Below are 281,443 nucleotides of genomic sequence, written 5' to 3'. Positions count from 1 at the left end.
GTACATCTCCATCATTAGGGAGATGTACTAATGTACATAATGTACTAATTATGAAACATAATGTACTAGTTATGCCTTATTTTGAATTACAGGATTCCCATCATGGCCTGTGAATGCAGAATTATAGCCGAATTCTTGCTTCTTTCTGTCCAGCCTTCCTTTTTTTTCTGTTGCTTGTAACTTTCTCATACTGCTTTCACACACGAGAATGTCTGTTCCTGGTCTCAGGCCTACTCTGAGTTATTTGAGGAAGATGTGTCCATCGTGTTGAGTTAACGTTAGCTGTGGGTGAAGAGGTGGGGGGAGTCCCCTCTATTTTCAGGGTAAAATGATTGTACCTGGAATAACTGAAAGAAACAGCTTAAAGTAGAGACTTGAAACTAAGCATTATTGAAGAAGAAAAAAAGTACTGACGTTTGAAGGAACATTGTTCACTATTTGTATAATTATGATTTTTATAAGGAAATGTTCTAAAGATTTTTTTATGAAGATACAGTGTTAGCTGAATTTCTACTCCTAAAAGTCACAGGCCTTTTACTTTCCAGTCAGGACTCCTAAGGCTAAGTTTTAAGGGGATCCTCTGCCATAGTGGGATTAGTAATTGGTTCATTCTACCTGCATGCAGTGCGGTGGGTATCATTTATACACCAAGCTACCCATTTTTTTTTCAATTGCAAATGACAAAGGGCCTCAATTCATGTCTACTTATCAGTTATCATATCAGCTTCACTGAAATCTGATGAATTCACCTGGATTTTCCTAATGCTTATCTAGTCTCTTGCCTTAAACTATTTGGTTGTAATCTTAGCATTCTTTAACAGAGAAGATAATTATTCAGACATTATTTCTTGTTATTTGAGGAAGATTTAGGCTGTCTATTTTTGTAAGGTCACCTCATAACTTTCCCCCATGTCTTTATTTAGGCCCCACCAGTTCTGCCCAGAGTGGCACAAGGAAGCACAGATAAGGCACAGTTGCAACCACAGGGCATGTTTGGTTTGGCATTTCTGCATAGTTCACTACGTGATCTCTACTTTGTCTGGGAAGTTTCACCCCTGATTTTTCTGTTGTACACATGGATGGAAAAAGCTTCAAAAACAGGTTTGATTATTGTACAACCCAAGGCTTCCTTCAAAGCTACTGATTTACAAGTGAAAGGGGGACAGTGTCTCAGGTGGAGTATGTTTTTCTCTATTGTTATCATACCAGGCACATCAATTTTATCCATGTTCCCAAATACTGCTCCTTTCATTTTGCTATTATAACACAACTAGTATTCTTAAAAGAGCTTAAATGTTTTGTGTTCTGTAAAATGAGTTCGTATTGCTGAATAAGAGTCACTTATTGTAACTAAGAATATTACGGCATAGACTGAAGTAGATGAAACTTGTTTGCTTAGGTTAGCTTTGCAAAAGTGAGATTGGGTTGCACAACAATTTTCTCCTCAAAGAGCCTATGGTATAAAGGAGCATACAGATATAAGCTGCTCATGTCCTACTCCAAGAATTGGGGGATATATTTCTCTCATTCAAAAATGTGCTGCAGAATAAGGATAAGGACAGTTTCAAGTATGTGACTGGATGGGGGAATCAGGATTCAGAGGTATTTATTGACTTAAATGAAAGCAAATTCAGTCCTTTAATTTGATAGCTGTGGAATTTTATCTATATAATTACTGTCTTTATTTCTTATAGTTTGCTTTTTATTTTTTCTATTAAGACTTCATTTTCATCAGGAATGATGATTTTTTTTAAAGCCACCAAAAAGAAAAGATTGTCATATGGGTCAGCCACAGGTTGTAGAACCAGGAGTTCTTGAGTCCCATCCTAGCATTACCACCGATGGGATACCTCTGCCAACACCTTTGTCCTTGGTGTTTTTCTAGAGAAGTCTTTGTGACCTTGCTAAATATTTTCACTGAGCTGCAATTTCCTCCATCTGTTAAGGAACTCCATCTGTTAAAATGCTTTATTCATAGATGGTAGTATTATAAAACTCCTCCATTTTAATTAGGTAGATTTTTATCAGTGGCTATAGTTACCAAAGATAATGATATTTTTACATAAGCATATTTAAAATGCACTTAAATCTAACCAGAATCAGATGTCATGAATGATATTTTACTAAATGCATGGGAAGATTATGTTTACCAAACTTCTGGACCTTTAATTTTGACAAGGAAGGGTGACAGAGAGTGTTTTAATACACATTATAATACTAGTTGTTTTAGTTGGCTGATGGATTTCAGAGGCATTATCCAAGTTTCACTACAAAATAACATGGGTCATTTTGGATAAGTAGACTTAAGGATAGCTATTTCCTTATATTAATCTCATGACAGCAGAATATTATCTCTTTCTTTTAGTCAAAAGTTGATACATTTAGAGCAACATTTTGTTATTCTGAATCTTAGTTCATACAGTATACCCTCCTATCTGTTATGACCAGTAGTTTTCATTCTCCCACTGATGTTGATAACTGTTCGCTGTCAAGCCCAGATATGAAGCAAGCCACTTTATGGGAGCTGTTAAAATTGAACAAGTTGCGTTGCAGGACTGACTGAATAGTTATCCTTTTCAATTGTCACATATGACATTTGAGAAGAAAACACCACTATGGAAGAACTACAATCCAGGGGACATTTATTTTAAGTCTGCTAAAAGTTTTATTCATTCCCGTCTCCAGACTTATTGACGGGAAGAAGCAATTCCAAGTAAAAAGGATTCATACTGTGGACTAAAAATTGACATAACTCTTGGGCCATGCTCACCAGGAAAAGGCCCCTGTTTTATGTTCACAATGGATTATTTTAGCAGTGCTGGTAGCCTACAGATCCCACAGGGAATGAACATAAGTTTTAATAACTTGTTTCTCATTCATGAGGAGACTGAAATAAAATCAAACACTTTTACTGAAATTAGGCAAGGCTGGAGAGGGAGAAAAAGCAAATCCATTTTTTTGACAAAGGGAGAAGTGAAACTGCCAAAAAGGGGATCAGGCCTCTAGGCTGAAAGTCAGGAAACATATCTTCCTAAAGTTGAATAATTCATGTGGTTAACAGGTTTATTCATGAATAAACTGAGGTGATAAATATTCCTTATATTTGCATAATTAGGACAAAAAACAATGGCTCAGTTTCTGGCTTTAAGGGCACCTTAGAGGCATACCTGGGGCTAAAATGACCCTTATAGAACAGAAGATGCCAAGCTTCAACCAAAAAACCATGATGACAACCACTCAACATTAGAGGAAAAAGTGGAATCATCTGTCACAGCAAGAGACACCTCTTGTCAGTGTGCCAGAGCCACCACACAGCCAGTGTATCAGCAGCACAAGAGAGAATCAAGACAGTACCACCCAGAACAGTGGCCAAGTACAGACATTCAGGAGGCTAGGAGGAGGTTAGATTACATTAAAAATGGCTACCTGATCTAAGGTAAGTCAGGATGGGGAGGGCTAACAGAGGGCTTATAGACAGCCACCAAGTCCCCCCTCAATCTTCTCTTCCCCAAACTGAACAGTCCCAGATCATTTAGTTTTCCCTCATCAGGTTTGTTCTCCAGGCCCTTAATCATTCTTGTGGCTCTTCTCTGGACCCTTTCAAGAGTCTCCATATCTTTTTTGAAGTGCGGCATCCAGAACTGGACACAGTACTCCAGCTGGGGTCTCACCTGTGCCAAGTAGAGAGGAAGTATCACTTCCTTAGCTCTGCTCACAATACATCAGCTAATGCATCCCAGTATGCTATTAGCTCTGTTGGCCACAGCATTGCATTGGCGGCTGATGTTCATCCTGTGATCAAATATAACCTTGAGGTCCCTTTCAGGCATTGTGCTGGCCAGGACATCTCCTCCTAACCTATATTCATGTCGCTGGTCACTTCTTCCCAGATGAAGCACTCTGTATTTATCCTTATTGAACTGCATCTGGTTTTATTCTGCCTACCTTCCCAGCTTTTCCAGGTCTGCTTAGAGCTGCATCCTATCCTCTAGCATGCTCGATTTTCCCCATATCTTAGTATCATCCACAAACTTGGCCAGCATGCTTTCCACATGCTCATCTAAATCGTTGATAAAGATGTTGAAGACCACGGGGCCAAGAACCAAACCCTTCAAGAGACCACTGGCCACATCCTGCCAAGACGATACAGACCTGTCCACTAACACTCTCTGGGTTCGACCTCTTAGCCAGTTCCCAACCCACCTGGCCGTGGACTCTACCAGCCCACAATCCCCCAGTTTTTTTATCAGAGTGTCATGAGAGACCATATTGAAGGCCTTTTTAAAAGCCAAAGTATATGACATCAACCGTGTCTCCCACATCTAAGCCATTTCTTACTTGATCATAGAAGAAGACAAGGTTGGTCAGATATGACCTACCCACAATGAAACCATGTTGACTAGCCTTCAGCATCATGCCTTCTGCCAGTCTCTCACAAATGGACTTCTTGATAATTTTTTCCAAAATTTTACCCAGTAGCAAGGTCAAACTGGCTGGCCTATAGTTTTCCGGATCCTCCTCCCCTTCTTAAAGATCGGCACCACATTGGCCATTTTCCAGTCTTCTGGGACCTTTCCTGAGCACCACGAGTCTTCAAATACCTTCGCCAATGGTACCGCAATGCCTCCAGCCAATTCCCTCAGCACTCTCAGGTGTAGTCCATCTGGTCCTGCTGACTTGAAGACATCCAGCTGCTTTAAGTGCTCTTGACACTGACTATTGGTTGGCACTCACACCTCTTTCCCCAACCCCCATCCGTCCAGTATCCGATCAGCGACCACCATTTGCATGCAGGAACACCAATGCAAAGTATTCATTAAAGAGTTCAGCTTTCTCCTGACTGTGTTATCAGCTGTCCCATCCCATTCTGCAAGGGCTCCACATTTCCCTTGGCCTTCCTCCTGCTCCCTATATACTTAAAGAAGGACTTCTTATTGTCCTTGATTTCAGTCACCAATCTGATCTTAGTCACTGCCCTTATCCTCTCCCTACAAATATAGGCTATACTTGTGTATTCCTCCTTGGTGACTATCCCTTGCTTCCGCTGCCCATAAGCCTCCTTTTTCTTTTTTAAGTACTCCTTGATTCCTCTGGTAAGCCAAGAGGGCTTCCTGGTGCCTTTACCACCTTTCCTGCATACAGGAATGGACCTTTCATGTGCTCTGAGGATCGTTCCTTTGAGGAATGACCACCTTTCCTGAGCTCCCTTCCTCTCCAGTCCCTCTTCCCATAGGGTCTCTCCCACTATTTTCCTAAGCTAACTGCAGCTCAAAGAAACCCCTTAGAAGGGTGTTTTTAAGTGGATTGTTTTCCTGCATTCATTGTAAAAGCAATCAATACATATATAGATGATTTAGCAAAGAAAAATCTATTTTGATATCTGTTCCTCACTGTTTGTGGTGGTTGTGACAAACCCATCTGTGAGACATCCCCAGAGCTCCAAGTTTCTTCCTGCTGACCCACTGCTTGTCCCAAGGAACAGGCTGAGGTTGTCCTGGCATAACTCCTTATCCCTGCAAGCCTTGGCTCCATTGCCTTTAAGCTGGACCTCACAGGTACAGCAAGCTGATCTCTGCCAGCTCTAGGTTACCTTACCTTTGACACATGAAAGAAATTTTAGGTCCCCCTTTCCACAGAATGGCTAGCTTGGAATATCACTTGCTCAAAAATAATTCTTTCTACAGTCAACCAGTGAGGAAACAAAGCAACAAATGGATTTATTATATAAGAGAAAAGAATTATACAAGCCAGACTGACCGTAGATTTGAAGATAGAAAAACAAGACAAATAAAGTTTCTTACCCTCTCATCTGGCTGTACCCTAGCCCTCCTGAAACCAACCTTTCTGCTGGCCCTGCCAGTGCTAGCTGCAGTGGACCTTGAGCCTCCAAAGTCTGGAGTCAAAAGACAAAGCATATCCCATAGGTAGCTCCCTAAATAACTCCCAGCCAGCACCCCTCTCATGACTCACCAGAATCCTCCAGAAATGTTTCTCTTTCTCCATCCCTGGCATTCCTCTGACTGCTGGGCCATTTCTCTCAGATGCCTTTGTCCAGGGGTTTTTCCCATTATTGGCAGAGAATGCCTTGGGTGCCCAGCATAATGCCTCCTTCTGCCTGGGTCTGGGAGTGGTGATTGTCTTTAAAATGCATGACTCAGTTCTTTGGCAAAACCATGTTTAAAATCATAAAGATATACACAGACTGTATAGTGATAAAGGTGACATAAATGGATACAGCATAATAGGGGCTTTCCAATTAAACTACACATGCCATGTCAGTACAACAAAACACATGAAAATATTCATGACACCTCATGAATCCCCAAAACACAACACAATTCATGACATTGGTAATATTTTAATTTTTGAATGCACTCATGATTTATTATCTGATATCTTTCATAGCAGAAAAGCATACTATTACTCACAAGACAAATATTTTTCAGTTTCTGAAATAATCAAATGACAAAGTTAAATAGGCATCAAAGGATATATATATTGCCTTGTGAACTGTTCTTTAAGAAAGGAATTATAAAAATGATTAGCTCATTTCTAAAGCCAAGGCTGATCAGGCGAGCTAGTCAACATTTTCTTAGCAAGAATTTTTAAAATGAAGTGTGTATTTTTTTCATCTCAAACTTACATTTTTCAAAATTTATCTTTACAAATAGAAATGAAAGCATATTGAAAAATAAATACTCATATTGAAAAAGGTTTCAGAAAAGGGTTTTTAAAAACCTTTTTTAAAATTTCGCTTGATCAAAAAAAGAATGTTCAGAGCAAATTTTGAAGAAAACAAGGTTTTAATTATTGTCCATTTAACACAGTTGGACTGTATTAACCACTTATACTGACTGGGCAGCTTAATCAGGGGCGGGCAATTATTTTGGGCAAAGGGTTGCTTACTGAATTTTGGCAAGCCATCGATGGCTACATGACAGGTAGCCAGGGACAGATAAATATGAATTTTCTAAATTTTTTAGGGGCCCCGTGGGCCGGATAGAATGGCCTGTCGGGCCGCATCTGGCCCATGAGCTGCATTTTGCCCACCCCTGGCTTAAATGGTGCTAAACTGCACAGTGTTCCTTTTTCTGCTAATTAGTATTTACTAAGGAAGGTCCTGAGTTAGCTTGAAAATCCAGCCATCTGGTGAGAGGGGTTTGAAACCTTGTCCAAGGCATCTGTGAAAAGATAACCCACATGTTTGCTTTATAGATAAGAAGGAACTGTAAGGCTCTCCTGTTCTTCCTTGCTCAATTAGTGGTTGATGGAGGTAGACAGTGCTAGTATGGGGCAGTTCTGGGGTGGATCCAGAAGGGGTTCACCAGTGCAGCTGCACCCCCTGTGGACTAGATCACACCTCAGGAACCTTTGGAGACTTTCTCTCTCCGGCACCTGCTGCTGCTGGGGACAGGGGAAACTTTAGAGGTGCTCCAGTAGAGCTAAATGGGGGCTGGCCTCAGCTGGGACTGCAGCAGAGGCAGTGGAGAGAGGAGATTCCTCCTCCCTTCATCTTCTGTCAGGTGATGGCGCAGGGTAGGGGAGCCCACCCCCCACCCATTACTGCTGCCACTGTCACTATCCCAGCTGAGCCCAGCCCCCTGTAGCCCAGCTGGGACAGGCAGGAGCAGCTCTGAAGCTTCCCCTCACCCAGGGGACACTGGGGAAAGCAGGAGCAGTGAGAGGAGGAAAGAGGTGGGCAGAGTACATGACTGAGCATGGAGGAGCAGAGGGGGATCCTTACCTGCTCTGGGGACTTCAGAAGTCCTTGGAGGTTCCCGCAGTGCAGTCTGTCCCACACCAGTGGGTGGGGGAAAGGGAGAAGTGTGGGAGATGGATGCAGCCACACCAGCAGCTCCAGTTGTTGCTTCCACACACACCCCTTTGCCAAATCTTGGATATGCCCCTGGGGCAGTAGTTTACTTCCTGTTAGTGGTGGGTTTTTTTTATTTCAGCTGTGTTAACTGAAGGTTTTATTTATTTGTGTATTTTTGAATTATCGGTGAGAGTGCCTACAGCATTAAATCGGTGTTTTTCTTGTAGATTATAATACCCAAGTACACAGGTAGGTAAACTTTCAATATTTCCTTGTAAGGAGGTAGCTCTGGATGTACTCGGATGAAGACAAAACAATTTTTGGATAATGGCCTCAAAAGTTGTTTACAAATGTTTGGTAACTTGTATTTTGCAAGGCCTGTACTTAACTTTTTTATAGATCAGTTGAAATATATCACTGTCACAAAGGCAAAGAGCATGTGGCTTTTACATTTGGAGACCTCACTCATGGTGGACTTATCAGTACCAAACATGAGATATGTTACTGAATATGTCATAAAAAATAAATAAATAAAATTGAAAATGATATATTTAAATAAAAATAAACCAATACTGTCTTAGTTGCCAGAGTTGTCACAAGATTTTTCAGCACCTGTAGCTCTCCCCTTACCCCCAGGGGCAGGGCTAACCCTCCCAGGCAAAGTTCCCTGTGGGACAGGGCATCATTCATCCCCTCTCTCCTCAACAGCCCTGCCCAGCTGTGTCTGCTCAGCTCCCTATGGCCAGGCTGCTCAGGGCTCTGCATGTCATGGAAAGACTCCTGATGGGAGGGGACCATAACATTGCCCCCTCGAAGTTGGCACCTGGGGCTAGTACCTCTTACCCCACCCTAGATACATCTCAGCTGCTATCTGTTGATACACATTTGTTATGCGCAATGACAATTTTTTTATATATATACACACACATACACATATATAGAAATAGTAGAGTTTCTTTTAAAATATTTTGATGATATTGTTTATTACCCACACAGTAAGTTACCAGAAAGATTATTTGCTTGTTCTATGCATTAACTGCATTCTTACTGTCCTTCTTCAGTATATTCTAATCTTTTCAAGAGGTTGTTCACTCACTCAGTTCAGTAGAAGAGTGAGTCCTTGATAATTCTCATTGTTGCTCCAGCCTGGTCACACAAACCACAAGTACCCATTTTTCTTTGCACAGGGAAAACTGATTCAGTGTCTGCTTCTGCTCAAAAATGCGGAATTAAATCTCCTGTGATGGAGACTGTTTAGTTTCAGGCACTGATAACATAATCAAATTTTCAGTGGAGCAGTGAATGCTCAGTAAAGATGCCACTGCCATTACCCAAGCAGAAAACAGATGTACTCTTAGTTCAGCTGTTATTTTCTGTCTGAATTCTTGTTCCTGCTCAGTTATTGGCCAGTCAGTTCATACACAGTTGGGTGTGTCTGCAAACCATGATGAATCATAAGTTCACCAGCTCATACTGAAAGGAAAATATGGCTGATTTTAATTTTGTATCTAGTTATAACTGTGAAACTGTGCAAGTACCTCCCATAAACCAAGTCTGCTTGAAAAAAGCATATGTGGGGGGCGTCATTCTCGGTAGCTGCCTTTCAGGTCTGGAAATCCCTACCTCTTGAGGCTTGCCAGACCCCAAGACTGCACATCTTTTGGAAGTGCAGTAAGACCTTCCTATCTGGGCAGGTATTTAGCAAACAAAGCTAGAATGGGATATTGTGTAGTGGGTTTCCATGTTGTTTTCTCCTGTTTTTATAAGCATTTTTCCTGTTCTGTAAGTTATTTCATTCTCCTATTGTAAGCCACCCTGAGCCTCGGTTGAGAAGGATGGCATATAAATCAAATAAATGAATAATAAAAGCATACATAAAAGAAAATTACAGCATATACACAGAGAAGAGAGAGGAGAATAAAGCACAAGTGTAGATAAAGTAAGAGCTGGAGAGAAACAGACCCACAATATGTAAAATCAGCTGATGTATAGAGAAGTAATCAGTTTTCAACTCTTGTTTGAGAGGGATGAAAGAAGTTGAAACTACAAGTCCATTGCAAGAATACATATGCACGTAACACTGAAACTATGTGCAAATCATTGGGGAAATACTGGAATGGGGTGTGCATAATGTCACTTCTTGATAGTATGATTACAAGAGACTACCAAAGATGACTTACTCAATGGAATTTGCTAGGGTGCTACAGTAAATTTGATAACTGGCTCCAGTGAGGTCTAATCCTGACTACAACAATATAACCAATTGTCCGTGTTGCAGTGCTTGTGAATCAAGCGAACAGTACAGAACAGAACTGGATAAACTCACTCTTCGAGTGCTTTCTTTAGTGGTACATATTATACCCTTATGGCCTAGGGCAAGGGTGTCAAACATCTGGCTTGCGAGCTGCACCATCTGATCTACTGGGCTAGCAGTGGGCCAGTGAATTTGGGCTCATAGTTAGAGGTGGGCAGGACCTGCCATGGTATCTGGGGTCTTGGGGACATGGCCCATGAACAAAGGGGTGAGTGCAGTGGCGGACCAACGGGGAGGCCATGGCACCTGGGCACCAGCTTGAGGGGGGTGCCAGCCAGGCCCTTTCAAGTTCTTATAGTGCAATGTGACCAGGGCCGGCCCATCCTATCTGTGAAACCTGTGGCTGCAGGGGCCTCTGCAGAGCAGGTGGTAGCAGCCACATTTGTTGTGTAACCCACCCACCAGCCCTGTGGGTTGGATGTTTAGTTACCTGTTCCAGCCAGAAATTCCAGCCGCCACCCCCCGACCCCCACGCCACATCCAGTGTGCCAGGACTTTCCTTTCCTCACCGGCTGAAACAGGTAACCAAACAGGGGTAGGGTGGGAAACTTTAAGTATTTCTACAAGAAGGACTGGGGCGGGGGGAGGGGAGGGGGTTGCGCAAATGCAAGCATTGGCTCCCAGGCACTGCAGACCCATGGTACTTCACTGGGTGAGTGAGGACTGTCCATCCCACCACCACTTGTTTCACTGGTGCCACCACCCCACCACTGCTGCTTTGGTGACTGTTGCCACAATGGCTGCTGCAACTGCCATGATGGCTGCCACCACTGCCCTATGGCCTGTACCAGATCTGACCTATGAAAAGCCTTACAGTCCAGATCTCAGGGCACAAAGTGAGTTTGACACTCCTGCCTTACAGTGAAGGGCTCAGATGATGGAACTCAGAAAATGTAGGTAGCTTGAGAGGCAAATTGAAAGAAACTCAACCTTTTTAGCCAATGGGCTAGATGGGCAGTACCTACCTTGTCCACAGGCTGGATCTGGCTGGTGGTCCCGATCTGGCAACAGGCAGTCATGTAGCCCAGCCCTAGTCTAGCCCCATGGAGGGGAGGGGGCATGGCCCAGCCCCAACCTGGCCCCAAGCAGGGGAGGAGGCTTGGCCTGGCCCCTCAGGGTGGGGAGAAGGGGGCTTGAGCTGGCCCCATCTTGGCCTCATGGGAGAAAAGGGGTATGGCCCAGCCTCATCCAGTAGCAGGGGGTGGAAGTAGAGGGTGTTACTTGGCCCCAACCTGTTGTGTGGGGCTCAGGGCTTGGGAATTTGGCAGTGGGGGAGGATGGGCATATTTATTTTTGCCAAATTTCCTGATCCATGGGGAGCCACATGGACTGGATGTGTATGGTTCCACAGGTCACATTTGGTCCATGGACTGGAGTCTGAGCACCCTTGCTTTAAGGCATAAATCAGCCTCTAACTATGAAAAACTTTCCAAACAATTGGGGAGATGGCTATTCCATTATTGCCAACAACAGGTTTTGTTCATTGGTCTGGTCAATGATGGAGACAGGCTACTTATGTAGATAATTGGTTTGAATCAATGTGGCAATTCTTAAATTCTTTTATTCCAAAAGAGATGTTAGGAAAAGAGAGAATGTGGTTACCATATTCTAACTACATGCAAATCTAGAAAAAGCTTTAAGTCAAAAAAGATATTGTACTGTCTGGAAGATTCATTTTTTAGTTTAAGGGGTTAGGGGAAGAAATTAAAATACTCATGATCTAATCCAAATGTCTGTGGACTTCTGTTGAAATTTTTTTTTTAAATTACATTGATCATTTGTCATATAACTCTCCATAAACTGTTAGTATTAACATAATACAGCTGTATTCAGTGTAATTCATGACAATACTGGAAAGGAGATTATATGACATGATGAGACAAGAAACAATTTGTCCTTTTTGGAGAGTGGAAAGCAGCCGGAACTGAACAACTACTGACATTTGGCCAACACCAGTCTCTGCTAAAAAGAAATCCAACAATAAGATCCAGTAACAAAAAAATGCAAAATGTATGTTTTTGCAGGTGAAACAGAGAGCCACAAAGGTAAAAATTCAATGTACCTAGTGTTAAAAATACACTATGAAACCACATACTGTATACATGGTGACAGTTCCTGTGGAGACCAACATATAAAAGTGTAAGGCAGGTATACGTATAGATAACTTAGGAATAACTTTGAAAAAAATTCTGGAGCAATCGTTCCAACTGAACGCTTGAGTTTTTCCGTTGGAATTTAAATGTTAACTAAAATGTTAAATATGATCTGATATGTCTAAAATAACTAACAGTAAGGCCATGTGGTAATTGTCACAAAGAGAGAGGGTATGATTGATATTTATTACACAACTGATGCCCTTACGATGAACCGGAACTGGATGCAGAACCAGATGCAGTTCAATAAGGATAAATGCAGAGTGTTTCATCTCGGGAGAAGTAACCAGCAACATGAACATAGGTTAGGAGAAGATGTTCTGGCCAGCATGATGGCTGAAAGGGGTTATGGTTGATCACAGGATGAGTATGAGCCGCCAGTGCAACGCTGTAGCCAACAGAGCTAATCACATGCTAGTTGCGAGCAGGGCTAAGGAAGTGATACTTTCTCTTTACTCGGTGTTGGTGAGACGCCAGCTGGAGTACTTCATCCAGTTCTGGGTGCTGCACTTCAAAGAAGATGTAGAGAATCTTGAAAGGGTCCAGAGAAGGGCCACAAAAATGATTAAGGGCCTGGAGGAAAGACTAAGGGATCTGGGACTGTTCAGCCTGGGAAAGAGAAGACTGAGGGGAGACTTGGTGGCCATCTATAAGTATGTAAGGGGTGAACATCGGGAAGAATATTGGGAGAAAAACTGTTCACTAAGGCACCCCAGGGGAGGACAAAGAGCAAGGGCCATAAGCTGTTAGAGGACGGTCTCTGGTTGGATGTAAGGAAGAACTTCTTTACAGTAAAGGTGATCAGAATCTAAAACAGACTTCCCAACGAGGTGGTGCAGTTCGCAACCTTGGAAGTCTTCAAGGGGAGACTGGACAGACACCTTGCTGGGATCACTTGATCTCAGCAGAATTCCTGCCCAGAGCGGGGGTTTGGAATTGATGACCTTTTGAGGTCCCTTCCAGCCCTTGATTTCTATGATTCTATTAACTTAACCACGTGCCTAATATTAAGCACATGTAGTCCCTGGAACTCAGTGGAACTACTTAAGGTTTAGAAAACTAACTACTAAAAAACAAAATTTAAAATTTGCCCCATTAGACCCAAAAAATACTGAATGCATTTTTCCCTTTTTCACTTTGACTTAGGGTATTTTAACACTATTTTGTGGTTTCACTGAAAATCCAACATAACTAAGAAGTGATATAGCAAAATGTGTTTTTTGTAACTTTTTTTAATCTTTCAAAACAAGAAAAGTCAATCAGTTTTAAGAGGAAAATCTTGATAAAATATTATTTAGAAGAATCTGCTACATAATGCTTGCTTTAACTAGTTATCCTGAGAAACTGGGTGGAGGGGTTTGCCACTGGATGAAGTATTTCTGAAGATTCAGATTTGATTCGTCCTAAACTATATGCTTAAATATAAAACGAAATTATATGCTTACATATAAAAATTGATTGAAATTACTATCAGTCCCATGCAGCTATGACCTCTAAAACCTGTGCCTTGAATAGAGCTACTTACATGTGTAAAATTAACCACATGCTTGATGAAATAGAGCCTATTTTTCTGCTGACTGGTAAGTGGTAACAGCTTGTATGGTGTTAACCGACAAATTTGAATTCATAACACCCATACTTGAAAACATTTCTCTTGGTTTGAGAGTTCCTCACCATTTTAAGCAATATTTACTCATACATGCAGTGAGAAGTACTCTTAATCTAGTGTCTATTTTTGAAGCAATAGAAACTTTTTCAATGCGCTCACTGTTTAGAATATTTTTAAAAACTAAATGTTCTACTTTAATAAATACTGAAACTTATTTTCTTTGAGAACAAGGGCAGCTTGCAAGTTGTTTTTCATTATGTGCCAATTATAGTGAAAATGATACAGCACAAAAAACTGCTGACTAAAGAGCCAGTTTTATTTTCTAGGTACTTTTTGGTTTTGAAACATCAACCTGTAGGTTTAGGATAGGGACAGACATTACTTATAAATTAGTTTAAGTGATCAGAAACTGGTTTAAATGTGTAACAGAATGGAAGTTTAGTGCACGTAAACCAGTTTCAAAATGGGTGAAACTGGTTTAAGATAAACCTGATTGTATGCAGACTTAACTGATTTGGATCAAACTGGTTTATGCAATATCCATCCCAGACCCCTTTCTGATTTAAGTTAACTAGAGTCCCCCAGCATCCCAGGTGGTTTGCATCCCTGGATGGGGCTGTCTGCTCCAAAGACCATTGCTGGCCCTGCCCCGCTCCTCCCTAAACAGAGCTCCGAGGCAGACTACAGGCACATCAGGGTTTGCCTGGTTCCCCTTCCCCACCTGCTCCTTGCCACTTACTGCCCAAGCAGGAGTCCCCACTCCCTCCCTCCCATCTCCCACACTATGGACTCTAGCCACCCTAGGCATGTGGTATGCTAGCTAATGCTGAGAGGTGTCTGTGTGTGTGTGTCTCCAATTTCACTGGGACAAGCAGACTGGATACGGTCTGCTTGGGGCTTTTTGGAGCTAATCAACAAGTCAGCTGGCAATGTCCCTTCATTCCTTCCTTGGAAACAGCTGTTTAAGAAGAGCTTGAACTAATGAGAGAGGATTTTATTTAATTGATGGGCTGATAAACACTGTGTTATCAGCCCACTGTGTTATCAGCCCCGTGTTGGCTCCCTCAGGTTTGCAGACAGTGTGAAGAAGCAGGGAGAGGGAGATTGAAAAGCTCAGTATTATCAACAGATGCATGCACTGCACACCCCCGCTTTGCCTCAGAGTGCTAGCCCAGGGCTGGCAATACTCCCACCCCTTGAGCAGCGAGCGTGGAAAAGCCTGGAATGGTGCAGGCAGAGTGGGGGTTTAAGCCCCTCCTTAATAAGAGCATTCTGCCAGGGCCTGGCCATGCCCACCCCCCTCAGCTCAACACTATCGAAGGGAAGGGAGGGCTGCCCTTGCGCCCCCCCAGCTTCTAGCCTAAGCCCCTGCAGGCATGTGCCTGCATTTCTTCAGTCCAGAGGGAATGTCTGTGTAGTCGCAAACTGGTTCAACCTAGGCAGGTTAGACCAGGGGTGGGCAATTATTTTGGGTGGAGGGTCGCTTACTGAGTTTTGGCAAGCCATCGAGGAATGCATGACAGGCAGCCAGAGGCAGATTAATATAAATTTTCTAAATTTTTTAGGGGCCCTGCGGGCCGGATAGAATGTCCCAACTGGCCGCATCCAGCCCATGGGCCACATTTTGCCCACCCCTGGGTTAGACTAACCTGCAAAGATTGCATCAGTTGAGGCCCAGCTTTTTGAATGTCTGTCCCTTACTGTCCATGGTACATTTGGTCTTCAATGTTAACTTAAATTTTACACTGTAAATCCATTTAAGAGTAGAAAAAATAATCTTAAATTTCACTTTGACTAAATAAAGAAGTTTGTAGACATGTCAAATATTTTCTGTGAATACATGTAAGGATTTATAAATATTATTTGAAAAATAATTTTAATGTATATTCCTTACCACATTACATAGATTTATATTTTTTAACTAAATAAACAGTAATGTTTTATATATTGGTACTTGTGGAGATAGCTTAATTTGCCTGAACTGAAGAGGAGAAATGACCCCAAAATCATTTGTGTACTGAGGATCTAACTATTGGGTCATATTTTTCCAAGTGTCATACCCCACTGGGATTATAAACTGATACAGCCCCATCAAAATTACCAAATTGAATGTGTTTCGTTCCCAATAATCTCCGAATTTGGTGTTTTACTTTTTTTTTAAAGTTTACCAAGAAGTCCCTCTTTTTCTTCTCAGTCAAGGTCTTGTACAAATCTAGGACAAGTGTTGTACAGATCTCTTGTTTTTTCAGTTATTTGTGCTCTATGCCTAATTGTAAACTGGTGGAACAACTCAATGGGGAAAATGTGTTATCAGCAAAGTCTTTTCCATAAGGGTTAGTTTTTAATAACAAAAAAGTTCAATGATAATGATAAAATCCTCCTTAGCTTAGGGTGTGGATCCTTATTTTCTGAAAAAAGAATTTTCTCCTCATTTGTTTCCCAGAAACTCGTGTAGCCAATCTATTCTGCAAGATAATGAAGAAATTGAGATAACCACTTGTTTAACCAGTTTAGGTATCTTTCTGTTATCTAACATATTTTTACTATAAAACTTTAGTTTTTAGACTTCTACTCAGTAAAGCATATTTCATTTGTATGTCAGTCAATAGGACTTTATACCTGCTTTAAATTATGAAAGTTCTTGCTGAATAGGAATAGGTTTAATTCTCTGTTGAAGTGCTTCGTTGATTCAGGGTTTTATCTAATCTTGTAATAAGTACTACAGAAAGGCATCTTAACTTACTAGTTTAGGATACTTAAGAAGTATCCCAATGTATAAATAAAAAGGAAATAGTCATATGAATCATTTACTATTTCAACAAGCTAGAAAAGACCTACACTTTCTTAGAAAAAATATTTGGTCTACGCAGTCAAGAACTCAGTCTAACCATAGTCAAAACTGAATATAAAAAAGGAAAATACTACAAAACATAAGGAAAGCTGAGTGAGGAGAGGTTAATGCAGTTGATATATTTTGCTTGGATATAGGGCTACTATTGGGATGTAATTATTTCACAAGTTTTCAATGCTTACTTTGATGTATAACAATTATTGTATACTTCGGAGCAAAATGCCAAAATATTTGTGTATTACACGCATACTATATTATATATATATTAACTTTTTAATGTCAAATCATCTTGATATGTTTAATATCAAGATGATTTGGAATGATAAAACTACAGTAGATTGTCAAATAGGTTTTCATAGTTAAAATCTTTACTATTAAAGATCAGAAAAAAATATAATTGATCATTGATGCTGTTGAATGGTAAAGCTAAATACAGTTCTCAGAGGTTTGTTGGATTACTTGTATTAATTTATGTTGGGCTTTTTAAGTTATTTCTGTTCAAAGAAGAGATAAAAATTGCCATTTGAGAGCACACAAAAATTCATTTTACAGTATATTATTATAATCTGATACATAATAGGATGTTTGATTAGGCTTTCTACATTCAGTTGTCATGAGGCACCTAGTTGAATTTCCAGAATAAACTGGTTTTATTAGAGAAGTTTCCAAGAAGTGATAGATACCAAGAGTACTCTCGCTAGTTTCCAGAAGCTCATCTTTCCATCAGCCCCCAGCAGATGAGTAATTTGTTATCGAGATCCACCTATGTCTAGTATATATGGACATACAAATAGAAGAATTTAATTTTAACCCAGGTACATATTTTCTTGAATTTATTTCAGCCTCCATTTGATGAATTAAGTGACTGAAAAAATGTATGTAACAGCCAACTAAAAACTGAACTTGTATACATTCAGTTAATAATGTTTCAAATAAACCAACAAAAAAAACACAGGGCTGTCAATAATTTCAAACCAGTTACTTACACATTATTTTGATTACCTTCTAAAATCCAAGATAGTAATATGGATCTATTAAAAAGCAACAGTTAAAATAAATATAATCTCTGAACAACTGAAAAGTTCAATAGCAAGAGCAATCGTGAGATTGCTCCAGGGATAAGTTGCTTGGAGTCAGTACTCTGAAAATAAGTAAGGTAGATTAGCCAGGCTGGCTGAGCTGTTGTTAGTGATGATTCAAAAAGACTTTCATGAAGATGGTGGGAATAGGCTGCTCTTGTTTTTCACTGGCTGCCAGTAGTCATTAGGAATAAAAAGTAAACAACTGGGATCAACTGGAAGTAGAGATGCTCTAGTCACATGCTCTGGGGGCTACATGTGTATGGACAGGGGAAGTTGCGGTAGTGTCTCTCTTTAACACTGAAGGATGTGCCTATGCTGAGAGGTCATACCTTCTCCTCATCCAGCTAGGTAACAGTGGTCCAAGACTTTCTCACTGTAGCTTACAAGGATTTACCCAACCCAACATGGGGGGTTGATTTTTAGTTGTGGTCTAACTTCTTTCCAAAATTGTTTTCTATCCAAATGAAGGGCACAAATTTGAAATTCCCTGGGAGTCCAGGCAGGTGTAAGAGTCTTTGTGGACAGATGTGTTTGCAGGACTAGGCCACACTAGTTCCCTAGGAATTCCTAGCTAAAAGACACAGGAACTACCTCTGCAGGTACCCACTTTTAGGGATAGATTCTGTGGCAGAATGCCATCTCTGCCTCACCCCAAACTCTGCTATCAGGCTGATGACCAATCTGGCAATTTGGTTACCATGGTCACTGCAGAGGGTAGACACCCTGGACCCCATCAGCTTCAAGTAACCCTGAGTTGTAACCTGAGCTGGATACATTCCTGAGGGAAGGGGGAAACCTGCTCCCTCTGCCTATGTGACTGGCCTCACATACCTGGGTCAGGGCTTAAACTCACTATTGTTCTAAGCAATGTCATCATGACTGGGAGGGGGCTAGAGACCCTGCCAGTCTACCCGGCAACCAGTGATGCATTTCAAATTTGTTGGCTGGAAGCCAACAGTTGCTGGCCTACATTGAATCAGGTAAATTAGGTCATAAGGTCTGTATAAGCTAAGACTGCCCAGGGGTGGAGCAAAGCAGCCACAATGAGAAATCTCAGAGAAGCTGGACCATCTAAAACTTGCTCTCTCTCTTGAAACTAATGATCAATGAACTGCCTGCCTCCAGAGGAAATCTCCACCTGCCTCTGGATGATACTTGTGAGTAAGCTACTTGACATCTAACTAGATATATAGCTTGCAGTAACACAGATGCATAATCAAAGGTTACCATGCCACTGTTTGCTCTAAGGGATTTCTCTGATATTGCTCTACCCTGTACCTTATTCCAGACCTACTCCTTGTAACCAATAAAGTTCCCCTTTGTACCTAGTATGGGAGACTTATTGGGAGAGGGTCTAGATTATGTGGAGTACTGCGTCCAGTTTTGGGCTCCACAATTCAAAAAGGATGTGGAGAAGCTTGAGAGAGTCCAGAGAAGAGCCATGCGCATGATCAGAGGTCAGGGAAGCAGACCCTACGATGACAGGCTGAGAGCCCTGGGGCTCTTTAGCCTGGAAAAGCGCAGGCTCAGGGGTGATTTGATGGCCACCTACAAGTTTATCAGGGGTGACCACCAGTATCTGGGGGAACGTTTGTTCACCAGAGCGCCCCAAGGGATGACGAGGTCGAATGGTCACAAACTACTACAAGATCGTTTCAGGCTGGACATAAGGAAGAATTTCTTTACTGTCCGAGCCCCCAAGGTCTGGAACAGCCCGCCACCGGAGGTGGTTCAAGTGCCTTCATTGAACACCTTCAAGATGAAACTGGATGCTTATCTTGCTGGGATCCTATGACCCCAGCTGACTTCCTGCCCTTTGGGCGGGGGGCTGGACTCAATGATCTTCCGAGGTCCCTTCCAGCCCTAATGTCTATGAAATCTATGAAATGTCTTGGGGTCCCCTGGGTTCAGCTGACTAAGGGAGACCACTATTTGTGCTTCAGACTCAGGGAAGCACCCCAGGTTCTTGCAGTGGGTCAAGTACCCTCAAGGACTACTAGGCCTGTGTTTCCCAGGTGGCACAGAACCAAGATCAGTCCAGACACTGGCTGGTGGTGGTGTTACCCCCAGGCCTGCGGGTGTGCTTCAGGAAGGGTGTCAGCCGGATGTGAGGCACCCCCAGCAAGGCACTCGGAGCCTGGAAGGTGGTCGGGCGCAGTGAGGCAGGTGGCTCAATGCAGGAGCCACCCCCTTTTGGCCCCCCCCAATGCACCCCCTTTTGGCCCACCACATATTCTATAAACTGGTCCCCTAAGATGAGGGCTTCAAGTGGCATGAAGTTAGCCCTTGGGGACAAAAGTGACTGTGTCAGTAGCGGTCAGGCAGCATCAACACCAGCCAGAGAATGCTGGCGATTGGCAGGATTAGCAGCAGGCTTATTTTTACATTTTGAACATAGGCTGTTATTTTTTTCTCTGATTATTAGTTTATTGCTCTTTTCTTCTTTATCCTCTCCCTCATGCCGAGGTGCTTGTCTTGCTTCGTTGGTCCATTCCATCTTCCTCACTTCCTTCCTCTCTCCCCTCTTTCTACTTCCTCCTTCCCCTTCTCTCAGTTTCACCTCAGGGCTCTCTCCTTCCTTTTTCATCATTCCCTTGCTCCTGTGTTGGTGCCACATGCAATAGCCTAAACATATGCCTCAGTTAGGATGTTCAATTTGACGCTCTTAATGGGACTGAATTTCCTGGATGTAACACCCTGTCCTATGAAAGGGCCTGAAGCTGGCACCCCAAATCTCAAGACAACCGGAAATTTAGGCCTAAATTCTATTATCTGAATCATAACTAGATTGCTTACATAGTACAGAGTGTACTACAAGTCTCTTCTTTTCCCCTTTGCTCCTTGCTTGTTTTACCTATTTAATTAAAGTAGTGTTTGCTAAAAGCCTTTTTTTTTTACAGGAAGCAAAACATGTTATAGAGTTATGGCTTTACTTAAGCATTATTTTAACATTTGAAAATGTCATAAAACCTTTTCTTACTTCAGATACATAAGTAATTCCTGCTCTTTTAATAGGAAAGTATGTCTGTCATTAGACAAAAAGCTCCAAATGCTTAAGATCAGCCTGAAATAGTCATTCTGTTTGTTCAGCTGCATGTATCACTGGAGGCCTGAGTTCACTGCATATCTAGTGCATTTATAAAGCCTCTCCACTTAAATTGCTTATCTTTCCTTAGCATGTGTTTTAATATGGCTGAAGGAGGTTGGGTTTTTTTTATTATTTTAAAGGTTCAGTTTAGATAATTCAGTGACTAGTTAGTGTATGAAAAAGCAAGTCAGGAAAAATAGGCCCATGATCTTCCAAGGCTTAAAGGCAAGTTTCCTTCTTTTTTTTTAGACATAGTAATTCTGTAAGAATTTTGTTCAAAGATTTGTGGAACTAAGCATTCATTATATGGGTATTTCCCATAAATTCTATACTCATGAATAAAACTAGGTACAAGGCTTTTAGTGTCCTCATCTCCTGTTGAAGTCAATGGGAGTTGAGGTCGCATACCATGGCACAGAGTTAATTCACCTGAGTGCAGCACTAGGAGGTAGTACACATGAAGCAGAATAATTCAGAGGTGTGCTGACTGGCACAGTAAAGGAGAGGTTTAGACAGACCCCAAATCATCTGGGGGATATCAACATAGGGGTGACAGAAAGCTCAGCCTTGCTGTTGTGGTGAAATAAGTCCTCCTCACCTCTTCCTGCTCCACATGTGTCAACCCTGGAGATGAGACATCATCAAGTTTTCTGCCCTAGGTCCTATTAATGATTTAGGTTTTTCTTTGGGAAGTAGAATTAGGCTCAATACTGTACCTCTAAAATATTTACTAGGTGTTTTGTTGATGATCCTTAAGCTAACATACCAGGAGCAGTTTGTAGAGATAGGTTATGGGGGTTTGTAAATATTTGATACTTTTGCTCTATTTGCTTAATATTTTTCATGCAATTCCCCAAATAATCCTAACTCTGTAGAGTCCCTGTACTAAGAGCTGATAGGCTCGAGGTCCTATGAGTGTGAACAAGTACAATAAAGAGGAAAGTCAACATGAATCTTGGAAAGACAACAAAAGAAAATGTTGTCTTAGTTACTTAGACTACCTTGGAAAAGACCTGTCCACTACATAAGCTCTTTTGCAGTTAAAACCAGAACTGGGTTCAGTTGAAAGCACTAGAAGACTCCTGGGTTTTGCGGTTTGGATCTATGTCAGGCTAAAACATCTTTTACTGCCCTTCACAATGTGAAGAGGCTTCCCAGAACTAAATATCAAGATGGTCCTGTTAATTGTGTACTTTAATTCAAGAGAGCTAAAATGAAAGGTCCTGATTCAGCATAGCACTTAGAGATATGCTTAACCCTGACTACAGACTTGACTCACAGCTACTTCAATATTAATGTGTCACGTTAAGACACTGTCAGGTAGTTGTGACTGTGTGGTTAAGGCACCGAAGTAGCAATCTCTATGGGTCTGCTTAGATAGGTTTGAATTCTGAAAACTATGGATTCAACAGTGCAGTTGCCTCTTATGAGCTGGTCTTTAGGCAGAGATCTGTCTAGAGTAGTGGGTTGGACTAGAGGATCTTGAGGCCCATTTCAGCCCTATTATTCTATGACTATTTTGGCCCTGAGACAACAAAACACTTAAGTTCATGAATATAATTTAACCATGTAAGTAGTCCCATGGGAAAAATCAGTGGGCCTACTCAGGCTTATATATAAGCATGTGTTTAAGTGTTTTATGGGATCAGGGCCAGAGTTCTTGGTATGTTGCAGGCCAGCTCTTAAATCCTATGTTGAAGCAGGGCCTAAATCAATTTCACTAGGCCTTGACATTCTTGACATTGCCGAATGCTGATCAGTCAAGACTTGTTCCCTTATATGGTGGTAGCTTGATTTCAGAATCAATTGTAGACCATTTTTAATATAATTCCTTTTCAATAAAAGATTTCAGTAACACTTCTGTTTTGGATTATGAGATCTGATGGGCTTTACTTCACAGCACCCTGTCAATCAAGCTTTGAATGAAACATCCCTGCATACAAATCACAGGATAATGAAAACATCACACACATTTAAAGAGCTGCAAGGAATGCAAAGTACTGTTCAGTGGACCTATAAATGTCACAGCTATCTGGTAAAACTATTTTATACTGCCTTTTGTACTATCTGGCTCCTGTCTTGCTCCTTTTTTTAAATACTATGTACATAAAGTTTTGTCCATTATCCAGAGCAAACATAAACCTCTCACTGTTGTTTAAAGGGAAATTTTGGTCCAAAGCAACAAAAGTCTAGAGAGAATTTATAGGCATGATTTTTTCTAACTTGCCCTTGCATCATTATATTAGTAATTCAACTGAAGAGCAATTAAGAATTTTGCAAGTATAAGGCTGTCCAAATTAAATATCAATAAGTCTTTAATCCTTTTTATTAACAACACACACAATCTCTTGCTTGGAAAAAAAATTCTGATCAAGTAGTGCCAGCATTTTGAAATCCTGAAAATCTGAGAAATACTGCTGTACCTAGGTCATTGTCTGTATTTTTTGGTACCCTTTAAGATTCTAGCATTTTGAACTTGAAAATTATTTAACATAAAGTATACTATTTACAAGGAGAAAAGTAAAAAGATTTTTATTGCTGTCTTTTTGTGATCGTAAGAGTGTAATTCAGGAAAACCAGGCCTAAACAAGTTCAAGATGGATTTAAATTGTCAACCAAAAACAAATACACTAAAATCTTGTTCAGCTGTTAAGTACAATAAACTACCACTGATTTACCAACTAACTAATTTGTGAATGTTATAGCATTGTTAAAATATGAAATTAACTCAAAGTGCCTAGGATGAACAATCAGTCACTTAATGTTTCTACAAGACTTTCAAAACATAAAGCAAAACAGGCCAATTTTGATTCATTTAGTCATGTTGATTTCTACAAAGAATGCTGTGAAGTCAATCGGACTACTCATGGAGAAAAGTACTTATCTTCACGAGTGACGGAGCACCAGTGGGGTGCTTGCCACTTAGGGATGTTGCAAGCTCTGTGGGAACCTGTTGGCTGAGCAGCAGGGAAAGCCATTTTCCCTGCTTCCCCCTTAAAATGGAAGGAACCCTTTTAAGGGGGAAGGTGGGTGTCAGAGCACTCATGGTGCTCTGGTACTTTAAGAACTGAGTCAGACAGCAATCAGGTACATCCCAGTCCTGACGAATGGCCATCTTAAGTCTCAGGCCAGCAGGGCTGGAGACAGCAGTTGCTGCCTGGCACTAAGAAAGGAACGTCTCCTGGCAGAGCTGCTGCTCCAGAGACAACATGGGGGTAAGGGCAGGAACTATAGGGTGGCTTGGAAGCTCCTGGTCCTGGGCATGACCTAAAACTGCACTCTGCTGGGATAGGGAGGCCTGGTGGTCCTGCCTGTGGTAGGGCAGGGCCAGCAAATGCCAAGTTCAAGGACCATCCCGGTGTAAGGCAGGTTACCTAAACCTGCCCCTCCACCTGGTGAGTTACTAGCAACCTCGGAGAGAGTTAGGGCCAGGTATGTGTATGTGGGGCACCTGAACCTGTTTGGGGTGCAAGACCCCAGTAAGAGGGAGATGGGGGCCAGGCACCCCCATGGCTGTCACCTAAGCCCTTTAGGGTGTAAGACCCTAGGGAGAGAAGGAGAGTTGTGGGCCAGGCACGCCAATGAGGGGCACCTCAGCCTGCAGGGGGTGTTCAGCCCCAGGTCCCAGAGAAGGGGGCAGAGTATGTGCCTCAGGGGAGGCGAAGGTGCAGAGTTGGGTGCAGAGACGCACCTGAAGGGCTGCATATGAGTAACTGAACCAGTTGGGGCCCTGCAAGGAAGGGCATGAGTTGAGGTCCTGTTAATTTGGGGGGACTGAATTTGGCCTGAGGCCAAAGGTGGGCCCAAGGTGGATTGGACAGCAGCAGAAGAGAAGCCACAGAGGAATAAGGGGGAAAGTCAGCAGCCCTGTATGGGGAAAAGCTGCGAGGAGTTACCTGGCTATGAGACAGGGGCTCAGTCTGCACAGTATTTTGTGAACTGCCCAGCACTCGTTCAGATGAGGGTAGTGGGAAATGCCCAAAAGACCGTGTGCTTGCTGCCTGGGGAGTGAAGGGAATCAAGCCCGAGGATCCTTTGGGGTAGGGCAGGGTGTGTGTGGCCCTGGGGAAAAAGAGGGGAGGTATGACTGAGGCCCAGCAAGGGCAGTATGAGAGAGACCGTGTGAGAGATGGTGGAGTGCAAGAGGCCTCAGTGAGAGGTAGGCAGTGTGAGTGTGGCCCGTAACAGGGCAGGCCTCAAGAGACCTAATACCATAATGAGTTGGGCCTGGACTTAGGCTGGAGCTTTACACAGTTGTTAGAAACATCTGTGAGGCATAGGACATGTAAGGGGAGGTCAGAGCATGTACATAAGGCCTTAGACACCAGGATCCAGAAAGGGCAGCCTCACACCTAATTAAGATTGTAATTACTTAACAGCAAGGCATGGCAGGAAAGATAGGCGGGCAACATGCCCAGAGGCAGTAGGAGACCAGCACTGTGGCTGGTTGAGGAGCTCCCACATCACCACAGTATGAATAACGGTATCAGAATTAGTCAGAGGTGCCAAGTACATGGAGTCCCGAGGGCCCTGGCCCCCCTAGGGAAGAGGGTTGTTACCTGAAATGTGTAAAATTTTCCACATGTCCATCATCTTAGTCCCACCGCCCAACAAAAAGAAAAATTGGCACCTATAGAATCAATCGTTATATAATTAATAAGTATTAATTCCTTGTAGCTTCCCTGGGATGTCAGTTCACACTACTGTATCTTGTTTAACTTGGGGTTTCAAATGGCTAGCCATTTGCTAACACGTTGTTGGAAAATGGCAGCTTTTTACAATTGTTTTTAGTAAGTTCATGACATTAGGTATCATTTTATGTCCTTTTCCCCAATTATATACAGAAATAATTAGCGACAGATAAAAACCATCTGTTAATTACAAAAGGCTAAAAAAATCAGAACCCATTTGAATTTGTACCTCTAACTGTTTGGACAAATATTTATACCTGTGCACAACATGCTTAGTTGTTTATTACAGTTGTGTTAGCTGTTAAATTACCCACCAGAGGGAGCTGATATAATCTAATAAATGTAAGAAAAATATATCTATTGCAAAGATAACACAACAAAAGTATTTTCAAAGAGTCATAAGCATATTTTTAGCAAATATAATTAGAGGAATGTAACCTTTTTTCCTCATTGGGAGTTGTATAAGAGCATCTTAAGATGTCTGTTTTTAAATCTTAAATTATTTGGTAAATAATTTTGTGAATGATTCTGAAGCTGCAGCCTACTCACAAATAGCTTGTAGGAAGCAATATGATAAGTAAAAATCAAGCTCTGTTCCTTAGTTTTGATCAGGCACATAACATGGCATTAAGTTATCCAACTGAGCACGATGTTTAGCATCATAGTTCAATTCTTTATACTTTTTGTGGGTGTGAATCTTGCTTTCCATGAGCATCTTTTAACATTTGCTTAAAATGCATTGTTTCCATTAGCAATCTAGACAGCAGAGGCATTCATAATTCCACAAAAAAGGTCTGTGAACACAAGGAAAGCAACTACATGTTTTTTGTTTGAGCAACTAATCATTAAAATAATTTGAGTTATTTACTCACCTCTACTTAGTTAAAAAACCTTACAGTCCACTTATTTAAATTTTCTGAGCATGATAGGGACAAGAAAGGGGGCCTGTTAAGGTAAGGGGATAAGTCAGGGAGCAGTCTTAAAAAATAGAGCAAGTCTGCTTACGGGTGAACATGTAGGTACTCTTGACAGTGGCTCAGAGTTGAAATACACCGGATTGTACTGGAGACTTTGGATTGCACTGGAGACAAGAGTGGGGTAAAATATATATTTTAATACACAGCATGTTATGCTTGCAGCTATCCCAGTGAGTAACTAGCAGTGCTGATATATGCTTATTATTGTACCACTTTTATTATACAAGTATAATTAAGGTTATATAAGGGTGGATACATTTTTCCATTAGAAAGGTATAGCCTTGCCCCAGTCTATGCATAGATTTTTGTATCAATATAACTATATGAGTCAAGTTATAGTTATATTGGTGCAATCCCTAGTATGGATACAATCAGCCTGGTATAAAGGAGCCTTATACTAGTACTGATTTTTCCCCAACTTCTTTCCTTTCCAGATGAGAGTAGGCTGTACTGCCATAAGCATCATTATGCGAGTGTAATTGTATCTGTGTTAGACTGATACAGCTGTCTCAGTAAAAAACCCACTTAACCAAAAATACACTTAAGCAAGATAAATATACCACTATAAAATCAACATGTAGACTTGGCCTATCTTTACCTTGAGAAAAGTCCATACAAAAGTTTCATATCCTTTGAGTTAAGAATCATAGAGTGCATATTCCACCAATACAAATCATAAAAAGCAAGGAAATAAGCAGTTAAGTCCTTTAACCACCTATTTATGTTCCACTCATCAGTTCCTCTTCTAAAAGTAGATACTTCCCTTCCATCACTCACAGTTCTCATATCACCATATTCACTGAACAACCAACAGGCAGTTCTCACTCTGATCATATATTTAATACATCAACAGGCACACATCCTTATTTCAATTCCTTGTTTTCGATATTAAAAATTGATCGGTCAGATCAATCACTTACAACATATATCACATATTCAAAAGTTGTTACCCACATTAAAGAGAAAACTTATCTCACAGTCAATATTTGCAACCTAATACCAGATCACATATAGGCAGCAATCCAAAATACCATACAGGATTACATCTAATTGTACTTTATGGAAGCTACACGGAGCCAGTATTAATCATCAAAACATATGATGATATAACTAGTGAACATAGCCACTTTTTTATGCTTCCTGTTGCTGTTACAGATGAGGGTGGAGATATGTGGGCTGGGTGTGGGGGAACTGAGTTAACTGAGGTTCAGAAAGGGAACTGATGACAAGTATAGAAATGTTCAATGACTCATGGTTTATCTCTTGCTTTTTACATTTTGAGTTAAAAGGCTGTGCAGTTTAGCAACCTTAAGTTGGACTTAATAAAGCTCTGTGTGAATGTGAATGCTTGGCCTAATTTATTCAGATGAGTTAATAAACTTAATGTAGTCAATATGATCACTCGATGGTGGAGTGCCACCATGTGTCTGTTAATCAGAATGGAGTGTTTGGTCCCAGACAAGCATTTTTATGATAGTTTTTTTCAATTTTAGTTATTAGAATGTCAGTTTTATAAATTTTTTGTGTTCAGAAAGATGTTGTTAAAAAAACATAATTAAGGTTGAAAAATCAAGCACTCAAAAGTTAGGAATGCCAGGATTAATGCTGCAACTTTAATTTGACCCTCTTCTGCACATGAATTGTAATCCAGACTTCAAATACATAATCACATGATCTTTTTTCCACAGGATCCCAGCCTCATTTGAGGCAGACAAGAGATGGGACATAGTTATTCAGTATGTTATTTTTTTTTCCTTAAGGGCCTGAGACTTTATTTACCACATCCTATTTTGCTCGGACAACACAATTATTAATTTTCTCATTGGTGTTTCTACAGTGTTTATGTCAGTAGTATCTGAGGGCTTCATTTATCCTCACATCACCCATGTGAGATGTGATGTGGGGGTATAATCTACCTTAAAAAAATTAATACATGGGGAACTGAGGCACAGCAATTAAGGTCAAAATAATGAAACTGAATACCCACTAATTCTGGGTGCTCAATTTGAGATGAGCTTGCCATCATTTTTCAGAATACTTGACATTACATAGAACTTCCTAGGTTCAAGCATAGCTCTCAGCACTTTATCAAATCTGATCCCTGGAGAAAATGCAAATACTGATCACCTGTGACAAGTCTGGTTTCAGAGACTTGCCACAGAGGGATTCTGTGGCAGAGATGGTGGAAATTTCAAAATCTGTAGAACAACATTCATAAGTGTTGTAACCATGAGACTATCCTTTCTCTTCCTGCAATTCATTTCTTCATTCACTGTACACCTTCAAACTTCTGCAACAATGCGGTTGGACTCCTACAGACAACAGCTTCTATTACTATCCTGGTTAATCCCCTGAGCATGTCCATTCTGGGAACTGAATGAGGCAGAGGTTGTGTGGAAAATACAGTATATGATCAGGTGACTAAAAATTGTGTCAAATAGGTCAGCTCCTCATTCAAATAGCATTCTACAGCTGATATGTTAGGAGCATACTGGTTCATGCTGGAGTACCTAACTGTAGAAGCATGAGAGGTATTACTGCCCAGGGAAAACGTGTAAGCACTGTCTGCTAGGGTTGTGCAGAATTTCGGCGGCTGTTTTATTTAGACACCGTTTCGACTCATTTCCAGCTCGAAACAGCAAAATTGCAATGAAACGAAAGGCTTCGAAAGAGCCTCAAAACAAAATGAGGCTAATCAAAGCATTTCGAAAGTTTCAAAACGTTTTGCGTTTCGAAGCAGTCAGGTGCTAGGAGACAGGGGAAAACCAGGGCTGCACTCCGCAGCCCCATTTGGCTCAGCCAGGTGGGGAGTGCATCCCTGGCTCTCCCCACCTCCCGTGGCTGGGCTGTGGGAAGCCAATCGCAGCACAGGGGAAGAGAACTGAGCTTAGGCTCAGTTCCCCTCTCCAGCTCTGCGATCAGGCTGGGGAAGGCTACTCAGTCCAATTACTCAGTTCCCCTCCCCAGCCCTACAATGGGGCTGGGGAAAGCAACTCAGCCCAGCTAAGCTGAGTTCCCCTCCCCAGCGCTATGATCAGGCCAGGGCTGGGCTGCCAGCAGGGAGAGAGGGGAGCTAGCCAACAGCTTGTTGGCTTTGGGCCGGCCTGCAAATTGGAGAAGCCTGGTTGTGGCAGCCACAGGGCTTGGTGGTGGCAGCAGAGAAGGAGGAGGAGGGTGGGCTTGGCTGCTGCTGCCTTCTTCTTGTCGCCGTGCTCATGGCGGTGCTCATAGGGCCATTCACAGGAGTAGCCGCTACCACTGTGATGCTCCCACAGCGCCCGGCAGCCATGCTCTGCCTCCCCATGTGGCTGCTGCTGCTGGGCCTGCACCCGCTCCTTCAGCCACCACCATTGCTCCCAGCATACCCAGCTGCCATGCTCCACCTCCCCATGTGGCTGCCATTGTCGCCTCCTTGTGCCTCCTCCCTGCACCAGTACTGCTGCTGGCCCCACACCTGCTCCTGCAGCCGCCACCGCTGCCGCTACAATAGCTGTTGTTCTGACCACCATGGATGCTTCAGCCTGCTGTGGGGATGGTGCTGAGTGCAAGCAGTGCTTGGCTGGGGTGGCAGGGCCGCTGCGGCAGGGGCAGCCCAGTGGCAGGGGCAGCCTGGCAGCAGCCACCCACCGTTGTAATAGTGAGGTGGAATGGCCCTTGCAGCACCCCTTGGGGCCACTGGTGTGGTTGTGCTGGCTGCAGTGGAGAAGGAGGACGAGGTGGGCTCAGCTGCCGACACCTCCTCCTTGTCGCCATGCTCATGGTGCTGTGCTCTGCCTCCCTGCATGGCTGCTGCCGTGGCAGCAAGCAGCTGCTGCCGGGCGATGAAGCCAGGCTGCCACCACCACTACAGCTCTGCCTCTGTGGCTGAGCACCGCTTGTGCTCAGTGCCATCTCTGCAGCAGGCCAAGGTGGCCAAAACAACAGCAATTGCAGTGGTGGAGGCTGCAGGAGTGGGTGTAGGGCTGGCAGCAGCAGCCACACAGTGGGGTGGTGCAGGGGGTCACTGCGGCAGCAGCAGCTGCATGGTGGGGTAAAGCACAGCAGCCAGGTGCGGTGGGAGCACTGCAGCAGCAGCAGCCACTCCAGTGAGTGGCCCTGCAAGCACCGCCATGAGCACAGCAACAAAGAAGGTGGCAGTGGTTGAGCCCGCCTCATCCTCGTCTTCTGTCACAGCCGCCACCACACCCTGCAGCTGCCACAACCACGCTGGCAGCCCCAAGGAACACCACAAGGGCCACTCTGCTGCACATGGCAGGAAGAAGCGGGAGGCCAAGGTGTATCACAGCCGGCCCAAAGCCACCAAGCCATTAGCCAGCTCCCCTCTCTCCCTGCTGGCATCCCAGCCCGGCTCTATAGACCCCTACAAGCCCCTGCCTGGCTCTGGGCCCCAGGACACCGGCATAGGCCCTGTGCTCCTACACGCCGCTTACTTCCACTTCTCCCCGCCCCCACTGCCACTTTCCCCACTTTGCTGCCCACGTGCCAGCTGCCCTGTACAGTACCATACCCACACACACATCCACACAAACCCCCATACCCACCCACCCACAGATCCCCACAAACCCCACACTCACCCAGCCATACCGCCTGACACCCTAGTACACCCCGCACAATATACAAGAGTAAGACTATATTTTGAGCTATTATGCAATCAGTTCTACATATACAGCACAAACATACACAAATCAGGACAAAAATATATTTTTAATTAAATTAAAATATATTATTTTGGGTGTTTGATTTTTAGTATATAATTTGTTTTTTTCCCCTCTATGATTGCAAACCCTCTTCCCCAAAGAAGTACTTCCAGGGACAAGGGGAGGGACTTCCGGTGGCAAATGTCAGAGGTTAGGGGCAGGACTTCCAGTCCCAAGATGGTGACCAGGAGACAGGGCACCTGTCAAGAGACAGGGCTACCCATGCAGCCCTCAACAGCTTGCCAAAACTCAGTAAGCGGTCCTCTACTTGAAATAATTGCCCACCCTTGAACTAGACTGTAATAGCCAACACTCTTAAAAAATACCATTCTAAGAAGTTTCCAAAGATTATAAACTCACAGCAAAGCTGGAACAGCAAGATATTTCTGGAAAGAGAAACAATTGTAAAAAAATTGCAACTTTTCCTGACGTTTTACAATATAAAATCATTGAGAATTGGGAGTTTCAAGATTGAATGAGTCATATCCTTGGTAACTGGAATAATCAAAATAAGTGTACTCAGCATTTGTTATGTTTGCAAAGCAATGAGTAAGTGGTAACTGGGAAATGGAAAACCTAGGAGTTATTTTTAATGTCCATTTTCTTTTCCCAACAATTTTTTTTAATAACCTAGCCTAAAGTAATGGTATTTATGTTACTATATAGTTTGATCTCTATAGGCTGAATAACCTGCAGAGACAGAATACATAGCTAAATAGATAAATCTATAGATATAGCTATATTTATATCTATATGTATATATATAATGTAGAATTCTAATAGAATATATATTCTGTGTGTATATAGATCTAAATAATCAAGGTCATTAAGGTCAAATTTCATTTTTCTCTAAATCTCTTAATTTTTTTTAAAGAGCATTTTCTTTTTCAACTACCTCTGTTTGATTTTACTCATTTTACCTGTGATGAATGTCCTAGAGTCACAATTTGCAGAAGCATAACCATTCTTGCCAATAGACAAGTAAGCAGATAAAAAAGAAAGCCATTTGGACTGATAAAAAGAAAAAAAAATGTTACCAGATTGAAAAAAAAACCCTAAAATAATTGATATCAAAGATTCTGATTTGAAGAGCTCCAGGTTTATCCTGGAAAGGGACCCCATATTTGTACTGTACCAAGCACAAGGAGAAACAAGGAATTTACACCTGGGCATTTGCTCAGGAGCTCCCTGACATCTATAGGGTTCTTCTGCTGATACACACACACACACACACAAAATATCTATCTATCTGAATTCTAATAGAATATATATTTTCTCTCTCTGTGAGTGTGTGTGTAAAATAAACAAACAAACAAATATATTAGAGGTGCACCTATACATCAGTCCAATATTGGATTGACCCCAATATAAAGAAAATTGACTATATTGGAAATTGGCCTGAAGTGGCCAATAATTTGGCCAATAAATGCTCATGCATGTGTGCAGCCATAGCACAACATGCAGGCGACAAAGAGCACAAGCCTGGCAGCTTAGAGAGCTGTGTCCAGCTGGTACGTCTGGTGTGATGAAAGGGGAGGGGAGAGGGAAGGGCCATAGGGGGCAGATCAAAGCCCCCTGTGGTGAGGGAGGGAGTGGCGCTGGGGCTAGGGTAGGTACTGCCCAGCCAGGGTGGGGCAGGGCAGGTGCAGGACGGAGCCATGGCTCATCCAAGGGGTGTGGGAGGGTCAGCTACATGCTGCTTGTCTGGTGGCTCATCCCACCACTGCACCTGCCACTCAGCCCCAGCCTACAGCTGCAGCCCACCCTGCCCTACCCTGTGCAGATCTGGGGGATACACCCCTCCCCCCATGCCCTCCCAGACAAGCGGCAGGAGCAGCGGCAGGATGGCCGCTGGCCAAGTGGCATACAGCAGTGGGAGCCACCCTCCTGTGCCCCCCCGGATGACCCATGGTTCCATCCCATGCCCACCCGCCCCAGCTGAGCAGCACCTACCCCAGCCCGACTCCCTCCCTCACCACAGGAGTGTTGATCTCCCCCCACCCCCCCCATGCCCCACATGTGTCTGTGTATGTATATAATTTCATAGTTGTTAGGGGCCGGAAAGGACCTTACAGATCATCGTACATGTCTGTGTACATACATACACACATACTTGCACACATACAGCTTTGTAAATTTAGATACCTTTTCTGTCAGGTAAGTCTTTTAGCCTGTGATCTCCCTTAGACCTTAATCATGCATGGGGATCCACTAAAGCAGATGCCCAATGTATTGGGACCAAAATCTTTGCTTTAATCTACTCTTTTACCATTATGAACATTGCATTTGTTAGATGTTTGAAGTCAAAAATCATAAAATATAAAGCCTCATGGGGCAGTGGGCATATGTATGGTCAGAGGCAGAAATTAGATTTTAACATTTTTGGAAGTGAAATACCACATTAAATTATATTTGAAATAATTGCCTAAAATCCGGTACGTACAGAATTATACTTAAAATGGAAACTTTTAGTAGAATAGTTTAAGTCTTAAATACTTAAATAATAGAATGAAAGAACACAAGCCATGTCAATTTGCCTTTTTAAGAACAAACACATATATAAAACTAGGATAGAATTTTTACATAAATGATTAATCCAGAATACATCAATCAGCAATGTCATGTAGGCTTGGATGATATCCAATGAAAAAACCAGCATGTCAAGATTAGAGTTAGGACTATGAAACAGCAATTAGGATCATGATTTAATTTTGTTTTAAATCAGTTGGTAGAAAAAATGAACATAGCCATTTCCTTTTAAAGCTACCCCAATTACATCATACTTTCCACAATATGAATGGTCCTCTTGGGATATCCTCAATTTTTCACATTTCAATTTAGTTTCCTTACAAATGGATTTTCAAAGATCAGTTGCATCTAATTTTGTTCTGCCTCTCTCATGAGAAGAATTCATTTTTCTCTAATTCTCTTAATTTTTTATAGAACATTTTGTTTTTCTTTTCTAATGCCCTCTGTTTGATTTTACTCAGTTTACATGTGATGAAATGTACCAGTAATGATATAAAATTATTGATATCAAGGTTCCTGATTTCAAGAGGTCCAGGTTTATCCTGGAAGAGGACCTCATGTTTGTACTGTACCAAGGGCAGGGAGAAACAAGAAATTTACACCTGGGCATTTGCTCAGGAGCAACCTGACATCAGAACATTCATAGCTTAGGGGAGGGGAGACCCACCTGTGGCATGCATACCACAAGAGGTTTGGACAGTGTATGTGGGCACGTCTACATATACTATTAATGTGATATTGCTTATTGTGCAGTACTTGTGCAGAATTGCTTATTGTGCAGTAAAATATTGTGCAGTAAGCCTTCCCTGGGAGCATGTCTACATATGCACCTTGGGAACAAATCTACTCCCAACAGGAGCAGCCTGGTACAGGGCTACTTCTGCCCTGCTCTGCCCCTATGCAGCAGCCAGGGGGAGATCCAGGTTCCCCTAGGGTCCTATTCTGGGGTTGGGCAGGGGGAATGGGGCCTAGTCCCCATGCACATGGGGCCAGGAGAGCTCTGCCAGATGCAGTGGCAGCTGTCTCCTGGCCCCATCCACATCAAGCAGAGCTCTCCCAGCCCCATGCATGTTGGGACACAGAGCCGCCAGCCAGAACTGTGCCCAACAAGGGGCTCATCGGGAGCTATACTACTGGGGCAACTGCCAGTGATTGCCCTGCTGGACGGGGTATCTCTGCCTGCCAGAGGGCCTGCCAGCAGCTGTTCCACATGCAGGACAGTTGCTGGTCAGCCCCCAGCTGAATGGGGAAGCAGAGAGCTCTCCAGTCCCAGTGCTGTTCAGCTCCTGTCTCCTATGGGGAGTTAGAAACCGCACAATGCTGGGATGGGGGGGACAGAGAGTGACCTTGTAGTGCTGATCAGGGGGAACCAGGAGCTGGGCAACACCAGGACCAGGGATAGAAAACTCTCCACTCCCCGTCCTCCCGTCTTGGGTGGCCCCTTGCTGATGTGGCTGACTGGCAGCAAATTTGCGCCTGCTCAGCATCTACACAAGTGCAACTCTGTAGTAAACTAATTTATCGCATACTAAATGCCGCACACACATAGATAGTGATGCTTTACTGCACAGTGGACTAATCTATTGCACAGTAAAGCATGTTGTGTAGATGTGCCGTGTATGGCATATGGCAGACCAGGGAAGGAACAGGCAGTACAATGGCAAACTGAGCAGAAAGCAGACCATCAGATCAGGTAGGGAATACTAGGCAGGCAGCAGAAAGCAGAGCAGAAGATTGGGCAGAGGAAGTGGGTCAGAGTGGCACTAGGTGGGGCTACGGGGCTAATTTGTGTCATGCCTGCCAAAAAGTTTGGTTCCCACTGACTTAGGGAGCCATATTTCCTAACCACACCAAACCCAAATGTCAGAAACTGAGATCCGAAGGCCTCAAGACTTTTCTGCCTGACTTTGGCTCTCCCCCAGGTCTTTTTTATGAGAGTCTGACATGAGGCTATTTTGCATGTTGTATGCCTAATATGTATGGCTGCATTTTGGAAGTGAAACTTTTTAGGTGGATAAGGATTTGCTGGAAGGCCAGTTTACACACAAGCATAACCAACTGAGTTAAGAAACAGAAGTCAGTTTTTGTATATTTGGACAATTTCCACTGAGTTTAAGATTACTGTATAAAAGAATTTGAAGTCGGATAATGGATTTCTATTTGTGGTTTTGTGCTACTAAATTTTTGTGGAGTTACGGAGTAGTTTAAATTCTTGACTAAACTAATGTGGAAATATACAACTGTATTTAATAAAGACACTAGTTACTTTCAAAGTCAGCAGGGAAACATGTAAACCCTCTTGTTTGTTTTATAAGCCTTAATTATTAAGTTTGAAATGTTTTTCCCCTTGTTTTCTGAAACAAGTAAATTAAATCATTAAAGAATAACTGAATTGTTCTTTTTTTAGTGTAACCTCACTGCAGACAAGACTGTAAAAGATAAATGAATGCCAGCCTAAAATTTGGCACTAGATTTTTAAATTAGGCATATTTCATGTGTGGAGTATCTTTTGTCATTCATGTAAGCCAGATCCTATTCCACCTAGTAAGTGCCTAAGCCAGGACCTAGTCTTCTGTGCTCATGTCCCTGAAAATGTTAATGCAAAAGGTGGGTGGGTCCCCCTAATGCTCTCTTCTTTCTGTGGTTTAGTCTTCAGGCTAAGATGATACCATGTTACAAAAGTAGGTTCCGTATTGTTTTTTTCAGGTACTTGAACAAGATAGATCTACATTGCTAAACATATGCCACGATAGTTTCTGGGCTGCATCAGAGCACAGCATCAGATCAGGCAGAAAACACAGTGCTGGAAGCAGAAAGCAGAGCAGCAGCTTAGTCAAAGAGCACAGAGCAAGAAGCAGAAAGCTGAGCAGCAGACCCAGCAGGGAAAGGAAATCAAAGTGGCATGTGGGGAGGGTGCAAGCCAAATTTGTAGGGGCCAGACAGGTTAGCCCCTGCTGCTGTAAGGTTGGTACATGTTACAATTGTGAGATAATGGCTTGTTTTAATGGAACGTCCAGATGAAAAACCATGATTCAGCAAGTCACAATTTCCTTTCCTGTTTCCCTGCTGCTCTGGGAAGGGATTGAACTGTGCCAGGTACAGACTGAGTACAATGTATTGTGTGACCTAGTGTGCTGAGGGGAGGACAGGGGTAAAACTCCCCCCATTCGCTGCTTTATCCTGCTCCTCTTCTCAGGGCAGGGGTAGTAGCATCCAAGTGCACCCTGTTTGCCCTCTTACCTATGAAATGGTTAGCCAATGAAGGGATGTAAAGGAACATCTTGTGTTTGGTGAACTAACCAAGTTGTAATATGGTGCCATGGGACTTAAATGGGAGTTGTCTAGATTACTCTCTTTAAAAACCTGGATCCTAGATGAGCAAGGAGATTCAAATTTATGCTGACAGTGCAAGTCTTAACTTCCGCTATTCTTGACTTTTGAGAATTATGAACATAACCTTACTGGCACATTAGCATTAAGTTTGTGTCTAATTCTAATCTCACAAAAATGTGACACACTGTCCTTTGGATAAAGCAGAAACACAGCAAGGGCTAATTAAGTTTTGTATATTCACTTTTAATGAAAAAAATACCATATGAATAGAAATGGAAGTATAACAAAGACTCTTAAATTGATTTAGGAAAATACAGTGATAAATAGAGCAAGGAAAACAGTCATTTTCACTCCCAGTTATCTGTATATCATTTAACTGCTCAGTCCCTACTCAGTCATTTATGCTCCAAAACAGCCTACAAAATATAGTTTTACTGAATTATTCACAGTTAAAACCATAAAGTGTTATTTATTCACCACTGTAGTGTCCATACATTATTTTTACATTTCTTGCATGCCAAAAAGTACAAGTGACTTTTAAATAGAAAAGAATCTCTAGCAAACCATACAGTGGAGGAAGGAAAACTTGATTTCATCTGTTTCCTTTCCATTTCATAACTTGTAAATTATTACTGGCAATGTGCTTATTTGATCAAAATTATTTTTGTAAGCTACTTTTTCTTTAATGTGCAATCTCTTGGACTTCACTACCAAAACCAAAGCTGCTGTCACAGTGCCAATTAATAAGGACATAGTTTTTACCCAGAACCAGGAGGTTACATTTAGGATAATTTCCAAACCCTTCAGGCATGAAAAAATAACAACAACCCCCCAGAACTAAAATTAAAACACGTCACAGCGTTCCATAGATTAACACTGCCCCTTGTGTATGGCTTAGTATGGTCCAACTCCTAACACAGAGACTATTTATATCAGTTTCTAGTGTGTCTATATTTTCTTAAATTGAAAGAATATCTTTAGAAAAGAAATCTTATCTAGAACATATAATGGGGATAGATATACTTCAATTATGTTACTTGAAATAAAATAGCCATTATATAATGAATAAAATATCCATTATAGTAAGCTACTGGCTGGCAAACATTAAATTAAATATAGACTTTTACATATTCTGTATTTGTAGTAAAGTATTACAGCATATTAAAGAGAACCTTTTTTAAAACCTCCTGGCCAGCACAAAACAAACACTGGATTTCACTGCACCGTAATAGGTAGCTGAGAGTTATGAAGATCCCTGTCTCTTTTGGTACTGTATTCTAAGCTTTTCCAGTTGTTCTACACACTGTGTCTGGGCCAGCTTCAATGTCCGATTCTCTTCTGTCAGTGCTGCATACTCCTCAGCCAGCTGAGCAGCATCCATGCTCTCCTTTTCCGTTTGTTCCAGTCTGGCAATCAACTCTTTTCTAACGATTAAGAAAACACGAAGAGTAAAAGATAAAGTATGTCATACATGGGATATGTGAAAGGTATTAAAGCGGATTTGTTTTCTGGGTTGCATTACTCCAGACCAGTGACTCTATGGATCTAGGCCCTGACTCAGGAAAGTATTTCTATTCAAAACTGCACCTAGTCCAACCTATGTTTAATTTCACTCTATGGAACTGAGGTACCTGCCTAAATTTCAGCAGCTTCCTTAAGTGCCCTTCCTAAGAGAGACTGATTTAAGCATACACTTAAATGATTTCTTGTGTTTCTTAGTACATTAGATTTACTTAGCTCTTCCACTACAGAGCTTCACTTGTAGAGTGCCAAATCCTGTCTTTGACAAATAAGATGAACTGGATTTGGCCTGCAGGACTATACCTAGTATAGGTCTTTTTCAATGTCATTGCTCAGGGAAGAATCTTGGGACCTAAAACAGCGGTTTTGCATCCCATCTTATGCCCTGTAGTTCAAATCTGCTGGGATCTTCTTTGCACTTTGATATAGAAAGACTTGGCAACAGATTCCTCAGTAAAGATCACAGCAGCCTTCTCTAGACCTTTTTCATCCAGTTTCTTCATAGAAGCCTTCATAACACTTGGGACAAGTATAAGAAAAGACCCTGCCAAGGAGACAACTACATAAATGGGGTCCCCTCTGAATATGGGTCAAAAGATGTGGCATAAGCAGGACTAGATAAATTGTTTTCAGATGTTTAAAACTTCATACGAGTGAAAGTATTTCAAGTACAGTGAACAAAATCTTTGCTCCTTTCTTCCAAATTACTCTGCATGCAATGATAGACTAAAACAATGTAAAACTTTCCCCCACTCTAGTATATGTGCTCCTGACTAATTTTTAAAGACATTTTTCATGTTTTTTAAAATCAGTTTGAACAGCCATTTTTAGTTTGTTTTCCCCACCTTTTCTGTTCAAACACCAGTCTTCATAATGAGGAAGCAATGTACATGTTGCGGCTTATAATTACTGATCAGCCAGTTGTAACTTTATGTAATTATTTAATTTTAAATGCACAACCAGTTCTCTCCCTCCAAATCCCATTTATTTCTTCCTAGATATTAATCTATTTTTCTAATTCTGAAATGCTTCCCCTTCAGTAGCCAATCTAGTATGAGATGAGTGCCCTCAACTCTTTCTGACCTCAATAGGAGCTGAGCATGGATGAACAAATTGTTAATGGGCTCAAGCTAATTAGCAAAGCAAAATATTAAGTTTTCTTTCAATAGAAGACACATTTGGAAGTGATGGGATTTATGTTATCTGATCTGACTTGGTCTGCTAAGTACACATGCAATTTAGTTGGCCCTTTCTCTTCATCCCAAGGACAGAAATGTATCTCAGCAAGGAAACTACGTATGAGTGTGTCAGATATGGAAATCCTATTTCTCTTCACTTTGGTTCATTTTGCAGCCATTATACGGTGCATGTTGCAGTTATGAGGTCTCTGACCTCTCTTAATCTCTTCTAGCACATTAGAGATGAGCGTTGTCTTGGACTGTAACACATGGCTAGTCTTGAGTCCCAGGCTGCTACCTCCAGGATGGAGTCATAAGGTTGCAGGGCCCTATGCAGTATCAGTTGTGATTATTTCAAACAGATCTCACATTATGTCCTGCACCTGTAAGTTAATTATTTCTGAGAGCAATGACAATGGTAAGCAGTGACCAGATAGCTTCATTAAAGCAAAATATACACATGATCTTAGCTTACAAGAGGCTGAGAAGCCTCTTTTGTTTTACTTAAAAGCCTCCTTTACTTAAAAGCGTCTTTTGTGTTACTTAGAACAAAAACTTTGAAGAGAAAACAAATTTTAAAGCAATAAACTAAACCAGTGATTCTCAACCAGAGTGCTGGGGCACCTTGGGGTGCCATGAAATTCTCTGAGGGTGCTGCAGGAAGTGTAAGGAGATAAGCAAGATGTGAGGAGACAAGCAAATAAAGGCAAACTTAGGCGCTTCCTGTCTAGCTGCTCCCCCATCCTGTCTGCCTTCCCCCTCTGCACGGAAGTAAGCACCGTAATAAATAAATTAGTTTTTAAAATGATGGGGTTGCTCAATTCACAGAAGTTATGGAGGGCGCCTTGAATCTGACAAGGGATGCCTTGAGTCTAAAAAGGTTGAAAAGCACTGAACTAGACAGTACTGGTATATGCATGTACAACTTACCAGGTATCTAACTTGTCTTCCACATGGCTTCTTGATATGTCTAAATGTCTTTTATACCTTCCTCCCCAAGAGCTCTATGGTCTGGCTGGCTTGGTCTGTTCCTTTCACTCACAAACCATTTCTTCTTCCTTGCTTCAAGGAGAATCATCTTTCATAGCTGCAAAGTCCTCCTGGTCATTTAGCCTCCCAGAGAGTAACTCACTTTGTAACTCTTTGTAGCCCTGTAATCTGTTATTTATTCAGCCCCGCAAGGACAAGGCTTGCAAACTGGCAAAGGATGTAAGGCTCTTGAAGCTGATAGCTTTGTCCAACATTTTTAAGTATGCATGGGGCTGTCTTTTTATGGGGCCAATGTATTCTTCTAATTTATTCTTCCAGAGCTTCCTCCTATTAAGCTAAATTAATGCATTCATACAGGAAAGTCTTATAATCCTATATAAAATAACTTCCCCTCACAGAGCAGAGTATTGCTAAAATAATTGTATCTCAGTTTTCTAAATTATGTAGCAACTACACAACAATCACAGGTGGGCCCTTATGCACCTGCATGGTTCTACTTGTGAGCAGGCTCCACAATCTGGAATGATTTACCTTGTTGTATGTTTTATTTCAACTTTCATTTTTTATAACATAATTTTGTTCATTTTTGTTTTCATACATGCAGCTATGGTTGTTGTAATGTCTAATGATTTACAAACCTGCTGTCCCAAATCTGTTTCCTACAAGGGCAGTAAGGAGAGAGAGTGCAATATACCCATTGGGCACATCTACATGTGCCATTAATGTGCAGCAATAAACTCCAGAGCTTATTGCTCCACAGTTTATTGCTCCTGGGATGCTCCCAGGCATGTCGTTTACATGAATCAGAACAGCTCTGGCTGGCAGGGGGCCTCAGGGAGGTCAGCCTACCAGCCCAGGGCTGATCTGACTGCACTCAATGTGCAGTGGAGGGGCTGGCTTGGGCATGAGGGTGCTTCAGTGTGGGGCTAGCTGGCAGGCAGACCCCGCACTGAATTACCCTCGTGCTATAGCCAGTCAGTCAGCATCAACACTTGTGCTACTTTGCATGAAAAAAAACTCTACAGCAGGGTAGTACTTATACTACCACAGAATGTATTAGTTTCCTGCACCCTAATAGGGGCACACATGTAGATGCTGAGGAATTTACAGCACAGTTAAATAGTCAACTGGACAGTAAACATCTCGTGTAGATGCACTCACTATGGTACTTTTAAGTTACTGAAGGGCTCTTCAACTTGGGAGATGTATTTGCTGTCGCAGATTTCAGGCTCCTTTACACCAATGAAGCAATGCAAAACAGCTAGAGCAAAAGATAGGAGCCCTTATCTTTCTGTTTGCCAGTTATGACTATAACAAACCATTCTTAATTTCTCAGAGGCTTTTGTCTAAAAAGTTTTAATTATTTTTTTGTTTAGCAGAATTACATTAACAGTGGCAGTATCATACACAGCCCATGAGGTACAACCGAGGCAATTATTGCTAGTTGAAAACTTTTATAGTATTTTTAAAAGCACACTGTTAGTGACCGACTCCTTCCTCTTCTCATTGCTAAAGCCAGTTTTAGAAAAGTCAAGGATGAATCAAGCAAACTGTTCTTATTATGAAAGTCACACTTTCCTCCCTGAGGCTGCTACCAGTGGGAATATTGCCTACCTAAAAACTTCAAGATCTTGTGCAAATAAATGTTATGGATGAAACACTCCAGTTGTATCCATTTAATTGTTTTTAAAATTTTAGTCCTTTGAAACTTCCTTTCTTCAATGTTGTCTCTTGGGGCTAACAGAGAATTTCTACCAAATCTATTATTCCATTGGTTGCGATGCTAGACTGAAGGCTTGAGCTTCTACAGGTACCAGCTGCTCACTTCTGAACGTTTCAGGGACATTGCTTCAAATGTATTCTTAATTGCTTTGTTTCTTCAGTTATACAAAGAGAAAGAAACTGAACTGAATATTCAGTAACCAGCATCTGCAAAAAAGCTTCTACTTGTTCTATTTTAGGAAAAATACTGGCACTTCTGAAAGTCAAGCACTGGTTACATCTGCTAGACTCAGTTCAGGAGTAGTGCACACAGACATTATAGATCTGTAAATGAAAACCTTGCAATACCTTTAGCAAGAGAGGCTTTGAGCAAGTATCTTTTCCAAGCTCTTCTACAAATACAATTCATTCCATGTCAATAATGTTAGCTGGGGATCAGATTTCTTAAACCAGCTTAAATAAGATAACTAAGATCAGTTAAAGCCTTCTCTCCCCACTTGTTTATTTCTAGGTTCCTTCCCTCCTCCCTACACTGCTCAGCCCACACCCTAGATCATCTCTTCCAAAAAGCGACTCCAAGCTCCATTAAACTCAGGCAGGATAAGGAGTTGTCTGCCTCTGAGTCAGCAGAACCTACTTATTCTTTTCCCATCAGGATCAACACCTGTTAACAGGGTGGGTTGACGTTTCAGACAGATACTACTAGCCTGTTACAGAGGCCTAAGATTAGAACACCAGGGAACTGCTAAATGTTATGAATGGTATGGTTTATGAAGTCCACAAAAAAGGATGAGGCCACCACCTAAGTTTTGCTTGTGACCTAATCCAGAATTTGAATTTGGCTTTCAGAGGTTAAAGAATACCACACTAAGCTCTTGCACCATCTAGCCTTTTGTTATGGACTCCTAATACGTAGATCTAGCATTGTGCAATCAGTGTTTCCTTTAAGCAGCTACACTGTGTTTAAATATTAACAGAACTGATAACGCATTTTGTAATATGTTGCCAAGCTATTTGAATCTATGAGGAAATCTGAAATGTACTTCTTCAAAGTACATGTTCATTTTTTTCTGGGAACAGTGTGTTTTACATGGCAAAAATGCAATGAAATGCAAATCCTACAGGACCAAAAAGAGAAATGAAACAAACTGGCATATTCTTAATGAAAAGGCCTTTATTCTCGCTTTTGAAGTGAAAGCTACTTCTATGGAAAGTAGAGATGGCTTTTTATGTCATTAACTATGAATAACAAGTATAACTGCAAAGGCAAGAGAATTCTGCTAAATCTTCTCGAAGAAATAAAGTAGAGAAATTTGCATAGAGATAGATAGTACCACCCAGGTATTAATCTGCAATAGGGGTGGTGCTGGACTGCTTTTGCCGTGTGAGCTTTATCTCAAGAACAGCTGACATCAGGGTCATATGCTTATTGTAGCACCCCTTAAGAAACTGTCACTGGTTGAAGACCAGTGCCTTACCACTACCAGTTCATTCAGCATTTTGGGGTAGATTTCAGCACAGGGGGACCTAGGAGAGCAAAGAATTGTAATAAATTGGCTGCTCTTTGGGGAGAATGCTCCCTTTACATAATCAAGCAACAGCCAGCAACAATATGGTTTATGCTATAAAACAGAGTCCATGATACAGCAAATTACAGCATGCCAGAAATGTGCAGTTCCAGCACCTCAAGGGTGAGTGCTGACAGCATTATAGAACAGGCTGACCACTCAGTTTTTCATGCTTAAAGGCCATTTTGCACAGGTAGAAGAAATACCCAAGATGCTAGTCAATGGGTAAATGGAGCATGTGTAATAATCAGCAGAATATGGTCAGTGAGTTTGGCTTACAAAGCTCCTTTTGGAACATCCACAAGTACCTCAAGATAGCTCACTGAAGAGAGACAGAGGTCTTTAGTGAGCTATTTTTGCTTCCTTTGCTCAACGTGCAGCAAGGGTCAAAAAAGTAAGAGAAATGTTAGGATACAGAGGAATGAGCTAGGACATAAATAGTATGTGAAGTATAAGTTGCTATTCCATGGACCAATGCTGCAGCCTCATCTGGCATATTGTGTGTCATTTTGGGGACCCTGTTTGTAGCAGGGAAAAAAACATTCATCTGAAAAGACTGAAAATAAGGAATATAGCTAGGCAACATGTAAATAAAATAATGAATGGTAAAGGGAAGAAGAGAGGGTAGTTGGGGAGTATTTAGTATATATAGAATATGATTATCATGGAGTATATCGAGCCTGGATTTTAATTGGCATTAATTTACTCCATAGTGGGTGCAACGAGATGTTTACTGTGCAGTAGATGAATTCACTGCACAATAAACATTGTGCATCTATATGTGTGCCCCTATTAAAATGGAATAAACTAATTTACTCCACAGCAGGATAGTACATGTAGATACAAGTACTATCCTGCTGCAGAATTGTTTACTCAGCAGCAATGAACATGTGGATGCTGACATAGCTGCCTGGGGCACAAGGGTCCTGCCAGCTAGCCCCGCACTGAAGCATCCTTGTGCCCCAGCCAGCCCCTCCACAGCACATTAAGCTGGGGGGAACAGCCCCAGGATGGCAGGCTGACCCCTGGGCTCCCTGCCAGCTGGGGCTGCTCCAACCCAGCTCAATGTGCTGCTCTCCTGGGGGTATGTGTAAAAACGGGCCTGGAAGCAATAAAATCCAGTGTGATAAGCACCAGAGTTTATTCAAATGCACTAATATGCATGTGTAGACATACCCAGTAAGGAGGTAACAAGCAACTGAACACACAGTTGGCAATATATACGCACCTAGAAACTAGATGTTAGGGAATCCAATCTGCCTTGAGCAAATGGCTACCCGGGGATGAAACTGCCTAGGGGAGTAAACACATTTACAGACACGTTCTGGGAAGGGGGGGCACAGTGGCTTTACTTAGTGCAGCTCCAAGAACTGCTTTAATTAAAGCACCCAGAGCATCACATGTATCAGCATCTCCATGCTGAAAAATGGGGGGGGGCTTTCAAGTGCCCCGCCCCATTTTTCAGTGCAGGGATGCTGAAACACATGACACAAGTCTGCGGGAGTATTGTAATTACCATGCTCCAGCAGACTTGATTAATTGAGTCTGCTTCAACATGCTGTAATTACAGGACATCAGAGCAGCCTCCCTGCCCATGTATAGGAGCCCATTGTATATTCTATGTAGTAACCTGTCCACATAGTAAAGTTAGGCAGAAGGCAGGACAGGGTGCCATTTATGGTGTCTTCCACCTGACTTAAGACTAACTTGGCCAACTAAAGTTGCTCTAAATTTTTCAAGCACTAACTTTACCCTGGCTTTGACTTATGTATGTGGGCTGCGCATCATTCATCAGTTCTGCTTTTACTAAATAGTAAAGCCCGTTTACTATTTAATAATCATGTCATGCATCTGCCACAGGAACAAGAAGATATTCAATTTGATGGAAAGAGAGCAGATACAAAACTGATCAAAGCACACTTTTTTTTTTTTTGCCCACCCACAAACAATTAATTTGTGGACCTTATTGACACAAGACATCATGGAGGCCAGGCACTCAGGAGGCATTGTAACAGACCTGAATGTTTATGTGAATAACAAGAATACCCAGGTTTATAATAATAGAGATTTGAAAAATAATCAATCAAGAGCTTTGGAAGGGATATCAATCCTAATGTGTTGGTGTATTAAGCAACTTAAAAGTTTGGGAATGTAACTTTACCTGGGATGGGTTATCACATAAAAATGTCTACAGGATTTCTCCCTCTGAAGCACCTACTAGGGACAGGATATTGGATTATATAGTTCACTACTTTGATTCATTATATGAATTCTTATGTCCTCCCATTAATTTGCTTTTGAATATAGTTTCCATGTATTGCTTCTCAGAAGTATTTCAATGTGCTAGTAACATTCCTAGCAAGGATGGCTTAGCAGTACACCGATATGGAGATGAACATTGGTCAAGTCACAGAAATACCCACCCCTCAGTAATCTGAATGCTGGTACCACACACAGGCTTTACACAAACAGCCCATGCCTTTGAAAGGAAGAACGGGAAAAAGAGAATAAGGCAGATCCTCCAAAAGGTAAGCATACTTTTAAATAAGTGTCAACTACAATATGTGTAGAGGAAGGGAAGGGAAAAACATGCATGACTGAGAAGAAGAGCGATCCCAGACCAAGTGATAATTGCACAATATTTTCTCCAGAGATATGTTAGAACCATCTGGGGGAGGAAAGAGATAAAACCAGACAGAGCTAAGTATATAAAATTATAGCAGCAACCATGACAACTCCAATATTTAACTACATAATCCAGGGTCATTAGCTAGTAATAGCAATATGACAAGAGCTCAAAATAACCAGCCGTTCCATTCCTTTCACCCAAACATAGAGATCCAAAAACATCTGTTATGGAAATACATGTACATTTCAGGAACATAAATTAAATTACATTCCTGGGTGCAAATGTGGTGCGTTCTTGCTTCCACACCCCTTTCATTCTTTTCTCTCTCTCCTTCTGTTCCAGGCTGATTCTGATCTCGGATCTGGACACTCAGCTAAATTCTCTGCTGATGTATAAGTCATGTAAAGACCACAGCATCTTGCCCATTTACACCAGCAGAGAATTTGGCCAATTTCCTTTTAAATTCTCACTATCGATTACAAATTTGACTTCATTCTTTTTCTCTTTTCTTACATTTCTTTCAAGAGCAACATCTTTCATTTCAACACCTCTTTCATGTTTCTCTTGTGCTCTACCCTTAATCCCCCCATCACTTGCATTCTGTTGTGAGACACAAACTGAAGCCAAATTTGGTCAGTAATTTGGGCAGAAAAGTAATGAGAAAAAATGTCAAAGACAATGTTTTGTTTTGACACTATTTTGACATTTTTAAAGTGAGGTATTCTGACTTTCCATTTCAGGATGTTTCATTTTGAAATGTATACAAATGTTTTTTGTGGGGGGTTTTAAAAAAGGATATCGCCCACCCAAAATGGAACAAGAGGCTGTTTTAAATTGAACAAAAAATTGTTTGATCCCCAATTATTATTTTTAAAATACCTATTTTTATTCAGGTTTTTTTTTGTTTTGCCAAGGGAATAAAAACCAGACATTTTCTTTTTGGATCAATCTGAAATGTTTTTAATATTATTATTATTTTTAGTTTGGTCAGCAAACTGAAAAAAACAATTATTCACACAGCCCTTGTCTTTGGTTTAGACCAAGCTATCATCTTCAATATACTGAAAAAGGTTTTCATACCACTCCCAGTAGTGCTTGTTGCCAAGTGACATTTGACCTTTGAATTCCACAGGTGCGCTAATCTCTGGAGAGGAAGTTAAGAATGCTGGGAGCCATCCAATATACCATTTGTTAGCTTTTGGTAAAATGTGAGATAAGTGGGAGAATAATGTTGTACAGGCTACTATTTGTTTAAAATATAATGGACACATTCTACATTTTCATATACTTATGGCACTTATTATTTAAGAAAATAGTTTAGAGTTATGTAGAATATTTAACTATTATGAATCCACATTTCCATAGAGTCAAATTTAAATTGGTGGTAGTTAGGACTTTTGCAATAGCACTCAAATTGTGGATTTCAGAAAGATCAGAAAGAGTCCAGTATTTCAATCTTCTGTCAGTTAAATTATAAATATGTTAAGGTTTAATACCCCTAGTGCCATCCCTCTTCTTTAAAAAAAAGGCAAAACACTCTTTCTTTCTAACCTGTTGAGCATTCAATATGCCATTTCATTCCAGCCACTATGATCTGCTCTAGCCTACAGAACACGGACACTTACTCACACCTATCTTCCCTAAAAATATCATACTGTTTCTGTCTAGAAAAGTAAAGTACTACACAAAAAGCAAGAGTCACCTGGATGTTCTCTTTTAGATAATGTGATTTAAGAGCTGGTGAAGGTGCTGAATTGATGTCCTTATTTGTCTGGGCATTTCTAATGCACCCTCTACCCTGAGCACTCAGTATATAATTAGGAGGTATGTAAGAATGGACTACAAGGAAATTACATTTCTCCCTCAATCATAGGAAAGTAGGGCTAGAAGGGACCTCACAAGATCATCTAGACCAGTCCCATGCTCAAAGCAGAATCATCCCTAACTAAACCATCCCAGCCAAGTGCCTGTCCAACCTGTTCCTGAAAACTTCCAATGATAGAAATTCCACAATTTCTCTAGGTAGCCTGTTCCAATGCTTGACTACCCTCATATTCAGAAAGTGCCTCCTAATCTTCAACCTAAATTTCCCATGTTGCAGCTTGAGACCATTGCTCCCAGTCCGGTTCCCTATGGCTATGGAGAAAAACCTGTCTCCATCCTCTCTAATTGCTTTTCAGCTATTTGAAGACTGTTATAAAGCCCTCCTCCAGGCTAAATAACCCTGGGCGTGTGTAGACAAAACAGAGGTTTACTTCACCCTAAATTGAAGCAGTGTGTTTTTAAAAACACCACTTCAATTTAGGGTGAAGTAAACTCCCGTGTCATATACACCCCTGTCTTACCTGCCTCTCCGGTGACAGGGAGAGAAGGACAAGCTGCTCGCAGGCAGAGCAGTCCCTGGGCTTTGGCGAGAGGGGGGTGTGCAGGGGCTGGTGCTTCCCTCTGCGGCAGTGGCGGCCTCCCCCAGGCAGCACCCACCTGCAGGCACCTGGCTCGGGCGGTCCCGGGGGTCACTGCAGCCGCAGAGGGAAGGACCAGGTCCCCGCACAGCTCAGGCAGGCTCCAGAGAAAAAAAAAGATCGGGTTGGACCTTTTTTTTAAAAAAAAATCGATGGAGCCTGCCTTCCCTGGCTGCTGCCAGGCTGCCTGCATGGGCTGCCTGCACACATAGGCAACTGGTATGGGGTGCATGGGGGTGCACGTGCTCCCCCTGTTGGGGCCGGTGCCCCCTCCGACAGCCAACACTGATGCTATTGGTAGGGCTGGTGCCCCCCCTGACAGGGCCGCCACCATCAGCAGCTTCTGCGGGTGCCCCTCCAGATTCAGGAGGCACCAGTCGCTCATGCCTACACAGCCCCTGAGCCACACGGAGACCAGAGCTTTGCTTTGTGGCTGTAGGGAAGCAAACTAAAACTCCTCAAAGGTGTTTTAGTTTGCTGCACTCCAAAGTCACTTAAGGTGCATTACGCTGTCAAATGTGTTACAGCAGCTGGAATTAATGTTCAATATACCGCCAACGCATGCAAACACCAGCGCCATTAAAGCGGTGCAAAAGCATTTAACCTGCTTTAAAGTGTTGTGTACACATGCCCCTTGTTTCGTCTACGCACGCCCCCTAATTCTTTTAGTCTTTCCTCAGAAGTCTTGTCTCCCAGGCCCTTAATCATTTTTATTTTATTTTTTTCAAACTGTCCACATCTTTTTTGAAGTATAGGACATAGTATTCCAAGTGAAGCCTCACCAGTGCTGAATACAGCAGAAGAATCACTTCCCTTGATTTGCAAGTGACACTCTTGTTAATATAACCCAGTATTTTGTTTTCTTTTTTTACAGCAAGAGCACACTTTTGACTCACATTCAGCTTCCGGGTCCTTCTCTGTAGTATTGCAGCTTAGCCACTCATTTCCCAATCTATATCTGGGCACACAGTTATTCTATCCCAAGTGCACTTGTCCGTGTTGAATCTCATTTGATTAATTGCAGACCATTTCTCCAACTTATCCAAGTCATTCTGGATCCTAGCCCTACCTATGAGGTGACTGCAACTCCAACCAACTTTGTGCCATCTGCAAACTTGCTAAGCATGTACTTGATCCCATCATCCAAATTTTAATTAAGATATTAAGCAATACCAGACCCAGAACAGACCTCTGGGGAACCCCAATTGATACCTCCTTCTAACTAAAAATTGACCCATTGACAACTAGTCACTGGGCATGTCTACACATGCATTTGCATCTGAGATCAGTTTACTTGCAAGTAAACTACTTGTGAGTAAACACTTCTGGGCAGGCGTCTACACATGCAAGGACTTGGCAGCAGATTTGCTGCTCTTAGCATCAAACTGGTGCCACTTCCTGCAGCCTGCAATAGGCCCCTGCTGCCATTGGGGTGAGCTCCAGGTTCTGACTGCAGCTGCCAGCAGTCAGCAGTCATCTTTAAAAGCTAGTCCCGCTCTCTGCTCCCTGGCCAGCCACTTCCCTGGCCAGGAGCAGTGTGCACAGTGCAGGGGCAGCGCGTGGCAGCTCTCTCCTTGCCCGCTCTGCCTCCCTGCGGTCCCTGGCTGCAACAACCAGCTCCCTAGACACCTGCTGGCCATCGTCCAGGCCCTGCTGGCCTGCCCGGATCCCCCACATGCAGCAACTGCTTGCCTGGCCACAGCATGCTGTCCCAGGTCTGTAGTGTAGCTGCTGCCCAGACCCCATCCAGCTGGCTAGACAATAGCAGAGAAACTGACAATATGCTGCTAGACATCACAGCCAGAGTTGCCCTCACCTTCCAAACGTGCACTGGTGGAGTGAGCCTTCAGGTACCTGAAGGGACACTGGTGCACCCTCACTGCCCACCTCGAGTTCACCGAGGACAACCTCTACTGGGTCATCATCGCGGCCTATGTGCTTCATAACATATGCGAGGCCCGGGGGGATCTTGTCTGTGAGGCCTGGGTGGAGAAGGCATGGGGGGCAGAGGACACCTGGCAGTGGGAGCACCACCTGTGGTGGCAATGACAGCAGCAGACCCACCTGCTGAGGCCCCAGGTGAGCTGCACACCCACCACTGGGGGCCAGGACACCAGGTGTGAGACGTACTGGCCAACCACCACCTCCTGCACTCACTGCTATAGCCAGCCTGGATTACCACCCACTGACCCCCCACCCCCTCCTGCCCATCCATAGCAGCACATTCACTGCAGATAGATCTCACAAAAACAGGTTTTTATTCCCCTCGCATCAAACAGCCCCACTCCTTCCTTCCTCCCCAACAAACAGAGCCCCTCTACCACCCACCCCACCCATCAACAATGAAACACCCTCTTCCCTGTGCAAACTATTTGCAACAATGTGCTTGGTGTGTGCTTCCTGGGGGTCGGGAGCCATGGGGTGAGGGTGCCTATTGGGCAGAGCCTGGGGACAGGCAACCAGCACCTCAGCCTCTGGTTGTTCCCCTGGGTGTGTGTATGCCATGGTGAGCCCGATGGGTAGGGGGCTTACCCAGGGGGGATAGTGGCTGGTGGTCCCCCGGCATGGGTGGCTCCCCCTCTGGCAGCCAGTGTCCAGGGCCAGCAAGGCCAGTGTGTAGTCCCTTTGCACATAGCTCCGGCTTCATGCCTGCATGAAGCCAGGGTGAGTAGCGGCCCTGGGCCCCAGTGAGGGGCTGGGTGGCAGGGAACCTGGGAGGGGGCCAGGCCAGGGGCTTCTGGCTGCTGGAGGTGGCACATGACCTCCTTCTAGACCCATGAAGGGCCTGCTTCTGGGCAGTGGGTGGCTGCCAGAAGGCAGGCAGGGATAGGGCTGGGGGCCAGGTAGTGAGTGGCATGAAGGTGACTGCCACCACCAGAATGGTGTCCAGCACCTTGCGGTCATTGTCCATGGCCTGCAGTACCCAGGACAAGATCATATTCTGTTCCCACAGCTCCTCCACCCACTCACAATTCAGAGCCAGGAGCTGGGCCCAGAACTCCTGGTCTACCCGGTCCCACACCTCCTTGCACTGGTCCCATGCATCCTCATGGGCAACATCCTCCGTATGCCAGACCCATACATCCTCCAGCTGGTCCTCCAATACCATCACCAGCCAGTCCTGGAGGATGTTGTGGTCCTGGGTCCATCTCTGGTGGAGCCAGGGCATCTGCAGAGCCCCAGCTGTGGGTGGCAGTGACCTGAGCCCACATCCTAGCTGCCAAGTGTGGCCTCTCCTCCACATGCAGCTGCAGGACCTGCAGAGCCATGAGACAAGCTGGCTGTGAGAGTTGGCAGCATTTCAGAGATAAGATGCTCTGTACCAGAAGCCATGTGCTGCCTGGCCTCAGATCAGGGGTTGGGCGTGCACAGGTACCCAGGGGCCATTGTAATTCAGCCTGGCAGGCCTGGGCTCAGATGTTTTCCCTTGCTCACCAGGGGCAGGTAGGCCGCTAGGTGCTGCCTGGAGACAGCTTGCCTCCCCCGCCCTGTTTCCAGGCCAGGACAGACCAGGCTTCTGCCAGCACCTGCTGCCAAGCCTCCAGGTTCTGCTCCCCCACTTTCTCCTACAAGCCAACCACTCTCTGTGCTGCCACCCAGCCCCTGTTGCCTGGGCTCATGAGGTACGGGGCTCCCAGATGTCTGGGACAAGGAGCTGCCTGTGCTCCCACCATCCCCTCAAGGGGCCTCTCCAGGGAAGTGCCCTGCCAGGCCCCCACCAAACCACTGCTGCACCCTGAACATGCCCCTGCTGCATATGCCCTGGGCAATGCGCAATGAGCTGTATGTGTGGACTGAAGGGTGCCCAATCCACTACACCCTGCTGCTGATGATCCTCATGGTGCCTTGGGTGCACCTGCACACCTGGCACAGGACTGTGAGCTATGACAGTGTGGGGGTCAAGCTCGGGTTGCCCCACAACCTCTGCCACCTTATACTGACTCTAGCCTCCTGGAGGGTTACCTGTGGCTATGCAACACATCCCTGTCACCTCCTACAGCCAAGAAGGACATCGCCAAAAGCATCAACAAATTCCTCGGTGTGTGAGAGGCCCATGGCTACCTAGCTGCAGGGGCATGGGCTGCTCAATAAAGTTTTGCACTGTCTCCTGCCTCCTTGCATGCCGTGGAGGGGAAACCCAGGGCTAAGGGAGTGTGGGTGGGCTGGGTGGGGAGCGAGGGCAGGGGCAGGAGTCAAGGCCAGGGTGGGGATTCCCCCCAGTGCAGGACTTACCACATAGCCAGGGCTGGCTTGGCCGGCAGCTCTGCTCGGTCCTGGCTGATGATGATGGCGTGCAGTTCTGGGCAGTGTCCTCAGACAGCAGGGCACAGTGTGTAGGCACCCAGCTGGGCCACCCCCTGGGGAGAGTGCTGCTGGCACCTGGCAGTGACATGGCTGAGGCTGAGGATGTGGAGCTGTCAGGGCAGGTGCTGGCCCAGGCTCCCCAAGCTGCTGGTGGAGGCTGCAGGCAGGGAGCTCAGCAGGATAGGCTGCTGCAAGCTGGAAGGGCCTTCCTCCAGTGATGTGTCACTGTGGGTGCCAGGCCAGGGTGGGGGCTCAGGCAGGCTGCACATGCTGCTGTAGATAGCATGGCTATGGCATGGGTCTCAGGGCACAAAGATGGCTGCCAGTTGCCAGAAATAGGGCATAGACTTGCGGGCACTCCTTGACCAACAATTGTTGTTGGTCATGGTGACCAACTGTGCCTGGAAGGCCTTGACATTCATGTGGCACTGCCACACTGACCACTCATGCCTGCACTTCCACATCCAGCTTGACAGCCCCTCAGAGACAAGGGTGTTGGAGCACGCACCCTGTGTGAACTGGTACTACACCTCTGCCTCACCCCACAGCACCACGAGGTCACCAGTGTCCTTCATGGACCAGTTGGATGGCTGAGACAATGCCCCACTGCACGTGCAGGTTCAGGGCAGGCTGCTGAGGGTGGGCTGCAGGCAGCTGGAGCTAGCTCAGGCAGCCAGAAGCTGCCTGCAGCTGGGACTGGGTGCTGGCAAGCCTGGCAACAGCCTGCAGCAGCCTACAACACCCTGCAGGTCTGGATGATGTGAACCTCGCAGCTGCGTGGCACTGCAGTGCCAGGCAGTGGCGCCAGGGTGCAAGCAGACTGGCACAGCTAGGCTGCGGCCTGCCCAGGGGAACACAGGGGCCTGAAGTGCCTTCAGGCTTTCTGCTTGTGTGCCCCAGGGCTCAAAATGCCTGCAGGCTTTTAAAAGGCCTGAGGTAGAGACTGCCATAGAGACAGCCCAGCCCTGGGGCAGGCCTCCAAGTGGCAGGGCTGACCAAAAGCAGATTCGCTCCTGGTTGGCGTCTACACATGCATTACTGTGCAGTAATTAATTGTGAGCAAATTTACTCGTGATTGGCATCATTTACATGCCGTGCACAGTTATGCTGTGCAGAACTGTGTGTACATGTAGATGTGTGTGCTTAATGCTTAGTAAACTATGCTACTGTACACTTAAGTGTCTCGTGTAAACATGTCCACTGAGTATGCTGATCTAACCACTTACGTATTCATCCCACAGTACTTTCATCTAGTCTGTATTTCTTTAGCTTCTTAATGAGACTGTTATGAGAGATGTCAAAAATCTTGCTAAAGTCAAGGTATATTATATCCACCACTGTCCCCCCATCCACAGATCATGTCACTTTACCACAGAAGGAAATCAGGTTGGTCAGGCATGCCTTGCTCTTGGTGAATCCATGCTGGGTGTTCCTGGTCACCTCTCTCCTAGGTTCTTCACAATGGATTCCTTGAAACCTGCTCCAAGATCTTTCCAGGTATAGAGGCCAGGCTGACTGGGCTGTAGTTCCCTGGATCTTCCTTCTTCCCCTTCTTAAAAACATCTCTATGTTTGTCTTCTTCCAGTTTTGCAGGACCTCCCCTGACCTCCACAAGTTATCAAAGAGGATGGCCAACAGCTCCAAAGAGTGCATCCCATCTGGACCCGCTGACTTGAAAGCATCTAGCTTCTCTAAGTAGTCCCAAATTTGTTTTGTCATTACTCTCGGTTGTTTGTCTCCTTCCCTATCTTTATTGTTGCTTGACTTAATTTTAATATGGATTTTATACCAACACTAGCCTCAAAAGTTCAGCAACAAGCTACCCCTGTTTTGTATCTTTACAGTAAGTCAACTCCATTCAATTTTTGGACCAAATTTTCACAACTAGTGGCTGAAGTGATATTCCTAAACTCTTGTTAATATCCACAGGCATCCATTCAAGTATGCTTATCTTTTTTTAATATAAGCATATTTGTGGTTGCACACCGGGGGCAGGATGTGTCTGAGAATCTGCCGGTCACAAGTTTAGGGCCTCAAAACAATCTTTGCATTCTCCGAGAGTTTGGCTAGGTTCAGTGCCTTTGGTCTGCTCTCCTCTACCTTCAGGGTTTGATTCTGTTTCTGTCCTGATGATTATCATATGCTGACTCTCAGAGTTCCAGTCATGACCAGTTCTGATGCTCATCTCCTCCCTGCCTCAACATGTATGCACCAATTTATTTCAAAATAATAAATATATGGAAAAATGATTCATAAAGAACAAACTATGTCCTTCACAATTCCTTAAAGGGCAACATTACTTCCTCCCAGTGTACTTTCAAAGGGACTTAGCTTGTAGCTATAGCTGCCAGTTAGGGTGAGTTTTTAAACCAAGTAGATTAAACTAGAGTAAGAGGCTTCACACAGTTGCTGTATAGACTAAAAACAGTATAAGCTAGGAAGGACTAAAAACATGTAGATGCTCATTTCAGCTAAACTGCCCCTCTATTCTTAAAGCTGAAATATGAATTTAGAGGGAGAGTGCACCAGTTTAACTAAAGCTTCTGAGTGCATAGCTTTACTCATAGGGCCATAGTGTATCTGACCAGGAAGGACTTGGCTAGATGTTCTTCAGTGAAAAGTTTCACAAGTGAGGGCCCAGGACTGTGAAAGCCCCAACCTCATCCTAGGCTGCCTGGACTGCCTAGGCCAAACCTAGGTAGTGAGGGCTGGATGCTCTGCTTAGTTGTAACTGTCAAGTAAGGAAATAAACCAGAAAAGTTCACTGGAGATCTTCTGGCCTAGATTAGAAGAAGCTTTAAAGAGAAAGGCTTGAAATTGTAACTTCCTTACTTGGATTTTTTTTCCTATAGTTTCATAATTCAAACAAAAGTGTTTTTAATACCTAGTTTTCACAGCAATGTCCACATTTGTTTTACTAACCTACAGAAACAGTCATCTGAGGGATTTTGCATTAATTTGAAATTGTTTTCTCATGAAAATTACATTTCTTTTCCTTTCAATGCATAACCTGTAAATATTTGGGAAAAGTTACTTACTTCCTTTCTTCCAGCAGTGCAATTTCCTTTTTGACTTCATGGTATTCTTCTGCTATTTTGCAGTGCTGTTTATACACCTGCATAGATTCCTTAGAGTCATGGCAAGGTGGCAGGGGCTTCATAAACAGAAGAAGAAAAAAATAATTAAATGCTTCTGCATGTGAAAGAAATATTACCATTATAATCTTGGCTGTTTAAAAATCGTGATGCAATTAGTGGTTTCAATCCTGTTGTCTTTACTTGGGGAAAACGTCTGTTGAATCATAAGAACTGTAGGACCAGACCCATTGTTCTTAATGAAGAATTTTCACACTAAGGAAAGCTTCTTATCTATCAAATGTAGATGCACACCTTTGGGATCTTTTAAGTATTTTCATAATTTCTCTTGCCATCTTTTCAAACTGATAGTGAGATCTGTGTTACACCACAAAAAGGATGGCAATCGCTTGTTCTCCAGATCTTCTGGGGACATGGTAAGAAGAATGGGCTTAAAATGCACCAAGGAAATCTTAGGGTAGATATTAAGAAGACCTCTCTAACTCCAGGTGGTTAAGCACTGAAACAGATTACTGAGAGGCTGTGGAATTTCCATCACTGGAAGCTTTTAATGCAGGTTAGACAAACATTCATCTGGGATAGTTTAGAAAGGACTGATCCTTTCTTGAGCTGGAGATTGGACAAAATGACCTCTTGGGGTCCCTTCCAGCCCCAGTTCTAATGGCTACAGGGCTAATGAAACAACATATTTTGATTATTTTTGCCCAGTTTGTTGTGTTTTATATACTTTATATATAACATAGAAAAATGAGTGCACATTCCAATGAGGTTATATTTGTTTTTGCTTTGATCTTAAACTAAATAATATATATCCCGATGCCCCAGCATATTCGTAAAGCTTATATTTTCTTTTTAACTGGAGATACATGTTTGTTGTGTTTTATGGGATGCTGCACTACATCAGCTGCACCCTCCTTTTCAAAATCTTGATTGGCCCATGGAGTCATATAAAGGTTAATTCACTAGCATTTGTAAAATGTTTTTATTTCCTGTGGTGGGATGCCCTGTAGAGCTGTATAAGTAAGAAGACAATTAAAGCACTTTGAGAGTATCCAGACACTGGGAACCTAGTGCTTATTACTGAAGAGAGTGAAAGTTTAGTTGCTGACTTCATTGTGTACAGACCCTAAATGAATATAGCAAGCTGTTTAAACAAATGTAAACTTTGGAAAGCCATAGTAGCCATAGCCAAAAATGCTCCATTCTGAGATTCCTCAAATTATTTACATTTAATGTCTTGAGAGCACAGTTGTGTTAGTTGTCTGGGTTTTTTTGTAATTTTTAAAAAAAGAAATAAAAAACTTAATTCAGACCTTACAGCTGAGTAATACTTCCATATGAAATATGAAAGTGCTTTCATACATAACATGTTAAAATTAGTAGTCATGAATCAACTGAGTATAATGGAACTCTATATAGCATGGCCATCAACAAAAAAATCTTCTACTCCCCAGAAAAGAACATCTGATCGCCCCCTGAAATCAAAATCAAGCAATCTTTACCTTGCACAGATCTGTTTTGATTCTTCTGCTTGAACATAATATACTTTCAGTGACTATGACAAAATTGGGACAGAACTAGCACTTGGGACTTTTCCTCCTTCTGGTTGTGCAATCCTTTGCTATGGTCACAAAGTGCAATTTTGTTTAAATCTATTTCTAGAGAGAGGACAAAAGTGATTGTATTTAACAGCTGGTGTCAGTCTCTTTCAGCACAAAAATGCTTCCTGTGCCATGGGCATTCGGAATGCACTGTGTTAGGTAGCCTTTACAGAAATGTCGATGAACATATATCCATTCCCAATATAACGTGGGGTTCTGGGTGATTAAATTAGGATACTTCTCATAATGCTATGGCCAAGTTGTTTTCAGGACACAGCTTGGAACACAGGAGAGGTCAGGGCCTTGGAGAATGAGCTCCCCATTCCTCAGCGATGATGGTTCCTGGGAAAGGGATCTTAACTGCATTTCAGTGTGGGTGAGCCATAGCACCATCCGTGTCTCCACCCAAATAATCCGCATAAATTTAACAAGTCAAAATATAAACAATGCAGACCTCTATTCCAACAATGTGAGGGAGAGCCAAAGTAGCATCTCTGGCATCCACCAGAATAAGCAGTACACTTTAGACTCCTCAAAGCACTCTTTGAGAAGTGTTCTGTGGGAAAGCCCCTAACCAATGAGCCTGAAAAAGAAGATACTCAGGTGCTTTTCCTTCCAGTTTAGCTTCTTCAAATCTAGCTAGCTGAAACCAGTTTAAGAATTAAAGCAGCACTTTCTCTATCCCAGCTTCCCACGCAAAAGATATATTTGGAGAGCTAAAAATTATCTGGTCATGTTGAGACTTCATATCTATTTCTTGCTTAGAACCAGCTGCTGACTCAACTCCCTCCCCTAATTGTTCCCTGTCCAGAGCATCATTTTTTCCTAAAATGACATTTTAAGTTAACCATGCAAAATAAATCAACAACAATTTGAAACACCTTGCAAAAAATCTACTATTCACAAGCGTCATACACAGGAGATTGTAGAATTTAATGCAATACAAACATAACACTCTTTTGAGTCCTTAGAACCAAGAGGCAACATCCAGATCCTGTCCCTTTGTGCCCATTCCTTCAATTCTAAGGGAGTCTCTTCTGGTGGATACAAATGTCCAAGGTTTGATGTTTGCAGAAAGTCCCTTATGACATAGGATCTGCTCTGAGTCTACCATCTGAGGACTTCTTAGAGAGAAAAAATTGAAACTATTATTAAAGCTGAGGTTCCACAGAAGATAGAGGTGGAGAAGAGTTGTTATCTCATCTACCTTCTCTCCCCTTCTCCCCCCCCACCCCCATTAACACAAGGTTAGAACCATTTCTCTCTTTTTTTTAATTCTTGTTTGTCATTTGTTTCTCACTTTGCATCCAGTCACTCCATACTGAAATACAGATGTCATATTTGGGAGAATTTTATAGCAGTATAGTACATTTTGTAAGGGATATTTCTCTTCTGGTCCTTGTGTCTGGCCAATTTTCCATTGTCCTATCTCATTCTGCTGTTCTATTTAATGCATAAAACTAGAGGTGGTTTAGAATTTTTGGAAAGTTCAACAATTTTTTGTTGTTGTTTTTCTGTTTGAAAAGCTTACTGAGTGTTGATATTTTTTGAAAATTTGACATTTCAATGAAAGATGAAGTAGAACACTTCTAAAATTTCCATTATTTTTCTCCTGCAAGTTCCTTATGAAATCCTTGCGTAAGTATTATTTTATAACAAAACTGTTCTTCCATAGGCACAGGAGAAGCAAGAGGAATAATGTTCCCCACTTCAATACATCTTTCTTGATCCTGAAATGGACATGAATTAGATACAATATTTCAGATGCCTCCAACAAAGTGTCCCCATCATACCTCAACTCTCCCAGAAAAAAACGGAAAAAAAAAGGAATGGAGATGCCCAGGACATGTATTTCTTAGTTTGGAAGTCTATACACTATTATATTTTGTAATGGTTTGTTATTTTTCTGTCGCTACTCATTATCCTCAGTGAATGCCAGTGCCTGCATAAAGTCAGTTTGCAGAATTCAGTTCTATGTTACAAGTCCAGCAAGCATACGTCAGTTTATTCTCAATATAGCAACTCTTTATTTCCCCATAACCTCCCTCATCCATTTAAAAGGCAACTTATATTAAAAGTATATCTACACAGGCAAAAAAGCTCCTGCCAAAAGAAAGATATATTTAAAGGCAACAACTGCCAACATTTAATCCTGCTTATTTCAGGGCTCCATATCATCCGTCCCCACTTCCCTATGCTGGCAAAATATGTGCTCACAGCCTCTCTGAACAGTTCACAAATCTAGCATTAAAGTCACACTTCAGGTGCTGCTGCTTGTCTGGCCATCTGTACCTAATTTGCTACAAGGTCTAAAGCTTCTCTATACCTCCTTTGGGATTTCACAAACTTTGCACAGAATACAGAAAAAGGCAATTGCACTTCCACATACTGGAACGGATTGTCCCACGACTGAGTGTCCACAGGCACCTCCATGAGGACATCTATCCTCTTGGTTTAAGTCTGTCTGTAGGGAGCTCCTGGGAGAGGACTCTAGAATGAAATTCTGTGGGGTAGGTTCAGAGCATTTGATTATAGTGCCAAGCAGCACTGTACTGAAACATGCCATACCATATCTATGGGTGTGTCCAGATGAGTGCATACGTGCCTGCTGCTGCATCTCAAAGCAGTTTGAGATGCTACAAGAGGCACACTGGGACCCAAAAAATTGATACTGGGAAATCCTAGCATCAAAAAAAACCCCTGACTGAAAAAAAGTGGCACAAGGCACACTCCTGGAATGTGCTCTGAAGCAACTGGAGACTGGGTCCTCTAAGGAACCTGGCCAAAGTGTCTCTATGGCTGCCCTCTTCCCTTGCTGCCCCAGCACGCTGGCTCTGTGCTGTGGCGGGGGGGGGGCGGGGATTGTGTGTTGGGGGCTGTGGGTGTGGGGGGGGACTGTTCAGGAGGGGTGGACCCTCCCCCCCCCCCCCCCGGCGCCAGTGGCTGTCGGGCGGTCATGGCCTGCTGCTGGCAGAGCCCCCCTGCGGTGTGGCGTGTCCCTGGCTGCCTGTTGCTGCTTGACCCGTGGTCTGTACATGCCGAATGGACCTGGCCTGGCCCGGCCTCCCCTGCTAGCGCGCCTTTGCCCAAGACCAGGATGGCTCCTGCCACCACCTGCAGCTCCTGTCCAAAGACATGCTAGCAGGAGGCCAGGCTGGGTTGGGCCAGGTCCATTTGGCATGGTACAGACTGCAGGTCAGGCAGCGCTGCACCACCGTGGGACTGCGCCTGCAGCAGGCCATGACTACCCTGATGGCCCAGCTGGCTGCTGCTGCCATGGCCAGTGGCTGTGCACTGCAGGGGGAGATGGGGGGCGGGCATGTGGTGACCCCCCTTCAAACTCCCCCAACAAACCCCACACCCACAGCCCCCCACCCCCTCACATCCCCCCACACACTCCACACCCACACCCCCCTGCCAGAAACCATGCAGTCCCCCCACCCCAATATCCCTGCTTGCCTGGGTCCGGGTCACACTGCAGCTTTGGCCCGCTCCTATTTGCCCCTGCATGCTGGAGCAACAGGGATACCACAGAGATGCTCTGGCTGGATGCCAGAGTATCTCTCTTGAGGACTCAGCCTCCAGTTGCCCAATACCACTTTTTCACTCAGCCTGCAGCACACCCTGCACCACTTTTTTCCACATGGGTTTTTTTTTAATACCAGGATTTCCCCATATCAAATTTAGAGCCCTCGCCGTGGCACGCTTTTTCATTCTTAGTGTGCCTCTTGCGGCATCTCAAACTGCTTTCACAACAGGCATATGCGCGCTTGTCTGGATGCACCCTATGAGTGCTCTCTCCTGAGCTGGAAGTAGTGTAGCTACCTTAGTGCAGCACTGTGGAAATGTGCAGCAATAAGCTCTATCAAGCATGTCCAGTGCTGCAACATGCCCAGAAACTTTCATTTAAAACCTCTAGAAAGCTAAGATTCTCATATCCAGATCACTCTAAGAGCTGGGGCTTAAAAAATAACACCAAATCATGGGAGACATACATGGGAGTTGGCAACAGTGATTTAGGGCACAGCTATTGGATCCAACGTAGCAGTGGATACACTGGTTTGCTAAGAATAATTACAGCTATGAAGAGCTCATACACAAATGTTGAATGAGAAGGATCCACAGTTCTCCACTCCTGAAAAGCCCAGAGATACTTAGAAACACTTGGAATATGCAACTTGCCTGGCCAGTCTGTGTATTCATCTATAAACCATCACCATGCAACAGTCGCTCTTCTTCAATGTATCCCTCTTCTTCAATGTGGAGCCATGGAACAAGTGAACAGGTTCCAGCTACTTCCTAAATAGTTTTGGATGTCGTATATTGACATTTTGGTAGTGTTAGAGTGATGTTGTAGGCATGATGGTTCAGGAATTATGCAAGAAGAAAAGATTTTGGGAAGTGGTATCTTTTATTGGACCAACTGTAGAACTGGGATAAAATTAGACAAGCTTTCAAATGCAAAGAAGTCCTGAAAAAGAATGCTTTGCATTTGGGAGTTTGTCTAACTTTATCCCAGGTATACAGTTGGTCCAGTAAAAGGTAGCACCTAAAAAAATCCCTGTCTTGCTGATATCTTGGGCATTTCAAATAATGGTCACCTTTAGCCTTGTACCATACTTCTCTAATAACAGTGACTGCCACCATAGCTCACATAGTTAACTTCTACTGTGCAACTAGAACTCTTCAATGAATCTACTTCTATAACAATAGGTTGGATAACTCCCAAACTCTGAATCATCCTAAGAAAGATAATCTAAGGCAGCTGGAAGGAAATAATAGACTCAATTTAATCTCCCCTTCTGAGTTCCATTTTTCTAGTTCTGGCATAATTCCTTGTTACTGTGTATCTGGACTTTCTACACATTCTAACAAGGGCATAACAAGTATCATTATGCTATTACTGTGGGTACAAACTGACCAGTTTGGGGCTTATCCAGTCAAAATTGTTATTTCAAGGTATTTTGAATACATATTTTAAATGACAATATACTTTTTAAAGCTTTTTCAAATCTTTCTGTGCCTCCACCAAGGGTCCTAATGGACAGAAAAAGTCTAAGCGCCATTATTAAAGGTTAAAGCAGCTAAATTTGCCTGTTGCATTATAAACATTAACATAAATAGTTCTTTTCAAAACATAAACTGTTTTATAGATATTTATATATATATTTATTTATACATATTTTCCACTAAAGCATAACTTTTAACTTTATAAATTAGTCTTGTAAGTTGTTTCACCCTCCTCTCAATTACATCAATGTTATGTTCACTGAACAGAAATCATTCACCAGAGTTATACCAAATAAAACATGCCTCAGAGTCAAGTCTATGACTTCATTTAAGGCCATGGAACAGAGCTGTCTGACTACTTGTATGACTTTCCATGACTACTATGCTTTCCTCTTCAGGAAAAAAACCGAAACACCCAATAGGAATTGAAAGTATAGGAGAGGGGAGGGATATAGACCGAGAATAAACACAGGTGGAGTAGGGGCAGAGGAGACATAGTATAGGCACAAGAGCCACAGCTACCTAAAATTTGACACCTTTGTATGTATTCAGTGACCTAAATAATCAGACACTAGGTTCTGACATAGGTATCTGAATATAATATGTAGATGTTCGGCACATAAGTTTGAAAATTGGGACCAGCATCAGAGAATCTAATCAAAGAAACCCAGCCCCATTTAGAGAAGCTGGAGACTGCTTCTCCCCCTCTTACCTTCACAACAAACTCCCATATGTAGAAAATATATATTTTCCCTTACAGACTATATGAGTGTCAGGAAGGAAAACAAAGGACTGCAATCCACTTAAGAACACATTGTTAATCCTTATTCAGCAAAGCAACTGACTTGTGGAACTTAAAAGCGTATATGCTGAAGTCCTCTGCTGAATTGGGGCCCAAGATAGCAAACTACAGAAAGTGGAAGATAGGGAGCTTTGTCTGCATAAAGTTCATTTTGTCTGAGAAGCTCAGGACTAAATTCTGTCTGTGGATTTTTTAAAATTAATTTGTCACCTTGCAAAATGATCTTAAAGAGGTCAGCCTGTTGCAGTGTCATGCGTAATGAACTTTCTGAGGCTTGTCTCTCAAAAGCTCTTATATCAGGTTTTCTTGAAAAACCCTTCAGAATTATGTAGTAGACATTATTTTCTTACAAATCCATTAATAGTCCTTGGAATTTTCCCCATCTCACAGAATTGGAAAGTGGAACTTTCAAAAATGTGTTTTGATAACGTAATGTCCCTGCTCTGAATCCACCAATTACATCTGAATACCAGACTGAGGATTTTCACTCTTCAGAAAAAGCACCTAACTTTCAGCTATCAAGAATGCTCCATTATAAGTGTGGCTATATTACATGAAGTAATTGCAATCAGTCTTCCAGAAATATTTATGCTGGAGCCAATCCTATCCTCACCCTGGAGAAGCCTGGCCTGAAGTGGACTGGAATGGTGTCACTGCTCAAGGAGTGAGGAGGATTCCCAGTGATTGCACTGAAAGTGAATCAGCTTGGTCTTGCAGGGTTCCAACCTCACCACTGCATGCCAGTGTGAATGGAGGGTGGGAACTAATGGCATCACAACAGTGAGAATAATGATGGAGCTGACTGATCCAAGTCAGCGCTACCAGTATCTCATCAGGGACTCTGACGTCTAGAGAGAAGGGTCTGTGTCCCAGCCTCCAGTATAGCATACTGTTTGGGATGTGAGCTATGGACTGCTGCCCAGAAGATGGCCTATAAACACAAAGCTATATTCAGTATCACTAACTTGGTATATATAATTCAGCATCCAAAACTGTATAGCTATTTACCTTGCATCTATAGATATACTTTGTTTTTCTTTGGTATAAAATACCAATGTTTCTTCCTATGAACCTGACCAGTGCCATAGTGGTATGGGGAGGGGACTGCCCCTCCGCCCCCTGCGGAAGTGTAGAGGCACCAATAACCCAGCCCAGGTAGGGCACGGAATGGAGCTGCAAGCAGCTCGTTTCAGGGAGTGCAGGCATTGGGGGAAAGCAGCTCCCGCCGCTGCGTGCACTGTTGGGCAAGCATGGGGGGCAGGAGGGCCTGTGCCCCCTGGATCTGTGTGTGGGGCAAGGGTGGGCTGCCGCTGTGGGCTTTGCTCTGGGGGCCAAACTTCCTTGCTACGACACTGAACCTGGCACTGTGATGAAAGCCTTGTAGCAGTTCATAGGTATACTGCAAACACACACACAAGTATACTTGAAGGTCCAAAGATCCCAAAGGGTTGTGTTCCAGTTGACAATAGGCATATGTACACGGCCATCCAAAGGTAGGATTGCAACTCAGAGAGATACCTGAAATACGTGAAGCACTGATAGCATCATAGTGATGGTGGCAGAAAGTTCAGCCTCCAAAGACATACCCAGGGCCCTAGCTGGGTGTGGACATGCTGCCAGGTTTACACTGCAACTGGTACTACAGCTAGCTCAGGTATGTCCACCTTAGCTGCAGTCACACATTTGGATTGAAGAGTAGACCTACCCTGAGCCTCTTGTATTCAGTGGAATCAAAATTAAGTTATCCAACTAGTAGTGAAAATAATTGTTTAGGATATAAAATATAAAAGTTATTTCCATTGGATTACTGCTGTGATGTGACCGTCTAATTGACAATAGCAGGGAACTCAGAGGTGAGCTGCAGGGACTGCTGAAGCTAAACACACTGTCACAATGAACTAGCAGCCTTGTGGTCATGTCCATTTTGGTCATTTAACAGATATGTATATTTAAGTAGGTAGGTAAATGCCTGCAAGCCCAAGGTCTAAGGAAGGACCATCAACATTAATTTGGGGTTTTCTACCTGTTAGGTCAGCCAGTCCCCTCGCCAGACTCATCTAATCCAGGAATTTCCCATTTTTTTTAATCTGAGGGGCAATCTTTCCTGCTTAATTTTGACACAGCCCCACAAGCCTTCTATTCCCCCTTCTCTACCTGCCACTCTGGAGCCAACCTGCCTCATATCCCATGCACAGCTCTACAACCTACCTCCCTCACAGTCATCTTGCAAGCCATGGTGCAGAGATACCCAAGCTAACTCTGCATGTGCTAATTCCAGAACAGAAACAGCCTAGCTACTTTTTGTACCTTTCCTTGTGGTGTGGCACCAACATTAATTAGCTCTGAAGGGCAGAGCTAATCAGTTTACCCTCAGTGCCACACTAGTAGGCTAGCTTAATATTAAAGAAAACTGCTTTGAAAAGATTACAAAAAAAGAAGATGATCTGATCCAATGCCTTTGACGGTTTCTCTGGATTTGTTCTGCCACCAGATCTGGAGGGACAAGGAAGGACTTAAGCAGTTCTTTAAAGATGTTATATACTTAATGGACCACAAGACTTCCTGGTGGGACTGCTTGAGTGTGCATTTAAAATATTTTTATTAAAGGGCTATTATTTATCCAACAGAATGCTTCCAGGGGAACAGTTTCAGTCTATTTCAAAAGTACACATTTAGAGAGTGTAATATATATGCTAAATGTGGATTGTAAAAGTCTTAATAAAAACAGTCACTTTGCCTGTAAAGTTGCTACATTTAACATCCGCAATTTTGTTCTTAAATTATACCAAACCCACAAATGATAGTCATACTTAGCTCTTTTATAGCACTTCCTCATCTGCAGGCCTCCATGCATTTTCTTAAACAATGTAAATTAAAATTATCCCCATTTGCAGCTGCACTGAGAGGTGAAGTGACTTGCCCAGAGTCACAGAGCAAGTCACTGGCAAGGATTCCCCACCCTTGTCCTATTAGCCCCATGGGTCTGCCCCTATTCTCAGAATCCTGAGCCTCTGTTCCTTCCTCAGTCATTTTTCTACTGAGCATGGCAGGAGAGAAAATACTGTGTCTTCAGACCAGCAGTCCCCTGGCATCATCTCCATGACTGATGGAGGACGGCAAGGGAAACATCACTGAATCGTGCAGTCCCTGTGACAACCTTTCCCAGTTTAAAGCCAGGAAACATCTGTCTTTTTATTGAAATGTCAGGGATACCTGCTGCCATTCCCATAAGCCTAACTCTTCTTGCAAAAAAGATGGCCTGAAGTGAACATCAAAGGCCTAAGCTGCTATCATCCCACAGCAGTCACAGAGGGGAAGTAACCCTCCGACCTTGGAGTTTCAATGCAGTGATAGAAAAGGAAAGTTGGATTCTCTAGTTTGTGAGAACTGCTTTGTGGCCCAGTTGCCTCACAAAGCAGCCCAAAAGTCATCTGAGCTGGCTACAGGAGAACTGTCCCCTTGTTATAGCAGCTCCTAACCTAGAAAGTGTGACTGAGCTTTTCATGTCCTAGAAATTCACCCCTGCTGTTATGGTCTCTGAGGCTGCTGGCCAAACAGTGTAAATTACAGTAAACCTCAAGATGCTCTAACTTATGGTAGAGACTGGTCAGGAGCCAGGATTGCCCAAATTAGGGATGAGGGTGTAGTACAAGACATATTTTTGTACTCTCAAATAATGCATCCTGCCTCTAGCTGCAAATCTGCCTTGGGGTCTATCTTGTGATAGATATGGGCGTTAGCCTATATTATAGTCTGGGCCTGCTCCTGCTGAAATTAGCAAAGAAACTCCTTTACTTCAGTAGCACCAGGATGATTTTGTACCCTGCTAAAATTTATACAAAAATCTTTGGTAAATTTAAAAGAAAAAGCTGAGGCTGTTAAAATGACAACATTGCCTGGTACTTGGGTGAGAAATGACAAATCAATTTTCTTGCTGATATTATAGGGACATTACAATTTTATAGTTTGGATCTGTGCCCAGCCACTCAACTCTCACTGTAGCAATGTACTGTTTTTAGTTATAAATCAATCCAGGCCAGCTGGTAAAAATCAAAGTTTAAAATAAAAATCACATTTACCTGAAGCTGCTGATCTAGTTCAGGAAATGCCAATGGAAAGGTGCTTTCAGGGGGAGCATCATCTAAAATGCAATGAATTGAAAGAAAATAAAATAACAATGTTTACTATAAGGCATTTTATGTGATCTACTGACCATGTAGAGTGGTATCTAAGTTCATGCTCCTACCCTGATCCCACAAGCACCTACATACATGTGTAATTTGGAACATGTGAGTAGTCTTTTGGAGCTCAGGGGAAATACACACGAGTGTAAAGTTAAGCATGCATACATGTATGCTGGGTATGTTTCCGACCTTTTACTACAATAATTAAAACTTGGTCATACTAGGAGAATATATTATAATGTGTTAAAAAGATAATGGACATAGTTTCTGTCTCCTATTCCTCAAGTACAGTCGAAAGAATTAGGTTTTCAGCAATGATACTTCAAAAAAACTCACAGATTCAGTGAAAGTGGAGGGCATTAACAAGTTCCAGTAAGCAGTCAACATACCCCACAGCTGAATCTAATTGTAAATGTAACTTCCAAATAGATGTAAGAGAGATTTTTCTGCTAGGGTATGCCACAGCCATACCAGAAACACTTCTTTCTTTACACTGAATTATCCCCATGGAATATATCTGACTGACAGCCTTGGATGGCAACGGTCTCTGCTTAGGTCCAGAGAAATAAAACGGGAGAGAGAAAGTTCATTTACCTATTATGCTATACAGAATCATAGTGTTTTAACACCACAGGCTGCCTGCAAGGTGTGATGGTGAGTGCCAATTACATCAGTTTTCTGATGTGGACACCTGCCCACCGGGACCTGGGCTGAGTACAGGAATGTGAATCATACCCATGTGGCATCATTATTAGACAGTGCAATATTTATTACTCAGTTTCTTTCATACCATCCATTATACATTAGATTGTGATGCCTGTCTATGGATTTTACTGCAGATTGCAGAAGATTACTAGATCTTCTTCACTCTCAGCTAGTCTTCAGACTCTGTCATATATAATACATCACCATATTATCAACTGGGGTGATTTTCACATAGGAAAACTGCAAACTTAAGCCAGCTACTGCAACCTGCTCTTCAGTGCAGACTCCTGCACTTGTTGATGGAAACACAGAAATCTTTCATGTATCAGTATTAGTACCATATTTCCTTGCTAGGTATTTTACTGTCAGTGTGCTACTGTTGGTGGTCATGTAGCATTGTGGCAGTGGTAGTTGAGTTAGGTAAAGTAAGACATCTTGTTCCATGAAGCATGTGCATATTGACCAACATCTAGTAAGAGGCTCGTTTTAACTAATACCATTAGCTGTCAGCTGCTAAGGAATTATGCTGCCTTTATTATGACTTATATTGTGCTTGCTGTTGTGAATGATGATGCAAAGAAGACAAGTGAAGATTGCCCCAAGGAAAAATGTAGTAGAAAAGAGGACAACATAAACAGTAAAGCAAACCATCATCTCAATGAACTTGTGTAAGTAACAACTGAGATAGTGGTTCCCTCCCCCCAGGGAGATTCTGGGATAGTAGTTTGCAGCCAGAATGCTGGAGCCCTGGGAGTATCATGAGATCCTTTAAAAGATGTCTGTGAATGCCACACAATATTAGGGGTGCAAACACCTGCACATGACTCACAAGATAAACCAAGAGATTTCAAATAGGAATCCACAGTGACAAAAATATTTTGATTTGTTGTGGTCTCTGTGTTCTTTTCAATAGAAGAATTGCTCTATTATTTTTCCAGAGACAAAAAATAAATAAATAAACTGGATGAAAATGAAGAGCTGGCATCTTCTGAGGGGTGCCCTAGGTCTAACAAGGAGTGTCTTGAGTCTAAAAAGGTTTGAGAACCACTGTTCTAGGAGCTCAGTTTCCAGTAGCATTTACAAAAGCCCTTTCCCCCTGCACAGTATTTCCCTTGCAAGGTATTTAAGCTGTTTAACTGCATAAAATTGATTCACATCTATATGCAAGTGTTTACCTTTAAGTAGTTGTTGCTTTCTTGTACGGATGTTAAAAATAGGCAAATGCTCTAAAAGAAGAAAGATGAATCATACTATATGGCCAAAAGGAAAGAAGGAATAAGTCAGACCAGTGGTACAGCTGCTCTACAAACATTTGGCCGAACACTTGTAAAACATTCTGACAGAGATATTGGATCAGAGTCATGGACAGAAGTAAAGTTGATATTTGTTTTGACAATGCCAGCAGTACAACATACGGTACAGTAGCCCAAAGGAAGACCCCTCAGGCTTTTAAAATAGCAAAAAACCTGAGACCATGTATGCTGTGAAAGAAACAACTGCTGTTATTTTTTTATTACATTGGATTTTAATTTTTTTTAAATCTTACTGAACTTTTACAAGTCAGCTTCAAAATGCCAGAAAAGAAGTGTTGATATTGTTGTTTGTGGGGCAGTTACTAGAACTAGCAAAGAAAAAAGTTCCTATATAATTGCAAAAGGATATAATATTAAAAAAGAAAACTAATGGCAGAGAAACCCCTTTTAATAAGCAGATGCTCACTGCTCATTTTCTGAACACAAAGCAATGGAGTCAATGGTACTAAAAATAGAACGTATTGGTATCCTAACCATTATGGCATACCATAGTACATTTTATAATGGGCCTGCCCTAACATCTATTGAACAGCTGCAAGGGTTTTTTTTAGTTACAGTCACATAAGACTCCTTTAAAATCATCTTCTAGGTCATGTTCTATAAAGCAGATAAACTTGGCACTTCTGTCATGGGAATTATCCTAGGTACCTAATTCCCTTAGGCTCCTTTGAAAATACCAAATTCGCTTTCCAGTCCAGTTCCCAAAGTTGCTGGCAGTCTTATCCATTGACTCTTGAGTTTTATCAAGTACTAACTGAAAAAGTGACAAACCTTTCTTTTTTTCTTCTGAGCTTCAAGTGGAATGAATTACTATAGCAGGTCACTTTTTAGAATTAGCCACCACGTTTCACAGCTTGACAAAATTAAAACTTAAACATGTATTTATATTTTACAAGAAAAACCAAAACAAAACAGGAGGTGAGAGGGATGACAGTGATACAGCTATTTAATCATACTGTAAAATTTCAGAAAGTGGGAAAGATTTTTCTAAACTCTTGCATATATGTCCAAAAGATCAGCTACAGTTCAACCTGCAGTGATGGGTTTAATGCAGACATTATTAAATGAAATTCTATGGCATGTGTTATGCAGGAAATCAAATCAAAGGATCATAAGCATTCCTCCTGGCCTCAAAATCTATGGCCCACATAGCGGAAGGCAATGAAGATGACTGGCATAGAGATAAATTTATCAAGTTGCTACTATTCCTTTGCTACTTCCCATTTTCCTGACTGTACTGTGTCAGGCAATTCAGGCAATTTTTTTTTTTTATTTACTAGTTATTAATTTGTAACCAGTATTTTTTAAGTGACTGGCCTGAACCCTAAGCAACATTGATTAAAGCATCTAAGAGAGTCAGCAGCATTCCCTCATCCTCAAAATTAAAAATAACCAACCTAAAATTAAATCAAGCAAAATTACACCTCAAACCAAACTGTGTCTCACCTCAACAGCCCTAATTATGCTCCTCCCGCAAATCCAAATAGGTAGAGACATAGGACTTATAAGAGATGGTTGGGAATTTTCTGACAAAACAAGTTTTTGCCAGAAATTACAAATTGTTCAAGCTGAAACTTGATCAAGTTCCCAGGCAACACAAAACTGGTAAGGATTACAAACATGATGAAGGACAGGGCACAATTCAGAAGCACCTTGACAGATTGGAAAGCTGGGCTGAAGGTAACAGGGTGAAGTTCAATCCTAAGAAACGCAAGGTGCTACAACTCAGGAAGAATAATCAAAATACATATGCAAAATGGGTGACACCTGGCTGGATAGCAGCACTACAGAGAAGGATCTGGGGGGTCTTGGTAGATCACAGACTCAATATGAGTCTGCTGTGTGATGTAGCTGCTCAAAAGGCAAATGTGATTATGGGATACATCAGTAGAAGTATTAGGTGCAATACATGGGAGGTGCCTCTCTACTCAGCACTGATTGGGCCTCATCTAGAGCACTATGTGTAGTTTTGGGCTCCACACTTTAAAAAGGATACGGAGAAGTTAGACCTGGTCCAGAGACAGGCAACAAAGATGATAGAGGGTTTGGAAGGCAAGTCATACAAGGAGGACATCTATACCCATGCTCCAGGGTGGAAGGAGGTACTTTAGAGTAGCTCTGAGAGTGCCACTCTAATTAAAGTGCCCACAATGTCATGTGTATTCAGTGTCCCACACTTCAAAATGGCAGAGGGGATGCTTTAACTAAAGCTCATTCTTCAAGCTTTAGTTAAAGCACCCCCACCGCCATTTTGAAGCATGCAGATGCTGAATAGACATGACACAAAGGCCGCCGGAGTACACTAATTAGCATGCTCCAGCACACACAATTAATTATGTCTGCTCCAACATGTGCTAATTAGCATGCAATGGAGCAGACATCTGGCGCACGTAGCGGTGCCTGGAGAGGTTGAAGAAGCTAGGCATGTTCAGCTTGCAGAAAAGGTGCTTAAAAGGGCACATGATAGCAGTTTTCAAATACTTGAAGGGCTGCCATGAAGAAGAGGGAGCACAACATTCTTTCTTGCTGCAAAGAGTTGGACACAAGCCAATAGTTTGAAGTTGCAGCAAAGGCTGGGGACTTTGACTGGGGTGTGCCAGGGCTCTTGGTGGGACTTAAACCCAAAGATTCCAGCCTAGAAGGTCTTACCCCTTCGTTCAGGGTCAGACCAATTGCCATATTTGGGGTCAGAAAGGAATTTTAACCCATAGTCATATCTGTATGGACTGCTGGGGTTTTTGCTTTCTTGTGTACCAGGGGGCATGGCCCCCTCCCTGAGATCTCTCAAGCATACTTTAACAATTCTTGCAAAAGCAGGACATTGGCTACCATGGTCCCCCTGCTTAACCCTTGGCAGACTAGGGTGTTATGTCTTGTGTTGTGTCAGGGTTGACTGTAATTTTGCTAAGAGGTTAGACTATGGATCTGTATAGGATGGTTTGCATAGAGATGATCCTGCCTCAGGAGTGGGATTGGATTATATGCTTTGGAGCCCTACTTCTCTATGACTCTAAAACCAGAGAGAAAGAGAACACCTCATGCACTCTAAAACAGCCACTGTCCAGGGATGTGGAAGACCCGGTTTCAAGTCCTTGCTCAGTCTTCTCAGAAAAAAAAGACTTCAACATTAGTCTTCCATGTCAAATAAATGAGTTCTTTTGTAATTGTATTGACAATCTGTCAAATGCATATATATTCTAACAATTTCAGCAACAAGGATGATGTTTCTCTGGTTTCCTGTGGATCCCAGGATGCTGATAAGTTCCTGACTTAAATTTTGGACCCTTTAATTAAAAAGATTCCAAATTTAAAGAACAGATCTACCACATGACACTGATGTGAACCCCCCATGCAGCTGGTGTGTGATTAATACTTTACCAAAGGGACAGTTGCCATTTTATGCTTCCTTCAAAGTCCCATTCCTCAGATCACCTATAATTGTTGCACAAAGATCATAATTATAACCTTGTTCATTTGATATATGATCTTCAGGCAAATGATTCCCTTCTTCCACCTCCCAGCTAGAATGTCTCTGTACATCAAAGCTTACTGCTTACTCCTGTGTCAAGGCCAGTACTATAAGAGCAGGATTAGCTTTCCATCTAACATGCCACATCACTGACACAGGATGAGGGGCAATTTCCTCTTGTGGTAGCAAAGGCAGGTCAGTCTTCATGACACACGTAATTGTCTTTTTTCTCCTGAATCTGCATAGCATAGTTATGACTGAGTTGCAGAGTGGTAGCAAAGACCAACCCAGCTCATTTTTAAGGGGAACAATGGAAACAGCTAAACTAGATGAAAGCTGATTCCTTACAGATGAAGGCTCTGTACTTCATTAACAATGTTCTGAGGCATCTAGTCCTCCAATATGTGCCAAAGTTATGCCTTCAAAAATGAAAACTGGGTCTGGCATGAAGTTTTTGATATGCACTCTCTACAACCCACTACCCCAGCCTGTACTGCCTTTACATAAAAGTTCCAGTTAACCAAAATACAAACAATAAAAACATAATGCAATAACAAAATCAACACAAAAGCTAAATTTACTTGCTATAAAAACAATTTTAACAGTTGCAGGTATTCTGGAGTTTTCATATTAACTTAGGAACCAGTTGCCTAGTTATGCATACACATATACATTTAATATACACATTTAAATATGTTAAAATAACATTAAGATTGCAATATCAAATACTCCAATTTAGAAAATGCCAACTTAATTCTGCTTCCTTGTGCATTTGTTTTATGATCCAGTCTTTAATGAAATAATTACATACTGTTTCCCCCCTTCAATATAGGCAGTAGTAGACAGATCCCTTCCACTAACATTAAAGAGTCAACAGGCTGTTATCCTGTATGTGGATTAACCCTTAGTGAGGATCACTACTCACACTTTGCCTGTGTAACACAGCTATTTGTGAGCCAATACTGGAATGTGTGTATCAGGGTGCTTCAGTTTTATTCCTGGCTTTGGGAGGTCTAGCATCTAGAGCAGTGGGTTCAGGCAGACAAGTAAATGCTTGTCATATTCATCCTGAAAGGCTTTCTGGCTAAGTGGATGAGATCTGGCTTTGTTATATGAGAGTCCTGAGGTCTATTCACAGCTCTGCCTGAAGTGACCTTATGCCACCTCTCAGTTACCTTATTTGCAAAATAGTGGGGGAATGGTAATTGTCTGCCTGTAGAAGAGGCACATGAGGGGTTGTTCCTTAATAAACGCCATCACAAAGGCAATAACAATCCTTAGTGGAAGAAGAGGAAATAAGAGGCCAGCCCCTGGACAGACAGATGATAGAATGACTACTCCTAATAATGAGTATTGCCTCTTCATTTATTTATGCTACCCTCATCAATTTGTTGTAGCAGACTGTTGTCTTAGGGTAGGTACAGACATTCAGAGAGGTTAGGTGGAGGTTAGATCAAGTTAAAAATGGCCACCAGACCTAAGGTAAATTGGGATGGCGGGGACTAGTGGGGGGCTTGGGGAATTGGGGGGAGAAAGCAGGCTCAGGGGGTAGATCCAGGGGCAAGCAGGGTCCACAAAGGGGCTAGTGCAGTTCACTGTGGGGGAGATTAGCAGGGTCTGACGGGGGTGCTTGTGGAGATGGAGGCGCTCTTCCTCCCCACCCAACCTGGGGCTATTTTTAGCTCCCTCAATGCTCCCACCCCCAGGTGAACAACCCCACCTCCCAATGAACCAACCTTCCCATCCTGCCCACCCTGATTTACTTCCTCAGCTGCTGGCACTGGGGAATGCCAGTAAAACCAGCACCAGGAGCAGCTTGTGGGACGGGGTGTTTGGCAGGTTCAGGTGGGCTGGCTGGTCTGCAGGGGGGAGGAGAGGAGGTTGTTCATCTGGGACAGGGGCAATGGGCTGGGGGCTAAAAATAGCCTGGTGCCAGGGGGTTGCATAGGAAAAGCACAGCTCCACCCAGGGCTGGGACCAGCAGCTGGGATTTTGCAGCCCCAGGGCTGCGCTGGGAACTGTACAGATGTTCAGTTAGTTCAGTCTTGCTAGACATGATCTAAGTTAGACTACCTCGGAGTTCCAGTTAACTTAGATTGGGACAGCCACTTTTGACCAATCTAACTGTTCTGGATTTCTGTACCATTTACACTTAGATCCACCTAACTAGGGACCTAAGTGTAAGGACCACACTTGGATGAACTAAGTTAGATCGTGTGGCCATTTTTAACGTGATCTAACCTCCTGCTAATCTTCTGAAACATCTGTATGTAACCTTAGCCTCCATAAGTGCCTCAGTACAAAGACTCGCTTTAATTCTCTGCTTGTACAGCACTTTATATGAAGGGGCCATAGTTCATAACTAAGGCTGCTAAGTGCTATAGAACAATAACTAACAGACAGTAATAATATTATTAATAATAATTAATAAACAACCCCCCCCAACAAATTTATCTCAAAATACTTTGAGATATGCTGATGAAAGTTTTTGGCATGGAAACTATGGTTTTGCATAGTTAAGCTAGCTGTTTCCACAATTTGATAGTTTCAAATGATGTAAAAATACAGGCCAAAATGTTTAAAACTGGGTGCTTCTGATTAGCCTCCTAGATCCATAATCATAAGCTTCATGATACAATGCCCTGATTTTTTCACAGTGATAAGCACAGAAGTCATCATTTAAGTCTGTAGGAACAAAAGGTATCAATCATCTCTGACATATAAGGACAGCTCTGGAAAGTCTGGGGGCCTTATTACACCTTATGCTGTGAGCCGCACAAATGTTGATCAGTGCTGGTTTTAGTTTGGGATATTCACAGCCTTAGTCTAGAAACCTTCTCTGACTGTCCCCCACCTGCACAACTATGACTTGCTACTAGAGGCATGGTGAGCAGGAACAGAACTTGAAGCTCTAGATGTAAGTTGCCACTAACAGTCTTCTATCCCTGCTCCACACATGGGAGCATGAGAGATCCTGGGCTACTGGAGGACTTCAACTTGGGTGGCATATCTGTGGGGAGAGGCCACACCTTAATGGAACAGGAACTAGGTAGTGCAGATCAAAGATAATCCTGTCCTGGTATTATTTTGAGCTGCATGATGAGTGCTTAAAACCACTTTAAGGTGTTAATATGTGGACAATCCAGGGTTTAAGAGCTCCAGGAGCTGCCTCCAGGTGAAGATTTAGGAGCCTGATTTTGGGCATCTAGGTTTGTAAATCCTGGCCATGTATTATATAAATCAGCAATCCCCTCTTCTCTATCATTTTTTATTTGGCAATGAACTATTGCCATTAGAGAAGACAGGTAACTGGAAAAAGGATTTGAAAGAGCAACTGAAGAAACACCTAGGCTAGGGACAGACATTCAAAAAGCCTGAGCCTGAATTGATTCAACCTTTGAAGGTTAGTTTAACCTGACTAGGCTGAACTGGTTGGAAACTGGACAGACATTCTCTCTGGACTGAGGAAATTGAGGCACATGCCTGCAGTGGCTCAGGCTAGAAGCTAGGGGTGATAGAGCAGCCCTCCCTTCCCTTGCACAGAGTTGAGCTGAGGGGAGCGTGACCAGGCCCCAGCAGGACCCTCTCATTAGGGAGGTCTGCCTGTACCATCCCAGGCTTTTCCCCCTGGCTGCTCAAGGGGCGGGAAAGTTGTCAGCCCCAGACCCTTGCTAGCACTCTGAGGCAAGGGGGGAGGAGGAGGGTGCAGCGCATGTATCTGTTGATGATACGGAGCTTTTCAATCTCCCTCCCTGCTTGTCAGACTGTTTGTAGTAAACTGACAGGTGAGCAAGGTAGCCCAGAGCTGATAAGAGTCTTTATCACCCAATTAGCAAACCAATAGCCTCTCTCCCATTACTTAAACTTTTCTTAAAACAGCTTACCAGGGTGACCTGTTGGTTAGCGCCAGAAGCCCTGTTCTGTCTTCCTGTCCCAATTATACTGGAGACACACACAGAAACCTCTCTGCATTAGCTAGCACACCACATGCCTAGGGTCCATGGGAATGGGGTCCGTGCTGTGGGAGATGGGATGGAGGGAGGGGGGATTGTTGCTTGAGCAGCGAGGGGGGGTAGGACAGGGGAAAGCCAGAAGATCCTGCTGTGTCTGCAGTCTGCCAGAGCCTTACACAGCACTAGCTAGCACACCACATGCTGGCTATGGTCTGTGCTGTGGGAAGAGGGGAGGAAGGGATCCCTGCTTAAGCAGCAAGTGGTAAGGGAGGGGGAGAGAAGCATGGGGAAGCCAGCAGAACATGCTGTGTCTGCAAGTCTGTGCCAGAGGAGCTGTGCCCAAGGAGCAGAAGGGAGGGGCCAGCCCTGCTGTGGAGCAGAGAGCCCCACCCAGCCCGGAGAGCATGCTGGGGGTGTCTGGTTTATCTTAAATCAGCAAGGGGTCTGGAACAGGCATTGCATAAACTGGTTTGAGCCCAATCAGTTAAGTCTGATACTACATTCAACAAGGTTTATCTCAAACCAGTTTCAGCCATTTTCAAACTGGTTTATGTGCACTGAACATCTGTTCTGTTACAGGTTTAAACCAGTTTCTGATCACTTAAACTGGTTTATGTGTAATGTTTGTCCCTAGCCCTACTGTAAAGCATAAACTTGCTGACTTAAGTAGCTAAATGTAACCAAAAGACTGGGTTCCTCATGATCACATTAAGATCATTAGATAAAATGATCACAAAGCTGAAGAGAGGAGTCAAGAGAAGATTTGTGTTGTTCTGCTTCCAGCCAATTGCATTTAAAAAAGAATGACGTAGTGTTAGATTGAAGTCAGTCAGAAGGCAGGGTAGATATGCACCTTTATAGACTAGCTAAATAAGATACATGGTATACATAGAGCACAAGCTTTTATGAACCCAAGTTCACTTCATCAGATGCTGTGAAAGGAAACTGTTGTTTTTCTCGGTAAGTTTTCTGGGAAAGGAGTTATGATTAGTCACTTGACATCAAGAAAAAGAAATGGTCAATTTTAAGCATTAATTCAATAGCTAGGTAATACCTAATAGTACCATCAGCATTTTATAACTGGATTCAAGCTTACCTTCCAGAGAGGAACATGCAAGCATGCATTTTCCCCCCACAACTTGCCAAGGAGTTGTTTTACGAAGCCATGAAACATAGCCAGCTGGCATTTCCACAGGCTGTAGACAAGCTCATAATATCCAATCAGAATGAAGCTGCTATTTCTAACTAACTACACCTATAGTTAATAAGATCTAACTATGATATCTGGTACATACAAATCTGCATTGGTTTAATTCAATTGGCACAGATAAACTGATGTAAACCCCTGTGTAGGTGCTCTTACAGCTTACTTTAGAGAGGGGAGCTTAAAACTGTTCCTAAATGACTTAAGATAGACTGAAATGAGCTTGCCCATATAACCTTAGTTAGGTGCTGGCTTAACTATCTCTATTTTAAATCATACCTTAAGTTAAACTGGTGCAGCTTGGTGTGCAGAGCAGCTCTGAGAGAAACTATGATTGATGCCAGCTTAGTGAACTTGAGTAAAAGAGCCAAACATAGATATCTATATATATATATATATATATATATAACATTAAGAGATACATAATAAAATTGTATTTTTATATAGCAGTGCTGTGAGCAGCTGCTCAGACTGTCCTTGAGCCTTTTAAGGAACTAGGCAGCCCACATTCACAATTGAAATACTCCACTAGGCTGGCCAGGATTTTAATCATCTTTGTGATCACTGTCATCCAACAATATTAGAACACAATAACATTACTGTTTTATAGATAACATAAGCCAACTCTCTTCTTGTAGGTCAATAATACAAAATAAACCCCTTTTCATGAGTTGACAACCATTTTTGCCATCAGCACATCTCCTACGCAATACTTGGTTACAATCCTAATCACTGAGATAATCCCCGTCAGAAGAAATATTCTTTTCTCTCCTTTTATAGATGGTTATGTTTTAAATTAATCCCAGGAAATTGTGGTGCTGCCCTAGTGGAATAACTCAGCCTGACTTGGTAGGACTTGCCACCTTGAGAAAAATGGAACAAAAATGAAGAAAAAAATTAAATGAGTTTAATTCCCTTCCTTTTGGTTATTTTTTTCATCCCCTGGGACAGCGTGATATATCACAAAATGCTTTATAGTTAGAACTAAAAAAGAAAACTTTTTGGAATTGAGAGCAGTAATTCTCTTCAAAGCAGAAAATAAATATTTAAAGAAATATTTAGAAGAGCAAAGAAGAGGAAGAGATTTTAAATTTTAAACAGATAAAGGAGACAGTGGGTGCCTTTATTGCAGAGTTGACAAATTAGGTGCACAGTAAAGCATCACCATCTACATGTGCACCCATATTAGGGTGCAGTAAATTAATTAACTCCGCCACTCCGAGACAAGTACTATCCTATGGTGGAGTAATTTATGCCAACTCAATGCATGTGTAGACAGTGACAGGGATTGGCTGGGGTATGAGGGTGCTACATTGCGGGGGCTGCCTGCTGGCTAGTCCCACACTGTAGCACCCTTGTGCTCCAACCAGCCCCTCCGCTGCCACCACCTGGGAGCAGAAGCTGACCCCCCGAGCCTGCTGCCAGTCCAGGACTGCTCCACCCCAGCTCAAACTGCTGTGGTCCCAGGTGTACATGTATATGCTGTGCCTGGGAGCTGCTGACAGAGTTTATTCCTCCATGCTAATTGCACACGTAGATGCATCCAGTGAGATGGTGAATCAGTGGATTATTTCATTTAAAGTTTATCTTTAAAATTGAAGATATTTTAGATACGTTTTGCAGTCTGATGATTTGAATATTACTTTCTATAAAACATCAGTCTTGTTATGATTCTTGTCTTTGCCTTCTCTGAATAGATTTCATATTAATATCTAGGTTTGGGCTTTCCACTAATAGCAGGTGCTGAATTCTCCTGACATGATCAAACACTACACTGATTTATATTTCAGTCAGGTCCCAAGGGGTTGCAATTCAATGTGAAATACAGCTAATATTCTACTGGCTGCTACACTCTCTCTAGTCCTCTAATGGACCCTGGGTCATGTGTCCCCCCCTCCTCGACAGGGCCATCCCCACTGCCGAAACTGGTGGTGGTTTATGCGGGAGCTCACCAGCTCCTCCCCTGCCACCAACGCCACTAGTAGCATCTGCAGGAGCTCGCCAGCTCCGCCCCCATCACTGACAGTGTCTGAGGATGCTCGCCAGCTCCATCCCTGCCACCGATGCTGCCGGCATCTTCTATGGGTGTCCCCCAAGACTCAGGAGGCACCAGTCGCCCATGCCCTGGATTGCAACAGTAATGCATATAGTCATGCTCAGACCCAGATAACACAGGCCCTGGGTCTCTTACACTTATGTCAAGTCATACAGAACTCAACAGGAAATGATCACTTTTCTGTAGTTTTGAACTTTCCTATAAATGTTAACAGACAGGCTGGTATTATTAGCAAAGCTGAGGAAGCACTGTGAAAAGGGAAGAGAAATTAATAGAAGGGAACATCAGTACTGAACATTACTGAAAAGTTTAAACTTCTTGTCTTCATCTTCCAAACACTTCATAACCTTGCTGCTGCCTAAAGCCCTCTTGTCTCTGACAGCATAACTTTCTACCTTCCCAAGATCTGCCCATTGCATCTGGTGTGAAGCTTCTCACAGAAACATCTATTTCTTCTTTTTTCTCTTCACTACCTATCACTCTTGTGATGCCTATATGAAACCATCCAGTTAAAGATCGCACAGGTAGGTGGGTATACTAGGTGCTTAAATTACAAATTGAATAAATTCTTTGTATTATAATTTATATGATATAATGGGCTATCCATACTCACACACATTGATGTGGGTCCCTCCCTCCCTAAGACAGAATCCGAGGCTGAGGAAGTAGAAGGATTGTGGGTTAGGCTACATGGGGGGCAAGGAGAAAAGGATTTGGTGGTAGGGGTCTGTTACAGACCCCCACACCAAGGGGAAGAAATAGATGCGGGGCTCCTGAGGCAACTCTCGGAGACCATAAAAGCTAAAGAGGCGGTAGTCATGGGGGACCTAAACTACCCGGACATCTGCTGGGAGACGCAGACAGCAAGGTCCCATCGCTCACGCAGGTTTCTAACTTGTGTACAGGACCTCCACCTGACACAGGAGGTGTATGGTCCCACTAGGGGGAATGCCATACTGGATCTGGTATTGGCAACGGGAGATGACATGATAGGGGACCTCCAAATCGGTAGCTATCTGGGAGACAGTGATCACCTTATGATAGAATTCAACATAAGACGGCGAGTGGGTAAGGTAACTAGTAGGGTGAAAGTGCTAGACTTTAGGAAAGCTGATCTCATTGCACTCAGGCGATTAGTCAAGGAAGCACTGCAGAGTAGGAGTTTTGATGGGATGGGTGCCCAAGAAGGGTGGCTGTGCCTAAAGGAAACGATCCTTTGGGCACAAAGCAAGACGATCCCCGAGCGAGGCAAAAGAGGGAAAGGGGCCAGGAGGCTTCCATGGCTGACCAGAGAAATCCAGGGCAGCCTAAGGGCCAAAAGGGGAGCACATAAAAAGTGGAAAAAGGGTGAGATCACTAAAGATGAATATACCTCCTCTGCTCGTGCTTGTAGGGAGGCAGTTAGGCGGGCCAAAGCTACCATGGAGCTGAGGATGGCAACCCAAGTAAAGGACAACAAGAAATTGTTTTTTAGATATATTGGGAGTAAAAAGAAGGCCCAGGGAGGAATAGGACCCCTGCTAAATGGGCAGCAGCAATTGGTGACAGATAGAGGGGACAAGGCTGAACTCCTCAACGAGTTCTTTGCCTCAGTGTTCCTAAGCGAGGGGCGCGACAAATCTCTCACTGGGGTTGTAGAGAGGCAGCAGCAAGGCGCCAGACTTCCATGCGTAGACCCTGAGGTGGTGCAGAGTCATTTGGAAGAACTGGATGCCTTTAAGTCGGCAGGCCCGGATGGGCTCCATCCGAGGGTGCTGAAGGCACTGGCCGACGTCATTGCAGAGCCACTGGCGGGAATATTCGAATGCTCGTGGCGCACGGGCCAAGTCCCGGAGGACTGGAAAAGGGCTAACGTGGTCCCCATTTTCAAAAAGGGGAGGAAGGAGGACCCGGGCAACTATAGGCCGGTCAGTCTCACCTCCATCCTTGGTAAAGTCTTTGAAAAAATTATCAAGGCTCACATTTGTGAGAGCCCGGCAGGGCAAATTATGCTGAGGGGAAACCAGCATGGGTTTGTGGCGGGCAGATCGTGCCTGACCAACCTAGTCTCTTTTTATGACCAGGTTACGAAACGCCTGGACACAGGAGGAGGGGTGGATGTCGTATACCTGGACTTCAGGAAGGCCTTCGATACGGTATCCCACCCCATACTGGTGAACAAATTAAGAGGCTGTGATGTGGATGACTGCACAGTTCGGTGGGTGGCGAATTGGCTAGAGGGTCGCACCCAAAGAGTCGTGGTAGATGGGTCGGTCTCGACCTGGAAGGGTGTGGGTAGTGGGGTCCCGCAGGGTTCGGTCCTTGGACCGATACTCTTTAATGTCTTCATCAGCGACTTGGACGTGGGAGTGAAATGTACTCTGTCCAAGTTTGCAGATGACACAAAGCTATGGGGAGAAGTGGACACGCTGGAGGGCAGGGAACAGCTGCAGGCAGACCTGGATAGGCTGGACAAGTGGGCAGAAAACAACAGGATGCAGTTCAACAAGGAGAAATGCAAAGTGCTGCACCTAGGGAGGAAAAATGTCCAGCACACCTACAGCCTAGGGAATGACCTGCTGGGTGGCACGGAGGTGGAAAGGGATCTTGGAGTCCTAGTGGACTCCAAGTTGAACATGAGCCGGCAGTGTGACGAAGCCATCAGAAAAGCCAATGGCACTTTATCGTGCATCAGCAGATGCATGACAAATAGGTCCAGGGAGGTGATACTTCCCCTCTATCGGGCGCTGGTCAGACCGCAGTTGGAGTACTGCGTGCAATTCTGGGCGCCGCACTTCAAGAAGGATGCGGATAACCTGGAGAGGGTACAGCGAAGGGCAACTCGTATGGTCAAGGGCCTGCAGACCAAGCCCTACGAGGAGAGACTAGTGAAACTGGACCTTTTCAGCCTCCGCAAGAGAAGGTTGAGAGGCGACCTAGTGGCTGCCTATAAGTTCATCACGGGGGCACAGAAGGGAATTGGTGAGGATTTATTCACCAAGGCGCCCCCGGGGGTTACAAGAAACAATGGCCACAAGCTAGCAGAGAGCAGATTTAGACTGGACATTAGGAAGAACTTCTTCACAGTTCGAGTGGCCAAGGTCTGGAACGGGCTCCCAAGGGAGGTGGTGCTCTCCCCTACCCTGGGGGTCTTCAAGAGGAGGTTAGACGAGTATCTAGCTGGGGTCATTTAGACCCAACACTCTTTCCTGCTTATGCAGGGGGTCGGACTTGATGATCTATTGAGGTCCCTTCCGACCCTAACATCTATGAATCTATGAATCTATGAATCTATAATATTTGTCTTCTGTTAACTGCAAGTTCTTTGCAGGAGACTTCATACATGTACATTATCATATGGGTTTGTACATCTACCTGCAAGTGGCTATAATATTGACTGGGGTTTTTAGGTTCTAGCATAATTTTTAGTAGTTATAAATTTAGGAAGATAGACTGTTTAAAAATATTAATGTTTTAAAAGAAATATGACAAAAATTATGTTAACATAGCACCAAAGCTTAGATTGTATGCCTATAAAATACAGGAAACTGAGTACTGTTATTCCTAAAATAGCCTTTGTCTGGTCCCATGACTCATATTTCCATAATAATATGATTTATTATACGAGTAACCATACATAGAATAATATACATTTATAAGATTTTGTGTGTGCATATGTGCAAGAATTATCTCTCTCTGCCACTGTTTTGCATTAGAGTGTATTATTTGCCAAATACCATGTGCTATTACACAGAGTGACATAATGGGTCAAATTAAAATAGGTTGCAATTCTGTTGAAGTCCCTGGACTTGTTCCTGATTATACCATGTCTGAATATGTTGTGAGATGTCAGTCAATATTGAAAAGAATGGAGGCGAAATGAAGATATAAGGATAGAAAAGAAAGTAAACAACTACTGTTGAGATTAGTTAGGAGCTCATGAGGATTGGTGAAGCCAGGAGGAAGAGATGGCATGAAAAAACACAAAACAAATCTAGGTCAAGTGATTCTCACTAGACAGATCCCACCTCCCTCTCTGTATTCCCACAAATACTAAAATAAAAGGGATCTGTGCAATTCTACTGTGGGAAGACAAGCAGGATCTCAGGACCCTTGAGGTCTATAACTCTTGAAAGCAGCAGAACACAGCTCTCTGAAGACTCAGAAGACACAGAGGGTGTTTCTGCATTTGACACTACTGCCTTTATTTAGTACTGTATTAGCAAGTACTAAATAAATGCACAGTAACCAGAGTTACTGCACAGTTGTGCCAGAGAATGTCTTTTAGGTGATGCTACTGCACAGCAGCCTAATAATACTGTGCAGTAGCGTATTAGCACTGTCCGTGCTGTGATGCACTACTGTGCAGTATTTTTTGGCAACTGCAGAGTCAGTATCTTGTGTAGGTGCACCCAGAGAGTCCTGCAAGAGCTCTATGAAGCCTCATAGAGCCCAGATAGGTCAGGAGTTCACAGAGAGATCCATAGGTAACTAACTCATACCCTTGGTTTTCAGGCTGCCCTGCCTCATGGCTCTCCCTTGCCAGCACAAATACTTCCCAGTTATTGGATTACATTATTTCATTCTCGCTTTTACAATATGCCCATCAGTACTTCTCTGGCATATGGAAAAAATTAGGTACAGCCAATAATGTGAATGTAATCCCAAGGGTCACATGTGCACAGGCAATGTTGGGAAAGTTAAAGCTCAGTCAGCATTAGCTGACAGGACAAATGTCAATGGAATTTCTGCAGCTTTGTCAGGGAACTTGCCACGTAGCGTGTCTGTTTCCTGAATCATTCCCCAAAGCTGGGCACAGGTGGCATTTCCTGCTGAAGAGAGAGTCTCTTCTAGTTCTGACTTTCCCTTAGATACTAGCTGTCCTTTCCTTGTGAAAGAAGAGTTGCCTGGATAGTTGGTAAATCTTTTAAATTCATATATAAATATATCTGGTAATTCAATTATAGTTTTATGTATATTCCACAACATGCTGCCATAAATTTTATTTTGATTGTATATAAGCTATTTAGCAAACAATTTTAATGTAACAAGTTCACTAACAATGTTATAGTTACCACACAGGAAGACTGATCACACTCACTCTAATGAAAATGCTCAGCCATGCCCCTGGACTTCATTTGAAAGTTCACAAGAACATGTAAAAATCTATAAACTTTTCACTTTGATTCATTCTGTAAAAATGAACTTTACCTGGGGAGTCATTTAGACTGAAGGCGATGCGGACTGGCTTGTCAGCAGGTATCCTTGCTGTGGTGATCATGTGGGCACTTGAGCCTAAGTTTTTACCTGTGTGTTCCAGCTGCAATAATAGAAATGACAGTTATTACAAGTCACGTGAATCCATTACACCTTTTACTGAATGATTACCATGCATTTATAGCAGTATTTTTTTAAATTCTAACCCAGAACGTTTAAGATAAATGGGTAGAGCTACACTGGATTTCCCCTCCCCACTCTTTAAAATAGTTAAACGTAAAATTTAGAACCTCAGCTCTCTGATTTATCAATAGGTCAGGTACAGAAATGACTGAACAACTCCCTTCAACCCTCCCAGCCAAATGTCTTTTTGGCATGTCTCCGCCTTGGCCTGGAGGGCCACATCCACAAAGGTCAGAAGGCAGTTTTATTCTCCAAACCTTGGAGGTGATTGGTCAGTGGGACTCCGTGCGAATGGAAGAGTCTGCCCACATGGGTTTGATTGCAGGATCGGGGCTTTACTCTGTCCTTGGCTTTTCTTCTGAGACTGCCAACTCCAAATGGTGGTTTTAATGAGGTAGATCCCTGTCCATTAAGAAATGGATCAAAACCACCAATTCATTTCACATCAGGCACCAAATAGCCAACAAATATTTATAACTTTCAGTCAGTACCAACCCAGACTGGATCAGCTTAAATTGCTTCCACATGTCCAGGCTAACTTTTACTCATTGCTTTACTATGAATAGCTTCACTTTCAGATGTTTGAGGCAAAAATCTGTGAAAGATCTGAAGTCTACTGTTCGCTACTAATCTAAACTATGGTTTTACTTACAGAAAACTGCATAACTTAGATTGATTCTGCCTCAGGCTTTTTGAATGTCTGTACCTAGCCTAAGGGCCTAGATGTATGACACCTTTCCACTAGTATAATCTTCCCTCACCTCTGCATAGATAAGGAATATATTCATTGATGTAACCTCCTAGAAACTGGTGTGGAGTCACCCTGGGAAAAAGCAAGGATAGCTTTACACAGGTGTAAGTTATATCAGAGTAATTGTTATGTATCTGCTTCCATGATAGGCATTTACTTAATAAAAGCAGGTTAAAACCTCTACCACATTGTAAGGCACTGAAATGGTGCCTACTACAGCCAGCCACCTTGAGCGAGCTGCTTGTTTGTTCACTCTGTACACCAGTAAAACTTATACAGGTGAACCAAACCAATGTAAGTTATGTTGGTGGTAAGCTTTCAGGTGTCCAGGCCCTATGAGTGCTAAGAAAACTTCAGATATTATCCAGCAGTGAATAGTATTTATTTCACCTCAGTGGATACTATGTTACTGACATTAAATATATAATATATCATTGTAAAACCTCAAAAGTCAATTAGAAATCAAGTTATTCTGGAAAGTATGGTACATTTACTAAACTATATATTATATATCTATTGACAGTGTGTCATAATTGGTGGCAAGGGAAAAACCAATTCTCTAAGCCAACCAGCTTTCAGTTTTTCAGTAACATTTTAGAAAGAAATATTTATTCTATTATATTAAAATCCCAACTCTCCATTTGACGTCAAGTTTAATTATTGAGCATCTCATAAAATCAGTAGAGCAGAATATCATTAAGCTTGCCAAATTCTTCCCTAGCATGATACCTTTGCAATAAGATTTACTTTGTCTAGTTCAAATTTAGTTAGCAGAGCAATTCAGTTACCCTGTGGCAACACTACACAGTAATGCACTGATCAAATAATACATATTTTACACTGCTTGGATTTTCTTTAAAATAAACAAATCTAAAAACTTTACTTTGAATAAATATTATTGGCAGCTGGGAGCCACTTTTCCTCCTTTAGCCCCAGGGAGTCTCATGCATACCCCCACTGCCTGCTTTTATTCCTGATGATCAGGTCCGTACACAAAAGTTCAACCAGTACTGGGTTGAGAGGACAAACCAAAACTGTTCACTAGATTAACACAAAATGTATGTTGGGCTTGATCCAAAGACCACTGAAGTCACAAGAATATTTTAGTTTAAAGTCCATTGCTACTTACTAAAGAACATTTTATTTTTAAACTGCCAGGAGGTTGTTACATTGGAGTAAGATCTCTGTTTCTCTCGGTCTCTTTTTGTGAAAAGTGTTTGAGACCTTGCATGTTTTGTTTTGCTTTTTTGCTGAAATAAAACCAAAAATTGCAAAGGCAGAATTATTTCTCATAACACGCTCCTGTGAAACTAACCTCGAGCAAAAGAGAGAGATTTTACACACTAAGCACAAAGCTGCTCATCACTGTATTTTGTGTTAGACACGCTGCGCATCTGTTTACAATCATTAAAAAGGTCTTCACGTGCTAAGATGCTTTATGCTTAATACCACAGAGCAGCAACAAAAACATTCGTAGAAGTTAATATCATTAACAACAAATACATTAGGTGCACTTTGGTGGAAGTCTTGAGTTTGCCAGACTAGTATGTGTGTAGCAAACTTGTGGTTTTATCTCACTCACACGCTGTGGTCGACATTGTTTTCAGATTACCATTATTTTAGCCACCCGCTATCAGAGGACAAAAATAAGAACTTCCTCCAGTAATGAATGGTGATTTTTAACATCACACAAAGGAGTAGAGTATTTTTTTCCCAGTTTATTCTAAATTAATCCCCTGCCTACATACACACTGTACTAACCAGTGATCTCACGTCCTAATGTATGCAGTAAAGCTATTGTCAGTTTTATCCAAAATCCCGAAAGCTGTTCATCATCAAAAGACAGATAAACAAAGAAACCAAGAAGGAATGGGAATCGTCCTTCCCATGCTCTGTGTGCAAAGAGAATGATGTATGCCCCATCAGCTGAGGAAAATGCAACAGACCGACTGCCCACAAAATTCCCGCTAGGTTTCCCAATACAAAAAACTTAATATCTCTGCAGATAGAGAAGTATGTGTGTGAGCAACATTTGGCTTAATGAGGTGTCTAAAAGAATCCCAGCACGCTGTCCCATATTCATGACAACTGCCTGTGGAACTGGCTGTTGTTTCTTCATAAAAATCTATAGCCCAGCTCAGATTATGTGCTGCCACAGCTCTATCAGTTTAGTTCAGTTTTCACACCTGTTGCCTTACCTCACTTAGTGGAGTGTCTGCACTTGTATAATCCAGGGCCAGCCACTGCCTTGGCTTGTCGTTGCCTTTATGGAGTAAAGATTCAATAAAAGAAAAGGCTGCACCTGCTGCATAGCAACAAGCTGACAAGGTCTGAGAAGCTGAGACAGCTGTTAGGGCAACATGCTGCTACCTGCACTTCCCATAGGCTTTGCTGCCCCAAAAGACCACCCTTTTCCGCTTGTCTTCACAATTCCACTCTCCCTTCCTTTCCTTTCCAAAAATGAGGGATTATGATGTTGTCATGCTTCAGGAAAGAAAAAAATCCTTCTGTCAGAGGCATTATTAAGCAGCAAACTGTGGAGAGTCCAAGATTTTTAATTCATTAGTCCTGGCAAACTTAAAATACAAACAGACTTGCTTCATAGGACAGGAATGTTTTCAGCATGACCCAATCAGTGTCTGTGTCTATTCCAGCAAACTGGCAAAGACAGCATGACTCCAGTCAGCAAAAATGTCTGTGGCTCCAATCAGCTTGGGGTGACATTGCCAACTTGGACTAGCTACAAGCAAACTATCAAATGATAGCAGCAACTATCAAAGCTAACAACAAGGATGAGGTTGGTGTTTTAGGTTAGGATTGTAAAAGCTCTGTGAACGAGTGCCTGTCTAACATGATAGGTCTATGATACTAAAGAGACAATGGACTAACTTTAGTAGCGTGTATGAAGCTTTTGTCGCTGCCTGTTCACATAAATGCATTCTGAAGGCAGATGTATTTACATGTCTTTTGGGACAGGAACTGACATTGTAATTCACTGAAAACAAACAGCTTGTAGATTCTGCTGAATTCAAAGAAGTTAGCAGTGAGATTTCCCACTGTGCTAGTCAGTTTTCAAAGTACAAGTAAGGTTATGAATAACTGATTCTGAAAATGCTGGGGGGAAGGGAGGACAGGGGAAAAAATGTTGTCTAGACTGAAACAGTTACTGCAAGGAAAGGTTAAACACCCAACTGGCTGCATATCTTCCCCTGGACAACTGAGGCTGTTGGATAGTGCAGTGGATAATATAAGATGCTTGGTAGACAGACAATATAGGTTCTGCCAGTGTTGTTATATTGGCTTGAAAAAATAAATAGTTAACTTTCCTGTTTCCAATATATATTTTAAAAATAATAAACTGAATTAAACAGATTATCTGTCCCCAAATCCCATGTTCTGGAATGTCTCCACAGATACACATGCAGGCAGACATCCTGTGGTTCATTTAAAGTGCACTTGGTACAAAACAAGGGGCTTTAAGTCAAGTTTATTTCTCCCCCATGTGTGTATTGGCCAAAGGAATGACCCCACCCAAGTATATATCAGACAACCAAGTAGCTGCTCTAATGTATAGCCAGATACCTGTGGCCCTGAGAGGCCATTCCATACTTAGGGGTAGGCGGAGCACAAGGACACACTGCTTACTCCTTTTTTCCTCAAGGAATGGCTTTATGCTGAGGAGTAGGAGGGACTAGGGCAGAGCTATTATAGCAGGGTTAGGCATAATGTAGCAGAGTTGAGTAAGCCTATTTTCTAACTGTGTTAAACAGTCAGAACAGAAAACATGAACTGATCCCAGAAAAAGAGAAAACTGGAAAAATGTGCCCTGGGTAATTACAAGGCTTTATGCTTGCCCACAGTATTATAAAAAGTATGAAACAGATATTGGGGAAGCATAATCAAGGATAAGGAGCTAAACAGAAGTGGAACAAGATGCAATATGTTTTTTTCCAAGGAAAAACCATATCAGACCAGTGTTGTATCCTTTCATAGCAGACTAATGGACTGCATAGACACAAAGCTATGCAGTGGGCCCAATCTATGTAGATTTAGGTAAAGCAGGGCTGTCAAACTCACTTTGGGTTCCAGACCTGATCTGAACTGTGGGGACTCCTCGCAAGCTGAATCTGGCCCATGGCTTGAAGCTGCAGCAGCTACAGCAATTTGAGACAGCAGCAATGGTGGCACTAGTCACAGTGGCATCAGTGGCTATGACTGGCATCACGGCTACCATGGTGGCTACACCAGTGGTAGCCCCCACAACAGTGGCTACCAGGGTAGGGGTGACATCCTAGCAGCAATACGGCCAGGAAGCCACTTGCTGTGGTTGGGGCATGCAAGCAACTGTGGGCCAGATGGCAGCAGGATGACTGAGGGCTGTCACATAGCTTTCTCTCACCCTCTAGGGCTCCAGTGACATCCCCTGGAGCCCTAGGGCCTCCAAATTCTACCGTAGCCCCTGCCCATGTCCACAAACTCCAAGCCTCCCCCAGTAATCGCCTGGGATGGATAGAGCAGATCCACAGGCTAGATCTGGCCCCTGGGCTATACATTTGGCACCCTTCAAAAAAAGCATTTGATACAGTGCTTTGTGGAAAATTGTTTTACACTTGTGCTGTAAGATGGGAACTCATCTGAAGGCATTAGAGGAGTAGGAGGAACCTGGGAATACTAATCAATCACAGGATTTCTGTGAGCCAGTGTCACACAGCTGCAAAAAGAATAATACAATTCAAAAGTGTATTTGGTGTGGTATTTTCATAGAGACACAAAAATCTTAGTACAATATACAAGGCCTTCATAAAGCTCCATTTGGAATATGGTGTGCAGTTACGGTCACTCAGGTTAAAAAAAAATAATTCAAATAGACAAAGGTTTACTGGGATTGTTAGGGTAATGGAGAATCTGTCTTATGAAAGGAGATTAAAAGAACTTGGCTTGTTTAGATCAGGAGATCTGATTATAAATACACTCATTATTCATCCCAGAATGAATATCAGGGAAGGAGAAGAGCTATTAAAGTTGAAGGACAATACTGGCACGAGATCAAATGGATACAAACAAATTAAGACTGGAAATTTGAAGATGATTTCTAACAATCAAACGAGTGAAGTTCTGAAATGGTTATCAAACAAAGCAGAGTGGGCAAGGAATCTGATAAGCTTATGGAAAGGACAGTATGATAGAAGAGGTGTTCTTGGAACAATTAATCAGTACATATCATATGTGAATTCAAGTACTGGGAATCTCTAAAAAGGGCGGGGGGTGTTAAAAGGAAACTCAGTCTCTCTGTTGAAAGTACTGTGTAGTCTTATACTTCATGACTTTTGCTAGTTGCCTGTAAGGGACCAGAAAGAATCTTGCCTCCTACATGTGAATACAGTATTTAGCTTCTGGGGTTTTTTCACCTTTCTCTGAAGCACTGAATGCTGGCCACATCTAGAGATGGGAGTTTGACTGGTGTCTGCTAGAGTTCCTACCATTACTGAGAAATCTCCTAAGTGCTTGACTCAGGATCAAATTGATTACCAGATTTGGGTTTAGAAAAGAATTTTTGTATCAGGTGAGACTGACAAAGACAGCATGCTTTCTTTGTAAAACAAGGTGTTGTCTTCCTCCTAGAATCCTTGAACATATATTAACCTAACTAATCCCCTGTTACCGTAGTGACAAGGCATGGGCATTGGCCATATCTCCCATTTGGCATGAAAGTGCCCCTCACCCCCACAGTGCTCTAGGGCTGTGTTGTGTGAGAGATACAGGAATAGACAAACTTGTGGTCCCTCTGCTGCAGATGTAGGGGACTAGTCTTGATGGCCCAGAAGGCTGCTTCCAGACTAGTGTATTCCTGATGAGCCTGGTGACTTGCTCAGAGCCTGAAGACTGGGCTCCTCAATTTCTTCTTTTATTCCCCTGTAGTAATTACACTTCTGAAAAGATACTTGGAACAAGCCTTATTTATTTCATTTACTGGAAGATTTGGCTTTGCTCACAACCATAAATTGCTACTGAGATTTCAAAATAAGACCACAGCAGCAGCTATTGATTTAAATGGAGGAGACTCTCTCCAAGTATTATTTGTAACAGGGTTATTTGGTTTGGTTGAATAGAATTATTTTTTAAGTATTTTTTTTAGGTTTGCAGACATAAGGTGAAATCTTGGCTCCAATGACATCCATGGCAAAACTCCCAATGATTTCAACAAGACCAGGATTTCACTTACAGGATTTGAGTCCCCTCTGCCTTGCATTTTTTGTAGTTTGCTATATCTATACAAAGTGGCTGTAAAATAAAGCAGATAGGTCTCATTTACACTGGTTTGAGTGACCTCATGGGTTCAATGCAGTAGAGGAGAGGCTTTCAGAAGTGTAATTTTCCAAGATGGTGACTGAGCAGCAACAAGATTTACCTTTAAGTAGCTATGACCACAAAATTCCTAATCAATCCCGAACACAAGTTATACATATGCAATTGCTCTAATGTGCCGTCACATGTATTAAGCCCCTGAGCTTTTAAATTAGCTGGGGGGGGGGCACTTTATGTAAAGCTTGTTGAATGAGGTTTAGATAAAGCATCCTGCAACCATTTTTAAATGCGCAAGGACTTAATACACTTGACAGTGAGCAGTTTTAATGAGAATGGTTGTCCAGGAACTACTGTAATTAAAATGCTCCTTCTACCCCTGAGCATGTGTATAGGCAGCCTGGATAGCTACCAGGTCACAGTGTAAATAGCACATATATTTGCAAATTGAAAACATAATGGTTTGTGTTCCCTAATTATACAGATAAGCCCCATTTACTCTATGACAGTACTTCAGGAAAATGCCTAAATTACTCTTCAGTAATTCCAAAAGAAGACAGTCTAAAATAATGCTTAACTTCACAAATGCAAAACAATTCCTTCTCATCTTAAGTCAGTCGGGTGCTGGGCAGGGCTGCAAGTCATCTGTTAGGTGAGACACCACACAAATCAAAAAGCCTTAAATACTAAATAATGTTTAAATTTAAATTCCAGTGATCTGCACAGTGATCAGCCTTCTGGAACTACGGCTGTTTGTACTACATAGATAGTATAGTCAGACAAATTCAGTACAGGGCTTGGCTTCAAGAAACTAGAGCTTTATCTTGTTGCACCCTAGAAAATTATGCAATTATGTGCCTGTGCAATTTTGCACATAAAAGGCATGACCGTGCATAATTGCATAGTTTTGCATAATTTAACCGCAGCAGTCTTTATGCCTCTATCTCCATGATGTGGAAGCACAGAGCCATGTGACTGGACAGATGGGTAAGTGGGAAGGAGTGTTCCTGCCTGCAGGAGAGGGTTGTGGGCATGGGGTTTGTAGGTGGACATAGAAGTTTGTGTGGGTGGGTATGGGCCATGCACCATCAGGCTGGGCGAGTCACCTCCATGCCTCCATGTGGGGCTTCCAGCACTCCAACGGGAAGCTGCATGTGGAGGCACGGAGCCCTGCTGGCCAGATGGAGTGCTGGAAGCCCCACATGGAGGGCCAGCCTGGCCTGAAGGCACATGGACTGGGATCCACCCACCATCAGGCTGGGCAGGAAGCTGCACATGGAGCCACAGGGTTATGTGCCATTGGGCTGGGTGGGCTCCTGCTTGCCTCCACATGCGGCTTTCTGCTGGAGTGCTGGAAACCCCACCTGAAAGCACAGAGCCCATCTGGCCTGATGGCACGCAGTTCCTAGTCCACCCACCATTGGGCTGGGCCGGCCAGCTCCATGCCTTCACATGGGGTTTCCAGCACTCCAGCAGGAAGCTGCACATGAAGGCACAGAGCCCACCCAGCCTAATGGTGCATGACTCATGCCTGCAGTGCTGCAAGCCCTGTGTGCTGGCATGGAGTTGGCCTGGTTCAGTTTGAAGGCATGCCAGTGGGCCAGGTTGACTCTGTGCCAGCATGTGTGGGCCCTGGGACTTAGCAAGAGGCACACACCACTGGAGGCTCTGCTGCCTGCTGCTGCTGCTGAGCCACCAGTGGCAGAGGCTGTATACCATGGGGGAGTGAATGTGTGACAGGAAGGTCCATACCCACCTACAACCCCCCCCACACCACTTCACAACCCCCCCAAACCTCACAGCCCCCCCCACACACAGCCACACCCCTTCACAACTGCACAACCCCCCACAAACCCCACATGCTCCCATAGCCACACCCCACATGCTTGTCCACAAACCCTACACCCCCCACACCCCTTCACATACCCCCCATAAACTCCACATCCCCCACACCTCCCCACTCCTTCACAAATCCCCCCCACACACCCCACCCCCAACCATACAAAGTACCTGTATATATTTCTAAAGAATGTTCAAATAGTGTTATACTTAGTTTAATTTGTAAAAAAAAAAAAAAAAAAGTAATTAATTTAGCATAATTTTAAATGTTTCTGCACATAATTCCCTGGGGTGTATCTTGTAGCCCTTGTTCATGTGAGTAGTCCCACAAAAACCAAGCTGACAGTGGTATACATGAACTTCTGCAAAAGTGGTGCTCCTTATTTGGTTAAGTAATGTAACCATTAGAAACAAACTAGATAATCAGACACATATTCCAGTGTTTGACTTCACATTTTAATGGGGAGTTTTTGCCGTTTTCCCAGCCTTATTAACATCTTAACAGAATGGCATTTAAAATACCTAGCACTGCACTTGAAATATTAACTGGGATAATTGCAATCATTTCATAATTATTTTTATAAACTGCTTTCATTGTATGTATATGATTACAAAGTATTACATTAAGCTGGAAAAATGATAGCATGCATTTGTGTAACATATTTCACTGGAAGTTTTCAAAAGTCATTTTTAAAGGTAGGCAAGGTATATTAGCTGCATTTAACAAAAAACAGAAGCTGAAGCATTCTGAACTTCGGTGCCACAATCTAATTATTATTACAAGGCACTGGAAGACTTGGAAATAGACTCTGGTGGCTCAATCATACATTTCTTATTCACATGAATTGAAATCATTGCATCTAAGACACTTACTCTACCATTTGGGAAAGCACAGTAATACTTGTTCATAACAAGCTGAATATATATGTTACAGTAATCTCTATGAAAAGCACAGAATGCTGATAATCCCTCTGCTTTTTCCTGTAGGACCACAGCAATGATACACCCTGTTTTCCTGCCAACATACTCTTAGTCATCAGATGTTTGGTACTCAAGCAAAACTCTTTCAATCCTGTATCACATTCTGAAACCTGAGATCATCTAGATGAGTGGCACACAGGATATCATGTTTTATTCATCAAAAAGGATGTTAAAGTCATCATACCTTAAATTAGAAACAGTGCAGCTTATTGATACCAAAAACATGCAAATATGCAATAATTTTAGCATGAAGTATAAATTGTTTTACAGATGTAAAATAGACTGGTATCTGCTATCTAATAAAACACCTGTTGTGTTCCCTCTTTTTAGCTCTGCTACTTTCAATTCATTTGAGTTTCCTAGTATGAATAGTATTTTGGGTAGCATATGACCTCATTCAAACTGAAATGGTGTTTCAAAGATTGTCAGTCACTGTTTAAAAATATACTTAAAAATATTCTAACACATGGATGATATTCCAACAAGATATGGGAACACATCCTGCTTTCCCAACAGATGAAGGGCATCTATAACCTTACTGCTTCATCTGAACAGAAATATAGAATAAAGCACTGAAAGGGGCATCAGGAGGTCATTTAGTTCAACTTCCCCCAAGGGCAAGGCAGGATCATCCCTGTCTGAACAGTGCATCTCATTCAAGTGTTTGTCTAACCTTGCCCTTAAAAATGTCCAGGAACAGAGATTCCAAAACCTCTCAAGGTATCTGTCCCAGTGCTTAACCACACTCATAGTTAACAAATTCTTCTTAAAGTCAAACCTAAATTTTTCTTGTTGTCATATAAGGAATGCATATTGGCCTGTTCTCTGCAGCCACAAAGAACAGTCTATAACAGTGGTCACCAACCAGTAGATCCCAATCCACCAGTAGATCTCAGAGCCTCTTGGAGTCAATCTGAGGCTGGGGTGGGAGGCTGAGTGCCTGTGTGCATGCACGTGCACACCCCAGCCCAGCAATTCAGTCCATGGGGGAGGGAGGGGTGGGGATTGTTAATACAATCCAGTCTACTATTGCAGAGCAAGCCAGTAAGAGAACACTGTTGACTTTCTTTCAGCTTGTGGTCCACTATAACCCCAGGTCCTCTTCTGCAATACCGCAACCAAGCTAGTCATTCCCCAGTTTGTGCTTGTGCATTTGATTGTTCCATAAACAAACATAGTCCTAAGTGTGGGACTTTGTACTGGTCCTTACTGGTTTTCAGCCAACTAATTTCAGACCATCTTCCAGTTTATCAAAGTAATTCTGAATCCTAATCCTAACCCCCAAAATTTCTGCAACTCTGCCCAGCTTGTCATCATCCTTGACTTTACTAAATGTGCACTTGCTCTCATCCTCCAAATCAGGGCTGTCTAACTGGTCCCAGGTTGCATCTGACCTGCAAGAGGTTAATATGCAGCCCCAGGTTTCTGCCCAACTGGAGCTCCATCAATCACTCCTGATGCTGCAGTGAATGTGGGCTCCAGTCTCCTCGTCCCATCTCCAGCTTTTTCTTCCTGCTGTTGCCCCCAGGGATGACTGTGTGTGCAACAGTGGGAGACCCAGACTGCCCACAAGATAAGGAAGGGACCAAGTTGTCTGTGTTGCTTCAATAGCCAGGAGGGAGACTGTGCTGCCCACACAGCAGGGGGCAGGGTGAGAAGGCATATGTGCCAGGGGTCTGTGGCCCACATGGCATAGGGCCCCCCTACCATCTAGAAGTTAGATGGTAGTAAATCAGTTTGTCCTGATTTACAACTTGGCCAAATTTGGACAGCTTTTCATGGGAATGGAAAAAGCATATTACAGACATAAGGCTACACATTTATCTAATTGAAAGTCCTATCTCCAGAGGATGGGGGACTAGAGCTGTTCAAAAAAAAGTCACCTGCATTTTTTAACATGGGCAAAGCAACCTTGTCCCCATTGAATGATTTTTGGCTGAAATTTTTAAAAAATTAGCCTGATTTTAGACCATCCAACATGGAAAATTTCACCCCAAATGTGTGAGGAATATTGACTATCACTGACTGTGGCAAAAGCAAAAGACATTCACATTGACTTGATTCACAGAAATAGCATGCCAGCAAACCTCATGATTAAGTCAAACTGTAGAAGGAGTAGCTGAATTCAATTATATGCGATCATACATACCTAACCAAGGAGATTGTTCCACAGCAACTGAAGGATTATTAGGTAGGGATCATTTAACTATTGGAAGAAAATTAAAGCTTTTGAAATTTGATGCTGATGAGGACTCTTCTTTATGTCCTGCATGGAAAGAGATGAATGCTTAGGTTAGCAATATTGGAGAAAAGCAGATCCCGCTGCCAGAAATCTACTGGCACAAACTTATGTGACTTAGATCACATCAGGTATAAAGAGGAAAATAACCTTGACAAAATAATTATGGAACTAACAGTGGCAAGTCATTGATGTAGGGTATGACATATGGTAAGGTGGATAGATGGTGTAGTAGATCACTGAAAGGTCAGTCACTGAATGCTTAGAGCTAGCAAAGGATTGAGAACACTTCTGAAAATTTTGCTGTGGTTTCATTAACATTCATAGATTTCATAGATTTCATAGACATTTGGGCTGGAAGGGACCCCAGAGGATCACTGAGTCCAGCTCCCTGCCCCAGGGGCAGGAAGTCAGCAGGGATCATATGATCCCAGCAAGATAAGCATCCAAACATGTCTTGAGATAAGTGTAAGTATATTTACCAACTTGATCTCTTACTGATATTCAACTAAATAAACCTAGGGAAATAATTTCTGATTACAGGTCACCTCCATGTATAACTGAGGCAGCTTCACTAATTTGATTGGACTTACTCCACAAGAGGCATTACGAGCTATTACAGACTCAAGTTACAACAAAATTTCAATGATAACCTGAAGTAATGTACATCCATAAACACGTAATACATTTAAAAGAAAATGTTTTAAAGCTTCCTTGTTGTCAGGAATAAACAAACCCATAATGTTTAAAGCCCCAATAAAAGCTGGTTCCCTGTCTACTATAGAAATCTCATTTCTGTTACCACTCATGGAGCTGCCTGTGTTGTTGCTTAAGAAGGAAGTGTAGTGGTAAAATGTCTAGTTTAGAAAGAAGTAAGACATCTATTTGCAATAAATGTAGCTGAGGCCAACTCCCCCTTTATACATACATGCATACGCACACACATAACAAGAAGGGGACTATTAACTCACCAGAAGCAGAACAAGGACTTTAGTTTAACAGTGCAACATTAACCTACCTTCTACCAGTCTAACAGTGCATCAGATTAGAGACTCTGACACCTGGATATCATTATAAGACTGCTGTTTTACAGATATGCAGATATTCATCCTATTTAAAAAATATATTAAGAAATAGAAAAAAAGAACATAATTAAGGTTATGAAGACACACACTTAAAAGTTGTAACTACTACAACTTACGGTTGCTTGTGCATCCTTGACTGTGCCTCCTTGTGAATGCACATGTGGGACACGATCTTCTGTTTCTAGCTCACGCACTTTATACTTCAGAAATCCTAACTCAATCAATGTACAACATGGACTGTGTTCTTGGAATGAATCAAGGCTGTGCTGTGAAATAATCTGTTCAATTTATAAAGAAGAACAGATCAATCTTAGTCTAAAGAAGCAATATCTTTAAACAGACACATTAGAACACATGAGTTTCCACTTTAAATTGAGCCCTATCAGGTTAAATACACAGAGACACAATTAGGGTGAGGACAAGGACAAGATGTAGTCTGTAGATAATGACATGGGGACCCTGTGCCAACTACTCTGTGCTAGCAATTGTAGATGAGGTAGCACATTAGCACATGTGAATACTATCAACCTCTCTATGTTTACTTTGTTCTCTATCTCTTTAAGTTCATCATGGGGGCACAGAAGGGAATTGGTGAGTTTTTATTCACCAAGGCGCCCCCGGGGGTTACAAGAAATAATGGCCACAAGCTAGCAGACAGCAGATTTAGATTGGACATTAGGAGGAACTTCTTCACAGTTCGAGTGGCCAAGGTCTGGAACGGGCTCCCAAGGGAGGTGGTGCTCTCCCCTACCCTGGGGGTCTTCAAGAGGAGGTTAGATAAGCATCTAGCTGGGGTCATCTGAACCCAGCACTCTTTCCTGCCTATGCAGGGGGTCGGACTCGATGATCTATTGAGGTCCCTTCTGACCCTAACATCTATGAATCTATGAATCCTTTCGTATCTCCATCAAGGCTTAATAGAAGGACATCAGGGGAAACCAGCAACCAAGACTGACTTGGGGTAGGCAGATTCCAGTGTGTTTTATAACTACCACTGTATTGTTTTTAAATAGTAATACCCATCTATTACTCAAAAATGTGATGTTTTTCCTAGAAGCAAATTATTTTAATGATTCTTAGAGTGAAGTAATGCAAAAGGCCAGTTTAACCAGTTTCCCAATCAGCTTAGTTCAGAGGTGTCAAACTTGTCTGGTTCTGTGGGCTGGATAAGTGGTGCAGACCAGTCTCTGGGCCTGATGAATAGTGCAGGGTAATCTCCATGGGCCAGACTGGACCCAGGGCCTCCCCACCCCTTGCTGGATCAAGTGCATGTTGCACCTATTCCAACTGGTCCAGAAACTGGGGGAAAGAGATCTGCTGGGCTTCTTGCTACAGTGTGGCTGGGGCTCCAATGCTGCTGCTCTCACCTGGGTGCTTCACAGCCAAGGCAGCAAAAACCGTGGTGCTGGAGCCCCAACAGCATTGCAGCTGCTTCCCATGGCAACAGCCAAACATCTGCATGAGAACTACAGTGCTGAAGCTCCAGTCGCACTGCAGGAAGAAGCTTGACACACTTAGCCGTTTCTGTGAACAAGTTGCAATACTAGGCTTTATCTTGCAGTGCTGCTGGGGCCCCAGTACTACAGCTCTCATCCAGTGGGCTCTTGGCTGCTGCTGCAGCAACAAGCGGTGGTGCTCCTCAGGTTCCAGTGCCTCAGGTCTTGCCCAGGTACTCACTGCCACGGGCAGGTCCTCTGTCACCAGCCACAATTGGGGCAAGAGTCTGCCGGCTGGATGACCCAGCTCTGCAGGCTGCATCTGGCCGTGGGCCATACATTTGACACCTGTGGCTTAGGTGTATCAAAAGACAGTTTTCCTGTGTGCCAGGCTACCGTTGCAAAATGTCAGTGGTTTTAGTTTTAGCTGAACACTTCTAATACAAGAAATGACAAGTCAGCAATTATGATCCTCAAATATATATATTTAGAAACCTCATGATTCAGCACAACAAAATATGCTTCTTCCAACCATTCATGTATTATTCAATTACTTACAATAAGTTCTTTAAGCAGACCACACATAGACCCTGTACCATTGTGCATATCTCCTATCAAAATAATATTTATCCAATATCCATACATATCTGCTTTCCAATGCTGCCCCTTAGAGGACACATTTAAGAAGTTTATTATATCAAAGATGCAAACTAGGGTATTCACTGAAGACAACAGAAAATGAGACAGGTCAAGACTAAGTACATTTGGGCATTTACAAGTCTGCGGTGTGTTCTGAAAGTAATAGGGAACATGAGATATTAATTGCACGGTAACCTAATACTACTGCGTAGTAGCATAGTCACAGCAAAAACCATGCTAATATGCTGCTGTACTGCTGCAGCATCATGAGCTCTGAGTTGAACATATGTAACAGTTTCGTAGCTGCCACCTTTTTCAAAATGAAAGTTCACTCATCTTTAACATGCTAGGGTTGTGCCCTGTTACAGGTGTGTTCCCCAAAAACTGCCTCTTGTTTGTGCAGGAGAAACAATTAACACCACAGTAGAGCTACTGCAATGGAGATCTTCAGCATAGTACTGGAAAAAAAGATTTGCCTCTAAGCATCTGAAATAGGTTTCTAATAATTACCTGCAAAGGAGAAATTAATTTCCATGGAGGTGAATTTCCATGCCTTGGCAGAGCCTCAGTGAACTCATTTGAGGAGTATGGAGGTGGGCTGCTGTTTTGGATTCGATCAGATGGTCTGTATGCTGTCCATTTCAGAAGAAAAATCTTACAATAAGGCTTAAGTCTGCATTGCAAAGAGACCTATGACTGCATTAGAAAGGGTGTTGTATTGGGTGTCAGTGATGAGGTTTGCTAGCAAATCTGTCAGAAAAGGAGGGAAACTATTCATACTGTGTCCAATTGTAGTTTACATTAGTAAGCCCTTTTTTATAATGTCACTAAAATTTTCAACTAAGCCCCAAATTGCAAAATAACTTCTATAAAACATGCTGGAGTTGATGCCTCTTTGCATAAATCTGTTTTTTTCCAGTTTTACATCAATCAATAAAGTAACGCTTTTGTAAAAATGGACCAAAGTAGCAGTAACCTATAATTCCTGAAACTTTAAATCCCATAATGAAGTGCTGTCTATTATAGCGTGGCTGGGTGTTCATTGGCATTTCAATTATAAATCATTATTACTAGGGCTAAGTATAGACCGTCAAAAATCATGAGTCTCTATCAAGTCAAACTAGGCAGCTTTCTCTAACCTGCACAGGTTGAACAAATAAGCACCTGAACTGACATTCAGTTTTCAATTGGGAAAGGCCAGGGGAGGCCTGCACTGACCCACACCAGTAGGCAGGGGTGCTAAAGCACATCTCCCAGCCTGCTGGCCATTGCCAGCCCAGCCAAGTGTCCCCAGCTCCCTGCTGTCCCCCCACAGGGAGCTGAGGACCCCCCTTGTCCGGGTGCTGGCCCAACTTGGGGGAGCCTCTCCTTCCAGAGGTCCCCCCAGCCTGGGTCCAGACTTTGTTGCATCAGCACAGAACCTTCAGCGTTACAGACTGATGATGTAGTTGTTGTGATGGTCAAGGAAATATATAAGATGCAAAGATTTTCTGGGGATATCTTTTATTAGACCAACAATATACTTGCGAGAAATATTAGAAAAGTGTTCAGGCACATAGTGCCCTTCCTCAGGTCACTTTGTGTCCCAAATCTTGGCTAACATGTTTTTCAACTGCACACAATCAAAAAATCCTTGTACTCTCTTCAAACAAGTTAAGTCATCAGGCAAAAATTAATTTTTTTTAAAAAAGGGGAAGATTGAAGCCATGAAGCAGTGAAGTTGACTTAATGACTGAAAGCATTTCTTACTCATACTTTATGCAAATATGACACATTTTGAAATAACCAAATGTCAGAATTTCTGAAAAAGAACAGTTAGGAATTTTAGCCCAGGCTCCGTGCCCATAGACTTCATAGACATTAGGGCTGGAAGAGACCTGGTAAGATTGAGTCCAGCCCCACTGCCATAGGCAAGAAGTGTGCTGGGGACAAATGATCCCAGCAATATATGCATCCATACACCTTCTGAATGAATCCAGAGTAGGTGCTTGCACCATCTCTGTGGGAAGCCTATTCCAGACCCTGGGCACTCAGACTGTAAAGAAGTTTTTCCTTATGTCCAGTCTAAACTGCCCTCCTCCCCCATGTAATACTTCATCATTCCTCTCAGATCATCAGATTTATACTGCCCACAGGACCTTAAAATTGCCTCCTAAACTTTTCAGAAATATATACAAAGGTTACAATAAGTTTTTTGGAGACTATACAATTTACATCTTCTATTTAAGGGATCTATTTCATTTTGCACATGGAGTGCCATTAAAATTAAATTGAAATTTTCTTAAAATTTAAGCCTTAAAAATTAGGCATGGAGTACAATTGTCCTGTTTCTTAGGGGCCCTCAACAGCTAACAGAGCTGTAGGTGTTGGAAACTCAAAAAAAAAAATAAAAAATTGAACCACTTGAGTAGAATGTGCCAAATAGGGATCTAAAAGTTTGAGTTTTGGTCTTCTAAGAATGTTCTGCTTTTCAGTCTGATGATGACTTGGGTATTGTCCTCCTCCTAACTGGGATTGTGATAAGTGCCTAGGAGCCAGTAAGAAGTAACTGGGTTACACCTATAAGTGGATCAAGGATTTTGAAAAGAGGGGTGCAAATGGTGTGGTACATCATCACATATAACCCAATGCACATTTTACTCCAGTTAAAAAGAAACTAGAAGTTTCACTAATAAGTAGGGGCCTAGAGCTACAGTGATTGAAACAAAAAACCCCCAACCTTTATTGGACTGTGAATTAACTTGCTAAATCACATATTATATATAAAAACAGCAAACTAGGCAAAAATAATCCAAAGATTAATAATGGCTCTAGGACTAATGAAACAACTTTCATTAGTCCTAGAGTCATTACAGTCAAATGCACATCTCTCTTTTGGATTCATAAAATAAAATCAAGCCCACTTGAGCATCTAGATGCTTCATTGAAAGTGATTTCCACACATGAGCTAAAGTTCACCTGAGTTAATATTTCCACACCTGACTGAGTTGATGATTTTAGCTAGAGTTAAAAAACAGTCTGCAGGGCTGTGAAATGGAGCTACATTACTAGGAACAGCTAACAGACAGCAGTATTGCAGAAGTAAGGATAGCTGGAGTGGAACCTTTAAAGACCATTGAAAAGGAAAGAGGTCAGTAACACTGGTGGAATGAAGAGTTTAGAAGGAATCAAGCAAATTCACATGAGCCATTCAATCAACTGACTCCCTCACTGCTGCCTGAATAGGAGTGCTGCTGTCAGTGCCAGGCAGTTGGCTTTACACTTTGGATGGACCAGGAATCACAGTGGGGTGCAAGTGCACAAGAGCACCCCGGCTTAGATCTGCCCTTGGTTACATCCAACAGGAAACTCTGCCTCTACATCAGTGAAGGCCAAACTTTTTGGTAGGCATGCCACAAATCAGCCGCTCTCCCTCCCTGGGTGCCACCTGATACCCTCCCCCTGCCTAATCTATGCTTTGATTTCTGCTTCCTGTCCTGTGTGTCCTGCCCAGTCTGCTGCTTTGCTTTCTGCTCCCTCCCCGATCTGCCATGTGCCACACACAAAGGCTGCTTGTGCCATTTGTGGCATGCACTGCATGTTGGCTACTCCTGGCTTAGGATATCTCATCTTGTTTATATTCTAATGCTGTTTTAAGTTGTTTTGTTCTCTTGTCAATCTCCCATTTTAAACCTTATTCTGTTCTCTTACTATAAGCAACCCTGAGCCTTTGTTGGGAAGGGTGGCATATAAATCAAATAAATAGCATTTCTCTTTTAGTGACATGATTCATTCCAGAAGCTGTTCCTCCCCACCTATAGGTGTAAGAAACCTCCAAGTCTTCATTTGCAAGGCTTGTTCTTCATCCTTTTGTCATCTGGAGTCTTGGCTTTAAGAGTTTACAGAATCAGATGGTAATACCAAGGCCTTCTATTTTAAATATTTACTGTCTTCAAAACAGGTTTGGGGTCTTAAAATATACACAATGCAAGGATTTTCTGTACTTTCCTGCTCGCTAGATGCGTCTACATGAGACATTTACTGTGGAGTAGACTGACTAGCTCTGCAGTAACATCTCGTATCTACATGTGCGCCTCTTAGGTTGCAGGAAACTAACTAACTAACTCCGCAGCAGAGTACTACTTGTAAATACAAGTACTACCTTGCTGCAGTTTTTTACTCCACAGCAGTGCACGTATAGATGCTGACACAGCTGGCTGGGGTATGATGGTGCTTCAGTGCAGGTGCAGCCTGCTGGCTAGCCCTGCACTGGAGCACCCTTGTGCCTCAGTCAGCTCCTCTGCAGCATGTTGAGCCGGGTTGGAGCAGCCCCAGGCTGGCAGGCTGAACCCCTGGTGCGTCTGCCACAATATGGGCTAAAGTTTAATGCTGTGTACTAATAGCATGTGTTGACACACCCACTGTTAACAGAACTCTCCAAAGCACAACCAGGGCCTCCCCAACCCTAGCCTGAATCAGGGAGAATTTCCTGTTGATGAGACAGCATGCGAATCTGGAAGAAATAATGACGTTTCAATCACCATTAACATGTACCAAGGTTGCCTTGGAGCTGACAAAGAGAACTTTCCCCCATCTTTTCCTCAAAAGCCAAAGAGGTTAACCTTTACAGTGCCCTTGTCAAGCAGCTTTCAAAGTAAGGAAGCAAACTGCAGTGCCTTCATTCTCCCTGAGGATTTGTCTGATTCACCAAGTTCTGAAATTCTCATCGAACACAAGAGAAGAGTCATTGGATCATGTGTGTCAAGCTGTGTTGTGCCACTGATATAAAGGATCAACTGTCTGAGTGCCAGATGCATGCATCTGTTAATACAGTGGGGACCAACCTGTTTTGGCAGGCATGTCATGTATTAGCTCCCACCCTCCCCAAGTGCCATGCCAACCCCCTCCCCTGACCAATCTGCTGCTTTGCTTTCTGCTCCCTGCTCTATCTGCCACTGTGCCACCTGTCCCCTCCCCACTCTGCCACATGCCATACACAGAGGCTGTCTGTGCCATTCATGCTGCCCTGCTCTATATGACTACATTTGTTCCTCAAGAGAAGGGGCAGGCAAAAATTTTGGGCAGAGGGCCACTCACTAAGTTTTGACAAGCCTTTGAAAGTCACATGACAGGCAGCGAGGGGCAGATAAATATTAATTTTCTAATTTTTTAGGGGCCCTGCGGGCCAGATAGAATGGCCTGGCAGTCCACATCTGGCCCACGGACCACATTTTGCCCAACCCTGCTCAAGAATCAGCCATCAGAGCCGTGGATAGACTGGTGCCAAGGATCTGCTTAATGAGTCTCCTGTAGACTCTGAGCAGCTTACTAAAGCCAAGACTGAACCTTATCTCCTAATACCTGCCTTGAGTTCAGCTTCATCTATTTATGGTCCTGGTTCTTGCTTACCTAAAATCCTGCTCCAACTGCAGCTCTGAACTGTCAACTTCATTGTCTTTGGCACATGGCTATAGGAGCAGAATTAAACAGAAATAATTTGGTATAATCTCTCAACTTCTTATTTTGGCGCAAAAAAATTAAATCATGTGCTCTACATTTTATTGTTTCAGGGTGGGTAGTGAATCCCATTATGTATCATCATCACCTGGCCAGATGCCCTCCACCCAGGAGTGTTGAGGGAGCTGGCAGGGGTCATCGTGGAGCCCCTGGCCTGGCTGTATGAGCATTCGTGGTCATCTGGCCAGGTGCCGGGGGATTGGAAACTAGCTAATGTGGTCCCCATTTTTAAGAAAGGGAGGAAGGAGGACCCAAGTAACTATAGGCCTGTAAGCCTCACCTTGGTCCTTGGGAAGATCTTGGAGAAAATCATCAAGAAGCACATCTGTGGGAAGCCAACAGGGGAGATCATGCTCAGGGGCAACCAGCATGGGTTCATCAAAGGCAGGTCCTGCCTGACCAACCTGATTGCCTTTTATGACCTGGTAACTAAATCCTTGGATGATGGTGTTGCCATGGATGTAGTCTTTCTAGACTTTAAGAAGGCCTTTGACACTGTCTCACCCCATTCTCATCAATAAATTAAGTGACTGTGACATTGATGCCTACACAGTTGGATGAGTAAAAAACTGGCTGATGGGACGCGCCCAGAGAGTAGTGGTGGACGAGTCATACTCAACCTGGCGAGAAGTGAGCGCTGGGGTCTCCCAGGGCTCAGTCCTTGGGCCCGCACTGTTTAACATCTTCATCAGCGACTTGGACAAGGGGGTTGAAAGCACATTGTCCAAGTTTGCTGATGACACTAAGATGTGGGGCGAGGTAGAAAGGGATCTTGGAGTCATTATCGACTCCAAGATGAACATGAGCCGCCAATGCCAGACCACAGCCAGCAAGGCCAGCCATACCTTGTCATGCATCCAAAGATGCATCTCAAGACGGTCCAGAGAGGTGATACATACCCCTCTATGCGACATTAGTCAGGCCGCAATTGGAGTACTGTATCCAGTACTGGGCACCGCACTTTAAGAAGGATGTGGCCAGCCTGGAGAGAGTTCAGAAGAGGGCCACCCGCTTGGTGAGAGGGCAGCAGGACAGGCCCTATGAGGAGAGACTGAGGGACCTGAACCTGTTCAGCCTCGGTAAGAGGAGGCTGAGGGGGGACCTGGTGGCTGCCTACAAACTCATCAGGGGAGATCATCAGCAAATAGGAAGAGCCCTATTCTCCCCAGCACCACCTGGGGTGACAAGGAACAATGGTAATAAGCTGATGGAGTATAGGTTTAGGTTAGAGATCAGGAGGCAATATTTTACAGTTAGGGTGGCCAGAATCTGGAATCAGCTTCCTAGGGAAGTGGTCCTTGGCCCTACCTTGGGCAAATTCAAAAAGTGGTTAGATGATCACCTGTCTGGGGTCTGGTGAACCCAGCATTCATTCCTGCCTGTGGCAGGGGGTCAGGCTAGATGATCTGTTCAGGTCCCTCCTGACCCTAGCTACTATGAAACTATCTTCATCCTGCCTCATTATAGAACATTATAGTGAGTGCCATCAAAATGGAAAAATCACTTAGTTCCTCTAAGCCAGGGGTGCTCAACCACTAGCCCACAGGCCAAATGCAACCCACAGAGCCATTGCATGTGGCCTGCGGGTCTCCTCACAGGTCAGGACATTTGGTGTGGGGGAGGTGGTCATAAATATGCCATGTTCCTACACTGCCAATTTCCCAAATTGTGTTGCCTTTACCCAAGGGATGGTGTTGGGTCTAGACCATGCCTCTGGGGTTGCCCCCCAGTGGGGGGGGGAACCCCCACCAGGCTGGCTACAAATCAGGGCATGCTCCCTCCTTCTGAGGGGCTGTCTTGGAGCAGGGCCATGCCCGCTTCTGTCCACAGGGCTGCCTCCCACTTGCCTCTGCACAGCCAGATGATGCCTGCAGTACCCAACCCTGTTCTCTGATTGGGACTACTGGCCTGATTTGGCCAGCAAATGGACTGGGCACTGCCCATCCGGCCTGCTGGGAAAAAAGTTTGAGCACCACTGGTCTACACAGAAAATATGGGAAAATGCAGGATGAAAGGAAGCCAGAGAGCTTACCCCAGATAATGATTTTGCTTCCAATCAAGTGCTTCTTATAAATGAAACAAACCGTGCACAAACAATAACATTTTTAAACCATGTATTCTCAGCTGCTACTCTCTGCAGCAAGAAATCCCACCACAATCTCATGTGCACAGGACTTCCAGTGTGTAGGTATGCCTTAATTGCTTGTATGGCATGATAGCCTAAATTAAGCAGCCCTCTAGCATTCGTTTTGACTTCTAAATTACTTTCAGTGTAACACTTTCATTTATGTATCTCAGCATGAGTTTTTGGTCTTAGAACTGCTAAGAGGTATGGTATTTGATGGTATTTTCCACTATCAATATTCACTGTCTTTTCACCTTAGCTATCCATCTTATTCTGAAACGTATTGCTTTCTTTTTTAAAAATTTAATCTCTTGTATCATAAAGTACATGAATAATTGCTTTTCTTTCTTGAAATCATTGATAACTAAGGATAGCCTGGCCAAACTCCAGCTCAGTACTTAGAGCCTGCCTTCAAAAATGTCTCCTGTATTTCAAGTGAATAAGAGGCTATTTGCCTCCTGGACTAAACTGTTGTACATAATTGTACTGCACACTAATAAGAAAAAATGGTAGAGAACTATTAATCTCAGAGGTAAAATTCATGATGGGTGAAATAACTAATAACTGTGGCATAATGTAATTAGTGCAAGCAGACTGCTAGAACACTTTATGCCACATATGCCTATTTCTGATGCAAAGTCATTATATTTATTTTTAAGCAATAAATACACCATTTTCCCAAGTGGTCCCCCCCAAAAATTCTTTTTATTGAGGTATTTGAACAGAGTTAAAATCTGGATGTCTGCTTTTTCTCCCTAAATGCAGGATTTTGAAACTGACTGGAATACTTTGGGAATATTTCATGAAAGCTGGTAGAGCTTTCAATCTTTATTTAATATTTTCAAATATGATGTCATGTTTTGCATAAGTCTCTATGTTAAAATTAATGTATAAATATACTTTCTGGTCCTCTATTATGTTTGTCATACTTTTGCAAATGGTACAAGCTCCCAAAGTAGCAATAATTTCTACGATTTTTAGTCCATTTGGCTTTCTTTTCCCCCTTAATATGTTGTGTTAAATTCATCCCAGATAAGGAAATTATACCATGAATGAAATTTAACCCATTTTAAAATTGTTCAGAGTCTATTTACTTCTTTCAAACTAGTGATGCTGCACAGGCCAGGTTAGCCTCTTCCTGAGTGCCTCTTCTTGGTGTACCGTCCGCTGTGCTTCTCTGTCCCAAACCTCAGTAGGCTGGAAAAATTTAATGTACATGGAAGCATACAGGGTGGATAAAAATTAATTATTTAAAAAAAATTGTAATCAGATTTCTTTTATTTAATCATATTTTTTTTGTTAAGATGCTTTAAAAAAAAACCCACATAAAGAGTTTTAATTTAAGATGTGCTAAAACTCAAAGATGAAGTAGGGATTATAACTTCTAATTATACACTATTTGACACCATATATTCATGTAACCTTTTTAGAAAAGTTTTATTAATAGGTCACAACAGGCTATGGACTATATTAGGGGTCCAATTTTATGGGGTTCCCAGAGGTTGCTCTATAGATTAGTAAAGATTAAAGAAAACCACTCTACCCAATGGGACCCAGTGCTCAGTCTAGAACAGGGGCAGGCAATTATTTCGAGTGGAAGGCCACTTACCAAGTTCTGGCAAGCCGTCTAGGGCTGCACTGGTAGCCCCACCCCTTGACAGGTGCCCCACCCCCTGGTTGCCATCTTGGAACCGGAAGTCCTGCCCTCAAAACCCTGACCTTTGCCACCAGATGTGCCTTCCCTTGCCCCCAGAAATATTCCTTTCAGCAAGGGGTTTTGCCATCTCAGAACCAGAAAAATACCAAATTATATTATAAAAATTGAACATTTACAACATTCATTAATTTGATTTAAAAAAATATTTTTTGTCCTGATGTACATGCGTTTGTGTAGTGCACATATAGGGAATTGCACAATAGCTTAAATGAAGCCTTACTCTTGTATACTGTAGAGTGGTGGGGGTGTTGGGGGGTGGGTATAGGTTTGTGGGGGACTGTTAACGTGTGGGTATGTGGGGTGTGAGGGAGGGTCTGGGCGAGGGAGCATGCGGGGTGTGGGTGGGTATGGTGTTTGTGGGGGTCTGTGTGTGGGGGAAGGGTGGCTGGGGTGTATGAGGGGATGTGGGTATGGGGATCTGCACGTATGGCAGTGGGAGGGGGTTGTGCATGCATGTGTATGGTGGGGTCTGCGTGTGGGACTCGCCCTATGAACACACACAAACACACTCATACTCTCTCTCCCTTCCTCATTGTACACAAACACATATACTCTCTCTCTCTCCTTCCCTCATTATTCTCTCTGTTTCTCTCTCCCCCTCACTGCAGGGACACACAAGTGTGCACGCACACGCACACGCACACACACACACACACACACACCCTCCTGGTCCTGGGGTACCTGTGCAGTACCCATGCTCCCGCGGTCCAGTGATGCAGCCGGAGGCCATATGGTGCTGAAGCAGCTGGCTGGCACGCAGGGAAGCAGTGAAAGCTGCAGCAGGTACAGACTTCCAGTTGGGGGGTGGGGGTAGGGATGGGAGGGTGTTGGGAGGGGCAGGGCTGGGCTGGCCTTGCTGGTGAGTCTTGCCGGCTTCCCCTGAGTCCTGCTGCCCATGGCTCCTTACATCTTTGATAGACAGCCAGGAGCAGATAAATTAATATATTCTAAATTTTTCAAGGGCCCCACAGGCTGAATAGAATGGCCTGGTGGCCAGATCTGGCCTGCAGGCCGTATTTGCCCACCCCTGGTTTAGAAGATCCCATGAAGCATCTCTGTGATGCTTAGTTTTAGTTCTCAAACTGTGGATTTGTGTCTCCAGAGATAACATCCTTGTTAACAGCAGTATATGGAGATGAGAAATAACAGATCTGATTACTCAACCATCAGCCCTCCTGTCTCTGCAAGTTTCTGTACACGGAGTCAAGCCCTTACCTTTCTCTAAAAGTGCAAAGTTTCAAGAAGTTAAATGAATAAAGTATATCAAATAAAAAGAATGCACTTCTTGTAGAAAACAATGATTAAATAAAGACTTCCTAACCAATGATTTTAAATCATGATTTAAATCATGATTTTATTCAATTTGATTTAAATCAAAACCACCCTGGAAGCATATCATGATGATCCTGTCTGATAGTGTAAAACAGGAGTGGGACAGGCTCAGGTGATCCAGCTGGCACCTGACACATCCTAGTCATCAGACCTGTCTGCCCATGCACCCTGGCTTCCCTTTGCCTCCTATCTCTCACTTGCCACCACTTGATTTTTGGGTATCTTAACTGGGGAGGCTGCCTTAAGAGGCCAGGTTAGCCCCTTCCTGCGTGCCTCTTTTTGGTGTACCGTCCTCCGTGCTTCTCTGCCCCAAGCCTCAGGATTCTGCCCCAAATTCTACAGGGTGGGTTCTCCCTTTAAGACAACCTCAGTTGTGCCTTAGGGGCAGTAATCATGATATCCAACTACCCCCATAGTTACACCTATGCCTCACAGTTGTTAGTGTTTAGAGGGAGAGCCTTTGCCCTGACTCCATACCCAGCCCCTCATGCCTCAAACCTTTGTTGGGGCTTCCGCCTCCCTGGCTTCAGCCCCTTTTTTCTAGTTGGGCCCCTAGGTCTATAGCTGGGCCCCTAAGTCCCTAGCCTCCGTCTTCTGCTCTGAGCCTCTGACCCCTATTCCTGACCCTCTACGGGGAACTCTCTATTGTGTGTCGCTCGAGGACACCTGTGGCCTCCAGACAACCCCCTCTTAGCCACAATCTGGTCCTCTGGTGCTAAACATAAACACCAGTATAACAGAAATATAAGCCAACTGCTTCCACAAAGTACCCCCTGCTCTGGGCCATTTTTTTGGTTTTTACCTTGTTCAAGGCCGCGTAAGTTCCCAATTTAGTTGGGCAAAGCCCAATAGCCAAGTTCCAAAATTCAACTAATCAGAGCTTGATTGTCAAATCTGTATGACTCTACCACTGGGCAAGTATCCCCCCTCCCAGGTCTGGAGCTTCAGATACTCCTCAAATCTAGGCAGGCATCCTATGTGCAAGCCCCAGACCTAGAGGCCTTGGGGTTCAGATGCCCTGAGTCTTGCTTGATCTTAGCCAAAAGGCCAAGAGTACAAACTATGCATGGTATTAGCTCAAAGCCAAAGGGTTTGGACTACAACTCAATACACTACAACAGTGCTTCTCAAACTATCTGATGTGGTGGACTGGCAATTTTTTTTCCAGTGGGCCAGGGACTGGTGCCTGGTTCAGACGATGGCAGCAACTGCGTGTAACAGCACTACACAAATACGCAACCAGCTGTTTCTTTCTTTCCTCACCTCGCACAACGTGACGTCACCTGGAGTGTTGGAACGTACGAACTGTGGCGCTATGACATATCAATGTTATGCTTCTGAAAATATATTTCTCTTTCCTGGCAACTTGCTGCAGACTGGCGACCGGTGGCTCGCGGACCGGCACCAGTCCGCGGACCACCACTTTGAGAAGCATTGCTCTACAACAAGTTTTACTTCTCAGTGACAGGTTCACTTTCACTCTTGAGGGTCTGTTGTTACCAAATTTGCCCATTACTTTGGGGTGTGCTCATTTATTAGGGATAGTTTCTAGGGTCTTGGTGATTCTGTCAATGTGCTGCTTGTGTTACTATACGGAGCTGTATTTCTCCCTTCTGCAAGCCCTCACCCCCAGTGGAGCTATCTTGCAGGACTCAGTCTCAATGGGATTGGGTTTCTCCAGTCACCAAATCAGTCATACACACAAACACACACAAGTTAACGTGACACGCCTGACCTGGCCGGGCTGATCAGCATGGACAGGCTGACACCCTCATATGCCAAGAATCAGTTCATAAGAGCAACAATAAAATGCAGTCAAACACAAGCACACAGGTAAACAGAATCCCTCTGAATCCGGCTGGGTGTCCAGCTGACACCCTCATGGGCCAGCATTCAGTTCATAAGGGCACGTCTGAGTCAAACTGGGTCAATCAGCCTGTACAAGCTGATCCCCTTATGTGTTTCAAACTCAGCACGTCCCAATCTTTGCCCTCTTGATGAGCAGACCCCACAATAATTTGGGCTTCACAGGGATCTTTAGCACAGGTAAAAGAAGCGTTGCTGCAGAGCACGGGAGGAAAGAGAAGCAGAGAAGGAAAAATATACCCAATTACTACCAGTTTGACTATAAAAGTTATTTATTGCTAAGCATATGAAATATATAATAGTACTAGTAGTAATAGACATGCAAAAGAAAAACAAACACCAACAATGACAATACTACCCTGGTTTCACTAAGTATTTGGGGAAACTTAGCTCAAGCTTAACTAATACAGTTCAGGTTCAGAAGTTTATGCCTAGGAAGAAGAGAGAACGCTGTAATCTCACCTAGTCCACGGTACTCAGGCAGCAAAGCTGACAGGCACAGTCCGTAGCACAATCCTTGAAGAGAGAGCTGATCTGTTCTTCCAGCGTCCCAAGAACGACAGGGGATGGTGTCAGCACAGGAGTTTTCTTCTTCTTTCCTTTTCCTCTCCTTCTCCTTTCCTCCTGCTTCTTCTTCTTCTTTGCAGCACACACACTTACAGATTTTTATACCCTCAGTTCAGCTGCTTCGAAGCACCCTCAGTAGTGTAAATCATTGTCTTTTCTATTGACAAGGGGTTATCTGGTTTGGACCATCTCAGGAAACTGATTGATAATCAGGAAACACTTAAGATTAGGGAGTAACCCAAATACTTGGGAGCCAGCTTGAGATTCCTATGGATGGCAGATATACTGATGGGATATCTCATGGTTTCTTCAGGAACAATAGATAGCTTGCAGCATCAGGATTTTTGATTTTTACTTGTTGTGCACAAGCCTCAGCTTAGCATGACTTTTCCAGATTTTACTATAGTCTTTTAACAGATTTAAAGCAATTATTGGGGTGCTCATAACCTTTTGTGGAGAGGACTCCCACCAGTCGTCTCGGGAAAGATATGACAACACCTGGGATTAGGGCTCCAGCAGGCTGGATGCTGTGATGAACCCTTAACCATTGTTCAAATGTTGCCCATACCCCCTCTGACTCGGTCTCTTGCCTCAGCATTCCCTAACCCGGCAACCGAATTTTAGTCAATCAAGTTTAAATAGGCCTCCCATAGTGGGACCGGGGAATGTACGGCCCGAGATGCCTATTAAACTTAGAGCTGTGTGTGTGTGTCTGGGGGGGGAAAAGTCCTTAGCAAATCCAGATTAGAACTGGTCTGATAAATGCTGAGCTGGGTGTGTGTGAACATGGGTTGATTAACATTGGAAGCACAGATTCCCCATCATGCAGTGCTCTCCTGCTTCTCTGGTCCCAGAATTCACTGCAGTTTCTGCTTCAGGCTTTCTGTTTTCCATCTCTCATGTAAATGAATGGTCATCTGGTTCCATCTCGGATGTAAATGAGACCTAGGGTAGTTGTTCACTCTTATCACCCTTATCTGGAGAGTTTTAGGTGCGTGCCTCACTGCATCTTAATCAGTTTCGTTTAGGTAGAGGAGGGGAGGGGGGGGGGAGTCCTTGTGAGTCAGACAGACTGCATCCTGTGCCAGGGTTGCCCAAGAACACACAGCTGAGACGTAACACTGTGGGCCTAGTTCCTGTGGTCAGCTTCCCTGGGGAGCTCCTCTCCTTGCAGCTTGCAGGGTCTGGCTGCTTGTTCTGGCTCAGGCCCTGGGCTTATATGTCCCAGTGCTCTGCATCCTTCCTGTCATGTGACTTCCCAATCACACACAGCGGGGGTTCCTTTTAACTAAAGGCCAGTTTGTGCTCCTGCTGCTGCAGCCCCATACACTTAGCTTTGCCTGCTACATTCTCTTACAGTGGCAGGAACCCCTTGGTTCCCTGTTACAAGGGGTTTCAAACATATAGCCGGTGGGTGGGATTCAACCCATGGAGCTACTCCAGCTGGCCTGCCAGGCTATCAATGAGCCATGGAGTTTGGGAGCATGCTCATTAATGGGCGGGGCTTGCCATAGCATCTAGGGCCCTGGGACCCCAGGAAAGTGGGGGACAGGCCAGGTCCACATAGTGAGGGGACTGCTTTCCCCCACCCCACCACCCAAGCCTCCTGAAAATGAAAGCCAGAAGCTGCAGTGCCGGGTTGCTCAGGTGGCTTTCTGCCACACTGGAAACTGGGGCTAGTGGGGGGGCCTCCCTTCAGCAGGGGGCCTCCCTTCAGCTTGCTAAATGGGATCTTGAGAGGGGCTGGGCCAGGTCCATGTGGCAGGGGGGTGTTCTCTTCCCCCCGCCCCAGTTTCCAGCATGGCAAAAAGCTGGCTTGACAGAGCCATGATGCAGCTCCTGGCTGCAATGGTCAAGAAGCTGGGGCAGGAGGAAGAAAGCCCCCCTGCCATGTGAACTCATCCTGGCCCCCTGCCAAAATCCCAGCCAGAAAACTGTAGGCAGGGCACTCTGTTACCCTGTCTCCCCAGCCGCTGCTGACAGTCACCAGCTGCCAAGCAGGTGGGGCGCCTTCTGGCAGCCTACTGAGAGGTGTGCAGGAGTGCTCCCCAACCTGCTGGCCTTAGTCAGGTCAGGCAAACACTGGGCCCCCGCCACTGAATAGCAAATGTCTATTCAGTTCATTCCCATTCTAACTTATAGCACATTAAGTAAAGTGAGATAGAGCACTTCCACTAGGGCCTTTTTGAACATCTGTACTTAGCCCTAGTCATTGCCACTGAATACGTTTACAATTAGCTCTTTGCTGCCATCACCTCCTTTGTCATCATCCTGGAACCATACCTGAAAAATTCAGCTCATTTAAATTTTTTTGAGAGATTATAGAAACTTTTTTGGCAAAAAAATATTAGTTATTTGAAATTTCCTATTTTTCAATTAAAAACTGAAGTTTGGAGTTGGATCCAAGCTGAAATGAGAACTCTGGGGCATCCCCCAACCCTACCAGTTTCCCATTTCCTCCAGCTCCACTGCATAAATTAAGTGAATTGGTATTAAGAAGAAAAAAAAATCAGAACATTTCAGGAAAACTGTCTTTCACTTTTGGACCATTTATACCTGTAGATAAGAGTAAAATTCAGCATAAGAGAATATAATTTATACTTCGTAACTGGTGTCAGTTTAGGATCTGCTAAAATGACATAAATAGTAAATGGTATTGGAAAGTAGAGAGCACAAAATGGTGATATTGGTTAAGAATGCTTGAAAGCAAAATGGTATAAAACATAGGCTCCTTTTTATTAATTCTATGTAACTGAAAAACTGCTCTTCCAATTTTATTTTCTTTTGGATTAAAAAAATGTTACTTTTAATTCTCCATGACTTGGACATACTTTTCTGCCAAGATAGAAATTACATTACTATTACGATTACATTATTAAAGAAATTACATTGCTAAAAATACCGTACCATCAAAATACAACAGGTGCTTAAGAACAGTCCAAGGATACAGGTTGTAGCTGTGTTGGTCTACAGGCAAAAGCAATAAGAACTCTTAGTAAAGGTGATATCTTTTATTAGACCAACTAGATCATTGCAAAAAAAAAAAAATTATTTGCAAGCTTTCAGGCACACACACCTTTCCTCAGGCATAGAAGAGTGCAAAGATTGTAAAATTTCTCCCAGGTGGAAATAAAAATTCATATTTACAGGACAGCTAAAAGGTGGTGTAAGATCTCCTGGTTGGAAAAGTTAATTTTGGCTCAGATAGAAGTTGGAGCAGTCTATTTACCTCAAAGTTGTCTGAGGGCAAGCAGGATGCTGAATTATGCTTCTTTCTTGTTATGATACAAAAGCAATCAGAACTCTTGGTAGAGGTGATATCCCTGAGCCGTGGAAAATATCGCTAAAAACTTCATAATTTTACAAGAAGGAAGCAAAAATCAACACCTTGAAACCTGAAAGCTGACACCTCTGCTCCAGCCTTTTGTTTCAAGCCAAGTTTGCATGCTCACAGAGTAGCTTCAGCACAAGAGAAATTGCTTGCCCAGGAGAACCTTCCATCACTAAGCTTCCTGTGAAATATGAAACCCCATAACAAGAAGCAGAATTCAATGTCCTGTTTGCCATCAGACAACTTCGAGGTAAATAGATTGCTCCAACTTTTATCTTAGCCTAATTTGCATAAAATGAACTTTTCTAACCAGAACCAGGAGATCTTACACCACCTTTCAGCTCTCCTGTGAAATATGAACTTTAATTTCTACCTGAGAGAAATTTTACAATCGTTGCACTCTCCTATGCCTGAGGAAGGACGTGTGTACCTAAAAGCTTGCAAATAAAGAATTTTTTTTGCAACTATCTAGTTGGTCTAATAAAATATATCACCTCTACCAAGAGTGCTGATTGCTAAAAACAGTCCAGGGTATTCAGGGAAGGCATTTAATTTATAGATTTGCTCTATACCCATACCAAGACCCACCTGTAAATGGATACTTGGTCATCTGGGCTGGGGAGTAAAAAGTGGTGAATCATTCCTGTGTATGTCATTGACTACAAAACTTACACACCAGTTTAACTGCCCAGTGGGCAGTTACTCAGGAAGACTTTTGATTAAAAAGCAGTTATTTTCTTGTGCAGAGTTATCTAGATCTGCTTACCTGATGCTATTCTATTTAGTAGAGCTGATTTGAAGTTTCTGACATGAAGGACAGACAGTTCTCACACTAAAAGATGATTACCTGAAAAGATGTTGTGAATACCTTCCAGGGCCTTCTTTTCCAACTTCAGTCAATAGTGGTACACAGGAGCTAGACCATCAAGTGCACAATCAGCATTCAAACATTTATTGTTCCTTTACTGAAATTAAAAAAAGGGGAAAAGGCATCTCAGTGAGGCCATATATGAAATTTATTTTTCAGTACAAGATGAGAAGCAGGTGATTCTCAGAGTTGATAAAAATGAACAATATTAATGATAAAGAGCAGTTATGTCTGGAATCCCTTCATAAGCAAAAAAAAGAAGTGAGACCTTCATTGGTTGGGTGTTCTTTCAGGTTCCCTAATGTTTATATACAGGGCCCAAAATTAAATCTGGCTGATACCCAACAAGGAGAATTGCTGACACTGCTGAGTCAGTGCTGACTGCTTTTCTTCTGAAACAAGGCTGTCATCTTCAGTTCCTGTCTATTGCCAAGTTAGCAGGACTATAGAACTTCTAACTGCAGTAACATATTCACACAGTAGATTTTTCTTTACTAAGCCTTTCAAGTCTCATTTAACCCCTTCACTGTAATAAATATAAACATTTTACAGAGCAAATTATCTGAATATAATAGTATTAATGTAATGTAGCATAGTTCTTTGTAATATCACACCACTGTCTCAGTATACTCATTAAGTAAACCTGTCAGTATAGATCAGTAACCTCCTAATTTTTCACTGTCTTATTGGCTGTGCAGTGATGTAACAGGTGCTGTTTTAAAATAGATTACCATATATGAGGTATCCAGGTTGTAGTTGTATTGGTCTAGAGGAAAAAGCAATCAGGGCTCATAGTAGAGATGATATCTTTTATTAGACCAACAAGATTTTTTGCAAAAATAATCTTTAATTGCTAGCTTTTGGGCACAAACACCCTTCATCAGGCATTGGAGAAAAGATTGTAAAAGTTCTCCTGGGTAGAAATGAAAGTTCATATTTCATAGGATTTCACAGAGAGTCAATAGATGGAAAAGTCCTCTGGGCAGGCAGTTCTTAGCTGGTAAGGAGTCTCTCAGCTCTCCTGTGAGGCTCTGTGATGACTCAAATTACCTTAAACAAAGGCAGGAGCAGTATCTCAGGTTTCAGATGGTCACAGTTGCTTTCTGCTTCGGAAATTATGAAGATTTCATTAAAAAAAAAAAAAAAATCGGCTAAAATTTGATAGAGACTCCTTACCAGCCTTTATATTCCTCTGATCCAAGCCAACCTTGGGTCAGGCCAGGCTCCTCACTGCTGGTAGCCCTAAGAGACTGATAAGCCAGACAGGGATCAATGTGATACATAGGTGATCCCCTGGAAACACTGATGCTCTTCAGACTCACATTCTATGCTAGTGGTTATCAACCAGGGTGCTATAGCACCTAGGATGCCTTGAGATCCTTTGATGGGTGTCTGTGAAGTGCCATGCATTGTTAGCACTGTTAGGTAGGCAAACATGATTACCAGAATAAGATATATCTATTGGTATATTTATTTTGAGTCTATGAAGGCCTGTGAGTCTATCTACCCTGCCTTCTGACCAACTTTGGAGTGCCATGGCTAGCTGCCTCTCACAAGATAAACCGAGATACTTCAAATAGGAATCCACAGTGTTAAAAACACTGTGACCTTCTGTGTTCTTTCTGAATTTTTTCCAAAGAAAAAAACTGCTTAATTAAAAAAACGAGTGAAAACTACGAGCTGGCATTTTCTGAGGGGTGCCTTAGGTCTAATGAAGGACACCTAACATCTAAAAAGGTTGAGAACAAATCACTGTTCTATGCTTACAGCAGGCAGATGAACGTTTCACAAGCCTTGAGCTTCATTCAAAAACCATTTAAATCAGCGGAATCTCAGAGGGCTCTGGGTCTTCTATGGCTTTCTTCTAATATAGCTTGGATCATACATTGTGAAGCACTCCAAAGTCAACTCTACCTACTGGCCCCAAATAAGAAAGAGGACAATACAACTAGCCATATTTGGAGCTCCTTGGCCAAAGTCTTTCAGGTTATGGGGTGGCAAATATATATAAATCTAGGAAACTATTCCATCTTACCCTGAAGTGGTAAGATTGTTACTTCATCCTTAGAGGTGCCTGTACACACCACAGGGTTTATCCTAATTAAATTAAATACGTTTAAAAAATTTAAACTTGTTTATTTTGGGGCGTCACATCAGTGACACATGCACTTGGTTTTTGAACGAATTAAGCCCAGGTCCCGGGCAGTGTCATAGGAGAGCAGGATGGTCCAATGTTGTCCCCTCAGCCTGGGGCCCCCCACCCCATGCTCTGCCACACAACTGTGGGAGTGTGGAGCTGGCGCACGCCACAAGAAAAAAAAAGCAGAAGCAATTTGAAAGCAGAAACAATTCAAAGGGGTGAACTACAAAGAAGTCGCAGCGCCATCTAGTAGACAAAGAGGCTCATTACAGGTCTTTGAGTGCCTTTGTGTTTGCACGCGATGAATCTATGGACACGATGCTTTAATTTGCGATGAGCCAAACTAAACTGTCCGAGGACAGTTTTACTTTAATGCACCAGAAAGACTTTTAAAGCATCTGGAAAACCTGCTTGTGCAAACAGTCATGCTGTTGCAGTGCAAGAAAAGGCAAAAACTGTGGCACGTACAAAGGCCCTACGTAGTTTCAGATTGAGTCAGAGTGCTCAGGCATGCTCATAAGCATTTTGGGGAGCTAACTAGATTTACAAGATTACTTTCCTATATATCCCAGGTGCCCACCACCAGGAGCTGTTGTCTTGTCTCTGAGTCCTATACCTCTACTCCAGTTCTGCTCTTCAGCAGCATCAGCATCAAAAACAATTCATTCAGGAGTAGCAGATTGTCTTCAGAAGCACAGGGATTGCAATGATTTTTATTTCAGACTTCTTGAATATAGTAGAAGGCAACTCCCTGAAAGAGCCCTTGTCATTTGTTCCCACTGTGTGGTCCTGTTTCAGCTCTTTCGTTCTAAAGCTGACTAAAATATTTTTACAGTTTTGACCCTATCAGTGTACACATCCCACCAAAACTTTCCTGTCTTCAGAGAGTTAAAACAGCAGTCTGGAATATTCAACTTCTACATTAATTTTTCCTCCACCAGTAAACACACCTGTTGTGACTGTTCTCTGGCTATTTTCTGGGCTCATCCGATTCTTGATTCTGGAACTTTTTCTCCTTGAAAGACCTGGAAAAATTGTCGTTTCCTTCCTGTCAAGCTTCCTGTCTTCTAATGCCAGAAAACTGGAAAAAAATCATTAAACATTTTGTTTTCTGTGGAGAAACTATGTTGAGAATTGCAGAATTAAACCATGGCTTATAGCCATCATGATCTGTAATATAAAAATGAAACATACAGAGCTGTTTTCTTTCAGTGCACCTGTTTTCCATTCCATCTTTTGTTTCTTTTGTCTATTTAGCATAGCCTCTTTCAGACCAGGACTGTCTCATACTGTATGCATAAAAAGATTCTAGCATAATAGGTCCTGAACTTGGTTGAGGGTTCTAGGAACCGCTTTAGTGTGAATATTACTACTACTAGGGATTATAGTTTTCACTTCATACTCAGCCTGGTTGTTACATCTCTGTTTTAGGTAAGGCAACTGCATTTTGCAAACTAGGGATTGCCCTCAGGCTCCTTGTAAATTGCCACTGAAAGCTTTCATTGTTAAACTGGATGTCTCTTAGCTAAATTTTGTATTTGGCATTTTAAACACTTAAAAAAAATCTTTTTTCCAAGTGCAGAGAGTCCCAATATGTACCAGCAACTGGAAATTCAGCTACTATTTAACATACTATCTTTTCTGTGTGATTTGCAAGCTCTTGTTAAAATTGTACCATCGTAGAATATGATAAAACATGTGTCTGCAGATGAACTGGGGATTTCCACTGGCACAGTAATAGATTTTGGCCAGCAAAAGGGCAGCCAACTGCCAACAGCCAACTCTCTGACCTTTGGCTGGTCCTCTAGTACAGCCAATGCTCCTGCAGCATATAAAATGAGTAGCTGAGCAGCTAAATAAAGATCAAGGCCAATTCAAAGTCATGATTACACATCCATCCCCAGACAAGTTTGTAATGTCTATTTTTGATTATATATGAACAGAGGCCTTTTTATTAATATTTTATATGATTTTCATAACAGTGTTCAAGCTTTTTAAAGTCTTTGGGGTTTTTTTTTTTAATTTGTAGTTTGCACAAACTTCATTGGAAGTACCTGACTAATATTCTAAAAGACCGCCTATCTTATTTATTGCAGTATTGTAAATGGAAACAAACATTTGGTAATTGTACCTCTCCAAATAAAGCCAGCAGTTAGTAAGACATCTACATTGGGATGAATCGGACAGTTCAAAGTGTTATGGGGAGATACAAGGCTTTTCACCCCTCAAACGCTGATTCAAATGTTGTTCGCATCAGCATTGACCTAAAGTCGCTACCATCTGATGAGTACCGGTGGCTTATGTGATTTGACTTCCATGCTCAGTCAAATTCCAGAACTCCACAAATTACACATAGTACACATAATCATTTGAGAGACTCATTAAATAACGGCATTTTAATTACTGAAGATTTAATAAGGGAATGTCACCTTGTGAACAGGGCTCGTGATTATAAGGTCAATGCTCCCCTACTACCACGCAAAAATCCTTGGTTTAATTCTCCACGTAAGAGTTTTTCTTACAACTTGCCCTGGAAGTGATTTTGACATGTCAGCGGGATTTTTTGATGCTTTCATCTAATAGCTGATAAAAAGCCCTGCTGAAGCCCCAATCTATACAGACACTGGAGAGCCAGGTCAAAGAGTCAAACTAACATGCTTCCTCTTCCAATAAAGCACTGTTTTTGTTTTGTTTGTTAGTTTGTTTGTTGTTTGTCAGCGCTCTTTGGCCCCTGGAAAAGCTATCTAAAACATTCAACAGCAGCTGCTGGAAACGAGGCTACAACCCAGACCTTATATTCACCAGCAACTGCGTAAAGTAATAAAATAGTATTAAATGTTATCCCACAGTCCCAACATCAACCAATTGGCATTCAGATCAAAGCTGTAGTAACACCTATAACAGTGCCATTTTGCCAACATTTAAACCTTAAAAAGGCAAACTAGAAAGGCTTTTCAGAATACCTCAATGCCACAGTCAAAGCTATCAAAGTGTTGTCTGAGAACTATGACCAATTCACAAAAGCTGTAAAGAAATCTGCAAGGAAGAACATCCCACAGGCTGCCGCTTGAATTACATCCCATGACTCACTGCAAACCACTGCCCTATACAAAGAATACAGGCGACAGTACGAACTAAACCCTTTTTCGACAAACATCATCCCTACAGGCAAAGAGCTCATGTTAGCCATCACAGAAGAATGCAGGAAACCCTCGCAGACCCTGATTGAGTCAACTGATATAACGCATAATAGTAAAAAAGCATGAGCAACAATACATAAACTAAGTGGCAGCCCACAAAAGGTAGATCAATATCATAATGGCACCACTAACCAAATTGCTCACCAGTTGCTTCTCAATGGAAAACCCCCAAAAACCAAAAATAAAGAAAATAAATTCAGACTAGAAAGGTACAAGTACACCAAAGACCTGGGTTTTACAAGGTCCGTCTTAATGATGGAACTGAATGCTGGTATCAAGGTAATGAAGACTGGAAAAGCAGCTAACCTTGATGACATACTTACTGAACAAATCAAGCAATTTGGACCCCAAACTCAAGAATGGCTCCTGTGTCTACACAACTCATGCACATCCAGTCAAAAAATTCCAAAGATAGGTCACATGCTCAGGTAGCGGCATTTCTAAAGCCAAGGAAAGATCCATCCTACCCAAAGAACTTCAGACCTATCTCTCTGCTATGCCACACATACAAATTGTATGAATGACTGATACTGAACCAGCTTGCCCCATACATGGTTAAACACCTAATCCCTGAACAGGGTGTCTTTTGCCCTGGAAAATCGACAGTGAGCCAGCTGCTCAATCTAATTCAACATATTGAGGTTGGTTTTGAAAGAAGCCAAATCACTGGAACTGTGTTCATTGACCTAACAGCCACCTATGATACAGCTAACCACTGATGACTTCTCCACAAGACCCTGGAAATGACAAAAGATCTATCCCTTACAGACCTGATATAAACCATTCTCAAAACCAGAATTTTTTTTGTCAAACTGGATGGGAAGTGAAGCAGACAGAGGTGACAGATTAATAGCCACCCCCAAGGAAGTCTACTTGCACTGCTGTTATATAACATCTATATGAATGACCAAACAATTGAGTTGAAAGCAAAACATTCCATCTATGCAAGCAACCTGTGCCTAACAGCCCAAAACACTGGCTTTGACCATATTTAAAAATCCCTAAGTGAGGCACTAATTGGCTTAACCTCATACTACACTAAAAACCAATTATGAGTCAACCCAGCGAAAAGACAAGTATCTGAAACACCTTGAGGCTACCCGTCAGCTCAACATTGCATGGTTCAGCACCCCACTATTCCACTGTCCATATTCAGTTTACCTTGGAGCCACCCTCAATTGAACCCTCTCATACAAAGAACACATTTTGAAGACAAAAGCAAAGGTGATCCCTTGTAACATTTTATATAATCTCACTAACTCAAAATGGGGAGGTAGCCCCTCACCCATCTGAACCACTGCTCTGGCTCTCAGCTTCTTCTCTGCTAACTATGCATATTCTATATGGCAGAGATCCATACACGCTAAGTGCCTTGACCCCATTCTAACCAATAGCTGCCAATGCATCACAGCAGAGCCAACCCTAGGGGTGTATGGGGCAAAGGGCATAACAGCCTGTTCGGAGCTTGTGCGGTGGGGGGGTGGCAAGTGGCTGGAGCACAAAGCGTGGGGAGGGAGGGCCTGTATGGCACTGTCCGCGGGGCCCCCCAAAGCGTGGGGCCCAGGGTGGTTGCCCCAATTTGCACCCCCCAAGGGACAGCTCTGCATCACAGGATGTCTGAAGCCTACCAGCTTATATACTGTGTACTTGCTGGCTAGCATTGATCTGCCTGATATTAGAAAAGCAGTGGGCAGCAGGATGGAATGACCAAGGCAAACTGAAGATGTGGGATACCTGCTGTACAACCATCCTGCAGCACACAAACATCTGAAGTCACGCAGGAGCTTCCTCACCAGCACCCAACCTCTTGCTGCCACACCCAAGGAGACATGTCTACAGATGTGGAATAAACGGCTGAAGAAAATACCTGGCAGCAGAAAAATGGACATTCCAGTAGCCTGTCTCTACTGGGTTATGGAATAGAGAAAATCCCACACAATTTACTGATTCATTTTGATGCACTGGCTGGGGGAGTAGTTAGCTGATTGCACAATTTCACAATGATTACACACTTAATTCATACAACACAATTTTATTTTAAAATTCTTTGCTACGTATATAACACTACTTAGCTTTAAGAAACACCACAAACATTAAGAACACAATAATTACATATATCAGAAACAATGCTCCGAATGCACATCCTTCCCAAAGAATGCTATAAGAATTAGTATTACAAAAACAACTACAATTACAACTAAAAGTTAAATTTGAATCAATACTATTATTTTTCATAATATACTTAAAATCCTAGAATTCCGAGAAGCCAAACACCTAAATATGGTTTCATTCCTCAGTAGTACAATTTAATGGGTTGGCCTCAGTAGTACGGTTCAATGGGCTCGCCTCAGCAATACAATTCAATAGGCTGGCCTCAATACTGATAGGACTAAGTCCCCTTCTTTCAGTCCCTTTTGGGCGCTCTGCAGCTTCAGCGTGAACTAAGAGATTCGTGTTCACGGAGAGGGTGGTTCAGGTGATCAGTCTGATCTGGCCTACACTTGCGATTCTTCCTTCGATGTTCTGCAAGTATAGTCACCTCCAAATTGGGACAGTAGGTTACAGTTTTTATTGAGTGAGTTGCCGTCTTGGGCCACTCCTACTCAAACCTGTCATTACCCCCAAATTTGGGCTTGGATCTTACTCAACAGATTCTTTTGCTTAATAATTAGTTTCTTTTGTTGATCATTTTAATTACTTTGGGGAACTTGCATACCACTGCAAGTGACCTTTTTCTTACCAATCTGTCAAAAGGCTCTAGAGTTTGATCTCTCGGAACTCAGGATATTTGCTGAAAAGATCATTGTTAGGTTCTCTTTGTAAAAGACTTCTAAAGATAAAATTCAAAAGTTAAAACTTTAAGCAAAGTCTGGATTTTTCACAGACCAAAACAATGACCTAGATAAGGAGATAAATCTTATCTTCTTCCTGAAACTGGCTAATGGGCAACCATTACAAACATTCAAACTATTTAATTCAATATGACATAGCCAAGTCCTTACCACCAGGGGCTGATGAACTATGGCAAAGGTGGTGATGTCTTAACCACCTACGTACCCGAGTCAGACGCTCCAAGGAACTAATGAAGTAGGGCTATACCATTGGTTCAACCACCTGTGACAGAGGCACAGAGCCTCACACTATGCAACACCTGCTGCAATGCCTGCTGCTTGAAGGCACATGTACAATGAAAGGCCTCGCAAAGTACAATAAATATGCACAAGCATGTGTAGCAAAATGGTCAAATGTGGTGTAGAGACATGAGAAGAACAGTGCTACAGATGTGGATGTAGCTTTATAGTCCAGAGCCAAAAGATACATAAGAATGTACACAGGGGTAAGCATAGTAGTCCCTTTGCATTGAATAGATAAGCATGGATTCCTTCCTGTTTCATCTTAAGAAATGTCTGAGTCCCTGGCTATAAAATAAACAGATAACTTACAGTGGTCTAATTTCCCTATCTGATTTCTATACTTATAGAAACAGTAGTCTACATAATATTTTTTTAATATTAATTAAAAGGGTGCTTGGTTGACAGTTTAGTTTTGTACTCTATTCTTACCGTGTTAATAGTATTGCAAAAATATATGTTAAATTGTGAAAGGCATAAAATTAAGCTAAGTGCACCCTCTTGAGGTTGCTCATGTGAAAATGCATATTAAAAGAAAAACATTATTTACCTGTTTTAAGCAGGACTTCTTTTATGCCTATTGAATAAAAGAGGTATGTAGCATTGCAGGCAGACTGAAGGGAGACTGGTCCCTTCAAAATGTTCCTTAGTAATTTGAATGCCATTCAATCAATCAAAAATGAATTAGAAACAGGACTAGAACTTAACTTTCACAATTTTAGGTGCTAACTACAGCACCAAAACACCTAAGTATTACTGGAGTTAATCCATGTGCATTTAATAAAAGGAAATGGAAGTGCATTGCAAATGCCAACATACTTATATAGGGGAATTAGGAATTACTCTTAAAAGAAACTGGGAAACAGAAGAAAGTGGTACAATTTAGGGGAAGTTAACTGTAAGACTCTAAATTCGTCCCTTCCGCTAACAGAAGACTAGATTGTACAACATGTATTGTGGCCTTATGCACAGGGACCTACCTAAATCATGGTTTTGTGGATTTTGCAGAGACTGCAAAATCTGGGGGTGCCTATGAAATCCATGAAAAAAAGATCCTAATTAAAATAAGTTTTTATTCGGTTTTTCCCTCCCAGATGGGCCTGCCCGGGAGGGGAAGACGCAGGATGGCATGGCAGAGCAAAGGGGACAGCAGACAAGATGGCAGCTGTCCCTACTCCCCCCCATGCCCTCTGGGCCTCTCTGCCAGTCAGCACTGAGGGATAGGACCTCTCCCGCAATTGGATCCAAGGGGTGGGGCCACCACAAAATGCCTGCAAAATGTGCTCTTCATGCTGTGATTAAGCCATAAAAAGGGGCTTTGTCTTGCTGCAAGTAGGTCCCTGTGTATGCATGTTAAGGAACTTTGAGACCTAATTGGTTTAGCTTATAAAACATTAATTATATTTCTTTCATACAATGCATGCTGAGTTTGGCCATAGAATTAAACTAAACTGGCTCATGTCTTGTTTTGCATTAGTCCAGTGCTTGTTAGGGATCTGTTAACACTACTGAACTCATTTAGCTATACTGTATTGATGCAAATTTTCTTGACGTAAAACCAGTATTTGTAATTACATTGAAGTCACTAAAATTACTCATGTATGTTACTGCCAGTAATTTAGCATGAGCCAGCATAAGTGAGCAGAGGGCTATCGAGTTGGGGTTAAAATCAGTAGCAGCCTTCTAAATCCACCATAGACAATTCTGGACTAACAAATCCTCTCTGTGCGCAACTTTTTTGAAACATGATCATTTTAAATGTTTGTATTTTGCTTGAAATAGATAATTTTTAAATATAAAATGTGCCTTCCAGCCCTCTCTACTGCTGAATGATAAAATAGACAAACAATAAAATAAAACTGTTGGGAAAACTGAAAATGGAATTTACTTATATACCATGGTAATGGTGCATAGAACCTTACTGAAGCCTCAGTAGCTATTTTGGTGCCCTCAGCAAAGATGCTGTGGAGCCTGAGGGGGTGGGATGGGATCTGTGCAGTGGTGGATCCGGGGTTGGGGAGTGCTGGTGCACTTCTACACCACCCTTTGATTCCTACTCCAACCAAAGTTTAAAACCAACCACCTGGCAGTGGCAGCAGCATTTCTTATCAGGCAGTGCTGAGGGAGTCAATTGACCTCATGGTTCATTGTAATCTACCTGACCCCTTCTGCACTCTTCATTTCACAGGTGTTAGCGACCCTCTATTCTTTTTAATGGTCTTGATGTTCCACCAATTAAGCTACCCTTTGTTCTTCAATTCTGCTGTCTGTTAGTTGCTCCTGGTGATACAGCTCCTACTTCACAGCACTGCCAATTGTTTTTAACTGATTGCATGAAGTTATATTTGTTTCTTTGCTCCAATCTGAAACTGAATAATATAGCCTTACACCCCTGGCATATTAGTTAAACTTTTAGTTTATTTTTAATTGGAGAAAAAGATATGTGGTTTCATATAGATTTATAGATGCTAGGGTTGGAAGGGACCTCAGCAGATCATCGAGTCCACCCCCCTGCCCTGGACAGGAAAGAGTGCTGGGGTCAGATGATCCCAGCCAAATGCCTATCCAGCCTTCTCTCAAAGACCCCCCAGGCAGGGGAGAGCAACACCTCCCTTGGAAGCCTGTTCCACATATGTGATGATGCATCTCACTATCTATCCTCTTCTGCCTTTTCAAAATCATATATCGGCCCACAAGTGCATGTTATTGAAAATGTAATTTACTTGTAGACCATGATCATGATATAGAGCACCTTACTATACACACCCATAGGCAGAAGGAGTGTGCAGCACTGGGGGATGCTACTGGCATCTCCTCTCGGCTGGTGGGCTAATTAGGTTAGTGAGTAAAACTTTCCTCAATGCATCCTTTTCCACCATCCTCTCTTTACAGAAAGAGGCAGATCCTGTGTGATTAATGGAGAAGCTTTATCTGTTTTGGATAAACAGGATTTGGACAGTTTTATTTTATGTTATTTCCCTGCTCTGGTGAAATACACCATAACTGGAGGCCACAAATGTTTTTTCCCCCAAAGCATTCATACAGATACCCTGGGCAAAATGAATCAAAGATCAATCTCTGCTGCAGTGGCCTATCTTTGAAAGGCTTGGAAGGTACCTGTGTTGGCTTAACAACCCCTCAGATAATGACTACTTTTGTTTGAAGTGCCATATGAGGTGCATTTTCGTTTGAGGTGCCTTTAGCACACATTTAGGACAAGCTGTGTGGTAGATTTTATAACCCAGCTCAGTTGCCCCAATTATTGAGGGGTCATCAGGTACAAAAGGAGCATTCCAGTTACTTTCTAGGCCCTCTAGGGAAGTGGTTCTCAACCGTTTTTGTACTAGGACTCATTTGTAACATCAACGGCCAGTCGTGACCCATTGCCCCTCATTCCTGGCCTGTCCCCCCCTCCCCCGCCCTTGTTTGTGGTACAGGGGTGGGTATGTGTCGCATGGGGAGGCCTCAAGCAGCCCCTTGCAGGCTGGAGCTCTGCCAGCCTGCAAGGGAAAAAAACAGTTTCCCACGTTTTTCTTCTTTCAAGGGCAATCCACTTTTAAAGTTTGTTCGCTTCCCTTTCATATATTCTTGTGACCCACTTTTGGGTCATGACTCATGACCCATGGGTTGAGAAACACTGCTTTAGGGGGCAGGTCCTGCTGTGGGGAGCACAAGAAAGTTAGCTTGGAAGGGATGGCGTAAGGTCTAATCCAGCCCCTTCCTCAAAGCAGAAGCATCCCTGACCAAACCATCCCAGCCTTTCTAACCCTGTTCCTGAAAACTTCCAAGATAGCAGATTGTTCCAATACCCGGGCACCTGCAAAGTCAGGAATACCCTCTTAATCTCAAACCTAAATTCCCTCTGCTGCAGCTCTAGGCCATTGCTCCTAGGACTGTCCCTTGGGCCACAGACACCATGTTAAACACAGCAGCTCTGGCTGACCCAGGAAGCACTCCTGCGTAATCAGCATTGCCAGATCTTAAATATGAAATAATTGTATTGGAAGCTCAAAATTATCCTATTGTGGAAAAACTATCGTACACTGAAAAAATATGCGAATGAACATGCAAATAAGTTTTCTTCTTATTTACTTTATATTGCTCACTATAACTCGCCAGTGAGTGAGTGAGAACTGAATCAAAGTCGAAGCATTTCTTTATGTTGAGGCAAGCAGCTGTAAGAAAGTGCTGATAGTAAACCTCAAAGTTAGGTCTCAGCCTCTTGTGGGCTAAGATCAGGTGGGGGCATCTGAATCCCAAGATCTGTGGCCTTGGGTCTGCAGGTAGGATGCCTGCCAATGGATTTGGGGATATATGAAGTCCCAGGATCAGCAGTTGGGAATGGAGGATGCTCACCATTTCTAGCACCACACATGGTGTTTAAAACAATTGAGTTCTGCCTGCTCAGTCAAGATGGTCTTTGCAAGGACTGAGTTCTGATCACTTGATATGATCTCAGTTACACAACCTTATGAAAATGAAGGACTCCTCTCTAAGCTTGTTGCTGCAGCCATACAGCTGAGAGCAAGCAAAACATGGGGGCATCTGAACCCCAAGCTTCTGGGCTTGGGTCTGGATGTAGGATGCCTGTCAATAGATTTGGAAGCATCTGATGCCCCAGGCAGGGGTGGAGGATGTTTGCCTGTAGCAGGGCCACATTAAGCTTCTTGATTGACTCATGGATTTGGAATTGATTTGGCTGTTTTAACTTGGGGGACATGACAAAATTTCTATTAAAAAAATAATAAATACTTTCTGAGAGCGATTTGGGTTTTGCATGTGCTGCATCAATAATCTGCCTCAAACATGAGTGTACATTTTGAACCCCTATGGTACAAATATGGTAATTACTGTCCACGCGCGCAGCAACACCGTGCCTAACAATCCCAATGAAAGCCAGAGCGGCCTGCCACAGCCAGCCTGCAAAGCTATCCCCCCCGCCATTGTGCTGGGCCGGTGCCCACCGCGCTCTCAGGCCCCGCCCCACAGAGAAGCGCAGGCCTTTCCCTCTGCACCACGTGGCCAAGCCGCAGAGCGTCACTCGACTCGCTGCCCTGAGGGCCATCGATGCGTTCCGGGCGCGTTCGCTTCTCCCTGGACAGGGGCCCGCCGCGCATGCGTGCGGGGTTCGGAGCGGGGAGTTGCGCGCGCATCCCCCACGCGGCGTTCGGTCTCAGGGCGGCGGCTCGCGCGCGGTTCTGTCGCGGCTCCAGGCCCATCCCGCCTCCCGCCATGGCGCTGCACGTGCCCAAGGCCCCAGGCTTCGCCCAGATGCTGAAGGAGGGCGCGAAGGTGGGGGCGGGGCTCTGGGGGAGTGGAAACTTCTGGAAGCGCCGGGCTCGGCCGGGAAGGGGAGGGGTCTCTGTTGCTCTGCTTTCTGCTCCCCGCCTTGTCTGCTTTTTATACCCGTACCAGTCAGCTTTCTTCTCTACACCTTGTGCTGTCAGTATCATCTGCTGCTCTGTTTTCCGCTCCTCGCTGCATGGTGCACCCTGGCCCCTCTGTTGCTCTGCTTTCTGCCCCCCGCCATGTGCAGCCTCCCCCGTCCGCTGCTGTGCTTTGTGCTCCTCATCCGTGTGCCCCAAATGCTCTGCTTTCTGCACCTTGCCTTGTCTGCTGCTCTCCTTTCTGCCCCCCCCAGCTCTGTACTCCCTGACCAATCTGCTTTCTGCCTTACACCCTATGCTCTCTGCTGCTGTGCTTTCTGCTCCCCACCCCATCTGCTGCCTCACCTGCTGTTGCCTGCTCCCTGACTAGAGAAGCGGTGTAGAGCAGGAGTGATCAACCCCATGCCACAGGCTGGATCCACCCCTGGTGCCCTGTTACCGTTGTGGGCCTGACTGGATGCTAGGTTGCATGCACAGGGGCCTGATCCCACACGTGCAGGGCTGGGCAGAAGCAGCCTGGGGCTCCTGGGCCCATCCACTCATTTGGCCTGTGGGATCAAAACCTTGAGCACCGCTGGTGTGGGCTGTAAAGATGCATAATGTCTATGATGCTGTTGAAGAAGGTATTTCCGACGTATCAGGAGCCTGGTATAGGAGAAACAATAAACAGGCCCAGGGCACTAGGCCATTGTTGGTCCCTATCTGGAAGGGGGAAAAAGGCTTAGTAAGATGAAGAAGGCTTGATTAGAGAAGGTTAATAAGATGAAGAAGGGGAGATGGAGCAAGTTGGGGAGCCTACTGCTTTCCTGTTTCAAGAGGGTGGTAGGAGGTAGGCAGTAACTGCAGGAGCTGCAGATCTCTAGAAAGGGGTGGGGGGAGCAAGGAAGCAGATGTGAGGGGACTCTTCCCCCAACTAAGAAGGGGCACGGGAGCAAAACAGTGGCTACTTTTCCCAAAGTGAAGGAGCTGCAGCCTCCTCCCTTTTGGATGTAGAGGGCACCTGGTCATGCTCTACAGAGCTGGGTTTGTGTGAAGATGCATTATTTAGCAGAGTAGGGAGCTCAGTTACGTTTGTGTGGTATAGGGTTTAGGCTAGGTTTTGTTAAGGTATAGTGAACATCTTGACATAGAAACAAGATGCAACTGGTTTGGGGTGAGGTAAGGAGGGATGGCTCCTGAAGGGGAGTGACATATTCTCATGCAAGCGAAGGAAGATTTTTTCTTAAGTAAATTGGTGCCCGTCATATTTCAAGCTTCATATTATGAGTCAGTAACTGTACCAGAAGTGATCTACTGGGATAGACTTGAGGCATTCACTTTGCATCAAAAGGGGACCCAGCTTGCCTCTTTCCCTGTTCAACAACTTGCTCCTAGTGCCAGTGGGGCAGTTGGAAGACTTTATATGGTACTTTTTTGTCCTTACTTTTTTTTAAAGAACACTGTCACTTGTATTTAAATATTGGGAATGAAATCCTGGCCTCACTGAATTCAGTAACAAAACTGAGAATTATTTTATGTTAGAATTTGTAATGTTAAGTAATAAACTTCTCTTTGTAGCATTATTCTGGATTAGAAGAAGCTGTGTTTAGGAACATTCAGGCATGTAAGGAGCTTGCGCAAACCACCCGTACAGCTTATGGACCAAATGGTAACGTTGAATTTTGTAGTTTGTTGTCATACTTACGAATACAATGCTGTATCTTTCTTGTAGAAAGACCTGCCTTTTGTGGTCTGTGGCAATATGGAACTCCAGTATTTAATGTCACATAGCTAAAAAAAATTGGTCAGTACCAAGACAAAATGCTTTTCTCATAATCTTACTGTCTTTATAAGAAAACTGACACTGTTGTATTGTACCACTGTTAAAACGTTTGGGGGTGAGGTGCTGAAAGAAAGTCTCTCAATTTTGGGAATTGAAAAACTAATAACATTGGTTCAAACTGTAGAACAGTATTTGCAAGTATGTAAAATATATACGCTGTTTGTGCTCCTAGGAATGAACAAAATGGTGATCAATCATCTGGAGAAACTTTTTGTTACAAATGATGCTGCAACGATCTTAAGAGAGCTGGAGGTAAGTGCTTTGTTATATATTATCTTTTATTTTGGTTGATATATTATCACCTAAATACTCTAACAACTACAAGCTTTTTACTCGGTTTCCCTATTAAGGGTTCCTAGCAAGGATTCAGTTCTATTGGCTAAGCTGCCCACATAAGGTGTTAAAACAGAGCTACTGTTAACAAGTGTACAGTCAACACATTCAAATCTAGCAAGCGAAAAAGTAGGGCTTTGCAACAAAATGACATTTGTTATAAATGATTACTTTGATTATTGAATAATAGCATTAGTAATTCCTTGTTTTCTCTTCCAAATGAGATTAGAATTTAGAGAAAGTTGTGATTGCTAACGTTTTGGGCTTGCCTATGTGGCAGAATGCCATGGAAGACTATCTTGAAATGAGATAGTCAATAACAAGAAATTAATGTTACAGCTATAGTCATGTGTGTCTCTGTTTTGAATTATGTTTTTATTTGTGGGCCTAGAGGCCTGAAGTGAGGGGGCTTCCAGCTGTCAGAACTTGCTGCTTGCCATTGCATCTAACAGCACTGGCAGTGAGGTGTGCAGGGGTATGACAAGCAGTCCCTCAACTGCACCTTCTGCCATGCACTTGTGGCATGGCAGGAAGTGCAGTTGTGTGGATTGTGCATCAGATCCCGTAGTGCTTTTACCTGTGTGTCTTGTAGGGGCCTTAGATGTAGAAAAGCGGAAGATGTCAAAATGGTCAGCGCCACAGCATTTTCAGATGCTTTGCACTCTAAATCAAACACGTTCTAGAAGAAGCAAAACCTTGCTTCCTCCATCCCAATCATCTGCATTCCTTTTAGATAAACTGTGTTTTTTGTAAAGACTTCTTTGTTTCCATACAAAACGTTAAGAATATATATTTTTAAAGTTTACTAATTGAGAATGTTAATTCAGTGGCAACGTATAACCTTTGAACAGGTCCAACATCCTGCTGCCAGAATGATTGTAATGGCTTCCCATATGCAAGAGCAGGAAGTCGGAGATGGAACAAATTTTGTCCTTGTTTTTGCTGGGGCCCTTCTTGAGCTAGCTGAAGACCTTCTGAGGATGGGATTATCAGTTTCGGAGGCAAGTAGTTGATTTTTGATATTTGCATTCATACAGCACAGGTACTATGTTAGATTAGTGATTTGGGGCTGTACTACTTGGTTGCATCCATAATATGCTTGACTATTTTCTTTCTTGCCAGATTAACTTCAGTAACCGTATAGCTAAAGAAGAGTAGTGAGAGAATTGTCGTAGTTTTACTTTGTCTGTAGACAAGATGTTTGTTATAAAGTCAGTTGACTAATAAAAATGGAGTAGCCAGTGCCCCGTAGTCTTACATGAGAGAGAGCCATTCCCATCTGGAGCAGAGTTGTCCCTCAGTGGGAGAAATGACTGTATGCTGACTGTGTGCCTGCTTCTTAGTCATTTTCATCCCTGGGTTGGCACTTTGCTCGGTGCAGACTGGCGCTCTCCCCACCTATTTACGTAGTGTTGTAATAGCTTCTATGGTAGGCAGTTACCTCAGGACAGCTGGTTTTGTGTCTGCTCTTTAATTGGGAGTAAATTTACTACAAAGTAATATTTAGAGTGAATTAGTAGCAAGAATATTGAGTCTGCGCCCTTAGTATTCACCACCCTTTTTTTAGCGATTTAAAATTTCTCTCTCATATTCCATATTACAGTATACATACACTTTAAAATTTTAAGACACTCCACAAGGAAGCACACTGAATGTAAATGTATGCTATGGGGAGGCCAGAGTGTCATAGTTAACTTTTTTGCCTGCATCACAGGTGATAGAAGGCTATGAAAAGGCCTGCAAGAAAGCCCTAGAAATTCTTCCTGATCTAGTATGCTGTTCTGCAAAAAATCTTAGAGATGTTGAAGAAGTATCATCTTTGCTGCACACCTCAGTAATGAGCAAGCAATATGGCAATGAAGTCTTCCTGGCCAACCTTATTGCTCAAGCATGTGGTAAGTATGAACAAGTTGGCTGTTTATACATATCTATATTGAGTATAGTCTTGTTTTTATTTATTTTTTTTTGGTAGTGTTCACATGGAAATTGAATTGAAAGGTATAGTTATCGAATTAGTGTAATTCAGTATTAATAGTTATGAAAACTTAGATTCTGAAAGTGGTATTTTTTCTTGAGCACCTTTTCATTTTGCTTGTTCTTATACACTAGTTTTGGTGCAGATAACTTTCTTGCAAGTCATAGCTCAAGGTGAAAATCTGTTTTCATCTTTTTTTTCTTAGTAGGAAGGTTACTGTTGCAGCTACTGGTTTGTAGTTGGAAGACATAATAACTTTAAGTGTAATGTGAGTTATATGTTATGAGGAGCAGACAGCTCCATTTTCTTAGAACTCAAGAATAAAATGTCATCACTGGTGTAAATGTTTCTTCAAAATACAAGAGCCAGATTTGGGCCTTATATTAAAGTGGATGCTAGGGCTGAACAGAGCCCACTGATTTTCTTGTTGTGCTAAATATTATTATGACTTCAGAGTAAAGAGAGTTTGGCTTTCTACTTATTTGTAGCAAGCATTGGAAAGTACAGTACAGTCACGCCATATGTACATTTAACTTGCATGAATTCAACTATAGGGTGTGAGGGGGCGGGGCTTGAGTTTATGGTGGCGGGAGGTTGTAGCATGTTGGTGGCCCGGCACCACGCAGCCACCCACCCCCCCCAGCGCTGCGCCGCTGCTGCCAGCTGCACAGCTCCAAGCACGGCTCCACAGCAGCGGGAGGTTTAGGCAGCGTGGTGGTGGCTCAGCAGCACGCAGCCATTCCCCCCCCCCCCCAAACACTGTGCCGCTGCCGCCAGCCGCACAGCTCCAAGCACGGCTCCGTGGCGGCGGCAGGAGGTTTTGGAGGCAGAGGCAGTCGCCGCTAGTCAAGTCGCTGGCGATTTGACTACATGTGATTTTTGCCTTAGCGCGGTGACCTCGGAACCTAACCCCTGCGTAAGACACGACATGCCTGTAATATTCCTGCTGTTACTGTGAAGTATAATTTGGAAGTTGACATTTGTTTGTTTCAAGAGCATTTGAACAAGCATTTAAATATATTATTTTTATTGAATAGGGCATACAATTTTTGATACTGTGTTTCCATGTTATATTGATATTGTGTAACAATTTTTTTTTTCCATTTTTCTAACAGTGTCTATTCTTCCTGATTCTGGTCATTTCAATGTTGACAGTATCAGAGTGTGTAAAGTTTTGGTAAGCTCGGAATTTTCTGCCTTGTGAATTACTACACAGTTCTAATGTAATAAGGGGCATGACAGACTTAAAGTAGTTAATTTTTAGGTGATATCAGACTTCTGATATCCCCTCTTTCAGTCTAGATCTTAAGACTCTGCTTATATTTTTGACCTTTTTAAAATAAGACTTCAGAAGTATCCAGTTGAATTACTTATGTAGCACTCCTAATTTCAGAGTACCTTAAAGTTGAATCACTGCTATGTCAGATGCACAAACCCTTCTTGGCTTTTTGGATTTTAAATCAGATAAAGCACTTGAACTCATAACTCAGATGAAATCATCAGACCTTCAATAAAGGTGCACCCAAATTCAGGCTGAGATAGAAGATGATGAAGAAAGCTAAGGGGAGGATCCTGTTGTTTGTCCTTACTCTTAGTAGGATATTAAGCCTGAATAAAGCTTACAGGAGTGGGCAAGTTTGTGTTTATTAGTTTACTAGCCAATTGTCCGTCAAGAATGATGGGATGGAACTGGGATGGATTGCCGCCACCTAACGCCCCATGCTGCTTCTGTTCTCCCTCTTGCAAGGAGTGGGGTGTGGGAGCTGGTCCTTGGCATGGCTTCGGAGTTGTGGCAGCACTTCCCCATGCTTGGAGTACTCTGATTGGCTGTTTCCATCAGCCAGTCAGAGTGCGAATAAAGCGTTACGAACAGACAGACAGGGAAACAGACTTAGGCTTTAATAATATTAGAATTTTTTGCCAATCCTTTCCTTGGCTGCATTTCTTTTCTTAAAAAAATTGGAGAGAGAGGTTACTTCAGGTTTATAATTCTTACAGCTGTAGAACACGCACATCTGTGAGTTCTACAGAAGTGTGTCCTGTATTCCTCAGTCACTTAAGGGTTTTTTTTCTCCATTCCTTGGAGTATATGCATATGCCACACTGTTCAAACATGCATTTTTAAAAAATAGAGTAAGAGCTAATGATGTAGTTCTTCAGTGGAACATAGCCAGCAGTATGATCTTTTTTTATCTGTCCTATCTATTCTCTTTAGGGCTCTGGTATTTCTGCCTCTTCAGTACTTCATGGCATGGTTTTTAAAAAGGAAACTGAGGGAGATGTGACTTCTGTCAAAGATGCTAAAATAGCTGTTTATTCCTGTCCTTTTGATGGCACACTAACTGAAACCAAGGTATGTTGGTGTCCTAAATATGTTCTTTAGCAATTTATGCACACACATTCATTACTCAGTGTGTGGTTTTTATTGTAACAGTGTTAAGACCTTAACATAGTTTGGGAATTGCTGAGCTAAAATGTCTTTACATAAGAACTGCTGACATGGCAACATACAACAAAGATCTCAGTATAGAAACCTAATTTGAATGCATGTAGAGTTGAAGGCTGAGAACATTTTTGTGTTCCCTGCGCGTAATTTAGTTGTGCTTTCATGAATCTCTAACCTTTGATACTAACTTAATTGTATGAACCTGTAGCATGCCATGATGGTAGATGATTTAAAATGATCTTTAAAGTTAGAGACATTGGGTTGAAGCTGCATTGTAATGGCTTAACCTTTCTTCTATTGAAAAATTCTGTAATGATGTTGGCGACTGTTGTAGTTGCCTTGATGACATGTAGGCTATGCTAAGAGGTTTTATCTGGTCTTTCCCTTTTGTCTGGTGTAAATCAGTTTGGACCATTTCTTCCCACTGGCCTTTTTCCATCCATTTATGGATGACACTAATTATTTTTGTTCAAACAAATTACCATATATTACCTTCCCCAATATCTGGCTTATAGTTTAACGGCAGGAGTGGTGACTGGAAACCTATTTTGTATTTGGATATAAATACAAATTTATAATTTATACAAATTTATAATTTTTGACGGTCCAAAACTGGACCAGAGAGAGAGGGTCCAATTTTGTTGACCAGAAATCAATGTTAAACTCCTCCATTGTTCTCACTCATGACTGAGACAGTGATTAAACATGTGTTGTTGTTATGAGTGGGAAGGGTTTGTTTGTCTATTAAGACCTTGCATATTAGTTCACATGATTTGTAAATTTAAAAATATTCCCTTTTCATAGGGCACTGTGTTGATAAAGAATGCTGAAGAACTGATGAGTTTCAGCAAAGGAGAAGAAAATCTAATGGAGCTGCAAGTTAAGACCATAGCTGATGCTGGTGCAAATGTAATAGTAACAGGTGGCAAAGTGGCAGATATGGCACTTCATTATGCCAACAAATACCATCTGATGTTAGTCAGGTAAGGATTATAATGGCCTGATGGTTGAAAATCAGGCCTATTAAATGCATCAGATATTTTTTCTGTATCTGAATGTTCTCAAGTATATGTATGTATTTGCCTTCTAGCATAGAATTAAGTTGAGTACTTATTTTAGGCTAGTGGAATTTATGGTATCTTGCTAAACATAACTGTGTCTCTTTGATAGTGTAGTACATCTTGTATGACGTATAGCTTTGTTGTAATTATCTATATACCGGGGCGGGCAATTATTTTGGATGTGGGGCCGCTTGAGTTTTGGTGAGCTGTTGGGGGCTGCAAGGGTAGATGTGCCCCTTGACAGGTGCTCCGCCCCCTGATTGCCATCTTGGGACCAGAAGCACCCTTAACCCCTGAACTTTGTCACTGGAAATCCCTCCCCTTGCCCTCTGGAAATACTCCTTTTGGGAGGGGAACCAGAAAAAAAACCAAATTATACACTAAAAGTCAAACAGCTACTATAACATATTTTAATTTTATTACAGAAAATATTTTTGTCAAGTTTTGTGTTTGTGTAGTGTATATGCAGAAGATTGCATAATAACTCAAAAAGTCTTACTTTTGTATGTTGGAGGTGGGGGTGTGTGTATGGTGGGGTGTAGCAGGGGTTGTGAGGGGGTGTGGCTGTGTATGTTGAGGGGCAGTAGGGTATGTTGGAGGTGTGTGTATATAAGTGGGGCTGTGGGACAGGGTGTGGGTGTCAGGTTTGTGGGGAGGTGTGGGGACCCCACCCACACACTCTTCCCCCATGGGGCACAGTCCACTAGCAGCAGCAGGTGGGGGCACTTGGGGTGCTTATGCCCAGTGCAGGCACTGCTGCCAGCAGCATCATGGGGGCGAGGAGCCCAGTCAAGCCAGCCTGCCTCTTTTGCACGGGGCGCTCCCCGTGATGCATGTGCAGCTCCTGCACTTGCCTGCTACTGGGGGAAGCCCTGCATGATGGAGCTGGCTGCCTTCCCTGCTTCCTGCCATGCAGGTCTCAAGACTGTGCTGGAAGTAGAGGGGAGTCCCAGGACCTGCGCAGCAGGGGGTGAAGGCAGTGGGACTTCTCCCAGTGGCACATGAATGTGGGAGCTGCGTATGCGCTGCAGGGACCCCTGTATGATAAAAAGGCAGGCTGGCCTCCTTGCCCCCACATTCAGTGCTGTCTGGAGCCACACGCTGCCAGTGCAAGTGCCTTTGCCAGGTGCAAGCACCCCTGCCTGCTCTTGCTCCTGCAGCTGGTGGCAGGGACTGTGCGCCATAGGTGAGGGAAGTGTGTGTGGGGGTCCCCACGCCCTGCCCACCCGAGTTCTGTGCTCCCACTATTCTCCAGGTGCGGGCTCCATGCTGCTGCCAGCCCTGGCCTCATGCTCCTGCCCAGCTGCAGCTCCCCTGACACTTCCCTACCTGGTGCCCAGAGCAAGTGGGACACCAGAGAAGCCAAGCAGGTTCCCTGGTGGCTGCAGCAGTGGCGGCAGCAGCAGCCCCATCCGGGAACTCTGTGCTGGCTGGGCCAGGCCCTTCTGTGCACAGGATGGGTGTGAGGTGGAATAGGGTATGTTGGGGTGTATGTGTGGGTGCCTCACTCCCACCCTCATGGGCGGAAGGCCTTGGTTGAGTGCTGTTAGTTGGTGCGTACCCAAGGGCTGTATTTTTGCTTGCCTCTGGTATATACCGTAGATCTCTTCATTTGCAAATAACTTTGCAATTCAAGAACTGAGAACTCTTCCTCTTTACTAAATCTACCAATAAATACTGAGCGAGCAGGTTGGAGTAACACAACTGCTTTTTGTAGTGTGCTGAAGCGTATATTCCAACTACCAGTAGTTTATAAATGGAAGAAGCACTGAAATGTGGCCATTTAGTCACTTTCATGTGCAGGTTAATTCATTTTATAAAGAAAATGCATTTCATACGTAGATGCAGTTATATATATATTCTAGGCACAAACTACAAAAACTGAACAGACTGTGTGTGCGTGCTTGTGTAAGTAATTAAAATACATATATATATATATATATATATGATATTTTTATTAAATCTTGGCCGTGTGTAGAAAAGGTAGTTCTGTTGATACAAATTTGAATTGACAGTTAAATGGTTAGAGCTACATTTTCAGAAATCTGGCATTGGATTCCCAGGCAAAGCTTGATCTAATACAAAACCCTGACGGGAACTGGTAGTCTTTGATAGGTGACTAAACCTGTCTCCCTATTAGTACAGTTCAGAGATGGGCATTGTTCTCCTAACAGATGGTGTAAGGTTTAATAATACACAATGATATTTAATTAAGTGAAGATTAATATCCTAAATAACAAATACTTAGAGGATTTAAAAATGTGTTTTAGTTGCTTTAAAACCGATAACATTATATTTGTCAGCATGAAACAATAGCAGAAGTATGCTAGTGATGACCTCATCATGTTGTAATAGCCATCACTAAACTAGTTTGATAGCATCATGACATACTACCAAATTACATAGAAAAGGTTTTTCTTTATACATATAGTTTTGGGAACTGCATCACTAAAACGAATCCTTCTTTTTAAGGTTGAACTCAAAATGGGATCTCAGGAGACTGTGTAAAACTGTTGGTGCAGCTGCTCTTCCTAGACTGGTAAGCAGTTTACAAACGAGTCGAAGGGTTGGGGGGGTGGGGTGGGGAGAGACCTTTTGTCAATAGAATCTTCTGATTTCTGTTTTTTCTTTCCAGATTCCACCTACGCCAGAAGAAATGGGTCATTGTGATAGTGTTTATTTGTCAGAGGTTGGGGATACACAAGTTGTTGTGTTTAAGCATGGTATGTTTGTTTTCAAGGGTGATGGAGTGGTATTGTCATTAATAGGTGTGGTTATAAATGATTTCTGTTCTAATATATTCTCCAAAGAATTATGTCTACTTGCTTTCACAGAAAAGGAAGATGGCTCCATAGCTACTATACTTATCCGTGGATCGACAGACAATTTAATGGATGATGTAGAGAGAGCAGTAGATGATGGTGTTAATACTTTCAAAGTACTTACTAGAGTGAGTAAACTTCCTCCTCCATAAGTTTTTAGATAAAGATGTTTGGGTTGAGACTATAGCCTGCTAATCTTAATTATGATGCTTGGATGATATAAAGGATCTTGAAGCCATTTTGCAACCTCTGCGTGTGGCCATTTCCTCTGCTCCTTCTACAGCCATTATGTAGGGAATGGATTATGGCTAGTGCACTGAGTGGTCTCTCTTCTGTTAGCCAAGATACAGTCCCTTGTAGACAAATAAAGCTGGTGTGACTAGACAACACTATGCCCAGTGAATCAGTTGGTTGACTTGACCATTTCACCAGGCTTCTGTCATAGCTATTGAAAACTGGTTGCAGCCAACAATCTGGATATTGTTTGGCATTACCTTTGGTGATGACGGTTTGAGTTGTATAAGCAGGCTTAGAAAGCATACAGGAAGCAAGTTGAGTTTCTGTATTAGGACAGCTCAGTTTTCTAATAAAACTGTACATTTCAGTGATACAATTAAGCGATTGATTTGAAAGTAGCAGAAATAATTGAAGACCTTTATGTGTGCAGGTTTGATAAATAGTATAGGAAAAGCTTTTGGAAATACTTTTAGGTAAGATGTTTTTTAATCTTGCTAATGTTTGAGTGAAGTCTACGAGTTCCTTGTCAGCTAAGAATAACAAAGTTGTTCAACTGTTTGGGAGAATAGTTATGGGATAGATAGATCAGCTGGAGAGAAATTACCAATCTACAGTGTTTTTCTTATATTTCCAAAGCAAGTTGTGTTGTTAACTGAGCTTTTTTTAAAAACATTTATTATTGGCGCTTCTATTTTGCTTTTGTAAAATAATGTATTCCTTCCCCCCCCCCCCCCCAATATTTGAAACTGGGTATATTTTTACCTTTTGGTGCTTCAACCAATAAAGCCTACCTCTACACAAATGCAGGAATAAAAATCAGCTTTAATGTTTTCTTGATATTAAGATTACAGAAATTGGTTCTAGAAGTTAAAGATATAATAGTTTCTATGGACTAAAGATGCATTGAAACACTTAATGATGTATTTTTTGGGGTTTGGTTCACAGGACAAGCGTCTTGTCCCCGGAGGTGGTGCAACAGAAATTGAGTTGGCCAAGCAGATCACATCCTATGGAGAGGTACGTCTTATTATTCTTTCTTGTTGTTGCTGGTTATTATAAATGTTTTACCGTTTTACATACTAAACAGTTTTCAAACTTCACTTTAGACCTGTCCTGGGCTAGATCAGTATGCTATCAAGAAATTTGCTGAGGCCTTTGAAGCCATTCCCCGATCACTGGCAGAAAATTCTGGAGTAAAGGCTAATGAAGTTATCTCCAACCTGTATGCAGTGCATCAAGAAGGCAACAGAAATGTTGGATTTGATATTGAGGTTAGTAGTCCCATACTCTTTGTCAATCCCTTGCAGTTGAGGATGTTTGTTTGCCACGAACGTGTTATCTGTGGGTCTGAAAATTGGCTGATGAGGCTGATCCGAGACTGACAGACTCTCAGCGACTGGAGCAGGATGGAGTTGAGAACACTCTTGTCAACAACAGAATCTCGATTTTTAGGTCTTCAAAATGCTCCTTCCAAAATGCTCTTTGATGGCTTCCCTTTTCTTGATCAGGCTTCCTCCATCCTTGGGTGTCAAGAGGGTTAGTCTGAGTGCTTGGACCCTAGATGGCTTTGGCTTTGAAAAAAATGTACATACCATGGATGTTAGTGAGTGGTTGAATGTCCTTCACCGTGTCTTCCCACTATCTGTTCTTCATATCGCAAGTTCTGTTTTGGATCTTTGCCATGGCTTGTTGGGAGATTCAGTTTCTTTTGCTTGGAATTGATATGGCTTGCTGTTGATCAGCTCTTGGATCTCCTGCTTATTCTTATCAAACCAGTCTTGATGTTTCCTGGTAGAGAAACCAAGTGTCTCTTTGCAGGCACTGATGATGGTGGACTGAGGCACCCCAAGCGCTGTTGATATTCTCCCATTGTTGTCGATTGGAATTCTTTAGGTTTTTTTGTTGTTGGTTTTTTTTTTTTTTTTGTTTGAGGCATGGGTGAAAGAGGTCTCGCTTGATTGGGTCCTTGTGTCCAACATTGATCTTCCATTGGCATTGCTTCTGCTGCAGCTGTCGTTTGGGAGCTAGTTTGAGTGACATGACTGAGTGGATGAGTCAGTGATCAGTCCAGCAATCCCAGCATAGCTCAAGTGATGCAGACATCTTTGCGATCCCAGGCGGCACAAGCAGTGACATAGTCAATCGGGTCCCAGTGCTTAGATTGTGGGTGTTGTCATGATGTCCTGTGCCTGTTTTTTTGGCAGAACAGGGTATTGGTGAATCCATGTTATGTGCATTTAGCCAAGAGAAAGATGCCATTGGAGTTGACCTTTCCTACTCTTTCCTTGCTGATGGTTCTGTGCTAGAGGTTCAAGTTCCTCCCAACTCTGGAGTTGAAATTGCTGAGAAAAATAAGTGTGTCTCCATCTGGAACCTCAGAAAGGACTTGGTCAAGGCTGGCATAGAATTCCTCCTTGGTTTCATTGGTGGCATCAAGAGTCAGGGCATGCATACTGATGACAGTGGTGTATCGGTTCCCTTTCATTCAGTTTAAGATGGAGTCATGAGTCATAAATTCTGATAGGGAACTCACTGAGCTGATTTATGAGTTCATTCTAGATGGCAAAACCAACTTGGGGAAGCTGGCATTCTCCTTCCTGTTTGCCATTCCAGAAGGGGGTGTAGCCACCTCCTTCTTTAAGCTGCCTGTCTCTTGCTCACCAGGTCTTGCTCAGCGCAACTATGTTGATGCTTGAGTTCTTGAGCCATGATTGTGGTGTGTGGTGCTCTGGGTGTTCACTATTACAATTGTCCATGAGGGTCCTGATGTTCCAGGTCCCAAAATTGAATGCGTGTCTTTGTTGATTTTGACCTCAGTAAAGGTGATCCCACTGGATGTGGTTATCCAGCCAGGAAGAAGGTAGACAGGCTGTGCTTAGGACACCTTTTCTAGCTCCCTTCCCATGTGGGGTAAGCAGAGAGAATCCTGAAGAGGGCTGTGCAGTCACTGTTGCAGTTGCCATATTGCACTCCTGCCTCATCCAAGTGTGAGATGACTTTGTAACTGCCACCTTCATGCCAGTTCATAACTGGGAGCTTCCAGACCTCTCAATCCTGTTCCCGTGGTCACTAGCTGGTTGCCAAAAGGGTTGAAAAATGTGCTAATTTTTATGGAAGACACCTGAGTGTGATTTCTTTTACTGTGGAGAAGCTGCCGTGTGGAAGCTGATATTCAAGGTGCTGCTATAGTGGTTGGTGGTGTGCAACAGTGTCCAATTCATTAAACACTTAACGGATAAGAATTACATTACCACATAAATAAGGAACAGCGTATAGGAAAGTTGTACTTCAGCAGCAGATAAACCAGCATTAAAAACAGGGTGAGCATAGTTTTGTGTAGGTGAAATGAGGCTATGCTCTATTCTGGGGAAAGATACCTCTGGTAATTCCATTTATTTATTTATTTAAGTTGGTTGGAAATCTTATTTGTTAGAAGAACATAAAATCAAGGAAGAAGCACTATTTCCCTAGCATCCATTAGACAACTGGTGTTCAGGAAAATGCAGGAAGATCTACTTTGAAGTGAAGGGGAAATGAGGTGAGAAGCTTTGAAGAGATTTTATTTTATTTAATTATTTTTTTTCTGGTGACAGGCTGAGGCTGCAGCTGTGAAGGATATGTTGGAAGCTGGTGTGTTAGACACATACCTTGGAAAGCACTGGGCTATCAAGCTGGCTACAAATGCTGCAATAACTGTGCTCAGAGTAGATCAGGTAGGTTGAAAATCTGCCCTTAGGAACAATAATATTGAAATGGTTGTCTTGCTGCATAGAATGCCTATGAGATCTTCTTGTAAGGTACACAAGGCCTTAAAAACAAAATGGTAACCTGAAGATGCATTATTTGTATTCAAGTCCTGAAACAGTGGAGCATGTAACCATACTCCGTAAGATGATCATGTTTGATTTAATCTCTGGCCTGTGGTTTCTTGCTCTTTTCACTTGTGACAATGAAGTTTTCTATTCTGCTACGAGTTAAAGAAGATACATATCGTATCTCAATAGAAGATGGCTTCCATTTTTCATTAATAAAAGTACTTCCTATGGTTTAAAACGGAAGGAGAACTCCAGTATGGTTCTTCGTAATTAAAATGACATGGAATTTTAAGTAATATTATAAATAATATATTTGCTTATACAACTTGTGTAGATTATTATGGCAAAACCAGCAGGTGGTCCAAAAGCCCCCAAACAAGGCCATTGGGATAAGGATGACTGGAAAGATGAAACTGCAGAATAGTGTGCAGTAAGGTCTGGTGCAACTTGCTACTGGAGAGGTTTTTTTGCATGAATGCATTTACAGTCACAAAGCTAATCTCTCGCTTGCTTTCAAGAGCACTTGTATGGGCAGTGTCACTGTCTAACAATCTGTTTGTGGTCTTCCACAAATTGTACCTTAATTTGAATTACTAGAATTTTACTGTGGGGTAAGCAGAACAAGTAGACCAAAGTTCTAGCTTTTTACTGTATTACAGCAAACAGTTACTTAAAATTAACTTCTAGCAGGAAAAAAACTGGCAGCCTGTGTCATGCTGTGAAATTCTGATTCCTGGAGATAGAGATTTAAGAATAAACAGTTCCTAGTTTTAAAAAAGTATTTAAACACTTCTCAAAATACCTTGCATGTATCCTACTCACTAGTTTGTATTCTGCAAACTAGACAATATTTTTTTTCTAGTGGTAAGGCTATAAGTTGCATGCAAACCTGAGATTTAAACAGGTTCTTTTGTGGCACCTGCTGACCACCCCATTGCCAGTTATTAAAGATGTAACCGAGGAAGTTTTTGAATTGTTGGCTAATATACAAATAATAAGACACATTCATGAGTTTGTAAGGGTGTGAAAATATTGAGCCTGCATGAGTTTAGTGAAATGAGGATTTAAGTGCATGATGCAGGCCACAAAAATCCCAAATAGTTATGTAATGTATTATTTTATTTATTTTAAAGATCATCATGGCAAAACCAGCTGGTGGACCCAAACCTCCATCAGGAAAGAAAGATTGGGATGAAGACCAAAATGATTGAACAGTTTATCTGTACTTCCTAAATAAAATAGGGTTGTGTGTGTTTTGTAGTACTCCAGTTGGGGCATGTTCTGATGTCTTATTCCTCACATTAAGTTATAAGACTGTCTAGTAAAAAGTGCAGAATCTCTACCACTTCAATAAATGCACTTGCAGTATAAAATTTGTTAGACCATTTATTCCATTAAATAATCTTTTAACCTTGTTTTCTCTTCATATTGCAAGATAAACTGATTTTGCTTTCCAAGTGTTAATCTGATTTAAGTTATTTAAAGCATTTCTTTATGTTCTGGTAGTGCGGGAGGGATTTTGTATCTGTGTTGATGGTCCAGGAATTAAGCAAGAGGCAAGGCTTTTTTTGGGTGGTATCTTTTATTGGACCAACTGCATGGTTAGATAAAGTTAGATATGTTTTCAAATGCAAGGCATTCTCATTAGGACTTTGTATTCAAATGCTTGTCTAACTCTATCCCAAGCATGCAGTTGGTTCAGTAAAAGATATACCACTCAAAGAAAAGCCTTGCCTCTTGAATAACTAACATAACTCCTATGTTCCTAATGTAAAAAAAAAACTAACTGGCATCTGTGATTTTAATTTTGAATTCAGGAGAGGGGGGTGGAATCAGTAAAGTGCTGGACATTAGGGCTGTGCGAAGCTTTGGTAGTTGATTCAGTTCGGAGGAAATTCAGCCCAATTTGGCAGCTGAATCTGAATTGAATCTGGAGACTCATTAAAAAGTCTGAATCAAATCAGAAGCCTCCAAATCATTTGGAGAGATTCGGCCATAGACTATACAGGCAAAAGTCCTCAAGGATGCTGGACACAGCTGCCTCCAGCTGGTAAGTCTGGTGGGCAGAGGGAAGGAGCATGGGGGGCAGGGTGGCAGATCAATGCCCCCACAGCAAGGGAGGGGCTGGGACTGGAACAAGCTGCCCAGAGGGAGTAGGGAGGTGCAGCACTGGGGGAGGGGGACTCCTGACACTGCGCTGCTGGTCTGGGAGCTACTTTTCCGGTGGCCCCTCCGTGGGCTTTTGCTGCTGGTCCAGGAGGGCATGGGAGCAAGCGTGTGCCCCTGGATCTGCATGGGCTGGGCTGTGCTCTGCTCCACAAGGCAGGGGGAGCCAGGGCAATATTTTTCACCTTGTACCAACCTTTTTTTTTTCATTGTTTTAGGTTAATCAAAGTTTTCTCCTGTGTTAAAACTGCAAATATTGAGAGAGTTTTTAAGCACTTCTTTGGAATCCTAAAAATAATATACAGCAGAGCTGCCCAGCTATTCATAGTGGTAGCTTTTCACTTGAGATGCATTTTGTACAGCCATTAGCTTCTATCTTAAATATCTATGATAGTTAAATCTTTTAAAAGATGTGGCTAGAATTTACCAAGAGAGGTCTGAGGTACAGAGCAAGCAAGCCATCTAAAAGAAGGAAGAAACATGCAGAGCTGTTAATGCAAGTCCTAGCTAAATAAGGACTCAGATGTAAAAAAAAAACCTCAAAAAGCTTTGAATACAAAGCATTCCTTTCTCTCGTTATCAAGGGCTATTAAAAGATTAGGAGGCCTAAAATAGTTGACCTCTGTCTTAAAAAAAAAACTGGTGCTATCCCTACTTCTTACCCAATTTCATGTGGATTAAATTTAAAGTTGTATTTAAATCATATGGTGTTTAACTCATATGTATTTCATTTCATGTTAAATGCAGAACATCTTATTTGTGGAAGTAGGGCATGGTCAGATGACATTTAATGTTGTTAGGGTGGATTTGATTTAAATCACTAGTCAGGAATCCTCAATTTAAGTGTTGTTTTCTGCAAAAAGTGCATTCTTGTTTGATATTCTTTATTAATTTAACTTCTCTGAAAGTAGTTTCAAGAAAGGTAAGAGCTTGACTCTGTACACACAATTGCAGTGAAACAGGAGGGTTTGATGAGTGGAGTAAACAGGTCTGTTATCTCATTGCCATATACTGCTGTTAACAAGGATATTATCTCTAGAGATGGAAATCCAGAGTTTGAGAACTGAAACTAAGCATCACAGAAATCTTTAATGGGATCTTCTAGACAGAGCACTTCATAGACTCAGCAACGGTAAACAGGTTCTACCATTGGGTAGAGTGGTTTTCTTTAATCTTTTGTAATCTATAGAGGAGCCTCTGAGAACCTTGTAAAATTGGGCCCCTAATATAGTCCATAGCCTGTTGTGACCTATTTATAAAACTTTTCTAGAAAGGTTACTTAAATATATTGTCTCCAAATAGTATATAATTAGAAGTTATGATCTCTATTCCATTATATCTTTTGAGCTTTACCATAGCTTAAAGCTATCTTTATATAGATTTCTTTTTAAAAAACATCTTTAAAAAAATCAAGATTAAATAAAAAAAAAAAAAATCTGCTTTTTTATCTTTTTAAATTTCAATTGCTTTTTATCCACCCTGGCAGTAGTATAGACCAGGTTCTCTTAACCAGTGGGGACCCGGCTCTTCAACTGGTGGGACCAGGACTTTTTTTTAACTGGGACGTACAGTGCAAAAGTTTGAGAACTGCTGGTATAGACTACATAGTAGTATAAACAGTACTATAATATTATTGTATTAGTACAGTAGTATATACATTACAGAACTATACCAATATAATTTTAAATGTGAACAAAACAGGTTTAAATTACAGTGGCTTAGCTTGCTTCTTTCTTATGTATGAAAAGATTTAAGTTTTAGCTGTTAAATAGCTGATGCATAGCCAGTCCCTCCCTCTCCTTTTAAATACTGCTTGAAATTATGTCTGTCCCCTAAACTTACAGAGGTACTGGAGAGGGAGAAACTAAGTGAGCAGTGATTTCTAGAGATTTTGAGGGCAACAGGACCTGATACAGATTTTGAAACTGAGATTATTTAAAATTACTGTGTGCACACACTATAGCAGGGGTTAACAACCTACAGCATCCAGGTTAGAGAGATGGCTCAGATCCCCACTAAAAGTCAGGAAGCATGCCAGATTTAGGCCAAACCTCTGTAGCCAGTAAGTCACTTGAAGTCCTGCAGTCAAATAGCTAGGGCATTGTCTTTGGAATTACTTATATATATTTTTGATGCAAGCTTAGACACAATAGTTGTGGCTTCCTACAATTACTATTTCAGCTTCTGTCAGTGTTAAGATTAGTTTATTGTACGTTTATATAGTGCCTACTAAGAAGGGCTTTTGGCAATGTTCACTTAAGGTGCTTGGAGACTCATAAAAAAAATGCCTGGAAGAACAAGTGTGTTAGTTAGACCTGGCTCACCTAACATTTGTATAGATTGGGTGCTTTAGTGGGGCTTTTCTGGTACTCACCTAATAGTTGATTGAATCAGCTTTAGCTAAAAACATCAAAAAGCCCCGCTGAAGTGTCTGATTTATAGATGCTACGGAGCTCAGTCAAGTAATGCACTGTATCCAGCAAAGCATGGGTTTTTTTGGTTTTATTTAGTTTGTTTGGGTTTTTTGTTTTTTTTAACATCTGCAAGCAGCCGCAGTGTCAGGATCTGAGTGCTAGTATTGATAACCGTTTTAGAATGGTAAGGTGATAGCTCTGATGTTTTTCAGACTGGATGAAAATTAAATCAGAAGTGAAGATGACAAGTTTGATAGCCTCTTGAGAGAATGGATTATTTTAAATAATAGAAATGCTAGCTAAACATTTCAACAAAAACACCTCTGGCCCAATTATTTATTAAATACTACTTACCAGCAGAAGGTGAGAAATCAATATTGTATAAATGGGAGTATACCTCAAAGTAAATACAAAAATCTAAACATCATTTTTAAAAAGATAATTCTGGAGTTTAAGTAGGAGAATATGGATAGGCAAATCCCATGCTTTTTCCTGTGTGTCAGCATTTCAATCCAGAAAAGTTGCTTTGTTTATCAAACACCACTGGCATAATTTAGTCAAGAAACTAGGAATTCAAAAGCATACATTTGTTCACTGCCAGCAGAGTAGCCATTACTGAAAACAAACGATTCCAGATCTGAAGCTGTAACTTAGGAACAAAGTGGTTTTATTTAAAAACCAATGCAGCTATTGGAGAAGTATCATTCAGTCATGTCATCAGTTAGTGCTTCTAGGTAATGTTGGGATTTCTGAAATTGTTTACAGTAGCTTCAAGTCTAATAGACTAGGACTGAGAGCAGTTCTCATCAATGTATCACTTTATTTTAAATCAGTTTAAAATCCATGAAGTGTTTGGTCAGGTGGCTTTTCTCATATTAGTTAAAGCAGTCGCTCATAAAACAAGAGATACGCTTGTGAACTCAGCACTTTAGATGTAGACACGGCTTGCACATGGGTGTCGCTGATATGAAACCACTGTCCTTTTGCAGATTCAGTTTCTGAAGCTGTGGAACACAGAGTTTTAAGAGTGAGACATACATTATTACAATCCATTACTGTCCTACAGGAATCTATTTAAAGCTAGACTACTTATGCCTACCTTGGGGAACTTCTCCATGAAGGACAAGATCAGAAAGATGGTTGTTCATAGCTCTCATCTTGGCATAGGCAGTGTAGTGGCCAGATCGCATAGTGCCACTATGTTCAACAACCCCATAGAGAGAGTACAGTACTCTTGAATCTCCTTCAGCCACATTCTGCAGAAGTGAAAGTTTTTCTTATGTTACTAGCAAGGTAAAAATAGAAGGATGCCAACTTAGCTGGTGTGTCTTCCAATCTCGTTGTTGTGTAAAATCAGAACAGCTTTCAGAGGATGTTTGTGTTGCTAAATCTTCACTGACCAACTTACTATGCCTAAAAACCAACATGCTTGAAAAAAGCTTTATCACAAGCTCACCTGTGCCTACATGCAGCCAATCCTATTTAGCCATAGGTTGTCTCAGAGGTTGAGATGGGGTAGAGGGCAGTTTTGAGTAACAGGATTTAGTTTTGACACCAAGCCAGTCTCTGAAAAAGACCAGTCATATTGGCCCAACTAACTGAACAAAATCACTTGGGGGAAGAAGGAAAGGAGACTCTCAAAGATGTGTTTGGGGTTTTTTTTTTATTTAATTTTTTTTTTTTTTTTTTTTTTTTTTACTTACCTTGCATTTAACTGTACAGAAAGGAGCCAAGTCTATTACTTCTGGAAACTTTATATGCCTGTTAACTTTCCGTAAATTAAATCCAGCCTAAAAGTAGGATTAAACAAAAACAAAAAGGCAGGACTTTAAATCCTGACACACACACAAAGCATGGCCAGAGCAAGAGTTTTTTTGTGGGGAATTTGTTTTTTTTAGTGTTTCAGACTCAAGTTTAAAAAAATACCAGCATTTTAAAGGTCCCTCCTCCCTCCCCTTCAGGTGAGCTTAAAAAAAAAAAAATGTGCATATTCTTCCAATGGCTATGTTTCCATAACTATTTTCCCACTTGTTCCCTACACTGCTTCACTGTATAACTTGGTTCTATACTGCATGGATGCAATTCATCAGCAATTATTAGAAGTAAAGGAGGGAAAAGGTTCCAATCTAAATCAAAGGGTTTTGTGATGGACTGGAAGTGGTAAAAGGCCCAATAATATCCCACAGCTCAACACATCCTAAAGTTGAAACTCTTATGTTATTAAAAGTTAAAAATAATCCTGTACCCATTAGATCAGTGGATGCCAACCCTTTTGGCAGGTGTGCCACAAGTGAACCCCACACCTTCCTTGAGTACCCTCTGATCCCCTTCTGCTTTGCTTTCTGCTCCCCTATCTGCCAGGTTGTGTGAATTAGATCATATGCACAGTTCCTTGTTCTTTTCTAGATTTCTCCTTCTTTACCTAGATACCTTTCTACTCTACTAATCGTTTAACCAGAGCATATGCTTTATGTAACTAAACTTTTACAACAATGCTTTTCAGTTAACTACCTTCTCTTCTTTTCTAGCTTACCACTGTTTCTATAGTTTTCAGTTTTGGGCTCTTTGCTACCAGCTTCAGTATAATGGACTCAGGGGTGACGTGTAGGGGGTGCATGTGCACCCATGTGCACCTCTTGAGTGCACCAGTGCACCCTGTCAGGCTGCGCTCCCTGTTTAGCTGGTGCCAGCGTGGCTGCTTTTACAGTACATGAGATTGGCTGTGGGAGACACCCTCCCCCCCCCCGCCACAATGGAGAGAGGCATGATGGACTTAAACGTCAGCAAAGAGACAAAAAAGAACTATTCTACCCAATAACAGTAGTAGATTACACCAAATAATAGCAGTAAATCATGAATAAGTAAACCAGGGGTATTTTCTAGGTATTATTTTTAACAGTGGAAAAGAATGTTCTAGTTCAAAAAACAATATCAGAAAAGAAAGATCCATTTATACTGTAATGCTCTTTAAGAACCCACATTCACTTTAGAAATACTAAATCCTGAGTTAAAAATACCTGTTGAAATCTCTTTAAGTGAAGTGTTAAAATTGGAGGTGCAAGAGAGATCAGCATTTGCTTTTTGGCATTAGTGTAAACAGGTTTCTTTTCACCTGAAAAAAAGAAAGAATGAACATAGCTGATTAGCCATTCAAAAACAGTATGCTAACATCAAAAAAGTCTCTTTACTGTGCAGTAAATTACAGTAATGATTATGTACAAACTAACAATTTAACAGAATCCAGTATTGCAATACATTTAGATCAAAGTTTCTTCTCCAAAACTAAAAGCCTTTACAAGCTGCTATTTCCTGGCGTGCTGTTCCTGTTTAAAAGGTTAAGAGAGCTTACGAGTCTCATCAGCAGAAATTCATACAGAATTAATTCTAACAAGTTCCTCTTTAAGACTTCTGCAAAGTTAGATGCTGTATGGTGCTTTTTTTAATTTGGGGAAAATTCCAGCATGTTATCCCAACATGTTTTAGTTGGTCTAATAAAGCATATTGGATTTACCCAAAGAACCTTATCTGCCTACGCCTTTAGACCAACATGGCTACAACCTACATCCCTGAAACACGTTATTACATAATTCAGGTTCTCCAGCAGTTTTAACACTTAAGTTGTGTATATACTAGACAAACATTCCTGCATTTATTCATATAGCCTAAAAAAAATATTAAAAAAAAAAAAAAAAGGTGTTTCAACATTCAATCTTACTATTGTCCATACCCCTTTCTCTACACAGGTGAGAATTTAGGAATATTTCCAGTGAAGTTAAAGGAACACTAAGTAAAGAGTTAGCTGCTCACAATTTGGCTTTTAAGAACTAGTCCAAGACAAACTCTGTGCAAACCCCCTTTTAAAATGCATACACCACACACGCCAGGGAAATTACAGGAGATATGGACACATTTAAACGTTTTCTTCTTTAAATTTAGTTATCATACTTTTTCCATTATTCGTTGGTCCATATTGCCTTTCTGTACATACATCACAGAGCAGTTTATTGGTTTCACTGAGTTCCTCATTACGAGTGAACTGATATAAACAAAGATGGATTGAACCTTCTTCTATGTTTAGATCTTCCCTGTTTGCGAGAGTACAAAAAGCTGTTTCTGGGTCCTCATTCACCACTTCACATATCTTTGTTTGCGCAGTATCAAAGTCATCCAAAGTATCCATATCAATGTCAGAAGCAGCATCCAACTGTAGTTTTGACATACTAGTAGCAAGTGCCTCATCTTCTACATGATCATCTTCCTCAAAAGGCAGATCTTCAAGTCCACTGATGCACTCTGCAGTAGAAATTAAGTTTCCCAAAGGGTCAGCTACATTGTTTTCATTTTCTAAACATTCTTGTTCTGGATTTCCTATGTTTTTGTGCTCACTGTGTGTGTCTGTACAGTTCTCTTTATTATTCAAGTCTTTTTGATTTAAATATAATTCTTTACACTGATTTGAAGGCTCTTCTTCCTGCTTTAAGTCTGTGACTTCAGAGTTCATTTCTTCTGCCTTTGTTTCTTCGTTAGTCTCTAAGTTTTCTTCAGATTCCTCTGTGACACACACTTCTGTTAGCTGAAGCACCTTTCCTTGAAGTTTTTGCTGCCGACGCTGATTCTGCAAATCCAAATATGTAGGTTAATATAAACTGCATTATAAAAGAGTAAAAAGAGTTGCAATATTTTAAACTGCTAAGCGCTTTCTTTAGGAAATACATTCTTAAAAATGGTTATCAACAACAGAAGCTTCACCTAAAGCAGGGAAAATTATTTATGACCCTCAAGCTAAAAGTTGGAGTGTACAGCATCATTCTCACTCTGCTACTCGGATAGTGTTCTCCCCCCCATATCCCCAATCACTCTTCCAGTTAGTAAATACCTCTTGCAATCCAGATCTGAGTTTGTGGCCCCAGCATGTTTTCATGCTTGTACTCCAGAAACATCCCCCCCCCCCCGGCTTTTTTTTTTTTGGCAGTAATTTGACAGGAGGAAAGCCAGAGCTACAATCAAACTCCAACCCTACCCATGAAAGTGAATGCTTAGTGCTACAGCTCTATAAGTAAAATGCATAAAACTTTTGCTTCTTACAGTTTTGCCATTGGGTTGGGAGAAATTTGCAACTGTCCTCATGCAAATGTCCCCAACTCATAAAACAGACTAAGCAAAAAAAAAAAAAAAAAAAAAAAAAAAAAATAGTGAACAGATTATTTTACATGTCAAGGTAAATTGAATAACACTGAGTACTTTATTCTCCTTCTTCCCTGGGACACACCCCATCCCTGACAAATAACCAACCTTGGCTTGCTTTTTAGCCTGTTTCTTTGCTTTTTTCTGGTGGTGCTTACTGGCACCAGGATCCTCCCGCTCCTTCATATAACTGTCATTATGTTTGTCATCATCCTCTTCTTCATCAGTCTCCTTTTCTTTTGCTTTTTTAGCATTTCTTTCTTTTGTACTTTTAGTACTCTTGAAGAAAGCAAAATCATAACAATGGTACCATGACAAGCTTCAGAGAGACATTTTATTTTATCAATACAAAATTAAAGTTTTAACATTACACAGCACTGTGTATGTTACTGAAAAGTTTTTCAGAGCGATAGGACTTATTAAGCAGTGTAATATAGAGTGTCAAACATATGGCCTGTGGGCTGGCTCCAGCCTATGGAGCCTTTGTATCCAGCCTGCTAGTCACTGGAAATTGGGGATGTGGCCAGGGGGTAGCAGGCTGCTGCAGAATCCAGGGGAACATAGCAATCAGTAGCTCCAGCTCTGGTGAGGGGTACCTGGCTGAAGTCACTCAAGCTGCCACCACCACCTCTGGGGCCAATGCATGTAGTGGGATAGATCCAACCTGCAAGGAGTTCTGTTATCCAAATCTGTTCTAAAGTAAGAAGTGAGTTTTTTGACTCTCTTTTAGCACAACACATACAAACATGATTCAGGAGCCCAATCCTGTTGCTCTTGTGCCATGAACAGATTCATTAAGTGTTATATTAATGCCAAAAGAACCAGCAGAACCAAGCCCTACGCATCTGAAAAGCACAATATCACTCAGATTTTATAGATATGAATCTCATTAAGCTCAATGAAGAGAAGAAATATTTGGGATAGTTTAGAATGTCTTCAATACAGAGATGTGGGGTGGAAAACTTTCCAGTGCTTTGTTTCGGTGAGAAATTTTCCATTTCTAAAAATTCACTGTTTCATAAAATTCATTAGTAACAACGAATGGATGCCAATACAACATTAGGCAAGCTTGGCAGGCAGCAGAGAATATGTCTCTCCTCACATGGTGGAAGGGATACTGTAACACTTGACTGTTGTCCAGGATTGTTCTAAGGATCCTAAGCATTCCACCATCAGCAGCTTCTTGCAAACGGAACTGGAAGGCTTTCAGCTCAATCAAGACAAAAAGGAGGAATAAAACAACAAATGAACGCACTGCTAAGCTTGTTTCCCTTTCTCAAAATCTCTTGCTTTTGGAGACTCAGTCAGAAGCACAATTAGTGAAGAAGATGCAGTGTGATGATGATAAGCTGCCCATGCCCATAGACTTGTTGGTAAAACCATCCTTTAGCGAAAGAGAATGTGGTTCAAGTAGTTCTGAATCAGATTTGTCTCAGTCTGATTCCGAAATGGAACTAACAAGTAGTGCAAGTGATTCTACAAATAGCGATAGTGAAACTGGAGGTGCTGTGATGACTTCAGTGGAAGAGTTAAACTCTGTTGAAGTAAGCGAGTGGGCAACCACAGCATGTAATGTACAGTTCTTTGGGTGTGCTAAAATTAGGGTCAACAGTTTTCAGTGCCTTCATTTTCTTTCTTAAATTTAAACAGACAATGTAAGGGAAGTGCATGCTATTGTGTATTGTCTTTACATTTTTACAAGTATTCCAATAAAAATAAATTATTTCCACATAAAGCTTTGAATTTGTTTGAATATAATATCTAGACCACATTGTGTTCCATACTTATTTTTTTTCCCTAACCAAATATTTCAGTTCAAATAATTTTATGTCCCAATAACCACAAGTAACATGGGGGTACTTTTTTTAGTTTTGTTTACTAAATACAAGTCAAATAAACATGCTAAATCAGATCACACTCGACTTTGGGCATTGGACAATTTTCCAGAAAAGTTTTCACTTCAAATTTTTGTGGAAAACCCACATCTCTGCTTCAATTAACCTATTCATGTTAAATAAGCATTTCCAGAATCAGACCCTTTATTTGCTAGTTAACATTAAGACAGATAGCTCTATGCAGTTTGTTTGCATCCACATATGCCAGGAGGTGCAGATGGAGAGAGAACACTTTTAACTTTCATTTTGGTCACCAGCCTGTGGTGACTTTTCAGATTCATCAGTTATAAAGAATCTAGCAGTTTGTAGAGGTAAGTTCTGTGACCCTCACAAAAGGTAAGGCCTTATGACCCATCTCAGTGTCATATATACCATCTGTGTGGGGGTACTGAGGTGATCTAGTTTTTTGTTGAGGCTTTCATATCAAAGTCCTCACCCAACGGGCACATGGGACTGCTGACAAGCTCCAACTGACTGGGAAAGCAGTGCCCTTTAGAACAAAAAGCTCTGCAGTTTGCCTTTAATTCACCAACCTACTGTGAACCAAGCAGGTTGTGACCACCTAGATATGGATGACCCAGGTTCTAATGTAGTGGGCTTAGGCAGGTGTGCTACAAAATAGCCCCGCATCCTCAGAGCAACAGATCAGGAGTGGCACTTTTCTGCCACTGTTGCCTGTCCCCTTCCTCATCTCCTGCACACCACACACAGTTGCTCCCCACAGGTGTCACAGGTTGACTGCCTCTTCTACAGTATTCACATTAAAAGGCAGTCCTCGACTTGTGACTAAGTTACAATGAACCACACATGGGTTTTGACTTTATGACACTCAATACAGTTGCGTCCAGCTGGTGTGGATGGGGAGGGGGAAGGGAAGGGACGGGACATCAACACCCCCCCATGGTGAAGAAGGGACTAGGGCTGTGGGACTAACCTGCAACTCATGGGGGGGCAGGCGGGCAGAAGGCAGCAGCTCCTCTCACGGAACACTGCTCATCCAGTGGTTCCCATCATTGCTCTCGCCACTTGTCTGGGAGGGCATGGGGGGGCATGTGCCCCCAGATCTGCACAGGGTTGGGGTAGGCAGAGCTAGGGCTGTACTGGGATGTGCTCCAGGTAGGCAGCAGGGGCTACAGCAAGTTTTCAGGTGGCTACAGCCCCTCTCCACCACTCGCCCTGCTCTGCCCTGATCTGGGGGCACATGTTCCCCCCATGCCCTTCCGCCACTCACCCAGCCGGAGCAGGGCAGGCACAGGATGAAGCCACAGCTCATCTGGGGGGACATGGGGAGGGCAGGGCTGCTTCTGCACACTGCTTGTCTGGAGGCAGCAGTGGCTCTGGCTGGGCGAGTGGCAGGAGGGCATAGACTCTGCTCCCAGTGCTGCTGCCACCAGTCCCTAGCACAGCCCAATGCAGCCCTGGCCCTGTCCTGCACAGATCCAGGGGTACCCCCCCTCCCCCCACGCTCTCTTGGACAAGCAGCAGGAGCAGTCACCAGACGAGCAGCATACAGCAGCAGGAGCCACTGTCCCTCCCCCCCCCCGCCATCCCCCCCCATGAGCTGCAGCTCAGTCCTGCACCTGCCCAGCCCCAGCAGGGCAGCCCTTGCCCCAGCCCCAGCCCCTCCCTCACTGCAGGCCCGCCCCCCACCACCTCTTCCCTTCCACCACAACGGACTTACCAGCTGGACACAACTGTATTGAGCATTGGTTCCGACTTATGACATTTCAACTTAGACGTGGTTTTCAGGAACCAATTTCATTGCAAGTCTGAGGACTGCCTGTACTTTTCTAACCCACTGTAATTCATCTTATTGTATCAACACAAAAAATTGAAGGAAACTGAAAAATAGTGTCATGTAGCTTGTCTCAGAAATACATGGCTATTAACACTGTCACATGATCTATTTAAATGAGAGACTCTTGAAACTGAATTATGAATACTTGAACACTGAAGTCTTTATAAGCCAGTCTTTCACAACAGTGACAAATTCTTCCAGCATAGCAAATTTCATTCTCTGATCAAAATCCTGTCTACTTTAGGAGGAGTAAATGACAGACCACCTCTGGTGGTTTGTTCACCTGTTTCTACCACCATGATATGAATTGCCAAGAAGAGCAAATGCAGGCATAACTTGTAGTCCTCACATCAACTCTTATTCTCCCATTATTCTTGTGTAGATTTATAAGCAATTATTATTATGACTTTAAATTATTTCTCTAGCATCCAAATAATAGTGCTGAATTGGCAGCACAAAGATGGTATAAAAAGATTCTTACCTGATCATCTAATACAGGAAGTGACAAATCAAGGAAAGACTCATGGACCAAGGACACCTTAAGCAAACAGATTTTACTTAATATCCTTAAAAGTATTTTTCTTTGTTAGATATGTGACAAAAGTTACGGCCAAGGATTAAAATGAACTCTGAACTTTGAGTAGTTAAAGTCCACATACAGACAAATAAATGGCCTGACTTCAAGTAGGCCTGAGCACCAGCACCTGCTGGACTTCCGAGTTCTCCTAACTTTAGGCACTTAAAAACAAACACAGATACAGAAACAACACTACACACCTTACCTTCAAAAAGTCTACACTAGTTTTTATTATTATTACTCTATCCATGGAACTGCCTTCTAAACAATCTTATGTGATCATAAAAATGACATTTACAAACAGGAACCTGAATGCAAAGTCACAGTTCCTGCTAACACTCATAATTCTACATTCAGCTTTCTAGAACTGGAAGAAAAGAAAAAAAAAAAAAATCTTCCATGCTATCCTCCCCAAGCATTCAGCCCTCATCCACCATCAAGTTTTCCGAGAAAAGAGTAGCTTTGTGGTACATCAGAACATGTCTCTGTCAAATTTAATTTGAGAAATGTATAGCTCCTTCTGGGTTAAGCTGCTATCAAGTTCATAAATCCTTATCTAATAGATCCTGTCCACAACATTATTTCTTGCTTTTTCTATATAATATGTGGTCTTTTGACCATTCAAAACAGATAGTTCACTTACAGTTCTGCACTCCTCACACATAATTGTACTAGTTAATTCTCCACCAAAGATCCGGTCCACAAAAGTTTGTATCCCCTTTTTCTTTTCATACTCTGAAAATGAGAAAGTTTACAATATGAACTAGATGCAATAACAACATTACCGTAATGACTGCTTTGGATTTGGTATGTTGAATTACCAACAGTGAGAACACCATGTGTAAGATTTGAGGTGCGTGTGCAGTTTTGCTTTGTGTTAAGTTTTCTTGGAGGAAAAAAAAAAAAAAAAAAAATGCTTTATAGAAAAAAATTATTTCTGTGAGGGAAGAGGTAGGCAAGAGTGGAAGAGAGGTTACCTGATTCTTAAATACCTTCCTTCCCTCTCTAGCTTCATAAAATTAGTATAGCTGATCATTTTTAATTCAGCAATCTTCTCAAACTAAACAACACTGAGCTGGTCAACAGGACACCTGTAAAATCAATTTTGGTTCAAAAGTCAGGACTTCTAACTCAGTAGGTATGTTGAAACAGAAAACCTGTTCATTTTTTATCCTAGATGATGTGCAACATTGCAGTGCATTGCTGCTTAAAATTTTCCTCGCAGTAATAATGGGCTACCAGTGGTGGATAAGTACTTCCTGTTGTAATCCATTTGCAAGGTACACAGATTTTACCTGGTTACATGATCTCAGGTAAGACATTAAAGCACTAAAATTAGTGTAAAACGTGGCCAAAATCTGCTCACTTTACTCAGGATAACCAGGGTCAAGTGTCCTTTTGAGTATAGCAACCCTATAAGGCTAGTATGTTTAAGGCACTCCAGTCTCTATAGCTAATGGCATCTACTTCTCAACCCAAATAGCCAGATATACATCTGGTCAACTGGATGAATCCAGAGCAAAGTTCAAATTCAAACCCCAGGAACTATAGCAAGGTGCCTTTAGGCAGCGGTTCCCAAACTGTGAGTCACAGCAACATTAGTGAATGAGGCTGCAGAGGTAGCAGGCCATCCTGAGAAAATGGGGCCATAAATGGGGTCATGCTGAGGAAAAGGTTTGGGAAGCACTGCTGTAAGGGCTACATTACTGCATCTCACTCGCAGTGAATAAACAGATCTTTTGAATAAATAGGATAATCATAACTTTCAAAATACATTTTTTAAGCTACTGCACCTCTAATCTGGTATGTGAGATTATTAAAAATGCAGAGTTATTTTAATGCAGCATTACAGTTTCAATTATCAGAACATCTAATGAATTGGAATTTTACCTTTAATTTTCTTTTTTAGTTCTTCATTTTGTCTATCAGAGACATTCAACATCTTAAGTAGTCCAACACTTACTCGCTGAAAGGTAAAAAGTGAACAGATCAGGGGTTGACAACATTTTTGGCCTGAGTGCCAAAAAACCTGGCAACCTGGACTTTGAAGATGTTGTGCCGGGGTGGAAAGCGGGGGAGTTGAGGGGCCTAATCCTTGTCATGGCAGCACAGCCCCATCCCTGCCATGCTCCCTGGGACACATGGGCAGCAGTTGCCAGCAATAAGGGAGGCTGGGCCTCCAGACCCTGGTTCAGCTGCTTGCAGGCTCATGGCTGCCTCCTCCAAGCAGCCCAGGCTCTTGGCAGGCCCCTGTTACCTGCCACAGAGCTCAGGCTGCTTGCAACAGGCGGCTATAAGCCTGGAACCAGCTGCACTGGGGCCCAAAACCCTGGCCCTACTTGGTGATGGTGGCTGCAGGGGCATGGCATAGAAGGCACCAGGGCACAGGGAGGTGAGGGGGCACCCCTTCCCCACCACAGTTTGGGCACTGGCCACACATGCAGAGGCAGCGCAGACCCTGCCAAGACCCCATGGGCTGCAGCGGGAAGGGCCATGGCCAAGGTCTGTGCTACCCCATTGCAGCAGCCCAGCTACCAGCTTGGTGCAGCAGAAGCAGAATTGAGAGTGGGGGCTGGCAGCACAGCTCGGCCCAGCCTAGAGGAGCTGGGGTGTGGGAGGAGTTGTCCCCCTGGGACCACCCGGGGCAGCCACCTAGCTGGAGCCTTCCTGTGCAGAGCTGCTGCACTCGTGCAGCTAACCCTGCCCTTCACAGGCAGGCCTGGCAATACGGGGACAGGGACGTGCTCCCCTTACTTCCCTTCTGCCCCCGTGGGGATGCCAGGCTTTGCAGGCATGTAGTCCCAGGCAGTAGAGTGAAGCCCCAGCCCCTTCCCCACACTGGTCCCTGAGGCGCAAGCAGCAATGAGCTGGGCTGGGACTCTGGTCCCCAGTGCAGCCTCCTGCAGGCTTCACAGCTGCCTGCCACATCCTGCCTGGGCTCTGCGCAGCTGCTGCCTGCAATGGATCCCAGGCTGCTTGCAGCAGGGTTTGCGACCTCCCCGCTGCAAGCAACCCAGATTTTATGGCTGCTGGCAGCTGCCCAGAGCCTGGACTGGATGCATCATGCCAAGCAAAAATGGCCTCGTGTGCTATACATGCCAGGGGTTGCTGACCACTGGAATAGATGTTCCATTATAAGAAATTATCTTTTCATAATTCCTAAACATATATTTAGTTATATTAAGCCTTTCAAATTAATAATTGGTGAAGAAAGATGTTTTTTCAACATGACTGTCTATAAAATGCATGAAATATGCCGTACATTAGAGCGTCCTTAGCATGAACTGACTAGTGAGAGAATAAGGCACTCTACAAACCAAGGCCCAAATGAAAACAATGGATAAAACATGCAGGAATCATTTGCTTTATCAGAACACTTTTATAAGAAAACTCTGCAAACAAACAAGGCTAGAACTTAACACCATTTAATTTGGTATGCAAAAAAATTACTTATAGGTTGCCATGCGTACTACAAAATAGCAAAGAATATACATTAAGGACAGAAAGCTTCCTGTAAGCCTACTGATTTAAATGCTGTTGAATACAGACACAACATTTGCACTGCCACAACACAAGTACTTACTTGGATTTCTTCTGCTCTCATCCCATCAAGTAAGTAACGGAGCAGTTCCTGACTGTCTTGCTGTTGGTACCCTTTAAATCGTATTGCTCTGTTTAAAACAAAATGAAAATGACATAGCATACTATTAAAGGATGCAAAGCATTTGCCAGTAAGAGATCAAGGCAAATTTTTAAGCATTTAGTAGTTGGTGCATTTATATAGGAACCACTGAAAAACATGAAGTTTAATAGTTTATAGAGTCTTATTTTACTTCTTTCACTCCAAATTTACTTATTTATATTTTGGCCCCTGCTGCTTTCTTTGAAAAAGTTTGGAAGTATCACATGAATGAGTTATTTTCTATTGCACTCATGGTAGCAGAAAACATTACTGGTAAGAGTAGAGCTACTGCCTCATTAACCCAAGTTTTTTTATTTTTCCAATCCCACTATAAAGTGCATTAGGCAGATACTCACTTTTTACAAACTTGAGCAAAGAGTTCCTTCGGAGTGACAGTTCCCTTTTTTGTTTCCTGCATCTCTGTAAGGAACTGGCACATGGCTAATGTAAGGGGCCCTGGCTGTTCAAGCTGTATCTCTAGGGGCTCCTGTTAAAAACAAAAAACAAACCTAGTTTTGCATTCTGAATTCAGTAGTAGTAATAATCATCGATTCCTCTGGATTGAGCCGTGCACCCCAAAACCTGGATTCTAACTTCTCAAAAGAATATCCATTATGGACTAGTAGGCAACTATTGATCCTCTGGATCATGGTGTACATGTAAGTCAAGCGCCTGATGAATCTGCTTGTATGGATTCCTAAGACCATCATACCAAGACCTTTGAAGCATATGCCTAGGAAAAGAATGGAGGCTGTCTGAGACCTACCAGCCCCGCTTTAGACCACTGAGACAGAAACTAAAGGCCAGATATTCAGTGCCTTGGTGACTGTAGCTTATGCCAGAGAGCAACAGACAAAAACTGCTGCTAACTGCCTAATGCTGCAGCAAGGACATGTTTCAGGCTAAGGGACATCACCCTGACACTCTCTAAGGAAGGGGTACCTACAAGGCAGTGGGGAGTAGGGTTTTGATGTACCCTATACTCGCCTAACTCCAGAGGTTGCAACTTTGTGGTATTTTATAGGAACTACCCTGCTATTAGTATCCCCACCATGTTGCTACCAGGCCCTCTAGTCGGATGCAATTTACAGTCATACCCAGGAGTATGACTGTACGATTACATTATATTGCATTCTAGCAATTACGTTAGAGTAAGATTTACAAAAAAAACAAAATAAGCAATAAGTTAATAATGCAAATTTACAGAAGAACCATTTTCCTTTACCTGGTATCAAAACTGAAGACTAAGAATAACTTGCTGAATCTTAGCTCCAAATTTCCCAGGCTCCTTTGAGTTATATTTTTCAAAAATATAACAGTCCTGATGGCTTTTATCACATTTTTATTCTTCAATTAATAATACATGCACTAATTTAAAGTTTGCCCATCTTGGATCAGTTGATCACATTCCACTAACGTAATGATACAATGAATAAATATTTAAACAAAATGGAGATATAATTGGAAGTAACAGAGGTATTCCTAAAAATTAAAAAGGGCCAATTAGCTGCACTTAACACCTTAACTTATTAAATACTCCTAAAATCCTTTTTTCACAGCAGCCAATGATAAACTACCATTAATTTAAATCTTGGCTCTATTAACATTTCACTTCAATTTCTTCAAAATCTAAAAATTCAGACAAAGATCTGCTTGTTTCTTTGGTGTACCTAAAAGTTACTTTAGTTTATAAAGTGGACATACTGTTGAAAAGTCAGGTGGTTCAATTTTAACGGTTGTTCCCGGCATTTTAGCTTCCTTCAATAATTCTCTCAGGACCGGCGTCTGTGATAAATTCTGTTAAAGGAGTAGTAAAATTAAAACTGGTAAATCAGGGAGCAAAAAGAAAACACTGAAGTGATATACGGTATGGGCAGATGAGCAAGTGATAATGAATTTCGGGGAATTTATCTATCTTTTTCCCACAAATTCTATTTTGTTCTTCAACACAGAACAGCAATATTATCTAACTTCTTTCTTTTCAAACCCATTTCTGCTTTTTGTCTAGAGTCTGCCACCAAATGGCTAGATATTCTATACAGACACTGGGTTGGGTGAGTAAGGACAAGATCTTATTCAAGTTATAACTTAAGTAACTTATTGTTGGAAATTCTCATCCTTTGTCTCATGCCCCTTTTGTTATCTTGTCTAGATATAATTAAATTGTAATTTTTTGGGAGCAGCATCTATCAGTGTGTTTGTGCCATCCCTAAGTGAAGCTCTGATGTTTTTTTTAAGCCAGTGCAGTATTTAAAGTAATCTGTATCTGCAGCAACTCCAACACTACCCACTGTACCTGCATGACAGCATTGAAGAAGCACGTATTCCCCAGGTTACTAAGTCCTTTCACAATCACTTCTGCATTGGTATTTGGATAAGAAGTCTCTTCTTTGATCATGCCTTCCCTTTTTTCTTTTTCTTGCTCATTTCTGTTATCTTTTTCTGTTTTTTTATTTTCAAAATCTTGGCTTTCTTGATGTTCTGATGCTGAAGACAAAAAGCACTGTTACTTTTTTAAGTATATCCAGTGAATAGAAGGTAGCTGTGAAAAAGATTCCTCTATTTTTATTATAAATTTCCAAAGAGAGCAGTAGAATGATATTATTAAATTTAACTTATACCACTTAATTATTTAATTGTATAACATTTCTTTTTTTTTTTTTTTTTTTAAAAAAGGTGCTTAGGTCACCTAAACTGCTGCTTACAAAAAGCAAAAGCAAGTACTCATCAATATCTGAATAAATAATGTTATTGAACAGACAAGCCTTGCAACCTAATTCATGTGCTTGGATATTTTTTATTTGCTGCACCAAAAATCAGAAGAATCTTGCAAAAGTGAGTATATAAGCAAAAAAATGGCAGGTGAAAGTCAAACATTTGTAAGTTCTGGGTAATACATATGGGGAAAAAAAAAAAAAAAACTAAAAATGTACATACATGATGGGCTCTATATTAAAATGTTACTACACAGGAAAGATATTGAAATCATAAACAGCCCACTAAAAATATCAGCTAAGTGTTCACCAGCAGTCAAAAAGGCAAATAAAATATCAGGAGTTAAGAAGGAAATTATAAACCAATCAAAAAAGGTACCATTATGCCCCTTTATGAATCTGTGGTGTGTTAACACCTTGAATACGGTGTTCAATTTTGGTCTCCATGTTTTGAAAGGCTATAGAAGAACTAGAAAAAGTAGAAAAGGGCAATAAGGATAATTAGGTGCACAGAGGAGCTTACGCACGAGAAGAGACTAAGTAGGCTAGGCCTTTTCATAGATTGTAAGGGGCTGGAAGGGACTTCACAAGATCACTGGGCCCAGCCCCTCTGCATTAGGCAGGAAAGACAACTGGGGTCAGGTAACCCCAGTGAGTTGACTATCCAGTCTCCTTTTGAAGATTTCCAGGGTAGGCAATTGTACAACCTCTGGAGGGAGTTTATTCCACAGTCTAGGCACCCAAACTGTGAAGAAGTTTTTCCTAGTGTTAAGCCTGAATCTATCTTCCATGAGTTTGTGGCCACTACTCCTGGTTTTCCCCAAGGGTGCCCTGGTGAACAGTTGTTCGCTGAGCCCTCGATGTATTCCCCTGATGTAGCAGTAAGCTGCTACCAAGTCCCCTCTCAGCCTCCTCTTTTTTAGGCTGAAGAGGCCCAAGTCCCTCAGCCTTTCCTTGTATGGCTTGCCTTGCAAGTCTCTGAACATATGTGTAGCTCTTCTCTGGACTCTCTCAAGCTTTTCCACATCCTTGATGAAGTGCAGCACCCAGAACTGGACACAGTACTCCAGCTGCGGGCTCACCAATGCCGAGTAAAGCAGAAGAATCACTTCCTTGGTTTTGCTCGAGATGCATCGGTTGATGGATGCCAGGGTACTGTTTGCCCTGACAGCTCATATTCACACTATGATCTATTACCCCTAGGTCCCTTTCAGTCATAGTGTTAGTCAGTTTGGCGCTATCAAGCCTGCAGGTATGTTGAGGATTGTTTGTCCCCAGATGAATTTATGTTCCGTACTTTACCACTGTGCGAGACAGGGTACTGGGCTTGATGGACATATGGTCTGGCTCAGCAAATGGCACTTATGTGCTTACAATGCAAGGTAATACGATTGCTCAAAGTTCAAGAACATTCAAATTCCTTGCGTCTGGAAGTGATCTTGGTGCACGTCTTGCACTACATGACTAAGCTTAGCACTCTTTACCCAAATGAGACAGACATACATCATAAATCATATCCAGATTGGTGTTCCAATCTCTTTTGCCTTGGTGCACAGAGCATGTCACCTTTCAGTGGTAGGTAACTTGGGTGATCAGGGAACCTTGTACAATAATATCGCAGAGGGTTTTTTGTTTGTTTTTGCCTATACCAGGCTTTGCGTTATGTTGCCAGCTAAAGGAGTCACTCGTACAGTGAGGTCGCAAAAATTCCTAGGGAGCTATTGATTAGAAGATTTCTAAATCTTTTTGCAAAAAGTTACACTGAAATATAACAATGCTCAAAAATTTCACAGCTAAAGTAGACTCTTAATTTATTCTACTGTCTAGTCTGTTCAAGGTGCTTTCCAGGGCTCTGGACACTGCAAACAAGTTACCTGTATGTGGTGTGTCAGCACAAGCTTTTCTGACATTATCCACAAGTTGGCCCAGGCGAGTTGAACTACTATACGGGACTTCATTATCACACAGATAGCACCTGAGCACAGAGAGACAGAACAGATTCAGAGTTAAAAACAGTTAAACACTAATGTCCAGATTAAATTCCTAAACTGTGCCATTTCATACAAATGTACAATTACAGCAATTTTACAGTACTCTTAAATCATAATTTTAGGAAACAAAATCTAACTAAAAATGTGGCAACGATCAGGAATCACAAACCCTAGTTATTTTCATTCAGGACACCTTTATGGTCTTTATTAATGTAAAAGTCAAGTTCAGTGGAAAATTTGCCTGAATAAACCAGAAGGATAAAAACCCAAAGGAAAATGGATTACAAATTTTATCAGATAAAAATTGAAGGAATTGAAATGTATTCTATCCATCCAAATAGTTAGTTGTACTTAGCCTAGATAAGATAATAAGTAACATGTTGTGTTTATCTTGTTTAAATATTGTTTTGTGTGTTTCTGAGCTGCTGATATAGCTGTGTTATAAGACTTAAAACATACCAACAACAATGGAGAATCATAGAGAAGTAGGCTGGAAGGGACCTCCAGAGATCATCTCGTACATGATATGGGCATAGCATATAATATGTAGTATATGATTATGGTACTACACTGCAATTCACATAATTTTGCTGAGGTGCTGCTATGATGTTGTAGATTGGGGTAGTCAACCTGCAGCATGCATGCCAGTAACATGGGCAGCCTACCATGGGCAGCCTCTGTGTGGCATGTGGCTGATCAGGAAAGGGACAGGCAGCACAGGGAGCAGAAAACTGAGCAACAGATTGGGCAGGGGAAGGAAACTGGGGAGGGTCCGGGACTAAATTTGTGGTACACTTGCCAAGAAGATTGGTCCCCCAACTCCTGTAGTTGGGCATGCTCTACCACAAATAAAGTCCAGCATCGGGAGAGCAGTACAGCACTGCCCTGCCATCTGTTACAACACTAACATAATAGACACGCTGCGCTAATATATGCAACAGAACAGAACTCCTCTAACATAGTGAAACCTATCAAGCAGATTTTAGAGTGTTAGGCACAAATGCATTTAGCAGATTTTTAGGATGACTAGAAATTAGAGTGACTCCCAATTTTTGAGTGCAGAGGACATTTATAACAAAATTCTATTCCTAAATACTAAGAGTCTCAGTATTAAAATATGGCATGAATATTTCATTAGACCAATCTGGGGACCTAGCTTTTACTAGTCATTTTGGGAACGGGAGGGTTTTTTTGGTTCTGTGTTTTTTTTGTTTTGTTACAGGTTTATCACCACTGTTTTAAAGGACAGTACATGGCAAGTACATCAATAGGCAATTTTCCCTAACAGAGCAACCTCTTAAATAGTCTACTACTGTATCTTCTCATAGACAACACACTTATCACCAAGGCCACCTGGTATAAATTAGAAGATATGAGGAAATACAGTAAACAGCAAGCTCTGCTAGTGATGCTCAAAGGACCCACTGGCAGGATCTCACCCACATAACCAAGTCATCTGGCTTCTAGGACTCCTTGGGAGCTACAGCAGTGCTGCCACTGCTCCCTCACATCAAAATTTTGGATACATGGGGAACCTGAAAGATATGACACTGTACGCCATAGGTTCACCGCACAGAGTTGGTCCGTGGGTCCCATCTGGTATGCGGGGCCGACAGGAAACTGAGGAGCAGCTCAGCTCCTACAACAAAAGTTCTGTTTTGAAAGGCAGCATGAAGCAAAAAAAAAAAAAAAGGTGTGTATTATACATGGAGGTGTGTTGTATGCAAGCAAATACAGTACCTGTATTTAAGAAAAATCTGATGGAAGCTGGAGATTGTGGAGAAAAGACTAAAGTTTTTTTTAAGTCTAGTGGCATGGTCATGACATGCTAACAGTACTCAAAGGAGTGCTGTGCTGTGCTATCCTGCTGCCTTTCACTCCCCAAACCAAAAGCCAGTCATGCATTTATATCTAGGTTGACTAGGGTGCTCTTCAGTTAGTCCATAACTCTGAGAAGCTAAAACCAAAGCCTCTAGAATCTATAGCGAGATACCTTAACTACACCACCCCTATGCCCCTAGATCAAAGGTCTAGTTGGTTTAGTTTTAATACAGATATATATGTATGTGTGAGTGTGTAATTATCTCTCATACATATTTATAATTTGTATATTTAAATTATAAATATACATGATTAAAAATGTTAGCGTCTCATTTGTATACTGAACAGAACACTAACCTGGAAGAGGGCAGCTTTGGCTTTTAATTTTACAATATGTCACCTTATGGTGAATGTGAAACTCACAAATTATAGTCCATTATAAATAATATAATAAAAAGTTTACAATCAGAATTAGACCAGCAAATCTTGGAGAACAAACTGTATTTGTGAAAATTTTAATTCATAGGTTTGAATGAGTAAAGAAGTTACTTTGTCTCTTAGGTGAATGTGAAAGTCACAAAGGTAACCTAAATGTCAATCAAATTTTGTATATACACATAAGCACGCAAGAGAAAATTACATGTACGAGCCTTTCTGTCTTACAGCAGGATTTCTCAAAACTGTCTTTAAAGAGAGTGAAAAGTCTGTTACAATACACATCTTTATGCTTGTTGCACCACTACCGTCTCCCAGTTTACAAAATAATGTTCTTAGGTCTTACACTACATATGCTAAAAATACTTTACAGTAGTGTGTGGTTTTGAACACATTTTCAACTTTGGGTAAAGCAGAATTATGTATTATCCTTAAAATGGCTTAATGATTTTTGTACCCAAGAGATTTATCTTCATTATGTTCCTTAGTTAGCTTCAGTGCTGTAGCTGGGGGGGGGGGGGGGGGGGTTAGTGGGGTGACCACCCCAGGAGCCAAAGGGGCACCAACAGATGCTGCCCAGCCAGGGTAGGGTGTGGATGAAGCCGCAAGTGGCTCGCTTGGGGGGTGGGGAGTATGCACATGCAAGGACAGGGAAGGGTGGCTTCAGCTGCTGCATGATCTCTGGGGCAAGCATGCAGGGGTGTGCGCCTCCCAGAACCATGTACACGGTGAGGGCTGGCTCTGTCCTGGGTGCCAAGCTCCCTTGCCATGGCACTGGTTAGCTTAAAATGTAAGTGTGTATTACTATATTTTGAAACATCTTCTGCTTTGAAGGCCAGCCTTAAGACTGCAGAGTATGAAATTTTACAGATCAATACCTAAATTTAGACTAGACTAATGTTTTATAAACTTACTAACTAAACACTTAATTGCTGGACAATTGAATTCTTATTACTGGAAATTATATAGGTCTCTTTATTGCATAAGAGAATGTATTAATAATACATTTAAGCAACTTTAATTATAAATTAAAAAATTTTGTGCAAAATATGTACTGAAGATTTCCACATATTATGTTTATAAGGAAAGCAAATTACAACTCTTTTTTTATTCCCTTCAGTTATGACTTGTAACTGTTGCCTGACAAACTCACCACACACTCCAGTTGTCCAAACTGAGAACCAAACAATGGGGGTCTGATCTTGGCGTTGTGTGATGCTTTAAAGCATGCTGTTCTTGAGAATTTCTGCCACAACCCTATAACGTCGATAACCAGAAGTGTCACAAAACCCAACTGACTACTGAGTGAGAAAAAAAATCAATTCAGACAATAAAACAGAACTGTAAAATAAAGACCTAAATAATTAGTTAGGCTAATTAGAGCACTGGTATAAATAGATAGATTTCTCTCTCTGAAATTTATTTCCATAAGGAAAAGTTATTAACTGGATAATAACAACAGTAAAGAATAACTGTCAAGTAGTTGGGGATCTGGACACCTAACTTAATGTGCCATTGCAAATCCCAGCTTAAAAGTCCTAAAAAAAATTGGGAAGAGTTATTAGACATGTATATTCCAAATTTAATGACTTGGTGTTGTTTTAATAGTTTCTAGTACAACTTAGATCTGGCCTTTCAAAAACTGCAAGTCATTAAGATGGTGTTGGAGCCTTAAGTCTGCTAAATGCCTTTGTGCCAAGCTTCTGGATACTTTATTAGCAACTCTGAGCAGACTTTTTTTTTTTTTTTTTTTTTTTTTTTTTTTTTTTTTTTTTTTTACCAGACAGCTACATCAACTTGTTTGTACTACACCACCTTTGGAGTTAAAAATAAGTGAAAATTACAGGATTAGTTAAGCAAAATAGCTATTAACTACTTTAACAAATGCTGAAGAGTATAAAAGAAAAGATACCCTATGGCCACATTTTAGACATAGCCATATTGAAGGACTTTCATCAGTTTCCTCCTGAGATTTATCCTGTGCTTTATTGTCTGTCTTGCAGTCCTCACAAACGTTCCACTCCACATTGAGCAGTGCCTTTTTCAGAAGGCCATGTTCTAACCCCTTGCGAATGTGCTTGCACACAGGTTCTACAAAAACAAAAATACGCAGGAAAAAATGAGCAACAGTCATGTTTTTTTTTTACCAAGCACAAAAGACAAATGCTGACATCTAGACCTGGAGAAAAAAAAAAAAATGCAAAATGACCATGACAAATCTTTCTCTGATTAAATGAGAGATTGGTAGGATACACTAAGAAATTTAGAGCCATGGCAAAGATCATACATGTCCCTTCGATCAAAGAGGGCATCCTACCTTTGGGACAAGAGTACGTAGTCTGGAGCTATAGTTCGACCCTAAAATAATGGCACAATCAAAAAAAAAAAAAAATATTACTGAATAAGAACCTCTCTAACATAGGTTGGGCCAGAGACGACAATTTCTTTCAGTACAGACCTAGCTACCATAACCTATGCCTTTAACTCCCCCAAACTAGATGACTACACTATGTTTTATTAGGAGCTACACCTTAAATCCAATTAAACAAAAACTGAAACTAATGTAAGACACTGCAGCCCTGTTTGGGGCTCCTCTAACACCTCTTGGCTCCATGATCTGAACTGTTTGCTTGTAAGAACCTAAATAAGTTTAGGGATTTGTATTTTCAGCTATCAATCCCAAAAGGCTTGAGAAATCACCAAAATGTAATTGCCACAGCAGAAGCCAAATCCATTAAAGCTGTTCATCTTCCAGTCTGAAAGAGAGGAAGTTTCCAGAAGGGAATTTTCATGAGAGGTTAATGACTTCTAATGCACTCCTCCCATTACCCAATGTCTGGAAAAAAAACAAATCTCCACCCCCAACACAGACAGCCTTCATGCCATGCTTAGAGGTTAACAAGTTACCCAGCCTTTGATGAGAAAGAAGGCTGTCACAACTCTGGTATTATTGGTTAACACAAAAGGGTACTCTTTGGTTTTGATATTTCGTATTTCTGATGGGCTACATGAGTTCAATCAGCAGAACATATGGGTTTTATCCTGTGTGACTGTATGCTTTCTTCATGTCCACAACTTATAGCCATTTGCTTATTGCTTTGGCAGTTAACCAGTAAACAAAAGCAATCAATTTAAGTTTTCCAAATAATTTTTTGCAGCTGGCAAATGCCTTCATTTTCCTGGATGAGATGAAACATTTGATGGAAGCACTGTTTATTGGGGGGGGAGAGGAGAATGTACAGAGCAAAGTAACTAAAAACATGCAAATCTTCATAGCTCCTCCTTTTAATGAACTTTTCAGGTCACTTTGTAACTGGAAGGACACAAGTACCTACAGCATTCAGTTTTCTAGTGCCCATCTTCAAATACTTGTTTTTCCCCTGTCCTTATACAATGAACTAGCCCATCAAGAATGAGGGTGGGGGGAGCGGGAGCAGGCCTGGATTGCAGGTGGTCCATAGCTTTGGACTGTAAACTTTTTGTAGCATGGACTCACACTTACTAAATGTTTGTACAGTGCCTATCACAATAGAGCTTTGACTTCCAGCTTTGTATTATGGTAACATCCTGAAACCCATGTTAATTAGGAAGATAAAGTTATATATTTGCATACTATAAATATTAGCAAATTTTAAAAGTGGGAGTTCAATCTACAATTCCAAACTAAATTATGATTTTTATAGTTCTTGTATATACACTGCAACTACATTTTTGAAGTTACGACAACTTGTAGTCATGTTTTCTGTAAGCTGGTTTCAATTACAGGCTATCAGATAGGCTACCTCAGCTTGTAGGAGTGTTTTAGGGAACAGTTTTAAGGAGTACTTAAGTTAACAAAAAAAAAAAACAAAACAAAAAACCGTGGTGAGGCTGGATGAGGAAAGGGATGGATTTTTGACCAAATGGCCTAAAAGCACCATGGTGGCTTACATCTGGTATGGAAAACAAGGCAGTGGGAAAGCAGAGGCAAAAAAGGTAGCTGAAGCTAGACAAAATTAGCTGCTGCTACTGGCAAATAAAAGAGATCCTCAAAAATGCAATAATGTTTTTTGTATTTCAATCATATCCTTCTGCTACTGAAACAAAAATAACTTTCCAAAAGCATTAAAAACAGCATCAAGAATGTATCAAGTTACTTGTCATTAGTAAACACTGAACTCAACTCTACAAGATGTCTGCTCAGCCAGCAACCTCATGAAATTTGATGGGATCATATGCAAATAAGTAAAGAACTATTTGTGGAAGAAATAGTTCTTAGAACTGGATTTGCCAGGTACTAAATATTAATTCTTTAATACTTTTATTCTACTTTATTTCTTAGCAAGTTTAAAATAAGAGCCATGAAGGATGTTTCAGTTGTGTACACATTCTCTGTAATCAAATCTTCAAAGCTGCATAAATAACTATTGTAAATGCCTAATGCAGTGGTTCTCAACCTTTTTAGACCTGATACACCCGTTGGAAATGCTAGCTCCAAGTGTTCACTTATTTTTGACTCCAGAAAAAGAGAAAAATCTTGTTGCAAGGAACTCAGAAATGTCACACAAGACAGACTGTTTCTAACACTATGGATTCCTATTTGAAATCTCTGGGTTTATCTTGTGAAACATGTTTATACACCTAATATTGCTAACATTGTGTGGCACCCTGGTTGAGAACCCCTGGCCTAACAATTATTAATGGGTTTTCAATTCCACACAGTTCAAAGTTAAATTAAACATTTCCTCCTACAGGGCTATTGAGTTTTTTGAAGATGTTTGTATTTATGAAATATACCCTGAATATCCAGAGTCTCATCTGTCTGCGCTGTTTTGCCTTTCGTTCGTTTCTTTCCCATGTTAATGTTTGGTAGTTTTTCTTACGCAGAAAAGTGACCTATAGAAGAAATAAAAATATTAAGTTAGCAGATTTTATTTATAGGTGGTTCTACATAAAACAGCAGCAATAAGACCAAAAACCACATCCCAAATGAATTAATCTGTTGTTTGAAATGTTTGTTTTCTTGAAACAGTTATATTGAAGATCAGAGTTCAAAAGATTGTATAGCATTTTTCCTAACTACACAGTTGGTCCAACCGAAGTATCATCAAAATAAGTCTTTGCTTCTCACATTTCCTAGACCATTACATATTGAACACTAGCTTTTGCCAGCTGGGAGCCCGGGCTGCTCCCAGCAGCCAGCTGGGAGGATGGAAGCCCTGTTGCAAGCAACCTGGGCTCTGTGGCTATCAGCAGCTACTCAGAACCTGGGCCGGCTGCAGCTGGGAAGCTGCAAACAGCTGCTGTCTCCCAGCCCCAGACCTGGCCCTAGGCTCTGGAGAGGCAGCAGGTGCCAATGCTGCCCTTGCCATGACTTCTGCAGAGCAGCATGTGGAACCCAGTGTGGCAGGGCACAGCAGGGGGAACAGAAAGCTGCCTGCCGCTCTGAGCTCCCAGCTGCTCTCTGGCCACACTTCCCCTGCAGGCAGGGGCAGCAGCAAGGTAGGCATTGTGGGTTTTTTTGGCACTCCAGCCAAAAAATGTTGCCTACCTGTTAGACAGGGATGTTGCAGCTTTTAAGAGGGGTTAAACTCAGTCAAATTCCCCTACATTTTTTTGGGATATACGCTTATAGAACGTTTTAGAGTGTGATAAGCATACTATGGGCTCCATCCCAATTAAATCTTCAAACGACTTATTTTCTTGTCAGCTTAGATCAAATGTAGATCTTTGTTTTTGTTTCAGTGAAAACATCTTTTACTTCTGAGGCCATGTTCAGCAACACAAGGTAAAATATTCTTATCTACTGCTACCAGGTGACAACATACTGAATGCTCAGATTTCTGTTCACTACACGGAGCTTTCTGTTCTAGGAAGTTTTTGCCGCCTTTGTTTCAAGGTGCACCCAACAACCAACACAACTGGGATCTGTTCCTTACATATACTCCAAAACTAACAAATTTTTTTTATTAATATATTTCATGTTCAAGGTCAAATCAGCCAAATCAGTTCCAGATCATATTGACCAAGCAGAACTCAGTCGTTCTAAAAAAGAACGTCGATTGAGCCAGCAGAACTCAATTGTTCTAAATACTATGTAAGGCGCTACAACTGGCGAGCAAACTCCATACCAACAGCGAGCATCTGAATTTCCAGACTTAAAGAGTCTAGAATGAAGGCTGCTTGCCTGTAGTATCTGGGGGCATCTGAATTCCATGACCTCTGGGGTTGGGCCTGCAGGTAGGATGCCTGCCAATGGATTTGGGAGTATCTCAAGTCCCAGGGTGAGAGCCTGGGGTGGAGGACACTCTCCAAAACTAGTAAGCTTGATTTTTCTTTCGGAAATTTTTTAATGTTCCAGGTCAAATTAACCAGATCAGTTCCTAATCCTTTTGACTGAGCAAAGGATTCGGACTGTTCAAACACCCCATGTGGTGCTGCAACCGGTGAGTACCCTCCACCTCAGACTTTTCAGCCTGGGCCTTCAAATACTTCCCAATCCATCAGCAGGCATACTATGTGTAGGCCCAAACCTGGAGGCTTGGAATTTGGATGCCCCCGATCTTGCTTGCCCTCAGACAATCAGATAACGACTGCAGGAGCAAGCTAGACCCTCAAGAAGCACCCAACCGTAGGCATTCCGGAGCCTTAGGCAAACAGCAGGTCTGCAAACCCATACCGAGCTGTGACTGAAGGCAGACAAGTGGTGCTCTGGGGTGACTCCTGACAGGCATTTTTTCAGCCCCTTTTATTTTTAGGGAAAAGAAGTCCCAGGGGGCACCCTCCTTTCAGGCCGCACTGGCTCAGGGAATGACTGCCAAGTAAACGGAGCTGCTGCCCTGAAACACTAACCAGGCCTTGAGAGCAGTGTCTACAGACTGCTCAGACTCAAGAAGGCAGGGGTCTCTGCAATCAACTCCCCCTGCAAGGCCAGGACTGCAAGGGCCCGCCTTACTGGCCCAGTAGCCCCCTCCCAGCTCTGCCTGGTCCAGAGGCAAGCAGGGAGACATCATGCCCATGCCGCCCACGTGCAGGAGAGAACGCCGCGCCTTCCCTCTCACACGAACAGCTCTCCCTTACCACTCGAGCGCAACCTACCTTGCTCGGCGAAACAGGCCACCTGCCAGCTCCAATTGGCCGGCTCAGCGCCACCTGCACCCGCCTCTCCCCACGATGACCGACAACCACTAGAACCAATAGGAGGGCCGCAGAGCGCTCCATTCCCTCTCCACCCCGCTGGCCGGAACCGGAGAGGGAAGCAAGGTATCTCGCTCCCGCGCGCGAAAGGAGAAAAATCATTTCTCCGAGGCGGTCACAGCAAGCAGGGCCGAGACCGCGGCACCGAGGACCCTTACCTGTCAGTGTCGTGAACCGATTTGTTTTACGACACATCCTTCCAAGTTCGGCGCAGCATTCCGGCTTTTCCGCTCGGCCGCGGCGGAGCTGTGGGGACGGCTACGCCGGTACCGGAAGGATCGTTCCTTGAGAACCCAGCTTCCGGTGCGTTGCATGCCGGGAATCGGACGGAAAGGTGACGTCAGGCGTCTGGGGGAATAGGAAGCGCGTCTGCCCGCCGGCACGGACGCATACGCTTCTGCTTCCTTTTCCAGCGCTTGTTCAGCAACTTGGCTGGCTCAATTCTCGGCACATGCTCACTTTTAACTGGGGGAGGAGGAGGAGCCGCGCATGCGCAGTTCGAGGAAGGCGGGACGCGGTGTGCTTACGCAGTATGAGTAAGGGTAGAGGGAACGGATACGGCGCATGCGCAGTATCAGCGGGGCTGGAAAGGCTGTAGGGCCGGGCAGGTTCGATCTGGACTTTGCAGTCTGCCAGCCCCCTGCCCCCCAGCCGCAGAACGTTGGGCTCGGGGAGTTCGAATCCGTTGGGCGGCGGCACTTTCCGCGCTCCCCCAGCCCCGGGCCTGGCCCCGCCCCGCCCCCTCCCCTTCCCGCGCGTAGCGGGCTCCTCCTGGTGGTGACGCGAGGCACGGGGAAGCAGTTAGGGGGTGACGTCACCCCTCTCCCCCGTTCCTGGTGGGTGGCTGCAGTGGTCTGTGCAGGGCTGGTGCTGGGGTCGGGGGGGACACAGGCTATCCTCGTTTTAGCCCAGAGCGGTGCTTAGCTGCGTTGGGCCGGTGTTGCCAGCTGTACATTAATTATCAAACTTGTGTAGTAATTTCAGCCCATGTATGATCACTAATAAATAAGTGTTCAAAAAGTACAATAATTATGAGGCAGCTAATTGGAGCAAGGTATGCAAAACCAAGTCACCCTTGGAGAGTCTTAAATTACTTTTAGGGTGCCTGATTTTGAGCTTCCAATTATGATAATTGCATATTTAAGACCTGACATCACTGTGTTGATCTCAGTGAGGGCAGGCGAGAGGTGCACCTTGCAGGCTGACTGCATCGGTGTGGGTGGCAAGGTTCTTTGTGTAGATTGTGATATCGTTAATTAGACCAATTGAGTAGTTGGAAAAAAGTTCTTAGGAAGCTTTTGGTTGCAGTCACCCTTCCTCAGGCATAGGGAGTCTACTGGTCTGAGACTCCAAGGAATGAGAGAAGGTAAAAGTGTGGAGGGTTGTCAGTAAAAATGTAAATAGGTAGAGATAAGCAAGACAAAAGGAAAAGCAGGGAGGAGGAAGAGAGCAGGAGGGAAAAAAGTCAGAGGGAGACAACAGAGGTGACATCAGGAAAAATTTATTTACAGTGAGGGTTGCCAAAATATGGAATACGCTTCCAAGGGAGGTGGTGCTGTCCCCTTCCTTGGAGGTATTTAAGAGGAGATTGGAGAAACACCTGACCCCAGCACTCTTTTCTGCCCATGGCAGGGGGTCGGACTCAGTGATCTAATAGGTCCCTTCTGACCCTAACATCTATGAAATAAAATACAAGGTGAAAAAGAGGCAGTCTGTGAAAAAGGGAATAGTTGGAGAGCAGAAAAGCAGGAATGGGAGAAGCTAAAAGAGGGACAGGATGTCAGTGATAATATAAAAGGGTTTAAATCGGAAAACGAAAGGTAAGGCAGGGGAGGGAGGAGGAAGAAAACAGGACAAAAAGGCCAAAGGAAAAACACTACACAGGTAATAAATACAAGGTAAAAAAGAGGTTAGCAATAAAAAGGAGTGGGTGGGCTTTTGGCAGCCCTCAGCATGTATGGGCTGAGCTGTGGCTGGGAAAGCCCGCGCATAGCTGCTCTAGATTGTGAGGTGCACCTCTGTCCTGCCTCTTCTGCCATGTCCCCAGGACAGCAGTTCTCAACCTTTCTTTTCCTGCCCCAGGGCAGCCTCACATCCCCTCTCCCTCAGCTCCTCATTTTCTCTCTTGACTGAAATGACAGCATTTCTGTGGCCAAGAACTGGAAAAGACCACAAGTGTAGGTTTCTGTTTGAAATCCTTGGGTTTATATTGTGAATCCAGCTTGCACAACTACCAACGCTAACAATGCGTGGCGCTCTGCGGCACCCTGTAAAGGATCTTGAGGCCGTGGGTGTTGATGTGACACCCTGGTTGAGAACCACTGTCCTAGTCTCATCCAAACTAAATCTGAGCCTATACATCATTGTCAGCAGAAATCTGTGTGGCAACATGCCACCTTCCAGGCTCAGACTTCATTGGTTTCAGAATTAAAGCTTCACAGAAGGAGACTGAGGCTACCGATGCCAACTCTTGCTGACCCCCTGAAATGGGAAAGTCCGCTTTTCTCTCCTGTACCTGCCTTACATATTATCATTTTTTTTCTCATTGGAATGTGGCTGTATGCATTTTGTTGTTGTACGTGCATGTACAGGCCTGCCAGTAGCAACAAAGGTGGCAAAGCTTATTTTTGTCAGTGAAATAAATATAAACATATTTAAATACATGCAGTGAGCCAATCCCCTGAGCAAGACTGTGCTGTTTTTGCAGTTCCTGTTATGATTGTATAATCATTCTGTGAAAATAGGGAGGGTATATCTGTATTCCACACATTGCTGGAATAATAGATCACTAAAGATGGCCTCAGCTGCATAGCAAACTGAGTGTGCTGAAATAACACAAATGACTGAATTCAAATCTTCCCCTCAGTAATCCAAAGAGGTTTCAGTTTGTAAATACAATGTGAAATCCTGGTTCTGCTTAAAATCAGTGGAAACACTGAGACAATACAAAAACAGTGTGTGAAGTATTAGCCTCTCCCTGCAGACCATTATGAATCGATTTTGGTGGACTTATATGAATTAATGTTATTTATGGAAAAATTCCAGAAGTGACTAGTGAGCCTGCTTCTGTATTAGATTTGTAAAATTTTCCTAATTTCTTCTTTATTTAGGAAGCAGCCAAAACGCAGCCAAAATGACTAACTGGGAAGAAGCTGAAGTACAAATTTCTGAGTTGGACCTTCTTTCTAGCATGTTTCCTGGTGAAGATGAGTTTATTGTGACAGACCAGCTGGCTTTAGCAGAACTAAAATGCTGTGTTGAAAATCAGTCTTCAGAGATGCCATCTTCAAAAGTTCAGTTTACCCTAAATGTCAAGCTGCAGGTTCCTGATGCCACTATGGTAATATGGACATATTTTTTAAATTAAAATGTCTTTTTTTTTTTTTTTTTTATAATCAGATTTTAATGTTCTTTTCCACCCCCACAGGTAGAGTTTTCGGTGTTCTTTGCATTGCCACTAAAATACCCAACTATTTTACCAGAAATTACTGTCAGGTACTACATATTTTTATATGGAAATAAAACTTACTACATCAGTCCCAGTACAGTAGCAAGAATCATTCCCTATTACAATAACTATGTTCACTTATTACCTGATTTTTCCTGTTTGAAATTTACAGATGAATGTCATTATAAAATCCATAGTTAACCTGTCTATTAAAGACTAAAATGTGACTTTACCTAACGCATCTAAGATAGTATAGTATTAATATAGAAAAAGGCATTACATTGGTGGATCAGTAATTTTCCACCAATTGTAAGCTAAAACAGAATTTTTAGAACTTTCTGATTTCCCTACCTTTTAAAAATATGCTATATTGCGACTACATTTTAAAATAAACTTATATTTCTTCCTTAGGTCACCCTCATTAAGTCGATCACAGCAAATTCGACTGAACACAGATCTGAAAAACTACTTGATAAGAAACTGCAGCGGTGAGCCCTGTGTACTAAGTGCAAGAGAATGGGTTAAAGATCATGCATTGGCATATATTGACAAAGAGACTTCATCTTCCTCAGTGGTGACATCAAGTTCCATGGAAACAGAAGATGCCATTTTTACTAGGTTGTGGATTTATAGTCATCACATCTACAACAAACACAAAAGAAAGAATATTGTTGATTGGGCTAAGGAGCTCTCTCTATCTGGGTTTTGCATGCCAGGGAAGCCAGGTGTTGTTTGTGTAGAAGGCCTTCAGAGTACTTGTGAAGAGTTCTGGGCAAGGTCAGCTTTACTGTTTTTTAAATGTGACAGATGATTATTTATAATTATGTTTTGTCTTGTGGGTTTGGTTGGCAGATGGTCACCACATTGTAATAATGCAGGTAAAGTTTTTATAACTAAGTTGTTAATCATAACATGTTTGTAACTTTCCATATGTCCAACTACAGTCATTTGTCATATCCATCAGGATTGTTAATGTGGGTCTGTTCATTAGCCAGCTAGGAGTTCTCTTGACAAAGGTGTCTTCTGTTCTCTTCATCTCTGCATCAGTATAGCAGCTGGCATGCAGTGCCATCAGTTCTGTTTATATTGTTTAATGTTGCTTCTGTTATTTGTAGTTCTGAGTTGTGCAGATTCAGTGCAATTTTAGCATATTTAGAAATGAAAGAGCAAGAAAATTCCTAACATAGACAAAACTAAGGTGTATGATTATATTGAAATCTCAACTTTGTTGATTGCCTGCTTGCATTATTCTGTGAGTAATGAAATTAAGTGCCTTCAATTACTAGGGAGATTTAAGTATAAAGAAACAATGCTCTGTTTCTAGGAATGTTTGCATGTCTGATATTTTACATAAGGCCAATGAACTATATAACAGGTGTATTTGTACCAGATATATGCACAACTGAAATTTGTTAAAGAAAAACCATCCTTGTTTTATACTTCATAAAACATGGCATTTTACAGATTCATATTTTTTCTGTTTTCAGAGTCAGAAAATTAACATGGAAGAGAATTTTAATTCGCCACAGAGAAGACATGTCTTTGGAAGCAGGGCATGCTGAAATAAAGAAACAAAGAAAATTCTCATCTTTTGAAGAAAAAGTTTTTGATGCACATGGTAACAGAGGAAATCATATGGATCTGGGACAGCTATATCATTTTTTAGATGAAAGAGGATGTGCTGATATTTTTCAGATGTACTTTGGAGTTGAAGGACGTTAAATTATTAAGCATCCAAGCATTTCCATTTGGAAAATTGTGTGATGGTTCTGGAATAGCTTATTTCCCTCCCACTTCTGAAGTAATTGATCGGCAAGGGAAATATGATTTTTATGATGAATCTAGTTTTCCATGAAAACAAATAGCAATCCTGAAAATGATTAGATGAATGCTTCGATACAAAATTTGATTGTAAGGGCAAGATCAGAGATGTCCTAATTACAAGGACAGAAAATGCCTCTGTAGAACTACTGGACAGAGATCTAACATGGTGTTGTTCAAAGTACAACCACACACCAGATCCAGCCTGTGGGGGTTCCCAACAGGTTTGGAAATTTGGTGGCATGGAAGCAGTGGTAGCATTAATTACCATAACTCTGGGAGCCTTGGCTACTGCTCCCCCACCATTACATTTCCAGACCCATGGGTAGCCTCACCAGCTGGTTGCTGCAACCTTGTGTATAGGATCAGCCTGGTGCACAAGGCTGTCCCATGGTGGATCAAGAACTCAGAGGTGGACCCAGACCCTGCAAGCCAGATCTGGCTGGGATATGGGTCACACTCCACTCGTCCAGCCTGTGCAGCCTAAATGCAGTTAATTGATCTAGAACATGATGTTATTGAGAAGAGAATTGTATCTATGAACAGGTAAGGAATCAGGTGTGTGATTTTTTTTTTTTCTTCTTTTTTTTTTCACCCAGTCATTTTAGACAGTCTCTCTAAGGAAACACTGACTTTTTTACACAATTGAACACTATGTTTACATATGCTACCAGAAGACTTTTTTGATGGCAGACATTTTTATTTAATATTTACTGCTTATCCTACTCTTGCGTGAATAATGGTGCTTTACAAAAACAGGGCTTGGCCTCTGCCTCTTATTCACGCTAGTCATTTTACTGAAACGAGTAAAAATAACAGGATAAATGTTTGCAAAGGCAAGGGATTTGAATTGCTCCAAAGAATCAACTGTAATAGATTTGTTATTATTTGTTATTGGACATTGATTGAGTCCCCATTAGGCCAAGACCGTACCCCATATGACAAAAAGAACTGTCCTTGTGTTGAATTTACACTTTGCAAACCTATATACTTAGAAATCAGAAACACTATTTATGTGAGAAAGTGTTTGATGGGTCAGTTTACAATAGCTTGAGTCAGATTTCAACAAAGTTGTCATGAAGCAGTTAGTTCATAATAAAGCATCAAACATTGAATCTTAATTGTTTCTTTTTTTTCCTCTTTGTATGCACTGGACATTTTAAAGGTTGAAATTATATATGTTTCATAAAACGCGTGCTTTTTGTAATAGAGATGATAGTAATAGGATTACTGAGTGAATACACTACTCTACACTCTGCAGTTAACATAAAGAGTTAGAACCTCTTCTAGGCCCCAGGTGGCTTTTACAAGTTTTATGGAAATAGTGGGGTTGCCCTCAAGACTATAATTCCACTTTGGTTCTTAGAGCTTTCCCAAAGGGTTGCATTCCATCCGCCTAGAATGGGGTTATTCCACTTTATGGTAGTTATTTACGGTCGTCTGGGAAATCTCCATAGTTGCCCAAAAGATTGCCAGAACCTCTTATTGAAATCAATTTGGATGGGGTCGGCTCTGCAATTTGCACGGAAATGTTTGGACACAGGTTCAGAAAAGGATCCGGCTGCCTTTGTGTTGGGATCCCGAAGCAAGCATCCCCACGTGCATTCCCTTTCACGGAGCTTGGCAGAGCCTTGGCTTAACACCTGTTCAGGTGTTTAGCAAAGCAGAGGTTAGGTTCTGCTTTGGAGGTTCCCACCCTGTTCTGTCATCTGTCACCACTGAGAATAATCTAGCTCCATCCTCTTTTGATAGTTGAAGGCTGCAATTAAATCCCCTCGGTCTCCTCAAGACTAAATAAACTGAGTTCCTTCAGCCTCTCATAAGTCATGTGCCACAGCCCCCTCACCATTTTTGTTCCACTCCACTGGACTCTCCATACTGCAACTTTTTCACATCCTTTCTGTACTGGGAGGCCCAAAACTGGCACAGTATGCCAGATGTGGCCTCTCCAGCGCAGAATAGAGAGGAATAATTACTTCCCTCGATCTGCTGGCACTCCTACTAATGCAGCCCAGTATGCTGTTGGCCTTCTTCACAAGGGCACATTGTTGACTTATACCCAGTTTATTGTCCACTGTAACACTCAGATCCTTTTCTGCAGAGCTGCTGCTTAGCTAGTCGATCCCCAGTCTGTACCACTGCATGGAATTGTTCCATTCTAAGCGCAGAATTTTGCACTTGTCCTTGTTGAACATCATGGGATTTCTTTTGGCCAAATCCTCGGAGTTGTCGAGGTCATTTTGAATTCTAGCCCTACCTTCCAGTCTATCTACTACAAACCCCAAGCTGATGTAATCTGCAAACTTGCTTAGGGTGCAATCCATCCCATCTAGATGGTTAATGAAGATATTGAACAAAACCAGCCCCAGGACTGACCCCTGGGGCACTCCATTTGATATTGGCTGCCAACTAGACCCTAAACCATTGATCACTACCCATTGAACCTGACAATCCAACCCAGGGGCGATGTGTAGGGGGTTTATGTGCACCCCTTACAAACAGGCGCCACCGCCACTGTTGCCACTTGCCACCCCACTGCTGGCAGCATCTGTGGGCAGTCCACAATCACTGCTGGTCACCGCCACTGCTGCTGGCAGCACCTGTGGGTGGTCACCAACCCCTGGGTGGTGCTCGCCCCCTCTGCTGACAGTGCTGGTAGCATCTGCAGGAGCTCTGCGCTTACTGCCACCGTGCTCCCGCTGGCGGCGGCGTCAGTACCAGCATGAACAATGTGGGGGCACATGTTGTTCATGATCCAACCTGCTTTCTATCCACCTTACAGTCCATTCATCCAGCCCATACTTCCTTCTCTTGCCTGCAAGAATGTTGTGTGTGACTGTAACAAAAGCCTTGCTAAAGTCAAAGTATATCACATCCACTGGTCTCCCCGCATCCACAGAGCCAGTCATCTCATCACAAAAGCAATCAGTTTGGTCAGGAATGACTTGCCCTTGGCGAATCCATGCTGGCTGTTCCTAATCACCTTCTTCTCCTCCAAGTGCTTAGAAATGGATTTCTTAAGGAGTTGCTCCATGATTTTTCCAGGGACTGAGGTGAGACTGACTGTTCTGTAGTTACCTGGATCCACCTTCTTCCCTTTTTTCAACAGGGGCACTATGTTTGTCCTTATCCGATTACCATGAGTTCAAAAATAATGACCAGCATCTCTGCAATCACACTGGACAACTCCCTTAGCACCCTTGGGTGCCTCCTGTTGGACCCCATGGAATTGTTCACATCCAGCTTTTCTAAAGAATCCCTAGGCTGTTCTTTTGCCACTATTGGCTGCTCACCTCATCCCCAAACTGTGCTGCCAGGTACAGTAGTCTGAGAGCTGACATTGCCAGTGAAGATGGAAGTAAAGGCACTGAGACCTTCAGCATTTTCTGCATGCTCTGTCACTAGGTTGCCTCCCCCATACAGTAAGGAACCCACACTTTCCCTGATCTTCCTCTTGCTAACATACTGCTAGAAACCATGTTTGTTACACTTCACGTCCCTTGCTAGCTGCAACTCCAGTTGTGCTTTGTCCTTCCTGATGTTATCCCTGCATGCTTGAGCAATATTCTTATACTTTTCCCTCATCATCTGTCCAAGCTTCCATTTCTTGTAAGCTTTCTTTTTGTGTTTAAGCTCACTGAAGAGTTCTTTGCTAAGCCAAGCTGGTCACCTGCCATATTTGCTATTCTTCCTGGACATCGGGGTGGTTAGTGCCAATCTTGGCGGGGGGGGGGGGGGCGGCACTGGCTGGCACTTCTTTCGGTGCCCCCACTCCCTGGCTGGCGAGGGTCAATCTCGGGGGGGGGGGGTATGTGCCCCCCATGCCCCCCTTATGTGTCACCTATGTGTCAGGGTGATTGAAGTCCCCCATGAGAACCAAGGCTTACGATCTGGAAGCTTCTGCTAGTTGTCTGAAGAAAGCCTCATTTGCCTGGTCTGGCAGGGTGACTGCCTGTCCCTAATTGGGTGGGCAGTCCTGGAATGGGAACATTATGTCCTGGTCCTGGGCTGCATGACTCTGGGACACCATTTGTCCTGGATTTGTAGTATCCTGCAGGGATCCAGGTTTGGAAAGTGGCAGGTTTCCCCTTGCAGGCTGCTTGGGTCTGCCAGGAGTGGGACATGGGGCACCACATGCATGTGTGTGCCTGAACACATGCACTTGGCTGGGAATACAGCTGGGCACAATGGAAAGCAGCTCCCTGTGGGTAAATCTGCTGTGGGGAGGAACCATGAGGGGGGGGTGCAGATTACGGCCCCTATGGTGAGGGAGGGAATGGGGCAGGGGCAGGGGCTGGAGGCACTGCCCAGTCAGGGCAGTACATGGAACTTGGGGCTCAGGGGAGGAGCAGGATGGAGCCATGGGCAGCTAATCCAGGGGCTGCTGGTGGGGGTAACTCCCCACCTCTGTGTGCACTCAGGGGGGAATTGAGGGGTGTGCCCCCCAGAGTTGTGCATGGGGCAGATATGGGCTGCCTGCTTGCTGTAGGGTCAGGGCTCCCCACCCTGCTGCTCTCCTCTGGGAGCCCTCTGTTGTCTGTGCCACCATGGCAAGGTGCCCCTGCCCAGCTGGCTGCAGCAGGGTGACAGCAGTGTGGACTTGTGCCCCTGCTGCTGCTGGGCAAGCAGGGGCAGATGGCAGGTGCACGGCTCCCAGGGGAAAGGCAGCAGGGCAGTGAGCCCCAAGCCTGCAGCGGGCAGCCTACAGCCACCCTTACTCCATTTGGCTCTGCCCCAACTGTGCTGCCAGGAGGGGCAGAGGAAAGGTGGATAGGCAGGCATGTGTCCTCCCTTTTCATTTGGAAGAGGTGGTCACCCTATGGTCTGCTGGTCTATAGCAGACTCCCACCACTACATCACCCTTGTTGCTCTCCCCTCTAACCTAAACCCATGGACTTTCAACAGGCCAGTTTCCAGTTTCATACTGGAGCTCTGAGCAATCATATGGCTCTTTTACATAAAGTGCAACTTCTCCTCTTCTCCCCTGCCTATCCTTCCTGAACAGTTTATACCCATCCACAACAGTGCTCCAGGCATGTGAGCTCCCACGTCTCTGCTATTCCAAGCACCTCATAGTTCTTTGACCATGTGAGGACTTCTGAATAAACCCCTTTAAAAATCATTTTTGTTGAATTCTGCAACTGTGCAGTCAATAAGACCACATGGTATCTGTCTATCCTGCCTGCTTCCCTTTCCTTCCTTTCTTCTTATGCCCTTGTGACCAGGTATTCAGCTGAATTCACGGATGTGTTGAAATCCACCACGGCTGCATTCTGAGCATTGCTGCTATGGCCTCAAACTTGAGCGCAACAGAGCTCGAGGCTATTGAGGTAAAACATCTGCTCAGCCTTTTGGCTCAGATCAAGTGTAGTCCTGGGGCATCCATGTCCCGAGACCTCTGTGCTTGGGCCTGCACATAGGACGCCTGCTGATGGATTTGGAGTATCTGAAGTCCCAGAGTGAGAGGCTGGGACAGGGGATGCATGCCAGTTGTAGCGCCACCATTTAAGTTCTGCTTGCTCAATTGATACGGTTTTTGGAACTCAACTGATACGATTTGGAACTGATTTGACCTGGAGCATGAAATATATTAATAAACAAAATAAATACACTCAGAGGTATAACTAGGAAGGTTGGCTCCCTGGGAGGCGAGGGCCAAGAATTAGGGAGGAGCGGGAGCGTGTCTTCTGGCTACCTCCGGGTGCAGGTGCTGCCCTGGCCCGGGCCCCCCTTCTGGTGCTCCTCCTAAATCAGCGCCTGGAGCCTGCGCCACTTGCCGGGCCCTAGTTATGGCAGCTGGTCGGGGCGGGCATGGGTAAAGCTTGCAAGGTTGAGGCACAGCAGAAGCGCACACGATGAGAGATCCCAGCACGGCCGGTCACAGGGGTGAGGGGGAGGATGCCGCGTAGTCTCCTTGTCTCTGCACGCTTGTAGGATCCAGCAGACCCCGTCCACTCCCCAAAGCTGCTCTCCGTGTCCTTACGAGAACACAACAGCACCTGCGCGCAGGCGCAAGAAGCCCCGTGCACCCCCCGCGAGGCAGCCTGGGCCCCCTCCTGTGACGTAGCACCCGGGGAAACCCCAGTCCGGAAGTCCCGCCCTCCCTCTCTCGGCCCAGAGCTAGCTCAGTCCGGCCCTGGGGCTGGGCCCGCTTCCGCCGCCGCAGCCGCTGCCGCCATGGGGGGGAAGAACAAGCAGCGAACCAAGGGCAACGTGCGCGTGAGTCGCGGGGCAGAGCGGGCCCTCGGGAGCGGCTGCGTCAGCTTGAACCCCGCGCGGGCTCTCCCGTCCGTGGGGGGCGGGGACACCCCCCCTCTCCCCCCAGACATGGGCACATACACGCTACACATACGTAGTACACACACCACGTACCACGTACACCCACCTACACCACACTGTATACATGCTATACACGTCGCACATACATACACATCATGCACACACACACACACACACACACACACGCAAACCCTGTCCAGCAGACGGCCCTGGCCTTGGGTCAGTTCCTGGTCTGGGCCTTTTTGGTCTGCTCCTGTGGCTGTAAGGCAGGCAGGGCATCCACGGATAGAAGGTGGCTTTCATTGAAGCCCCTTGAAGACAGCTTTATGAAAATGATTTTGAAAACCAGCCTTTAGTTAGAAATACAGAGGGATTTAAAAGGATCTAAACAATTAATGCACCTTTTCTCTTCTCATTTTATATCAGCCTTCTAGCAGCGGTCAAGCCGCAGAGCTTCTTGCCAAAGAACGTGGGACGGTGCCTGGGTTTATTGGCTTTGGAACATCTCAGAGCGACCTAGGATATGTTCCTGCAGTTCAAGGAGCAGAAGAAATAGACAGTCTTGTAGATGCTGACTTTAGAATGGTATTGCGAAAACTCTCTAAAAGGGATGTCATAACAAAATTAAAAGTAGGTGTATCCTTCATCCCTGAAAATTGATTTTTAAAAATTTTCCTTCAAAAGAAAAATAACTTGGAGTGAAAACCTTAATCTGCTGAAGACATTGAAAAACTCTTCTTCATTTCAGTAGGGTCAGTTTGCCCCCAGATAATTTGTGATGAAGTCAGAGACAAGACAACTAAATGAAAAAAGGCTACTAGGCCTAATAATAATTTATGCAAAATTCTTATTGAAGCTTTGCGTTGAAAGTGGTATTTTTTATGGGAATGTTTAGAGAGGAAGCTATTAAAATACTGCTGCATTTTCATGTTAGTAAATTTTATAGATGTAAAGTGATTCTTTTAACTTCTTTAGCATATGTTCCTTAAATGTTGCATAAAACTACATTTCAACTGTTTGCAATTATGAGAATGCCGTGGAAAATCTCTAGAATGATCTGTGGTTTTCTACGGACAGAGAGGGTTTATAAGAATAACTCCAGTAAATTAATGTGTGTAGATTTATTTACAAGAAATGAACCAGTTCCTAGTTTCATGAACAAATACTAAAATATAAAGCAAAAGTTTGATTGTGCTAAATTGCGAGGTATTTCCACCTGGTTTGGTTTTTTTTTTTTAATTCTTATTATTGACATTTTCATTTTAGGCTACGCAGGAGTTTGGGGTGATGTGCAAGGAAAGAGAAGCAGAGATTGTTAAAGGTGTTCTTCCTTACTGGTCAAGAATTTACTGTAAAATTTCTCTTGTAAGTATTAAAGATCATACATTTTTTCCCCAAAAATAAATAAATCCAATTTCTTTGGGCACTTTTACCTTAATCCATACAGTAGTCATACTGACACACAGAGTTTGGTATTATGATGAGTTGGCAAACTTGGTTTGAAAAATAATTGTTCAAACTTTGAGAAGCATTTTTTTCTATGAGACTGGATGCTTTTGAAAGGCCTGGTTTGTACTGCTTTTTCTGCTCTGCACTTGGGTTTTGGATAGAGGCTGTTGATTATGAACAACTTGGGATGTGATATGAAGATTTACTAGCTTCACCCTTCAAGATAAAAAAACCCCCAAACCCACAGTTTGATTTCACAGACATCTATACAGGTAATAAAAACATCTTCAGCTCAGTGTGATGCATTCTTTTTATTAGTTACCTTAAACATTAATAATTTGGGGTAGAAACAATACCTGATGGGCATTAAGACCGTTTGCATTTGGCCAGGTTATTCCATAATTATCCATTCTGATATTCTGTAATAGTTCTCTAAAGTATCTGACATTGGTCTCTGTCAGAAATCAGATACTAGAAGAGATATTAATCACTATTCTGATCCAATACAGCAATTCTTACATGGAACCACGGAATACAGAAGACTGCTATTTATATATATAACTTTACCAACAAAGTTTTAATGTTTACAGATATAACATGTACACTCTTACAGGCACCCGAGTAGTTTAAAAAAAAAAACATATGCAGGAAAGTGTTATAATTGAAGGTATTTTCCTGTTTTTTCTTGTACTCATTTTCTAAGAATATGTAAACAGATAAGATACGGTTGCAGTTATTCAATAGCTAATGGAACCCAAACGGAATTAAAACTCTCCCTTATAGGATATACTACAGGTCACAATTATGTTGGTGTTGAATTGGGGCACTGGCCTATACTAGTGAAAAAGACATACTATGTGGGCGCGTCTACATGTGCGCTCAACTTGTACTTGCTAAAGCAGTTACTAAATGCAAGTACTAAATGACTGCGCAGTAACTACCATTACTGCTTTGTTCCAGTGGTGCATGGGTCGTTTTCTGATCCTATTGTGCAGAAGCAATGAGCTACTGAGCAGTAGTGTCAGCATCATGGTTTGTGCCCGCCGATGCTATGTCACCATAGCTCATCGCTAGCGTTTTGCAAACTTGAGAATAGTTTTAAAAGGATGAGTGGAGCTGTCTCTTTATGCAGATTGAATTAATTTATTTGCTGGTCCTTTCCTTATAACGCAGCTCAGTCAGCTACACTCTTCTGAGTACAGCCAAATATAGCATTACTGGTTAAAAATGAAAGGGATAAATATATTTTAAAATATATTTTGCAGCAGGCTGTGCTAAAACTGTATTTCTTGTCTGTGCTGGAGATTGAAAGAGTTAGCAAATCCCAATAATTTTTAAACTAGATTAAAATTAACCTTGAATTTTATATGACAGTCAGTTATCTTTATATTCTCATTCAGAATTTATTATTAAAACGTAATTTAAGAAGTTGCAGTTTCTAGGTTGATAATGTTATGACAGGTGTTAGATCTGTAATTCATGTCAGTAGTCCCAGTGATTATTAAAGTACATGAAATCAGTGAGATTATTAAAATTACCAAGAATCAGCCATATCAATGCAGATAGGAAGATCTACTCAAAAACATGTATTGGTCTTCAAGGCCTTTCGGTGTTTTTTTAAAACTAATGCTTTACATTTTTTATTTAATAATCTTTTTCCGCTTCTTTGAGAGAGCTTGGGATTTCACAAGAACAATCCACTGGGTTTGGGATAGAAGGATTCCATTTCAAACCTAGATGGACTAATAATGTGATCAGCACATCAATTTCTGCATAGACAGAAAGCTTTTCTTTTTTGGGTGGGAATAGCTGAGAGATGACAGTAAAACAGAAGCATTTCTGCTGTAGAATACTTGCCATCAGAAAATGTGTCTATATATATTTAAATCTTTTATTTTAAAACAGGATAATGACCGCCGTGTTCGAGAAGCAACACAACAAGCTTTTGAACAACTTATTCTTAAAGTAAAGAAACACTTGGCTCCTTACTTAAAAAGTATCATGGGATACTGGCTGATTGCTCAGTGTGATACTTATTCCCCTGCAGCATCAGCAGCACAAGTAGCATTTGTGAAAGCTTTCCCTTCAAGCAAACAATCTGAAGCATTGGTGTTTTGCAGAGATGAAGTTTTGAATGTGAGTTTGTAGAATATGATGTCCTGATTTTTTTTTTGCAAGAACTGGTTACCTTTCAAGTACTTTTTTCCTTCCCTTCTCAAGTCTCAACTCATGCATGTAAAATTTAGAAAAGCATGTTTTCCGCTCTCCTGAAACTCCTTATTAATGTGAGTTATGTTTACCAATACCTCCCTTAATTTTTCATACACGTTGAATCCATATAGCATTGTACAGCCTGTGGATGTGGAGGTAAGGATTTTGTGGAGGTACGTGGAGGTCAGGATTTTTTTGGTTGATATCGTTTATTGGACCAACTACCACATGAAATCTGCAATATTCCTGCTATGCATTTCCATGTAACAATGCAGAGTTGCAATATATGTTCCAAGCCACATTCACTGGTTGCTGACAGTACATGCTGGCAATAGATAGAGCTGAACTGAGAGGGCAAAATCACATTCAGCATCGTTTTAAGAAGTGTGTCTGTGCCTTGTTCTTAATAAGTTAAAAGCCTTATTCCACTATATTTGAAGCCAAGCCAATTAACCTTGGACAATTTAGCATAAACGAGAGATGGGTTGTAATCAAACTTCTGAGATGCAAAGCATGCTAAACTTTCTTTATTGGTTTTATCCTGGAGATGCGTGGCTCCTCTGTGTCAAAAGTGGCTGTATGATCTAGTGGTGGCTGGAACATGGCACTAGATTTTGGGAACCCTGGTGTCTGATCCTATTTTTGTCATTAGTTCATGGATGGTCTAAGTCACTTCAGTTCTCTTCTCGGTGTTTTGGTTTCCCATTTAAAAAAAAAGAAAGAAAAGTGCCTAATAATTACATGTTGCTGAGTTCTGAAACTTCGCTAGTTGTCCTTATTCTAAGTAATTTATAGCATATGATTAACGTTCATCTATGAATAGTGTTTTCATTTGTCTTGTCTAGGTGTTACAAGATCATCTTCTGAAAGAAACGGCTGATACACTTAGTGACCCTCAGTATGTTGTTCTACTTTAAAGTTACTAGTTTAAAAATTTATTTTGTCCTAAAACATTGTATTCTGTTTAGCTACTTGAATCCATGTCAGTAGGTATATGAAACAGCATTTGACAAAAAGATCAAATTAATTTTTAGCCAAATCTGCGGAGAGAAAATATAACGGAGATGCATTATATTATATGGCAAATCTATAGCAACTTTTTTTTTGTTAAGGAAAGTGCTTGTTTTCTTTTGGGTGTTAGCCTGTCAGGCTGATAGAGATTCAACTAGAAGGCCCTGTATGATACCATGTGGGACACCTGTGCTTGGGAGTCTTGCTTATAACTGTTTTTAGGCTGGTGGCATGTACATTTAACCATATGCGCTGAGTTGGAACAAAACCTAACAGTAGTGGTAATCGGTACTTCAGTAAAATATTGGAAAGCCCTTTAATACTGTGATGGTGAGCAGAGTTTGAGAACCTACATAGGAAAAATAGACCTGGGCTCCGAAGTTATTTTTAATAGGCTGTATAAAACAACATGACTAATATCTAGTATCTGTCAAGTTCGTGTTCTTTCATCCTCTGTTGTGTCCCGCCCTTCCTTCCCTATTCCCCATCCTTGCCATAGAGATAAGTGTGTGCAGTGGAACATTTTACTTTTGGAAATAGTTTAATACCTATTCATGCAAGTTGCTAGATGTATGGTGGAGAAAGCAGAGTGAGTTTCTTTGACCTTTCCCTTACAGTGGGAGGTTAGTGAGGTTTGTGAGTTCTGCTTGCTGTGGATATCCATTCTGTAGCTGTGGATAGATCCCCAGGAAAGCCCCGTCTCCTACAGAAAGGTTTCATTGTGCCAGGGGAGCATAGGAATCAAATAGAGTTTTTGTTTTGGTGCTTTGGATTGCGCTTACCCAAGGCCATTGAGCATCTTAAATATAAGGACTGAGACTTCGAAACCTGATACCCTAGTCTATGGGAATCTTCTGTAGGAAGCAGACGGCAGGTATTTTGCCTTCATATGTTTCCAGCATTGCTGAGGAGATGGGCAGTAGAGTTGAAGATTTCTAAACCTGAAGTCTTCATGCTGTGATCCATTGCATTGCTGTAATTAAGCTGAGCAGAGATGAAGCTATAAATGAGGCCAGACCATAATTAACTGGGATTGCATAGTGTGTGCTAGTCAATATAGATAATAGAAAGTGGTGGTCACATATGCAGAGTATTTTTAAGATTGGGGAAAAAAACAGCCAATCAGTTGATTGTGAACTTTTGACCAAAGGAGGTGTTGCTGTGGCTACAAACAGTTCAACATGCCTTTCCATGCCTGTCATCTGTGTCTTGTCTTGTGCTTTTCAGGTTTAACCAGCTGTTTTTCACCGTTGAGCTAGTCTCATGCAGATGGTGAGCCACTTGGGTAGAAATGGTATAGTTGCGATTTGATGAACCATAAGTAGAACTTTCTGATGTCTGCATATTGCTAACACCTAATCCATGTCATGTGGCTGCATATTAAATTTGAATGAGAGGTCATTTATCTTTGTGGGAGGGGTTTGGTGATGGAGGGAGTCTTCCCATTGCTTATTGTTGGAAATGCCTCTGCAGGAAGGACTCAGCCCATTTTAATAGGTTCCTAAGGTTCTTCCTGATTCTCTGTCACCTGTCTCAAGCAAAACACCAATATCTCATGATCAATTACTGTTGAATACTGCAGAGAGGTTCCAAAGGATGAAAATTGAGGTTGACCTCATATTCTTTGACAGACAGGCATCCACTAAAGCTGTATCAGTGTTACATTGTGACCTGAATACTGATAATCCTGGGACTGGCATATTTGCTTCAGTTAGACGAGTTTGTAGTTGAATTTTGTTTAGCTTCTGGGCGGGCCTGCTCAAGAGCAAAAGGTTTTGGTACTTACAGGACCCCAGTAAGTCCAGGTTGGGCCTCTTCAGCATGGGTTAGATTATAGCTTCTTTGGGTTTTATCAAGGACTTTTTTTCACCAGTCTGGCAAGGTAGTGATCAAATCTCAGGGACTTCTTTAGGGTGTCCAGAAATTCTTGATGAGTTGAACGTGCTGAATTCTCCAAATTCAGGCAGGTGGTTGGTTGAGGGGGGGTGCAGGAAAGATAGGTCCAAGTGGCTTGGGAAGCTTTCAGAATATGCCTACTGTATAGCAGGTTTCCTCAGCTCTTGGTATACAGTTCTGATGCCAGGCAAATCTTTTGGGCTTAAATTCAATTGCTGTGCCTTCCGTCTTGTTTTCTCTACATCTTCAATGAGCCAAGAATCCTGGAAGGATAAAGCTACCACAGGGCTCTTAGGCTAGGAAGGCTGCTGTCCTTCCTGCTTTCAAAGGAGACAGTAGTCGCTTGGGAACCTAAATTACTTTATTTAATTTTTAGTGAAACTTTAGGCTTCCAAGTGCCTAAGTTTCTTTTGAAAAATGTATTTTGTGTAGTCATTTTATCCTCCTGGATTGTGTGCATCATTGATAAGTAGCTGGAAGACAAGTTGCCTTGAAACTTGGCCTTTTAGGAGCCAACTGAAGAGGAAAAATGAACTTCCACAAAATGTTTTCCTTTTATAAATATGGTTTAGTGAAATTTTTAAACTACCGGGAAACTCAGTGTAGTGAGCACTGTTACAGTGTGTATTAAGAATGTTAAGTTTTCTTGTATACAGAAAATCCTGAGAAACCTATTGAAGCCCTATAAATATACACATTTTGTTAAAGCTCAGTTAATTTTGTTAATCTTTCTTTTGTGTTTTGTTTTTTAAGAACAGTACCAGAGGAAGAAAGGGAAGCCAGATTTTTTCGAATTCTCACCTGTTCTCTATTAGCCTTAAAGAAGTTGCTTTGCATGTTGCCGAAACATGAGAACCATTCACTTGAGGAGAAGCTAATGCCACTTCTGTGTCAGCAGAAATTTTGGAAATACAGCAAGCACAGTGTACCACAGGTTGCTTATCTTCTTTGTTCCTTTGTATGTTTTATTCACAAATGTTACTTTGAAATTTAGGGCATTAAGCGATCTGCTCTACTGTGCAAGAAAGAATCAACTGTGGGGGTTCTGCTGATGTATATTTAACATAGTCTTCCAGTTATAAGACATGTGTCAAGTTTTAGGCCAGGGGTGGGCAAAGTGTGGCCCTTGGGGTGGATCAGGCCCATTGTGAACTCTGTTTCCCATCTGCCCCTACCTGTGTTGCTGTGGCCGGTTTCCATGGAGACTCCAATAGCGGTGACGCTGTGACAGCGCAGGACCAGGGTTTCCATGGAGATTGGCCCCAGCAGTGCTGGCAGGGTGCGCAGCTGGGAGGGGAGCTGCTCTGGGGCTGTGGCTGGGATCTTGCAGCGGTGACAGCATGGTCCAGAGCCAGGCAGAGCTGTGGTCCGGTGCCCACACCCCATTTTCTCTTCCCAGATCTGGGGCATGTGAGCAGTGGGCTTTTGGGAGATGGTGTCTGGCCACCGGCCAGATCTGCCATTTTTGTCCACCCGTGCTTTTGGCAGACTGGACAAGCTTGCCCTGAGACCTGCTTGTTCATTGGTTAATTTGAAGCCAGCATCATCTGTTTATCCGAAGTTTGCTGCTGAATTCTTGTAAACGAAGCAAACTCCAGAAGCTTAACGCACAAGCTCATAGATGCTTTTAGGCGGATCATTAACTAAATTATTTTTTGGCCTTCACTTTGCCAAGCATTTTATATTATTATCAGTGCAGAAGTGGCATAATTTCAATGATGCATAAAGTGATTCATATAGTAGTTTGTCAAAACATTTTGGAATGCTTCAAGATATAGTGCACTGTATAAAGATGTCCATTGTTTGTAATGTTTTGTTTGACTGAAAAAAATCTTCTTTTCCAGTATTTAGTCTATCTAAAAGCTTCTGTTATGTAAGTTCACTGTTTAAAAAAAATTTTTAAGTTGAACTTTTGTGCTAACTCGCATTTTATTTTGACTTTTTGTGTGCGTCTTCCTTCAGGTTCGCTCAGCATTCTTTGAGATGGTTTCTGCTCTTTGTCAGTACCTGCCTGAGTCGATTAAATTTGAAGGACCACGTGTTTGTCCTGCAGTACTTCTGAGTATTGATGACAGTGATGCAGTGGTGTGTCCAGCTCTTTGGGAAGCCATACTTTATATTGTTGCTACCATTGAGGTAGGCAGAAAATTTGAGAGACCAGTAGTTTATTTGATTATCGCTAAGGGTTAAATTTTCATGAAGTAATTTCACATTGAAACAAAGCAGCATTACCTGCATATTGGAAAAGTACATTAACTGCTTCAGTGCATGGTATCATTCTGTCCTGCCATCTCCTTTGTAATTTAATTTGTATTTTGGTTAACTGTATGTAGTAAAACCCAGTTTAGTCTTATGGGCTTGTTCGCAAGCTGCCATAAGAAGAATGAGCTGATCAGCTATTTGCTGCAGCTTTTACTTCAAAGGGCACCAGTTCTCCAATCAACTACAGCCCATCAGAGAAGTGGTACTCTTTGAGATAAATTGCTAGCAAACAACTGGAGCATTTCAACAGTTCTGCATACTCATTTGCTGCACGTCTGTAATCCCCAGTTACTTGGCAAACTCTCAACTTCATAGGGGTTTTAAGGAATCTAACCCAACAGAGTTACCTAGGTTCTACTGTACTAATTGTACCTTTATCCTTTATAACTACTTGTTTTTCCTTAACTGTGTGGAAAATGGTGAAGATGAAACAATTGTCAAAGGATTGTTAAAAGCCTTGAAAATGATAGGAGGTAGTCAGTCATTTTCAGAGCTGCTCTCACTCCTCATATTCAAGGCCTCTAATAGCAGCCCCATAGTGACTTTTAGAAACCTTGAAAAAGAGGGAGCTTAGCAGTCCTGAACCTGACAATACCTTAGTATGAGCTGTAAGCAGTGCTGGCTAAGTATGCTATCAGATCCATATTTTCAAGGTTACTAGTTGCAGCCTGCAATCTAACTACTAGCAGCCTTGAAAAGGAGGGGAGCTAATCAGCTTTGAGGCTGCGAATACCACAGCGGGGATGAACTGTGTTTAATGAGCAATGTCTGTTTCCATTAAGTTTGGACAGGTGCACTCTCTCAGTAAGTGCAGAGTGTTTTTCAGTCCTGAGGTTGTGCACATATATGGACTACATTGGTACAGCTAGTTGGAGTTTATAGACAACAGTTGTGGTTTGTTTTATCATTCGTTAGTTAAAGCCTGATTTTTGTTACCACTTTACCTTAGGTGAAAACTTGGTCTCATGTAAGTCAGTCGAGTTTTGCCAGGATTTCACCTCAAATGCTTCTGTTAAGTGGCATACTTCTTTGTAACCATTATATTACTATTAAGCATGCCCATAGCCATATATGAAAATCAGTAAACTTTCTTTTTTCCTTCACAGTTTATCAGTGCAAGTAAATGGTACTGTTATGTCTGGCTTTTTTATTTTTTGGTCATTTGGTCTGCTTTACAAATTAGCCCTAGACACGAGATCAAAATATTTTTTTCCATGAGTTCTCAAATTCCTAATGCTAGTTAGGTTGGTGATGGGTTAAATCTGGAACTAAAATAAAAGTAACAATATCAAAGAAGAAATGTAACTAAGTGGTATTAGTAGTCCTGGGATTACTTGAAACAAGTCCATTTTGACTGCTTGCATAGCTAGAAGATCCTCACTTCACTTAAGGTCAAAAAATGTTATTCTCAAATTTGGTAGTAACTGAATCTGAAATGCTCAGGGAGAAAATGAGGCTTTAAAGCTACTGACCAGTCTGTTCAGAATGGATGTTAACTTCCGCTGCAGTGAAAGGAGGTAGCCTAGGTGACCCAGGAGGAGCTCTCCAACCAAATAACTTTGGAAATTAATTTATATCTATAATGTCTTCCTGTAGGACTGTTGGAGGCATGTAAATGCCAAAAAGGGAGTTCTGCCAAAGCTGTGGATCATTCTTCGAGAAGGTGGACGAGGTTTAGCTACTGTTATATATCCCAATCTCTTGCCATTCATTAGCAAGGTACCCCCTGGCATTATGGAACCAAAGCTGGACTTCTATAGAGCTTTTTTTAGCTCTATAATTCAAGGGTACGAATCACATATTTTTGATTTTTAATTTAAGGCAGCATTTTTATTTATGCTTGGAAATAAAAGAATGCAAATTACTTAAAGCATTTAAAATATCTAGATATAATCCTTTTGTTCTTGAGGGTATTTAAATACATGCAGCAGTAATTTATTTAATGAAAGGATGTTATTACCAGTCAGTATGAAAACAGTATGGCAACATAAGTATTTGAAGATTTTAGCTGCATCTCAGCTAAAACACCTTTCTTGCCTTAATCTAATTTTTAAATGTATACCTGCTCCTTCAGATTCCTTTTTGACTGGTCTTCATATCCTCCCAGTCCAAAGAATTTCAGTCTAATTTCCTTTACCACTAGATGATAGGACAATGGTTACATTTTTTTCTCCTTCTGTAAAAGTATTAAATCTCTTTTGCCCATGTGCAAGTGTAAACCTAATCGGCATTTTAGCTGTGAAGTTAGCCATATATCAAAACTCTAGTGGTTGTTTTTAAACAAATTTGAACTTGTATGCCTTGGTGCTCTCAGAATAAATTTACTTTAAAGTATCTCAGAAAATACACATACAATGATGGTTTTAACTTAATATTAATTCATTGATTTTTATTTTAAATTTACAAATAGATGTTTGTGGAGTAGAAATCTCTTTAAATGGCATTTAAAAATGGCTTAGTGAACTCAGTGTTTAGTATGGCTTTTTTAGTGTGTCTGCTGTTTTGTTTAAATGTTCTTTTTCATTTACAGAACTTGCAGAACTAGTTGTTCAATGTTGCTTTTTCCTAGAGCATGTGGGATTCTCTTACCCTGTGCAATTCTTGCAATCTCTTACACTAGTAAGAACTTTCCCCTTTGAAACAAACTCTATATTCAGCAATTGCTTTCTATATGTATCTGCCCACTCTTTCTTTCTTCCTTCCTTAGTTCTTTGATCACTTGGCCCTTTTCTTTCATGCAAGACTGAACATACAAGGCTGAAGTTTAAAAATTGACTTCAGCTAAGTGTGTTTAGGACATCAGATTGAAATACAGTAAAAGCTTTGTTATCCAGCACCCATGGGGAATGGAGGGTGCCAGATAGCAAAATATACTGGATAACTGAATGGCCTGAACAGGCATCTTTGCCTGTTCGGGCCGCTGCCTGTTCCGCCGTGTCTGGGGTGTTGCCGCCCCTCCCACTGCATCGCCGTCCCTTCTCTGGGCCCCGAGAGACAGGGAGTGGGACCCATGCAGCCTGCTATGCCCTTGGGGCTTGGCAGCGCAGGGTGCATTCCCCCAGGCCATGGGTGCTTCATGAAACCGGAAGTGCCACAGTGGGCACTTCTGGCTTCGCTTTATCCTTACAAGCCAGCATGCTGGTTAACAGAGCATGCCGGCTTGTAAGGTGCTGGTTAACGCAGCTTTTGCTGTATATAGTCAAGGCTGCATTTGGCTGGTAAGCCGTAAGTGGTTTTTTCCTCCTTGATTGCATAGTTATGAGTGAGTCAACTAGATTAAAAAGTTGCATTTAAATGTCCAGAGTTCTAGTTTTGATGTCGGACACGTTTTTCTGAATTTCAGTTTTGAAGTAACTTTATCACCTCCCTCCTCCCCCACCCCATGAACAGCATGTGCAGTGTTGTATTAAATATGAAATAAAATTGTTGACGGGTGACTTTTTTTCAGTTCTCTTAATGTTATATTTATTTAGGTTGTCAAGTGAGCGAGCCATATCCAGCCAATCGGAATGTTCTGCAATCATCACTGCTTTTATGGAGTGTCTACGATATGCCATGCTACAGAGCATAGGCGAAGAAGATGAGCAAAAACAGATTCAAGAAATGCTTATATATGATCAGGTGTTTATTATGCAAATACTTGAAATATTTTTTGTTTTGGCCAAATTTAACTTTAAGAAAATGTTCAGTGGGAATTTATTCAATATCCTGTGGAGTTTAAGAAAAACAATGTGAATTTTGCTTCTAGATTCTTCCTTCCTATAAAACCAAACCCTCTAATGAAGCGTGTATTTACTATTTGAAAAGAGCATTGCTATTAATAAAATATAAATATAATAAGTATAATATAATGGCTGTAAACAGCACTTACTTTTGTTTAATAGAAGAAGTTGGGTGGTTATGATGTTGTTCTAACCTTGTTCTCAGAATTGCTATTAGGTTGATGTTGTTTCTATAGCTGTTGAATACTATGAAAATGTTTTGGGATTACTGAGCTCAGAATGATTATCCAGTTGGGTAAGTATTCAGTAACTAAAATCTTTCTTGTGTTTCTTTTTGTAGCTAATTCCTCTCATTGATGCTGTGCTTAAAGAAACCAGATTACAAAATGGTTCATTGTTTTACCAAATGGCAGACACGTTGAGCTCTTGGGAGATGAAGGCGGAAACTTTAAATGATGATGGCTCAGCTGAAGCTTTCCAGAGAGTATTGTTGAATTTTTGGGACAGTCTTTTAAAATTGTGTGTTCTCCATGTTGATATGGTGGCTGCTGATGAGAAATCTTTGGTTGCTATATCCTGCTTGTTACAAACTCTTCATAATCCAGAGAGCTCCATAAAACCAAGCAAACAGAAAACTATAAAAATTAGATTTACAGATGAAGATGAATCTGAAAAGAACTCTGAGTGCAGGAAGCCTACTGAAGTGACAAGTAACAGTGAATCTGAATTTCTGGCTGACCCGCCACACATTTCACTTCTAAGAAAACAGTCGTTAGAAGATTTGGTTTGTAGACTTGCTGAACTGAGTATTGTATACATCAATGAACAAACGTCTGATCAGCACTTAAAATTTCTCTCTGCTCTGCTTGGCTCCTTCTCTTCAAACAGAGTATTTCAGGTACTGTTAGAACAAGAAAACGAAAATACCACTCAGGCGGTATCCCACGAAAACGTAAAACCACAGCACGAAAACCCATCCGTACAGTTTTTGCATCAGAAAGTAATAACTTGGTTAAAGGAAGACTGGAGGAAGGAAACAGATTTTCTGGTTGATATTTTGTGTAGCATTCTGAATTGTTGTAACAGTAGTACAGAGAGAAAAAGTATTCTTGATGATTTGACTAAGGTATGTATTTTGTTTCATTTTCAAAGAATTTGTCCTAATGATTAACTGTGATAGAGCTAATTGCTATTTTTTAATTATAGCTGTTTCTTGGTTTGAACTATGTCAGATTAATACATGTTTTGGATAAGTCTGACAAAGGGAAGTGCCCTTAGGAGAACTGCCATTAGAATATTAGAAAACGGGTTATGACAGATGTGCATCTCAGACTTGATTTTATCTAGGAACAAAGAACTTAAGAGCAGTACATCATTTGAGTATATTATTTATCACATTCTTTATACAGCGTGGCACAACATTATTGAGCTTTAGGCTTTTCATCACAGCCACTTCCCATTTTGACAGAGGCACACAGGGATCAGGAGAAAAAGTGTAATGCCATACAGTTAGGCACCATAGCACTTAACATTCACAGAGTACAGGCTTCAGTATGATCATAACTATGGGAATAATCTTGGATCATTACTCAAACTTGACAGTATGCACCATCTTCAGAAATTAAAATTGGATAATAAGTAGTAAAAGTATTGTATAAGCATTCCAATCCCAGTGAAGTCTTATTAACTGTATTTCTTCATTTTTTTCCATTAGATGGATCTGAAATGGAACATCTTTCTTCAAATAATTCAAAAGGTATTTCTTTCAGGAATTGTTTTTGAATGCAGAATTTGGGATACTTTCCTTCTTTCAATTTTGAGAAGTTATAGTAAATGGCAGATTGGTCTAATTTTAAAATCTAGTAGTGTTTCTACCTAAAGTTAAAAGTACCATTTATTTCATTTTAAGGGAGCATCTCTCAGGAGTTCTGGCTTGATGGCACTGGTACTTCTCTTGATCCACAGAGTATGCAGTCATTGTCCCCATCTAAGCTTTCTTCTTTCAGCCTGTCTTATTTCTGATCTAGCAGGACTTTTTGCCCATTCATATATTTGGATTTCAGGTGGTCAGGAGGAGGGGTATTAATACAATTGGTGATGGTTATTGTTATGTAAGTTCAACTCCTTTTGCTGTTTGTTCTCTACAAAACACCATCAACTTGTGCACGTGAGCTTTAGAAACTGAAATACTTAAATTGAGGCACTATTCAGAACCCCATGATGTGAAAACTATGAATCAAGTTATCCAATTTTTTAGGCATTTTCTATAGCTTTCTTTGTCACATTTCAGACATTAATACAATGCCTGGGAAGTAAGGCAGTATTATTATTCCTGTCTTTATACATGGGCAGGAGTGGAGGCACAGAATGTAAGTGACTTGCCTGAGGTGATAAGTATAGATTCTAGCACAGCTGGGATCATTTAGTTCACTGTTCAGTGCTTTAACCACAGTATTCACCTTAATGAATACCTCACATTTTAAAAATCTTTCCTGTTGTTTATCATTTTATTACTAAATTGGTCTATCACCTAGCATAATCGTTTTTTCTTTGTGTGTAATTTGCAGAGATATGAGGCAAAAATTTTTCCAGTGCTTTATTTTTCTGTGGAAAATTTTCCATTACTAAAAATTCATTGCATCATAAAATTCATTAGTAATAATGAATGGATGCCAATACAATATTAGGCAAGCTTGCCAGTTTCAAAGCTGTAATTAATGTTTTTCTGGTGATTCTCCCTAGGAAGTGTGAGAGAGAGTACATGTATGTTTTATTGATTTGTAAACAGAAGGGTAAATACACTCACATAATAATCCAATCCAAAAATCAAGTTATGAATTCACCTAACTGGCTGTGCAGGTCAAATCAAAACCAAAGCATGGCATATCATGCATGGTTCTTTGGGTGTTGTAAAATTAATATCAATAGTTTTCAGTGCCTTAATTTTTTCTTAAATTTTAAACAAACAATGTAAGGGAAGTACATGCTTTTGTGTATTGTCTTTACATTTTTACAATTATTCCAATAAAAAAAAAACTTGCCACATAAAGCTTGAATTTGTTTGAATATAACATTTAAATCACATTAAGCATGCTGTACTTAATTTTTTCCTAATCAAATATTTCAGTTCAAATACTTGTGGCTATTGGGACATAAAATTAACATGGGTACATTTTTAGTTTACTAAATATAAGTCAAACTTGCCAAATCAGATCACGCTCTATTTAGGGCATTGGAAATTTTTCTGGAAAACCCATGTCTCTTGTAATTTGGCATCTTAGAAAAAAAAATCAGCATTTCTTCAGATAACTTGCAGTTTTTAATGTATAGGTATGGAGTATTATCTCTGAAGACTGCATAGTAATCCTGTGCCCTTAGAGTTACCATATTTTCCTCAAGTAAAGCATACACATTTTCCCCCAAAAACCAGCTGGGAGGAATGGGGTGCACATTATATGCGAGAAATACAGGTACCTACGGGTCTGGAAATGTGACAGTGGGGAGCAGTGGCAGAGTTAATTGCCACAGTTCTGGGTGTCATGGCAATTAACACTGTCACCACTCCCCTGCCAGAAAATTTCTGGACCCATGGACTCTTCCCCTTTCCCCCAGTCTTATGACATGACCCTGTGTTCTGGCCCAGTCTGGTGTGCGGGGTCATTCCATGGCTGGACCCAGTGTGCAGGCTCAGACCTGGCTTCCTAGCTGCTACTACTCAGTACTGTACGTGTACTACAAGGTAAAAATTATTTTTCTTCAAGCTGTCTTTTAACAGCAGTGTGTGTTTTATATTCCAGGGCATGCCAAATATTAGAAAATGTGGTATTAACCTCAAAATAGTTACTTAGAGTTCTTTATTTTCCTTGTAATTTAGGCATGCTCAAGCTCAGTTAAACACTTGCTAGTCTGTGACTGGCTGAAAGGGGACATACTTGGAGAAAAACTTGTAATGTTAGCAGATGATCTGTGCTATGTGGGATTAAAAACCACTGCAGCCTTGTCAGAATCATACTCTTCAGAAAAGTGGACCCTCTTGAGCTTGGTGTTGTCGCAACATGTTAGGAATGGTGAGTCTATTTATCCTTTGGGGATTGGGTGAACTTCCTGAGGTTTTTCCAGAAATCCTATTTCTACTTTATACCTCCTCCTCTGTTTGCCAGAGCCAATTAATCACATCCTGTTAACTTCATCTACACTAACTGGGAGTGGTCAGTTAATATGCTTTCCCTTCCATCCCTCTGGTACGAGAACCACCATTTATCTTCTTTCTGTAGGATTTCCAGCAATTGTATTTTTCTTCAGTGTGAAGAAGAAAATTTAGATTTAGTAATGGGTAATGCTGCAGAATAGGTATGTTGTGAAGATCATCAGTATTAGAGCTTATTGTTAGAGGTCCATGATAAATACTTATGAACAGTCAATATGTCCATGTTCTAGAATGGGTGGGTGTTCGTTAGGGGTGCACCAATAAAGATTTTTAGGGACAATACTGATGGCCGGTTATTAACAAGCAATATTGGCCGATATTGATCTGATTGCTGATACGCAGCTTGGAGAGCAGCATCCGGCTGGTAAGTCTGTTGTGAGGGAAGGGGCATGGGGTACAGATCAAGGCCCCTGTGGTGAGGGAGGGAGTGGGGCTAGGGCTAGGGCAGGCACTGCCCGGCCAGGGTGGGGCAGGGAGTAGGATGGAGCCAGTGGCTCTTTCTGGTGGGAGGGCTGTACTTGGGGCTGGCAGCAGTGATGTTTGGAGGGAGGGGACTATAGCGAATTCTGGGGTGGCCACAGCCCATTTCCTCCCTCCTAGTGATGTAACCCCCTCCCTCCCAGTGTCACCACTGCCAGCCCTGAGTGCAGCCCTGGCCCAGCCCCACCTCCGCCGAGCCCGGCACTGCCTGCAGCAGCAGTCCGCCCTTGCCCTGCATACAGGTCCAGGTGGCACATGCCCCCCATGGCTCCCCTGGGGTGTGCATAGCAGTGGGATCTATCTCCCACTTTCTGCATCCCTAGGATGCTGCAGCTGCATGCATGCATGTGGCATTTATCAGCGACGTTATCAGCCACATCAGCCAAAAAAACTGATTGCCAATTATGTCAGTTTTCCTTTCATCGATGCTGATACGATATGGACCAGTGTATCGGTGCATCTCTAGTGTTCGTGAAACTCTCATATTTGCTATGGGGTCCCAGAGTCTTCTCTGGGAAATCTGCTCAGCTGTCTGCAGAAATTTAGCCAGCTTGAAAGCCCAAATGCTGCACTGCAGGGCTGATTGTTTGCCTTATTGGGAATGAGGGTCAGTGTAACAGATGGCTGTAGAGGGATGGTTGCTATAAACCATTTGTTTTATGCAAAGGTTGGTGCAAGAAGCTTCACCAAAAATGTGTTGTGTGCATTTCATTAGCCTGTTGCATAATGCCTAAAGTGAAGATACAGACAGACGCTTTACCATGTATAGAAATAAAGCTGTCTTTGCTTTGAATCGATTTGGTATTTGTGAATGAGAATCTTGAAATACTGATTAGAGATATTGATTAGAGTTTGCTGAATTTCACATTATCCTACTTGCCGTGGAAGAACTGTAAAAATGTCTCGTCTTTTTTTTTTTTCCCCTTCGCTCTTCCACCCCCTACCCTTCCATCCTCCCAGAGTTCTTGATTGGTGAAATTTATGTTGAAAGGATTATTGATAAGCTTCAAGCAGCTTTGTCTAAAGCTAGGGATCTTTCTGAAGCTGGAAATACTGAACCTTCGGTATCTTTCATCTGTGATGTAGCCTCCAGCTTTTTCAGTTCTGTTAAAGGGTGCTTGCTGATGCCATCCTCAGAAGATTTGTTATTCACTATTTTTCAGTTGTGTGCACAGAGCCAGGATACTACACACTTGCCAGGTAAGCAAAACTGAAATTTAATTTGCAAACCAAAATCTGACTTTGAAACACACATTTCTATAATTGCATCTGTTGGTTAGCACTGAGGGTTGAATCTCAAGGCAATAGGAAAAAGAAAACTTTTTGAAAAAAAATATAGCACATTACTTTCATAATAGCCCTGTAAAACTAGATCAGTAGTTCACACCTGGTGGGACATGACCCCCAGGTGGTCATGTAAGATGGTTAGTTGGCAGGTGAGGGGAGCGTCTAAAGGAGCTTGAAAATTGCATTGCAGTCTAGAGAAGATCTTTGTAAAGCACATAGGGTCTGCTCTGCTTACCTGCTCCTTTTTCCAGCCTCCCTATACCTCCAGTTTCTCACCTGCCATGATTTTGTTGTATGTTGTTGGGGAGTGGGGAGTACTTTGACCAGTAGCAGTCTCGCAAGTAGCTTGGCCTTACCTGATCAGGCCAGTCACCCTACCTGAGCTTCTTGTCCAGCCGTGCTCACAGAGTGCTCTCCCTTCCAAGCATTGCTCCTGCTGGTTTCTTAGGGCTTGTTAGGGCTTCAGCTATCATAGCCTATGCCCTCTTTTCCTTTCTGGCTGCGCCTTGCCTTGGTCCGTGGATTTGAGATCTCAGCTTCTGTGGGTATCGGCCTGGCCTTGACAGCAGTCCCCTCCCTCCTGGGGTTCTGTCTCCGTATCATAGTTTCTGCTTCACAGGTTGGAGCTGTCTTCTGGTCCCTAAAAGCAGGGTGCACCCCAGCACCCTTGCTCATGGCCTTCTCTACCCCTGTAGCCACAACCTGGTCCTTCAGTTACAAGTCCAAATTGAACAAAAAACCCAGCTAGTTCAAAAAGAAATCCAGTAGTTTCCCTCCTTGGATAAATGCTGCCTGTAGGCCTTACCTGCTTAGGAGCCTTCCTCCCTGGCTTCTCTGAGCAGGCTAGGTGCCTGTCTGCCTCCAGGAGCACCCATGCTGCAAAGTTTGGAGATTTGTAAGTTTCCTGGTATGGCCCCAGGCTGGGTTTAAATCCCCTAACCCAGTGTTCTCCTGGTCATCTGACTGGTGTCACTTCATTCAGTGAGCACATACAGCCTGTTGCTTATTAGCTGCTTGGTCTTATCTGTCCCAGGTTTGGCACACCTGCACTGATTTTTGTAACTGCCTACTCTATCAAGCGGTACTAGTAACAGGGACAGGGGGTATGCTTGCCATATACCTCACAATTCAAGACCTATTATTTTCTGGAAACCTCAGTACCTCAAAGCACATAAAAAGCAATATTGTCCCTGGTCGAACTTATTGGAAACATGTTCTGCCCATGTCTAAAAAAATTAGCAATATTTTTCTCCACGAAGTCTAGCATACATTACTCTTGCATGACAGCTTTTAAGCTGGAGGGAGGTGGACTTCATCAGAGATGTGCCTTTTGCTATCCCTGTGAAAACCTGTTAAAATTTGGCCAAGCTATAAAACTTTTGCGTAGGGGAAGGGATGGGACAATCCACTGTTGACTTGCCAGAACTTTGCAGCTAAGTCCCTGAAGAGTCTAGACACACTAGGCATACTGCAATCCAGGATCAAGCAGGATTTACCTTGCACTTGAAGATCTAGGTTGCTACAAACTGGCTTTGTTCAAGACAGTGGAACTGAAAACAGAAAATGTGGGCGTTAATTGGAGATGGAAACTAGAGGACTGGGACTGGAGTTGGGAGCCAGTGGGTAAGGGAGAGACTGGTCAGTTGAGTAGCCAGTAGCCAAGACTGGGACTGGGAACCAGCAGGCAGGGAGAATATTGGTTGGGAAAAGTAACTGGGCTTGGTATGGGAAGCTTGAGAATTGGAAACTGTTCGTTCATAGGGGAGAAAAACAGAACTGGACTGAGGAGTTGGGGATGGGGAAAATCAGTGTCTTAGGGGGCATAGGGTAGAATGGGTCACGCCTGCAGGGAATGGGTAAAAGGGGTCTGTGAGCTTATAGCATGCATCTCTTCAACAGAACCCATGATCACTGAGTTTTGCCACCGCTCAATTGTCAGCAGATATCCTTTGGAATCACTGGTTAAATGGCTCATCTACTATAGTTCTAGTTTTATGTGAAGACTGAAAACCTAGTATGGCTAAGTTTGTGAAGGCCTGTGGTTACAGCCCTTATTTGACTTGACAGGGCGCAAAGTTAGTTGCTAAAAAGTATTTAAGATCACCTGTGATTTTTGTTCATATGCATTATCTCCAGTCTTTAGTTACATACTGTTTTTTCCATAGGATTCCTGCCTCATTCTTTCCAGAGGATAGACCTGGGAATGAATTAGGTAGTAAAGACACTATGGTCTGTGATAGAATAAGAAAGAATTATGCTGGGGGTTGCAGAAAAAGAAAGGATGTACTCCTGGTTTATTGAACTTTGTATAGGACAGTGTTTCCCAACCAGTGTGCCACAGCACAAAAGTGTGCTGTCAGAAATGAACAGGTGTGCTGTGGAATTTTGCCATAGCAGTGAGCTACAATAGATATGAGGATGGGGGAATGCCTTAACAGGTGTGCCGTGGAAAATTTTTATTAATGTAAGTGTGCCTTGGGGCTGGAAAAGGTTGGGAAACACTGGTTTAGGAGAATTAGATTCTGTCTCCGTCTCAGTCACAGTTCTTAGGGGGCTCTGGACTATCCTACGGGCAGGTCACTTAAAGCAGAGTTTTTCCTAGTGGTCATTAATTTAGGATTCTTCATTTCCTTGGTGACCGATTTTTCAGACCTTCAGGTCTGACTTAAAGCAGTGGCAAGTGCGTTATTTTTGCTCAGTGGGGGATTTTTTTTTTCTAAAGACAGCTGTTTGATCAAGACAATTCCATTTCAAAAGTAACCATTTAAAAGAGAAGTTTGTATACCCAGTGTGCCTAGCGCTATACAGCATGGAATTGAGCAGTTAAATTAAAATGGTCTGGTTTTTTTGGGGGGGGGCTTGTTTTCAGATTTGCTTGTGCGTAAATTAAAGCATACCTGGTTGTCTGGCATGAATTCACTTGTGCATCAGCTGGGCCTTCTGCAGAAACAGAGTACCTTCTTGCATAAATCTGCGTTGTGGGTCAAGAATCAAATTCAGTTTTCCCCTTTGGACATTAAAAGGTAAGTATTTGCAGTTTAGGTCTCTTCATATTTTAGTATTGTCCCAGAGAATCAAAATTGATATTTTCACTGCTTCCATCCTATATTTTGTACTAAAAAATTAAGGTATTTGTTTTCTGTGCATGGGGAGAAGCAAGTGTGATCCAGAAGGCACATTTGAAAAGCCACATATGCTGAAATGAAGTATATTCTTGTTACCTGATAGCTTAGTTAACATTTTATTTTCCCTTTCTCAGCCTTGAGGTGTTGATTTCTGCAATACATGATTTGCTGACTAAGCTACTAGAAACTGGTCAACTTTCTGGTTATCTTGTGGGGGCATATATTGGATATATTACTCCAAACATCTCTGAATGGGAGAAGTTGAGAGAGTCTTTATCCACTGAGGTAAGAAAGTAACAGCATCTTGAAAGTCACTGCACAGTGAAATTGTTGCTATTGAATAGTATATACTCCCTGGACTTCTTTATCTGCAGTCAATTACAGGCAGCCCCTGCTTAGTGCTGTTTTGCTACGATGGTCGTTTTACATTGATACCTGATTCCACTTAGCACTCAATGAGTTTTGTTATAATGCTCATGGTCACCATCTTGATTTGTCAGAAACTTTTGGTTTCACTTAACGCTATTTCACCTTCATGAGATCATCAGGTCCAGCCCCCCTGAGCTTATGTCTAATGTAAAGTTTTTCCTTATGTCTAATCTGAAGCGGTCTTGTAGCAATTTATGACCAATTGATGATTTGAGGTTTTTTTAATCTGACTACAAAAATCTAGCAAAACAGTGTTGCTAAATGCACAGAGCCAGCTAAAAAAATTAAAATACATGTATAGTAATCTCTTTTTTGGTAATAGATGCACAATTTTCAGACAGATGGGGTTTTTTTGAAGTTATGAAAAGCTAGTAAAAAGTTTGTTGGCCATACAATTGAAATCGCTCGCTCGCTCGCTCACTCGCTCACACACACACACACACACACACACTTATAATTTCAATTGTGTGTGTAATATTCTAATATTATAAAAGCCTAAGTCTGTCTGTCTATCCGTAATGCTTTATTCGCACTCTGATTGGCTGATGGAAACAGCCAACAAACTTACCAATGGCCAACAAACGTATTAATGTCACTTTAAGTAACATTTAAATTCAAAATTCCCCACAAAGTTAGAAAAATACTTTAAAATTTACTTTATATCTGTAACAATGGCACTTAAATATGGATATCTCTTTCCCCCTATTCCTTATACAGTGGTTACACAGACCTCTTCTGGAAGGAAGACTGAGTATGAATCATGAACGTTCAGGAGCAAATGTTAAACTATGTGATACAGTTAAGCTTCCAAGCCATCTGTGCACTGGAGCATTATTAAGTAAAATAGTCCTGTTTGTCCTGGAAAATGGGGTGGCTTTTGAAAATCATGATGTTGAAAGAAAGAAAATGGATGGTATAAGTAAGTAAAAATGGTAAAATGACAAGTGATTCATTAATATAGTAGCCATGTAAACCAAATTGTGTTAATAGTTTAAAGTTGCTGTTAAAGTTTTGGCTCATAACTGAAATCATTGTACTCTTAGCCAGTGTTGTTCTGCTCCTGTTTTAAATGTAGAAGTATCTTTAAAAACAGTGTCCATGTATCTAGAACATAATGGTTGTTTTTGTTTGTATTCATGTAACCTCAAAAACCTCTTAGCTTACACTAACACAGTAAAAATTATTCTTTGCCAATAGTCTGAAATACCGCATAAGTGCGAAACATTTAACAGGGAGTGTATCTGTGCTAGCAAATTTGTGCGCTTAGACTGTTAGGGAAGAACTGGGAGAGACCTTGAGCAGTCATTTTTTCTTTTCTTAACTATTCTATCTTTCCTTCCCATTTGGCTTGCTTATTTTTAATTATGGAGCAACTTATTTTCCTATTCTTAGAAAAGACAAGGCAATTGACATATTTTTGCATATTATGAGATAGCAGTGGCTACTTTCAAAGTTCATTCTCTGTTGCTATGAAGAGAAATATAAACCTGAATGTGGATTTTCATAGAGAAAATGAAGGAAAAGAGAGACAATACCTTAAGAGCTTGCTTCCAACTTCAGCCTTGGGCTGATATCCCAGATTGAGTATTCTCTAGGGGACATAAACATATAGTCATAAGAATTCTTGCCATACCTATTTTTAATAGTGCCTAAGCATCTAGATTTGTTAATAATAATAATAATAATAATGTATTTTAGCAACTGAATAAACTCAAAATATATAATAATTATATATTTATATAAAGTTATAATGTAATAGGCATCCAGCCTGTTCCTTTTAGTCCCTGATACTACGTACAAGGGTAAACACTTTTTATTATGATTTGCAAAGATCCATCAAAATATAAGCAGAGATTTCCCATTTATATAGTGCACATGTTGAATAGATACTTTCACTGGTTTGATTAGTTGCAGAACTGCTGTACTCATTGCAGTGGATTGAAGAACTTGAGAATCCTCCTTGCCTGCTCCTTGAATTCCTTAATATGCTTCAAGTAATGAATATTACATATGAGAAGTTAAGTGCACTTAGTAATAAAATCAACCTTCTGCAAATATTATTTAACAGGTGGGTAGAAATTATGAAATACTTGAGATATAATACTTAATTCTGGCTTTGCCTTTGTATTATATAGTGCAGGGCTGTCCAACTTCTGAGTGACCAATGGCTGCATGTGGTCTTCCCCCTAAACTGCACTGTACAGTGGACTCCCTGGCCTTGTGGGCTACCTGGCCTTCTTGGCCTCAGGGGCAGGGACAGGAAACAGAAGCTGGAGGAGGGATGGTGGGAAGTCTGAAGATTCTGGTGGCAGCAACACAGAACCAGTGGGGTGGGGGAGTGGTGCTTGGACTGGAAACCCAGGGCTCATCAGTTAAATTTGAGAGGGCTGCCAAATGGACAGCCTTAATATATTGTATTAACAGCTGTCACTCTATGGTGTGATTTTTCAATCTCTCTTCCTTCATCAGATCTTAACCTAGTGACCTGTATTTGTGTAGGCATAAATTTAACAAGTTCTTATTATCCCTTCTGCAGATCAAAAGAGAGTGGAAGACTTTGGTCCTTAACCATGGCTAAATTAATTAAGACAGACAGTATTGCAGCCTGTCAGATAAGAGATCTATATAAGACGACTGATGGGTAATATAATACTGGAGATTATACTTTCTTTGTGGGGAAAACAGTGATAATGCTGTGTTGCAACTGGTCCTGATAAATGAAATGTGTGTAATAGATGCATTTTAGAATTCATTCATATAGTGTAAAAGAGAAACCATTTTAATATACATAATCACCCTAACAAGCAGAATACAAAACCATTCTGTTGAATCCATGATTCCTGTGAACTAATTTTCATTTTACTGATGATAAACCTAATTTTATTTCCAAATTTCATGAATGGTACCTTACTTCTGTGAACAGGTTTTTCCCATTAACTGAAGGCAACTTGCACACAGTTCAGTCCCTGTCTCCATTTTTACTTGAGGATGAAAAGGAAGAACTTGTCATCCAGTGCACTGCTAAACTTATGGCATGCATGGAAACAGAGCTCTCCAGTACTGACGGTCAGTAACTTAACGCTGTTCTTCAGATAATAAAGACTAAAAATCCACACTAACTTCTTTGTAGTAATGCTTGCTATTTGATAAGGCAGGGGTGGATTATAAACAATATTCATAGAACTTAAGTTAGTATTTTTGTTTTAGTTATATAGACAATCCTTACTAGCTTATAAACACATAGGTTCAACATATGATCAGTAAATAAAATGATACCTGAAAATAAAGTTTTAAGTATACGTCCTATATAGAGAATTGGAAAGCAAAGGACTTAGACCCAGAGATTTAGCATTATTAATAAACATTTTAGACTTTTTAGAAACTGAATATAGAATATCCATAGAACATTTTCTTGGCTCTCCAGCTGAGCACTTTGAAATTGACCTTGTAAACACTTGGGAAGCATGAACTTTAATTCTGGTTAAGTTGTAAACTGGTTAAGCAAAGGCTTGAATCTTTCTATGCCCCAGCTTCCCTCCCTCCCTCCCCTCTAGTCATCAACTCGTGTATACCTGACTAGTTTACCCCTCAGTGAGATTTTTAATTAACGTGTTCTGAGATTTCTTACTTCACTATGGGCGCATCTGCACATTCATTAATGCTCAGTAGTTACTGTAAATTTAGTTTAGTACTTAATTAAGTACTGACTAAATGCACAGTAGTGCCAGCAGAATTTTTTTTTGAAGCTTACTGCACAGTAACCTAATAACACTGTGCAGTAGCGTATTAGCATGGTTTTTGACCAGCCCACTACTTTGCAGTGTTATTAGGCTACTACACAGTAAACGTCTCATGTAGACATGTCCACTGAAGAATACATTTGGACCGCTACAGCCTGGCCTGTGAAATTGAGTAGTGGACAGGGAAAGGGGTGTGTAGATCTTACCTCGGCTGTGGAGATCATTGTATCACTTTGGTCTGTCCTCTGACCAGAGAATTGGTGCTTAGCTTATTCTTGTGGGCTGAATCTCTCTTTCTGCTTCTGCTTTTCTAGACACTCCTGCACAGGGCAGTAGGCACCTCATCTGTTTTCCAGTAAACATGAAGCAAGCTATAGGTTATCCTCTGTATCTTAATTTACTTTCTGAATGAACTGGTAATGTTTTTGTAAACCCAAATGTATGAGGTATATACTCTCAACATGCATATACAGTGATGCATTTAATCATTCTGATTTTCTTAGTATTGTACTTGAAGAAACGTACTTGTTCTCCAGAAAGCATTAGATCCATGGAATTTTTGTCATCTTTTAAAATGGCAGTGGTTTTAAAGAGAGTAGAGCAGAAGTAAGATTTCATTGTTAAAATAAGCAGTGGGCTTTCATGAACAATGTTAATGCTGTCCACTGCATGCATTACTTTTCTAATTTCTGTATGCTTTACTTTTCTAGTTTGTTATTAAATCTATAGGTTAACATACTACTTTGATTTTAAATCTGGTGTGAAACAAACATTTCATTTGGGAGCTTAGTACATCAGGCATCCAGCCTGCTGTGCTTATGCATTTTCTGTTCTTTTTTTTTTTTTTTTTTACCCTTAACTATGTAAACTATGTTTACATGTTAACTATGTAAACTGAACATGGCATGATATATAACTTTCAGCATTTAATGGTATTCCTATGCTATAACATTGGAATAACTACTTAAAGAAATAAAGTTCAGAATAATGTACAAAATAACTTATTTTATGAAATACTGTTAAAGTTGGGTCAGAAGAGGTCGTAGACAGTGGATAGGTATTTCTGTTTTCTCTCTACGGACTGTTTTGTCAATAGATGCAAAGTTCCTTTCATAAACATTAAGCCTGGCTTTTGGGATTTTCCATACTATAGGAGCATTTGGATTTCTTGCCATTTTAAACTCCTGCTTGACTAATGGGAACATTGATTGCCGAGGATTATTGTCTGGGATACTAAAAATAATGATAACTTGGAAAAATGATAATGAGGACATCTTCCTTTTTAGCTGGTAGGTAACTTTTGCTATGTGCTACATTAAAAAAAAAAAGGATAAAGCCAGTAGGGGGCAAAGGTTTTAAAAAAGAAGAGGAGAGGCAGCCATTGGGGTCTGGGCTCTCAAGGCTTCATTGAAGTCATAATATGTGCTTGCTGAGATACTGTCCCTTTAGTATCTCTACAGTTTGATAACCAAGCCTTTGTATGCTAGGTGAGAGACCTTAACTTCTAAGTATCTGAGCCCGATATATAGCACCTGAATCAGAACTATTCAAGGAATTTGAAGTTAAGTACATGTATGCATTTTTGCAGGGTTTTGGTCTCAGGTACTTTAAATTGTTGTTTCTGTCCTGTAAAGTGTTGAGCCATTCAGCAGTTTCTCTTGGCTTCTTTGGGAGATGCAGACTACTTAGCACTTTTGAAGATTAGATCACTTAGGTACCAAAAAAAAGATTTAGCTACCTAAGTTTGCCCCTCATTTTTTAATATCTAACCAATGATTTAAGTGGCAGAGAATAAGTACCTTAATTCCTTGGAATTCATCCATCTTGGGTTTCCTCTCAGGAGCCACGTAATGACACCATGAAAGACTGGTAAAAGCCTTTAATTCCTGACTTGTTTGTCAAGTAGATAAACTAATGGGCACTTGCTGTTGGTACCTGTGTAGTGACTAGTGTATTATGATGTGGAATTTGGGGACCTAACTGCCCTCATTGGGCAACTGAGCTCTGTGTGTGTACCATTTGTGTGCTTTTGTAAAGTGAATCTGAAGCCCTATAAGTTCTTGTTGAAATGTTACTTGTGGAATATAGCAAACTGTAATTGCAAGTAATAAATTCATTGATTTGCATGAGGTCATCATTTGAATTGATAATTTGATGAGCAAAATTTTAAACCAGGGGATTGATTTAGAACAGCAGAACTGCTGGTCTGCCTGCTTACAGGTTGGTTTCTCCTATACCTGTTGTTCCACAGCTAGATGTGTTAGCTTCCTATGTGAATACCTCCTTTTTAATATACAAATAAAGGGGGAAAAAAGCCCCAAGGGTTTTGGAAGCGCAGAACATGCATTTAACCTAAGATGAAAGAGTAAGGCAAGAACAGTGATATTGTATTCCTCTACAGTATGAAGATAATTTTAAATTTTTGTTCTTTTGCTGTAGCAATCTGAAAAAGTCAAGTCCTCTGCTGCTTGGTTTCAATATAGAGGTGATGCGTTACCTTCCTTTAGTGCTAAAACATTCCGCAACTCCGTTGGCAGACAATGAATGGGACTTCATCCTGTGCTCCATGATGGCTTGGTTAGAGGTAAAACAACAAATATCGTCGTTAACCTGCTATATGTAGGGATCTCTGTAAATCATGCCAGAAGTGCCCCCGAAGCAGCACTTTTGATGTTTTTGCCGCATGCTCTCCCTGACCCTGATTGGCAGAGGGGCCCTGCTTTCCAAGCAGTTTGCTGCTGATCTCTGGGGAGCCAAAAACCACAGCATATTTAAAACCTCTGCTAATTGGCCAGGAGAAAGTGGCAAAATGAAAAATATTAAAGAAGCTGCTGCAGGAGGCACCTCTGGCACAGTTTACAGTGATCCCTTGCTATGTGTCCTTCAGCAGTAATGTTTAACCACGGTGCTGCACAATATTAGCACTGCTAAGTGTGCAAACACATAATTCACAAGATAAACCAAGAGATTTCAAATAGAAATCCTTGGTGTCAAAAACATTGTGACCTGTTGACAAATTTAAAATATTTTTGCAGTCATTATTTTTTACGCACTGTAATAAATAAGTTTTTGGAATAGGGTGTTCCTAAATTCAGACAAGTTATGAAGGAGTGCCTTGAGTCCAAAAAGGTTGATAGCCACTGCTCTAAATATATTAATCCAGTGATACTCAATCTTTTTGGCCAGTGGGTGGGCTGGATTGGCAGTGCCCAAGCCCTCCACAGACTAGATATGGCTGATAGTCCTGACCTGCCATGGAGCGGTAGTGGCAGGGCCCCATCTGGCCACGCAGAGGGGGCATCCTAGCTCCAACCTGGAGCAGGGGGGGCCATGGCCCAGCTCCAGCCAAGCTGCACAGGTGGAAATGGGCTTAACCCAGCCCTTTGAAGAAGAGGGGGCTTAAGCAGGTCCCAACCTGGCCCCACAGGGGAAGGGAGTGTGGCCCAGTCCCATCCAGCCCTGGGGAAGGGTTGTGGCCTGGACTCTTGTCATGGGATGTGGGGAGGAAGGGGCATGACCTGTCCCCAACCTATTGTGTGGAGCTTGGGGTTTTGGAATTTGTCAGTGGGGGAGTGTAGCTGTATTAGCTTCGCTCCTCTGCTGCCAAATTTCCCAATATGTAGAAAGCTCTGTGGGCCAAATAGCTATGGCTCTGCAGGCTGCGTTTGGCCTGCTGGCCAGAGATTGAGCACCCCTGTATTAATCTATGTCACTTTCTTTTCCTTGTACTTACAACAAAGAAGCAAAGAAATAGATATTTAAATTTTAATGCCTTCCTAACAGCAATTTTCATGCTTTCACACAAGTTATGTTTTACACAATAGATGTATGGAGGTTGTTGCATCACCTGCCTTAGGAACTTATTTATGACTTTACATTTGCGTGTGTATGAGATGGAAGGCTGGATGTGAAGATGGTGGGTGACCTGGAGGGAGAGCAAGCAGGAAGGGGCAACAGAAGAGTTGTTCTCATATTTTCTGAGAAATCGGGGCAGTCGACTAGTTACCTCAGGTGCCTGTACAAGAATGCACAGGGCCTGGGAAACCAGCAGGAAGAATTTGAAATCCTTGAACAATCACAGAACTATGACATGATTGGAATAACAGAGACTTGGTGTGAGCTTGTATGACTGGAGCACTGTTGTGGATGGGTACAAACTGTTCAGGAAGGACAGGCAGGGGAGAAGAGGAGGGGTAGTTGCACTTTATGTAAAAAAAAGCCATATGTTTGCTCAGAAACTGGAGATAGGCCTGTTGAAAGTCTCTGGGTTAGGACCAGAGGAGAGAGCAACAAGGGTGATGTAATGGTGGGGGTCTGCTATAGGCTACCAGACTAGGAGGAAGTGGTGGATGAGGCTTTCTTTAAGCAGCTAGTGAAAGTGTCCGTATTACAGGCTTGGTTTTGATGGGGGACTTCAATCACTCTGATATCTGCTGGGAGCACAATACAGCAGTGCAGGCAATCCAGGACATTTTTGGACAGTGTTGGGGACAACTTCCTGGTGCAGGTGTTGGAGAGGCCAATGATGGGCTGTGTTCTTTGTGACTTGCTGCTCACAAATAGGAAAGAATTGGTGGCGAATGTAGCAGTAGATGGCAATTTGTGTAGCAGTGACCACAAGATGATTGAGTTCAGGATTCTGAGGAAAGGCAGGATGGAGAGCAGCAGACTAAGGACCCTGGACTTCAGAAAAGCAGACTCCAACTCACTCAGGAAACGGATGGGCACGATCCCTTGGGAAGCCAGTCTGACGGGGAGAGGAGTCCAGGAGAGCTGGCTGTGCTTTAAAGAAGCCTTAATGAGAGTGCAGGAACAAACCATCCTGATGTGCAGGAAGACTAGCAACTCTGGCAGAAGACCAGTTCGGCTTAGCGGGAACTCTTCAGTAATCTAAATTCCAAAAAGGAAGTTTATAACAAGTGGAAAGTTGGACAAACGACTAGGGAGGAGTATAAGAATATTGTTTGGGCATGCAGGGATGAAGGCAGTTGGAGTTGCAACTAGATGAAGGCCAAAGTGCAGTTGGAGTTGCAGCTAGCAAGGGATGTGAAGGGTAACAAGAAGGGTTTTTATAAGTATGTCAGTACCAAGAGGAAGAACAGGGAAAGTGCAGGTTCCTTATTGAATGGGGGAGGTAGCCTAGTAACAGAGGATGCAGAAAAGACTGAATTGCTCAATGCCTTTTTCACCCTGGTCTTCACAGGAAAGGTCAGCTCCCGGACTACTGCACCAGACAGCACAGTTTGGGGAAGAGGTGAACAGCCAACAGTGACAAAAGAACAGGTTAGGGACTATTTAGAGAAGCTGGATGTGTACAAGTCTGGATGGGATGCAACCAAGGGTGCTGAGGGAGTTGGCTGAAGTGATTTTAGAGCCACTGACCATCATGTTTGAAAACTCATGGTGATCAGGAGAGGTCCCGGATGATTGGAAAAGGGCAAACACAGTGCCCATATTTAAGAAAGGGGAAAAAGGAGGATCCAGGGAAATATAGACTGGTCAGCCTCACCTGGGAAAATCATGGAGCAAGTCCTCAAAGAATCCATTTCTAAGCATTTGGAGGAAACGAAGGTGATTAGGAACAGATAGCATGGATTCACCAAGGGCAAGTCATGCCTGACCAACCTGATTGCCTTCTGTGATGAGATGACTGGTTTTGTGGATGTGAGACCGGTGGATGTGGTATACTTTGATTTTCTTAAGGCTTTTGATATGGTCTCCAACAACATTCTCGCAGGCAAGCTAAGGAAGTACAGGCTGGATGAACAGACTGCAAGGTAAATAGAAAACTAGTTGGAAGAGTACTGGGCTCAGAGGCTAGTAATCGATAGCTTGATGTCTAGGTGGCAGCTGGTATCAAGTGGAGTGCCCCAGGGGTCAGTCTGGGGGCTGGTTTTGTTCAGTGTCTTCATCAACGACCTGGAAGGTGGCATAGAGTGTACACTCTGGAAGTTTGCAGAAAACACCGAGCTGGGGTGAGTAATAGATACGCTGGAGGGTAGGGCTGGGATTCAGAGTGACCTAGACAAATTGGAGAATTGGACCAAAAGAAATCTCATGAGGTTCAACAAGGACAAGTGCAAAGTCCTGCTCTTAGGATGGAACAACCCCATGCACTAGTACAAGCTGGGGGCTGACTAGCTGGGCAGCAGCTCTGCAGAAAAGGACCTGGGGGTTGCAGTGGACAATAAGCTGAATATGAGTCAACGGTGTGCCCTTGTTGCCAGGAAGGCTAACGGCAAACTGGGATGCATTGGTAGGTGTGTTGCCAGTAGGACAAGGGAAGTGATTATTCCCCTCTATTCTGCACTGGTGAGGCCACATCTGGAGTCCTGGGTTCAGTTTTAGGCCGCCTGCTAAAGAAAGGATGTGGACAAATTGGAGAGAGTCCAGCAGAGGGTAGCAAAAATGGTTTGGGGGCTGTGACTTTTGAGGAGAGGCTGAGGGAACTGGGCTTCTTTAGTTTAGAGAAGATAAGACTGAGAGGGGATTTATTAACAGCCTTTAACTACTTGAAATGGGGTTCGAAACAGGATGGAGCTACATAGTTCTCAGTGGTGGCAGATGACAGAACAAAGAGCAATGTTCGCATGTTGCAACAAGGGATGTTTAGGTAAGATATTAGAAAGAATTTTCTCACTAGGAGGGTAGTAAAACACTGGAACAGGATACCCAGAGAGGTTGTAGACTCTCCAACCTTGAAGGATTTTAAGACCCGGCTAGACCAAGCTTTGGCTGGAATGATTTAGTTGAGGATGGTCCTGCTTTGAGCAGGACCTTGGACTAGATGGCCTCCTTCCAACCCTAATTTTCTGTGATTCTATTATAGGATTTTAAAGATAGTAGCATCTGTTTCTGTGGGTGGATGAATTTGGATAGGGTCATAACCAGAAATGGAAGGAAAATTCACGAGCAGAAGAGATCAGTGCGTTGTGTGGGATTCGGATGCAAACAGTGTTTGAATATACATGGCATTTTGTTGCCTTGTAGAGTTATGTGAAATAAGATTAAATCAGGTGACTTGTTTGGGGTTGTGTTTTTCCTTTTTCAGTGCTTTAAAATGTAACTGTAAGGGCTAAGTGATACTCAATGTTATGAGTTGAAACCTGCTTTTAAAAAGAGCTCTTTAATGTTATATTTCAAATATATATATATTTTTAATGTGAACCAGGCAGACAAGGTTCTTTGGGTAAATCTGATATCTTTTATTAGACCAACTAAAATAGCTGAAAAAATGTGAACCAGTGCTCACAGTGAATCCCCATTTTGACCTGTATACATTGCTATCTATCTAGGTTATATGCTTCTCAGGGCAGGAATCTTGTGATATTAGTCTTACAAAAGTTTAGCATTGTATAAATTAATTGCACAAGAAAATCTGTTTCCTGTCCCTTCCCCTTTGACTTTCTAGTGAGGGTAATGTACAACCTGAAAAATAAATTAATATCGCATATATCTGTAACAACTAGTTTGCAAGTCCCTCTGTTTAGAATAGGTTACTGTCTCCAGACTATAACAGGGATTCGAGATTTATGAAAAAGCATTAGTTCTTTGGAAAACAAACTGGAGAGTTCTTTTGAACTGGGGCTGTCATATTTTCCCTCAAGCTCTGAGAGATATTATCCCAGAAAAGAAGGGGTTCCTAAAATTACACACACAAAATTGATTGAATGAAACTCAGTCTCTCTACATCAACCTCTAAAAGTGTTTATGAACCTAATACGAAGGGTGGGGTGGAGGTAGACTGAGCGATATGATGTTTATAAACCAAATTAAATAAAACTTGAAATGTTTAAGTTTTCTCAACCTGTCCTTTGTGTATATGCCCTCTCTTTTCTTTCTCTCCTCATTTTAAAGGATTTTCAGTACTTATGTTCTTTTTTTTTGGATCTGGTCAGAGAAAAATTAAGCAGCAGCATAGTTTTGGGGTAGAGAGTAGATTAAAATAAGTAAATGCCTCTTTAATTGTCTCTAGCCAAATGTAAGTCTATTTGTATTTTGAAAATACTGGAGTGAATGAATTGTCTAGGGTTTTCATGTTAGAAGGGAAGCAGTTGCTCTTTAAACTATGGTTTTTGGCCTACTTGGCAGCATAACAATTTAGGATTGCAGATGCATATGTTCCTATTTGAATCCACTTGGTGGCAGTTTAATCCTTTATTCTAACACAGATAAGAATTGGGCAGATTTATTTTTTTATTGGGATACAGCAGAGCATTTTAATAACCTAGTGAGGTCAAATGTCAGGAACCTAAGATGAGGGGGAACCCAAATTTGTCTTGCTTTCTAGTTCTCTTCTATTGTGTTTTTGTAAAGAAATCTCTAATTAATTAACAAACTACAAATTGTTATATGTAACTCTGTATAGCTATAAGAAAAATAATTTGAGAAATCACTGCTATTATTTTCCAGACAACAAGTGAAAACCATTCACTTTATCAAGTTCCACTTGTGCAAATTTTTGCTTGTGTCAGCTGTGACTTGGCTTCGACCTTTAGCGCTTACTTCCAGGAAGCAACTCCTGAGGTTATTGAAAATCTACCGGTGAACCTGATTTCTGAATGGAAGGAATTCTTTTCTGAAGGCATTCACAACTTGCTTTTACCTTTATTGGTAAAAGTCACAGGTAAGTAAATGGCAAAAGTCAGGGTGGGTAGTAGCTTGATATGAAAAATGACCCATTAAAGCAATCTAAAATAGCATGTTGGGCATCCATCTTTTGATTTTATGCACACACTGTACTGTTTGTCATTTACTAAAACCCTTGGTTTGATTCTTGTAAATGCATTATATGCTCAGTAATGAAAAAAACACCTAATGGATGCATGATGACAGAATTCTCAGTCTTTAATATTAGATAGTTTTTATATGTGGGAGTTCGTATACCTGAATTATCTGTGATTAAGTTTGCTAACAACCATAACAAATGACTAAAAATGTAACTACTGTTTTTCTTCATTATGAACAGGAGAAAACAAACTTGCATCTGAAAAATCCTTTCAGAACTCCATACTGATGTCCTTGGGTGAAGCTCTGACATATATTTCAAAGGATCAGTTGTTGAGCCACAAACTGCCAGCCAAATTTGTTGCTGGCCAGAAAACTAACCTCCCAGACAAACTCCAGACTTTGCTAAACACGTTATCTCCATTACTCCTCTTCCAAGCTAGGCCTGTACAAGTTGCTGTCTACCATATGTTATATAAGTAAGGAATCAATCAATGGGTTTTGTCATGTGTTTTAAAACTGTAAAATATTTACATTTGGATACAACGAAGACTAGCAAAATAATTCTTCATTTGGGGAAAAATACTAACTGGTAATTTATGTGCATGTAGTGAACTCTGATACGTATTTAACCAGTGTAAATATAGAATAAATCTATAAATTTAAACTCTTACGGTAACCTATAAGAACACGTAACTACTATAGAACATGAAAACCTAATTAGGTTTTCAGACAGAATTTTACTCATACTTAATAAAACACCAATATTCAGATAATATAAGGTTGCTCAAGTCTTACATTTTAGATTCTGTTTTGAATCACATTTGAGACACAAAATCTGTAGTAATTTCATGCTTTACTTCTGCTGACGGTAAATTTTTACTGGATAGTTTGAAACTAATCTCTGCCTCAGGTATTTGTCTTGGTATAGTGGGGAAAATGCTTAAGATTCTTTAGAGCAATCTGGAAAAAATTCACATCAAAATAATAATGCACTGAAATTTGAAATATGGTACATAACTGACTTACGTGTACCTCTGAAAAGGGAATGTAACCTGAATCAAATGCTCCATGGGAGCCCTTGCTTCCTTTTGAGAGGACCACTTAGAGAGGCTTGTGAAATACAGAAGTAGGACTTCTGACTAAAAAAATACACATAATAATATAGATGTAGTTCAGAAAAATATATATATTGCTTCAAGAGCACAGACCAACTGCAGAATTTTCCTCAACCTGATGAAGGGTATTTATACCCAAAAGCTTGCAAAGAATTTTTCCAACTATTTGGGTTGGTCTAATAAAAGGTATGTTTTATCCAAAGAACCTGATCTGCCTGTTTGCATGCGCACACACACACATTTATATATATTAATATATATATAATTATATATATTTATGTGTATACATGCACATTAATATATATTTTACTTAAAAGTCTATATAGTTTATACAAGATTGTGCCCTTTGCCATCTGAAATTTAGGCAGCCAGTTTTGAAAATGGGAACACACATCTTGTATGTACTGTTATCTTTGATAAATAAGTTAGTAGGTTATTGTTTATTAGAATATCTATCTTCATAGAAGTGAGAGAGAAATGTGAACACAACAAAAAATGAAATCTAATTCTTTATTTCTACTCAGGTTAATGCCTGAGTTGCCAACATTTGATGATGAAGATCTCAAATCATATGGTGAGGAAGAGGAAGAATCAACTTTGTAAGTTTTTTTTTCCTTCTTATTTTTACTTGTGTTCTGTTATCTGTGGTGACATTGCACGACTTGAGTAGAGATCAGTTGTATAGCAGAGGCAATCATTTTTGTTAGCATTGGTATTAAAGGGAAACTCATGGTTGTGACTAACCAGGGCAGAAGCCATGTAAATATACAGTAGAACTGCTTAACGTTCTCTGTTTGCATTGGTATTGAGATCATATGTTTCAACTTATTTAGTACTGAAGTATTGCCACCAGAACTGGCTCTTATAAGCTCCGAGGAAGGAGAGAAGAGATCCATGACTGCACCTGTTAAAAACTCTTAATCATACCAAACCAACCAAAAAGCAAAGATAGTGTCTCTAATATAAAATCAATCAACTAAAGAATAAGTTATTGCTGTCAAGCCTCAGAGGTCAGAGTTTTTCTTTCCTTGTGTAATTCATTTTATGTAGTTCACCTGCCTGTGATTTGTGATATTCTATCACTAATTCGTATGCTTGTCAAACAGCCACAAGAGAGAGGGATGCTTAGCCCCCCCACCCCCTTACTCTTGAAACACTGAACTGTAAAACCATGAATTTGGCATGGGGACTCAGGGTTAGGAGTATGTCAGTAGGCTTACCTCCATCTAAGTCATCCCAGCCAAGTGTTTATTTAACCTGCTCTTAAAAACTCTCAGTGACGGGGATTCCACAGCCTTTGTGTAATCTGCTCCAGTGCTTGACCACCGTCATAGTTAGAAAGGTCTTCCTAATGTCCAAGTCAAAATTTCCTTGAGGTAATTTTAAGACAGTTACTGTTTGTCTTGTCTGTCTTAGACGCAGCGAATAGTCTAAACTCTATAAACAGTCACATGTGATGATCAGAAAAAACCCCAAAATTACTTCTGATATTTGAGAACAAATACTACATGAGCTATGACGATGAAGCAGGGGTGGGCAATTATTTGGGCTGTGGGTTCACTTAGGGAGTTATGCTGAGCTGTCATGGACCAGGTGAGCACCCCCCACTCCTTCCCTGCCTGCAGCAGCTCACCCAAACTCGCTGAGTGGCTCTGCCCTGGGGCCCCACCCTGCACTGCCACACCCCAGTGATCCCGGGGTCTTTATGGACACTGGACCAGGACCTGCACAGGCAGGGCATGTTTGGCCAGGTGGATAGAATGGGGCTGTAGCAGGCAAGGAGCAGTTTCTGGGAACGGGATGGGCAGGTGGGGCCATGGCTGGGGCCAGGTTCACAGACCAGAATCATGAGACAGTGACATTGTGGGGACAGGGCCTGTGGCAGGGCCACAATCTGCTCCTAGCATGCCCCTGCCTGCAGAATAGGTGCCTGTTGCAGGGATTTGCAGGCAGTAGATCATGGCTCTGCCCCTGCCCTGGCCCCAACCCTGTGCTGTCACTGCCCTGTGATCCCGGCCTCAGTTCTGCCCACCCGGACCACTCCCAGATGCCGCTTCCCGCCTACCCGCAGCCTCATTCCAGTCGCCTAGCCACATGCCCTGCTCTCATGGGTCCTGAACTAGTCTCCGTGGAAAACCCAGACTGCTCCATCCAGCACCCCTAGCACACGGGCCAGGGCTGGATCTGGCAGCAGCAGCAGCTGGAAAGAGCTTTTACTTTTGGAACAAAGAGCATATACTTTTACTCTGGAAAGAGCATATACTTTTGAAACATTTCTTTTGAGATGGGGAAAGGAAGGGCTGTCCTATCTGCCCTTTGTCTCCAATGAATTAATCTTTTTTTAATTGTCAGTGATTTTCCAGTAGTCTCAGTCTCCCATGCAGCCTGAAGTCTACCTTTGCAGTTCTTGATGAACCCACATTCTTCTGCTCACCATCCAAGCAAACGCTTAGCAAACAGCCCGCTGTCAAATTATGAATGTTTTCTAAAGTCCAAGAAATAAGGAGTAAAGCATTAGGAAAAAACAAATGTTTCCAGCCCTCAAGAAGTGTAGGTAGTTGCCTTAGCACATTTTCTGCGTGTCTAACACCAGGATATAAAATGATGAGAAAATAATGCTTTTAGTAAAAGTCAGTAAGATATCTAAGATATCTATAATAGTGACAGCTGAACAGAAAGCTCCAGCTTTAAATCATTGTTTATAAAAAAGAAGGAATTTAATATCTGGGGTCCCAGCTGTGCAGATCGGTACAGTTTCAAGGGTTAGGGTTCTCATATATTGTGTTTCCTTTTTTAATGCATTCATCTACAAAATGAAATAAAAACCAAGGTTCATTAAAATTTGGCTTGGAATTTTAAAAGGCTGCTTTGTTATTTGAAACATCAGATATAGTTAACTACAGCAGAGAAGCTACAAAACTTGATTAGGGCATTTTTTCCAATCTCATGTGGGAAATGGTCTATTTTACATGGCATTTCAGAAAACAGCTTCAACAGCAGTAAGGTAAGTATTAATTTCTGTCTTGCTAGTGTGAGTGGATTTGCTTTCTTTTGTGTTTATCTGTTGCCTTCAAAGTATGGGTGCTGCCTGAAACCAGTAACAATAAATTAAAACAACTCCAGGCCAGAATCATCCTTTCAAATCTCCACAATGGCATTCAATTTCTTTGTTGAGCTCTTTCTGGAAGCAGCCCAGGGAATGTCTGCCTATTCAAGGGGACACCGCTGTTAAAGCTGAGAGTCCTGCTGTGCAGATTTGAAAAGTGAATTTTACTGTCATAAGTACATCAGCTTTCTGATGGACTAACATGCTTTGTGCTGAGGGGAGGCTAAGCAGACTAGGAAACAAGAAATCAGTTTTAATTAAGTTTTGTTTGGTCTCTCATCACCGTGCCAAATGTCATTGTTCTTTAGATCACCACCTGCAGCTCTTATGTCTGTTCTTGCCACTCAAGAGCTCTTACTAGAAAGCATTCTAGAAAGTGTTCCAGTTGGAGAGTTTGCTGTGGTTCAACCACTGAGTGATGAGTTCTGCCTTGTTTTAGGATATCTTTTCACATGGAAATTAGTATTAACTTTTTTCAAGGCAGCTTCTTCCCAGGTATGTATTTTACTGTTTCTTCTTCTTCTAGGGGGTTTCTCCACACCCTGATTTGGCTTAGATCAGGTTCCATATGATCCTGATGTTTCCATTTGAATATTTTTCTTCTCTTAAGTATGCTATGGCTTCCAACCTCCAGCTTGCATAAAATTAGGGGTACTCTTATTGGAGCTCTATGTCTCTTAATACCCTGATAGAGATGACTACAGGTGTCTCCACTCCACAGAGGTGCGTGGTCTCACTCTGTGCATCCAGCCCCACTTTTTCAGAAAGCAGAGCGCTAGGTATAGCAATAAAACACACATACTTGATATGACAGTGTGGAAAGCTACTAAAAGACTATTGAGTAATGCTGCTTAAAAAGTTAAAAATATAATAATAATAGTTTTTAAATAACTTGACCACTAAACTTTTGACCAGTTCATTGGAGTCAGAACACTTTTCCTGATAGCTTGTATGTTCTGCCACACTAAATCATTCTTTGCGAATCATGTAGATATCTTTCTTAGGTACTTCCAGGGCACCCATGGCTTAATATCTTAGTATCTCACCCTCATTTATGTATGTATCTTTGCAGCATCCTGTGAGTATGTTAGAACTTCCCTAAGAGATGGGGAAGTCCTATGTGCATTTCTCAGGTTGAGAAATGAGGCACAGAGAGGCTAACAGTCAAATTTTTGAAGGTGTTTAGGTGTCTAACTCGAGTTGATTTTCAGTGGAAGTCAAACACCTAAATACTCTTTTATAAATATGGACTGAAGTAACTTACCAAGGTCACATAGGAAGTCTGTGTGGGATGGCATATTTAATCAGTCTCCTAAGTACTTGGCAGATCCCTAACAAATGGACCATACATCTTCTGTTCTTAAACACTCCTAACTTTCTTAAACCTAGCTACTTTATATTATGGTTCATGTTTACTTCCCTTCTTTCTCTCATCAGCTGCGAGCTCTCTATTCACAATACCTTCGAAGAACTAAGAGTCTGAATAAACTGCTTTATCACCTGTTCAGGCTTATGCCAGAAAACCCAGTCTTTTCAGGCCCAGCTTCAGAGGTTCCAAATAAGGAAACTAAAACTTTTTTTACAGAAGACGTTCATTTGGATGTCAAAGGTTAGTAAAATATGTATTTGATGTTTGTTCAAAGAGAGCAACTTCAGTCTTGGTAAGGTCAAAATATGATTCTTTGTGAACGAAAATAAAGATAACTCTTTGCCAGAATTTCTCCATCTTTAACTTCAGCATCATTGGATTGAGTTATTACTAGAAAAAAACTGATGGGAAAATCCTTAACACCAGTTTATCTTTGTAAATAATGGTGCCATGTGTCTGCACATATTCAGGATTTAGACAGTGTAGGCACACTTCTTAAGAAGGTGCTTTTTAGGTAGCTTATACCCAATGGTTAGGCTGTTTAAAAGAAAAAAAGACTGTGGAAATAACCTCAAAATATTTGCATTTCATATTTACATTCACTTATCTGCAGTGTTTGGCTTGTAGTCAAAACATTGGAACATTACGTTAGCATATGAAAATTGGAGAGTTAAATTGATGAAAATTGAAGTAGATAAATGTACAAAAAACTAAATTCAGAGTTTAAAATTATTTTGTCTAACTGTGTAAAGGGATATTAGTAACATAAAAATACATTTTCAAAATGATATTTAAAGTGATAATATTTATTATTGAGCATGGGGGAGATGGTGCACCCCCCTGCTTATCCGCCATTCTGGCCACTTGCACCCTGTCCCCCTTCCTCCACATTCATCTCCGGCCTCAGCCCTAGCTGCTCAGAGCTGCTGCCTCTGCTTGGGCTGTGACCAGAGCTGGAGCTGGGGCCATTGACTGTCCTGGAAGGGGGGCAGAAAGTGGGGGGGGACACAGGCACAGGTACAGAGGAGGCAAAAGGTGGGGGGGCAGGCAGCAGTAGAGACAGGCACAGGCAAAGGGCTACATTTTTTTTCCTGGTTTCTATTTTTATAACGGGATTCGATATTCCTGGAAGAGCCCTCAGAGTGCTAGAACCAAAGGAAAAATCTTCTTTGCAAGCTTTTGGGTACAAACAACCTTCTTCAGGCTAAGTATTGCAGATTTCCTCAGCCTGAAGAAGGGTGTTTGTACCCATAAACTTGCAAAGATAATTTTTTAGGGGAGCACTGATACTGATAGCCAATTTTTAAGGAGGCATATCGGCTGATACCAATCTGGTTTCTGATACCAGCCCAGCAGTTTGAAGAGCAGTATCCAGCTGGTAAGCCTGTTATGGTAGAAGGGGTGGGAGAAGAGAAAGTTCAGGGGGGGGGGATCGATGCTCCTGTGGTGTGGGAGGGAGTGGGGTTGGGGCTGGGGCAGGCACTTCCCAGCCAGAGTGGGGCGGGGCGCAGGACAGAGCTGCAAATGGCTCTTCCAGGGGGCGTGGCTCCTGCTGCTGGATGCACCCTAGGAAGGCATGGGGGGTTTGTGTACCCCAGATCTGCGTGAGGTAGGGTGGCTGCTGCTGCGGGCTGGGACTGCACTGGCCTCTTCCTGGCAGGGGCTGGACCAGGCTGTGCTCGGGGCAGGCAGCAGCGGTGCTGGGAGTGGGGCTACAGGTGGGGGGGGCTGCAGCCACCCCAAAATTCACTGTAGCCCCCCCAACCCCACTGCCCTGAGCACAGCATGACCCAGCCCCTGCTGGGAAGAGCCCCACGCAGCCCCAACCCGCCCTGCCCCATGCAAATCAGGGGGCACTCCCTCCCCATGCCCTCCTGGACAAGTGGTGGGAGCTGCTGGACCCCTCCCCCATGCTCCCTGGACAAGCCACGGATCCATCCCACACCCACCCTGCTCCAACTGGGCAGTGCTTGCCCCAGCCCCGCTCCCTCCTTCATGGTGAGGGCTTTGATCTGCCCACCTGCTTCCTTCTCTTCCCTTCCGCTTCCGCTTCCCCTTTCCCTTCCATCACACCAGACTTACCAGTTGCAGGCAGCTCTCTAAGCTGCTGGGCTGTGCTCCTCACAGCCTACGTGCTGCACTGTGGCTGCGTGCGTGCATGCACAGGCTGTTATCAGCCCAATTATCGGCCATAACAGGCCAATTTCCGATAGTCAATTTTCTTTATATCAGACTGATGTATCGGTGCACCTCTAGAATTTTTCCAACTATTTTAGTTGATCTAATAAAAGATATCAGATTTACCCAGAGAATCTTGTCTGCCTATGTCCTTAGACCAACAAGGCTACAACCTACACTACCGCAGAACCAAAGAAGGAATTTGGTCTTTTCAATAATACATTTGAATTAAAATGCACTGGCAATACTTAGCCAATAGTCTGACTAACATCCGTCTCTAACTACATTCTGCTTATGTCAAACAATAGACCAGTCAATAGAATCAGTGTAGTTTTACATTTAATATTCTGCTGCAAACCAACTCTTACTGCATTGAAAGTTGTGGCATTAGTTTAACATACTATCTAATCGATGCTGTGTTTGAGTTTTTTTTAAATATGCAAATATTTCCTGCAAGTGCGTACCCAGCAAATTTTTGCTAACAGTGTTTATAGTGGTCACATTTTTGCTTTATACATAAGAATCTTTTCTCAAATAACTTTTTATACCAAATTCATCACTGACTGCAAGCTCTCTGAAGGCTTATAGTCGAGTAAATCACACTGGTGATCAACTCAAGCTTGTTTTATTTGTTCTTGCAACTTCTCTGTTTCCTTCCACTGTGGTGCAGTTTTTTTAGTTAACATTTGCATCTTGCCTGAATTTTTTTTTTTCCCCCCCTGCTGATTTTCAGTCAAATTCTCTGTCAACTTTGTATAAAGTGTGTGGCAAAAACCTTGACATCTTCAATAAAGCAGAGCATATAGGTTCTGTCTAAAAATCTGCACCTACCTGTAGTAGCTTTTTTAGTCTTTTCAGCCTTATCCTGCAGCTGATCAAGAGTTGTAGTTTACTTCAAAATATTTCTGTAGAATCCTAAGACAAAACTAGGGTTAAATATATAATGAAATAATCCACTTATCTTTTGAAATCACTTGCTGAACTTGGAGCAGCTTCAGAAGGGCTTTTAAATGCATCCCTTAAACATAAGTATATTCAGTCATTTTGAAAGTCATGAAGGGGAGATAAATGGTATGTGATCTTGAGCAGGCTTATTACTATTACAAACTTTATTGGAGGATTTCACAGAATACTGCTTTTTTTGGTGTGTGAACGCCTTCCATGTTTGGCAGTATTACTTGATCATTTGAATGTATAATTTGTATATTCAGGTTGTCAAATGATTTCACCCTTAACATTGCAACATATAGCTGGCTATGTCCAAACACAAGCTCTGGTATGTAAACATCTATCAAGTGTTTGACCTTAGCCAAGCTGCTCTGATAAGAAATTGCCTCTTGCATATCTTAAACGCTGTCTGATGGATATAATGTGACTCCTGGCAAAAGAATGCATGTTCCAGTAGCCTTTCATGTTATCCCTTCTAATTCCATAGTGTTGTAGTCTTTTTAACTTAAGTCACACGTGTCAGTTTTCAGATTCATATTTTGCAACAGAATCCCACTTTACATGTAGGGAGGCAAACGACTTAATGACAAACTGTTGAGCAACTTAGAAACCCAGCCCCCTTGTTAACATGTTTACTATTTATGCTCAAGTATGTTCATTCTTCTCCAGTAATTCTGGCAATTATGCCCTCATTTATAGCATTATCATTGTTTTTTATAGCATTTATAGTGCTCACTTTGGGGCAAAACTCACAGAATTTGTATTGCAGTGAATGGCATCCTCTAAAAGGCACTGCCATAGACCCACTTGGTTAAGCTGCCTTTTAAAACACAGCTTTCTGGCACTCTGATAAGATCAGAGCAATCTCCATAGATAGGCAACAACCTGTGAAGTGGTTGTCAGTTTTCTTGATAGTGTCTTGCACACCACTGATGTCAGATACAGTGATGTTCAACATAGGCTGAAGCATGGATCTTGGAGAAACTGGTGATTTCTGGAAAGAATGTCATTGGACAATTGTTATATCCACTAAAAGTGTATTAATAGTACCCTTATGTCTTACCTGCATCTTCTGTTCGCCTTTTATTTGCACAATATGGTTCATTATGCATCCAGCTATTTTCTTCATTTTCATAATATTCAGCAACAGCTTGTCTGTTTTGCTGACTTTCATGGGAACCTGTTTAGCATTTCCCATCCGCATGATGGTGAACATTCTGCTGGCATATTTTCTGGTTTTGGTTTTTCTCTTTTAGTATTTTATGCAAGAATAAAGATAGTATGTATTCAAAATGTTAGTATGTAGTAACTTAAGTAGTTACTACTTACAGTTTAGAAATGGTGATGCACCAATATATTGGTCCGTATCATATCAGCACTGATGAAAGGAAAATTGACATTATCGGCAGTCAGCTTTTTTTGGCCAATTTGGCTGATAATGTTACTGATAAATGTGTGTAGCTGCAGCATGCGTGTGGTCAGGAATGCAGCCGGGTGAGGGAGGGAGTGGAGCTGGGGCAGCCAGGATGGTGCAGGGTGGAGCTGTGGGCAGCTCATTGGGGGTGCGGGGGGGAGTGGCTTCTGCCACTGATGCATCCAGGGGGAAGTATAGAGGGCACTACCCCCCCCGCCCCCCGATCTGTGCATGAGGTGAGGGTGGGCTGGGGCTGCACTCTGGGTGAGTGGGGGCAGGGTGGGCAGTGGTGGTGCTGGGAGGGGTGAACATGGGGGGGGTAATGGGGAATTTGGGGTGGCCATAGCCCCCCCTCCCAGCACTGCTGCAAACCCACCTTGTCCCCACCTGCCCCAAGCCCAGCTCTGGCCCAGCCTCTGCTGGGAAGAGGCTGGGAGGCCCCTGGCCCTGAGCACACAGTGGGCAGCCCACCCTCACCCTGCACACAAATCTAGGGGGCACGTGTCCTCCATGCTTCCCCCAGGGGTGCATGCAGAGGCAGGACCCACCCCTCCCCCTTGCTCTCCCCTGGCTGGGCAGTGCCTGCCCTTGTCCCAGTCCTAGCTCTACTCCCTCCCTCACCTAATGTAGCTAATATGGGGACAGCTCTACGGGAAGCTATCCTTTGTTATCTATATGATATTTAACAAAATGTGTTATTTTCCTCCCTCTCCTCCCCCGCCCTCTGCAGCAACAGGAGTACTGTCATCTCAGATTCCACATTTGGCCTGCTCTGTATATCACATAACACTGAAGGACTTGCCTGCTATGGTTAGACTTTGGTGGAACAGCTGCGAGAAACGTGTCTTCAATGTTGTAGACAAATTTACAAGCAAATACGTCAGCAATGTGCTTTCTTTACAAGAAATATCTTCTGTGCAGAGCAGCACGCAGTTATTTAATGGCATGACGGTTAGTAATGCCTTTGTCTCCTGGAAGTGTTATTTTCTTTATAGATTATGACTAAGATCCTGGTTTTCTCCAATCAAAAAAAAATCCTGTTTTCAGGTTAAAAAATAACTCAAATCCACACTTTTCTGTGAACAAAATGAAACACCACTACATATTTATCTGTGTGTGTGTGTGTATTTATCTATTTATCTTATGTATTACTGGTGTTTCATTTTGATCATGGACAAAAAGTGGATTTTGGGTTCCTTTTTTTAACCTGAAAATTTCGGGGGGGGATCAGAGAAAAGCAGGATCCCTGATTATGATTGCTGATACAGAAACTAAATTATATCAATGTTGTTGTTTCTAAACTAGCTACTCACTGCAAACGGAAGCTGTGTGCTATCATTTAGATGAGAATTATTGTTACCATCAGAGGAATCGAGTTATCTCAGGATAGTGTTTTATTGCTGTTGTGACTGGGCTGAAATCCTGACTACTAATGTCAAGAGTTTTGCCATTGATTTAATAGTATCCAGGATTTCACCCTAGGTCCTCATAAAGAGATGTCAGAAGACTTGATGTTGATTTCCAAAACTAGACTGTAATCCTGACAGCTCTTAAGAGGACTTCATTTCTATTACCCACATAATCAGTGATACTCTGATTTGATATTGGTGTGGCATATTATTTGTTTTACAGTGACGCACATCTTATACTCTGAAACTGTTAGTTCAAACATAGCTATCAATCAGAAATTATTTTCAGAAGTTGTAGTTCTTGTGGGATATCCTGTGCCATTATGAACACACTAACTCCTGTCTGGTGTAACTTTTTAAACTACATCAGTGATTGATGGCAGGCTTCCAGTCTGATTGATTGGCTCATGCTGCTACTGTTTAGTTTGGCAAGACCACATATGGACTTTTCCCTCTGTAATTAAAAGATTTCCTAATTCTTTATTTTGCTGGTTCAAGTGTATAGGATAATAAAAAGTAAACAGTGGATGTAACATGTAAAAAAAAAAAAAAAAAAAAAAAAATTTGAGATGGTAAGTGTATACTTAACATTGGTAAAATCTCTTGAATGAAAATCTCCTGGTGAATAATGTTTTAATTTCCAGATGCGTAATAGACAAAACCTGTCAAGTGTCTTGTGCTTGCATCCTACCCTGAATTTCATTATTATGCAAACCATACAGGTCTCATTTAGGTCAAAATTGGGGTTGTGTGGAAAATGAAAAATGCATTTCATGAAGTATTTTGAGGCTCAGAAATTATTTTACAAAACTGCCATGATTTTATATGATCTTAATTTTTCTACAGGTAAAAGCTCGGTCTGCCACACGAGAAGTCATTGCTACCTATTCAGTTGATGATATATTTATTGAGTTGATAATACAGCTTCCACCAAATTACCCACTGGGCTCAATAACAGTTGAGAGTGGAAAGAGGGTTGGTGTGGCTGTTCAGCAGTGGCGAAACTGGATGCTACAATTAAGCACATACCTCACTCACCAGGTAAATATTTGTGCAAAGCCCTTGGTTTTGAAAACTTCGGACAGAGTGACACCAAAAAGTGGAAAAACCTTAGTAGTGTAATAATAGAATATATTGATGCCTAGCCTGCAGTTACTACCATTGTCATCAACAGATGTCAGAAAGGTCTGCAAAGGTGGTCTGTGTTACTGACTGTTTTTAAAGGTGGGGAAGCTGAAACGCCTAGTAAAATTTATAAGCCTCAGGTCACCAAGAGTCAGGTATTTGTAGCTGGAAGCAGTACCTAGGGTCTTACCATACCAGTATTCTCCCCATTAGACCACAGTACTTGGCCTATAGTGTAGAACAAGAACTCCTGAATAGTGCTGTATTAGAGACTTAAGGATATTCTATAAATTTGACATGGTTGTTACAAAAGTCACTTAACACTTGTGGTTATAAGTAACAGAACGGTGAATTCAAGTCACAGCTTTATATGTGCTCTTTAAATGGAAACAGATGTTCTTAGCAAGGATCTATTGAAGCTGTAGAATATATGGACTAAGCTTGATAGTAGGTCAATAAGTTATATGCATATAAAATTGTACATGTTTATTCCATCTTCATAAAAGATGTGTCACTTTAAATTTATAAATGTTTCAGGGTAAGGTCCACATTTGTACAGGGCTTCGTATAATGCGGCCCTAATCAGAAATGGCCTCAACCAGGTGCTGTGACAACAGAAATAAAAGGATGTTCTAAATCATTACTGGAATTGATTACTGTTGTAACTTTCTCTCTGATAGAATGGAAGCATCATGGAAGGTTTGGCTTTGTGGAAGAACAATGTGGACAAACGTTTTGAGGGCGTTGAAGACTGCATGATCTGTTTTTCAGTTATTCATGGTTCCAACTATTCTCTTCCCAAAAAAGCCTGCAGAACATGCAAGAAAAAATTCCATTCGGCCTGTTTGGTAAGTGACTATTATTGACCTTGTGTAAAAGAGTAAATTTTTTGCTTAATCATAGAACCTGTTTGAGACTGAAGTATGTAAATCGTAAGATTGAAAACACAGTAACCATAAATGACAGTACAGGTTGATGTCCAAATACAAGGGGAAATTACTACTGTTTCAAAGATGATAGCTCTTATGTTGGTTCTCTGATTTCTTAAAATGAGGCTGCATAATAGAACTTTGGGTGGTGGTTTTAAGGAACAATGGCTTTTTTTTATGAATTTCACTTTACCATTTTTAGTTCTTGAAAAATAAGTTGCTTTTGCAGTGTTTGAGCAAATCTTTACTAGGTACAGTTGGTGTTTGATAGCTCACCAATGAATACTGCTATATTACACTAAACGTAACATTTTACAAGTAGGAAACAGAACCCATTGAAGTTCAATGCATTGTTTAAATTGACCATGTTAATGTTTTAATTGTTCCTATTTCTGTTGCAGTACAAATGGTTCACATCTAGCAACAAATCCACCTGCCCGCTTTGTCGAGAGACCTTTTTTTGAATTGCAGCGCTGTCTTCAGTGGTTGACCAAAGTAGTAAATGAGAAGGCAGTTCGATCAAGAACTGTATGTTGAAGGAAGCAAACAAGCTTTTTGAAAATACTCTCTTAAATTGTTTGGCGAATAGAATGATCCACATTTACCTCTGGACTGTTTTTGTAAAGGAACTGAAAATACTCCTTAGATTGTAAAACATAAGACTAATTTATTTTAACTTATATATTTTTAAAAGGTTAAAATATGCAAAAAAATACATATCTGACTTGAACACTAAGGATTGTGCTGAAGTGCTATTCAGCTGTAGCTTAGTTAAATCTACAGTTTTAAGAACAATCTTACATACTGGTATGCTCTTAAGTAAGCTGGTGCCTCTTAATTTACAAGTTACCTTATTCTTAAATAGTGTGGCAATCTGAATTTTTGGTAGCAGTAAAATTCATTTTATAAATGCAACTCATGACTGTGTGGGTGCAGCTGCTGCTACATTACAGTGAAAGTATGGGATAAAAACATCATTGATGATTTCATGGTAAAGCATGATCTGAAACGCAGTGTAATCTAACCCCTCTATAAATTTCCCTTTGAAAGAATATTTTGACTTTTGGTAGTTGTTGATGTCTCAAAAAGGGGAAAGGAAGCCAAGTTTACTAGGAAAAGTCCATAAAGAACCCCAACATGACTATTGCATTTTAGTGGACTGGCAACTGTGGGGTTTTTTGTGTTGTTTTTTTTTCAAGTGAAGAGGAAGGATGCCTGCCAACTGTTGTGCTCTCATTTGCAGATTGCTTTGTCGATACCTGGTAAAGTCACTTACTGTTGATGAAGTATTATTATCTACTGACATTCTCCAATAATTACAAGAATTAGTTTTGTAACTAAATTTAATAAATTTATCAAATTTAAAAAACTGTCCACATTTCACAATTTCTTTCACTCATGAGTTGGTTAGCTACATCATGCATTTTAACCTTGAAGTTATGCTGCTTGTGCTCACTTTCCAAAGTCACACCAGTTAAAGGGAAAAGATCTATCAGTCTTTCTAAGCTATGGGGGGGGACTGTCTTTGTTCAATGAGTTTTATGAAATGAAAGGCCTGAATTTAATCTGACTAGTGCCTGATGTACCCAAATATTGACATGCCTTGAAAAGGCCTCATTTTCAGAGGATAGGGTACTCTGCATTTTTTCTGAAAGTCGGATCCTTTTAAGGTGTCAAGTGGAGTACCCATGATCACTTTCAGCTCTGAAAAATTTAGGCTTGTGTACCTTGGAGAAGCAAGAGGACCAGCGTTGTGAGCAATAGGCAGCAAGTGGAGAACTTTTTCTTATCTCATACTGAAAAGAGAAAAGCTAGTAAACTACAACTTCTGTTAAATTACCCATTTTTAAAAAAAATCTTAGGGTTAAGAATTTGTAACCCTGCATCTAATAAATTTTGAGAGCCTTCTCATTTTGTTATAGCAATTTGTTAAACTAGTCATTTATTACTCCAGCTTGTTTCTGATAACAGACTGAAGTCCATTATAAAACAGCTGGAGATCACCATTTTATTCCGTCTCTGGGCATGTCTACACAAGATGCTATGTCACTGTAGTGATGAGCTGTCACTACAGCGATGTAGCACTGGCAGGCACTAATTATGATGCTACCACTACTGTGCAGTAGCAAAGAGCTCAAGGAGGGTCAAAAATGACCCGCGTTCAGCTGGGACATAGTCATTTAGCAAGTACTAAATGTGTAGTACCACTATAGATGTGTTGCCCATCTTGCGAATCTTCTACCATTCTGCTTTGAATGACTGGCTAAAGGATGGAAACCTGGCCTATAGCAGTGGGTTCATTTCAAATATTTGGATATGGCCCCTCTTCTTCCTAGCCCAAAAGCAGACTAATTGAAGATCACAGTATAAATTTTACTGTCTTGGTCTTCTAATCAATGCAACCTGTACCTCAAGAGTAACATCCTCTCCCAATTGAAATTGGTAGCAAACCCCCCCACCCCCAAAAAAACCCAAAACACTGAGTTTAACAAGGCCAGGGTTTCACATCATATACTAGCTTGTAGGTAGCTAGAGTAATTCATAATTTCATGTTTTACTACATATTTTATATTCAGAAAACTTGAAGATAAATCTAACTAGTTGCATTACCACTCCTAGTCCTATTACATAAAATAGCACTTAAGTTTAGGAATTCTAATTCCATTTCATCAAAATAGCTTAGGGTATGAGAACAGTCTTGGCTTCATGTTGAACTTGGTCAATTACTGCTGTAACAATATGTTAGAGCACTGAGATTATGTTGCTGTTAAGCATCTGACCAACAGCCACCTGTCCTTTTGATGTGAAATGGCTAGCTGAAAGCAGTACAGATTTAAGGGTTGGTTTGTTGTTTTTTTTTAGCTTCAAAGATAAACCAGCCCTCCCTGATAACCAAGTTGAAGTTCTGTTCTACACCAGTGTATATTATAATTTTATGATAGGTATTCATGGTTAGTGAAAAGCCAGATTCTGCAAAGAAAAAAAACCACAAAACCCTCACATGAAAGAGACCCTTTAGACTACAACTTGGTCCTGATAAGCTGCAGGAACTTAACAGTCCCTGATGAATTTTGGTAGCAAGAGAATCTTGGCATTTTTTCTATGGTTTGCTAAGCAAGGAAATACAGAAGTTATACCTGCTGCTAAGCACAGCATTGCAATTACTTATGACGTAGCAGGTCAAACATATTTGGTTTATACATGCTGCCTTCAAGTAGTGGCCAGCTTTCTGTTAGGTAGAAAACAGATGGTAGTGAAACTGCTTTCATCAGTTTTGCTGCAAATGGGCATTAACTATCGATTTCCACAGCCCAACTTCTCCCACAGGTTTGAGAAGCATTCCTAGGGCAGTTGAGTGGTGGCAGCTGATGGCCATGCCTTTTCTCTAGTTGGCCACCTAATTTCCTGTCTAACCACAATTTACCAGTAGCTCATTTTGCTCCTCATGGGTGTTTTTGCCAAGATTTTTTTTTTTCTTTCTAGTGGTAGTGAGCAATCTCCTTTCTTCCTCCTCCCCCACCTCCAGATCAGGTATTAAAAGGAATGTTGGTTTCAACCAGTTCTAGAGAGCCATCCTGCCATGATGCTTCTGCTTCTCAGACATGGCAGATTGTCCCCCATAGGCTGAGCTAGATAAATCTAAAGGAGAAATTCCCAGTTTGAGGCAGCATGTGCAGACTTCACATAAGAAGAATTCTACTTTGCCTGTTCTGTGCCAGGAAACAGGGATCAATGTCAGATAGACATGTTGACACCCTTACCTCACAGATGAAGCTATCCTGTCTACAGTCTGGTTTTGCAAGAACCACACTGTCCTATTTGGACAACATTAATACAAGGGAAAACAAAGGACCTTTGTGGCTTCTGATCTAGCCTCAGAAAAAGTCTTTGTGGCAGATCCGCAGGGGCTGCTCAAGGATTCCAAGCAGCCAAGTGCCCAGAATATTAAGACTGACAAACATTTGGCTTGGGAAGGAAAACAAAGAGGGGAGCAATATTACAATGGAGTCTCTGAACAAAAAAAAATTCTCTTATGCACACATGTGCACAGCCTTGAAAAACTGCAACAGCCAAAAAGCTTTTTTGTAGCAAAGGTGGCAGAGAAATAAGAGCAAATTCAGGAGGAAGATCGGGCAAAACTATGAGAGTTCACCTGTAGTAATGTGCAAGTGTCTCCACCTGGATCAGAATCTAAGGTAGAATAGTCCACTTCAAGGGAATGGTCTCTCAGGCATATACAAATAGATGAGAGAGGTAATGATTTGTGGCTCCCTCCCTTGAGGTAAATGCTGTGTCCTATCCCTTCTTCACCTGTCTTCCATTTCAATTAAATGTTATATGAAATCTCACTGCCCCTGGACACAAGATCATAAAGGGTGTTTCAGAAGAGAGTTTCTTAAGATTATACTTAGCTTTAGCCTGAACATACATGGGGAAGGAGGTCACTGTCTCTCTAGAACCCACCAACTTAATAAATAGTTGAAGAAAGTGAAAATGCAGACTCTTGTGAATGGAAGTACCCAATGAGATTCTCTCACTTCACAGGATCCATGAGATACATATCTACACTCCCATACATCCAAGCCATCATTACTTAACTGAGATTTATTTGGCCTGAACCAGTACCACTAAAAAACTGGTGTTTTACATTATGGGACACTAATCTGGCTTTCTCCCTGCACATCATCCTATACGTTGCTAAATGATGGATGCTACTAAACCAATTTATTTATGGTTTTAATCCATACCATAAAGAACTACTAAGGTTCTTGAAATACTTTGAACTAAATCTTATTTCTTATAAAAGTAAATGTAGTTACTAGTTATAGGCTGTTCACACACACACACAAAAATAAACAAATGCACTTTACTGGAAGCAGCAGCACATTACTTCAGCCCGGCTCTGCAGCATCCGTAAAAACTGGATGCTTCAGCGAGGCTTTTTGCCACTTTTAGTTAAAGCTGATTCAATCAGTTATTAGTTAAAAGCACCAAAAAAGCCCCACTAATCAGCCTGATCTTTACAAACGTTGGGTGAGTCGGGTTGAAGTAATGCACTGCCTCTTCTGGGCATGTGCAGGGCTCAGTGCAGGAACACGTCGATTTTAAGGTAAAGTACAGGTGTGGGGGGGGTTTTTAATTTTTAAGTCTGCAAGGACCCATCGAGAATCTGTATAATTGATCAAAATGGACTGAAATTAGCTTCTTACATTGTTGATTTACCCAGGGTATTCAGCTAAAACCCTGATAGACACCAAGTTCTGACATTTGTTAACTATAACTGGATATTTACAGTAGAGTAGCAAGGTACGATCAAGTTTTGCCCATTATGGCAGCAAGATTACTATCTGGTTACTAGATTTCAAGAGACTGCCAAAAATGCAGAAAATGTGCTTGAGACAAAAGACAACTGGAGAAGATCAGTAGCTTGACAAAACATTGATTTAACCAAAGCTTTTGGTAAGGAATAATTATCATAAGACAAAGCAGTAACAAGAACGTTGTTTTAACTGAATGACAAAAATATACACCAGTTCACTTAATTTTCCAATTATAAAACAAAGTAAATAATAGCCAAATTTAAGATGTAAATACCCACCTTTAAAGTGCATCTTTCAGCTCTTCTACCACACTACATACAAGACCAAAGCCCAGAAACAACTGCCTTCTTATGGACTGCAAGTCACAGTACGCTGACACCATCACAGTGCAGGAACAATGACAACCTTGATTAACTTGCCTATAGTGCTCAAGAGATGACAAGATTTTTTTTTCTAAGGAGGTAGGTTGAGTTTTGGTTCAGACACAAAATAGCTTAACATAGAGAAAAATTAACCACATATGGTTTAACAATCTCCAGCATACAGAAGGTTAGGAGCAGCCATCAAGATTTGCTGAATTTGAGAATTGTGAGCATTTCTTTTCCTGCTCGTCTGGAAAGTACTTTAGCACCCCTTAAACCACACTGTTTCATGATTTCCAAAATTTCATCTGTAATGAAAAATATATAAAATTAAAATTCAGTTTAAGTGTTAAATTACAGCTAAAACAAGCCTATTCTGCCTTAAACTACTGGCTAAAACCAAAGCAAAACTTCAGTGTTATAAAACATCTATCTACCATGGTCCTTTAAATGATTAGATCAGTGGTTCTCAAACTTCTGTTTTTCCCTGCAAACCACTTGAAAATTGCTGATGGTCTCGGCAGACCACTTAATACACTTTTTTTTGTTCTACAAATCAAAGCACATAACTCACATTTTAATATCAGTAGTCTTACCTTACAAGCATAGATATTCTTGATTGTTCCGCAACCATTCTGCGGACCACCTGAATGGAGCTCACAGACTACTTGTGGTCCATGGACCACAGTTTGAGAACCTCTGGATTAGAGCAAAGTAAACCATCCAACAGTAATGAATAAGTTACCTTTCTAGTATTGGACATCAAGATTTTCATACCTGTCTAACAATGTAAAAAAATCAGCGACTTTACTATAAAGCTTAACTTAAAATATACTGTGTTCCTGACTCAAACCTAAGTGCTTAATTGTTTTTAATAATCTGTATACACCACTGTGAGTTAAGTTCAGTTAGCATCTGTAACTTTATAGTTCAGTATGAATCATTATACTATGTAAGATATTATCTTAACAAACTGCTTCAATTGAAAATATTTCACCAGATCACTCAGGTTTCAAGCACTATTTTTGAACAGTCTTATGAAACACAGCTGTAAACCTCATGTTTGCCCTATGAAAATGTCCAAACATGGAAGTTCATTTCGTAGCTTTTGTTTTATTTTACCAGAGACAGCCCACGGTGCTGTAATGATGACAGTGTTTTTCTTATACTTACTATGTTGTTCAACACTTAGCTCTTGCAAAATAAATCTTTGGGTTTAGCCCCAGTGTAAGGCCAGCTTCAAGTGACCTTATAAGTACCTAAACAGGACTTGGACAGAACGAGGTACCTAAGTCACAACGAGCTATCCAAATAGACCCTGCTCAGTGGATACAAAGCTGGTTAGGTACTGAGTTGCATTAGGCATTTCCATTTTGGTCATGAAAGATCCATTCAGCCTGGAGTTAGCTGTTTACTTGTAAGCAGCAGGACTTAGGCCCCACCCCATTCCTGGCATTTCCTTCTGACTGCTTTAGACAGATTCTTAGTCACTTTGGGCACCTGTACGTATGTGACACAGTGCTGGGCACTTTTTAAAGTGCCTGGTGTGCTGCAGGGGTGTAGTTTGTAGCCGTGTTGGTCTAAGGACATAGGCAGACAAGGTTTCTTGGGTGAATTTGATATCTTTTATTAGACCAACCCAAATAGTTGGAGAATAGTTATTAAGCAAGCTTTTGGGTTCAAAAACCCTTCGTCAGGCTAAGGAAGTTTCAGCAGTTGGTGCGTGCTCTTTCTGGATGGAATGAAAAGTAAAGAAGCCAGGGGCTAGGCTGGGGAGTCAGTTGCCAGGCAGATTATAATGTGTCAAAAATCCAATGTCTATATTTAGTCCGTGATCTCTAGTATCCAAGAGGTTGATGAAATGGAGTTCATAGGCTCGTCTCTGGGAAGTGTGTAAGTTTCCCTTGAGGATCAGGACTGAGAGACTGGCCCTCCTGTGAGAAATGTGTCCCCACTGGTAATTGGGTATTTCTGTCTTTGATAGATTTCCGGTGTGCATTCATTCTGGTACGCAGTCGTTGTTTGGTCTCTCCTACATATTTTCCATCAGGGCATTTGGTGCATTGGATGAGGTATATTACACTTCTGGAGGTGCAGCTGTAAGATCCTGGGATGCTGATGGCTCTGTTGTGGGGTGTAGTAATAGTGGGGGTGGTGGAGATGTGTTGGCAGGTTTTGCATTTCTTGTCCTGGCACGGTCTGGATCCTTTTGGTGTGTTCTGGGCTTGAGGAAGTTTGCTTCTGGTGATGAGGTTGGCGAAGTTCGGTGTTTGTTTGAAGGCTAGGATGGGTGGCTCTGGGAAGATCTTTTTAAGAATAGGGTCTCTTTCTAGTATGGGTTGCAGTTGTTTGAGGATTTTTCGTACAGGTTCAAGGGAGGGGTGATATGTCATCACCAGTGGTGTGCGATTTGTCGGGGGGGTTCTGTACTGCAGCAGTTCTTCACGTGGTGTGCTGCAGCACATTCATTTGTATAAATGGTGAAATGCACATCAGTGCTGAGAAAATGGCAGTGGCATGCTTGTGAGCTAAAGCATACCAAAGGTGTTTTAGTTCAAAAGTGCACCGTTGCCATTTTGTGTGCTAATATGCATTTTGCCATTTATACAAATGTATGTGACGCAGGGCCGGGCACATCAGCTTGCATCTCGCTCCAATGCATTGGATTTCCAGCAGACAAAGGTACGTCTATAAATGCCCTTTGCTGCTTTCTGCGAAATCCATTCTTGGGTACCTAACTCTTCTCATGGACTGTATGAGGAGCCTCCACACTCTGATGCAATGTCAGGCATTTTCGTTTGGGCAGACTTTTAGCAGGCTGGGTTGAGTTTTGGGGTATTTAGTTTTATTACATACTCTCTTTTTTTGTTAATTGACAGTGGCAGTAAGTTTTTTGGGAAGACTAGAATATAAATCAAATTAATGATTTAGGCCCGAGGATCCCATTGGAGAGCAAGGCATGTAAAATTTTCTTCGGAGATTTAGCTCATGCTAGTTTCAAGAAAGACAAAACGCTTTAAAAAGATAGACATCTTTGATAAAGACTGCCACAAATACATGCTAGTCTGTATTAGGATCTTCAAAGAATGCCTATGAATGCTAATAAAATGTTGTCAACCCAATGCAACTTGCTACTACCATACACTATCTCAGTCAGTCTGATGTCTGCATTATTAAGTAGAGTTTGGTGCATATTATAAGAAGTTCATTACCTGGATTGTTTTCTTTAATTGTGACTAAATAGAATAATCCTCCTGTTGAAAGCAGATCTGCTACTAAAGGAAAGAGTCTATCCATTACTTCTCTGCCATTTTTGCCTCCAGCCCAGGCAGCCTCTATTCCATGGCTTTCTGCCTAGAGTAAATTAGAGAGATGATAAAATTGCTTTGCTAAGCGTTTGAACTTTTATACAGATAAATGCTCTAGATCAGCATTTCTCAACCTGTAGGTCATGGCGCAAAAGCGGGTCGCAAGAATATACGAAAGGATTGTGAACACACTCTAAAAATGGATTCTCTTTTAAAGGAGAAAAACGTGGGAAGTAGTGGTTTTTCCCTTGCAGGCTGGCAGAGTTCCAGCCTGTGAGAGGCTTCTTGAGGTCCCCCATGTTCCACACCATCGGCCCTCTGCCCCACACACTGGGAGGCTGGGGTCGGGGGGTGGGGTGCAGCAGGTCAGAAGTGAGAGGCACTGGATCAGGACTGGCCATCAACGTTTACAAATGGGTCCTGGTACAAAAAAGGCTGAGAACCACTGCACTAGATGTTTGCAACATTTTAGGAACCCCCACCATTGTCCATACCCAAAAGAGCCAAAACATTTTAAACATCAAAATTGTTAAATGGCAGCACTGTTTATTCATCAGATGTGTCTTATTTCAGGGCTGTGCTCCGGAGACATAGACACATTAATTTGTTTGCAGCTGTTTGAAAATAGACTGTTTTGTAACAGTCAAAGGTACTTTTATAAATGGGCATTAGTGTAAATTTCCAATAACAGGCCTGAATAACTGCAAGATAAAAATTAAAGCAGGCCAAAAAGTGCAATTTTCATCCGGTGGGATAGGGGGAGGGGGAGAAAGGTGGGGAATTCATCCTAAATCAGGTTGAAAAGTTTCAAAACAAAACAAAAACAACCCCTTAAAATTGTGTGAAAAATTCTGAAAATTTTCATTTCAGAAGAACCAAAAGAGAATCTGTCAACTCACACTTAGAAGGCTCTTGTTAATTTCACTTTCTCCCTTCAGAAATGCACCTTATTTTGGGAAATGGGTGTTTTCCAATGGAAAAAATTAATTTCTGTAGAAAACTCCCAAATTTCCTATGGAAATAGGGGTAGGTAATGGCCTTCATACCTTGTGCAACAAGGTGCTACAAATCTAGTGGTCGATATTTCTTGTAAAGAGTTGTGACCATCAATGGCTCCACTTTCACTTGCTCTTTATCAAACCACTGCAACTCAAGAATAGTAGTAATTTAATGAACTGAAATTAAATACCAATTTGTCACATGAGAACCAAATCATACTGTAAAAGACTGATTTTAAATTGCAAATCCTCATATCTTACCTCTTCAGGAGGGGTCACCACATAAGGTGGATTAAACAGCAATACATCAACTTGCCCATTTAATCTTGGTACCAGTCCTGTGACCTAGAGATTAAATCAAGGTATGGAACAGGTTCTCTTACACACCTGAAGGGTAACAGAAACACACACTTATATTGCTCTTTATACATATAATCATTACAAGACTGCATATTTATCATGCATGGGATTAAGTGGGAAGCTAAGTTGAATACCGTATTTACTTAAATAAAAGATGGCCCTGATCATAAAATGACCCCTCAATAATTAGATTTTATATTTGGAAAATTTATAAGTTTCTTACGATTTCCAGGCATAGAATCTAATTAGTGGAAATTAGCTTTGAATTTGTCCCCCTCCCATTGCTATAGCAGGGAAAATAAATCTCACGGCTCAGGTAGCCCCTTTGCTCTCTGCCTCCCCCCTGCACCCTCTCCCCACCCCTCTCCTTACTGTTAAATCCTGTTCTCTCTGAGCACACGGCTGTGAGGAACAAACGTGAAAACACTGACCTTAAAATTAAACATAGATGTACTAATTTGTATACAGTACCCATACACTTAGTTCATATAGAATTGATGCATGTTACTTTTTGGAACTGCTGCAAGTTCTAGCACAGGTTCTTGATAAATGCACTTTTAAGCAGCACTTTGGCACCCACTAACATATAGTACAAACTATACTTGACATTTGTCCAAAGTTAAGAACCTCATAATTTACCCTATGGTTCACTGAGCTAGAACCCACTAGAATCCATGCGATTTCAAGCCACGTTGATCACACACCTCAGCACTGCTCAGTATGCATGCGTACTTCAGGTACCCCGCAAAGGATCTATGTGCTAATTAGGCTGCCACTCATTACTGGAATTAGGTGTTCTTATTATAAGTCCTGGGATCCTCCAGAAATGTATATGCAGATAAGATGCAGGGCACCCTGGTCTGGCTCTACATCATCGACAGCAGAGCCACACAAAACATATGCTATGTGCTGGGGGAGAGGCGACAGAGGAATTCTGGGTGAACTGTTTGGGGCCCCGTTTGGTGATGTTTGCCAGATGTTTAAGGCTGGTAAAAAAACAGGAATAATTGGAAATGGGAAAAAAAGACACAGCTCAGCTGTACTGCAAGTGATTTCCCATGGGAGTGATAACATTATCTTATATAAACCATCTAAAGTGCAGTGGCATCTGCCCCTATTTTCCATTCCGCTCCATAGCAATGCATTAAATTTATCACATTTGGTTCTGAACAGCTTAGTCTTCCCACTTACTCCAAGAGCACTATGCCTGTCTCACTGTGCTGGGGCAGTACATAGACCAAAACACCCAGGATAGTACTACAGAATTCTCAACAGGGTCCCAGCCCATGAATTAGAGCTACAGCATAGTAAGAGAAAGAAAGAAGCTATACTAATTAAGGGCATCAAATGATATGCAGTTTTTTGCCTCTTGCTCAGATTCATACTCAGCCCAGGTCTGAAATTATGCAAAGTTAAACATCTGTTATCTGTTCATTGGCCTACACAAGGCAATAATTTTTCACTTGGAAACTTGACTGTTGACAAGTATTCACATATTCTAGCTAACAACATTTTTTAAAATTAAAAATCTTACACAGGAAGCGTAAAACTTACTTTCCCATGATGTGAGGCATTCTTTATTTAAATGAATCATGATACAAGGGAACTTATAACAAAGAGACAAAACATTTAGACTTGGGCATTTATAGGTTATTATAGCCCTGGGTACAAAGTTAGTTGCCCACCTGAAAGCTCTAGGTGTTCTCAGTTTTCAAATCCATCTACAAGTAATTCAGCACTAGCTGTATTTTAACAACTGAGGGACTCATCTGGCATAGACTTTCTTTACAGTTTGGTACCACATCGGCTGTTTTGTCCTTTCCTTTCATGTTCAGTTGTTACCTCTCAGCTCCGTGATCTTGGGGAACCCTGGCACAGGATGCAGCCTGTCTGACTCACAAAGAATCCCCCCCCCCCCCCACCTAAACAAAACTGATTAAGATGCAGTGGGAGACACCTAAAACCCTCCAGATACGGGTGACAAGAGTAGGTCTCATTCGCATCTGAGATGGAACCAGATGACCATTCATTTACATGGGAGATGGAGAACAGAAAGCCCAAAGCAAAGACTGCAGTGAATTCTGGGATCAGAGAAGCAGGGGAGCACTGCATGATGGGGAATCTGTGCTCCAAATGCTAATCAACCCACATTTACACACACCCAGCTCAGCATTTATCAGACCAGTTCTAATATGGATTTACAAAGGACTGCCCCCCCTAAGCAGAAGTAAAGTTTAATAGGCATCTCGGGCCGTACGTTCCCCGGTCCCACTATGGGAGGCCTATTTAAACTTGATTGACTAAAACTTGGTTGCCGGGTTTGGGAATGCTGAGGCAAAGAGACCAAGTCAGAGGGGGTATGGGCAACATTTGAACAATGGTAAAGGGTTCATCACAGCATCCAGCCTGTTGGAGCGCTGACCACAAGTGTTGTCATACTTTTCCCACGATGACTGTGGAAGTCCCTCCCCACAAAAGGTTATGAACACTCCAATGATTGCCTTAAGTCTGTTAAAAGACTATAGTAAGATCTGGAAAAGTCATGCTAAGCTGAGGCTTGTTCACAAGTGAAAAATCCAAAACCCTGATGCTGCAAGCTATCTATTGTTTCTGAAGAAATCACGAGATATCCCAGTCAGTATATCTGCTATCCATAGGAATTTCAAGCTGGCTCCTAAGTGTCTGGTTACTCCTTAACCTTATTTTTTTCCTGATTATCAATCAGTTTCTTGAGATGTTCCAAACCAGATAACCCCTTGCCAATAGAAAAGACAATTATTTACACTATTAAGAATGCTTTGAAGGAGCTGAACTGAGGGTATAAAAATCTGTAAAAAAAAAAAAAAGCAGCAGTGTGTGTGTGCGCTTCAAAAGAAGTCTCTCTGACACCATCCGCTGTTGTTTTTGAGAAGCTGGAAGAAACAGATAGTCTCCCTTCAAGGATTGTGCTAAGAACTTTACCTGTCAGCATTGCAACCCAAGTGCCTTGGACTGGTGAGATCCCAGCTCTCGCTCTCTCTCTTTTGGCATAGATTTCTGAACCTGAACTTGAGCTAAGGTTCCCCAAATACTTAGTGAAACCAGGGTAGTATTGTAATTGTTTGTGTTTGTTTTTCCTTTGCATGTCTATTACTACTAGTACCATTATATTTTTCATATACTTAGCAATAAATAACTTTTATAGTCAAACTAGTAGTAACTGGGTATATTTTTCCTTCTCTACTTCTCCTTCCCCACTTGCTCTGCAGCAACACTTCTTTTACCTAAGCTAAAGATCCCTGTGAAGCCCCAAAATACTGTGGGGTCTGCTCATCAAAAGGCTAAATATTGGGATGTATCAAGTTTGAAACACATAGGGGGATCAGTTTGTACAGGCTGATTGACCCAGTTTGGCTCAGACGTGCCCTAATGAACTGAATGCTGGCCCATGAGGGTGTCAGCTGGAAACCCAGCCGGATTCAGAGGTATTCCGTTTACTTGTGTGCTTGTGTCTGACTGCAGTTTCTTGTTGCTCTGATGAACCGATGTTCTTCGCACATGAGGGTGTCAGCCTGCCCATGCTGATCAGCCCGGCTGGGTCAGGCGTGTCATGTTAATCTGCATGTGTATGACTGATTTGGTGACTGGAGGAACTCAGCCCCATTGAAACTGAAGTCTCACAAGATAGCTCCATTGGGGGTGAGGACTTGCAGAAAGGGAGATATACAGCTCCATATAGAAAACACAAGCAGCACACTGATAGAATTGCAAAGACCCTAGAAATGTATCCCTAATAAATAAATGAGCACCCCAAGGCAATGGGCAAATCTGGTAACACAGTATTCCACCTCAACGTTCTGGACCAATTTTTGAGAGTAGCAGTGGTTTTTTTCTAGGCATTGTAGTCACTTTTAACTTTGTTTTTTGTAAGCTTGCAACAATATCCAAGGGAGTGCATAAACAGGAGTGCCTTGCAAAATAATAAAATAAATATTTACATGTAGTATGCTTTCAAGAAAACTGATGTAGTTTGTTAAATACTGTAGTAAATATTTAATTGCTTCCAGGCAAGTCTCTGCTATAGTTTTGCAGGTCCTGAAATATATCTGAAGGTCACATTATAGAAACTTTTATCTTACCAGGTCAGTAATAATTGGCTGAATGTGAACTTTGTTAAGCAGAGCTGTCTCCATGGTACAAAAAGCTGCTGTAGGGTTGATGTCTGTACATCTGAAAGTAAGACATTAATGCTACTTCACTGTTACAAGATATAATTAAAAAAAGTAAACGAAAGAATCTATTGAATTTTATTAAAGTAGAACATTGATTATCTGGAATAATTAGCACCACAATCATTCTAGATAATCAAACACCAGATAATGCAGTGCTGAAAACTATAACTACTGTACTGTAAATTAAATATTTAAAAGCTAACAAGAAAAAAACATCTGCTACTGTGTAATGTTTTTAAATCTTGAAGTATGACTAATAAACAAGTTGTCTCACTAACAAGGAAAACCCAACTATGGGAAGATAGGTTTTTTTAACACAAAACCTTCCAGTTAATTAACATTGCTAGAAAAGTGATTCTCTACTATATGAGGTCTTCTCAAACTTCCAGTATTACCTGAACAAATCTCATTATTTAATCAAATTACCGAATTCTTTCCCCACCACTCTGCACCCTGCCATCTTCCCTCCGCATCATGCAAGCTCTGCTTCCCCACCTTACCCTTGCTCCATGCTAGCAGGCTCTGTGCAGGCTGCAGCCTGGGGCACTGAGCAGGGCCCCAGCTTGGCCCCGTAGCAACAGCATATAGCCAACATGGCTCCTACAGGGATAAGCTGGGGCCATGCTCAGTGCCCCAGGCTAGAATAGGGCCAGAGTCTGCCTGTGCAGAGCAAGATTAAAGGGGAGAAGGGGAGGTAGGCAGGGGCAAAGGTGGCAGGCACAAGCAGAGGGCAAGCTCCTTGACATTCGCCCACTACCTGCCTCCCTCTGCCTACCCACCTACAGTGGTGAGGAGGGCAATAAATTAAACATGACCCCCCCCCCCCCCCCCAATAATTAGGTTCTGTACATGGAAAATGATAACAAATTTATAAATGTTCCATGTATAGAATCTAATTATTGAGGGGTAATTTTAAGATCTGGGTCATCTTAGAGTTGTGTCAATGCAGTAATTTAAAACTTTGGTATTCTACTTACATATATAATGCTTTGGGTCCAACAATGGAAGCCAGAAATGTTGAAACCACACCAGAACCTGAGCCTACTTCAAGGCAGATCTCAACTCTAAATTTAAAAGAAAATAAATGAGTACATTGTGTATTTACAAGAATAGAAGGACTGGACAGGGAATGCTGCCAAACTTGTGGTCAGAGGCATTCTCAACCAGTGATGGTGGAATGTTTACTGGTCATGCTGCCCTCACAGCACAATGGGGGGGATCTGCTTTATATTGACTGATCTCTCACTGGTGATAACTGGTGCCCTTGAAGAATCAAAATGTTTCTTATTTGTCACAATCCTGTTAGGTTTTTTTTCCCCTCAACCCAATATCTGTTTCCACTGACATCAAATCTCAGCGATTCTGTTCATTACTACCACTTGCTGGTAGAAACTCTGCTAGCAGCTGTGGCATAAGAGTTTGAAGCAAGGTTGCCCAGAGAAGCAAGGATCTTAAGTGCTAAGCAGAAATATGTTTAAACTGGCCCTTGACATGTATATCTCAGAAATTCCAAGATGAACAATAATAAAATGAATTCTCTGTATGCTACCTATTCAAGTTCAAATGGTATTTGTAATGTCCCGGAAATATTTTGAATATAAAAGAGGCCAACATAGAACAACTTACTGGAATAAGGAATGAGAAACATAATCCATTCCCTGCACAATAAAGAGAGATTAATGATGGCAGGGACACTGTAACTGAGGAAATTTTTCTTCTCTGAGGATTATGTTAGGAAGTAATCTTAAATCTAGCAAAAAATTACCATCAAATGTAAGTTTGTTACTATTATTTAGTAAACCTACACAGAGGCATGAAAACCCACTCTCCTTTTTGCACTGGCAAACCTAGCTGTATCAAATCTGTGCCCTCTAAAAGCAGGAAACGCTTTAGCAGAATAGCATTCACAGTTGCTGGTGTTTTAAGTGTCAGCACATTAGAAACTCAGTGACAGCTATATCTGGCTATGGTAACATTTCCCAGCATCAGGGCTATCCCTGGGGGGTGCAAATCAGAGCGACCACCCCAGGCCCCGTGCTTTGGGGGGCCCTTTGGAGATGGACAGAGCAGCAGCTCCGCATCCAGCTGCTCACTCCCCCAACACTGCACTGCACCTCTACCACCAATTTCTATCCAGCTTTCCTTTGAATGGGTGGCTGGGAATGTAGCTCCTGATCCTGAGTCACTGAGGTAAGCATGCCCGCACCAGGCAGCCTGCCCGCCCACCCTCCTGGCTGAGGAAGGTAGGATAGGTTTCCAGGGGTAGGTGCAGGGAAGCCCCATACTGGGACCCAAAAGCTCACACAGGCGCCCTGAGCTGCCCTCAGCCTGGCTGGGTACTGCTGCCAATGGCAGGGTCCCACATGGGCTCGGTGCCCCCTGGACTGGGACCTCTCCCCCACTGCTGCAAGCTCCAAATGGGCCCAGCCAATGATACAGCCCAACAGCACAGGAGCTTGAGACAAGCCCCGCCCCTCAAACGCCTGCTGGCTCCGCCCAGCACCACCTCAGCTCCTCCCATTGGCTGTGCAGTCTCCCTCCCACGCTCGCTGGCAGCCAATAGAAAGCGGCGGGTGGAGACTGGCACAACCCGATTGTACCGAAGCACGATCTCCAGGCAGGTGCCTCAGCTCCTCCCATTGGCTGTTCGGTCCCCTTTCCGCGCTCGCAGGCAGCCAATAGGACACGGAGGGCTGAGGCTGCCAGCCCAATGGCGCAGTTGCACAAGCGGCGTCGGCTCCTCCCATTGGTTATTCAGCCTCCCCCCCCTCCAGACCGCAAGTGGTTTCTTCCCCTCGCTGCGTAGTGCGCACCGGGCGTTTCGGAGCTGGGCCGCGTCTAGCTCCAGCGCGTCCAGCAGCAAATACGTGTCCTCAGCCGGCTCGTACACCTCGCAGAATGGCCCGCGCGGCCCCACGTGGTGGTGTTGCGGCGTGGGCAGCGCAGGCGCTGCCATTGTTGCTTGGTGGAGTGCGCATGCGCAGGTGTTTAATGCCCTTCTCGATCAGTGATTCGGTGTTCAGCTGAGCTGCCTTGTGGGGGTAGGGGGAGATCACGGAGCAATGGATGTCAAAGAGTAAAGTCTGGGGCGCGTTACCGCTGTGTGACGCATCGGGCAGCAGGGGGGGGGGGGGGGTTACATAAGGCGGAGCCTCGAGTGGTGTGACGTAAGCAATCGCCTGTGGAGGGAAGGGTCGGGTGCTATGTTCCCCCCCCCCACACACTTCACTTTCTCGTGCTTAGCCCATTGCTCTACTGCGTTGACCCTCCCGTGCAGCAACTGAGGCTGTTGCCTGTGCAGGCTGGTGCCTCTGAACCACTGAGTCCCTGAGGTGCCGCCCTGCCAGCCCCTGCTGGGGACACCATGGTTGGTGCCCAACAGTTTGTTTGAACACTTCTACTATTATTGATCGTATGTAGTATAGAGGCTGAAATAATTGTACAAATATAAATACTGTACACCTGGCAACACTGTAGCAGGGGGTTGCATCTTTGGGAGGGGTGAGGGTCACACCCTTGCTTGCTTCCCTGCTATCAATTGGAAAGGTACGGGAGGAGCCTCCCTAGTCTAGGTCCTTTTCTATGCACAAGTGTATTAACCCTTGGGGACAGGAGCAGGAGCTGGCTTGGTGCCAGAAGCACTCCTTAACCAGTAGAGTTCAGGGGATAGAAAGTTTGTGGGCACAACAGGAGAGGCTGGGGCTGGGAACCCTGCATCATAAAACTATAGAAAATTAGGGTTGGAAGGTACCTCAGGAGGTCATTTAGTCCAATCCCCTGCTCAGAGCAGGACCATCCCCACCTAAATCATCCCAGCCAAAGCTTTGTCTAACCAGGTCTTGAAAACCTTCAGGGATGGAGCTTCCACCACCTCTCTGGGTAACCTGTTCCAGTGTCTTACTACCCTCTTAGTGAGAAAATTATTTCTAACATCTATCCTAAACTTCCCTTGCTGCAACCTCAGACCATTGCTTCTTGTTATGCCATCTGCCATCACTAAGAACAGTCTAGCTTCATCCTCTTTCAAACCCTGCTTTAGGTAGTTGAAGGCTGCTATTCAATCCCTCCTTAATCTACTTTTCTAAATAAGCCCAGTTCCCTCAGCCTGTTCTCATAAGTCATGTGCCCCAACCCCCTCACCATTTTTGTTGCCCTCCGCTGGACTCTCTCCAATTTGTCCACATCCTCCTTTCTGTAGTGAGTAGAATTGAACACAGTACTCCAGATGTGACCTCACCAGTGCTGAATGGAGGGGAATAATCACTTCCGTGGACCTGCTGCCAACACTTCTGATGCGTCTCAGTATGCCATTAGCCTTCTTGGCAACAAGGGCACACCATTGGCCCATATTCAGCTGATTGTCCACTGTAACCCCTAGGTCATTTTCTGCAGAGCCGATGCCCGTCCAGTCAGCCCCCAGCCTGTACTGGTCCATGGGATTTCTCCGTCCTGAGTGCAGGGCTTGGCACTTGTCCTTGTTGAACTGCATAAGATTTCTTTTGGCCCAATCCTCCAATTTATCTAAGCCACTCTGAATCCTAGCCCTATCCTTCATCGTATCCTGGGATGCTAGCATACTGCAGCTTGGGCTGCTCATGTGCAGGACGTGGCCACACCTTAAAGGAACAGGAGCCAGGTCATGCAGATAAGAGATAATCCTGCCCTGGAGTGGCGGAACTCGATGCCAGATACAGAGTGCTTTAAACAACTTGAAGGTGTTAAGTTGCGGCCCACCCAGGGGTTAAGAGTAGGGCAGTGCAAAATTTCACCGAATGTTTCATTTCAAAGCTGTTTTGAGCTGGAAACAGCAAAATTAAAATGAAACAAAAAGCTTTGAAACAGTTTCGAAACTAAATGAGGGCACTCAGACCTTTTTTAAATGTTTCAAGTTTCAAAGCAGCCCAGTGGCAGGAGGCTGGGAAGAGTTAGGGCTGTACTGAGCAGCTCTGCAGCCCCATAGAGCAGCCGGGGGGCAGGAGGTGGAGCACAGCCCTGGCTGTCCCCCACCTCCTGCTGCTGCGCTGAGTTTCATGGGACTGGCAGAGTTGATCGGAGCGCACCCTTGGCTCTCCCCACCTCCCACCACTGGGCTGCAATCTGAGCGGCTCCACAGCCGGAAGGAGTCCAGCACAGCTCTGCAGCCCTCCCTAGGGTATGGGCCCCCAGATCTGTACACCAGATGACAGGAAGCTGCCGCTGCTGCCTGGGGCCAGCGACAGTATCAGTCTTTCCTGGTGCTGGGTGCAGCCTGCACCCAGCACTGGTCCCAGGTGACAGCAGCAGCCTCCTGTCATCTGGTGCACAGATCTGGGAGCCCGCACTCCTGGGAAGAGTCTGTCACGGCCGCGCAGCCCTCCCGGGGGTGCGGGCCCCTGGATCTCCATGCTGGATGACAGTTGTCTGCCGCTGTCAGCAAGTGTCACAAGTTTTGCTTTTTGCAGTTTGAGATGCAGTTTCTGAGAAACCTTTGCACCTATTGCCTTGAGATTGACAGGCTTAATTCCTGCAATTTTCATCCAAATCAGGCAAGAAATGACAAAGTTTTAGGCATTTTCATGATTCCCCATTATAGCCTATGGGCGAAACTTTGAAATGTGTTGAAACAGCGAAACAGTTTTGACAAAACAAAACAGGATAGTGCTTTGAAACGAAACGAAATGACAAAACAAAACAAAACACTGTCCTTTTGAAACGATGAAACAGATGTCGAAATGAAATTATGGTGTTTTGCACAGCCCTAGTTAAGAGCTCCAGGAGTTGCCTAAAATTACTGTGTAATAAGGTCCTTAGAGTTCAGGCAAAGACTGTGTCCAGTTTCCTCCTCTGGCCCTGTAAGCCTGATGCTTCCTCTGGGGTCTTTTATTTATTTATTTTTACTGTTACTTAAGGCTCTACCTGGAATTGCTGCTTTTGCATTTACATCAAGCTGAAGGACATGGAGAATTGCCAGTCTGGGGCAGACTAGAGGCATGGCCAGCCCTGTGTAGCCCCTGTCTAGCAGCATGTAGTGGGTGCCTTAAGAAGAGGATAAGAATTTGGGAGAGGATAAGAATCTGGGTAGAATGACCTGCCCCCCCCCCCCCCCATTCTATGCTCCTCGGGGCAATGGGTCAGTTGCCTCCCTAACGATTGTGCTTAACGGTCCCCAATGGACCTGTCCTCCAAAAATGAAACCCATGGATGCAATTGGCCTCATGAGATCCTGTGGTAATGAATTCCACATGTTCATTGTGCGTTTTTTTTAAATTGTCATTTGTTTTAATCCTTCTGCCTTATTATGTCACTATTACCAATAGAATTCTTTTTGCCTGAGCCCCTCAAGGATTGACATGGCAACTCATCTGATTTGGTGTCAAGTAAACTTTAATATTAACCTCTAGGCACTATTACAGGTTTTCTCCCCACAATATGACCTGGCAAACGTTTCTTGGACATTTCAGCAGTGACCTTCAGGGGTACCATGCCTTGGGTCTTCCACTGGGTGTGTGGGATGTTTCCTGCTTTGCCTCTGTTTGAGCAAATTAACCACAGCTGCCTCTGTTTCCTCAGGGTCACAGCATGGACACACCCCTTTCTTTTGTTTGTTTATTACTTGTGTAACTCTCTCATCCCAAATTGTCCAATCTTCTGGTTCCATACCTTATCTTTTAGATAAGGTACACCAGTTTTTGGTTATGTTTCCTGCTAGGGAAACAGTTATACCTGGTTCCAGAAGTGGATTAAAGACTTTTGGGGCTCTGGGCAAGGGGAAAATTGGAGGTCTCCTGCCCCCCCGCAGGAACTTTTTGAGCTGGCTCAGCCTCTCCCTGCAGCATCGGACACACACGCACACCCAGACACACACTTTCCCCTCACAGGACCTCCCCTCTCTCCTACCCTCGATCACTCGGAGACAGCACCCCCTCCCCCCATTCCCCCTGCCATGATCTGTCCTCAGCTCTGTCTACTTCCCCGCCTGGCCCCTATTAGATTTACCTGGAGGGAGCTGCTGCCTGGCTGTGTCCTGTGTGGCCCCACAGATGCACAGGGCCAGGCTGACCGGGAGCACCATGCTATCTCTGTGAGCGGGTGGTGGCACTAGGAGGGGTGGCTACGGGGGGTTAAGATGAGTTTTGGGAGGGCTATAGCCTCCCAAACTTCTCCCCAGCACCATCGCCCACCTGTAGATACATGGTGCGCTGCTTCCGGCCTGCCCCTACCACTCCAAGGTGCAGTGTGGTGCCCCCAGCCTGGCCTGGCCTGGCCCTGGCCTTCCAAACGCACCCCATTCGTGGAGGGGCCCTGCTTCCAGCTCAGGGAAACATGTGAAAGCCATGGTTTTAAACTTGGTGTTTCCCCGTCAGGAGACAAAAATGGTGCCAATTTTAAAACCATGGTTTTTACTTCCCTGCTGATGAGAATCCTAGGGCCCCAATTAGTAGTGGCCTGTGGGCCCAGGCCCAGCTGGCCTGTCCGTTAATCTGCTTATGCCTGGTTCGCCTACCATACCAATCACAGCACTCGCTTTTCCCATTGCCTTATAAGGCACTTCGTAAAATTTTATTGCTCAGTTCTGGAAAGGCCTAAACTATGGCTACGAGCCTTAGCATAATTCAATTTGCCCGCTACAGTCACCAGCTGCACTCAGCTCTTGTATTATGAGATACAGGAAAGATCCTATTGACTTTTGCCACAATATTCATGATTTTATAGCTCTCTCTCACATTTCCTCTTTTCCAAGTTGAGGAGACTGAGCTTTTGTGGTCTGTTCTCATATGGAAGCCCTTTCATACTCCCGATCACCTTCATTGCCTTTCTCTACACCAGAGGTTCCCAAACGTTTTCTTACTGAGTGCCCCCTTCCAGATTTACCAGCTGCTCACGTACCCCAACCAGAATATTTTAACTCCTTAAATGCCAATTACTATTATACCAAAAATTAAATTGCTGTTATACAGTTTGTTCTGCATACCCCCCAGGGGTACGCATGCCACAATTTAGGAACCCCTGCTCTATACCTTTCCTAGTTCCTGTATAATTCTTTGGAGATCAGATGACTGGAACTGCATGCAGTATTCAAGATGTACATAATTTTTTGGGACCCTGTTATATGATGTTGTTTGGGGGAAGGGTGTGTAATGTCCACACAAAGGGGACCTGGGAATTATAGTATGTAACTTTCTTTGGCCTTTTACATTGCAGTGGCTTCCCTCAAAAATATTAGCAGATTCTTTTGATAGTAACTTTTCAGAACCGGTACTTGTTCTGACAAGTGTCTGTGATGAAGACTTTCAAAAGTATTCTTTTAACATCCAGTAACTAGTATTTGCTCTATTGTTCTGTAGTGTCCTTTCAACTTGTATTGGGTTATCTGCTCTGTGCCTCTGCTCAAGTACACTATGTTACCAGATTTGCCCATCACTTTGAGGTGCACTCATTTATTAGGGGTATGTTTCTGGGGTCTCTGTAATTCTGTCAATGTGCTGCTTGTGTTGCTTGTGTTTCTATATGGAGCTGTATCTCTCCCTTCTGCAAGTCCTCACTCCCGTTGGAGCTATCTTGAAGGACTGTTTCAATGGTGCTGGGTTCCTTCAACCACCAAATCAGTCAAACACATACACGCACATACACACACAGATTAACAGGGCACACCTGAGCCAGGCCGGGTTATTCAGCATTGACAGGCTAACACTATCATATGCCTTGAACTCAGTTCATCGGGGCAACAATAAAATGCATCAGACAAGCACACTGGTTAACAGAGTGCATCTGAGTCAGGCCGGGTTATTCAGCATTGACAGGCTGACACCCTCATGTGCCTTGAACTCAGTTCATCCCTTATTTCAGCAGGACAATAATAAATGCAGGTATACACACATACACACATGCTAACAGAGTACGTCTGAGCAGGCTGGGTCCTATCAGCACTTTCAGCTGATACCCTCATGTGCTTCAAAACTCAGCACATCCCAATCTCTTGTCACAATGGTCCTAGTAGTAACTCCCGTGATGAGCAGACCCCACTGTTGTTTTGGGCATTACAGGGATCTTTGGCTTATGTAAAAGAAGCTTTGCTGCAGAGCAAATGGGGAGGTCAAGGGAAAGGAAGAATAAGAGAGGTTCAGAGAGAGAATATAGCAACCAGCTTGACCATAAAAGTTATTTATTGCCAGGTATATGAATTTATGTTGATACCAGTAGTAATAGCCATGCAAGAGAGACAAATACAACAGTTACAATACATAGTTTCAATTAGGTATTTGGGGAAGTCTAGCTCAAGTTTGATCAGGTTTAGAAAGCTGTGCCTGGAGTAAGAGAACAAAAGTCAGGTTTAGAAAGCTGTGCCTGAAGTAAGAAAGCAAAAGTCAGGTTCCTGGAGTCAGAGAGAGAGAGAGTTGGAGTCTCAACACTCAGCGAAGCTTGAACCAGTCGAGGTTCCCAGGTGTTTGTTGGAGCTTGTAGACAGGCAAAGCCTTCGGTGCGACCAGTGGAGGGATTCCAAGCAGAAAAGGAGTGGAACTGGTGCAGCTTTTTGGTTCGAGGCGCCAGGACAGAAACTTGAGCTTGGGTAGGGGTTTTTGTAGAGAACTAACAAGGGCTCAAGGGAGAACACTAGGTTTTTTTAGGGGTAAACAATGGCTCATATGCTGGGTAATAGGAACTGATCACTCCTGGCTATGGGTGGCATTACTCTGAGGGAGCTCACAACACAGACAGGCAGATTCAGTGTTTTGGGTACCAATAAAGGAATCATTACTAGGATTGGTCTGATAAATTCTGAGCTGGGCGTGCACAGGCATGGGTTGATTAACATTTGGAGCAGAGATTTGCCATCACGCAGCGCTCCTCTGCTTCTCTGGTCCCAGAGTTCAGTGCAGTCCTTGCCTTGGAACTTCTGTTCTCCATCCTGAATGCTAATGAAGGTGCTTTCTTGTCCCATCTCCCATGTAAATGAGTTGTCATCCGGTTCCATCTCCCATGTAAATGAGACCAGGGGAGTTGCTTCACTCCTATCACCGTTGTCTGGAGGGATTTAGGTGCATCTCCCACTGCATCTTCATTGTCTTTTGTAAGTCCTTCCTCAAATCAGTTCTTGTTTAGGCAGAGGTGACAGGGGGAGAGGGGGCAGTGAGTCCTTTGTGAGTTAGACAGGATGCATACTGTGCTAGGGTTCCCCAAGAACACAGAACTGGCAGGTAACAGCTAGGGAGTCTTCCACCACCTGTCTGGTTTTCATCTGATCCTGGTCTCTATGCTATTCTTGTCCCTCTGAAGTTGTTCCTAATGTCTCCCTGAAGCTGTAATTTATGCATCCTTGGAACTGTCCCCTGAAGTAAGGCACATGAATTTCCAGTGCCAGCCCTATCCACAAGCTCCTTCAAGAAATTGAAGAAAAAAGCTAATTCAGTCATTAAATAATACATGTAAAGCAGAACGCACTGGTTTGTATCTTTCTTTTTTCATATAAACAGTACATTTTATATATGTACCCATTCCTAAATTTTAGCATCAGTAAATTATATCCATAAAGCAGTGAGATTTACATTAGCAATTTTATTTATATGGAACCCTGGATTTACAATTGTATAATATTTGAATGTACACATGTATAGTAGAGATATAAAAAACATATTCAAAACAAAGCCCACAGACCAGCTTGGTGATCTACAGTTAAAACTGTGCAATGACAAAATTACAGATCCGTTTAAGTCCTGCATCTTGCAGTTAGGTGTCTGTGAAAGCAGAGCTCCAAAAGCACTTCTTTCTTGCTGTTTTGAGTTAACAGATCAGTATTAGAAGGCTGGAGCAGAAAAAGGGCTTCATATGCAGATTAATAGGTTTTTTATTCTGGGGGAACAGAGACTGTGCTCTGTGACTGAGCACCAAAATGATCTCATTGCCAAAGGATGTAGTTTTAGCCTCACTGACCATGTCCACATGAGTGTAGACATTTGGTTCCCCAGGGACAACTAACAGTGGGACATCTTGTGCCACTGTTAATTGTCCCCGGGGAATGCTGTGCCATGCACCCTCTGGTATGTGGTAGGTTACCCTGGGTGTGGTAGGGGAGGCTGGGGCAAGCACTGGGCTGGCCCCAGCAACCTTACTTCGGGTCCTGGGAGCCTCCTGGGGATGCAGCAGTGGCAATCCTGCTGCTCAGTCTGGCTGGCCAGACTCTAGTTTTGACAAGCATGTGCTGTCCCTGTATATGCCACTCCACTTTTTTTGTGGGTTTTTTTTTTGACCCATGGATATCCAGGGGTCAACCCCTGCACCCATGCCGCTCCCTTGCAGTGCAGAGAATAGCTGAATGTGCATTGTGTGGCACCACAGATGTGTCTGCGGCCACTGCTGTCAATTTATGGAAGAGAACAGTTTTTTTTTCAAATGAATAAAATTTATGGTTGGAAAAAGTGTGATATTACTGCTGCGCTTATTAATATATCAAAATATGCATCGGAACTGGGAGCTGGCAAGAGAAACAACCACCAAAGATATTCAATAGGGCAGTACTGAATTTCCTTTTCCAGGAAATATTAAAAGGAAATTCAGGTATTCAGATTTGCCATTTAAATTTCTTCACTAATAACTAGGTAATTGGGACAAAGTCTCAGCTGGCTTTCTGAAAATGAGTCAGTCTAAATTAACCTCTTAGTCCATGCTGAGGAAAAGCAGGACCTGAAGGTTTTAGTACACCATAAGGTGACAATGAATCACCTTTGTGAAAAAGGCTAATATAAATCTAGGCAGGGTATAGTCAGTAAAGACAAGGAAATACTTATGCCATTATACAAGGCATTGGTTAGACTCCATTTAGATTATCAGTTTTGGTCACCAAAGGACCAAAAGAACTGGAGTAAAGACAAACAAGGGCCATAAACATGTCTAAGGGAATGGAGATTAAAGAACTATTTTAAGGAATAAGATTAAAGAACTCAGCTTGTTTAGCCTATCAAAATAAAGCTTGAAGGGCAATATGATTATAAATAAATTCACAGGGAGGTAGAAGAGCTGTCCAACTTATGTATTAGCACAAAATCAAATGTCTAGTATTTATTACAAATTCTAATATTATAAAAGCCTTAGTCTGTCTGTCCATAACGCTTTATTCACACTCTGATCGGTTGCCTTGGCCGGCAATCTGAGGTCTCTGGACAGACAGAGACACATGGCAAAGCACCACCATTTCAGCAGGGACTGAGGGGCCGGAGCGGGGTGGGGGTGAGTCAGGGGGAGATGACGGCGACCAGAGCACCACCATGACGGAGGGGACAGAGTGGGGGCGAGGCCTGGCCCCCCCACCCTTAGAGGCAGTGGGGTCACAGGGTGCTGTCTGCACAGTGCTGGCCTAACCCCGCTCCACACAGCGGAGCACCACCAAGGCAGCAGGGACTGGGTCTGGAGCCAGGGGGCAAGGCCAGCAGGCAGGGAGGAGGAGGTGGCAGGGAAGAGGCAAAGGGGGAGGGGAGTGGGAAAGGGAAGGGGGAGTGACCAGTGGCTGCACCCCACTGCAACCACCACCACGGCTGTGACTGCCGCAGGCCCTGGCCCAAAGTGGAGGGGGGGAGCAGCCCTGGCCCCAGCCTGAAGTGGTGGGGGGGTAGGTGGGGGAAGGGCTCTGGCCCAAAGTGATGAGGGGGAGGTGGGGAGCAGCCCCAGCCCCGGCCTGAAGGAGCAGTGGGGAGTGGTCCCAGCCCTGGCCTCAGCCTGAAAAGGCAGGAGGGAAGTGGGGAACAACCTGGTAAACAGCCCAAAATGGCAGGGGGGAGGTGGGAAGTGGCCACAGCCCCGGCACAAGGTGGGGGGGAGGGGGCCAGATGCAGGCCTCTATCCCTGCCCCGCCATCATTCTTGACGGGCAATTTGCTAATAAATTGTAAACCAGGAAAGTGTTTCTAACTTTGAGAACAGAAAAGTTTTAGAATGATTTTTGAAGAGATGCAATAGCAGCAAAACATTTCAAAATGGAACTCAACAAACATATGTAAGACATAATATGATAAATGAGGTTCTTGGATAAATAAGCAATGTGGTTAATATGTGCGTTCAGGTATTTGCAATCCCCGTGTTAGAGTTGAGAGGTATGTTTTCTGAGCAGGTTCTGTCTGATAATCCCATACATCAGGGCTTCTCTAGGTCATCTGTAATACCCATGAAGGAATATATAAATAAATCAATCAATAAGTGTGTGTGTGTGTGTGTGTGTGTGTGTATCACAAATTGTCTGGTTATAATATATATATTATAATCAGAAGTCACCAAACATTTAGTGAGGGGAAAAAGGTGTGTGGGGGGAGGGGGGAATTTCCCTTCACAGAATGCTTTGGTGGCTTCTGATATTTTTGCAGGGGGGAATCACCTTCCACTGAAACATTGGTCATTGGCCCCAGCTAAAGGTTGGAGTTTTGACCGGTGTACTCTAGCCAGTACTTTGTAACCTCTCGGGTAACTAGCTTGAGGGTTGCACTCATCCACTCAGGGTCTATTTGCCACACTTGGAGTGAAGAAGGTACCCCTTCCTCCTTCCCAATCCCTGGTCAGATGTGCAAAGACTGTGGAGATCTTTGCCTTCCTCTGTAGGCATGGTCTTCTTAGAAGCATCTGAATATCATTTTTGCTGTGGCCAATAATTAGGCCAAAAAATTACTCTCCCTCTTCAGTGGCAAAATATTAGTAATGCCCTTGTCTGTCTTGCTTGTTAGTATTAGTAATGCCCTTGTCTGTCTTGCTTTTTACTCGTGGCCTGTTATAGTGTTTTTGAGTTTGTTCTGATGATGTGTTGTGCGAAGTGTTGGAGTGAACCAGAGCTGTCCAAGCTGGTGGCCCATGGGGCACATGCAGCCTATGAGGGGTTAAATTGCAGCCCCTGGGATCCCACCTGGCTGCCATCCCACCCTTTGCTCCTGGTTCAGAAGCAGCTGAGGACTCTGGGCTTCCTCGCTCTCTGGCTTCCCCTTCCCAGCCCTATGGGACTGTGCAGTTTGGCACAGCCCACAGTGCTGAGGAAGCCCACCATCCATGGTGCTTCAGAGGCATGATGCACTAGGGGAGCCCATCATGAGTGAGGAGCTCAAGGTGAAATGGAGTACTTGGGTGTGTTATTCAGCAGGGGGGTGGTGAGGAAGGAGAGGCACACAATGCAGTGGGAAGATGCATAGTCTAGCATGAGCAAGGGCATGTGTTTAGCCTCCCGGGCACATAGCCCCCCTGGTGCAGCCCCTGCTAGTGCAGCCTGCCAGTCATGTGATGCCTGGCCACTTGGAAGTTGGACAGTGGCAGCCTGTAAAATAGGGAATGGACTTGATGGACTGGAAAGCCCCTCCAAGTCGTATGTTCCTATTTAGTGAATGTTGTTCCTCCTTTAATAGCATTCTTTATTCAGTGTTAAAATATCTCTTGTCTGTGATTTTTTCACATTGTCACATGACAGCAGTCTAGTCTTAACTCCATGGAAAGCAACCTTGGAAGGAAATAAGATTTTGCAGTTTCAAGGGGATGCCCCAGGGTAAGGCATAAGAGAATAGTTTATTAAAAATGCAAAAAAAATCTTCAGATAACTTTCAGGGAAAAGGAGAAAATGAAATGCTTACATTTAATCTGTTAAGCTACTCAGACACCATGAATGTAAGTGTGGTATAATAGCTAGATTGAGGAGAGGAGAAGGTGATACACAAACGTGAGAGATAACGAATAGACCTATGTATGGAGAGGGAGGTGAGTTCAAAAATTTTGTTTTTTGGGGTTTTTTTTAAATTTCTTATGAGTCAGAGTCAATACTGCCAGCATGCAATGATACCTCCCTTTGCAGACCACTTTGAGAATTACTGCAAAGTGAAATAGTGTCCAAGTCAAACAGTGACGTGACCCAGATTCATCTCTGACTTCAATACCTAGGAATCAGTTTACAGCATGGATATGTGAGTTTGACTCATAAATCGCATTCCTGGTTCATTCCTGGTTCTGTCATTCCTAAGGTGGAATCTTGGACAAGTCCTTTAACTCATCTTTAAAATGTATGTTCTTACACATAGCTCCCTGTTCATTTTGAAGCCTAATACTTTTGTAAAGCACTTTGAGATCTTCAAATAGAATATGTAATTGTGAAGTTGTATTTTAGTTGTACCCTTTTTCACAATTTAGAACAGCCAATAATTTCATGTACATGTTTTCAATAGATTGAAGAGTCACATGCTCTTTCTATACATAAAGAAAACCAAACTGGAGTTGTGATTTCTGGGCAATTTATGAAGTAATGGCTTTTGTGTCACAAATTATTTAATAGATAGAGCTAGTCTATTTATTGCACTATCCATTGTATAGTTTGTGTTCATCTTTGGATGACTAACATTTTGTTAGCTGGTATTCAACCAGAAACTAAAATTAGAAAGTTATTATATACTCCTTCATACTTTAGTGTTGTTTTCCAGGACTATATCTGTATATTTGTTTACATTATTGCAAAAAGCACTTTACCTCATTATGGCTTAGTTTAGACAGGGAAGTTAGTGTACAATATGCTAGGGTGTGTATTAAGCGTAGTAGCTAGTCCACAATAACTACCTGGTGTACTCTTCCAGTATCCATACTGGGCAAGATAGCTTACAGTGCATTCACTCCTCCATGTAGACAAACCCTCCCAAAGACCAAAGCTTTGTCTTCAAGTGGTGATGTCAATGCAACTAATTATAATTGCCTACAAAAATGGTATTAAAGACTATAGTATGAAGGGACTTCTATCTTGGGGGCAGACACCATCAGCTTTGTATCCCAGGAGAAAATCCAATTGATATTGTTTATTTCCAGTTGCTGTTGCACTGATTTATTTCTGCACCAGAGGAATGAGTACTTGTAAAGCATATTAAGTGCATATTATAGTCTATTACTTTGGCAAAGCAGAGTTGTGTAAGAGACTGAGAATTTTGCAGCTTATCCATATTAGGAAAATTAATTTTTCAATTTTTTTTTTTAAATCTCTACAGGTGGTCAGACTTTGGTGTGCAATATAAGCAATGACCTCACTATATCCAGCTGCACTCGTTGTTGGCTTTGGCTGTCTCACATTTCATGAAATATGGTTAATTATTGTTGTTTTTTTAGTACTCATAAGTCCTTCTGGGTGAATTTTATAAAACATTTATTTTTACTGCTTACATAACTGTGTAAAATGTTTTCTTTGGTAGCAGACAACAGTGTTTTTGCCAAAACAGATTCTATTTAATTTTTTGTAGAAATTTATTGGAAAGTTAATATTCCCATTTTAATGGTACCTTTGCTATGTTATTAAACTAGGGTTTACTGAGATTAAAAATTGTTCATGACAAAAATCATAACCCTCTTGTTTACCCCGAATAAGCTCCATAGCCCTATTCCTTTTGGAGCTCAGTAAAGTTCATCTAATTCAATGATACCCAGACCAATACTTCTTAGCTGCCTATCACAGTTTTCACAAGTCTCCATGTGCTTCTCAAAAGTGGTGCACAGCTGATACTTTCCACTTGTCTTCGTGGATCAAGGTAAGTTAAGAAGAATATAGTTCACAAGAGGGTTGCAATTCCTATCCATGTACAGGTAAAGAAAAAGGACCATTGTGATCCTCTCAACATGAAAGTCATTCCACTCTTATGAGAAGCAGCTAGGAGGAGAGAAACAAAGCAGTGGATGGGGTCTACTTAAGCACTGCGTCCAGCCTTCTGCTACTGCAGGCAGCTGTGTCATATAATCCCCTTCATAAATTGATCGAGCTCCATCTTAAAAGTAATTAAATTTCTTACCTTTGCTAGAGGCAGGGGATTTTTCATGAAGTCTTTCTGTTGGATAAACTTTGTAAGTGGGAGAAAGAAGTTGGCCCTCTCTACAGCTATTCAAAGACTGTACTGCAAAAATTTCACTCCTCTAGTTAGAAACCATTTTAATTTCCAGCCTGAATATAGTCATAGTTAATGTATACCTATTTATTATGATAGTATTGTTCTCATTGCTTAAATAGCTTTCCTTTCCCTGGTGTTTATTCCTATGATGTATTCATAGAGAACAATCCTGTCCTCTCTCAGCCTTAATTTTTCTAGGCTACATAAGCCAATCTTTTCTAGTCTCCTGTCAAAAGATAGCTTTCCATTCCTAAGATCATCCTACCAGCCTTTCCTGCACCTCTTTCAGTTTCAGTTCTTTTTACTTGAACATGAGTAGCCATAATTGGTCACATTATACACTGTGTTCCAGATAAGGGTGTCCAGATGGGAGCCTTCTACAGTAGTAATAATATTTGCTGTTTTCATAGCTGTATCGTGTCAGCAGCCTCAGTCCTCCAGTGGCCTGCTAGTACATACAGATCCTCTTCAATCATTTCCAAGTGATGAGCTCCCAGGGCATTTATAGACATGCTCCAGGAGGTGGGTGCTTTAATTAGCAGAGCTCCGAGAGCCGTGCTAATTAAATGCACTCAGAGCATCAAGTGTATCAGTATCTCCGCACTTAAAAATGGTGGTGGGACACTTTGAACGGAAGCTTGTCAAATGAGCTTTAAAGTGCTCTGACGCCATTTTTCTGTGCAGGGATGCTTACACATGTGATGCTGGAGTCTGCCACGTTCCAGCAGTCTCGATTGATTGAGTCTGCTCCAACATGCTGGAATTACAGAGTGTTGGAGCAGCCTCCCTGCACATGTATTAGAGCCCCCAGTGTATAACAAAGAATCTTGTTAATCCTCAAGTATATGACCTTGAATTTTGTGCTCTTAAACTGCATCCCATTTCGGTAACTTCAGTTTTTGCTGCCATCTAGTTCTTCCTTTATGATATCCCAATGTTCTGTATTAACTTTCTGTCATCAGCAAATTTCACTCCCATTTTCACTCCCATCTCACTCCCATTTTTTTGATCCCAGGGTTGTTTGTGCAGCAGGCTCATCAAGTGGTCAGGCAGCCTGCTGAGCCACCAGCAGGTGGGAGTCAGGGCTAATTGCAGAGTCAGCTGACCCAGGGGGCTGGCAGGTGAGGCTAGGCCTGATCAAGGGAGTCACATGGAGGAGGGCTGGGGGTAGACAGGGTATAAGCCCAAACTCTGAGAGTAGGGCTGGCAGTAACATCTTAGGAGCTGGTAAAGGAACATCACCCAGCAGGAACGCTGCTGCTTCTGAATGCCACCAAAGAGAATAATATCTGGAGGTTTGGGTAGGAACTAAAGGGATGGAGGAGGCTCCTGGGGGACCCAGTTTTGGGGGTCCAGAGCCCTGAGAAGGGGGCAGAGTGCCTGGGGTCTGTTGAGAAGCAGGATGAGCCACAGAGAGAGGGGATAAGTGCACAGGGGTTAGTGAGAGGCCAGGTGAGCCCTGGGAGAGAGGCTGAGAGTCTGTGGGTCTATTGAGGGGTCAAGAGAGCCCTGAGAGAGCGGCTGAGTGTTTGGGTGATCTAGTGATGGGTCTGAGTGAACCCAGGGAGTGGAGTAGAATATGGGGGTCTATTGACAGGTCCAGATAAGCCCAGGGAAGAAAGGGGCTGCATTGAGGAAGACTTATGGAGGGCTCTGGGTGAGCCCAGAGAGAGATAAAAATCTATGGAAGGGCCCAAGAGGGCAGACCCACAGAGATGAGAGGGCTGACAGCCAGAGAACTGGCCTGTGTGGGGCCAGGGCCCAGGAGAGGCTGAAGGGTGAAATAGACCATGGCAGAGAGCTCCAGAGCCAGGAGAGCCTGGAGTTCTTGACTCACCTGAGGCGGGGCAGGGCCTAAGAGAGGCCGAAGGTCCTTGTATGGCCACAGCCAAGAGGAAGGTGTCAAGGGGTGTACAGCCTAGGATGATGGTTGTTGCTAGGCCATCTGAGGAGGAAGGATCAAGGAAAGGGGTCCAAGAGTGATCTGGGGGCCAGAAATGGAGGACTCAGATGGGAGATGGAGCCAGGGCCAGGGTGCCCAGTAGTTAGCAGCCCAGGGTGGGTGTAGGACATCTAGGGGGAGCCCAGAGAGGGGTGAGTAAGATCAGGTAAGCCTGAAGACTGGTCCTGGCTAAGACCTGAAACTGCAGGGCAGCCTCCATGAAATGTCATGTATGGGCCACTCGAGGGAAAGGCGAGGATGGGATGCTAGAAAGCCTCAGATCCCACTTCCTTGTGGGTTACCCCATGGAGGGGGAAGGCTAGGGAAGCACACCCCGACAGAAAAGTATTTGGCAAGGAAGATGTGGACCACGTGGGTTCAGAAGCCCAGAGAGGGGCCAGGGACGACCAGGATCTGGGCCCAGAGAAGGGCCCAGAAATAGAGTGCAGGATCAGACGGGTGCAAGGGCCTGGATAGTGAGGCCCAGAAAGTGTAGTGGGACCACAGGGGTCCAGTGGCTCAGTGAGGGCCTGGGAGTAGAGTATAGGGCTGGACGGGTCTGAGGGCCGGAAGAGCAGCTGGGAAAGGGGAGAACTAAAAGGGTCCAAGGTGAGGGACCAAAAGGGGCTGGCAGCCCAAAGAGGGGCCAGGAGGGAGACTGAGGGGCTTGGTAGCCCAGGGAGTGGTTGTACAAAACCGAGAGGTCTGAGGGCCCAGATTGGGGCTGGAGGAGAGACAAAGGGGTCTGGCAACCCGAGTGGGGCTGAAAGGGAAACCGAGGGGTCTGGCAGCTCAGGAAATGGGTGTGCAGAGAAACCGAGAGGTCTGAGGGCCTGGGGTGAAGCTGAGAGAGGCGAAGGGGTCAGAAGGCCCAGAGAGGGGATGCATCAGAAATTGGTAGAACATCTGTAAGGATGCTGTTTGTGAGGCATGGTGTAGGGGAGGTACAGAGCCATGCAATTGTCCCATAAGCCCAGGACTACAATCTGGGTGGTCATTGTATTAAGACCAGGGCAGTCTCCTGCACTCTGAATAACAACTAACATCAAGGTGTGGCAGGAGAGAGCTGGGCAAACTGCCCATAGAGCAGGGTATCTCAAAAAATGTTTTGGGTACCCTGTGACAGTTAGTAAAAATACAAATAATAATTTAAACTAAATCAACTCATGATTACTTGTTTCAAAATTATTTCTATAGCTAGCTTTTCTATAATGTCCTTATTACGTGCCAGTACTAAATCTAAACTATATCATCTCTTGTTCGTTCATTGACTGTTTGGGGGAGGAATCTGTCAACAGATAAATATCTGGACCTATCATTATTTGTAGAATTTTAGTTTCCAATCTCTCTTTTGAACCCAGATCTCTTTTGAACCCAAAAGCTTGCTTAATAATTGTTTTCCAATTATTTAAGTTGGTCTAATAAAAGATATTAGATTCACCCAAAGAATCTTGTCTGCCTATGTCCTTAGACCAACACAGCTACAACCTACACCCCAATTTCCAATCTATATCTGGGAACTCTCTCCAATAATGAAATTGCTCCCAGCAGTATTTATCTTTGTGTAACAGCTGCAAAGACTTACTTGGCTGCAAGCTGAATGGGTAAGCCGTGCCTAAGAACTTTGCAAGGAAGGCAGCAAAAAGTTTGCGGAGGGTGCAATAGCTTTTCCAAATGGAGGGTATGCTGTGAACAATGCATGTTTTTTACTGGAGGATTTGAACTGTAACCAGAGCCCCCCCATTGCAAACCCTGGGCTGTGATTGGCTACTATGGAGCCATAAAAGCTAAGGGAGGGAAAAGCAGCTAGAGAGAGAAGCTGCAGGAGAGCTATACCAGCCTGGAGAGAGGGGCAGAGACTCAGCCCATCCTTTCCCCCCAGAGCTGAAGCTTGCTGGGGAGCAGACTTCAGGACAGAGGAGAACCTGAGTCATCCAAGGAAAAGCTGATTCCTCACCCGGGTCAGAGCTGTGCAATCAGGGACACAGGTACCCAGGGAAAGAGTGGGGAGGGGTTGGTAAGCTGGCTGGGAGAAGCTGCCTGGTCAGGGACCTGCAGAGGGAAGTCCTCTGTTTAGGCTGGAAAGGCTTGTACTTCAGGGACAGAGGCCTGCAATCCCCTGTCTGTGTGTGGAGGTGCTGGGGGAGAGAAACAGTCCAGAGAGGGAGCGGGCTGGGAGAATCTCAAATCTGCTTGGGTGTGTGAGGGGACACTTAACCCCTAGTGTTTGCAAGAGGTGTATTTTTCAGAAGGAAACCAAAGAAATAAGCCTATTACCTGCAGTGGCTGATCGGAGACTCGTTTTTTTGCTGAGTTACCAAGAAAGAGCAAAGAGTCCATCTTCCCCTGAGCAGCAGAATCCTCATCTATGCCACCTACTGGTGGATCATAGTTAAAGCTGTATTGCCACTTATAGTTATGGGAAGGGGAGTGTGACCAGAGGGAAATCAACCTGGGTTATTGGGGGGGGGGGAGAACACTGTTTTAAAGTGTTATAACCAGGTTAATGTAATCTTTGAGGTTGTTTGATGCAAGTGGGACCACCCAGTGTGGTGGAATCATTCATCTATTGTTGCAGTTGCAAATTCTATTCAAATTGTTGGTTTTATTATTAACTATTGATATTACATACATATTTTTTCTTCTCTTGATTTAATAATTTCTCTTCTGTATATAGTTGCATATAATAAAGAAACCCATTTATTTACTGGACTTAAAGAAAAATTATTGGGCAGTAAGGTTAAGGGACACACCTCTCCAAGGGACACCTCAGTCAGCAGACCTACCTGAGGGGGTTCCCAGGGCTACTGAAACCCTGAGGATGCAGAATCTGGCATGTTGTCCAGCCTAGTGTGCCGGTGAGGGTTACATTTGTAACATCTAAAAATATTTCTGTCCATATTCAAATTGACCTTGGTGTCTACAGCAGACTCCTAGCACTGCCCCAGTAGAGGTGAACCTCTTTTTACATCCTTTCTCACAGTGATTTTGATCAGAACAGATTCTGTTTTTTCCATGCTGGCCTTTCTTCTGCCTGATAGTGTACTACAACTACAATGCAAGGAGGCTTGCTTTATCTATCTTGCAGGTTCAATAGATGCATCCTTTCTCACCCCAGCTGATTACTGGATGTCACCCTAGCTGATTACTGTGTTGACACAATCTTAAGGTATTTTTGGACCTGCTAGCAAACAGGCTGTATTCAGGGTTCAGTTCACTGATATTTGGGGCAAAGTAGGTTATAAGATATCTGAAAGCTGTGCTACTTTTACACTGGGTTCTAAATATGGAACCAAGAATAATTCATCTCACTTTTTTGGATTCAGATTTGAAAATTCTTTAAATAATTAACATAAATATGTGATGGTCATGTTTCCTAATTCTTGAAAGTTGAGCTTGGCTGTCTGGTGTTTCTAAAGTAGACTTGCAAGAATTGTGACATCATTCCAAAGGTGACGTATTTCATAATAAAAATGACTGAGTCTTGTTTAGTACCTTTTCTCCAAAGATTTCCAAAGTACATGCTAAACTTTATATGCCAATTATAAACTATTATATACAGGGGATCACATAACTCATCACTGAAATGCAGCCACCTCAAGGGAGAAGGCAAGTATAGAGAAGCATATATCTTACTTCAGGAGAGAAAATGAATAATATCGTAACTAACCAGTAGAATATAATTTCTAGATTTGGACTTAAGCCAAGACCCTGGGGAAAATCCCACTGACAATGAAAAAAAAAGTTATGGTATTTTTTAAAGTCATAAATGATCAAGACCTTGGATTATATTTCATGTCAATAGACTGTACCTCCTACAGCACAATCATACCCGGGCATTATTTTAAAATTGAATCACCAGAGCAGCTTTCTTCACAGCTTAGGAATGATGTGATTTCCAGAGGAATCTAAAATAATATTATGCCTTTATGCAGGTTGGCTCTCTTTGCTTTTTCTTGACTGCTTCGTCCTCCAATTTTAAATGGAAAGACCCTTAACAAAGATTCAAAACAAAACAAAAAAACCCTTTAATTGATCAACTGAATTTATGAGATTCATAGCTTCCAACTATCAGTGCACTAGACTTGAAAGATTCTTTAGCTTGTTTTTGCTTGTCCTTAATTTTTTTTAAACCTGAAATGGTGAAAGTCAAAGAAATACAGCTAGACAATCATTGGGTAGAAGCAGAAGTGCTATGGCATGATTGTTAAGCTGTGAGACATTTTTTTTTTGTCATAACTGAATGATTTTTAGTGCCTCGGCACATTGGAATTTTCCCGCCACATGGAGCTTTCTTTGCACGATGGATTTCTCAGCTGCAGAGAGAAAACCCTGGTGCAAAAAAGTTCCCACCACACGTATGCAAATTTGTGTCCCACTATTGGTCAATTCTAAATTATTCCTACCTGGCGGCTAGCGATTGGTTTGCTAGCCGTATAAAAGGTTAGAGCAGTTTCCACCCAAGTTGGAGGACTCCACAACCATCTCGTGGGGAACTCTAAGCGCGCTGTGGAGCCTAGCAAACTCCGCGTGCGTCTTGGAGAACTTAGGGGCCTGATCAGCCTCTAACCACTCCCTGTCATCGTGAAAATATTGACGTACCCCCGTGTTGAGCACTCGTGGAGTCGTACACCGACGACTCATCTTGGTTCGGTTCGAAGAGAGATCTCACCCCTGTGTATTTGTGTGCAACTGTAATTCAAGCAAGTTTTCTTCCTGCACTGCGACCATTGGCAGTGTAAGTAAAGCTTTCTTTATACAACCAATACGCTTCTGTGCCTAACTCTATTCCATCGTGGAGAATACCCACCTGATGGTCCGGGCTACTGGCCATAGCCTTAGAGCACCCTCGGCAGCCACATTTTTGTTTGTGTCTTTGAAGAACAGAAAGGGAAAGTCTGTTCGGAGAGGGGTAAAAACAACTTGCTCAAATTTTGAAAGAAAATAATTTTCTTTTAATAGTTAAGGACAAGCTAAGCCAGATAAAAACATTACTTTGATATTCTCATGGAAGCTAGAGTAGGGAAATGTAGAACAAACAAGTGTAAGAGATTCATATGAAGCCACAGAGCTAAACCATTATACAGTCAAGCTCGTGAGGACAGTTGCAAAGGAATAAATAGGTAATTTAGGTAATTTATTATTATGTAATTTTATTACTACTGAAATACATATAACATCTGTTTCTGAGGCAGAACTTGGTATTCATGAGAACAGCAATATAAGAAGGAACGTTTTAGCTTATGCTTACACTGTATAAAAGGTGTTGTGTCTTTCAGGGCGTCTTCATCAAAGTCTTCATGAAATGGTAGTTGTACGGGAGCGGGGTTGTGCCACCTGGAGCGGAGCTGTGTCTGTTGTAACCATCATGTTCTGTCCCGTAAACCTTACCTGCCACACCTGTGTTTATGATTTAGAGAAGTACAAAAACACTTTGAGAGACAAAACTCAGTTACAGGCTCAGGAGATCCGCTTGTCTTCGCAGGGCTCCACTATCCCCATACCTTGCCCCAAACACACCAGATATTCCAGGCTTGATATTTCTAGCCTACTAGATAGAGGGTCCAATCTTAGTCTTGTGAGTCCACTAGTCAGGGTCCCCTGCTATGTTGGTTGCCTACCCCGTTCTTCCTTGCACGGGTCCCAAGGCAGCCACCTCTTGGGTCTAGTCCTGCCCTTACCTTCAGGGTTGGGATAAACTCCCGCTCCTGAAGAGGTAATCCTGTCCACATCTCTTCTTCTAGAGTCCCAAAGCAGTTCTTTTCACTCCGTGGGACTGGGCTCACTGACAAAGGGACCTCCTCCGTCACGTCACCAGCTCCTCTCAGGTAAGTCCGGGGCCTGAGGCTTTCCTCCAAGTCTCAGGGTTGGCTTCTCTTCTCATCCACTCTTGGTGCTTCCTCTTTCTGCACCTCACTCTCCCTCTCCCCAGTCCAACCCCCAGACACTCCCCCAGCATCCCCTTAAATTCTCCACTGTGTCCCCCATGGCAGCATCTGATTTGCTCTCCTTGGGACACAGCTATTCTCCCTTTTCTTTCTCAGTGTGGTTCTTTTCTTTTCTGCCTGCTGCACTGTTTTTCTTCCCCCAGCCTCAAACTCCAGCAGGTGGGCTTGCCACGGCAGCCTTTGATCTGCCACGACCCCAGCTGGTTCCTTTAATTAGTTGGGGTGCAACATCCTTTCTCCCTTGGCTTGACGTAGTTTCCTCAGTGTCCCCCAGTAAGTTTTGGTTCTTTACTTCACTGCGACGGTGTTTTGGCCACTCTGCTACAGTAATAAAGAGTCAGAACTCCAGCAGAGCAGTTTAATTACATATCTAATTGTTTCTTTAGGTGTGAATTTACTGGAATTGGAATGAAACAGACCCTAAATAACAGACAGGGGTGACTGAATCAATTCAGGAACGGAGCTGGATAGCATTACTTCCTTAAGTTCTTAAGAAATCACTTGGCAGACAGCAAAAGAATAAGAATATGTACACAGCAAGTAACAAGGAGATGCCCAAGTTATCCATGAAAGGAGTGGGATTGCTTCATATATTAGTACACACAAATGTGTATATGATGTTGCTTCAGAAAGTAATGACAATTTAAAAATAAAACCATTTTGTGTACAATGATTGTTTATGGTACACTTCTTGTGTACCATACACAAGATTGTTTGTTATCCACTTCTATACATAGTTGTAAAAAAAGGGTGCATTCAATGATGCTGCCATCAGTGTTCCCTGCTGATGTGTAGTTTCGTTCATTGCACAAAAATGATTTTGTTTCAAAATTGCCGTTACTTTCTGAAACATCCTTGTCTATACTGATGAAATAGTAAAAAAGGTGTGGCACCTTAGAGACTAACTCATTCAGAAAGGTGTAAGCTTTTGTAGACAACAAGCTATTTTCTCAGATGCTATGAAAAATAATGAAAAGGTGAAAGGTGGAAATATAGCTAGACAACCAGTAGTCAGAAGCAGAAGTTATGGATCTGTCACAGGAGTAGGGTTGCTTCATATATATAATACATATCATTGTTGAAAAATAAGGGTCCATAGACAGGTTGGCAACAGCTGACATAATGATTTAAATTAAGTCAAAGTTACAGAAAACAATGAGAACTTCCAAAGGCACCCAACAAAGAGTAACCTTCACAATGGCAGTTTAAAATGGAATGGCCCAGATTGTCACCTGGCATTACTCTTGACTATACTGTTAACAAATACAAGGTAACAAAAATTCAGTGGAATCTTTTGATTCCATACACATTGCAAAAATATAAATTATAAGTTATGAAGAAAATAGACCTGACTATCATCATGAGCATGTCAAAGAAAATCTGCTCAGTGCACCATGACAGTCAAAATAAACATGGTATCAGCATGTATAAATATGGGAAAGAAAATTATACTGGATATATTATAATGAAATTATATAAATGGGTGTTACATCATCACTTCCAGAAAGATGGCAGAAAAGAGCCCCAGAAATGGATGATAAAAATTACTAGAGGCTTGGAAAACTTTCATTTATGCAGAACAGATTTGGACGCTGTACAGGAGAAGACTGACGTAAACACAATAGAAGACTAGAAACTAATGAATACTAAAAAGTGAATTGAGGCAGAAAATGAAGTTGAAAGACAAAACTTAGAAGTGTAACAACATAAATATATTTTTTACACAGTATAAAATTAACCTGCAAAACTTACATTTACTAGATACAATTAAAACCAGCAGCCTGGAGCAATTAACAGAAGGAATAGACATAAGGGACATGAACCTTCATGCTTTAAGCTGCCACTAAGTCATGGTTGGTAAAAGAAACTTCACCTATGAACAGGTTATTCCACAGTAGCACATTAAGTGTTTATTTTGGCAGTATTTCCCTGAAACACCTCATCTAGCGGGTGTTGATACTTCTGGAAAATGTACTTAAATTCTGCTGATTCACTGAACTAGCTTACACTTACCCAGGATATAAGGGAGATGGCAGCAGCTCTCTGAGAAAGATGAAAGTATAGCATTGAGTTGAACAATCCCAAGGAAGGAATCTTGGGAATAACCAAGCCTAGAGGTAAGATCTGAGCTGATCTTTAGGTTATCTTCTTGTTGTTACCCTACTTAAAAACAAAACCCCAAGGAAACAATGAAAAACAAAACCATTCGCCCCCCAAACCACACATACCTATTTAGAGGGTGTTTCTTCCACCTTCTGAAATATATTAGCCACAGTCAGAAATTGTATTCTAGGTTGAGCAACTCACTGGTCTAATCTATATGTCAGTTTTTATATTTTTTGCTTAATATTCCCTATAGGTTTGTTTAGAGGCATGGGACATGTCTGTGCCATACCTGGTTGTACCACCAGGAAACAACCATTTGGTCTGGGTCCATGTGACCTAGTAAGGCATGTAGCTGCCGTAGAGTGGCCCTGTGCATAGGGGACAGATAAGTGCTGACAGTAGGGGGCACAACTCCATGCCACTGCCTCAATGAGGGAGGCATAACTCCATGCTGCTGCCGGGCTGCTGCTGCTGCTGTACCCCATGCCCCGCTACTGGCGCAGTAATCATACCACCACTGCCACCTCCAATGCTGCCGGGCTTCAGCTCCAGCCAGGCTACAGCCCTGTACTCCACTGTCGGTGTAGAAATCTGGGGGACACATGCCCCGCCACATTCTCCCAATGTGTCACCAATGGCTTTGTGTGTCTGCAAGTGCCACCCCTGAGTACTTATTGACATGTACTTCGGATCACTCCAAAGTGACCACATGGCATCTTATCCAGGAGTTGTGTGTAGAGTGGGACCCAATGAGTGGAGCATGCTTTGTGGCAGAAACATTTTGCTCACGTGGTCTTATCCATGAGATTTTCTGGGCAATTCTTTCTGTTCATATATGCAAGAAGGTTAAGTTAGAATAGTATGCAGTTAAGCAGAATCAGTGTGCAATTATATTTTGAGTGGCAATTTTATCTCTGTATTTCAAGATGAACACCTAATAAAGAAGATATTAAGATTTTTATTTCAAAACAATATTTCATTTTTTATACAGTGATATTTGACTTCCCTGATTACTGAAACTTCACTAGTGGTGACATTAGACAGCTTCCTACTAAAATGCTCTATGTTGATGTAGGTACAAGAAAAGTGCATTTTATCACGAGTACCAGAGGAGAAGGTGTTGTTCAAGGCATTTGAGTGCTATCTAAGCAAACATTTTGACAGGCCTGTAGGAAAAGCTCTAACGTTATTCCCAAAACCTTTTGTCTTTACATACTTACATACTTAATTCATAACCAGTAAAATCTGTTATAATATGACAGTGTCAT

The 281,443-nt window shown here is 42.3% G+C and overlaps 6 protein-coding genes and 1 long non-coding RNA gene across 17 annotated transcripts; 4 read left to right on the top strand and 3 right to left on the bottom strand.

The window, feature by feature from the left end:
- Window positions 1-37,362: 37,362 nt before the first annotated feature.
- Window positions 37,363-89,322, bottom strand: MAP3K7CL (MAP3K7 C-terminal like). Of its 2 annotated transcripts, XM_014599010.3 has the most exons (6): window positions 89,236-89,322; window positions 86,544-86,688; window positions 86,098-86,206; window positions 68,103-68,164; window positions 56,554-56,669; window positions 37,363-38,564 (listed from the first exon to the last, which is right to left on the bottom strand). In XM_014599010.3, exons 3-6 carry the CDS (start codon window positions 86,165-86,167, stop codon window positions 38,384-38,386), a joined length of 429 nt encoding a protein of 142 aa, XP_014454496.1. In that variant the 5' UTR covers window positions 86,168-86,206; window positions 86,544-86,688; window positions 89,236-89,322; the 3' UTR covers window positions 37,363-38,383. The 2 variants fall into 2 exon arrangements, with proteins under 2 accessions (XP_014454496.1, XP_019331576.1); XM_019476031.2 differs by lacking the exons at window positions 68,103-68,164; window positions 86,544-86,688; window positions 89,236-89,322 and having other exon boundaries at window positions 86,098-86,198.
- A 378-nt stretch (window positions 89,323-89,700) lies between these two features.
- LOC102564203 (uncharacterized) lies at window positions 89,701-96,486 on the top strand. The gene is made up of 2 exons (XR_002086557.1): window positions 89,701-89,834; window positions 96,167-96,486. It is a non-coding gene; the product is annotated as an uncharacterized LOC102564203 (long non-coding RNA).
- Window positions 96,487-132,470: 35,984 nt separating this feature from the next.
- CCT8 (chaperonin containing TCP1 subunit 8) lies at window positions 132,471-148,645 on the top strand. Of its 2 annotated transcripts, XM_014599171.3 has the most exons (16): window positions 132,471-132,624; window positions 134,277-134,367; window positions 134,714-134,793; window positions 135,726-135,875; window positions 136,589-136,769; window positions 137,965-138,026; window positions 139,065-139,202; window positions 140,100-140,278; window positions 142,829-142,895; window positions 142,992-143,079; window positions 143,191-143,306; window positions 144,361-144,432; window positions 144,522-144,686; window positions 147,009-147,128; window positions 147,565-147,665; window positions 148,364-148,498. In XM_014599171.3, the coding sequence occupies exons 1-15, from the start codon at window positions 132,565-132,567 to the stop codon at window positions 147,652-147,654; spliced, it is 1,659 nt and encodes a 552-aa protein (XP_014454657.1). In that variant the 5' UTR covers window positions 132,471-132,564; the 3' UTR covers window positions 147,655-147,665; window positions 148,364-148,498. The 2 variants fall into 2 exon arrangements, with proteins under 2 accessions (XP_014454657.1, XP_006267225.1); XM_006267163.4 differs by lacking the exon at window positions 147,565-147,665 and having other exon boundaries at window positions 132,473-132,624; window positions 148,364-148,645.
- Window positions 148,646-152,460: 3,815 nt separating this feature from the next.
- On the bottom strand, window positions 152,461-179,329 carry USP16 (ubiquitin specific peptidase 16). The gene is made up of 18 exons (XM_014599102.3): window positions 179,242-179,329; window positions 176,684-176,782; window positions 173,820-173,998; window positions 173,061-173,164; window positions 169,535-169,635; window positions 167,243-167,433; window positions 166,651-166,743; window positions 165,303-165,433; window positions 164,848-164,935; window positions 163,155-163,230; window positions 161,908-161,999; window positions 161,169-161,225; window positions 157,103-157,273; window positions 155,756-156,425; window positions 154,828-154,922; window positions 153,514-153,600; window positions 152,910-153,066; window positions 152,461-152,814 (listed from the first exon to the last, which is right to left on the bottom strand). The coding sequence occupies exons 2-18, from the start codon at window positions 176,742-176,744 to the stop codon at window positions 152,690-152,692; spliced, it is 2,478 nt and encodes an 825-aa protein (XP_014454588.2). The 5' UTR covers window positions 176,745-176,782; window positions 179,242-179,329; the 3' UTR covers window positions 152,461-152,689.
- RWDD2B (RWD domain containing 2B) lies at window positions 179,126-185,473 on the top strand. Of its 9 annotated transcripts, none has more exons than XM_019476309.2 (5): window positions 179,126-179,149; window positions 182,194-182,423; window positions 182,511-182,578; window positions 182,943-183,308; window positions 184,019-185,473. In XM_019476309.2, the coding sequence occupies exons 2-5, from the start codon at window positions 182,217-182,219 to the stop codon at window positions 184,251-184,253; spliced, it is 876 nt and encodes a 291-aa protein (XP_019331854.1). In that variant the 5' UTR covers window positions 179,126-179,149; window positions 182,194-182,216; the 3' UTR covers window positions 184,254-185,473. The 9 variants fall into 9 exon arrangements, with proteins under 9 accessions (XP_019331854.1, XP_014454596.1, XP_014454595.1 ...); XM_014599110.2 differs by lacking the exon at window positions 179,126-179,149 and adding an exon at window positions 179,304-179,386; XM_014599109.2 differs by lacking the exon at window positions 179,126-179,149 and adding an exon at window positions 179,335-179,417.
- Window positions 185,474-190,461: 4,988 nt separating this feature from the next.
- On the top strand, window positions 190,462-240,142 carry LTN1 (listerin E3 ubiquitin protein ligase 1). The gene is made up of 30 exons (XM_006267160.4): window positions 190,462-190,571; window positions 191,058-191,261; window positions 191,898-191,996; window positions 193,986-194,216; window positions 195,137-195,189; window positions 197,952-198,132; window positions 199,161-199,334; window positions 201,057-201,247; window positions 202,934-203,081; window positions 203,523-204,308; window positions 204,897-204,938; window positions 207,057-207,249; window positions 208,830-209,069; window positions 212,026-212,179; window positions 212,416-212,566; window positions 213,428-213,629; window positions 214,619-214,778; window positions 215,247-215,351; window positions 215,634-215,776; window positions 217,604-217,739; window positions 218,890-219,034; window positions 224,863-225,076; window positions 225,419-225,656; window positions 226,820-226,894; window positions 229,710-229,896; window positions 230,839-231,010; window positions 236,041-236,261; window positions 237,566-237,760; window positions 238,525-238,692; window positions 239,175-240,142. Exons 1-30 carry the CDS (start codon window positions 190,530-190,532, stop codon window positions 239,235-239,237), a joined length of 5,313 nt encoding a protein of 1,770 aa, XP_006267222.2. The 5' UTR covers window positions 190,462-190,529; the 3' UTR covers window positions 239,238-240,142.
- Window positions 240,143-244,263: 4,121 nt separating this feature from the next.
- Window positions 244,264-256,330, bottom strand: N6AMT1 (N-6 adenine-specific DNA methyltransferase 1). The gene is made up of 6 exons (XM_006267159.4): window positions 256,147-256,330; window positions 254,311-254,397; window positions 253,241-253,331; window positions 249,024-249,107; window positions 247,669-247,810; window positions 244,264-244,764 (listed from the first exon to the last, which is right to left on the bottom strand). Exons 1-6 carry the CDS (start codon window positions 256,287-256,289, stop codon window positions 244,658-244,660), a joined length of 654 nt encoding a protein of 217 aa, XP_006267221.1. The 5' UTR covers window positions 256,290-256,330; the 3' UTR covers window positions 244,264-244,657.
- Between the last annotated feature and the right edge of the window lie 25,113 nt (window positions 256,331-281,443).

The sequence above is a fragment of the Alligator mississippiensis genome, chromosome 1 (assembly GCF_030867095.1).
Source record: "Alligator mississippiensis isolate rAllMis1 chromosome 1, rAllMis1, whole genome shotgun sequence".
NCBI lineage: Eukaryota > Metazoa > Chordata > Crocodylia > Alligatoridae > Alligator > Alligator mississippiensis.
This window is presented reverse-complemented; position numbering and strand designations above follow the sequence as displayed.

Bases quoted from the DNA above. Each gene is read 5' to 3' on its own strand.
- MAP3K7CL (XM_014599010.3), bottom strand. From the start codon at position 86,167: ATGATCACCACAGCAAGGATACCTGCTGACAAGCCAGTCCGCATCGCC. The intron at 68,165-86,097 runs GTAAAGTTCATT...ATTGCATTTTAG, and splicing joins CAGTCTAAATGACTCCCCAG to ATGATGCTCCCCCTGAAAGC. The intron at 56,670-68,102 runs GTAAATGTGATT...CTGTTTATGAAG, and splicing joins AACTAGATCAGCAGCTTCAG to CCCCTGCCACCTTGCCATGA.
- CCT8 (XM_014599171.3), top strand. From the start codon at position 132,565: ATGGCGCTGCACGTGCCCAAGGCCCCAGGCTTCGCCCAGATGCTGAAG. The intron at 140,279-142,828 runs GTAAGGATTATA...CTTCTTTTTAAG, and splicing joins TACCATCTGATGTTAGTCAG to GTTGAACTCAAAATGGGATC. The intron at 147,129-147,564 runs GTAGGTTGAAAA...CAACTTGTGTAG, and splicing joins CTGTGCTCAGAGTAGATCAG to ATTATTATGGCAAAACCAGC.
- USP16 (XM_014599102.3), bottom strand. From the start codon at position 176,744: ATGGGAAAGAAACGAACGAAAGGCAAAACAGCGCAGACAGATGAGACT. The intron at 173,165-173,819 runs GTATCTTTTCTT...TCGACGTTATAG, and splicing joins GTCTAAAATGTGGCCATAGG to GGTTGTGGCAGAAATTCTCA. The intron at 153,067-153,513 runs GTAAGTAAAAAA...TCACTTCTGCAG, and splicing joins TCTGTACAGTTAAATGCAAG to AATGTGGCTGAAGGAGATTC.
- RWDD2B (XM_006267161.4), top strand. From the start codon at position 179,535: ATGCTCACTTTTAACTGGGGGAGGAGGAGGAGCCGCGCATGCGCAGTT. The intron at 182,579-182,942 runs GTACTACATATT...TTTCTTCCTTAG, and splicing joins TTACCAGAAATTACTGTCAG to GTCACCCTCATTAAGTCGAT. The intron at 183,309-184,018 runs GTCAGCTTTACT...TTCTGTTTTCAG, and splicing joins TGTGAAGAGTTCTGGGCAAG to AGTCAGAAAATTAACATGGA.
- LTN1 (XM_006267160.4), top strand. From the start codon at position 190,530: ATGGGGGGGAAGAACAAGCAGCGAACCAAGGGCAACGTGCGC. The intron at 199,335-201,056 runs GTAGGCAGAAAA...GTCTTCCTGTAG, and splicing joins ATATTGTTGCTACCATTGAG to GACTGTTGGAGGCATGTAAA. The intron at 226,895-229,709 runs GTAAGTTTTTTT...ATTGTTCTTTAG, and splicing joins GAAGAGGAAGAATCAACTTT to ATCACCACCTGCAGCTCTTA.
- N6AMT1 (XM_006267159.4), bottom strand. From the start codon at position 256,289: ATGGCAGCGCCTGCGCTGCCCACGCCGCAACACCACCACGTGGGGCCG. The intron at 247,811-249,023 runs GTAAGATATGAG...AATTTACTCTAG, and splicing joins TGGTGACCCCTCCTGAAGAG to GCAGAAAGCCATGGAATAGA. The intron at 244,765-247,668 runs GTAATGAACTTC...TTTTCATTACAG, and splicing joins AATTAAAGAAAACAATCCAG to ATGAAATTTTGGAAATCATG.